General features: G+C 43.9%; 1 protein-coding gene across 1 annotated transcript; it reads left to right on the top strand.

Moving 5' to 3' along the window:
* The first annotated feature begins 82,971 nt into the window (after positions 1-82,971).
* On the top strand, positions 82,972-202,200 carry hs3st4 (heparan sulfate (glucosamine) 3-O-sulfotransferase 4). Its single transcript, XM_035397310.1, has 2 exons — positions 82,972-84,407; positions 200,167-202,200. The coding sequence occupies exons 1-2, from the start codon at positions 83,773-83,775 to the stop codon at positions 200,798-200,800; spliced, it is 1,269 nt and encodes a 422-aa protein (XP_035253201.1). The 5' UTR covers positions 82,972-83,772; the 3' UTR covers positions 200,801-202,200.
* The last annotated feature ends 86,158 nt before the right edge of the window (positions 202,201-288,358 follow it).

Below are 288,358 nucleotides of genomic sequence, written 5' to 3'. Positions count from 1 at the left end.
CTCATTTTGTGTAGTTTAATGCTTATTATGGTACTTTTGTTCCGACCCTGTATCGCAGCAAAATAAACCTTTAGGTCGAATCGGACGAATGTCCCAGTTTCAGTTTGCGCTGTTTTTAAAAAAATGAATATACGCACATTATACACTGACAGTACACTGGTCACAGAAATGCCTGGATGTACTTACATGAAACTTTCATGCCTCTGAAAATCCCAGATGTCCATTTTCTTGATCATGAGCAGGATAAAATACTAAGATATAGTTTCTAGAGAAGACCCATTTGTTAGCTGAAGATCTAGAATAAACAGAAGAGATAGCCAGGGTGTTCACAGCCTCCTTCTCTACCAATGTCAGGAGATAGTGATATTAATTTGTTAATCTGCTCCAATATGGATTTGGGATGTAGTTGTGGACCCAGCTGGCTGATATTTAATTGTTCATGGTTGATGTCTTGATGAAAACCTAAATGTAATTAATGTATAAGGACAAATGATGATGCCTAATTTTTATAACTTGTTCTTGAGATGCAGGTGAATTACCAAGCTAGCTAAGTTGCAACTGTAAAAAGCAGTTCCCATTTGGAGGTATGGACATCTTGATAGAAGAACAGAATTCGATACAAAAGCTATACAACCTTGGGCATCTAGCTGCGCAAGGTAACTAGCTAAAAGTAACGTAACTTACAGGTCCAACAGAAAACAGGCCAACTCTCTTTTCATCCCCTTGGCTAACTTCAGCTGACGCTAAGGGGATGACGGTTGACTCTAGTTTTTGAACAAGCCCTGTCGGCTTGTATTTTTGCTTTGCTGTATCTAGGCTTCTTAGCATACGCCACTGCAGCAAATTAGCATCAAACACTGGACTCGTTGGATTCTGATACCAAACCACAGGCTCTGTAGCCATGCCCACCCCTCCACACACAGAAAAGAGCGCCACGCCCAGAAACGTCCTGAACACATTTTAGAATAACAAATGCAGGTCAAAGGTGCACAAATTTGGCTACAGTGTGGAAAGACTGAGATTATCAGTGCATCATAAATATGCCTTAGCATAGTTATTTTATAATATTTTCAAATAAAAAATCATAGTATACCTTTAAGATTCTGCAAAAACTGAGACTCATGCAGCTTCACACATTGTAAGTCACACTAATCGTGAGTCCTGACGGGGACATACACCAAGTGAGGCAAGATTTGACTGAAACTGTGAAATCAATTAAAATATCATCTAGTGTAAGGCCATTATTAGTTCCACCTGAAAATTTATCTCTGAGGACTAAGAACCTCTTAACTGAATTTATCTGGAAAAACAGACATCCTAGACTTCGCCTCTTACAGTTATATCAGCCATTTGACAACGAGAGGGGGGCTACAATTCCCAAATGTTTAATGGAACTATTGGGCAGCACAGGCAATAGCTATAACTCCAGAACTGTATAAGAACAGTTGTCTTTCTTCGCATATCTATGCATTTCATGTTTTTGTCAAGCGACCTTGGGTCTGAGAAAGGCACAATATAAATAAATGTATTATTATTATTATTATTGTTGTTACTACTACTACAGTATTTATTATTATTATTATTATTATTATTATTATTATTATTATTAATAATAATCTGAAGACAATCCATCATGGATGAGTCTGGAATCATGCTCTGTTCAACAACCGTTGCAATTATATTTATCCTCAGCTGAGCTCAAATATCTGAGAAAACATACTGCATGGTCAACCCTGTAGCACTTAACATGATTAATGTATGGCAGCAAGTTATTAAATTACCTAACTCACTATCCCGTTTTAGCCCGATTTGGGGCAGTGCGGCATTTAAACCTGGCAAATCTGATACAGGATTTCAATTATAGGTAAGAAATGGGTTTGAAAAAAGTATGATTTATATAGAGAACGTGTGATAATGACTTTTGAGGAAGTATAATATTCAAAGAAAACACTTCTTCAAATATGTTCAACTAAGAATTTTTTTTTTAAACACACAAAAAAGTAACAGCTTCGATATGATTGGCTAATGCGGCCATACGTAACCCCTGCTAAATAAACAAGTACAGTAATAGTGTGCTGGATACTTGCTCTAAATGTAAAGAACTTCAAGCAATGTTTCTACACTGTTTCTGTGGGTGTGATAAGGTCAAGAAATTACCAATTAAATCTGGAGGCCATTTAATTGCTCTTTAAAACACGGTCTTATTGGGGATCTGCTCATCCAGTAGAAAAATTGAGGCTGACTTAATTAAAATTAGCAATGAGCCTGTCTAGTTAAGTTTGCATGTATATGGTATAATGATAGGTAGTGCATATTTCGCAAAAAAAAAAAAAAAAAATGAAAGAAACTGGGCAAGCTGAATCTGACACATTGCACATTTTGCCATGATACTGGATTTTTGTTTGTATAACTTTGTTTAATTTTCAATAAGGCAGTTGAAATGCCAGCACTCTTTACACTGTTTCTCTTGGGATTATATTCTCCCCCTTTGGGAAATTACTGCCCTTCAGTCCCTGATCTTTATGCTTTTGTTTGTGTAGTATGTCGCTCTGGATAAACGCATCAGCTAAATCAGCGGTTATCAACCTCGGTCCGGGGGGCCCACTGTGTATGCTGGATTTTGTTCCACAAACAAGCTGTTTATTTTTCTTAATTAGGTGTTTTTCATGTTAAGAGGAATTATTTACCCTCTTAAGCCACATTATGTTAGAAATTGCTATGCATGGCATGAAGAATAAAATCCCATTGTTGTGTTGCTTTTTAAGTGATTGCAAACAGTCACTTAAAAAGAGGTAACATTTTTAACAGATCAAATTAATGAGGGGAATTAATAGGCTCCTAATTAGGTTGCTGAACACATGTGTTTAAGTGCTTTAAGTGCATAATATTTCCCTTAAACTAATTCGCACAATACAGGTTTGACTCCTTATCATTTTCTTTGTTTTTGAATTCTTCTTCTTGAAGTCAAATGATTAGATTTAGTGGCCAGGTGTCCACATTTTCCCCAATTAAGAACCTGTTGAGGTTCCTAATTGGGGAAAAAAGTTTTTTTAACCTCTTTACGTAATCGTCTATATTATAGCACAATGTGAATATGGGACTTTTATTCTTTACGGCATGCATAGCTATTTCCGACACAAGGTGGCTTAAGTGGGCAAATAATCCCTCTGACATGAGAAGCACCTAATTAAGGAAAAATAATAGCTTGTTAAAATTCTGGGATTGCAATTGTGGTTGGAACGAAAACCAGCATACACAGTGTGCCCCCAGGACCGAGGTTGAGAACCACTGAGCTAAATGCTGGTAAAGTAACACATGATGAAATGCATTATGATAAAATGCAGTGCCTTCTGAGTTGTGGAAAGATTCACTGTGGTTAGCTTGAATTAGGGTTTCATACCTCAGGGATGTACTCACTGGGGAAAAACATTTGCGCAGGCTTACTATGCAGTCACATGGCCATATCCAATAGCGCAGGGGTGGCCAGCCCAGGTCCTGGAGAGCCGCAGAGTCTGCTGGCTTTTGTTTTTTACTCGGCACTTGATTGATCAATTAAAACAGTTGATTACACAGTTAGCTCACCTCACCTGGTTTATTTTGTCTAAGTGGTTGTTGTATTTAAGGTGAAAACAAAAACCCGCGGACTCTGCGGCTCCCCAGGACCGGGGTTGGCCACCCATGCAATAGCGTATAGCGCAGGTAGCATCGCATGGTGATCTGGACAGGGCACATTGGGCGTGCAGACAGCGCCAGTTTTTCTGTGGTCAGATCCTCAGCTTCGCTCTTGCGTAGGCTGTCCTGTTTTAAAGGATTTCCACATTGCACCAATTCCAGATGTTTCCAGCATCCATCATGTCTACAGAAGAATCATCGTTACTTTTCTGGTGATCGACCATTTTGCAAGCGAACTGTGTTAAGAAGGAGCCGGTTATTCGCAGAACCATATTCAGTTCTGTATACAGTAAGTGTATTTCAAATCGTTCCACTTCAGACAGATTACATTTATAGGACCAGTGTTGTTCAAGGTATTGAAATACCAGACTCTTTAATTCTCAAGGTTTCACAAAGTTTAACTGGAGATATTTTAATTGAACATCATCTTGGTGGTTGAGGTTAAGCCAAGGCACATATTTAAAGAAAATTAATACTTTTCAACACCATTTATAAATAAATTTAAAAATGACACATTCCTGTGATAATTTGTATGAGATGTTTCTTAAAGAGACACCTCACAAATTAGTGTGATTCACGACTCAGTTTTTATTTTATTTTTGTTTTTTAGCTCTTAGGTGGTATTCAGAGTCATATAAACCTTGATATATACATCAAATAGTGCCCTCCAAAATTATTCACATCCTTAAAAATGAACACAAAGGCTGCATAAAAGAAATAGCACAAGTACTAATGTATATTTCAACAAATGTAAAATATTCTGCTTTAATTATTTTTCATAACAATTTAGTGGAATCAAACAAAAAAACAACTTTCATCAAATTATAATTGTAATTATATTCACACCCCTTTTTTGATACTTTCATCCATCCATCCATTGTCTATACCTGCTTATTCCTGGTCAGGGTCATGCGGGGTACTGGAACCTCCAGTATCCCAGCGTGCATTAGGCGAGAAGCAGAAATACACCTTGGACAGGTCGCCAATCTATCGCAGTCAGCACTTTCAGTACCTCCCTTTCTAAGCATAACACTGTGGAGGCCCTTTGAGTTTGGTGAACATACTGGGGGGGGGGGGGGGGGGGGGGGTCTTCGACTGCCGGGTCTTCGGCTGTTCCTCCTAACAAAATCTTGAAAGAACCATCAGATTCTTTGGTCGGCGCTTGTGGACTACACATTTTCCAGCTGGTTCAAATTTGAGACTGAGATAGCCATTGCATAACAATAAATTTGTGGTCAGTTAATCCACGGGTGATTTTGAGGTATGTTTGGGATCATTGTCTTGCTGAATGAGCTTCCTGGTGGAGGGAAACAGATTTTGAGCCAAAATGTCTCCTGGGGTTCATGATTCTATTGACCTTAACATGTGTCCAGATCCAATAAATACGAAACAACCCATAACATCAAAGATCTACCATTATATTTCAGTGTACGTGTGTGCATTTCACTGCACACTTTTATACTCATCTGACCATAAAATCCAGTTCCAACTCCAGATTCTTATTGTTTTTCTTAAAAAATGCATATTTTTTTATTTTTTTATTTTTTTATTTTGAAGATAATTATTTGGGGTTTTAATAACTGTGACTTATCTTTTTAAAAATAAAACTAGTTCAACAAAGTATTTTTTTCTCAGAGAAACTGCATTAGTGGGCCATTAAAAGAATGTCATTTTTTTCTGTATGATACAGCCTTATTTGCTTCATCAAGGGTGAGAATAATTTTGGAGAGCACTGCAGATTGTAAGCTGTAGGTTGATATAATTAAACATTTAGGATAAAATTTCTTATGGAACCATGTCAGACTTATCAACATCTTATTTTATTATCATTCTACTGTTTCACCTTAATTATTCTATTTTAGACAGTAACACATTTAGTATGCAATAATTAGCACCTGCTGAATGCTAAGCTAACAATAATGAATAAGGAAATTTACATTTTGTGTTAAGAAAAGGGGAAAAACTAATGGCAGTAAAAAGAATCTAATTTGCCCAAGGGTACAACAGCAGTGTCCTGTCTGGGAATCTTCAGCCATTGTACTATATAAATCCAGTTCCTTAGCCATTATACTACATAAATCCAGTTTTTTAGCCAGTATACTACATAAACTTAGTTCTTTGGCAATTATACTACAAAAATACGTGATTACATCAGGAGTAAGGGAGGTGGCAACTGCTTATCTGTGAAGTGCGGTAGGTTAGATAATCTCTTTTTGGGACACTTGGCAAATCAGTGAGTATTATTAATTCAGAAGCATCTACTCAACTCAGTAATAATATTAATATTTAGGCTTCCACCTGAATGACATTCATAAGTATCCTGTCATAAGGGCCTTTATTTCATTTCAGATAATGGTAAAACTGGTGGTAACAGTGGAAAGAAGTAAAAATAAATAAATAAATAAAAAGCTCTCTATTTCTAATATCCCCCTAAATTTGAATATGAATTTCATGGTCGGACGTTGTGGTTCTTCGGAATATAACTGAAGCCTCCAGGTATAGCAGAAAGATGTAAATTGGAGTTTCTAATAATGACCCAACACAAGTGTATTAAAAATATCCTTACATTACTCGCTCACAATGAGCTGCAGCTACAGGTGCTTGGAATAAAAAATCCATTTAGTATGGTTTCCCCTGTTAAAAGCACTGGTCGCTTTAAATTAATGAAGTTTCTCAGAGACACAACTCTAGAACTCTGAACTTCCTCCCCAGACAGAAACCATACAGTAAATCTCAAAGCTCTGTTGTTATTTAGCCATTATAATATCATACCAACCATAATAGAAAAGACAACGCTATAAACTAGTGGAATCGGCTGAATTCTCTCTTCCTTATTCTTCCCTTCCCGGAAGCCCTGTTGTGTGGAGGAACATCCCAGTTCAATGTCTGTCCAGAGTTGAATGCAGTACCAGCTTCACTGACTTGTATTTACCAGACTAATCATAAAGTGGGAATGAATATAATGTAGCAACATAATGGAGAAGGTGACCTTTGATAATACCAGAAAACAATTTAAGAATAATCAAATGTTTCCTTCATATTGCGATGGAAACATTACGAACGGCCTTTATATAGCTTCTCTGAAAAGCTTTTTTGTTACAGAGTTAAATTTGTCATCTAAATAAAACGCTGAGTAGATGGGTTTGTGTGCGGGGGTGGGGGGGAATCTTCGTCACGTTTCATTCTAGAATGCCACCGTTTTTGTTTTAAATTGATACCGGACGACACATTTCGTTCTACAATGTAACCGTTTTTACTTGAAAACTACACTCAAATTTTTAGGTCAAAGCTGCAGAAAAGCTCACAGAGAGTACTTTCTGTGTGATTTGAGAGTCGGCATGAGAGAGTGAGAGACCGCTGGAGGTGTGGAGGTACTGAGCTCTGTACGTCAGCAGTCACGTGACCAGGAAGGAAAGGGGAAGCGTTATTAACGCACGGGTGAAACGCGGGTTAAAGCGACCGGCTCATTCCAGAATCAGGAATGGCTACAGACACCCTGCGCCGAACCTCCTTCCTTCCTCTGGAACAGGGCCAATGAATCCGTGACAAGGCAAGCCACCCGCGCAGCCGCGATTACCACGCGGAATAACACCCTGCGGGGAAACGCTGACACTGACACCGTCCGGCCAGCGAGCTTCACTTACCAGCGCTTCAAAGGGGCTAACTGCTCCCGGAGACGGATTGCTCACGAGAGGTTCCTCGCGGAGCAAATAAATCATTTTTTAATAACGGCGCACCTGGGGAGTGCTCAGGCTCTCAATTTCAGCCGGATCCTTATTTACACCGAGTCGAAGCGCGAGGCGCTCGGAGAGTCCCCCTAACCCCCCCGCTCCGTCTGCCTGTCACGCGCTCCAGCCGTGATGAATGCGGCCCCGCTGTAAAGCCAGTTAAGAGCTTAAACTGTGTTCCTTTCGGCACCTGATGATGCCGCAGGCATTCGTTCGAAAGGCGCAGGGTTAGGGAGTCATTCATTACCAAACTACCAGGCACTTCTCTGCTCTCACAGAGGAGACTGTGAGACTCTGTGCTCAGTCAGCTTACCCTGTATAAATAAAAGTTAATAAATAAATAAATAAATAAATTGGGTGGGGGAAGGAGGGGGGGCGATAGTTTAGGGAGCTTTATTAGTACTTCCTTCCCTGCATTTGTCATTCTGTCCTGAGAGGGTGTTGTATTTGCTATCCAGTGGGGAATTGTGCTGTGTTCTTATTCACTGTATACTGATAATTATCATCTCGGATAATAAATGTTTCAGTCTCAAAAAGGTATCCACTGTTGGCCTGAACTCCACATGGTGAAGTATACAGTTACGCGTGATGATTGTCGTGATTGTGATTGTGGTTTTCAGATCACTGTTAACCGCACACACACACACACAGAACTTAAGATAGGTGCACTCTGTAGTCACTTGCCTTTATACAGTAGCATCACAAAACACACATTGTATGCTTTGCAGGATAATTATTGCCACATACACGTCCACATCTCTCTGACAAACCGCAACTGGTGTAGCATGTTACCTCCTTAAGTAAGGTAATTAACCCAAACTGCTTCTGTACACATCATACAGCATATAGATTGTATACAAATAGAATGGAGGAGGTATATAAATAAATAAATAGGAGGTAACATGCTATACCACAACTGGTATAGCATGTTACCTCCTTAAGTGAGGTAATTAACCCAAACTGCTTCTGTACACATCATACAGTATATGGATTGTATACAAATAGAATGGATTGCATATAAATAGAACGCAAGCTGTGTATGTCTCTCTGGATAGCAGTGTCTACATAAAATATAAAAATGGGGGGTGGTTTGCCGATGAAATTTTGAGTTGTGGGGGGTGTAATTATGCACAAAATTTCGCATACATTTAGTTTACAGGTAAGTCCAATCAATCACCAAGGCCCAGCACAGAGCCAGCACAGTCAGACAGGCTGTGCCACTGAAAACCCAGCAGTGTCACGCTGCTGGTTCACTGCAGGAGTTAACTGCACTTTCACACATTGCTGCATGGAATAAATCCATTCCAGCTACGAAGCCAAAACACAGTGCACTCAAAGTGCGATCACTGCCAGTCAGCCCAGAACATACGGTATCATTAACGCTAGAAAGGCCTTATTTACCACCTTAAACTGCCAAGCCTGACGCCCAGTGGCATCTGGCACATCCAGCGTTACGGCATCGATTTCAGCACCCACACCTAGACCTAATTTCATAAAGATTATGAAAAAGTATGTTGCAAACTATCTTCTTGAAATAAAAGGTTAGGACTGTATCAATTTCTAAATTTTTATTTCTAATTTATATTGGTTTTGTTATGTAGGTAAGGGAAAATGCACTATGGCATGGCATGCAGACACACTGAGAAAAAAACATAAAATGTACAAAACAAGCAAAACACAAAATGGAGAAAGCAGTTAAAGAAATACAAAGTGCAATATTAAAAAATAAATTGAAAAATTAAAAATTAAATAATTTCTCCAGCCATATATGAATTCCGCTCGCTTATCCCTTCCCTTTCTCCTGCTATCGAATGAGCTTTTACATATGTACTATCTCTCTCCTCTTACTCATCAGTTCCACAGGGAACGCACAGCTTCGGTTGTTTGTGTGAGCAGGGACCCCACACAAATCGATTATATTTTGCGCAGTTGTCTTTAACCTCATTCCGACTGCATTTGCCGATCTGACACTGCGTTATGTTCCCAGGAATGATGGGTGAGTGAGGTGACACTGTGACCATGGCTGCTTTGGCGGCTGCTGCTTCTGTCTTCAACTTCATATAATTTTTGCATGATTTTGCCATCCTGCAGACCATTAATCATTTCAGTGAAAAACTGGAAGTATGTCGAAGGCGTTATTATCCCATCATTTCTGTGGCTACAGTGCCCACAATTATTGATCGCCTCGCTGAAATCAATAATCAAAGTAATTCATCTTCATCAAATAATTGCAGTGAATTAATTTAGGATTGTCTGTGCGAAATTAGTTTTTATAGTGAAGGATCCAGAAATTCGTAACTAAGCCTCGGTCATTCAGTTGCTGAATAGCGTGCTGGAGGAGACAGCAGCCCATTCACCCCTGGGTTTCAGTGCCTGATACCTATTGTCTGGCAGGGGAGGTTTTGTGAAGAAAATGCCTGCATTGTTTTAATGGGTTGATTTTTTAAATATTCTAACAACAAATCTTTTAAGCTCAGTTATTTATGAGAAGTCGCGGAAGGAGGCGGTTATTGAACTTGTGGTGTTTGAGTGATTCACATTTTAAAGTCCGCCTGATGCCATCGGCTCTGGCCTTTATAGCGTTAAAGCAGATGTTCATATTCCAAAGTGTCCACACTCATTGTTCAGTCGTACAGATCTGTAGTAATTACCCTTGTGCATATGTATATTGTCATTTAGATGTTGTGCATTTCCAGGCGTTCCTGGTTACTGTCCGCACAGCACCAGAGAGAGCACAGCGTACTCCGGCTGGGGAAAGGCGCGCGCGGCCCTTTAAATCCGCGAGGCCGAGCGCGCTCTGTGAAGGCCGGCCAGCGAAGGATAACCGTCGGCGGTTTTTTTTTTTTTTTTTTAAGATGCGCGGCGCGTGGCGGCTGACCTTTCGCGCCGCCGGCCGCCGGTTTGGCATTCCGCTCGGCGCGCCTGTACACAAAGGTCGGCGCCGGCTCCAGCCGAGTCGCTGCCTACCCGTCGGCAGCGTCAGACGGCGCGCGCGTGCAGCACGCTCGCCCCAGCCTTTCAGCATCGACGGCTTTTCAAACACACCGCGCAGTTTGCACATGTCCTCTCATCTCATATCAAACATCACTTAGGCAAAACAGGCCAAAGCAATACAGCAAAGCTAAAAGCTGCGCTATAAATCTTTAGGCAAAGCGTTTACCAGAATTATTTAAGACATCTTCACTAATATATATTCCTTGAACAGCCAGAGCCCAAAGTCGCTGGAAGTTTGAAGGTAAGAGCGTAAAACTAAGAGATTTAGAGCCTTTTTCAGCGCAAGGATCAGACATCTCAATGAGAATGCACGGTCCCTCTCCGAAATGATTACTGTGTGCCACGTGGAACTGGATATTTGTCATGTTTTAAAATGTGGAGTAGGTTGTGCAAATGAGTGATATCCTAATTCAATTTGTCTTGATATCAGGCTGTAAGGCACCAAAGGTGACATTTTGGAGAGTAAGAGACTTGAGGGTGTGTTGGTACGTAGTGTTGGTCATTAAACAGCTCTGAGTCCATTTTTTCAGATTTTGGTTGGTGTTGGTTATTGTAGACCGTTTGGTAATAAACTGCAGATGTGGCGCATGTATCCCATAGTGGGCACCTCTTGCTGATAAAAGGGTTGGTAAAAATGTCTTGTGTGGCAGCTGGTCACGCTGTACTGCCATTTAAGGGACTCTTTTCAGCTCTTGTCTGGACTACTCATAGAGATTATTTTGTAAATTTCCAATACAAAAATCTTATTTGATGTAAAGTCTCATTGTCCATATCAACGTGCCCCAGATTGATGCATTTACTTGTCGAAATGCAAACTTTCTTCCCCTGGTCCCCACTAAGACGTTCTGGGCTAAGCCTTCAATGTCCTCAAATTCTTGCTACACCAATGATTTAACTTGTTTTATATATGTGACCTCTCAATATTTCATTTCAAACAAAAAGGGAACAAGTTTTTTTTTGCATTTTTACCAAGAAAATTGCATTGGTGGCTATTTATTTATACCCAGATTATGAACATGACCTATTCTAATTGTAAAGTGTCTTGCTTGCTCACATCTGAAGTTATTTAACTGAACACCTGTTAAATGGGCGAGGATTGGCCAGATTTTACATGTGTGTGAAGGGGCAAAATCAAAAGCTGGGAAAAGAATGTGTGAAATATTTCCTGCTCTTAGCCACAGAAAGACAATGTCCACCGCAGGAAAGCAAGTCCCATTAATTCTAGCAGAATACATTGAACAAAACGCCCACTCTAAATCACAGCGAACGAGACATAAAGCCCGCCTTAAGTCTTAGACAAAGTTTCACAAGTAAAGTTGGTCGAATAAAAAAATGATATTTTCATCAAAAATAAAAAAAAGAAAAGATTCTCTCAGTGTTTAATTACAAAGACTCGGATTTCATAGAATGAAAAAGGAAACGGTTGTTATCAGTGAAACGGGAACACAAGAAGCAATCCTATTTTCATTCATAGAATACATGCGGGGAAATTACAGTGTCCATAATGCATGAAAATCAGCCCCTGAACAGATTTGGCTTCAACTTGGAATATCAATGAAAGGATTGCAGACAATGTTGCAAGAGGGGGATTGTGTTTTTACATTGTGAATGGGTAATTAAAATGAAGTTTACCTTAGTCATTCCTAATTAATTTCTATAAATAGGTGTTGTTGAAAATATTCAAACTTCATTTGATCTGAACAGGAATATTTGAACAAGTAACTAGAACATGTACAGTCTTTTAATAGCATGTTGTAATATTAATTGTATAATATATATATTTTTTTCTTCTTTCGGCTGTTACCGTTTGGGGTCGCCACAGCGGATCATCCTGATCCCCATATTTGATTTGGCATATGTTTTATGCTGGATGCCCTTCCTGACACAACCCTCCCATTTATCCGGGCTTAGGACCGGCACTACGAATGCACTGACTTGCACAACCCCAGTGGCTGGGTTTGGGGCATTGGCCGGGATACAAACCCCGGCCGCTGGCGTGGCAGGCAGGAGCTCTACCACTGGACCACCAGTGCCCCCAGTATAATGTATGATATAACATCATGTAATTCATTGTATTGCCCTTGTCTACAGTATAAACAAAATATCTGGTGTTATTTTGTTCATCCTTATCCAAGTTTCCAGAGATACGATACAGTATAATACTACTGCCTTACTAGCAGAATTTATAAAATCTGAAGTAAACCTTCTGAGTTGAAAAATTTTGAAAACTTTGAAATAATTAATTTATCGGAGTGTCTATTTGCACCCGGGTGAGAATAGTCACACGGCAGCTATTTGGCTATTTACACCCGGCCCCCTCACCCCCTGCCCCCCGGCTTCACAAAGCCCAACAAGCTGTGGCTCTAGCCACTTACAGGTTGTGTTAACAAGGTTGTAAGTCCCGGTTCTGAAGCACAGCACGCTACGACTTGGGATCGGAGTTAATGTGAGTCCATGTGGTGGTCCCCGATGCCCGCTACTGGGTGGCAGAGACTGTGTTGGGGGGATGTGAGCCAAGTGTTGGCCACCCTACAGACTGCAGTACACACCTTCCCCAAATCTATCTATTTTTAACCATTTGTTCCTGAATTTCAGAGACCAGAAAACATCAGAAACATTATGAACAAAAGTATGTATATCATATATATATGCTTATATATGAGCTGACCTCATTGATGAGCAATGCTTAGAAACCAGGCCCATGTCTGATGTTTTTCAGAAGATGGGGAGAAGAACTGCCAGGGCAGATGTCATATAAATGCATATGAGAGGGGTGGCTGTAACTGATGTAACACTTGCATCACCCCCCACGGGCTGGTTCCCCCCAGAGAAGCAAGAGTTTGTCATTATCTCCTGAATGCACTGCACACATTCGCATATTCGAGGAAAATATTATTTACTTGTTTAGAATTTATATTTTATTCAAATCATCTGTCTTCGGTCTGTTACACTCCAGTCATATTCAGACATTTTTGCTTCACGCTTTCTTCCAGCTAAAAACAGTGTAGCCAGGTGTTGGATTTAATGTAATTTTGATGACATGCAGACCAGAATGATGGGACTTCAGCTCAGCAGGATTATCTCTGGTGGCCAGAATGAAATATGGGGGCAGTAATAACACACAGGTAAACAGGGACACCTTTGTTTCCTGCAAGTTTAGTACCATCAGCGTTGGTGGAAGCACTTTAGTGTTTCATTTTATTAAATAAGACATTAATATTAAGCATTGTTGTGACATTCTCTTAACCGCATCAATAGCAAGTCAAAAGGAATGATGCTGTGTGTACACCTTTTGAGACAATTCATTACCAGGTCAAAGGTCACAGGAAGTTGAGGTATTTATTTTCACTAGCAGCACTTTATGTAGCCATTTCTGCAAAAGGGATGTGCAATTGCATGCTAAGACTACAGGTGGAATCAGTCAGGGGTCACACAGTGGTCATCTGAGTTCTATATTGAAAATTATGTTAAGTTCAATAATTCTTATAAGCTTGGAATAATTTTACCATAAATGTCATAATATTCACTTTTCATTCTGAAAAGTGTCAACCTACAAAACGTTACTTGCTATAAGCAATATTATTAAGATGCTTCATTTTCCAAAAATACCAATGCCAATACCATGTTTTTCATTAAACTGAATGTTCTGAAAGAAAAGTAAAAAGAAATTGTTTAAAAGATCCATTTTATTTCAGTGCAGAAAAGTTTTCTTTCATTATCATTTTAACTTCACTTAGGAATGTAGAAAATAAGTTTTTAAATATGTTTAATTGCTGTAACCCAAGCATAAAACTGAACTCAAAAAGAGAAGCCTTGCTTAAGGGTAAAATGATAAAAATTAAATTAGTTCCAGGGCAATATTAATTTTACTGTTGATCTAAAGCTCTGTAAGGGCTCTTTTTGAAAAGTCAACTATATTTTTATTACAATATTGATTGGCTGGGCTGGCTTTTGCTAACTCCTAAAGCCAAAACCATACTCAGTTACATTTTTAGTCAATTTATGTAATCCGGACAGTCATTTATAGATTACTCTGACCCAGATTCATTTTAACGGTCCTACACTTCAGGCTTCCCGTGTCAGTTGGGCTTCCTAATCAATTGCCTAATCGATTTGGCCACAGTTGGCCTACACTTAGCAAAAACAAGATTTACGTGCATATTGTTTTCTTAACATTTAGTTTTTCTCATTCCAAGGACCACCGCCATGTTTTTAGTTGTATTATATTCAATGATTTGTTTTTATCAGATATTACAGGACAAGGACGCTGGCACACACAGAAATAAAACTACGTTTAGTCTTTTTCAGTTAATTTATGATGCGTGCATCCTGCAGCTGAGACGGGCAAAGAAAGAAGTTCAAAGCGCGATATAAACATGGATATTTATGTTTGTAACTGTGAATAAATGCTATAAAATTCATCTGTTCATAGGTTTGGCCTCAGGAGACAACACCTCTGCACAAGCTGCTTTGGAGGGACCTGAAGTCTATTTTCTTGCTTTGGGCCACAAACCTACACATGCCCCAGGACCAGCCATTATAAAGTCGGCAGGTCATCAGAAATTTACGTAAATACACAGTGGGCTCCATAATGTTTGGGACAAAGCCATATTTTTTCCTGGTTTGGCTCTGTGCTCCACAATTAGATTTGTAATGAAACAATCCATGTGTGAATAATGAGCACATTCTCAGCTTTTATTTAAGGGTTATTTTTATACATGTTGGTTTCACCCTGTGGAAATGACAGCATTTCTTTATACATAGTCACCCCATTTCTTTATATGTCTTTGTCCCAAACATTATGGAGCTCACTGTACATACTCCATCGCATACACAAAACCGGCCGGGCCAGTTTAATCAAAAGTTCAATCAAGAACATTAAAACTGAAATAATATGTATTTTTTTAAAACCCACGAAGTGAACTTTTCCTGTGACTTGCGAATGTTCGCGGAGAGCTGTGGCGTTAATCACACACCGCCGTCACGGGTTCCGACAGGAGCGCGGCGGGTGGCCGCCGAAGGTCTCCGGACCCGAAGCTGAGCCGCGGCGGGATTCGAGCATTTCGGGCGACACTCGCGGACGGACCTCCGCGTTCGGGTCTGGCAGCCCGCGGTCGGCACGCGGCACGTCGGCTGGGATTCGGCGACCGCGGGCTGGGAGCTCAGGCATCAGGGGATCTGAAAGAAATGGCAGCTATTTTAATAAGGCTGCTACTGGATTTACAATTTCTGGCCCGCTCATCCCTTTCCCCTTTTGCTGAGTATATTCGTAGACTTCATGAAGGGACCACAGCAGCAAAATTTGGACAAAGCTACGTCTCGGGGAATTGGGGTACAAGCAATAACGCACATGTCCGCTACTTCTTCATTCTGAACAGATTAATTTATTTTTGTGTTTTGCATTTTGCATTTGCACCAAAAATAAAATGCATACTGTATTTATACGTGTTTGCATTCAGAAAATGGAGCAACTATGCAAACAGACAGATGTAGGTAAAATAACAGTAGATAGAAAAAAAAGAAGAAAAACTGTACAGATTTGTTTATGAATCTGATGAAGAGCCAGGAATGTGTGTACTGTGGAATCACCAGTACTGCTTCAGTCTCAGGGCTTGCTTACCAGTCAGTGATTAATGTGGTGGATTTGCAATGTGGACATTTGACCGAGGAAGAAGTTTACATTAGCATCACATCTGTTTCCTTAGCACACTCAGTTAGCCAGAGCGATTAGTGTAGCTTACATTTGATTTAGCACCATGTAGCCCAGTGGTTCTCAACTCGGGCCAGAAAGGGCCGGTGTGGGTGCAGGCTTTTGTTCCAACCAAGCAGTTACACACCTGATTCTACTGATCAAGGTCCTTAGTAAAGACTCCAAAGGTTGATTAGTAGAATCAGGTGTGTAACTGCTTGGTTGAAACAAAAGCCTGCACCCACACCAGCCCTTTCTGGCCCGAGTTGAGAACCACTGATGTAGCCATTCGTTTAAAACAGCTATGGTGTAAGCACCTAGTTCAAGGATACAATATCAATGTTTCTCCTGGGATTTGCCCTCATAACCATCAGGTTGCGACTGAAGTATGATTATCACCAGGAGGAAATATGCTCTTATGGAAAAGTGGTCAGCATCTTAAAAATGCAAGATGTCTTTTTTTTTTATTTCTTAAAAGAAACTTATTGCTGCTACTTTTTTGATCATTACTTTGTGGGATAGACTGAGGACTAATTTACTGCTTCAGTGTAAGTTGCAGATTTTCCCTGGGCACTTTAGATATGTAATGAAATCCATTTCACCGATAAGTGCAGATTGCTTCCACACCAAAATCACATTTAATACAAATTGCCAATATTCCCCTGCCTATATTCCACTCATTAAACCCTCTCATTACCGTGTGTGATAGATCCAGAGTTTGACAGCTAAACCTAAACTACCTTGGGAACTCATATGCTATTAGCGTAACTGTTATCCTGACAGATACAGCCTCCATTAAGCATTAGATTCAGTGATGGTGTTCAGTACGTGGCAGTGAGTTTAACTCTCTGTGTAGCCTGGAGGAAGCTTTGGAGGCAAGTGGCCATTATTCATCAACCCAGGTGCATTGTCTGAGTGGAGGCAGGTCCACAGGCGAACCAGGAAGTGAAGAGCCGTAGTTCACGTAAATAGGCCTGTACCTACTTCAGTCCTGCTAGCATGTACAGGTACCATGAACTTGCTGTTATTAAATGGAAAGTTTATGGCAAATTGGCAGTTTAAAAACACCGTCAAAACCTATGCAGGACGTGTGCAAACAATTGGAGAAAAGAGGCGACAGAGTTAAAAAGATAAAAAAACAACTTTCCGTGCGGTGATGACTTTAAAAAATCCGGATTTATGATTGCGTCGGAAGATTTCATGCAGACAGCCAAATTCTTCCAGAAACGCTCCTCTCGCAGAACCTACCCATTTCGTTTTGTCGAAGACTGATTGGTTTGTGCAGCTTGTAGAAATGTAGAAATCTTGCCTCCCAGCTGTCTGCCTGAAACGCGAGCAGCCAAAAGTCTGCTGGAAACCCGCCCTTCACCGAGCTGGCCTGTCTGCCGCTGTGACATGCCGATGACGCATCGAGCCTCATTTGTGTCAGAATCTTCTCAAGCGGCATCATCCACGCAATTCCACATTTCACTCCGCGGCAACCTCCAGGGCTGTGCTACCTGTCAGGGAACCCTGCAGCTGGAGGCACTTTGACTGAGACACAGGGAAGAGCTCGCATCGCAGGAGGGGGTGTTTGTGTACAATGCGCCTCACTAAAGACCTTGACCAAAGAAAACCACCACCTCTCTGGTGTGCTGAGGTTCAGAGTCTCATAAAATCTTGGGTTGTAAAAACGGATTTTTAAAAAGTTGCTAAATTCTTTTGAAAAAATGTTATTATATGTCATTACAATTATTGTTATGTATGCATTTGATGTGCATGTATGTATGAGAATTTGTGTCTGTGTAGGTGTGCATGCATTTTTTACATGTGTATGTGCGTGTGCGCAAGTGCTTTCGTGAATGTTCATTTGTGTGTGCGTGTTGGTGTGCTTGTGTATGAATATGTGTGTGTACATGCATGTGTGTGTGTGTTGCATGCATGCAATACACATGTGTGTGGACATTAAACCTGCATTATTATTATAATTAAGCCTACATTGTTATTATAATTGAACCTGCATTATTGTTATCATTAAACCTACATTGTTGTTATTATTAAACCTGCATTTTTGTTATCATGAAACCTACATTGTTATTATCATTAAACCTACATTATTGTTATCATTAAGCCTACATTATTGTTATCATTAAGCCTACATTATTGTCATCATTACTCCTGCATTATTATTATTAACATTAAGCTTACATTATTGTTATCATTAAACCTGCATTATTGTTATCACTAAACCTGCATTATTGTTATTATTTCCTCCTGGTGGTGTGCGGTCAGGAGGGTCATGGCAGCCCGCTGTCCTGCCTGGGTCATTACGGGCCGTTATTCTGCTGCGGTGAGCTCCGATGACTCACCGCTCATTAGGGACTGGAGTCGCCCCTGCCAGGCAGGAAGCAGGCTTCATCTCCACTTCCTCCCAGTGGGATCCCAGAAGCCCTTGTTCTGAGTACGTCTCCCTGCGGGGCCCGATTCGTCTCTGATTCGGGGGGGGGCGTTGATAACGCCGGTAGGGAATCGCTCGGTTTCGGCGATACGAGTGGGGCTTTGGTTGGGCCCCAAACTTGGACAAACTGTTCAAAATGTGTTCAGGCAGCACGGAAGAGAATGGCATAACCTTTGGCGAAGAGGAAGATGTAAAGATTCTTCGGGGGAAATCAGCTGAAAGAGCTCTTGGTAAAAAACCAGAGAGCTGTTTAAATGTGGACAAGGGAGCCCCTCAGTGGACAAAACATGAATTACCACCATAATATGGAAATGTGAAAAAGCAGCATAATCATAATGCGTCCAACGCAAGACAATGACAATACACTGTAGTCTTTACAAACATTTAAACTCATCATAGTAAATACTGTAGGTCATGGATACTCAAATATCGCCCTTGGGGGCCAGTAGCACTGCTAGCTTCCATCCCTGCCCCTCTAATCAGGACTGATTCACACCTGCTGACACCAGGCATTACATTACATTACATTACATTAAATTTACTTGGCAGATGCTTTTATCCAAAGCGACGTACAAAAAGTGCATTTCATGGTCATAGACAACTGCTAAACGCGGGTTCAGTAAGGTGCAATACTTATTTTGTAAAGCTATTTCTAGCCAGGAACACAGTTCACACAGTGAACACTATTCTGACCTAACCTCTGCAAAGCCAACTGGGCAGAAGAATAAGCTACAGTATTAGGACAAATACAAATTACCAAAAAAGTGCTGGGATGGGGCAACATGTAACAAGTGTCATTAAAAGGGGGGGGGGGATTTATTTATTTATTTATTTATTTATTTTTTATTTTTTTTTATATAAAAGAGTGAAATATACAGCGTGGTGGTGGTTAGTCTAGGTATAGTCTGAAGAGATGAGTCTTCAGGCCACGGCGGAAGATGGGTAGTGAGGGGGAGGTTCGGAGATTGACGGGGAGTTCGTTCCACCACTGGGGAGCTAGGGTGGAGAAGCTCTGTGATCCCTTTGGGCGGGTGGGAGGGGTTACAAGGCGGAGTTAAATCTCTGGCCAATCAATGGCATCAATAGGCCAAGTAACTGCCATTCAGAAAAGAAAACCAGCAGTACTACAGTGGCTTCAAGGTCCAGGTTTCAGTATCCTTGGTGAAGATGTATGATGATGATGAAGATGGTGTTTATAACAGTCTGTATAACTAGTACTAAGGACTGAGAAGGATGACCCTTTATCTCTCTTTAAAAGGTGCTTTGCTGTGGATGCACTCTTTGGAAAATGCTGTGAAACATATTTTTAATATTAATGCATGTTAACTGAGTATGTCTGTAGGAAAGTTAATCTAGAGCCTGATCCTGCAGTGCCAGGGATGTTTCTGGGTTTTGCCCCACCCAAATCCATAAATGAGCAATTGTACGAATTATGAAGTTTAATGAGTGCAGGTTCCTATGTGCTGGAGGTACACAGAGGGTCAGCATTCTGTGGTCCATATAAGCGCACTTGCATACTATTTGAGAAGGCTTGTTTATTACACTGGGCGAGAAAGTTGTTAAGTAGACAAAAAAAAAGCAGGTTGTAGGTTCGAATCTTGGCTTGGGGCCTTTCTGTGTGGTGTTTGCAGATACTCTGGTTTCCTCCCATAGTCCAAAGACATGCAGGTAGGCTAATTGAAGACTCTAAATTGCTTATAGGTATGAGTGTGTGAGTGAATGGTGTGTATGCCCTGCGATAGATTGGCAGCCTGTACAGAGTGTATTCCTGCCTCTCGCCCAATGCACGCTGGGATAGGCTCCAGCACCTCCCGCGACCCTGCTCAGGATAAGTGGGTATAGATTATGAATGTGTCCAAAACGTTTATGATTGGGTGCCTCCAAAAGGGAGAAATCGTGTACAGCATGGCCATCGGGCTTTCAGGGCCTGGTCCATGAAATGCATCACAAAGGGAAATCCCAAGGGCCCCAGGGGCAACCGGTGCCCCGGACTCCCTACACTCCCACACATCATCGCTGTTTACATATGCCACATACTCCAGCCATGTCTACTTCTCACTCCTCGTTTCTGCATCCTGTGTTTATGAAATTTTTGAAAGTGTGATTTTTGCAGAGGGCTGTAATTTTACAGCGGCAACTGCCGGTTTTGTCCCTGTTTTTGCTGCTGCCTTTTATGTCACCACATACATTTCCTTCTGCTATTACATCTGTGTCTTTGGTGTGTGCACACACTTTAGCCACCGCTGCATATTTTGCTAGTTTTGCTGCTTCGATAAGATCCTTTACTTCTTCCCAATTTTCAGTAAGGTCTTCTGCTCATGTGGAGAAACCCCTGTCAGCCCTGTCGTGCATACGCACCACTAGGGTCATCCTATAAAAGGGCTGCTCCATTACCAAAGGCACTTGCATCCACAGCAAGTTTGAATGGAGGGGTTGGATAGACCCAGATCACTGGGCCTAAGAAGATCTGTCGAGGGAGAGTTCCAGGATAGTAGCCTAACATACCAAGAAACCTCTGCAACTTCTGCCGAGTCCTATGGATCGGGAATTCATTCATGACTTCTACCTTAGAATTCATCAGGCGTACCTGCCCTCATCCAAGAACCTTTCCCAAACATTTAATAGTAGCTTGACCAAAATCACATTTTGCAGTGTTGGCAAGTGGACAAGTTGGCATCAGCCAAGCAATCAAAAGAGCGCTTCCATCTGTTTTTGAGCCATGTTGCTCTGTATATTACCAAATCATCTAAGTAGGCTTCACAACTTGATAACTCGGACACAACATCATTTACCAATCTCTGGACGGTAGCTGGGGTGTTTATACTCACCCAAAAAAAGGCATGGTGGTATTTTGCAGGAAGTTAATTGGGATAACAAAGGTGGAGATCTCCTTTGCGTGCTCAGACAGGGGAACTTGCTAATCGCCTTTGAGCGGATCGAACTGGCTTACGAGAGTGGCAGAACTCACGGGATCGGCTCAATCGTCCATCCTTGGGAGAGGAAAACAGTTGGCTTTTGTGACTGAATTAAGCTTCCTGTAATCTGTACAAAACCAGAAAATGCCATCAGGTTTATTATCCAGTAAATAGGGAGAGCTCCAAGCACTGGCACTAGGTTCAGCAATGTTGTTTTCCAGCATACAATACCTCCTTTTGCAAATAGGAACATTTCTGATTATAAGCATGCTGTATAATGTGAATAACCAACAACAATATTTTGTATGTTCTATAAGATTTGGCTCGATAGAAGTTCGGCTTGGCACTTCAGAAAACATCAACAGGTAGAACTTGATAAGGTTGATAAAATCAGCTCTCTTGGAGCTCCTATTGGAGTCTCACTCCGTAAACATACAGGACATATACATTCTGAAAAACAACAAAGATTCCAAAAATCGTTTTGTATTTTCTTTACTCTTAAGTGATCATACAGTATGCAGTTCTGATACTGCATACTGCATACTCCACACTCTCAGTGGCCCTGTGTCACTCCTGTGAGTGGGGCCCACACTGTCAGTGGCCCTGTGTCTCTCCTGTGAGTGGAGTAGGTGCTGTCAGTGGCCCTGTGTCTCTGCTGTGAGTGGGGCCCACACTGTCAGTGGCCCTGTGTCACTCCTGTGAGTGGGGCCCACACTGTCAGTGGCCCTGTGTCTCTGCTGTGAGTGGGGCCCATCACTGTCAGTGGCCCTGTGTCTCTCCTGTGAGTGGGGCCCACACTGTCAGTGGCCCTGTGTCTCTCCTGTGAGTGGAGTAGGTGCTGTCAGTGGCCCTGTGTCTCTCCTGTGAGTGGAGTAGGTGCTGTCAGTGGCCCTGTGTTTCTCCTGTGAGTGTGGCTCACACTCTCAGTGGCCCTGTGTCACTCCTGTGAGTGGGGCCCACACTCTCAGTGGCCCTGTGTCACTCCTGTGAGTGGGGCCCACACTCTCAGTGGCCCTGTGTCACTCCTGTGAGTGGGGCCCACACTCTCAGTGGCCCTGTGTCTCTCCTGTGAGTGTGGCTCACACTGTCAGTGGCCCTGTGTCACTCCTGTGAGTGGGGCCCACACTGCAGCACTGCTGGATAACAGGTGCAAACCCCTCTGCCCCTCTATTGCCCTTCCTAGTTTTTTTTTGCCGTTTCCTGTTTCTATAACAGTTATTACTGCGTAATGTATCTGTTCTCTATATGATTGCCATGCAATGTGTGTCATTTTATTATTATTGTTTGTGTGGATATTTTGTCTGTCAGAGTTTACAAGTTTACAAGAAGAACAGGTTTACAAGATCGTTCTGCATGCTACCTGTGGTTAAAAGAAAAAAAAACAAAACTTTAGGTAGAGAAGAATTCAGTTAATATATGTGCATTTATTTACAAACTGAAAGGGAAAACTTTTTTGTTTTCAGTTTCTACCTAGAATAACACAAACATATTTTTACATTAAAAATATTCTTAGACACAACTTTCCACAATAACTTTGGCTTTAATTACTGGAATTAATTACTGGAACTATTTCCAATCATTTTTCAAAGTGGGAAGTGGAAGGAAGGGTGGGTGGGTGGGTGGGCGGGAGGTGGAGGGGTAATGAAATTGAACAAAATATATCTACCTGTATGTGTGAGCACAATGAGTGCTGAAATTGTAATAAACAGTAAACAAGAATGCTGAACTGTTCTAGTGTTTGAACCCTTAATTATTTAATGATTTCTTAAAGGTTAAAGCGCTGAGAAGTTAGATCATTTTTCTACGAACAACAGTACATATTTTGCCTCTGAGTCCTCAGTTGTTTTTATTTCCTTAATTTTCGTCTCATTTCATCATTTTTTCCCCCTTCCTGGCGGGTGAAGAGATTGTTTTGTGTGAGAATGTGAAACACTGCTGTGCAAACAGCAGCCCTCCCCTTTCTCATCCCAGTCATTAAACTCCCAAACACATTAAACCATTCAGCTGGTCCCATTCCAGCAGTCTCCCTCAATCTGGCAACCTGTCTCACTCTGGCAACCTAATCATCCCCCCAGTTTAATTGACTCCCCACTTCGGTCGATGTGTGGTGGAAGTTCTTGCATAAAATGGCTGCCATGCATCACCTAGGTGGGTGGGACACGTTGGTGCTCTTTGAGGATTTTTTTCTCCCTTCACTGCAAAGCATTTTGAGATCTTATGACAGAGTTTATTTAAAATTAATATTGTTTATATATGTCAGACTCTATAATAATGTAATGCAAAACTATAATGCTTAGCTGTGCATTTTAACTGTTTAATGTGCACATATAAAACTGTTATGTTTCATTTCTTTGTTGTTTTACATTTTCACTTCTAAAGATCTATTTATTTTGGTGGGTGAAGGGAGAATGGTTAATGTTTTTATTTTATTTTTCAGGCTGTAAAAGGTCTATACGGGAGCTTTTGGTATTCCGTCTGCACAGAGGACTGCTCAAACGGAACGACGCTAGAACCGCACACGTCAAACTCTGACAGTGCGGCCATTGCATGTCAGGGGCCCGTGGGATTTTCCAAGCGTCAGAAAAACCGCACAAATATCTACTCTGTGACTGATGACAAATTTAAGATTTCTTTTCCATTGTCAGAGCATTTTTTTTTGTTTGCTTCAATAAACCAGTAATAGCATCTCAATTTCCCCACAGCCCCTTATGATCCAACCACAGTTTTGCATAAGCATATGGCCATATTTCATACCAATCAGCAATGTTCCTTGCAACCTCTTGACGTAAATGAGTAGTGGCGTTAACTCTTATCTGAACGCATGGTGGGTATTAATGTGTTCAGGAAATGTCAACATTACTCAATCTCTCTATCTCCAGGTGCAGCACAGCCACTGATGAAGCTGGGCGGGGCAGCGATTTGATTCGGTTGGCTCGTCGTCAGAATAACCAGAAAAATTACTTACTCATTCATCTTAGTCATCCAAAAAAACTTTTCTTTGCAGTTATTGATTGACAAAGTTATCAACATGAATTATGCATTAAATGGGATTCATAACAGTTATTGATTTACAAGGAGAGTCTCTTTTGGGGAGAATATTTGCCAGCGTTATATTTTAAGAATACAAATTAAATCAAGTGCATTTTCTGCGCATGTAATCAAGGGATGTGTTGATTGGATAGAACCAAAGCAGCTATAGGCTCCTTCAAAGTCATGTGACTCTTAGAACATTAGATTCAAGGATTTTGCTGTTAAGAGAGTATGGCTTTGCTGACTTGCACAAAAGTGCTGTGCCTGTAGCCAACCAGAGGTGAAGAACAGTTCAAACACTGAACATATTTGCTAAATTAACCTGTTTCTCTTACAGGAAAATGCAATCTGGTTCCCCAAGGGCCTCAGTCACATGAGTTTGAAGGAGCCTGCATAGGTTCCAGTCGACACATTCCTTGACTACATGCGAAGAAAATCCAGGAGAAAAAAAACGATGTGTGAATGCTTGGAAATTGTTTTGCATTCGCGTGCAAGAACCCTTTGGACAGATAATTTAAGGAAGTGTGGGACTGTTTGTGAAGGGTGATGAAGTAATGGAGTAATTCACTTTACAGGTTCCTGAGACAAGGGGGGGGGGGGGGGGGGGGGGGGGGGAGAGGGAAAAAAAAGGCTTTTCTGCCCTGACCGAAAATCAAATGGTGATTTATTATTAATCATGAGGTATAAGAACCCAGTTCCCACCGCTGCATTTAAAACCCCATTGAGCGCACGTGCAACATTTAAACGTAAAGCACAGACCACATGACGCTAATGCTGTGATTTAATTGGCCCGATCGACATTGCCATTTCCTGAGCACGAGGCCTGTTCCATTTCTGACTCATCATTTCAGTGGCCGCTGTAGGATGAAGTTAAAGCTGCGAATCGATTGGTCGGGTCTTCTCGTCTTATGCTCTCCAATGACGTTCTGGGCTATGAGGTCTGCTCTGTAACTCCTGATATTGGGGCATACCCAGCCCCAACCAGGGAGCCCTCAGCATTGCAGGAAGGACTTGCCCATCCAGCTTCATTACCATGTATAATTATGCTGACACTACAAAAGATAAGGTGCATATTGTTATATGACAAATGCTGAAGTGAATGAACACTGTTCAGACTTGCTAAAACAGCTGAAACCTCATTCAGGCTCAGAGATGAAAATGCAGCTGATTCAGGCTCAGAGCTGAAAATGCAGCTGATTCAGGCTCAGAGCTGAAACTGCAGGTCATTCAGGCTCAGAGCTGAAAATGCATTCAGGCTCAGAGCTGAATCTGCAGCTCATTCAGGCTGAGAGCTGAAACTGCAGCTCATTCAGGCTCAGAGCTGAAACTGCAGCTCATTCAGGCTGAGAGCTGAAACTGCAGCTCATTCAGGCTCAAAGGTGAAACTGCAGCTCATTCAGGCTGAGAGCTGAAACTGCAGCTCATTCAGGCTCAGAGCTGAAACTGCGGCTCATTCAGGCTCAGAGCTGAAACTGCGGCTCATTCAGGCTCAGAGCTGAAACTGCGGCTCATTCCGGCTGAGAGCTGAAAATGCAGCTCATTCAAGCTCAGAGCTGAAACTGCGGCTCATTCAGGCTCAGAGCTGAAAATGCAGCTCATTCAGGCTCAGAGCTGAAAATGCATTCAGGCTCAGAGCTGAAACTGCAGCTCATTCAGGCTCAGAGCTGAAAATGCATTCAGGCTCAGAGCTGAAACTGCAGCTCATTCAGGCTCAGAGCTGAAAATGCATTCAGGCTCAGAGCTGAAACTGCAGCTCATTCAGGCTCAGAGCTGAAACTGCAGCTCATTCAGGCTCAGAGCTGAAACTGCATTCAGGCTCAGAGCTGAAACTGCAGCTCATTCAGGCTTAGAGCTGAAAGTACGGGGGGGGCAAATTTACAGCAAAACAAGGTGCAGGAATCTAAAGGTGACCTCGTGCAAAAAGTGGCTGGAAGTCATGAGGTTCTTCATGAGAAGAAAAAAAAATTCCCTTGATAATTTCTCTGCCTCACCTTGAGAAAGGAGACACAGCTTTCCAGAGCGGGCAGGTCCAAAAAAGGACCCTGAAAAGGCTACCTGTCCCAAAACGTACCCAGTTTCCTGTGCTGCTGACAATGATGGAAGAGCAGGCTCTGTGATTGGTGGAGCAGTTACATGCTAATCAGTTCGACTTGAATGAACCAATGAAATACTACACAGAATGACACGTCGTATTGCATTTTCTGCTTTACTCCATCCACTTTAGATTAGATTAGTCCCAAATCAAGGGAGCTTTCCCTGGGCACCACTGGCAGTATTATGAACTGCCATGAGCTGGATTGACCTGACTTCTCAGCATCTCTGTCTTTCATATGCACATACAGTACTTTTGCTTTCTCAATATAAATTACATTATTAAACCTGTGGGGCAGTTCAGATTATTAATGTAAGATATATCTTAAGAATATAGCAAAGCTAGTAATTAGGGTGTGCACATGCACACTGGTAACCGCGGTGACTACCTGCAGCCTGGTTACTGGCGGTAATTGGGTTGCTGAGATGAGCTAATGTGAACGGCTGGCGGACGCAGGTGTCATCCCAGATGTTGCCTGCCAATCATTGCGGTTGCCATGATAACGCCTCCGCGCTGGCGCACGCAGCCTCGCAGAACAGACGCGGGACGCGGGAGCCGACGCCTCGGCGGGGCAGGCGGCCCCTGCGCGCGTTCACTACCCAGCACTCCGCCGAGCTTCACGCGCATACTAACTAGCCCAGGGCTGGCTCCTCTTCGCCGAACGAATGCGCGGTCGCTGCTCCTGCAGATCTTCCTCCACGGCAACCATCGACACCTGGAAAAATTGAATAAAAAGCAGGCGAAACGTTTGTGTTTGTTTTACGACCGAATTGATTTAGGGGGGGAAAAAATTCACACGTTTGTCGGTGGCGACCGACGGAACCCTGTAGACAGCGGACGACGGACTTGCCAAACGTTTGTCTTTATTTGTTCAGGTTTGGTGGCATTTTCATGTGAGCGCGTGCGCGTGCAGGAGCCCTGAAATTTCCCACGGAGAAAGATACCCAGCAAATGAGTGTGACACGGCGGCGGTTAGACACGCGGCTCTGGTAGGGGAGAGCGGAGCAGGCAGCGGGGTGACAGATTTATTTAATCTGCGCGCCGGCGTGTCCGCCTCCCGCTCTCTCTCTGACACACGGGGGGGGGGGGGGGGGGGGCTCGTTCTGCCAGTCAGGCGGAGCTGGCGCTGAACGGGTCGTTAGATTCAATCTGCCAGAGCTGGGAGAGCTGGCCCTGCCAGCCCTGTGCAGGAGCGGGGCTCCCAGACGAAGGCGGCTCTGCCTGCGTTAATGTGCACCTGCTGTAGCAGCTACGGGACAGCGGAGGGGGCACCTGCACAATGACTCTCGTTTCTCCCGAGGCTCTCCTGCGGTTCGACTGGCTGTTTGATGTGTCAACCCTGTAGTACCGCCTTAGTGATCTTGATCGCGGACTGAGGGGGAAGGGGGGAGGGGTTGGGGGTGAGGTAGCGTTCGAGGAGTAAAAGGATGGTAAATGGACTGAATTTATAATGCGCTTTTATCCGAAGCGCTTTACAGTTGATGCCTCTCATTCACCCATTCACACACGCACTCACACACCAACGGTGTGAAAGGCTGCCATGCAAGGTACCAATCAGCTCGTTGCGAGCAATTAGGGGTTAGGTGTCTTGCTCAGGGACACTTCGACAAGCCCAGGGCGGGGGATCAAACCGGCAACCCTCCGACTGCCAGACAACCGCTCTTACCTCCTGAGCCATGTCGCCCCCGGCGAGGGTGGGCAGCTGGGAGGTGGGGGGTTGTACAGACTGTAATGAATGCAACGCATAGATTTTTTTCCCCCTTTGTTTGGCGGTTGCTAGCCCCACCCTGGTTGGATGACGCCCTAAGTGACTGCCTTTGTCGCCTATGCCTACACTCAGCCCTGCAGGGATATGTGATCGTTGCAGCCTGACGGTCGTCGTGTGCTGGTGTCTCAACAGGCTTTAAAAGAACTAATAGCTTATCTACATTGTGCTTCAGAGCCTAGGCAGGCGGAGTGAGGCTAACTAATAACTAATCGGCCTGATAAAAGGGCTAATAACCCCCCTCCCCCCCTCCTCCACCTCCTTCTGATGCAAGTGGACAGCTGAGGTGAGCGGTACTGTTTGACCTGACAGTACTGTTTGTCTGCATTTTTAATAGAATTGCCAAGGTCTGATGTTCATGTGATTCCTTTTATCAGTCGTGTGAACACAAAACCTCTGAAGACATTTACAACCGTGGGCCGTCTGGGTAGTGTAGAGGTATATCCCCGGCAGTGGTACTTCCGGCTTGGTCAGACGTTCCTACGAACACAATTGGCAGTGTTCGCGGGTGGGAAGCCGGTGAGGGTATGAGTCCTGATCCTTGCATTAGCAACTCCTACTGGTTGGTCGGGGCGCCTGTTCAGCAGGGAGGGGATCTGGAGGAGATAGCGTGAACCTCCGCACGCGTTACGCTTGCCCAGTGAAACTCCTCGCTGTCAGGTGAAAAGAAGCAGCTGGCACCTCCACGCCCCAGACTGACAGAGGATAGCGCATCGACCAGGACTGTGATACACACGGGGAAGTGGTATAATGACTAAATGGGAGAAAAATGGCAAAAAAAGAAATGTACAACCGTTTTAGCCTATTGGATTAATACCTTCAAAGTGCATTTTCATGACATTTGACAATGAAAGAAAGGCAGGCCAGGACTCACAGAAAAGTCCAACCCTTTGTGAATTTTTTTATGCTCACTTTGACATAAACGGCAAGCTCCTACCTGGGTGTGCTTTGGTTTAATGTCATCACAGCACATCTTTGGTTCCATTTATTGTATTTCCAGTTTAAATAAAAGAAAACAAAACAAACAAAAAGAAATTTCCGAGGGGAAGAAATCAAACTTGTTTTCAGAGAGGAGGCATTCACAGGACTCTTTAAAATGTAAAGGTATTAGCTTTCTGTTCAGTTCAATCACCAGCTCTCCTCCCTGGTGTTCCATGGCTGAAGGCTTTCATCACTGCCCACAACTGTACGGCAGTTTTAATGTGTCCCTGTGCTCCACCTGATTAGCTTCTAATTAGTTCCCTTTTACAGACCGTCGAAGAGGGTGGCTCTCCTCATTTTATTTAATACTGACAAAGCACTCGTGCCAAGATCTGAAGGTGCAAATGAAAGATCGAAATGGCATTTTGCAGCGGTTTGAATTTTATTACAAAAATGCATACAAAGACTGCATAATTGCACCTGTAATACATGAGAAAGGCACTTAAAAAAAAATTCCTTTATTCTTCTGACTTCACTTGATACATGTGTAAATGCTTGGGACATATGAAGCTCAATGAACTAAACAAGGAAAAACAAAAGATTGTTCTGCATAAATCCTCTTTCCACATGTATTTAGGTTTCATTTCAAAAGGTTTTATTTCAGAGTTAACTCGGTCTAAAGTGAAAAAAAAAACTTTGTTGTATATCAAATTACCCCCACAATACACCCACGGCTTTCTATGAATCACAAGATTGATCCAATTCCCAGGTCTCAATGTTGCAGGATCTACACAAATAAAGCATCCCATGTCTTAAACTGTGATTACGATATTGGTGTGTTTTTCAAACTTGTCTGTTGAATGAAATTGTTTTGTTTTTTTTAAATCAAGCAAAGCATTAGGATTTTACAGGAACAGTCACCAAAGCATTCGTTCTAATTGGCAATTACAGTCACATTTTTTGTGCAGAAACTGTCTCTCAGTAGATAATATCAGCTCTGTAGGTCAGCCTGTGTGTGTGTGCGTGCGTGTGTATTTGTGTGCATGTGTGTTTGTGTATGTGTGCGTATGTGTGTATGTGTGTGTGTGCGTCCGTGTGTGTATGTGTATGTGTGGGTGCCTGTGTGTGTATTTGTGGCTCAATCTGAATATGACTGCAGAGCAATACATCCAATAACCTACATATTGCACTATAATATTGTACAGGTGGCTGCCTTTCCAGGGATTTAAAGTAAAGGATGTAAAATGCAATTATAATCCCAACACATTACATCATACGGTTTTCCTAAGCAGTTCTCTCACCTGCATCAGTCATTCTGCCAGTAGATCCGTCCTTGATCACACAGGACGTAAAATGATCACATCGTCGTAAATTCAAATTTTGTTTCAAATTTGTTTCAATTTAATCATCATCTATTTATCTTTACAGTATCCTCTGTCACTTGGATGCTTATGTAAACTTGTCAATATGAAGAGATGCACTGTAGCTTTCTGCGTGGACAGAGTTAAATGGTAAACGGGCTGCATTTATATAGCGCTTTACAATTGATACCTCCCATTCACACACACACACACACACACACACCAACGGTGAAAGGCTGCCATGCAAGGTACCAATCAGCTCGTTGGGAGCAATTGGGGTTAGGTGTCTTGCTCAGGGACACTTCGATACGCCCGGGGCGGGGGATCGAACCAGCAACCCTCTGACTGCCAGACAACCGCTCTTACCTCCTGAGCTATGTCGCCCCTAGTTGGTTGGAATGGACGAGGCACTGTTAACGTTCTGCCCAGTGATCCATAACACCTCATCAAACAGTCATCAAACTGAGATGGAGTGAAAAACCAGAAGTATCACCACCTCTTGGGGTCAGAGCTGCCTCCCCTGGCTTAAGCTGCTTTGCTGAGGGGACTGATTAGTGTTATGACCCGGTCTATGTCCGACTGCAACAGGAAAAAGGATAAGGGAAGGGTAATGGGAGTGGTAACGGCAGACTGATGAGCAACTCCAGTCCCTATCTGCCTATCCAAAACCAACTAGCCTGGCTAGCCTTCGAAGGCTTTGAACTCTGAGCTTTCGAACACTTACCCGGCAGGCAGAGACCAAGAATAGCATACCCCCAACGGTGATTTAAAATTACACCTTCAAAAATAATGAAGTAACAGAATAACAGAAAGCAAAATGACAGAATGGTGTCCCTAAGGAAGGATTTCTAATTAAGCTGGGGACACTCTAACTAACCAAATTCACTAACCTATGTGGCGAGCAGGGAGGAAAAACGAGAGTTGCAGTCGAATGGGTGAGTCAATTGTCAAACACGAAATCCAATCAGAAAACAAACCAGAAGGGCTTGACGAGAATCAGAATGGAATAGAACAAGTCAATGGTTAAACACGAAATCCAATCAGCAAACAAACCAGAAGGGCTGGACGAGAATCAAAATGGAATAGAACAAGTCGATGGTTAAACACGAAATACTATCAGCAAACAAACCAGAAGGGCTAGACGAGAATCGACAGTCAAAATAAATATGGTCAAACATGTAGAGCCAACAAAGCGATCGCTACCCACGAGTACAGAGCACAAATCCGAAGAGCGAGCCAGCGCTGGTGAATTGTAAACGGCGGCTTTTTCAAACCGAGTAACAGCCGATTTGATGATGAACCGGGAGAACGAGGCACATGCGGCAGAGACGAGTGCAAACACCAAACGTACGACAGAGGTCATGACATCAGATGCTTATTGATAAATACACGTAATTCAGGGTTAGCCAGTTTATCTAGTGGGATGTTTGCACTCAGAAATGCATTGGTCAAATTGTGGATTACATTCAGTGTTGCCAACTATTTTCTGTGGTAAGTAGCTAAGGCCTCCTATAAAAGTTGCTAGAAGTCGCTAGATGATGTCATATGTTAATTTGCATATGTATGACGTCACCACATAATCATTTGAATACGACCTAGACAACAGAATGAACTAGCTTTTTATTACTTGCAAATATATCTAGCTAAGGCAGCAATTTAAGTTTAAAACTTAGAAAGAACAAGTGAAATAAGGCGGAATTCCCGCCCGGGGTGGGCAAATGAGGATCAGTGATTGGTTGCTGGGCACATTGAAATGTGCACGCGCAGCTCATTCATGTTTCAGTCTTGCTGCTGGTCATTCGACCAAACCTGGCTCTCGGAGAGAGCTACACACACTCTCTCTCCCACAGACCGCAACAGTCATGTGAGAAAGAAAGCCACAGAGAGCACAGGGAATACTGCAGACTCACAGAGCAATGTTGGCAACTCTCTTTCAAGGAAAGTACCTAATGTTTAATGAAAAAGTCGCTAGATTTGTCACTAGGCTCTTTTTTGAAATGAAGTCACTAAAGGGGTCTGAAAAGTCGCCAAAGTTGGCAACACTGATTACATTTTGCCGATCAGACTTCTCACGTGCACTGCTGACTGTTAATTACTCTTTGCTGCTCTCCACACATCAAGTCTGCAGTTGCTTTTTAACTGTAAGTATTGATCTATTGTTTTGCGTGTGTGCATAACCTGCAAATTGTGCAGAATATCGTCTGTGTAGCAGGAGTTCAACCATGCTCTCGGTGACTCAAATACTTTTACATCACTACTCAATTACTTCCGTCCATGTTGTGGCAGACAGTAGCTGCCCCTGTTTTTTGTTTTACATTTTATTTAACCTTTATTTAATGAGGTTAGTCTCATTGAAATTAAGAATTTCTTTTGCATGAGAAAACTAGCCGAGGAAGTACAGTGTTTGTTTTAGGTAGAGAGTGGCTTAGCTCTGTCTGCTCTACTGCCTGAACCATCCCGTTAACCTATAATGCTCTTTTTTTGTCTTAATGTTTGTAATAATAAATTATCTTTGTCATGGATCCTTTTCTGGCTGCTGGCATTCGTTTTTGTTGTCGTCCATTGTAGTCTCTGGTTATTACACTGGCTCACTGGGGTTAAAAGGAGCCAAGTTTTTCAGAAATGGAGGCTACTCACGAATTACTCTGTTTCCAAACCTTTCATTAGTGACTTGAAATCGCTAAATGTAATCAGATTTACCAGTCGAAGGTCAGCTTGCAGTTTATTCCAGGAAGAGGGAGTGGAGTACGCAAAGTCCTTCTTACCTAGTTCTGTACAGACCTTAAGCACAGAATTTCAGGTCAGAAGAGTGTAGGTTATAGCTACCGACGTGGTGTGAAATACACGTGGGGAGGGGAGCATAACAAGAATAGAGTTATAAATAATTGTGAGCCAATGAGCAGGCCTCCATACTGACAAAGACGGCCAGTTAGCCTTGGCATATAAGGTCCTGTGATGTGTGAGAGCTTTGTAGCCAGACATAAACCACAGTGCACTATGAGACGGTATCTAACATTCATCAACACTGGGCAAATGTATTCATATAAAGTAGATCCCCTTAACTGAGCAAAAAATGTAAAATATGGCAGCAACTAATCTCTTCCTGGATTCAAAAGAAAAAAACAGGCCTAGTTTCTTAAGTAAAATCTTAACTATTATGTTTTTCACAAGTGCTTCAATGTAATGTTTAGAGGAAAGCTGGCCATCAATTAAAATACCCCAATATCTGTACACTTGGAATCCTTGTCATCTGGAGCAGCCATTGGCTTTGTCCCAGCCCCAGAGACCACAGCTGGAAAAGCGAGCCAGGTGTCTGTGCCTGCCATGGCCAGCAGATGGCAGTACCTGAACAGAAATGAGCGCGTGCAGATGCCATCCATCCAATGAAAGGCCAGCATCGTTCCGGCTCAGAATTACAGGGCTCTGTCTGCTGATGGTACATGCAGTGCAGAGTTCAGTGTTAAATCAACTCTAGAGTTAATTTTACACAGAGTACATTTTATTGAGTATATTTGATCCTTCCTGGACGCATATACACTGTATTAGTTTATCACTGAGATTACCACTGTGTAGGCTTGAGATTAGAAGATTTTGAATATTCAAGTTCTGCAACGACAGCAGTTTTGTTTTGCAACTTTGCTAGCTTTAACGTTTAAGAAGTGTTTCAGGTACATTTCATATTTTGTATGACAGGCATTTAGCAGACGTGCTAATCCAGAGCAGCTGAGGCAACTCGCGTTCTTCATACATGAAACCTGTTTTTCAGAGCTGGGTATGAGCTGGAGGAGCTCAGGTTAAGTGCCTTGCTCTGCGGAACAATGGCAGGGCCACAGCTGGGGCTTACAAGGCTACTTCCCCAGCCATTATGCTACGCTGCCACCCCATCTGTTCCGTATTAAAGAAGACACTACAAAGAGCATTCTTGTGCTAAAAACTCATTTTTCAGATGGAACCTCATGAGTCTAAGCTCTCGATGTGAATAGCTCAGACTTCCGGGGTGGATTGCTTTGCGCAGCGTATTTGTGATTGCTGCACTGACGCACGCCAACGCACTCTTTTGGTCTTCGCTTTCCTTACAAACCTGAAGCGTACTTTTCTTTCATAGGTAAAATATCAATTTCCTGATACAGAACACACATTAGAATCTAGTACTGGCTTTCTTATTTAATTTCCTTCTGATTTAGTAAACAGGGGTAAACAAGGATCTACCTTAGTTGAAATATCAACCGCAGCAGAGAAAATTCAAGCTATTGAAACCATAAAACATTCTGCCAAGCTGAGAAGTCGATTAATACACATTTTCTTGGTAAGGTGATTAGATCTGATTCGCTGTCGAATGTTCGTATCATTGGAATTCTCCGGATTCAATCGCCTTTCTTTCATCAACTCTGAACCGCAATTAAATGCAGGAGTTGCTTTTTCTTTTCCCCACAAGCCCTTCTGTTAAGAGAAGAATGAAGTGAAAAGGGATTGTATTGAGAAAAAAAGCACCACGTGAACTCATTTATAACTCTAAGGTAGGACAAATGTTGATTGACTTTGGGAGTCGGTAGCCCAAGCCAAGGTAAGGCCCATACGACAAGTTTTTACACTGCCGTTCAAGATTCAAATCTGTAAACCGGGAGGGAAAGCCGTTGCCTTTGACGTTTATTTATACATCAGACGTAGCGACCAGGCCTCCTCCGTACCAGGCGCAGTCTGAGTGCGAAGGCTCGCGCGCTAGCCGTCCTCTGAGGGCGCTGACGAAGCGCTAATGGGGGTTTCGCTCGCCCCTGTGTTTTTCACACCTTCCCCCGATCCCGCGCGCGCAGCAGACGAAAGAGCCGCCCCGCCCCATTCGCCTGACGGAGGGCTCCCGTGACTCATCGCTCAGCCTTACGGAGGCGGGGGAGGCGAGCCCCGACGTCAGAGCCGAGTAAATTGGATGCCGGCGAGCTCCCGAGCGCCAAAACACACAAAAAAAAAAACCCGCCGCCGACTGCGAGAAGATGGAGGGCGGGCGGGCGGGCGGGCGGGGACGAGGAGGAGGAGGAGGAGGAGGCGGCGGGAGAAGCTGAAGCCGTTCCTTCAGACGCGAAGCGGGAAAACGAAGTGATGAGCGTTCTAACGGAGCTTCGCCGCTCTCGTCTTCGGCAGAGTCATACAGGAGCGCACGGGAAGGTGCCGCTCAGATAAAACGCATTCATCTCCCCGCACCCCCCCCCCCCCCCCCCGAAAAATAATCAAAGGCGCTTTCTCATATCTTTTAATCTTCTTTTTTGCGGAGCGCGCGTGTGGCGGAATTGTGGTTTTTCCTGTAAAATATGACCCGGAGCGGAGCGGAGCGGAGTGCGCCTACACGGCTCTCCCGGCGACGCCGCGACGGATTCGTTTAATTCGCCGTTCCGTTCGGCGAGCAGGCGAGCGGGACGTATCTGCTCGCCAGACTTCTTTTTTTCCTTTTTTTTTTTTAAGGGTCAATAATTTCCTAATTCAATTACTGTCACACGGCGAATTAAATCCAGTCACGGGCCCCTGCTGATAAGGACGTAATGCGGTTATGCGGAACGCGCTTGAAAGGCGCCGTCGTGTGCCTGTCTGTTTTCACCGCGGCGGCTAACGACCGCGTCGTGTAACGCGCGCGCGGAGCCTGCCTTTTAGCCTCCCTCCGCAGGGAGAGCGTACCGGGCGTGTAGTAAAGGCAAAGGGCCTCGTGTCCACCGCTAAGAGTGAAATACGATGACATTATTCATGATATTTTCCCTGTTGTTATTTATTATTTATTGCTTCTCATTATGCCGTGATATCTAGGGTGACCAACAGTCCCCTTCTAGCAGGAACTACCCCGAAGCTGAGACCAAAGTGGTTTGTCCCGTAAACAGCCCTGGGTTTGCAGTGGTTGGTTTTCCATATGACACAACTGCTGTAATTGACTAAATGACCAGCTCAATGCCATTAAAATATTACCCATAACAATCCACTCAGCAAGTCGTAAAGCAACTGCAGTGGCAAATACATTTTTTTAGCATAACCAGAGTCGCTTTCCCAAATTTTGGTTTTCTGACACGGTTTACTCAGAGGGTGAAATTAAATGACTTTGCAGCTGGGCAGGGCTAGGGTAGGTCTCAGAACACTAAGGTCCCTTAGAGTATTGCTGAATTGGTTCCCACAATGCACCACCATGCACAAACAGAGCTCTCTTCTGCAGTACTGTGGGTGATAGGGTGTAAAATATCAGTGTGAGGTCACTACCTGTCCCGTGGGCTATAGAGTGTAAAATATCAGTGTGAGGTCACTACCTGTCCCGTGGGCTACAGGGTGTAAAATATCAGTGTGAGGTCACTACCTGTTCCGTGGGCTATAGAGTGTAAAATAGCCGTGTGAGGTCACTACCTGTCCCGTGGGCTACAGGGTGTAAAATACAAGTTTAAGGTCACTACCTGTCCCGTGGGCTATAGAGTGTAAAATATCAGTGTGAGGTCACTACCTGTCCCGTGGGCTACAGGGTGTAAAATATCAGTGTGAGGTCACTACCTGTTCCGTGGGCTATAGAGTGTAAAATAGCCGTGTGAGGTCACTACCTGTCCCGTGGGCTACAGGGTGTAAAATACAAGTTTAAGGTAACTACCTGTCCTGTAGGTGATAGGGTGTAAAATATCAGTGTGAGATTTGTTGGCGAAGTGAGAATTAAGTAAAATTTGTTTTAACCAACAATAACCTGGTTTAATGTCCGGCACTGAATAACGAACATAGGTGCATTAACAGTTAAAACATCTCACTTACCCTACATGTAAAGTATACATATTAGATTTAATTAGGTAATTATAAAAGATATCAATTAAACTATCAAATTCATTGATAGGCAGAGAAAACTTTTGGATCAACTTTTACCAAAATGTACAACTAAAAACCATATCAAAATTAAGATATTTATTAAGTTCCAATATTCATGTTTACTCTAAAGGCGAGGTTCAACTGCCTTAAGAAAAACCTACATTCACACAATAAACGGAAAACAGCCAAACCACAGCCTGTTTGTCCCAAAGTAATCCAAGGATAAGCCAAGGCCAAAATTTCAAAAACCCTCCCTTCTCCTCGCCTGCGCATACTTAATTAATGATCAGGGAGGATCTAACGGGTGCGATTTCTCCCCTTTATATATATATATATATATTTTATCTGTTGAGGTCAAATTCAAATACAACACTTTTTTAAATTGTAGGGGAATTGACTCTCCCAGTAAGCATTATCGGGACATTACATATTGAGGATTTTAGGATCTTTTTGGGAGGGACAACTTTGGCTATTACGGGAATGTTTGTGGAGACACCAGATCAGGGAACAATTAAACAAAGTTACAAAGCCAGCAGTGACACCATAACTTCCATTTTATTCTGGTATGACCTGACCAGAATGTCCAACATAGTGCCTGTAGGTATATTAACCAATTTTTAAGGTACAGAATTGCATGAGTATGAGGACTGTCAACAGTTTCCCAGACCCCCCTCCCTCTTCTCATTGACACACACACATACTGACTCACACTCAGACACAGACATTCACACCTCAAATGGCAACCCACCCCCAGTTCTTGCTTCTTATCTCCTGTCTTTGAAGTTTCCCAAGGGCCCACAATGGCAAATGGTGAATTTGAGTTTCCTGACATTCCGTCTCTGTGAAGGATTAATTACCACCCCTGTGGGTAATAAATCCTTCACACCAACATGACCTCTGCCTCTGGGGAGAAACTTCAATTTGCAGAAAACCAAAGAGATAAAGGGAGGGACCTTACAAGATGTGACACAAACAGACATTGACATTTACAAAGTGCGTGCTTCAATTATTCCAATCAATCCCAACATGAAAATGTCCACCTTTGATTACTGTCCTAAAACTATAGTCCATCTTTTTTAAAGAGAGTCAAGCAGTCTGTTCTGGATTTCCAGCTGTGTACTGGAGATACCTCCATGCGCCCTGCAGTGTCCAACAACAGATGTGCCCAGTCATTGTGTTTACTGAAAGTCTCCTTTTTGTCCTGTTTTACCTGTGATGAGGAAGTTCTCCAGACATTTGTGCGGTGTTAATGGTGAGGTCAGAGCCTTGTGGTGTCCGGTTATCCCAACAGGCAGTCCTTTAGAGCCAGTCCTCCCTCTGAGGGAGCTACGAGTGTGGATGTGCAGGGTCCCACAGTCCCTCCTTAAACTCCAACACACTGTTGGATTCTGGGATCTGGTCATGGTTTCATCTGCTCCCTGCAGTCTGGGTCTGCTTCTTAGGGGGGGTTGGTGTCCTGCATGTCCCATCACTATGACTGTTCCACTCAGAAAAATGGCATTAGATAGATGTTCTTTATTGTCCACAAGGGAAATTCGTTTTGCGGACAATAAAGAACATCCATCTAATGGCATTGGACATTGTCGTCACTCATCAGATGAGTATTGTGGACTTTCACTCCAACAATCACCCATGAGAACACCCTCACATCAAACACATAGGTCCATACAGAGAACTTCAGAATGTATTGTTCAGCACCTTTGTTGAGACAGGTACAAAAGTTAAGAGCAACAAGAGTTACACGTTTAGACTTCACACACCACTGTATGCAGCCGGAAACAAAACACTTAAAAAAGGATGTAGTTCCTGTGGGTAGTCCAAAGGTAGTGATTGAAAGTGCTGCCAATTTTACAGTACCTCCAAGGCAACCTCTCTGGCAACGAGACTCCTAACAATCACTCCCACTTGACCATGATGAAAAGTGTCAGGTGTGCCTGTAATAAGCCTTGATACGTTTTTGCCTCAGCATATACAAAAACTGCTATAATTTGGGAGAAAAATGTTGAAATAGATTCAGTTATTTTCTGTATTTCAAGAAAATAGTTTTGCAACTAATGGTTCCATAATCTTTATGAAATTAGGTTGCTGTAAGTGTAGAAATCAGTGGTGAAATACTGGACTAGCCAGACGCCAGTAGGTGTCAGGTTTGGCGGTAATAGAAAAAAAAAAAAACAAAAAAAAAAAACACGGCCTTTCTAGTGTTAAACCTGGCTCTCTAAAACTTGCCACCTAATTGTAGATGCAAGTAGATGGGGGCTGTCCTGTTGGCAGCAGTGTAGGCAAGGGTCAGGGCTTTGAACCGGAGTTGCTAGTCGGTGAGGAAAGCTCTACATAAATGCAAGGAATTATTATTTATTTTTAGGTTTAACCTATATATCGACACAGTGGCACATTTCATTGAGGCCAGATGAAGGCCCATGGCGACTGAAACATCTGTCTGTCTGTTTCTACGTCTTGAGCAATTTCTAATCAAGCGATATAGTTGGAGCAGAGTGTTGTTGGTCCTACTTTTTTAATTAAGAGGGTAAATCCTCTCTCAGGACATTAAAAGTGTATAATTAAGGAAAAAAACTGCTGCAGCTGGCCACGGCCCAGGAGAAGAGGGAAGCCAGCATACACAGGTCCCTCAGGGTTGGGTTTGAGAACACCCGGTTTATCAAATGGACCACCTCTGGCACTGTGTTCTCATGCCTGCTGCCAAAGTACTTGAATTCATCTGCTGCTAGCTTTTGTTGCTGAAGGTGAGAGTGGAGAGGTGACTATGTCTTTCCTGTTCATCGCACAATGATCTGTGTCCCCAAAGTCTCTGAAGAATTCATAAACTGTGTAACATCAATTGGCTTTGGACAAACTCTGCCTCTCTTTCCCTTTCAGTTTTGTTGTTTTGGCTCTGTGCTGCAGCACATTGGATTAGAAATGTTAACTGTGACTATGAAGTTAAAGTTCAGACTGTCAACTTTAATTCGAGGGTATTTATCCATATTTGGTGAACTCTGTTGGAAATGGCTGCTCAGTTCTTTCTTTCAGTTGTGTATTTTTGCATCATTAATTCATGTCCATGAAATCTATGGTCTAGAGTTGATTCTAGGAGTGTAATTTGCATTTGGAGTCTGTTACGGTTGTCTCTCAACATGAGGACCAAAGGAGTGTCAATGCCAGTGAAGCAGGCAGTAATGAGGCTGTAAAATCAGAATAAATCAATAAGAAACATAGCCAAAACATTGAGTGTGTCAAAATCAATTATTGTTCGGAAACAACAAAGCATTCACAGGTGAGCTCAGCCATTGCAAACAACCTAGTAAATCACACAAGACCATTATAGTGATGAAGAGTACTTTCAATTGTGAAGAAAACCCCGTTTCCAACTGTCAAGCAGATCAAGAACACTCTCCAGGATGTAGTCATAAATGTGTCAAAGACTACCATAAAGAGAGGATTACACCAGCATAACCTCAGAGGGTTCACTGGAAGATGCAAATAACTGGTAGTCTCAAGAACAGAATGGTCAGGGTAGAATTTGCATCTTGCAAAATCTTATAGACAGATGAGATGATTATTAACCTGTACAAAAGTGATGGAAAGAGTAAAGTGTGGAGAAAGGAACAGGTCATGATCCAAAGCACCCCCTCATCCTTGAAACATGGTGGAGGTAGTGTCATGGTTTTAGCATGTATACAGGGGCGGTTTTAGTGATTTGGAGGCCCCAGGCAAAGACCAATGTGAGGCCCTTCTCCATTTTGCTTAACGCAATCATAGCTAATGAACGAAAACTATTTGGAGGCAGCTCTTTTCAGTTAACAAAGCCACAGAACTAAAGGACAGACCCAAATGAGAATTCTAACTGAAGAACTTCAAATGACCTTCAGTCAGTTAGAAGAAGACAATATGGAAAGAAAAAGATTATAAATATATAATCTTTAATTCTTTCAAGACAAAAGTATAGTACATGCTTTTTGATAAAGCATTTGAACATCCACTATTCTCTAGGGGTAAAAGTCCCGGTCCAAGTGGGTGTCTGGTTTGTGGTGGGCTGCTGCTGTCTGTCAGTGTCGCCTCTGACACTTTCCTCCCACACTGTAGCTGGTTCACCGCAACCAGCAGAGACAGTAATGCTAGAAGTTGTAGTAGGTGCGGTGGGTACACAACAGGCTGAGGCAGCAGTAAGGCTGCTAACGTTAGCTAGCCCAGCTTCTTCAACTAACGTTACACCTGTTGTAACGTCAGCTAGAGTGAGAGCACTTGTCTTCGCTGATGATGTAACTGCTTACGGCAGCATCAGGATGGATTCTGATGTGTACAACAAAAAATCTACTCAGATCCAATCAAATTCCTCAAAACACTGGATGGCACTTCACCTTGCAGCAGGACAATGGCCCCAAAATGACTGCTACAGCAACCAAGTTTTTCACGGCCAAAAAGAGGAAGAGGACTGGCCAAAGTCAATTACCCAACCTGAATCCAATTCAATATGTATTTCACTTGGGGGCTATTCAAGACTGAATAGCCCCCAAAGCAAACAGGAACTGAAGATTGATTCAGATCAGGTCTGGCAAAGCATCACCAGGGGGGATGTCTGTGGGTTGCAGTCTTCAGACAGTCATCAAATGCATTTAATTTGCAATCAAGTACTACATATGACTGCTTTATTTCAGATTAAGTTAATTTGTCCAATTTCTTTTGGTCCCCCTAAAATGGGGGGGCTATGTATAAAAAGGCAGCATTTCCTACACGGTTCACCCAATACAGATGGAACTACTCACAAATTAAAGCTGACAATGTGCACTTTAACCTCATATTCATTATTTAATTTCAAATCCAATTTTCTGTTCTGGCCTACAGACTTGTAAATCAAGGAACATTAAAAGTTAACAAGCTAGTCAAATAACTTGTAAAATCACCCTTCTAAATCAATTTCGACACCAGAGCTGGCTAAAGCAACTTGCACATGATCAGCATCAAAATGGTTTCAAACCATTAAATTAGTATGTGGGGAGCGTTGCTGCCCAACTTGGCAGTAATAATAAGCTCAAAATGAAAAACATACCATTCAGGATTTTTTGCCTTAATGTGGTCCTGTGTTTACAATGCAAAAGTTTACTCCTCCGTCTTCACCCCAACCCACTCACCCAAGTGCCGAACTTCAGCCATTTAGCTACCTAATGTAGTTACTGTAGCTGGATAGCTAGCGGTAACATTACAGCAGGTTGAACAGAAAACACGCCAACTCTGCGCTGCTTTTCATCTTTTCAACACCCACCCCTCCCCACACAGAAAAGAGTGCCACGCCCAGAAACATACCAAACACATTTTAGAATTAGGATGGCAGGTAGGCCATCCACTAAGGTACGCCTTGGTGGGGAATGCTCCATACCTATAAAAGTAAAGGTGCACAAATTTGGTGAGAGTGCATAAGGACAGAGATTTCCAGTGAATCATTGACTGCAGTAATGGTGAAAGGCCTGGTAGGCAAGAGGAGATGTCAGAATCATATTATTGACTTCATATTATGTCACACATCACATACTGTAAGTCATTTTCCTGATGTTTTTTTTTTTTGGTGTTTCTATTAGGAGTGATCAATTTGTCTTCAATCCCTACTAAAACAATTTCAGCTTAATATAATGAAAAACCTCTAAACTAAAATTAAGAGGTCTAATATCTTTGGGGTTTGCCGTTAAGCGGGGCTTACCCTTTAAGCCACTTTCAAACACTGAATCCGCAAAATTGTCAGGTTAAATTATTTGGGTTTGTAAGTGGATTTCCCCATTCACACATAGTTCTCCTATATGGATTAATTCTGTGTTGAGTCTGTTCACACAGGTCTGGTTTAGGCAGGATATCTACCCTCCGAAAAAAAAAAGTAAAATAGGCTTAGATTAACATTGCATTAGTTCATCTTTAAAACAGCCAGATATTTCATTGAATAATAATTTTAGCAGTGATGTAAACCCTAACCAAAACAACACAGTTGAAGAGTGATAGTTTCAAGATAATTTAAAGTAACATGTTTAGCCAATATAGCTGAGTTGTATGATCCCAAAGAGTTAACATTGGAAAAACAATAGAAGCATGGTTTATCAACTAAAAATTCAATGCTAATGCAGAGTTGTTTTCGGTAAAATGCAACAAAAACAATTATGCAATTTTGTAATGGTGTTCGTACAATAAATAATGCCGTGTCAAGCAAGGACAGTGACATTTTAATTCAATTTCTACAATAATAAATGCTACAAATTTCCTTCATAAAATCACAGTGCAGCTCCAATATCTTCTAGTAACGATGCTTCGTGTGAGAATGGTTGAAAGAGAAAATTCAGTGAAGTATTTTTAAAGGAAATAGTGTCAGGAAATTGAAAGATAACTTTTGCATGCTTTATCCATAAATGTTGCAGCCTTTTTTCACACTTGAGCCATGCTGGAATTTGTCGTAACTCTTGCTGGATGCTGACCTGACATATTTAAGGAACGTCTTCCGTGGAAAATCATCTCCAGCTGTGTTCGCACAGGATGATGACATGGGAAATTGCCAGAACATTCTCAGGTTAGGATGCATGCGTGTGAAATGGGCTGTATATTTGCGCATTTGCTTTTATACACAGGTGCTCAGTAAAGTCAGTGTGACTGACAACCGAATGACCTATCATTTCCCCCGGGTGTGTAGGTTGGCACCTGTGGTGGCCAATCAAATTCCTTTGGGGGCAAGTTCCACCACATACCCGTCCCTGAACATGCCCCTAGCTCAACTGCTGCCCACAAATATTAGTGCGTATTAGTGTGTACACAGGTGAGGGGCACTTGTTATTGTGGCACTCAGCTCAGTGTAGACCTTGGTAAATTGCCCTTCATCATCTACTGACTGTAATTATCCTGGTCATGATGTGACTTCTAGTTCCTAATAAATTTGCAGATCTAATTATGCTAAGTAATGAGCACTGTGATTGTGACTTCTAATTTGAGGCTATGGACATGTGACCTAGTGACCGATGACCCCCAGGTCCTGGACTGCATAAGTGAAACAGGGCAGGGAAGCAGCCAGGAAGGTAAGGCCAAACATGGCAGGCTCTCATCTTTCACAGAAGAGCCGCTTCACTCCAGAACACCTCAAAGTAAAAGCTTATTTGCTGTGAAGGAAAGATGCCCATAAGAGGGAAACTATGGCCGCTCTAAACCCCTGCCTTGTCTCAATATACCATTTCAGAAATGTCCATAGATGTTCTAGCCTGCTCATTTTCAGGCGAGAATAAACCAAATTGTATTTTTTTCAATATACATCCAATTTCTCAAGTTATATTTATGTAAAATGAGACAGTTAGCTTCTGTAGCTAGCTTGGCTAGGTATCTGGCTTACACAAAAATGATTTAAAAGTAGCATCAAAAGAGTCAGGAGCTACACTGGCTAGCTGTTTAATGGTTACTCATCTAGCTTAAAATGACCACTTTGCTGGACACTAGCTGGAAAGTAGCTGTATTGCTGGTGCTAAAGAAAGAAACTTTATTTGCCACAAGCTTTCAGTATGGTTTGCTGGGTTAATGTTTAAATGTAAGTTGTTTACTCACAAACCAGCAAGTATTATTCTGTAGTAGTTATACTCTAACTGCTTGTGTGGTCCCCGTTACTGTGTGATCACTTTTGAACATTTCATATTTCATATGAAAAGATCACAAAAACATCATGACAAAACATCATGCCAATGTTACATTATTATTATAGGTCATGGGAGAGCAGTTCTGGTCCTGGAGGGCCGATGTGTATGCAGTTTTTAATTCCACCAATTACCCTGGATAAATGAGCTAATTGGCTGTATACACCAACACTGTTTAAGTAGATTGGAGCACGGTACAGTGTTTCATAGAGGGACAGAAGAACAGTCTTCAGCTGTCATTCATGTGCTTATTAAGAAATGTAGCTAAAATGCCAGATGGCAAAAATGTTAGGGCTAATTATGTCTTTAAGGCAGAACAGATACAGCCCTTGTTGCTGACCTCCGTTATAGGGCTTATGGGTTTTAGAACTACTGAATGGTGATATGGGATCATTGCCGTTTATGTATAGTAGCAGAATTTTAATATTTGACTTTTTCTGAGGGGGGTTGGGCGGGGGGGGGGGGGGGGGGGGGGGGGCTGGGTTAAGGAAATATTGAAAAATGACCTGAGGACTACAGGGCTGTTGGAATTCTATGGTTATAAGAAATATGGACAGCCTTTGGGTTGTCTGTCACAGTTAAATTGGATTTTTTCAACCACATTGAGCTGAAACATCTTCTCATTTTTATTCAGACACTTTCACACAGAAAATGACTGCATAAATATTTGATTTGAAATCCGAGGGAAAAAGAAGTGACAGATGTTACATTCCAGGTCCGTTCCGGCGGTAGGAATATTGCCAGCAGATGTTTCATAGAAACCGTAAAGGCTGGAATTTCGCCTAAGCCCGGTTTCGCAAGGCATTTACATTGATTTCATGTGATTCCAAGACCCGAATGTACTTCGACGCAAGCAGTATTTTCATGAAGACATAATTCAACCGGGAAGCAAAGCAAAATTATATCAGTTTCTAATGTTGCAGTGTCTTCAAAAATCCATTTTGTGTTTAACAGGCATTTGACAGCTGTTTTGTGTCATGAAAGCAAATATTTGTGTACTGGTGACACAGCCCTGGTACTAGCAGAGATGAGGATAAGCAGTATTCTATAACACCATTAACAGAGCAGTTGTACAGTAACAGGCTTCCTATGTAACCTTTGCAGACTCCAGAATTCCAGCTCTGTTAACATAAATGTATGCCATGAAAAGAGCATTACAAACACCAAAAGAGCATTTAATGAAAGCATTACACCACCCTCTGCTTTCTGCCACCATCCAAAACATGAAGGATTTTCATGGGCCTTGAGATTTCGGCTATTCTTCAAGTGTGTTTTTTAAAAGATGGTTTGCTGGTTGTTCTGCGATTCTGACATCGCTGCAGTAATAGAGGTAGAACCCTTGAGTCAGATTTATATTCAGGTTTTAATTAAATATGCGGTGCTCCTGTAGGGATCGGGGATAATCTCTGAGCTAATTGCTTTTCGGTCTCGGGGTAAATGTAGATTGTGACTATAACACTGGCCCGTTGCCACTGCGAACCGGAGCTGGACTTCAGCGCCAGGATTTGAGGATCAAGTTGACCTGAGGTATAATTAGACTTTCATGCTTTATGCAAGCTAATGCGCGGTAGGGATCAATCCGTTCCCCCACAATGCATTTTCACTCTTGGCAGCCCCGTCAACATGAACTTCCTGGCTGTAAGACGATATCTGGAACAGATCCAGTAGGATACTGTATGTATTGTCAAAATAACATTAGAAACACTTTCATATGACTTTAATGTTATTTTTCACAGCACTATAATATTATTATTATTATTATTATTATTATTATTAATAATAACTGATGTTCACGCCATAGCCGCATCCTCCAGAAAGAGTGAGTTGGTGACAGTGGGGGACTCAGTTGTTAGAGCTATAGACAGCATACTCTGTGTACTTGACAAGGAGTCTCATATCGTGTGTTGGCTACCTGGTGTCCAGATGGGAGATCCCCAGGAATCCTCCTGGCCAGAGCAGGGTGGGATCCAAGGGTCATGGTCCATGTTGGAGCCAATGACATACTGTAGGTAAGGGTAGGTTTGAGGTTCTGCCGGGAACATTTCTGGAATAAGCGGAGACGATTAGGAGCAGAGCCTCCACAGTACTCTTCTCTGGAATTATACTGATGCAAGCAGAGGGAAGCAAAGCTTTACTCAGAGGTTTAACATGTGGCTACAAACCTGGTTTTGGAAAGAGGGGCACATGTTTATGGGGCAATGGGACTATTTAAGGGGCAGGTGTGACCTGTACAAGTGTGACAAGCTGCACCCAAACTGGAGGGGTACTGCTGCATTGGACCAGCACAGACTTTGGGTAGCACAGGATTACTTCAACTAGGGACTTAGGAGGCAGGGAGGTCAGAGAGTGAATAGGATAGAGAGGTGCAGACTGCCAGGACGGAAGCTGTCAAGGCTACCTACCATAGTGAAAACACTAATACAATATTTTCAAATCGAAATTGTAGTGAGGATGGCTTGAGGCTGCAGAGAGTGAGGGAACAGGAGAAGATGTGTATAAGTAATAGTCTGAAATGTCTTTGTTTAAATTCTAGTACAAAAAGTAAATTTTTGGAACTTGAGGCTGTTATGAATAATGTGGGCTATGATATAGTTGGGATTACAGAGACATGGCTTGGAGAAGGGGATGGGGATGACCATAATATAGAGGGGTACAGACCTTCTAGGAAGGATACACTGATAAAAATTACTTGTTTTGGTAAATATAATACACATTTGTCTAGATATCACCCACAGTCAAGAGTTGTGGACAATCTTGTCTTTTACATGTCTTGTCCAGTCAGGGAAGCAGTATTCCCAACACCTTGGAAGAAACCTTAAAGTATGAAACTATGCCTTGTGTTTTTATGACTTGTGATCACAATACAAATAGTATACAGAAAGTCTGTGTCCCATGAAAGCTGGAAACAATTCTCATTCACTTGAAGATTGTAAGACTTTGTTTTTCAAAAACTATCCAAGCCAAACACCTGACAAAAGTGACTGTTGAAAGTAAGAACTACTCAAAGTCTTTGAGAAGGACTTTCAGCAATTATTGGGTTTTACTGATTTGTGGCTCTTAAATTGGAAAGCATTCTCAATGTGTCTAACATGCATAAATAAAATGATAGAGTAGCTTCATTTCAAGTCCTCAGCATCCGGCCCAATTATTAAAGAAATTATACTGAGCACTTTGAGAAAGCATGACTGCAATATTGATGATCCTGTGGTCTCAGAATTGGAGAAATATCTTTGCCAGTTAATAAACCCTGTAAGCAGCTTTTGAGGCAGATGGCCTTTTCAGTACATCTTGCAGGAGAGGTAGCTACCTAAAGGAACATTTTTCCATCACTGAGCCAGTCGAATACACACTTGATTACAGGGAGAACGAAACATTCCAGCATATTCCAGTGCCTTGTGGATCAATTGGAGCATTGCCTGACTTTGCAGAAATACTGCAAATAATCATTGTGAGCGGTAGCCCTGTCTTTGTTGCTAAGCTAATGTATGTTGCCATGAGCAGTTAAGGAGCCTCCAAGCAGAATAGACAGAATAGAAAAATTGTGTTTCGTTCTGTGATACATTTAAAAGGAAAGTCACACACTCTGAACAAGCGTTTGAAAGTACAGTAAATCTACTTTCGTCACTAAGTGCAATCTCTCCCACCTCTCTCTCTCTCCCTCCCTTCCTCCATCAGCAGGTGATGCGTGTGAGTGCTCAAAGCAGCAATACTGTCTCTGCCAGTCCAATTACATGTGGTATTTGAACAGTATGATATTAGAAAATTTCTGTTTTACGCACCAAGTAATTTGTTTTTTCACTCTGACCACAACTGCAGGGGTACAGGACAAGGACACGGTGATAATTGTCTAAATGGAGCAAACAGTCTTCCTTAAGTTAAGCAATGTGCTCCAACACAATATGACCGGTCAGTTATTACTGGATCAGTGGACTAATTCTCTGCAGGAGACAGCTGTTCAGCTAGCTCAGAACAGTTTTGTTGTTCCTCCCTGCTGCATGCTGTTCTGACCCTTAGCCAGCCCACTTAAAAATTCCAGGAAATGATTCTTCTAGAAGCAAATAAATCTTATCATGCTGATGTTACTCTCTAACAAAATCCAAGTGTGGAATCAGATATTAGGCAGGCTCTCGCAGATTCGACTATACAGCCTATCCCACAAATCTTTAAAAACTGGCGGTTGTAGAAGCTCTTATTGAGCTCTTATTGCGCATGTCTCAAGGAGCCCTGGACCCTTCTCTCCTCCTGAGGAATGTTTGGCTGGTAGCAAAGTCTCAAATTTAAGATGCACAATTATCACGCAAAGCTGAGAAGTCGTCAAGTCTCCAGCCCTGAGATTGCAGTAAAGTCCTTAAAAAGGAAGAGTCAGAGTGGGAGGGCCCCTGCCAAGAATATCCAGAAACTGTAAAAGGTGGAGGTAAACTATTTCCCTCCTCATCCAGAAGGGGAAAAATCAAGAAAGTTGGGAAAAGGAGAGACTTGGCTTACTTTGCAAAGTTGGTTCTCTTGTAACGCACTTTGAGCTGCATTTTATGATATGAAAGGTGCTATATAAATAAAGTTTATTATTACTATTATTATTACTTTGCAAAGTTAAGTTGAAAATATCATTGCACAAAAAATGGCCAAGACTCTCAAGTTGTCGACTTGAAGCAGTCAACTTCAGCCCCACTGTCCAGGATTTCATGGAGAGATGGCCTGATTTGTTCTAATGAAAAAGGTTTTATTCATCCTTAAACCCTTAAAGTCGGACAGGCCCATATTCGGTTTATTTGCATTCATTCCATTTCATACAGGGAAATTCCAATCAGTCTGGTCACACAATACACGATTTCAATGTGTTAAAAATCAAGGTTCTATCTCCATTGACTGTTTGACCATGACAATCTTTTAGTGACAACGGCTACTTATTTTTTAATGTGGGGTGGCAGAACAAGCTCACCTTCTGAGTTCTGGAACTCCACAGACGACATGAATCACAATAAAGTCCCAATGCTTGTGATGGCAAGAATCCAACAAACAAAATGTACTAACTCAGAGAAACATCAATAGAATATCTAGTGTTTACAATGATGAGGAATCATCATTGTTGTCCATTTTGCCATTGCATACATGTCAAATGTATTGAATACAAAACAATGTTGCTATCTCTGCTTTATATAGATTCTCTGGAACAAAACAAGCCCACCTCTAAGCTTCTCTGACCAGTACTGGCCAAGCAGTCTCTCAATAGAACCAACGGGACCTGAAACAACTCAACATGGACAGTATAACTTCTGCCCAGTACACTGCCAGCCACTGGCAAGCTATTATAGTGATGACTGAGTAGCATTGTAGATAATGAAATTATGTCTCTGATGAAATTATGTCTGTTGTTTGGCTTGTATAAAAGTACACGTTGTTTACCCGCATGAACAAAGCTTAACTTTTTCAGTTTGCATGTGCATGAGTCTCAATGAGTCTCTTGAGACTTTACGCCTACAAAACCTGTGTTTCTAAACAGTCTAAACGGAAGATTTGGAGAATATTCAGCATTTGGAGGCCTTGGAAGAAATCACTCGTCTGAGTGAGTATTTCTGAGGAGGACGGTGTAAACAGCGTTGACTCCACAGCAGAGGGCATGTTCAATGAATGAATTCATCCCATTTTATATCAGTGAGCATCTAAATGCTTTTTGGAAACATGCTCAGAAAAAGACATAACTCAGAAAAAAAATTCAGAATGCTTATTTTAGGTGGCATTATCATCAGTTTGAACCAGGATTTGTTCAGCATTGTGGCTGTGGCTGCATTGTGTTTCCAAGTCCACCAGACACACCCACTAGCTTCTGTATTCACTGAAAAAATGAGGAAAAACTGTGTTTCAGTAATATTTATAGTAATTCCGACTTTTGGTAAACAAACACACTTTTCAGAAGAGACCAAGATTAGTTGTAGTGAAAACGATTCAAGAATAGGAACCATTTTATTTTGGGCAAATAAAAAAGGGGGGGGGGGTGCTACTTAAGGGGTTAAGACATTTAGACCTCACTGAACGAGTGCATTTTGATGAGGCCAATTTGTAAGGGATAATGACCAAGCGGTTGGGCATTACACAATTTGAATTCTGAACATGGACTAGTAGTAAATTTCCCTCTGTGAAGGGCATTCAAACTGCATAATGCCCAGCCCCTGAGGTCATTATCCCACTTATACAACAGCTTACCAACAAAAAGCATAATTGTAATCAAAACATGAATTTCAAAATATGCAATTCTCTTATCATGGAAATGTTGCTTAAGTGTTCCAACAAATATCCCAAACGCTATACCACTTAGCGATGAATGAGTTTTTCTAGTCCCTTCCTTGGGTTAGATAGCAAGCTAGCTTTACGTTAGGTTCGCCGTCACTCATGTTGCCTAATGTTAAAATTCAGTTTGGTTTTATCTGAACATGCTCTCACAGCATGCTTGCTATCATGAATAGCAAGTCAACTATTGAATTATATTCAGAACAGAGGCTAAACCATAAAGGCAGTCAAGCTATAACTAGACTAGCAACCCTGCATGGTCATCCATGAACATCATGTTGACTGTGCTTGAGTTGACAGTGGCTGGACACATCCCTTATGTAAGATGAGTTTTTGAGATCTTTACCACTGCTGCAAGTAGGACATTGTAACAGCTGACTTGCTAGCTCTTACAAATTTCTACCGTGTCACTTCTATAAGACCGCTGATGAAATGGCATCAACTGATTTCAGAGCCGCAAGCTACGTTTCAGCCTCTTGGTTTGCCCGCCATCCATCCATCCATCCTTTATCCATACCTGCTTATCCTGGTCTGGGTCGTGGGGGGTTTTGGAGCCTATCCCAGGTTGCCACCCACATCTCATAATCATTGTCGTCTCCATATATATAAAAATTTCCAAAAGGCACAAAAAAATCATTGTCTATGCTTGTTTTGTCGAGTCATGTACATGAAAAATAATTAAAATATTCTTGAAACCATCATCTATTGCAAACCCCTGAGCTGCAACACCATACTAGCCCAGGTAAATTTTTTGTCCCACACTGAGAACACCTTCTTTCCTTTATCAGCTTTGACTGATGTGCCTGGGACGGTCCTACTGCATAGCTGGGCATATAGGGAAAAATAATGCGCATCTCCCAGCCAATCAGAATTGAGTACACAGTCAAACCGCTGTATAAATTTCACCATTGTTACTTTTCAGACGATGACACAGGTTCATCAGCAGCGGTCTCGCCGTGAGCAATGAGGGCGTCAGCTGTGGGGCGTGAGTCCCGTGTGCTTACTGACGGAGACCCACAGAAACGGGATGAAACAGCTACACTGCCCTGGATTTGCCCCCTTCCTGAGTCCCTCTATTACTGCATATTTGTCACACTGAATGGTTTCGGATCTTCAAACAAAATTTAAAATTAGACAATAGGAACCTGAGTAAACACAAAACACATTACTCAATCAATTAACCAATTTAATTGATAATTTGATTCAGCTGATTGAACCTTTTACAGACCGACCACTTCTGGGAAGATTCACTGTTGTTCCAAGTGTTATCCATTTGGAGATAATTGCTTTCTCTGTGGTTCCATGGAGTCCTTGAACCTTAGAAATGACTTTTTAACCCTTTCCAGACTGATATATACTAATAAATTATTTTTCCTATCTCTCATGGAATTTCCTTTGATCATAGCATGGTGTGCTTGTAAAAACTTTGGTGACTACTTCACTCTGATGGTGAGCTTCAAGATAAGTGAGGTATAGATTCAATAGGGCTGCCTGCATTCAAGCCTGGCTGTGTTCAATCAGCTGAATTCATACAGATGGTATGGGTCTTTCCTAAATTTTTTTCATTAAATAAATGAAATGATAAATGTGTTTTGGGTAGAGGAAATCAGGAATGAGGGATACTTTTTCACAGCACTGCATGTCCGTTTTTGCATCAAGGATCAGTGTGAAAATTTGAACACCTGCTTGAAGGAAAGCAGCAATGAAACAATTACGGATCTTGTCAATTCTAAATAAATGGCGTTACAAACCGATTTGTTGCCCTTATTTCATGCCGCATGAGTAGTCGATGGCATTTGCAACAGGAGCTGCTAAAACCCGTTATATGATTTCAGCCAGTGTTCTGACTGCCACAGCGTTCGGGCGTGGCCGATTCTGTCCATCGGTCATCGGGTCCCCTGGCCCGGGGGTGTCTGGCGTCTGAACGCCACTCCGCACAGCAATGTTGCGAAGAACACTGCGAGCCCTGACAATGTAGCAAACCTGAGAACACGCTATGGTTAAATCGATTAGAGATAGCATTTAAATCAATGCTATAGCGTCTGAGCCATTATAAGTTAAAAAAAAAAAGTTCAGGAAAGGCAGCCATTAGGGACTTTTAAGTCTCTATTAAATACACAAAATGTCTGTCATATGCCAGTACACCACATTGCTGTTTAATATGCAGTGGGGTTGGGCATTAATATGAGAAACAAGTTTTTCAGCTAATGATTACTTAAAAATACATGTTCACTTTGTCTTTGCAGTTTTTCAGATTTTACATTATAGAAAGATTGGATTAGATTTTTTTTCTTCCAAAACACTTTTTTTTTCTTCCGCGATTTATGTGTGTTCTTGAAGGCATCAGTGGCCAGACAAGGCGCTATAATAATTTTGCTCTGGAGACGAACCATACTGGATGGAACGTATAAATATCCCATTCTTGTCTCCATAAATAGTAAACCGATGGTTTCACCCACATCTCTGTAGAAATTTCGATCAAAAGGTGTGATTCTAAGCTACCTGTGTAGCATGTCCAATAAAAGATAAATGAAGCACTCAAAGTGGGAAAAAACATCTTGGGCCAAAGGCACATTTTCTACCTGCTGTGCTGCTGTGTAGTCTGTGGTGCTGAAGCTGTGTGATGCTGAAGCAAAGGGGGGGGGGGTGTGTCTGTGCTGCTATACAGTCTGTGATGCTGAAGCTAAGGGGGGAGGTGTGTGTCTGTGCTGCTATACAGTCTGTGATGCTGAAGCTAAGGGGGGAGGTGTGTCTGTGCTGCTATACAGTCTGTGATGCTGAAGCTAAGGGGGGAGGTGTGTGTCTGTGCTGCTGTACACAGTCTGTGATGCTGAAGCAAAGGAGGAGGTGTGTGTCTGTGCTGCTGTACAGTCTGTGATGCTGAAGCAAATTGGGGAGGAGTGTGCCTGTGCTGCTGTACACAGTCTGTGATGCTGAAGCAAAGTGGGGAGGTACGTGTCTGTGATGCTGAATCAAAGGGGGGAGGGGTGTGTCTGTGCTGCTGTACACAGTCTGTGATGCTGAAGCTAAATGGGGAGGCGTATGTCTGTCCTTCTCAAGAAGGACACGGTCATTTTGGTCTGGAGGACCAGGGACCGGCGGATATCTCCATGGCGATGGGGATCAAACAGGAAGCGGCGATCATTAATCAGGGGCGCGGCGGTCCGGCCGCTGGAGGGGGGAGAGGAGCCGGAGCTAACGGTTCCCCGTCTCATTTATTTCCGCAGAAAAGGTATTAAAGTCTGTACTCGAGCTCGAGCCGCCACCGCCAGGAAAACAGACATAATGAATTTCAAAGTCGTGGGCTCCACACTTTCAGGCCGTCTGCGAGGGATCCAGCAGCAGCTGGGTTACTGAGCCGGAGTCAGGCTCGGGCAAACGCCAAGAGGCTATTTATTACATTATTTCAGCGAAAGGAAACTAGTCTGCGTCATTAATAAATGTTGGGGGCGGAATTAAGAGGGGACTTGTTTTTCTTCGTTAAACATGCTGTCCGTTTCCTCCCGCTGATTTCCTCCCGGTGTTCTCACGACAAGCCATCAATTTGAATGAATTATGCTCGCTAAATCGGAGCGTTTTACACAAAAGATCTCTCCGCATAATCGCAGCTGATAGCAGTTATTTACATCCCACGGTGATCTGCCCGTAACGATGGTGATGTTGAGCCCGAGCCGCAGAGCAGAAAGTGTTTGGGAACATTTAGCCGGGCGAGCACGTCAGCTCGCCCCCACGGGTAACCCGGGTTCGAGTTCTGCGGGCCCGCTCCACAACAATGGCCCCAGATTCAGCTTGAGCGCAGTTTGCTTTCTCTTCTTTGAAAAAAAAATAAGTCATAATGAGCGAGAATGGTGCGAAAAAGAAAAAAAGTAAGCGCCGTTGTGAGTGACGCCTTTTTTCGACGTCGGGAGAATGATTACACCCCTCCAACACGCACCCTGCCCCAGGACAGAGTCGCGCGCACCTCATTTGGTTTCCAAATGACTCTGCGTTCGTCTCGAAGGCTCTAAAGGAAACAGCGGAGGAGCAGAGGGGGAAGTGAGGGGGGAGTGTGGGGGGAAGTGAGGGGGGATGTCGGCTGTCAGTCTCACTCCCTCAAGTTTACAAACAAGATTAAAAACTTGAAATAAAAAGCCGAGGATGAACGCTTCTGTTCGAAAAGCCGCCGGCATTACCGGAGAATAACAACCCCAGCGCTGTTTATTTATTTATTTATTTATACTGAAGTTTATTTCCTGTGTGCTCTTTTGTAATTTCACATTTTGGGAGAAATTTTTTTTATTTTTTTTTTTATCTGATACTCTTGACCAGGTTATTGACCCGTTTGTTTATTCTTGTGTTATTTATCAATGGCGTAGCACGCAAATAAACTATGCAGAGTGTGATCAAAGAATTGTTCGTATCCATGCAGATTGTTAGTCTTTACTTCGCTCAGAACAGCAGGGTCTTTATTTTTTAATTTTTAATTTAACCTTTATTTACCCAGGGTAAGTTCGCTGAGAACAGATGCTCTTTTGTAAGTACTAACCAAGCCCGCACTTGCTTAGCTTCAGCCAGTCGGCAGGAGCAGAGTGCATGGTGGTATGGCTGCTGGTCTACATTTTAATAAAATGAGGGACCGACTTGGGATCGACATCATTTTATATCCCAGCAATGTTAGCTGCTATCCAGCTGGAATACTACCGAGGAAATCTGTGGTCTGTTCATTTCTTCAATGAATATAGGAATCCAACATAAGAGCACAGCAAGACAGCATTAATTTCTCACTTTGGAAACCGTTGTTTTTACACAGTTTTCCAGTGTGAAATACATCAAGTGAATCTCTGCATTTATTACGTTAAAAAGGTCACACAGATTCAATATGGTGCGTGAAACAATCTATTGAATGCTGCATATCAAGACCACAAACATAATGTTTAAAGGAAGATGGACTAAAACTTGGCCTTGGCCAGTTCAGCCTTTTTTTTCCATTTTCAGGAGAAAGGTCACTGAGGAAAGTGGTGTAAACGAGGATGAAATACAGAAAACAAAAAGTCCCTGAGACAAGAATCTCAGACATAGACCTTATATTTCATGTTTAATACATTTATACAGTACAGTGAAATGTCACAGATATTTTTCTTAAGCTCTTTATGAAAAAAACATGAAAAAATATTTTCTACTCAGAAGGAGCTCGATATAAAATTGTCAGTATGTGCCACTTGCTATGTCACGGTGATTCCAATTTCTGTATCGGGGTAACAAAGCACAGCATGGGGCAGAGCTATGAGCAGTTTGACAGCATAAAAAGGAAACTATGGAGATACAGTACAGGCACAGTGGGGCTCATTCGCAAAACCTTTCTTAAATTATTCTTACTTTTGTTCTAAAAAATGTTCCTATGAAAAAAGGATTTGTGACACATGTGCAGACCTTTGTTTTTATGCATATGCCAGGTGTATGATGAATTGTGACTGCTTGTAAATTTTATGCGCAATCCTGTTCATGTGATTTGCATAAGGAGACAGCCGTGAACAAATACAGATAAGAAAAACATGAAGGGCGAAATGTTCTTGGAAACGTTCTCACACGCAGTTTACAATCAAATGTGATCATACGCATGTTTCGTGAATGAGGCCCAATGAGTCTTTAGCAAGTCGTTCAATGAAAAAGGGGAGTGGCAGTTGTTACGACCCAGTCTAGGTCAGAACATAACTGGATATGAAGGGAAACGAGTGGGAAATGGGCATGTAAACAGGCAAACAGCTCTGGTGCCTAACTACCTGACCAAAAGCTTGTCTAGTCTTTGAAGGTTTACCGAGTTATTGGGAAATAAACAAACTAATGGGATTCACCAAAGCTGGCAGTAATGCAGTCATCATTTTGTGCATCTAAAAAGCCTTAATGCATTTAGACTCATGGCTGCAACAGGTGTTGCTCTAAAGAGGCATATGTGACAACAAGAACGTATGTGATGGAGTGGGGGTTTTGGGAGACCAACCGTGATTGAACAGGGGGTTCTTTAAGCTATTCACCAGAGGTAAAATAACCACAAAGTCTCAAGATACAAGGACAGCGGAAAAATAAGGGAAAGGAAAACAATACTCCTTAGGGAGAGTATGCCAAAGAAAAGCTCTACACAACCCATGTACTGGGTAAAAAAAAAAACTAAAGCTTAAGGAGTATGAACTCTGAAAATAAAACAAAACTGCCCGAGCAGAAAACGGGGCAACTCAAAGAAAACAGACCTCGAACCGAGGTTGAAAAAGTAACACCCTAAAGAAAGAATTCTGAGTTGAGATTGTGGCACTAACTTGTTGCCAACAACCTAATAAGCTAAAGACTGTTGTGCTAATTTTATAGCCACAACAATCCAATATTGCTACCTTTACCTTTACCTTTACCTTTACCTTTACCTTTACCTTTACCTTTACCTTTACCTTTACCTTTACCTTTACCTTTACCTTTACCTTTACCTTTACCTTTACCTTTACCTTTACCTTTACCTTTACCTTTACCTTTACCTCGCTTGACAGAATACCGGCTCTCGTGCAACATAAGTGACACTGAAGCAAAGCTTAACGGCTTGCTCGGGGTTTAAATAGAACGCCAACAGGTGCAAATTGTAAAAAGAAATTTGCACGTGTATAATTCAATCAACTCAAAGGCCGTAATAACTGAAGAAAAGGCGCATAAAAAACCAATGGCCGTAATAACTGAAGAAAAGGTGCAGGAAGGAAAAGAAATGGTGGTATCAGCCAAAACCATGACAGTATAAGGAAGGAGGGAGTTTTTTTCAATCTGCGTTGTTTGCTTTAAAATGTCAGAAGAATGCTGTTGTCCTGACATATTGCCTTTCAGGTCAAATTATTCTTCATTTGCTGGAGGCAATCGAGGGTGACGTGGAACCACAAACCAGAAGGAGTCGGTCCCTGCAGGACCAAATCCCTGCTGCACCCGATCTTCCCGCCATCCTTCATTTCCTGCCCTCGGGCTTCTCGGTGCAGAGCATGGTGGTTGCTGTAGCTGCCATGTCGCAGTCAGAATTCCCTCTTGTGCTGTCCTTAGCCCTGAGACCGCTAACACTGAGAGTACAGAACCACACTGTCCTTAGCCCTGAAACCACTAACACTGAGAGTGCAGAACCACACTGTCCTTAGCCCTGAAACCGCTAACACTGAGAGTACAGAACCACACTGTCCGTAGCCCTGAAACCACTAACACTGAGAGTGCAGAACCACACTGTCTTTAACCCTGAAACCGCTAACACTGAGAGTACAGAACCACACTGTCCTTAGCCCTGAAACCACTAACACTGAGAGTGCAGAACCACACTGTCTTTAACCCTGAAACCGCTAACACCAGGAGTGCAGAATGACATAAGCTCAGAATGAAATCCAACAGGGATTTTATGATTTGAGGCCTTCCCAAATACACTGGTGAAATTTATGAGACACGGGTTCAGTTGATCTCAAAACGAAAACACTCCCACTACATCGACGTTCAGGTAGCAAGTAGCTCCAGTGCCATCATCAAAATTATTGTGGCGAAATACCCAGAGTCACGATTTACTCTTCTGGAACAGCTGCCTATTTCAGTTATAAGAGGTGTGGAGAACATTGGGCTGGCTGGCTGTTTGGTAAAGGCACAATGTGGACACTGTTTACACACCAATGGCTACCTTTTTAACCATCGGCAAACTAATAAGGCTTTGTTGAATGTGACCATGCTTACCCAGGGTCATGAAACCTGTATCAAACCCGGATTCACTGGCAGGGCTGCGCTACAATGCAGCACACATCTTGGCCATTAGCATTCTTGTGAACCCCTATTCTATGCTTATGAACATGCTATGTAGTGCATATGTAGCACCAGGAGTTACATAGCTCTTGTGAGGGATCGTTCATAAAGAAGTGTTACCCGTTTTTCTGCTCTGTAAAGGTCTGATTTCATTTATAGGGCCAGTGCGAACACAGTACAAGAGTGTGACCGTCCCAGAAACTGGTCAAAGTGGAACTGTCAGAGGAAACCATCTCTTTAGGGCGATGGTAACAGAGAAGGAGGTCCATATGTTATTCTCTTTGACCTTCATTGATTAGTTTCTCTACATGATAATTCACAGCTGGAGACTATGGTCTCTGGCCTATACTCTGGAACATGCATTGCTTGTTTATATTCACATGACGGATGAATGTACTGAATGGTTTAAGACGAGAGGAGCTAAATGAATCAGGAAGAAACTTTACCCACGATGCTGTGAGAACTGGCTGTGAGCTGGCTGTGATTGTCATCTACATTTCAGAGCGAATGGAGACAAAGTAAAGATCACTTTCATCATTCATTTAGTTATGGGTTTCCGTGATTGTTGTCTTAAAGAACCAGCACAGCAATGCGAAGGACGGGCTGAATTAAGTCTAACAGTGAGTTGGCAAGTCTTTCTGATAAAACGGGGGTCATTACTATTCATGAAAACCAAATTAAATCCTCCATTGCCATTTGAAATGTTATCTTCCGCACCACAAGACACCCGAAACAAACAACAAGCAGAATGAAACTATTGCATAATTACGCTTAATAAATAATGAATACATTCTGAGCGTGGCTTAAGTTCATTCACAAAACATTTAATTGTTTTCGTGTAATTAGGAAAAGCCTGTTCAAAGTATAGATAAGCCTAATTGGACAGTTGAAAAGCATTGTGAATGCACGGTTTTGGGTGTGCGGTTTTTTTTCTTTCTTTCTCCGAAGCGTGTGCTGAATTAATAAAACACGTGCATTCTGCTCCTGGTTCAGCGTGACCTTGCCCGGTGCGTGTTCCGGGAGATTTCGCGTCTCCGCTCTCTTGTGATTCTTTGTGGTATGCCGAACAAGACCTGCGTAAAGCATTCCAGATATGCAAATGGCATCACGAGCCTGCTTCCGCATGCAAGAGGGGCGTCCAGAAATCTGTGCGTGTCAGTAATGTGTCCGTCTGACACCGGCGAGCTACGGTGGAAATGCTCGAGCGAGCCCCTCTCAGATTCTTTCTTGGGTGACCTTAATGGGTCTGGTGGCACCTTGCTCAGCACTGCAGGAGATAGTTTAGGGAAAGTAATTATTTAGCTCTCCGATTATTGACCTTGTTTCCTGCAAGGATGAATGATTTATGATTTCTGTAAGAGATGGACCCTCACAAAGCTCTAATTCCATAATACAGGGAGCGGAAATAGAATCTGAGACAATCCTTGGATATCAAAAACAGAGGTAGACTTCAAAGAATTAACAGCTACTAAAATACAGAAATGATGCAATTCAATGTGTATATTTTCTTGCTGTTCTTTAAAAATTACATATTCATGGTTCTAATTGAACACATTGTTAATTCATAGTAATACCTGGCATTGTGAATCTGTATTTTTTTTTTGTTTGTTTGTTGATTATCTGATTAAATAGCACTGTCATTCTTAATCTTGCCCTGAATCCTGGGGAATTTTTGATTGAAGGATTTGATTGAATCCAGGTGATGGTCACCACGTCCTTCGGACCTAAATCTAGTTACTAAAGGCTAGATAATAAATTACAGTTCCATGAAAAAGTATTTTTCCCCTTTCTGATTTCCTCTATCGATGCCTATTTGCCACTCTGAATGGTTTCAGATCTTTAATATTATAAAAAGTGGAAATTTTCATTATTATTTCATTTATTTAATGAAAAAGGTTTTCAAACAACCATATCACTTGTGTGAAAAAATTATTAGTTACTCAATCGACCTATTAACCAACATTTAATTGGTAATTGAATTCAACTGATTGAACGCAGTGAGGCTTGATTGTAGCCAGCACTGTTGAATCTGAACTTCACTCCTATTGAACCTCAGTGTGAAGTAGTCACCACAAAGTTTCTACAAGCACATTATGCCACTGAAATTCCAGAAGAGATGAGAAAAAGTTGTTGAAATATATCTGTTTGGAATGCCATAAGGCTCTGGAACTCTGAACCACAGTGAGAGCAATTATCTCCAAATGGAGAATACTTGGAACAGTGGTGAATCTTCCCAAGAGTGGCTGGCCTATCAAAATTTCTCCTAGGGTGGAGCAACAACTCACAAGTTCCAAAAGATCCCAGAAGAACATTCAAAGAACTGCAGGCCTCACTCACCTCAGCTAAAGTCAGTGTTCATGACTCCACAACAAGAAAGAGACTCAACAAAAATGGGATTCACTAAGACTAAAGAGGCTATGTTTGCAATATTTTTCTATATTTAACTTTGACCTGCAGCCAGCTCTTTATGTAACATTGGAAAATTGTATAATTTAATGTTTCTGTGTGGTGACATCATCAAAAAGCAAGTGAAGTGTCTTATGTAGGCATATATGCATATTTAATTTATCTGCAATTATTTTCCGGACTTCCGCTCTCATTCTGGCCACTCTGGCTATGCTTAATTTGTTAGTTAAAATTGCTTTCTCTTGATGAGTTCTTGATCTTTAGAGGTGAAATAAATATTCCCTCTTCAGTGTTGCCATCATTTTGTGATCTACAACCCTCTCCCCCCAAAAAATAAAAATAAAAAAACAACATAGGTTACATTATGATTTTCTATGTGTTCTGTGATCCTGCAAAAACCAGCATCACCTCCCTTTGTGCTTATATAAAGAGTATGATTCTGTTTTGGCATGCAATTCATCAATGATTAAATCCTGGAATAACTACTAAAATCATAATTCACGTTTGTGAAACGGAGTAAGCCCAAATTTATTTAATAAGATAACTTGATAAGATATGCCTCAAATTATCCTAGATTGTTTAAGCAATGTACGTGAAACAGGACCCTATACTCTACAATTTTAGATTCATAATCACACAATTCACATGTGGTGAAAGTGCACATTCTCATTTTTCTTTTAAGGGCATTTGCATATGCATTTTGGTTTCACAATGTATAAATTACAGCACTATTTATAAATAGTCCCCCCATTTCAGGGCATCATGATGGGCCACACCTTAGGCTAACCAAAATAAACTGTTTGGAACATTATTAAGAAGAAAATGTTCTGGGGAGCTAAGAAATCACAAAGAGCCTTTCAAGCCAAGGAAGATCTCTACAACTGATGACTAAACAATTCACACCATATTGAAGAGAAAACTCAGAAATAGCTGCACAAAAGCTGTTATTTCTGCATGCATCTTTGGCCTTTCTATAAGCTTGAACAGGTCTGCCCATTCTCCTCTGACCTCACTTGTTAACAGGGTGTTTTTCAGACACACAGCTGCTGCTGCTCACTGGACGTTTTTTGTTTATTGCAACATTCTCTGTAAACTCTAGAGACTGTAGTGTGCAAAAAAATCCCAGAAGCAGCTGTTTCTGAGATACTGGAACCACCACATCTGGCACCAACAGTCATGCCAAGGTCGAAAGTCTCTTGGATCACACATCTTACCCATTCTAATGTCATCATCATCATCATGTCTGCATGCTTTACTGTATATATTGAGTCGCAGCCATGTGATTTGCCTTTTGGAAAAGCATGCTATTTGTGTTAACAAGCAGTTGTACCTAATATAAGTGGTTGGTGAGTGTACAAGCACAATACACACACACACACACACACACACAGGGCCAGCATGCATGATGCCTGGGCCCGGGACAAAATTATTTCAACGGGCCCCGCCCCCACCCCAATTAAAATAAAAATACGCTTGACAGCACGCTTGGAATATTCAACGTCATGTTTTATTGTTAGGACAACTAAATGTCATTCAAAAACGTTCAAAAAAACAGTCAGAGTGTCAACCTTTTTGGTAGCAAGGTCATGTATTATGTCCTTAAAGTCCAGATTCTGCGCCAACTGGCTCTCTATTGAAGTCAGTGCCAAACCATTTAATCTGTCTTGAGACCTAGTAGACCGCAAATAGTTTTTTATAAGTTTCATCTTACTGAACGCACGTTCACCACCCGAGACAGTCGCTGGCAAGCACAGAAAAATGCACAGTAAGACGCGCTTACAAGTCACCATAAATGCTCTGAAGCTCCATGTCATAAATAGCATTCGGTAACTCCAAAGGCCCTAGGTTCTTCTCAAATGTAGCCTTGTATACCGATTTTATGTGATTAATCTGCCTTTCGAGACAATCTGTCAAATCATCTTCGTATTTTGCAGACAGCTTTCTGCAGGACGCACCATTGCACTCCTTTGCTCTGACATGTTCCTGAAGTTCTACAAGATGGAAAACTCATTGCATACCTGCTTCGTGGTCAATGACCTTACGTTTACGTTAACTAACTGAACCTGAATTTCCAAGCAGGGCTCAATAGTTAAGATTTTAATTTTTTTTTTTAATTATCTAGCTTTTTAAAAAAAAATGTAGCTAGCTGGTAGCTAACCACTTAAAGTAAATAGCCTATATAGTAGTACTGTAGCCTACAGTAGTAGCCTACTGTACATGACAAGGAGAGATTGTTAGCCTAACTAAAGTGGCAAACGTAGCAACAACAACGTCCCACCTTGCTCCTTTGATGCCTCAGCATGTCTGTCTTGTTTAAGAAATTTAGCCATTCGCTCCCTTGCCTGTAGACCTATAGACTACGCTTAAGACCAAACCATTTTGCAATATAATAGGGGGGGCATGTTTAGGCTACATATTGTAGAATGAAGATAAATGATTTGACGGCAAGCATCATGTATTCAAAACCAACAATGAACACTTTCTGAAAACATATAAATTTGTCTAAATATTCCACCAATCAATGGCCAACATTTATGACTGAAGATCACTCTCTCTCCTGGGCACCCCCCCCTTCCCCGGTTGTCCCCCCCAGATGTCGGGCCTGCACACACAAACACACACACACTCAAACACACACACACATACACCCACACACACACACACACACACACACTCGCGCTCGTGCGCGTACGCAAACACACACACACACAACGAGGTAGCTATGTAAACATCCTTGAATTTATTTAATGAAGATTATTAAATATGCTCAATTTCAGAAACAATTTTGAGAATACACTTTGAGTGTACTGCATTTAGACGTTCATCGCTCTCCCTCCCTTGGACAGAATCCACCTGCAACAGAACCCCCCTTGCTCTGTCCAGAGACGGCTCACTTTTCACTCAATTGATATTGATCCATGACTCAGGAAGGGGGAGGGAATGTAAACAGAAATCGAACGCACGTAGCACGATTGCTCATCGCTAGTCATTTGTTTGTGTACGGTGCGCTCACCAAAGACCCTAGTAAATATAAACAGATAATGTTTTCTCCGCCGTGGCGGATATGTACTGTAGGCCTGGCAGCCCGTGTGTCTCTCTCTCTCTCTCTCTCTCTCTCTCTCGCCTGGAAAGCGCTTCATAACTGAGACGCCACACGATCGCGCCCAGACAGTGATGCAGACGATCATCTCGGCCGCCCACGCGCGAGGCGGAGCAGGATTATTAGTCATGTTCTCCGGGAGGGTATCGTAACCCGGTGGGTGTTCTACCAGGGTAAGAGTATAAATACGGCATAAATAACGTAAAACATTGTGTGGCTGTGTCCCTCTCTGACAGCCACAGGAATTTAGAGAGACCACAGGTACCCAGCGATGTGTTTCCTCTCTCTCCGACAGCCAGAGGGGTTTGGAGAGACCACAGGTAACCAGCGATGGGTTTCCTCTCTGTCTGACAGCCAGAGGGGTTTAGAGAGACCACAGGTACCCAGCAATGGGTTTCCTCCCTCTCTCCAGCCCCATTTCAGTTCCGAAGGCTGCAGGATTGCACTGGTTCTGAGCGGGCCGAGCATCCTGAAGCGTGTGGATTTTCTGAGCAGATTATTTTGTAAAAGCTGCTCTGAGGGAAAATGGCATACTGCACTGATGATGCTCATCAGCACATCCTGAGTACGATGAGCATTTGTACACTGTAGCGTTACATTTTTGGAGAAATATAGGAAGTGTGGATTGTGGAAGATTTTAATTGGTCTTGTGATCAATGATCACATGGCTAATGTAGAAAGGAAAAGGTAAAACATGATAAACATGCAGGCACACACACACACACACACAGACACACACACTCACACACACCTATACACACACACAAACGCACACACACAAGGAAGAAACATATGCATTGTATTGCTCGGATTACTCCAAAACTGGATTTCCTTTTAATCACTGAAATCATTTCCCCCTTCCCCTCCTTCTCAGCTACCCTTCTCTTGGTCTCATGTCTGATCATGTGACTGCAGAGCTCTGTTTAACATCACAGACCACCTAAGGTTTTTCTCCTTATTAATCATCCAAAGAGCATTTCTGTGTTCCATTCACTAATTGTAATTCAGGCTTTTAGGGGCCCTACTTTTATATTGTAGGTATGAAACCCAGTTGGTTCATGCAATATTGGTCTTTTTGGACGCGCATTGTAAAAACTATTAATTGCACGGAGATTGCCGTGTTCCCTCGTGGGTTTCCTGACACATGAATTCACCGGCTGTGAAAAGACTTGAATCATTTGTTCCGAGAATGTGAATTTTTGCCAACAAGAGGCTGGGTAGTGCTTTAATTAACTTCCATATGAGCCGAGAAAAACGATGGTTTCAACCCCAACACAATGCGTTCGCTTTACCCGTGCACTCAGCCAGGGGGCAGTAATCACACTAATACGCTTCATCTTTTGTTTTGGTTTTTTTTTAAAATCAAATAAGTCAGGCAGAAACACGTTTGCAGCGGTGGAAAATCCAGGTTCAGGGTGTAAAAGTCCTCCCCAGTATTTTGTTCCAGTCACCTGGATTTTCAGCCAGGAGGTGGAACTAATTAGTGAAATCAGCTGGCTGTGCTCATGGGTGGAAGAAACACGTGGCAGGACTTTTACTTTCTGACCCCTGGACTTTCCACCCGTGGACGTTTGATAAAAATACAGGATATGCATCGAATGCTTCTAAGGGTCTTGTCCAGGCGATTCTATTCAGACTACAGCGCTGTTGGCAAGGTCGATTTTTACCCCTCACCCGCTCGGAGCTGGGGGGTCTGACAGGCTACCCCCCCCCCCATGCTTAAGAACACCCTCGTCTTATCCGTCGCTTGCTGCTGGAGGACCCCCTTCGAATGGGGAGGCAGCCAGCGTCAGCCCCTTTCAGCCCGAGCTTTACTGTACCGGGGAGGCAGCCGCGCGCGCGCGGACAGTAATCCTTTAATTAGGCGATGATGGAGTGTTTATTCGGTATGCAGAGCTGTAAATCTCCGCAGCGACGCTTGGGGCGGCTCTAATGATCCCGGGACAGGGCGGCGGTCCGTCTCCCTGCCCCGGCTCGGGCCTATTAATCACGCGGGTGCGCCGCTTAGACGAACAGCCCGGGACGGGGGGGGGGGACGCGGGGGAAACAAGCTCCTATTTACGCCGGGGGGGGGCAGCGTACCTGAAGCGTGCGGGCGGCTGTGGGGCAAGCTCCAGGGTCTCCCCCGCGGACAGAGAGGGGACGCGCACGGGTATTGGTGGGGGGGGGGGGTTTTCCGGGACGTAGCGTGGGGGCCAAGGACGGACAAATCGCAGGCCTCCAAACGGCGCCCCTTGGAAGGGGAGCATAAATCACCTGGACGCCCCGCTGAGCGGTCATGTGACACGCCTCTGTGCGTGTGGACGTGCTCTGGACATCCTGCAGTACAGCCACGGTCCCACGGTTCTGCAGTTCACCAACAGCCCCTTTCCTCCTCTCTGCTTTCCAAGCTGCTCCATTTGTGTCTAAGCAAACCTAAACCAAAATTTTCCCTGTCACATGATTTACTTTAAAATGAGCTTTGATTGGCTAATTGACAAGGGCATAAATTGTGCGGGGCTTTGAAAATTTCTATGGTATCGGGCTGATCTCTCATTGCAACACACGGTCCTTAAGGTTGGGTTCATTCAGTATAGTCACTGCAAACTCACTGAGCGTGTCTTCTGAGGGTACAGGGCCACAGCTGCAGGGGCCCCTGACTTCTGAGTGTAACCCCTGAGGGTACAGGGCCACAGCTACAGGGGCCCCTGACTTCTGAGTGCGACCCCTGTGGGTACAGGGACCCCTGACTTCTGAGTGTGACCCCTGAGGGTATAGGGGCCCCTGATCTCTGAGTGTGACCCCTGAGGGTATAGGGGCCCCTGATCTCTGAGTGTGACCCCTGAGGGTATAGGGGCCCCTGATCTCTGAGTGTGACCCCTGTGGGTACAGGGGCCCCTGATCTCTGAGTGTGACCCCTGCCATGAAGATCTCACTCAGAATTCTCTCGGCACCCACCCCTATTGTTCTCAAACATAAATAAATAAATAAATAAATAAATAAATAAATAAATAAATAAATAACTGTGGTTCACTATTTATTCGCAGGTATTGTGCCTTTCCCTTCCAAATTAAAACTGAATTCCTAAATAAGTTAATTAAGTTAACATAATGAGATGTGTTAAATTAACATGCAAATATAAAACTGCAGGAAAATTGTGCGCTATGATATGGGTGGGCAGGGAGAGGGACAGGAACCATGACAACCAGATTTTGGATTAAAGGCATTCCACGCCTGATGAACGCTCCAAGTCTGAGATCAGTGACAGAATGCTGCCAGTATTGACTCTGGCAGCCATCACTGACACAGAAGAATCAGAGATTTCTTGTATGACTGCTTACTCGTTTGGCTGGCCGCGTTGTTTATTCATTAATCAGTGCGTTTGTTAATTAAGCACTGCCGAGTTGTGCAGTACTGAAGCAGTGGCACGGCCTCATCACTCCCCCTCCTCCCACAGCTGTGTTTTATCTGATCCTAACGACCAGCTGCTTAACGGGGGAAACATGAGGCTCAAGTGGATTTCGCCATTCTCTACTGCATCCCTCTCTCCCTGTTTCTTCTTTTCTTCTTCTCTCTCTCTCTCTCTCTCCCCTCTTTCCTTCACTCTTTCTCTCACTACCTCCCTCCCTCTCTCTCCCTCTCTCTTTTTCTCTCTCTCTCTCCCCCTCCCTCTCTCAAATTCTCAAATTCAAATTCAAATTGCGCGATTGGCAGGAAATACAGATATAAATATTGCCAAAGCAACAGAAATCAATTCAAACTACATATGTACATTGAAATACTAATAACAGTGAGCATTCTATAAGCAAAAAAAACAGAACAATAACAACATTAATGTTAAATCAACACAAGCATTTAAAGAAAAAAAGAAAAAATAAATAAATAAATAAATAATTTCTCTCTCTCACCCTCCCTCTCTTTATATCTCTCCCCCCCTCTCTATCCTCTCACCCTCTCTCTCTCTCTTTCTCTCTCCCCTTTGTGACGACTGTCTCTAATATTGTTTTATTTTTATTGTAGTTACAGGAGTCGGCCAGTGTGTGCGGTGCACCCCTTTCTAATTGAGAGCACCTGGGGGTAAACCCTATAATAAGGAAGCCCCCAGTGCTTTCTGGGCTGCTTTTCTCTCTTTCTTTCTCACTCTGTTCCAGGTAATCCTGCACCAGGTCGGGCGGTTGGACGGCCCGCGGGTTTTTCCCTTCACCCTCTTTTATTCACAGGTTTTGCGTGGTACATTCACATCCCATATTTGCACACGCGCATCCACACACATTTAATATAAATACCCTACATTTCACTCATTCACTCATACATGCATCATTGTTGTTTTCTTAATAAATAATTCCTTTGTTTAAAAGTATACCTTGTTGTGTTGTCTCCCTTTTTGTCACGACTATAGCTTAAGTCATAACACCTCTCTCATCCTCTTACCCTCTCCCCCTCCCTCTCTCTCTTTCTCTCCCTCTCTCATCCTCTCACCCTCTCTCCCCCTCCCTCCCTATCTCTCTCTCTCTCTCCTCCTCTCTCATCCTCTCACCCTCTCTCCCCCTCCCTCCCTATCTCTCTCTCTCTCTCTCTCGCTCCCCCCCTCTCCCCCCCCTCTCCCTCTCTCTCTCTCCCTCCCTCCCTCCCTCTCTCTCTTTGCTGCCAGTGATGTGGTCCAGCATGCTGGGCTCCTCTAACAGAGAGTCAAGGTGAGGCAGCTGAGGTGAGAGTTAGCTGTTGACAAATTGCGCAGTAGCTGGCGAATGGGCCTGCCAGCGGTGGACTGCTGCAGTGCTGATCTGCACAATGCTGCGGTGCCAACAGCTGGCCCCGGCGGCGCACCGTTCATTTATTATTTCTAAAATAATTTGGTGCCCGACGGGCTGTATACGTATCCAATTCCCATCCTAATTTATTGGAATATCCTCCAATTTTCTGCAACCCCAGCCACGTTCAAGTGCGAACCACACTGCCGATTCAGGAGAGCGCAGACACCCGCGGTTCTCCTCCGAAGCAGGTGGTGTCGCCAGCTGCTTCTTTTCACACCGCAGCCTACAGCTAAGCTTGCACAGAGTGGAGTCAGAGGAAGACCTTTCATATGTGGCTTTCACATGCACTCCACAGGCGCTCGATTGTAGGGGAGGGGGGTGGGGTGGGGTGGGGGGGGAGGTCGCCAGATAGTTGAGAAACGTGGACCCTCCCGCACTCTGGGCGATGCAATCCTCGATTGTGTGTCACTCTGTGGCGATACCGGACTCGGTCAGCTTTGGCACGGTCTCAATTTGATCCGTGGGTTTCATCCAAGCCCCGGCGCACCACTAAAATAAAGTGTTTTGAAAAGCCCTAGAAATGGCGGCCACAAAACTGTCATCAATTTACGTTCCTTGAAACGCCAAAGTAAAAGCGGTCCATTGAAATGTCAGCCGGCTGCCAACAGTGCAGACATCTGAGAAATAGATTTTCTTATTACGTTTGCAGTCAATCGTGCCGGCCGCGATCTCTACTGGGTCGGCATGGAAACAGTTCACTCCCGGGTGAGCAGGGAGCGTCCCACTGAATCGGTTTGCCCCATGACTGAGATTTAAATCACCCAATCAGAGCCCGTTCAGCATGACCCTGAGACTCTGCTATTGATTTCATATCGGGCTTGTGTCCATTGATGTGCTAAACCAAACCTGCTAATGTCTGGCACTGTGCAGTTTAAAGGATGGGAAAACGCTCTGCGGTATTGGTGTAAACACTTCCGTTGTTTCCTCTGTGCATCGCGATGGGGCTTCGCTGAATTCGTACCTTAATGCGCTGGATAACCCTGCTGTTCCTGTCTCCCCAGGGAGGAGTCTTAGCCCCAGACTTCCTGCTCTGCTTCCTCCCTCAGTGCTAATGCTGAAGCAGCAAGACGTCTTGGGGAACATGGGACTCTTGGGACGGCAGGTGTGCCGTCCACCAAGTTACGCTTTGGTGGGGCGGCATGCCCCATACCTATACAGCACCGGGAATTTGGTACTTTTCAGGGTTTCCTGCATAAATGGATGGATGGATACCACCTTCTGATCCCATGTTAACCGACAGAATTCAGATACAACTTCAACACGTCCACAATAGTCCCAAATGCTCCAGTCCCACAGTCAATAATTATCCCCATTGTGGACGTCTGATCAAAGTCATCTGATGGAAATAGCCAATTGACTGTTAGCAAATTAAGACTATCACTGCAGTCCACCAGTCCCTACTTAGAAACTTGCTGTGCCACTTCCTCCGATATCTAGCTCAGACACTGTCTGCAACATCACTGCAGGTGGTAGCGGAACATGCTACGAGTTACAAAGCTTCTTCTGAATAGACTTGTTAAAAATTATTCTGTCATTGCTTTAATTGCATTTTAGGATTATAATATAAATATAAAATTATAATCATTATAATGGAACTTTTCTGTATTTGAGATCGTATTGTAGAAGTACCCCTTGTGTATTTACGGTTAATATGAGATGCTGACAGGGACACCCTTCCCTCTCAGCATATTCTAGTGATCTGTACATATTCAATATTCAGTAAAACAGCCATTAGAAAAGTTGGATTGTATACCATGAAACGATATAAGGACAGTTGTGGTTAATCGTCGCAATTAAGGAATTCCTAGTGTTGCAAGTCTTGCAAGTTAATATTGTAATACTGGCCATATTAATATACTGAAGTGCATATGTAGCTTTGAATTTAGACAGCTCATTACGTGTACTTATATTGGACTTACAATTAATAGGTAATGGTGTTCAGTCCTGTGGAATAAGTACAACCCTTGCTAAATAACCCCTACCCTTGCTTGTATGTATGCATATGAATGTCTCGCTCTAGATTTAATTATCTTATGGTTCATACATGTATATGCATTATTATCATCAGATATTCATAACAAACACAGGACAAAAATAAATCTCATCAAATACACGTTTTCAATGTACAAAAATTGCAAGTTACTCACACATACAAAGCACTGTCCATAAGCCATTAATTAAAACTTGCTAAATCTAGGCCAGCCATTAAAAGTATTGATATCAAAATGAGGCCAAGTTGCAACAAAGAGTACTGGAAACTTAGCTCACACAAATGATTTTCCAATGTTTCTTGAACTACGTATTACATGCAATTTTGTTTTTTTATCTTACCATCTGAAAAGAATGAGGGCATGCACACACACACACACACCCGTGCACACACACGCACACACTGATAAATGCACACACATAAGCGCATACACACACACACACACTGATAGATACACACACATAAGCGCATACACACACACACACACACTCAGCCGCTGATAAATACACACACATAAGCGCACACACACCCACTGATAAATGCACACACACAAGCGCATACACACACACACACACACACACCCACTGATAAATGCACACACATAAGTGCATACACACACACATACACACACACCCACTGATAAATGCACACACATAAGCGCATACACACACACACACACACACCCACTGATAAATGCACACACATAAGCGCACACACACACACACACTGATAAATGCACACACAAAAGCGCATACACACACACACCCACTGATAAATGCACACACATAAGCGCACACACACACACACACACACACACACTGATAAATGCACACACATAAGCGCACACACACACACAGGCACACACACACACACGCACACACGCACACCATCCCTGTCTACGTTGGCTCTGGCTAAACGCAGCTGTTTCCCTACAGTGTACAGAGGGAACAATAACCATTATAATAATATATCCGCTGTGATTTAAATCCAGCACTGGCTTGAATTAGTGATGTCAATTTCATATTTTTTTCTGATTATACTGGTTTCAGTGTCGCACTTGATGAGTTTATTTTTAATGGTAAAAGGTGTTTGCATGTCTGCAATCCTTCTATATTTACTCCACCCTTATTTATAATTAGAATTCACTGTAGAGTGTGTTTTTGGCAGCAGGTCTGTTCTTGGACAGCTTTCTTGCTGGCTTATTTTCCTTCACCAGCAAATGCTGTCAAAGCATCTTTCCTCCTCTTTCTCCTCTAAATATTATACCCAGTATGATAGCACCTCCTTCAACACTGCTGTTTAATGGCCCATATTAAATATAGTATTTCAAAATATACTGGTTTTTGAAGCAGTACTATAATCTTATTATGTAGAAGATTAAGAATGAACCTATTTCAATGCAAATAAATCCATATTTTTTTCTATTTTTTTTTCTATCGATGATAAAGAATTCATTAAGAGATATTGACTTCTTTGAAACAGGTTTTCCAGTTGTGTAATCAAACGTGATTTAGTGGCTTAATCCGCTCTAACCTTGCGACAGGCACCCCCAGACAGTTCCTCTTCCCCCCTGTTGAATGTGAAAGCAATGAATTTCCTGCAAGCACGACTGATAAATCTGTGCAGTCCAGCTGCAGACATCCTCTGAGGCAAGGCATCTCCTGAGTCATCTGCAGGGTATCTCCTGAGTCTCTGCAGGGTATCTCCTGAGTCTCTGCAGGGTATCTCCGGAGTCATCAGCAGGGCATCTCCTGAGTCATCTGCAGGGTATCTCCTGAGTCTCTGCAGGGTATCTCCTGAGTCATCTGCAGGGCATCTCCTGAGTCATCTGCAGGGCATCTCCTGAGTCATCTGCAGGGTATCTCCTGAGTCATCTGCAGGGTATCTCCTGAGTCTCTGCAGGGTATCTCCTGAGTCATCTGCAGAGTATCTCCTGAGTCTCTGCAGGGTATCTCCTGAGTCTCTGCAGGGTATCTCCTGAGTCATCTGCAGAGTATCTCCTGAGTCTCTGCAGGGTATCTCCTGAGTCTCTGCAGGGTATCTCCTGAGTCTCTGCATGGTATCTCCTGAGTCATCTGTAGGGTATCTCCTGAGCCTCTGCATGGTATCTCCTGAGTCATCAGCAGGGTATCTCCTGAGTCTCTGCAGGGTATCTCTTGAGTAATCTGCATGGTATCTCTTGAGTCTCTGCAGGGTATCTCCTGAGCCTCTGCATGGTATCTCCTGAGCCTCTGCATGGTATCTCCTGAGTCATCAGCAGGGTATCTCCTGAGTCATCAGCAGGGTATCTCCTGAGTCATCGACAGGGTATCTCCTGAGTCTCTGCAGGGTATCTCCTGAGCCTCTGCAGGGTATCTCCTGAGCCTCTGCATGGTATCTCCTGAGTCATCAGCAGGGTATCTCCTGAGTCTCTGCAGGGTATCTCCTGAGCCTCTGCATGGTATCTCTTGAGTAATCTGCAGGGTATCTCCTGAGTCATCAGCAGGGTATCTCCTGAGTCATCAGCAGGGTATCTCCTGAGTCATCGACAGGGTATCTCCTGAGTCTCTTCAGGGTATCTCCTGAGTCATTGGCAGGGTATCTCCATGTTCAGCTCTTTGAAGTAAATGGAACCAGAAGATAAGAGAAAAAGACATGAAGCAGCTCCTTGCAGCCTAATACATGTGCAGCTGTGCTTCTGTATAAACGCTCAGGTTCCAGGCTTACATGGGTCTTCATTTTAGAAGAACCTGAAAATATTTAACTTAGATTTTACATTTGAACATTCTTTTTCATTTTTGGTACCTTTCAGAGATTATATACCCATACCCCTTGCACATATTTATGGTCCTAACATAATTCCTGTATGTGTAGAGTTATATGCTTTTGAACAATGGACGAGTCTCAAACAACCAAACATTCAGTGCAAGTGAAATTATGAAGGATCACATTAAAAAAGATATTATGGAAGAATATTTCTGGTACCACCAAAATATATGAAATGGAAACCATACCACACCATTAGATAAAGCCTGGTCATTTTATTTCTAATGACTGGTAATGTCTTTGACCACAGCATATAATCATATCTCAGGATTTCAACTTTTTTTTATTTAACAGAAGCGAGTACTAATCGTCAGCATTCCCATCCCAGCAAAGGGCTGAAGTTTGGGTGGGACCTCTTTGATACCCGTAGCGAAAGGCCCCTCTATGGTATTTATTAAAGCATTTTACTTTGAATGGCATGACAGCAGTATACCATGGTCAGTTCATCGCACAACTTGCGTTAGTGCACCATGTTGCACCGTGTTAATGCACCATATTCATAACTAGCATTCAGAAATAGTACTAGTAACTTAGCTAGCCAGCTAGCTACTTTATGCTAATAAAGTGACAAGCCAGCTGGGAGGTTTGTTTGGCTAGCTGACAAGCGAGTGACAATACTTCATCTTCAAAATTATCTAATAGAAATACATTCTCATCCCAAGATTATCTCACATGCCTTTCAAGATAGGAGGTTTATCTTTTAGGAACAAGATCTTTTTGGTGGTGATAGCAATATGCTTTGGGTAAAAAAAAAAAAAGTAATTATATTCACAATTCTAAAAGGGAAAAATGAATCTCAACCGAGACCAACCTAACTTGGAAAGCATGACAAGAGCTATTACTTTCCCAAACGGAAACAAATACCAGCGGTGTAAAATTAAAGGTTTGAATTTAGGTGTTAGGATGACAAATTAACACCTAAACAATTTCCTGCTTTCCCATGAGGATGATTACAAAGGAAATCAGCAAATCTATGTTCCCCGGGAATCCCAGTTTTCACCGCAGCGGAAAACACGCGCTTGCGTCTTCTGAACCGCCCCGGAAGGGTTCGATCGCAAGCCGCGGAGAGGCGTGCGTTTCACCGCGCTGGAGACGGCGCGGCACGCGCTGGAGAGGAAAAGCAGCGCCGAGGCGCTCCGGCGGGACGGCGCTCGGTCGAGCGAAACTCGCGCGGAGGTGACCGCAGGAATTTCACGCCTAATCAACCGTCGTGGGGGGGGGGGGGGAAAGGCCGCAGCCTTGATTTATTAGCCTCTCTCCGCGCTAGCGGATTCCCGATGGACCTTAATGCCTTTCGCATCCCTCTGGGAATCACTGAGTGAGATTCAGCGGGGCCAGACCGTTCCAGGAATGACTGAGGCACCCGCTCACGTGCCACCGCCGCCACAGGTAGCGGGGGGAAACTCCTGCGCCCGCCGCGGTGCAGCTGCTCCAGGTGACTCGTTTCAAGGGCGCCGTGGTTAAAGATAGAATCACACCGTCGGCTGCGGTCGGTCGCAAGTCAGAACAGCTTTCAGTGCCTTTTTTGATTCAGGAGGACTTGCGTTTCCGCAAGACGAAGGACTGAAAATGTTGTGCAAGTCTGTGAATAGACAGACATGTCTACGCACACACACACTCACTTAAGCACATGCACACACACACACACACACGCACGCACGCACACACACACACACACACACACACACACACTGCGTCTATTAGTCAAACAAGTAAAAAATGGATTGCGATCAAAATTGCATTTGTTATATATATATGGATATTTCTCTGACAGCAGAAATGAGTAATTTGGCCAATTATCTGCACCGAGGGAATTGAAAATAAAGTTGTTATTTCTAGTTTCTGTGTCTGTATGTGTGTGTGTGTGTGTGTGTGCATGTGTTTAACACTGGATCGTGCTTTAGAATATCATGTTTTGGAACAGCTAGATATAAGAACTCCTGTTAAAGCGAGAGGGCATTCTGTCCATAAATCTTTGTTGTTTGGGTTTGGCTGTGTACACTACAGAAAATGAAAAACTTAACATCTGACATTTCATTATTACCTCATAAGAGGATGGGTACAAATGTTGTTTAAACATTTATGTTTCTAGTTTGTCCAACAGTATAAAGAATCACAGAATTTTACTTTATTTTAATTTATTTTTTAATGGGATGTACAATATTGTGAAAAAGAAAAAAAAAAGTATTTTTTTTTACCATAAAATGTCAGACTTCTACAACATATGATTGATCTATGAATCTGAAAATTCGGACTTAAAATGATTATTAAACAACAAAAGCTGGTGCTAATTTAAAAATTAGGGGACGGAAATTAATTGCGTTAAGAAAGCATCATTTATTTTTTAATTAATCGCTTGAGTTCGTGTGTTAATATAGACACCTTTCTATGTAAATCAGGTTCGCACATGGGGAGAAGCTGCTCCCGGTTATTAGTCATCTTCTGTCGGTTCACTTTCAATCTCGCGCTCGTCCTCTGTCCCTGGAAAGACAAATGCTCATCCTTCCTCCCAGTGATGCTCCGCTTCTGATGGTTTTGGGTGATAAAAAAATGGATTTACAAGCAGCTGGCCTCCAGTTAAACGTGGTCTATGTATGCTCATGTTCACTTCTTGCCACATGTTGTAAGCCAAGTCTGGAGATGCTCAGGGGTGGTAAATCAGCCTTAAACACCTGCAGTCTTTTTTTTTCCAGGCAATAGGGCAATAATTTCATGCAGAATTCCACTTGCAATTATTTACATACTGGTGGTCCAATCGTTTCATCTCAAATAGCAAAGTGTCTTGTTGACCTGCTGAATGACAGTTAAAAACTGTCCTATCAGACACACGTACCTGTGGAATACCCTAGGAGTAAACTGGGGTTCTTACTTCTTACAGACACTTTTACTTGTGAACACTGTAAGAATGAATTGGGGTTCTTACAGACACACATACCTGTGGAATACTGTAAGAATGAACTTTTACCTGCTTTGAAATATTGAGGGAAGGAAAGAGTTTGTGTTTGTGTGTGTGTGTGTATGTGTGTGTTTGTGTGTGTGTGTGTGTGTGTGTGTGTTTGTTTGTGTGTATGTGCTTGTTTGTGAGTGTGTGTGTACGTGCGTGTGCATGTTTTCAGCTGAATTCACAATGGAATTTAATTTGTTGGCACCCAGGAAATAACGAGTTTTTGTTGCAAAGTGCCAGTCTGGAGAGCATACATGGGGAGCAATGTTTGTGTTCTCCCTGTCAGGCTGTCTCCAGAAAGGATGTGAGCCGTTTCATACGGCTGAAGTCTTGTTTTACCACATGACAGGACAAACTATAGCTTTTCGACATTGAAAAATTGCGCTCATCCAGAAAAAAAAGACCTTGCAGCCATGGGAAGATGCCACCACACAGTTTGATTAATTTGGACTCCACCTGGGTTGGACATTTTTCTGGAATATGGACTATTTGCAATTCCCGGGTATTTTTGCATGCCCTCCCGGGAATTCAGAGATTCCTGTACAAACTGGAAGCATCATTTAGAAGCTTTATTTTGATTGAATACATGCATAATATGCAACAATGACATACCCAAAATAAAACGTTTACTATTCTTGAACGCTTTTGATTACAGGCATAATCCTAGTCTCTTCTGCAAGGTGACCCTTGGGAGTTTGTTTTCTGAGAATCATAATTACTATAAATATTACTGAAGTAACAGAAGCTCAAACGCAGTGGAACTGGAAGTTTTTTCTTACCCAAAATATTTTTTTGAGCGCATACAGGTGCTTGTGGTTGCGCCTGATGGGTTTAGAAACACAACAAAACCACAGCCATAACACTGGGCATATCCTGTGTGAAACTCTACGTGCTTTTGATGGCAATACCACCATAAATGAGCATACTGCATAGTTTTTTTCAGACCTGTATCTAGGCAAGTTTCCAAAAAGGCGACTGGAGACTCTTTTGAAGATATTATGGGTCTTCAGAGGTGTATTGTATGCTATATGCTCATGGAAGAAGTATGCTTAAAAGGAGCTTTCTTTCTCACTGCCCCTCCCTCTCCATCTCCTCCCACCCTCTCCAACATTGCAACTTCAACTTCTGGCAGCAGCAGGTCTGGAATATTGTAGAAAATAACTACATTAGCTATCCAGTTCGCTAATACATTGATTGAGGGCCATTGATTGAAGTTTCCATCAAATACCCCACCCCCACAACAAGTCAAAAAATTCTCAATATACTATAAAATATTTAAATTATTATTCAGTATGTCTACTCCTTATTTATTAGAGCACTGAATAGTAATAAACATTTTGAGAATGTGTTTAGATGCTCGCCGATATAAAATGGGATCAGGTCCTTCACTGAACATGCCCTCTGCTGTAGATTCAAAGCCGTTTTCGCTGTCCTGCTCAGAAACATTCATTCAGGTGAAGGTGACTTAGCCATTGCAAAATATTTTTTATAGTTTATTGTAAAACAGCCTTTGTAGGCGTAAAGTCTCAAGAACGTCGAGACTCATGCGCAACATTTTCAGCATGCGCACTGAAAAAATGGTTTGTTTACGCAGGAGAAAAAAACTTTTGTGTCCTTTTATGCAAGCCGAACTACCGATACACGGTTCGAAAAGCAATTACATCTTCTAAAATGCTGCCCTGGCATCACTATAATAGCTTGTGTATTAGGCAGACGTTACACTGTCCATGTTGAGTTGTTGTGGGTCACATTGGTTATATTGACGGACTGCTTGGCCAGTACTGGTCAGAGAAGCTTCTAGATGGGTTTGTTTTGTTCCAGAGAATCTATACAAATGAGATAGAACAGCATTATTTTGTATGCAATATTTCTAGGGTGTGTGCAATGGCGAAACGGACAACAATTATAATTCCTCCGGAGAATTTATCATGATTCGTGTCATCTGTGGAGTTCCAAAGTACAAAGAAGGAGAGGACCCCACCAAGCTTGTTCTGACACCCCACACATTAAACAATATGGAACTGCAGTCGATAACTATGTCATGGTAAAATAGTTTATAGATATAGAACCGTGAGTTGTAACATTTTCAAAGTGTATCAGGTGACCAGAATGATCTCTTTTTGCCTGTCTTTGCCATAGTCAGCCAATAGGACTGATAAGATTGATCAATCCCTGTGTGTCCTGTGCAATATTTTAGACAGTATCTTTTAACAGTGCAACCTCTGTGAAAAGCTTATTCTGTCATTTATTCTGTTGAAATCTTTCCACGCTGGTGAAGTAGACATTTTTGTATTTTTTCATCAGATCGAACCAGCCCATTTTATCCCCAAATCTATGCATAGGACAACTTATGTACAGCGGTTTAAATGTAGTCCAGTGAGAGTACATTTAACACACATATCAAAAAACATATTGGGCCTCATTCACGAAACGTGCATGTGTATTTGACCGTAAAATGGCTGTCTCTGTATGCTAATCACATGAACAGGATTGTGCATAAAATTTACAAACAGTCAGCATTCATCATCTCATACACCTGGGATATGCCCAAAAACAAAGGTCTGCATGTGTGGCATGTGTTTTGGTTTGTTGTAGGAACCTTTTTACGAACAAAAGTAAGAATAATTCAAGAAAGGTTTTGTGAATGAGGCCCATTGTGTCTGTTTATTTGTTAAATATGCAATGCATTTTAAGACTTTTTCACTTTTGCACATTTTGACTCCACGGCAGAGTTTAAGTCATTTGTACTCCACCACAGAGTTTAAGTTATGTGGACTCTACCACAGAGTTTAAGTCGTTTGGACTCCACAACAGAGTTTAAGTTATTTAAACTCCACCACAGAGTTTAAGTCATTTGGACTCCACCACAGAGGTTAAGTTATTTAGACTCCACCACAGAGTTTAAGTCATTTGGATTCCACCACAGAGTTTAAGTCATGTGGACTCCACCACAGAGTTTAAGTCATTTGGACTCCACCGCAGAGTTTAAGTTATTTAGACTCCACCACAGAGTTTAAGTCATTTGGACTCCACCACAGAGTTTAAGTCATTTGGACTCCACCACAGAGTTTAAGTTATTTGGGCTCCACCACAGAGTTTAAGTCATTTGGACTGCAGTTTTAGTTACATTTGATACAGTTCGCCTTTGCACGCCCATCATGTTGGCTCTCTGATTGGCTGTCAGGGAGCACTGTACATACAGCGCATTCCGTGCATGAACAGTAAACCTGGCTTTCTTCTGTTCATGACCCCCTCACAGGACCCAAGCAGTGTGGAATAACCATACGTCTAGCTAAGCTAACACAGCAGCTCAGCCTTTGTGTGGGGCATTGGCACTCAAAAAATGTAGAGTTGCTGGAAGCAGTATTTTGCTTAGAAAAATAGCATAGACTTAATGTAAACAAAGCCAGCCGCATTTAGCATAAAGAAGACATTCATTAAACCAGTAAAATGCAGCACTTTGAAAGATGGTCGGGTTGAAATCTGCATGCACATTTTACATTGAAATATGTTCACGTTAAAAGCTGCAATATGCTTATTTTTACTCTGCATTTTAAAAGGTGCTTTAAAAGGTTCTTTATGCTTGAAGCAGAGGGTAACATTAGAGAGGAGATAGTCCTTGGCTCTCTGCTTGGATGATATGCGATGTTAATTGCTGCATTTATTACCCGTTTTATAGACCAGATAAATACAAATATACAGCTTGTATGTGGGGAATAGGTGTCCCATCATTGCTGCTGCATAAAACACTGGTGTTTACTTTTGCATTATTTGTGTGTGTGTGTGTGTGTGTGTGTGTGTGTGTGCTTCTGTATGTGTGTATTTGTGTGTGCGTGTGAGTGATTGTGTATGCCTGTGTGTGTGTGTATGCATGTGTCTGTGTGATTGTGTATGTGTGCATGTGTGTGTGTGTGCGTGGATGTGTGTGTGTGTGATTGCGTATGCGTGCGTGTGTGTATGTGTGTGTGGATACATGTGTGTGTGTGTGTGTGTGTGTGTATGCATGTGTCTGTGTGACTGTGTATGCATGCGTGTGTGTGTGTTTGTGTATGTGCGTGCATGCACGTGCGCATGTTTGTGTGTGTGTATGTGTGTGTGTATTAAACCCTATACTCCCCCCCACCCAGTGGTGGAATGGGCTTCCCACTGTGGTCAAGACAGGAGAATCACTGTCCATATTCCCATGTAGACTGAGCCCAGTCTGAAGACCCAGCTCTTTAGACTGCATGACACTTCTCCTCCCATCCCCACACCAAGAATTAACATCGTGATATTTTATGGTTTTACATTTCTCTTCTGTAGGGCTTGTTAAGGATGTACTCTTGGTGTATTTAGAATCTGTTTTAGTTCTTGCTTTGCATAGTTAACCTGCACTTGTGATTTAGTGATGGTGAATGCACACTCACCGGTCTGGGTAGTGCTGTTAGCCATTAGGCCATATTAATAATCATAATAATCATAATAATCATAATTAACTTTATTTATTTAGCACCTTTCATATCATAAAATTCAGCTCAAAGTGCTTTACAAGAGAAACAATAGAAATCAGTACTTATTTTATTTCAATATTAATCAGGTGTGTTCACTTCTGTTTCGCCTGTAAGTCCATCTGGATAAAAGCATCTGCTAAATTAATGTAATATCAAGCAATGCATGTGATCATCCGATGCCTACTACCAATCCTCACCATAAAACATTTTAAACTGTTTTAGGACTACATATTGTGCTATCCATTAAGACTTTGCCATCAGGTTCGCAAAACTTGGTATCATTCAGCGCTGTATGAAATGGCTTTTAATAATCTGCGTTTTATGCGGTATCTCTAAGTGACAATGAAGACAGCTCTTCCATAACGTGTTCTTTAGACCGCCTTGTAGGGTAAAGCTTTTCAAAGGCTAATCTGTTACATGTGAGCTTCTTTAGCACTGAGAAGGGAAACGCTGCACAGCATCAGCGTGGTCCGTATCATCACCAAACATTCTATAAAAAATGTGACTTCTGTTAATACCTTGCGGATATTTATGGTGCGTTTCCAGAACAGAACTCTTTTGTTTCCTTGTTTTTTCGCTTTCACCTCTGCCTGTATGTAAATTGTGAAAAGGAATTCAAATTCTTCAATACACCAGTAGGGGGCAAGATTGAGCTTTATGGAACACCCAGCAACCGTAAATGGTCGGAGTTTCAATAATAATAATAATAATAATAATAATAATAATAATAATAAGTCGTTTATACAGTTTGCATTTAGGGTCACATTTGTTATGTATACATTGACTCTTCACTGAGTTTGCCGTTAGCGTCAGGTTTCATTAATTGCTCATCTTTTTTTGTATCTATGCCGATTACTTATGAATATTTTCAAATTAAATGTTACTTACAATCTTTTCAAATGTCGCAATATGAACCATGTTTCGCAAAAACTCTCATAAGCAACCTCGCCGTCATAGATGATTGAACTTTCAGCAATGTTCCTTTTGGCGGTTACCGTTGTACGTGGTAGTACATAATATGTATTTTTTAGTCATGATAGGATACTTATTGCTGAAAAAAATATATATATATATATATAATAATAATAATAAGAAGAATAAGTATTACTATTTGTTGATATAATTTCTGTCAACAAATGATAATAATATTATCATTATTAGCAACACCTATAATAATAATAATAATAATAATAATAATAATAATACATCCAAAACTGTTATCCTTGTCTTAAACTTGATTAGACCCTAGCCGTTCTTTTCTTTGAGGGGGGTGGCTTCTCAATTTCGAGGTACTATCAGTGCCGTTTCACAGGTTCCGGAAACCTGAGTCCAGCGGCAGCAGCCCTCTGTGTGCCGGCGTGTGCCGTTTGTTACTGTACTCGCGCTCAGATGAGCTCACGCCGCTGATACGCACGTCGTGTCCACCAATCAACAAAAGGTATTAGGTCAACAGGCAGCGCGCTCAAGCAGGGAGTCAATGAATATGATGCAGAGGGCACTCACGTTCATCTGCACAAAGTTCGCGCATAAACGACGGGCTGTGGGAAGAAGCCTATTTCAATTCCACAGCCGTGCTTGGATTGAACACTCCGTGAATTCGCGCAGGGAAATTGTGAAAATAATGTTGTGCACATTCCTTGTGCGGGAACGGGATTGGATTTAAAAGAAACGCAGAAGAAAAAAATTGCAGGAGACTGAAGACGTGCCTTGCGCGCGACTTCCAAGACTTCGTCAAATTCTTGTATTTTTTTGTTTAAAATGTCAGGACTTCTTCAGTCATGCGCTGCCCATTGCAAATTGAGCTGCTTATTCGGAGAGATACCAGACCGCCGCCTGTCTAATCTAAAAATCCGGTCCTATAAATTGTGACAAAGGCTGTCAGCGTTGGAATAAGAAATCGATATTTAAGAAAGCCGGGCGATTTTCTTTCAAAAATTTTAACGATCTGATTTATTCTGGCCCGAGCTGTGCGCTTGCTAGTTTTATTTTTTAAGGTGAGTGGGGGTCCAGCAGTTTTGTCGGGAACAGTACTGATAGTGACAGATTATTATTGTTGGGTCCATGCAAGGCTTGGGGTGAAAACATGTCTGGCCACTTCTCTGAGGGGATTATTGCTATCAGAGATGGCATTTTGGTCCAGTACTTCAGTTTTCACCGCTAAAGTGCCTCGGAAGATCTTATTCATGTTTACCCTCTCCCTCTCTATCACCTACCTGTTCTATAGCTTGATGAACTGTTACAACTCGTTACAGTTCCCGCTGCAGGAAAACTACGTGTACCAAGGGAGGCTAGTGACAGTGGAGACAACTTTCCTGACGATTAGGGAGAAACTTTATTCCACCACGTCTCAGGGTTATTTCACCGAGGAGCTGCTAGAACGTACCTCGACCGAGCAGACGGTCGCCGGTTACGCAGTCTCCCCGGTAAACCGGGAAGATAATGTGCAAACGGAACAAAAGACGGCGGAGTGGATCAGAACACAGACAAATCCGACTAAAACGAATGCGGGGCTCCAGAATATAGTGCTGGAGAGGGAGCGCCGAGAATTCAGCACCACGGGCGAGGGACTCAGCAGAGGGGCGAATTGCACCTCGGATTACGGGGAGAAAAAGTTGCCCCAGGCCATCATTATCGGGGTGAAGAAAGGAGGCACCAGGGCTCTTTTGGAAGCGTTAAGGGTCCACCCGGACGTTAGGGCAGTTGGGAATGAGCCCCATTTCTTTGATAGACACTACGACAAAGGATTGGACTGGTACAGGTGGGTGCGTTCCCCATTTTCAACGAATGATTATTTTCACCTGGTTGATGCGACCGCGATTTTCAAACTGGTTTTACCACTTCGCACTTGCAACCATTTTTTTAAAATCGGGAAATAAATGGTTTAGGCTACTGTTTTGTTTCAGCGGCTACCAAAAGATTAGCAATAATAGCATTGCACAGTACTTTGGTAATAAATACGATTTAGACTGCTGATATAGTGCTTTTTACTTTAAATCGGTTCATAATGCTGTCAGTAGGCCTTATGTTTTTTATTCAATAACAAAAGACCTCAGCTATTACATGACACATATGATTAATGCTGAAGCAACGGATACCCATTCATTATGTAAAACTAGTATCAACGTGCAATTTAATTCCCATTTACTCTAAGTAGGTGAGAAATTGTACAGATATCTCTCTCAGAAGATTTGTCTTCTGTCCAAATAAATCATACATATGTAGGTACTGTACACCGGACAACATTCACCCAGTATGTATCAAAGTCCCTACAAAGTCTTTGCTGCTCTGGGTCCACCTATTGGTACTTCACACGATGTTGAACATTGAACTGATGCAGAAGATAGTGGGGGTGGGGGTGGGGGTGGTGAGGCGGTGGGGTGGGGGGGGATCAGTGCTTTGGAGCTAGTATTCATGTCAATCTGTTACCAGGGTGTCAGAGGCTGTCATGTGTGGTGATGACTGTGTCAAACGTATGCGGAGAAACACCCAGTGAATATCACTCAGAAATTAGACTGGGGAAATTTTTCTCCTGGAGAAATCAGTGGAAAACTCTGACATGCTTGTCACAGCGTGACATCACGCTTACCCTTAGCGTCTACAATATGTCTGTTTAAAAACAAAAAAAAATGCAAACACAAAGGAAGATGGCATTGGTGTCACCACTAACGCAGCGGAACGCTAACTGTTAATTTACCTATAACAGAATTCATAGGATTACAACTGGAATCCAACGTGCTCTTATCAGAGAAATTGTACTCGGTACTGTTGTCAAGTGGCCTGCACCAGAGTTTATTTAATGCTGAACATTTTAAATTGTGGCTGAACAGGCGCAGTGAGGACAGTCATATCCGCAGAGCTCTCTGAAGTGGTCTGATAAGCTGTTTTGAACCGGTCCGGTTTGACCATCGCCGGCGCATCTCATTGGTCGGAAGCCTCGTCCGCACGCTTGAACCTTTCGTAATATTGCCTGCGGGTGAGCCGTTCCGTACGCGGGAGAACGCTCGGTGTGTCGGTAAGTCACACACAGAGAGTGCGTTTCACGCTGACGGGGCGCGTTTTACACAGTGACAGAGCGGCGTTTTGCGAGCTCTGCTAGCAGGTGAATTAGCACCGAAGGTGTCAGCGCGTGGGTGGGGCCTGACTGGGCCTCTGTGGCCGGACTGCTGAGTGGTTATATTCGAGGGACGGCGCGGGTGAGAGTGAAAGGTGGAGGTAACGAGACTGGGAATATGATTTTTACCTCTCTTGGCATGCCCCCCCCCCCCTCGCTCCCCCCCAGGGGAATTTCAAAAGAAGACAGGCTGTCTTTTAGCGCTTCTTCGTTAGAGCCTTCCCCCGCTCGGAGTCGGAAGTCTGCGCGGTTCGTAGCGCGACGCTAAATTAAGACGCCGAAGTGCTGACCCGGGCGGATCTCCCCGAATGCGGCCGCACCTCCCCGCGTGACCCCTCAAGGGCAGACGGAGCGCAGGAGACCCCCCCCCCCCTCCTCGGCGAGGAGGCCCGGGGCGGTGCTGCGGGTAAACTAGCCATTTAGGAAACGTCCGGAGATATCCATCTCCCCATTCGTCTCCATTCTCATCAGTGCATTTTTATGCACCCGGGACGGCGGCATCCTTCACTGTGAAAATACTGTCTCCCAGGCATCGGGCTGAGACAATAATTCAGCGGGAACCATTTTAGGTCATATAACATCTCGATTTGATTGATATTCACAGAGAGAGGCAAGTTTGGAAAGGGGGGGAGAGAGAGAAAGAGAGAGAGAGAGGGAGAGAGAGATGTATTTTAATGAGAGTCGGAGAACTGATCCATCCCTTTGAAAGAAGAAAGTAAGCTTTTCGTGGGGTCAGTGTTCAGGCTGTTGTCTGATCATTTGTCAGAATTCCAGCAGTGTGTCTCTTTTTTAAACAAATACTTAATTACGGGATATCCTGTCAGTTCATGGTTACAGATTGCTAATCTGTCATTTTTCAAGATAAAGGCGTATCTGAAATGTCAAGGTATTTGTGGTGTTTGATTCTAATACTTAAAGATTTCAGTCATTGGTGCTACCCAAATACCCAAACTGATGCTTCCCTAGGGTTTATATTAGTATTAGTAATGATATTATTCCCATTACATCCCTATCAGTTACTTGTCTTAAAAATCAATGCACATGCCCACAGCCACACTCGCATCTATAACACCAATCCTAACAGAGTGTCAGAAGAAAGCACCGCCGTTCTGCTCTTCAGAAGGATAGCTAATGACATGATGTTTGCATAACACCGCATGTAATGCATTTCAATCTGCGCTGTAAAATATGCGGCATATTGCAAAGTAGCAAACAGCATTGATGTCTCTGGTGTGAATGTTTGAAATGAAAATTCATGTTTGAAAAAAAAAACCCCAAAAAAAACATATTGTATTCCTTCCTTTGTGCGAGGTAATGCATTTTCATCAACGTGACCCCAAAACTAACAGCAGCTGCCAACAGATTATCAAGTCCCTGTGGCAAATTATTTCTGCGGCAGTTCCCCGGAGCATTCGCTGTCTGTAGCTGGCGAGGAATTAGTCCGGCGTCAACTCATTTGGGCCCTCCGGTACAGCGGGAGAAGGCTTTCTCAGCACGCTCGCGAAATGGCCGCCTTTTTTTAATACCAAATCCCAAACCGAATTAAACGAAAACCAGTCCTTAATGAGATCAAAAAAAAGTTCTCAAATCAGCAAGTGCGCTCTGTGACGGCAATCCATACAAGAAAGAAACAACAAAAAATCTCCTCTGTGTAATTGGGAGACAAAGCACGGAAGGTACTGGAACAATCTCGTTCTAATTTGGTTTTCGCCCGAAGCAGCTCGTGCCTCCTATGGATTCTCCACAGTCGTGTGAGTTTAACGCTCAGTGGTCACGCTCAAAGTTTTCTCTGCATTACTCAGGTGTGTTTTTAATATTCAGTCTTCTCTTCCTGAAAAAAAACGAAACTGTGTGAATCCTAGGCCAGTTAGCTGCATTGCTCTCATGTTTTTGCTGACACGGTGTGTGTATTTTCCCTGTGGATGCACAGGCAGCGACGTCATGTCCTGTCATTGCAGTAATTACAGCAAGCATTTTTATCCTTGCATATGTAACATCTGTAGGTCTTGCATGGAAAATCTGTTGTAGGCAGTGTAGCACAGTGGGTAAGGAACTGGGCTTGTAACCGAAAGGTCACAGGTTAGATTCCTGGGTAGGACACTGCCATTGTACCCTTGAGCAAGGTACTTAACCTGCATTGCTTCAGTATATATCCAGCTGTGTAAATGGATACAATGTAAAAGTTGTGTAAGTCGCTCTGGATAATAGCGTCTGCTAAATGCCTGTAATGTAATGTTATGTAAAAAAAAACCTGACTGTGCGGGATTGGGTGGTTTTCTTTTCTAACTGATAATTAATAGACTGATTCATGTCACTAATTAGCCAGAGTTCTCACTCACCTGGTGTCCTGGGTCTAAATCAGTCCTGATTGGAGGGGGAAGAATGAAAACCAGCAGCACTACTGGCCTTCAGGGGTCAAATTAGAGTTTCCATGTCGGGGTAATTACTTCAGACACTTTGCACTCTTGGCCAGTTCATGAAGGTGCTCAGTGCTTCACATGTGCTGGAGCGAGACTGAGCCTCACTCTGGGACCTTTAGCTGTCCACGGGAGGTCAGGATCGCAAACTCAGTGCATTGTGAATAATTTGATTGTTTCAGTGTCACCATATTGGCTCGTGTGTACAATGTGCTCAGTGCTATTTTGCTAATTCAACTGAAGCAGTGGTTTGAAAAAAACATTACATTTAATATTTTGGCACTTCATTACCTTTATCCTTCTTTCTCTTTCACCCTGAGCTCCGCCCCCTCACACACCCCACCCCTCCCTTTCACTCTGAGCTCCGCCCCCTCACACACCCCACCCCTCCCTTTCACTCTGAGCTCCGCCCCCTCACACACCCCACCCCTCCCTTTCACCCTGAGATCCGCCCCCTCACACACCCCACCCCTCCCTTTCACTCTGAGCTCCGCCCCCTCACACACCCCACCCCTCCCTTTCACCCTAAGCTCCTCCCCCTCACACACCCCACCCTTCCCTTTCACTCTGAACCCCACCCCTTGGGATTCCCAAATGACTAAGCACCGTGAGAAAGACTGAAACAAGGTTGCACATCTACTGTGGATGGAATAGTGTTTAATTTCGCAAGAATGAAGTGCTATATAAATTCCTGAAATGAAGTCATGAGATATGGGTAGCATCACTGAAGCAGCGTATCACCGTAAAGTTAATATCATTCATACAGAAAATGCACACCGTTCTCTGAAAGGTGTAGAGCGAGACAGTTCAGGAAGTCTCCATGTGTTAAATATGGTAAAAAATAAGTGTAATCAATCAAGTGTAGAAATGTCTTGAAGGATATTCCATTAGCCTTAAAATAACGGGTCAAGAGATTGCAGCGCTTTTTTAATTCACACCTGATCACTCCGTATGTGAGTGTTAGAGGCATTAGGTTAAGGTTTGTATTTTCACGGGGTAATCCATCTTGGTGGCTAACTTAATGAATTCTTCATAGCTTTCAACACTGTTTAAGCATGAGTAGTTTCCAAGAGGCAGCAAAAAAAATATTTTTAATCTCCGGGGACATCCAGGTGATTGTGAGATTGAAAGAAGCCTGATTTGGGATTACCTGTACGATGTTGTCGAGCTCATTCTCAGCAAGACTCCGTATCCAGGCAAAATTTATCCTTAACTTTGAATCACAATTGAATGCACTTGTTATTAATATAATTTTTTTAATAAAACACAGGTTGGCAAATTCAGTGATTCACAGAAAAAAATTGATTGTGGATGTAGTCAACATGTATTTGTTCAGGACAAATGCAAATTGCGTAGAATTCTCCTAGTCTCTACTGTGATTTGTTCAAAAACTTTGGCTTGAAGCTCCACCAGGTTCACCAACAGTCTGGAATCAGATGGGACATCTTAAATAAAATAATGGCATTTGTCCTACATATAGTGCTTTGATGAATAGCTTTTAAAGGAGTACCATGGTGATTTTCACACTCTCTCGGTTTTATGTGCTATTTGCACAAGAGGCATTGAAGAAACACAATGAGCAAAGTATTAAATATGTCCGTTCTGTATTTTTGGAGAAATATGCGTTTTAAATTCATCGTCCTATTTTCAACCGGTTGAGAAAGTTGTCATTTTGCTACGTCACGAATACAGTAAGCACTCCTATTTCCACGCCCCGTAATCTGACAGGACACACCGTCCTGCTGTTCAGACAATGCAAATATTTGACTAACGTTAGGTTCACTTAAATTAGAGTGCCTTTAGATTATTTCTGGTTATATTCATTTAGCTAGCTAGCTAACGTTAGCTAGCTAGGAAGTTTGCTTTCATAAGGCAATGTTATCGATAACGTTAGCTTGCTAGTTTGCTTTTATGAGGACATTATAGTTGTGCTTTTATCTTAACTTGGCTAGCTAGATAGCAAAAATTATAACTGGATATAAGTCAACGTCCTTACCTTAGCTATCTATCGATACTTGATATACTACTAAGCTAGCTAGCTTGTGAAAATTCAGTCTCCGAAAGAGAGCGCGTATCATGGGGGTAGCTATGGTAATGGGGCACGGTCTGTCAATCATAGCTAACTGATTCTCATTACCACGCCCAGATGGTTCGGGTGAATTTTTATAGTGGGAAATTTAGGCTTAGAAAAATATGTTTTAAAGTACATTGAAATGACTGAAGAATAAAAAAAATATGCACATTTGTTTTGTTGTTGCCTGAAGACAACTGGGAAGTGTCACGTTCAACCACCATGGTACTCCTTTAAACCAAAAAGGTTAAACCATTTTTGATTAGCTGTCATGAGTAAGTAGTCCTTATCTGTAATTAGTAGTTATTCTCAAATTAACTTCTACAAGTGGCCTTGATGCCATGAACACCGACATTCAGTGCTACTGCAACCAAACTATAAATGGAAGCAACAAATTGTTATAGCTTTATTAGTAGACGATGCAAAGTGCCATCATTGTTGTGTAGTTTGTCCATTTAACAAGCACCCCCTCCCTGCAGTCTCATCTACCCCCCAGGCATGACACACTAGATAATACACTCTGGGAGACTTGAACAATCCACTTGAGAAATAAACACACAAATAGTAACTGGGGGTAGGCATTTGCATCGGCCACATGCAAAACCCCACTTCCTTTTTAAGCGGCTGTAACTCTTTTCAGTTCATTCGGGTTTGATTGAAAGGGTGTATTTTATCCAGTAGAGGACATTGGTGTGTGGCATTGGTTTCATTGGAAGTTCATAAGAACGATTGAGAGTAAAACAACAGGAATGGTTGTTGTTCTGCACAGCGTTGCAGTCGACTGTAGCATTGTCCATGCAAGCAGTCATAATGTTTTTTTTCTTTGGCATTTGGAAGATTTTTCTAATTTTGCCAGCTCACCAGCATGGCTAAGGTAAATCCATGGAGTGGGTGAGAAGAAGAAGAGGAACCATGAAGTCTAGCGAGGATACATGCAAACATGGTGATGTTTATATATGTATTACTACTTGTAACATTTCAGTTATTTACATTGTGTTATATTTTTGATATTTGTTATATTTGCATTGGTCATTAGAAACAACTTTCTAGAGAGACAACAGCCTTTTCTAACAATAACATATGAACATGCAAACATGGTGAAGATATATGTATTAGTACTTTCACTTATTCAGTTATAGCATTTCAGAGGTTTTGGTTATGTTTTTTGACCCTTAGACCTATATACTGATGAAATGATGTAAAAATGAGTTTCGTGAGTCAAAAAAGTTGATTTATTGTGAAATATATGATTATAATATGATTTACTTCAATGCACAATTTGACATTTTGGATATATTTGGAGACATTAAGGGACACCAGGGTAAACTGCTTACATTTTTCTCCCTAGATCTTTAGTAGTTCTGCATATCACACTTATGATCACGGAGTTTATAATCCAGGACTTGTAAGCTTTACCTGTTTTATATATGTGATTGTGATTTCTCAGTGTTTCATTTCAAACTGAAGGAGAAAAGCTTCATTTTTGCATTTTCACCAAGATAATTGCAGTCGAGACACTTTATTTCAACCAAAACTTTGAATATAAACCAATCTAGTGTTGTAAATGGCACAAGCGTCTTGCTTCTGTTAAGCCATTTTCCAAGTCTCTGTGATTCTCACGTCTAGGGTTAAAAAGCCCTACATAAAACACCCCCTAAATGGGGGAGGATTTGGCATCTGCACAAAGGCGTTAAATCGGAGCATACTTTTTGTGTACACTGTCAAACAAATTCTAAGTTCTTCTTAATAGCCTACCTGAAAATAGAGGCTTTGATTGCTGGTTCCCTCTAAATTAGCTTTGTACACCTGTGGTGATTCTGTAGAGCTGGATCTACAAGACTGCCATCACACAATTTCACTGATGAAGGGATTATGCTGAAATCTTAACTAAAAAATTTTGTGTGGAACTTTTCTGAATGTAGTTTATGATTTCCTTACATCTGCAAACCTTCAGTTGTAAACGGAATGGCATAAATCACATCGCTCTCCATTCCCATTTAAATATTTTGCTACTTCTTGGATTTGTGGCCAGTAAGTGAAGTTCTTGTCAACGGCGTTCCTGAAAATAGAGGCTCTGATTGATAGTTCTTCTCTAATTATCTTGTACACCTGCGTGTAAAAGATTGCTATCAGCACCCAACACCGTTTCACTGATGAAGGCAGTGGGTTGAGTCTTCGGGTGAAAACAGCGAGTGTGGATCTTTAGCGAGCGTAGGCATGGCCTTTGCACCCGAGCGTGATGCTTAAACTTTCTGTGCTGAGGAGCAGAACCAATCCCGTCAGACCCTGTTCACTCGCTGAATTCCGAAACGCGATGACGCAGCGTGAAAAGGAGCTCCGTGTTTGTGTCGTTTTCACCGCAGTTATTTAACCGGATTATTTACTCCACAGCGGTCTGTGTGACATGTTTACTTGTCACTCTTAAAAGTGTTAAAACCCATAAACAGTTGGCATCGGATGAGGCGGTTTGGAAAATCGCCTTTAAAATCAGCTGTGAAGCCAGCTTTGACGGCAGTGTTTCGCCCTGGATGTAGAAGGGGTGGTGAGATGGTGCAACACGACCCAGGACGGAGTTGTGGGGGTGGGGGTCCCTTTGGACCAGGAGGGTGGGGTCAGGGAAGGGGGTAGGGCTGGATGCTGTAGTTAACACTGACCAGGGTTGGGGGGGGGGGGGTCTCTTTGGACTGGGAGAGTGGGGTTGTGGTGTGTGTGGGGAGGGGGGGGGTAGGGATGGATGGTGTTGTGAACACGGACCAGGGTGTGGGGGGAGGGGGCAGTGGTGGAATTTGCATTTTATTTTTATTTTCTTCCCTTTGTTTGGCGCCCCCTGCAGATCGACTGCACTGTAGGTGACCACCTGTGTCGCTCCTACCTAGTGCTGGCCCTTGACCTTGTGGGGATCAGCTAAAGGTCCCCACAAAGATACATTTTCCTCATCTTTCTATCCTTGTGAGGACATTTGGTTCCCACAAAGGTAGTATTACAAGTTCACACTTACACACACACACACACAGACACACACATACTCCTAGGAGCCACTGCTGTCCTCCCTCTTGCCAACATTGTTTTTGTTTTCTGTTTGCCAAATATGTCTGAGAATTTTTTTCCTGTGCCTTGATGCCAACGGCAAAATCAAACTCCAAGTAATGCCATATAGGCTTCACATAAAAGCAAAGTTTACTTGAAGTTTTTGCTGAAGTGCTCTGTGGAGAGTTCAGCAACATGTAGCCTGTAACTATGATGGGTGAAATATATAACTATTATAGCTAAACTATAAAACTGTATACATAAACTATAAATGTGGTTAATATACGTTGCTGAACAAGATTTTAGCTTTTTGTCGGCACATTGAAAACTGGCAGATAGCTGTTACAAATGTCCCTTATCCACACTGGAGGCTGTGTGGTCTGCTGGCCCTCAAACTGACTTCAATCTGAAGTCAGAGCGTTAACGTTTAATAACTAGGACAAGATTTTTTTCTGTTTTGGACGATTGGGCAGAAGGCGTTGATTTTGAATGAAGAAATAGAAAATGGAACAAAATCTGTCGGCCGATGCCGATTGCCTCAAAATGTCCTTGTATCAACCTGATAAGCCATATCAGCCCGATAAATCAGCCATATCAGCCCGATAAATCAGCCATATCAGCCCGATAAATCAGCCATATTAGCCCGATAAATCAGCCATATCAGCCCGATAAATCAGCCATGTCAGTCCGATAAATCAGCCATATCAGCCCGATAAATCAGCCATATCAGCCCGATAAATCAGCCATGTCAGTCCGATAAATCAGCCGTATCAGCCCGATAAATCAGCCATATCAGTCCGATAAATCAGCCATATCAGCCCGATAAATCAGCCATATCAGCCCGATAAATCAGCCATATCAGCCTGATAAATCAGCCAGGCTGATTGATCGGTCGATCTCTATTCCTAACACAAACTGCTGTCAGGCATGAGGGTCTGCTTTGTAAGAAGACGCCAAGTTGGACTGCCCTTTTCATATGGCCGACACAAACATTTTAGCATTTGGGACCCACCTTCCAGTGCACCAGCCAAATTATACCGCCATTCTGTATAGCCAGCACAAGCAACTGTCCAGCGTGTAGTAATTAGAGAAACTGTCCAGCATGCAGTTTGTCAAATGCTCTGAGCTCTGTGGAATTTAAATGTTCATAACTTGACTTTATTTAGTGCTGATCCACAATACAGCACATAACCTATGCATTGGAACTTGCACATTCAACATAACTTCTAAATATTATGGTCCAAATATGGGTCATCACCTTATTAATGAGCAGTTCATGAACGTATACCCCATGTCTTGCTGCTTGGCGTTGATCTTTACCTCTGCACTGCTCTCTCTGTCCAGGTCTGGTTAATATTTTAAGCATATCAGTGACGAGAGAGCTTTACTGTTTGCGCCCTTGTATGCATGTATTTCTGTGATGTTATTTCAAATGATAAACAGCCATTCACATGCTTCCATTACATTCAGTGTCATTATACGTATTAATGTGTATATTCATGAGAACTTCTCGGTCTCTCGCATTCACGCTTTTTTGCTTTGACTGAAATTTTGGGCATGCTCGTCTTCAAGCAGCATTTCTTTCATGGTGCTGCAGGACCTGTACGAAATGCGTTTTCCTCACTGGTGAGAATGCGTACGTTTCTCCGCTCCTCAGCGTACTGTGCTGGGGTTCAGCCGTCAGTCACGTGATCAGGAACCCCCCGCAGTCGCAGGGGCTCGCTCGTCCTTCCGCGTTCCTCCCCGCTCTCTCCCTTCCCCGATTGCGCTGCGAGCACGTGCGGTACCGGGGGCGTCTTGCGCAGGCCGACAAGCCGCTTGTCTTATCTCCCGCTCCCCGGCTGCTCGCGGTGATGACCGTCTCTGCGCGCGGACCGCAGGGTCTCCGGCGCGGTTAAGCTTGTTCTACCGACGGAGCGCCGCGCAATCGCGGCGGCGGCGAGCCGATGGGACGGCGCGAGCACGCCGAACGCCCAGCTCAGAGACGAATGGAGACGGGGAGCCCGCAGGGGCAGGAGCTCACGCTTTAGCGACCAGTCTGTCACGCGGAGCTGATCTTCTCGCGTGAGCCGGAGGAACCTGTTTGATTCTTTATTCGCAGGGTTGGGGACTCTGCTGCGGTTAGTCCCCCCACTCTTTTACATTACATTACATTACAGGCGTTTAGCAGACGCTCTTATCCAGAGCGACTTACACAACGTTCTGCACAGCATTTACATTGCATCCATTTATGCAGCTGGATGTATACTGAAGCAATGCAGGTTAAGTACCTTGCTCCACGGCACAATGACAGCGTCCTACCCGAGAATCGAACCTGGGACCTTTAGGTTACAAGACTAACTCCTTACCCATTATGCTACACTGCCACTCTTTAGATATGATGCAGGGCCTGGGTGACATTAGACATTTATGAACCTTAGGTCCTGCCAGCCTGCTGTTATTAAGGTTCTCATAAGCGGTCGCAGGTTTTTATGGAGACCCATGAAAGACGATTTTTCTCTCAGTGCTTTGAGATAAAGTTTTATCGGTGCAATGTAGGCACTTAGAACAGCAGCAGCACACTTCTGCAACACAAACAGCCAGTTTAAATATGGGATATATAACAATTATGTGTGTTTATGAATTGATATACTCGTGTTCTAGTCATGAAACTATTTGTTCGAGGTGTTTTTGGACTTGTCGCATTGCGATTGCACTCTCAGTAAAATTCAGGTCCAGTACTTTAGGACTGGAGGCTTTGAGCTGGTGATGTTACATTACATTACAGGCATTTAGCAGACGCTCTTATCCAGAGCAACTTACACAACTTTTTACACAGCATTTTACATTATATCCATTTATACTGAAGCAATTCCGGTTAAGTACCTTGCTCAAGGGTACAACGGCAGTGTCCTACCCGGGAATCGAACCTGCGACCTTTCGGTTACGAGCCCAGTTCCTTACCCACTGTGCTACACTCACGTCCCGTGCGAGGGCCTGACCTGACGGCAGTTATAAGCCTGCGGGCGTTTGAGCCGCAGATCTACTCCGGCGACCATTGCAGTCCTCCTCGCGGTTCAGCACGCGCCCCGTAATGACGGCCAATCGCAGGTGGCTCACGAGGCGACGGCCGTTACTCAGGAGACCGGCTCCGTTTTATCCGGCGGCTGCCGGAAGAAGAGCGCGGATCAAAAAGCGCTGAGCTCAGCTTGACGGTTTCCCCCCCGCTCTTAATTTGGGGTTTCTTGAGCAATGCCCAGCGTGCTCAGATCCCCATGAAACTATACGTTTGTCACCGAGGGTAAATCGTTTTCTCTTTCCCCGGCGAGATGCTGTAATACGGCGCTTTTTTATCTTTGCTTCAGCCGGCTCCTGCTCTCTTAGCCCTCGGCTCTATGCAGTATCAGAGCCGTGTAGTTCTCAACTTGTGTTCTTCGTTGTCCAAGGACATTTTCCTTTGCATTTAATCGTGTATTATTATTATTATTATTTTTTTGCGGATAACCATCGCAGAGGATTTCTTATTCTTCTGTCTCTGGAATGGGGTGGAGATCGTACTTAAACCCCACTCTCTGGATTGGGTGGGGTATGGGGCTGTTGGTGGGTGTGAGGTGGAGAGCATGCTGAATCCCTGCCCTCTGGAATGGGTGTGGCGTGGGGCTGTTGGCGGTATCGGGTGTGAGGTGGAGAGCGTGCTGTAGCCCCACCATTTGGAATGGGTATGGTGTGGGGCTGTTGGTGGGTGTGAGGTGGAGAGCATGCTGAATCCCTGCCCTCTGGAATGGGTGTGGCGTGGGGCTGTTGGTGGTATCGGGTGTGAGGTAGAGAGCATGCTGAAACTTCGCCCTCTGGAATGGGTGTGGCGTGGGGCTGTTGACGGTATCGGGTGTGAGGTAGAGAGCGTGCTGAGGCCGGTCTGTACCCTCTCAGGACTGACATGACACGCGGTGCTGGTCGATTAGAATGTTCTGGAGTCTAGCACTTCTGCACAGTACGGTTCAGCCAAGTAAGAATTGGCCCGTTCTAAAAGGCGATGTTTACAAAAATGAATGTAAGGTTCTGCAGCTCAGGAGGCCTGTTAGCAGAGTGGTACTGCCTACTACATTTAACTCCGAACCGGTGCCCCTTCTCTCCCTGGCACGGGAAAACCCTGTCGTTCATGCAAAAATATTCATTTTGAATCCAGTTGGATTTAACGTTGTTGTAACCTTGTGAAATGAACCCCAGGAAATGAGACTAGTTTGAGGAGCTGTGCACACACAGGCTGCATGTTCCCTGCAAAGTTGATTCATAAATGTTTGATACAGGGAACCAGACGTTCCTTGGATTTCTACCCCGAGGAACCTTTTAAAAACTTTTTTTAAAAAAGCTACAATCAATTACATGATTAATTAATCAGAGCCTCCCCGATTAAATAATTTATTCTGGACATAAAAGAGTAAGGAGTTCGCTGATTGATCGGACGGCTTTTGTCTAAAAGCAATTCGTATGCTACGAGATCACTTTAAGTTGCAGCGCACTCCTGGTGATGCGATTCCTTTCAGGGCAGACGTGGGATTGTTTTGGATTCAAATTCTTTTCTACGCTTTACTGATCTTGTCTGGTGTATTGGAACCAATGAAATGCTCTCAAAAAGTGCAAACCCCGCCTTCTGGCCATATTTGCAGGATCAGTTAAACCAGGCAAGATCAACAGAGCACAGAAAAGTATTTTAATCCAAAACAAATTGTTTCAGAGGGACCAGTGCAGATAAATGCAGATTTTTTTAAATGGGTGACTTGTAATTTCCCTGGAATGAGGTTTTTGCCGGGCGAGAATGCCAGTCGTACTTTTGGGGATTCCGGGCCCCGCCGGTGGCATCTTGGCGCTTCCCCCGCTGCCGTCTCTTATCTGAGAGGAACAGAACAGAGAGCCCTCCGCCTCGTCTTTATGAGCACCACGGCCCAATAAACTAATTCGCTAATTCAATCGGGGCAGCCTGGGGGGGTGGGGGGGTGGGGGCTGGGGATGGAGCCGCTCGCGGGACGGCACTCGAACCGTGCGCCCGTCCGCGGGGACTTTCTGTTCCGCTCTGGGTCCGGGGTGGGGGAGGGGGGGCAGCCCCCGGCGTTCGGACTGCCGCTGCTCTACAGATGGGGTCAGTATGTGAAGCGTTCTGCTGGCCTGGACAGGCAGCTCGGTGTGAGGGTTTGCTTGTTCTGTTCAGTACATCCTTATTGCCCCAACGCTAGAGCTCCACATACATTTGACAACCATGCAGACAGACCCAAATTCTGCTCAGCCGGTGTTAATGTCAAGCCCTGGTCACAACACCTGCTGAAATAGCTATAGACTGCTGGAGCAAGGATTTCTGAAACTAACGTTATTATCCGTAGAACGACAGACTGTCTATCGATTACTGTGTAGTGCTCGAGCTGTTTTTGTCTTTCAAACACTTGAATCCCGGAGTACTTGTGCCCATCCTTAATTTGGAGCATCGTAAAGAAGAAAGAGAGCACTGGTGCGCTCAGTAATCGCAATGGGCCTGGTAGGCCAACCCCTGAACACCTGTCCAACAGATCAGAAACACCCATTAGTCGGTAGACATGGATGTGTCGGTGACTACTGTCTGCAGAAGACTTCACGAGCAGAACTATTGAGGCAACACTGCAAGACACAAGCCCCTAGAAGTCCTCTCAGTATTTACTTTGAGCCAATTGTCACTTATGCCCTCTTGTTCTACTGACAGAACGGACATTTGTTTCGTGGTGAAACATTTAGACATTCAGCAGACGCTCCACAGAAAACTTATAGTTTACAGTCTTGTCAATACAATCCATTTTTATAGCAGGATATTTATTGAAGCCACTCAGGTTAAGTGCTCAAAAATGCAACAGCTGTGCCCCGCCTGGGAATCAAACCCGCAAGCCATTAATGCGGTTGACGCGGTCTTACATGATTGAAGTGGGTGCCGAGTCCCATACGGGTGCTTGTGTCACCTTGTGTGGCTCGGTAGGCCCCTTTGTCCCTTTTCTGATCAAAGCAGGGCCCACACACGTGACTTCGCTGAGTCCCTCGCCCCTCACGCGCGCGCGCTTAGCGCGTCGTCCGCCTAACGAGGCGCGATCGAGAGCGCTCGGCGCGGCGAAGCGTCGGGAAGGCGAGAGCCAGCGAGAGCCCCGAACAAAAGGCAGGCAGCGCCGAGAAGCTTCCGGGCCTCTCTGGATCGGGCCGCGCTCGATTATCTCCCCTTCTTTTGAAGTCCCCCCCCCCCCCCACCCCCACCCCGATTTGTGTTGCTTTTTTATTCTTGTTCTGCGATTTGAAAAAACTCACCCTGGGGTCTTCCGCAGGAACAGGCTTAGCGCAGCGTGAAGCGGCGCTGTGGAGGGAATCGGACGCGCAAGCTCGCGCTCCACACGCGTCTCACGGCCAAAAGAAAGGATCACAGAGTTTCGTGGAGAATGGAGGCGTGGAAAGATAATTTTAGCGCCGCTTTTGAACGAACATCCTGTTGTGCACGGTAAGGGTTAAGATGTTAAGAGGTTAATATTATGCCAAAGGCCACTCTTTGAAAAATGAACAAAAGTTTTTTTGTTTACACAATTTTTTTTTTTTTTACTGTGTGGTTTGTGACTGGAGCTTGAAATTTATTCAGAATGAACCAATAAAAATTGAAATCTTGGTAAAGCAGCTAACCGAGTGTATAAAATGCATGAGTGAAAAGCCAGTTGTATGTGTCAAATCAATCATCATTTGTCTGTTAGTCTTACTTAAATATATAATTATTTTCTCATTTTATTTACAACTACTTTGCTCCATCATAAATACAGTTTGGCAAGTTGATTATGGATATTTCTAAACATTTGACAATCATGCAGAAAAAAATCTTTTCACAGGGAAGAGCTGAAAGGTTAAATTATCAATCCATCAATCCATTATGTATACCCGCTTATCCTGGGCAAGGTCGCAGGGGGTGCTGGAGCCTATCCCAGCGTGCATTAGGCGAGAAGCAAGAATACACCCTGGACTATATATCAGGGCGCACACACACACTCACTCATTCACTCATACCTATGGACAATTTAGAGTCTTCAGTTAGCCAACCTGCATGTCTTTGGACTGTGGGAGGAAACTGGAGTACCCAGTAAAATCCACGGGGAGAACATACAAACTTCACACAGGACGGCCCAGGCCGGATTCGCACCCTGGACCTTGTTGCTGGGAGACGACAGCACTGCACCAGGTTAGACTATATATTATGAAATGTTTGAACTAGTAAGTCAAATTTAATGACCAATGTTGATTGAATACAGGTCTTAGTGTATCCACCTAAGCATTTTTCCTGGATTCTTCTGATCTCAGAACATAATTACATCACGTGCCTCCAGTGTGTATTGAGCAATTACGCTAGCATCTGATTGGAGCATCCAGAGGCTGTTGTTCTTACAGGATAATTCGGATTAGCGCAACTAAACCAGACTTCGGGGGCAGTTGGTGCATTGGCCTCTTTGATGGGATTATGTACGTTTGTCGTTTTTGCGGTTTTAGCCGTTTAGCCACTTTGTAACCCTTGTAGCATCCCCTTGTAGCAAGCCTGAGAATGATATACCCAAAATAAAATCGTTACAATTTTTTGAAACCTTCTGAATACAGGCATAATCCTGTTCTCTTCTGAATGATAACTCTTGGTAGTTTGTTTTTTCCAGAATTATTCTAAATATGACTGAAGCAAAGTAACGGAAGCTCACCTGGATTTTTGCAATTTTTTCAACTGATTTTCACCCGTTCAAAATAAACTGAATATTTAAATAAAATAGAACGCGAAAACAATGAGCCGGTGCTGAAATTAGCTGACTTTCCCCCTGCCCTTCATCCTCCCTCTCCCTTCTCCCTCTCCCCCTCCTGTCCCTCTCCTTGCTCTCCCCTTGCCACCTCTGGCAGCAGCAGGTCTGGAAGATTGTAGAAAATAACCATATTAGCTATCTAGGTTATTAATCCATTGATTTGAAGTCCATTGATTGAAGTTTACGTAAAATATCCCGCCATCAACATGTCAAATGCCACAGTTTCACATGCCACATTTATTATTGAGAATCAGGCCTATTCCCTATTTATAAGTGTGTTAAATGATAATAAAACATATTTTTAGAATGTATTTACGTGCTCAGATATAAAATGGGATGAATTCATTCATTGAACATGCCCTCTGCTGTGGAGTCAAAGCTGCTCTCACTGTCCTCCTCAGAAATACCCAGACAAGTGATTTATTCCAAGGTGTGCTGAGTGTGCTGAGTATCCTGTTTGGACTTAGGCATTGCAAAATGCATTTTTGTTGTAAAAAACAACCTTCATAGGTATGAAGTCTCAAGCACTTTTTTCCCGGTACATAACATTTTCAGTGTACATACTGAAAAAGGTTATGGTTTGTTTACACAGGAAAAACAATGCGTGTCCTTTTATGCAAACCTAACAACTCATAAGCCGTTAGAAACATCATTTCACTAGCTAAAATGCTTCTCAGTTGTCTCAGTTTAATAGCTTGAAACTGGCTGGCTGGTTGTGTACTGGGAAGAATTAGTGCTGTCCATGTTGAGTTGTTGCTTGGCAGGTCCCATTGGCTTTACTGAGGGACTGCTTGGTCAGTACTGGTCAGAGAACCTTGTAGGTGGGCTCACCTTACAGAGAGTATATATAAACCGGAGAATCGTAATGTTTCGTATATACACGGAATCGTTTCCGTGTTTGCAATGGTGAAGCAGACAACAATGATAATTTCTGCAATGGTAAACAATGGACATTCCATCTATGTTTCAATAAAGTTAGCACATTTCTGGGACTAAAAGCTACTAATTTTGTTCTTGCCGTGATAAGGATACTGACTTTACCATGATTTGTGTTGTCTGTGGATTTCCAAAATACATAGAAGTTGCGGAACTCCCCAAGCATGTTTTGCCTTCCCACAAGTTACAAAGGAAGGAGCCTTTGTCGCTGAAACATTGAGATGGTAAAATAATGGTTTATAGAGAGAGAACTGTGAGTTTTACCACTTTCAAACGGTATATCTTGTGACCAGCTGATTGCAAATTTCACTAAAAATGCAAATAAACCTACACAACTGGAGGGGATAATTAATTTTTTTTTCGTGCATTGGGTTTCATGTTGCAGAATCGCCGCTCTGGCTGTTTTTATTCCGGTAGCGTCCCGCACGTCCACAGTGCAGGCGTGCCGAGGGGCTGCGAACGCTGCTGTAGTTTACGGGCAGAGGGAAAAGGGCAGCACCGCACGCGTGCGTGTGGAGCGGAGTGGAATGACAGCGGAATGAAGATGAGGAGGGTGCGCTCTTCGCTGCCTTCGCTTCAGCCTCTTTCTCAGGGCAGGCACGTTCGCGCTCGCGAGAAGCACCGTCGGATTCGCGTCGAGCGAACGCGCGTTCGCTTCGAAAGCCGCCGGGGCTGGGGTCAGCTTCACGTCAGCTCAGCCGTCGCAGGAAATCAGTTTAAATTTAAACGTCCGGTTCATGAATTAGAATTTGCAATTCAGTCATTTCCCTGACCCCTTTACCAATGTGTGGTTTACAAAGTGAAGGTTGCTTGGTATAGTAAGCAAACTGCATCAGTTAAATGGACTGCATTTATATAGCGCTTTTATCCAAAGCTCTTTACAATTGATGCCTCTCAGTCACCCATTCACATTCACACACACACACACACACACACACACACACACACACACACACACACACACACACACACACACACACACACACACACACACACACACACACACACACACACACACACACACACACACACACACACACACACACGGTGAAAGGCTGCCATGCAAGGTACCAATCAGCTTGTTGGGAGCAATTGGGGTTAGGTGTTTTGCTCAGGGACACTTCGACACACCCAGGGCGGGGGATCGAACCGGGAACCCTCCGACTGCCAGACAACTGCTCTTACCTCCCGAGCTATGTCGCCCCATAGAGTTAGAGTTAGAGTTAGAGTTAGAGACAGGTACAGGTACGGTCATTAAGGTGCTTCCACCTTCAAGGTAAAATGTGGAGAGAGCAAGACCAGTTAACACATCCTAAAACCAAATGGAGAGTTTGCCAAATGGAACATCACTAAACAGGAGAGAATAGAGCAAGATCTGGTAGTGGAAAAACAGAATCAAATATGGTTGGATGGGGATTGAGCGAACATGGGAGATGCTCATGTGGTGCAGAAAATCAGGATATGGACCACATCCTAAATAACTGTCCCTTAAGTCCACCTGTGACGGAGCATGACCTCTTAGAAGGAAGTGACATTGCATCACAGTGGATAATGGTTTGGCACGATAAGATATGAATGAACCTTCAAGGTGCCTGTCTGAAGACCTGTGAAATGATAAAGATACATGTCTACTTAAACCTGTTTCCTGAATTCATGGAATTGACACCCCAGTCCTGAAAAACTACATTAGAATTGTGCAAATCATTAGATATTCTTGCTGACGGAAGAGGGTCTCTCAAGAACGAAAAAACTTGCACGGCTGGTAGAACCATAGCAGCTGGTCTCTGCGACAGACCAGGTTCTCGTGGATCAGGATATTTCATTCGTTTCAATTTATTTCGCAGTCTCTCCAATCATGTGAGATTGCCCGCCTTTCTCTAGCTGCCTATTGGTTGAACAACCGACCTTCCAGTGGTAGAATTGGCTAGAATCTTACTGATGCTTCGTGTCTTCCAGAGACACACAATGCCTTAAATGCTGCTACACTGAGTAAAAGAAATGAGCGTCTGTTGAAAACATACTGAACCAGTTCATATTTATTAAACACATTCATTTAATGTCTAAGCTGCAGACATGCAAGCCACTCAAATATATCAGGTACATTTATAGCATTACATTACATTACCTCACAGGCTTTTAGCAGACGCTCTTATCCAGAGCAAGTTACACTACTTTTTACATAGCATTTATATTGCATCCATTTATACAGCTGGATATATACTTTAGCAATGCAGGTTAAGTACCTTTCTCAAGGGTACAACAGCAGTGTCCAACCCGGGTATTGGACCTGTGATCTTTAGGTTACAAGGCCAACTCCTTACCCATTATACCACACTTAAGCAATCATGTGAAACCACTTGATTGTCTGCAATTCAATTGAGTAAATCCACTGGAGTGCAGTGTAAGTGAGTTAAGTCCCAGAGAAGACTGTGTAGTCACACACACACACGCACACACACACACGCACACACGTGAGGTAGCTGCAGGGAACAAGGCTCAGAGGAGCAGAGTTTGTGCCAAATTTTGGTCTAAATTCTCCTGCTCTGAGCGTGGCCTGCTTCAATGAAAATGTCTTTTAACTTTGAGATATGTTTTCTGCACAACCACCACTTTATTTTGGAAAAAACAGTTTGCAAACTCAATTTTGGATATTCCAAATGCATTACACTGTGGTTGTGAATAAAATTTGATTGTGAGTCAAAGATAAGAAGATATGATATATTTGATATTTGTGTGCAAGGGTTCTGTGTTTTGACTTAAGGGAGCTGCATTTATGTGTAAAACCATAGATTAAAGCCAAAATGATTGAGCCATCGAAGAGATTATTTGATTTCTCTGCTTATATTGCGTAAAGACTTTTTGCACCGTGAAAGAAAAGCACTATAAAGTAATGATAATTATTTTTGTAATAATAATACCAATAACAATAATATCAATGATAAATCTTTGAGTTCAACGCTCGAATAATCTGGTGTTGTAACAATGTGGTGTGGTTCAGGGGATATATGCTACCCTGCACTTGTCCTGTGTGTGACTTGTTTAGCCCTGACTGAGCTCTGTCAGTAAGACACTGCTCTACCTGTCTAATTGCAGCTCTTTACCTCTGTGTGAACAAGGTTTGACATCACAGCACCTGGCTCTGTGGCGTTATAGCCCGAGTCGAAATAAATCAATACAAACGGTGTCAATGTATGAAAAAGGGGGGCTTATGTGTAGTTATGAAACAAGAGAGTCATTGATCACTGGCTGTAAAATTCATACCCAGTTCCCAGATGAAACTCTGGGATCAGCGTCAGTTAGACGGGCTACGGTGGACAGCAGGATGCCTTAACTCGGTCCGCGGTTTTAATGTGTTATTGTGGGATCTCTGGTGTAATGTCCTCGCTGGCTGTGATCAGACAGCGGCGTGGCTTTGTGCTCGCAGGTCTAGCGGAGTTAACTTGCCCGGGGTTTTTCCAGCGCGCGCGCGTTTAGCTCTGACTCGCGTTTAGCTCTGAAGCGCGTTTAGCTCTGAAGCGCGTTTAGCTCTGTAGCGCGTTTAGCTCTGTAGCGCGTTTAGCTCTGTAGCGCGTTTAGCTCTGAAGCGCGTTTAGCTCTGTAGCCCGTTTAGCTCTGTAGCGCGTTTAGCTCTGTAGCGCGTTTAGCTCTGTAGCCCGTTTAGCTCTGTAGCGCGTTTAGCTCTGAAGCGCGTTTAGCTCTGAAGCGCGTTTAGCTCTGTAGCCCGTTTAGCTCTGAAGCGCGTTTAGCTCTGTAGCGCGTTTAGCTCTGAAGCGCGTTTAGCTCTGTAGCGCGTTTAGCTCTGTAGCGCGTTTAGCTCTGAAGCGCGTTTAGCTCTGTAGCGCGTTTAGCTCTGTAGCGCGTTTAGCTCTGAAGCGCGTTTAGCTCTGAAGCGCGTTTAGCTCTGAAGCGCGTTTAGCTCTGTAGCGCGTTTAGCTCCGAAGCGCGTTTAGCTCCGAAGCGCGTTTAGCTCTGTAGCGCGTTTAGCTCTGTAGCGCGTTTAGCTCCGAAGCGCGTTTAGCTCTGTAGCGCGTTTAGCTCTGAACGCTCGCGCCGGCTGTCGCCTGGGCTTGCGAGGCGGACGCGGTGTTTTTAATCGCCCCGGCCGGGCCGGCGGACGCTGCGGACACCCTGCTGCGGCCCGGTGTGTCAGATTCGGATGGCGGTTTCCTTTTTTACCGAGTCCTTCGGCTGTTCGGCGAGGCTGATGAACGATTAGAGGGAGCCTCGGAGAAGGTCGGACGCCGCCGCGGCTAACGGCTAACGGCTCTGGAATTACAGCGGGAATCCTTGATTCCGGGCGAGCCTACGGTTGCCATGGGAAGGAAAGCAGGGGCTGGGAAATAGAAATCGTTTCGTCACGCTGCGTTTTCGCCCGCAGATACACGGTCGCATAAATCTGCAGAACTAAATAAATGCAGGTTTTCTGATTCCCCCTCCGCCCCCCCCCCCCCCCCCCCCCGCCGCCGCCGCCGCCGCCGCCGCCGCCAATCCACGTCATGCTCAGGTGCGCTTCACCGCACGCAGAACGGGTCTGAAATGAATGCTGGGTAAACAGGCCTTCAGGCAGACCGGGGGGGGGGGATCTCCAATAACACAGTCCTCCTGATTGGAAAGCGTGCTGCTTTATGAAAGCCTAACAGAGTGTGTATGTGTGTGTGTGTGTGTGTTTGTTTTGTTTTTGTTTTGGTGACAGGAAGTTGGTGCTGCGTAAACTGATGCAATATCCACACTTTTTTACAGGACATTGATTGTAATGACGGAGGTCCGCCGTGGGAACACGTGTGTAATTAAGTGTGAATGTGCCTCTAATGATGTTTAATGCGTGGTCCGTTTCGTTTTACCAGGTTCGCGCGGACGCGCGGTCCCCTGGCCACGCGCTCGATTCGCGGTAAGTGCGGGGGGGGGGCTCTGCGTCTGTGACAGTCCGCGGGGGCCATCTCCGTCGCCCGCCGCCCCCCCCCCCCCCCAGCTTTGCGTCCACGCAGCTCCAGCCGAACGCTTTTCTATCCGATCTGCTCCACGATCAATCCACTTACGGTTTAACAGGCTAAAATAAATGGCTGATATCTCCCTGGGTTAGATTTGACGTTTGCCTCAGGGTTTGAAAATGGGCACGGTGCCTTACTGGGGTACGTCCAGGGAGCAGTCTGACTGCTTTAATTGAGACAGTTCTTTAATTTTATGAAACCGAATGTATTTACATTATGTTATTTATAATAATTGAGGCCATTTTGTTTAGTGTTTAATTGGTTTTATTTTTGTTCCCTAAGCGTCTAGAGCACTCGTGAATGTGATTTCTTTGAAGAGCCTTTTTACCGTGTGACACAGTGAGCGGCTCGTAACTGGCTGCACTCATTACAGTAAAATGATGATGCTTATTCTATCAGTGGCGTGGCCTGGGGAGGGGGGGGGTACTCAGTGGAAAGGGGGTGGGAGTGTCTGGTGTGTGCGTATGTGTGCGTGTGTGCGTGTGCGTGCGTGTGCGTGTGCGCGTATGCTTTTGTGTGCATGTGTAAGGTGTGTGTCTGCATGTGTAATGTTTGATTGTGAGTGTGTGTGTCTGTGAGTGTGTGTAATGTATGTGTATATGTCTGTGTGTGTGTATGTAATGCGTCCATGGCTATATGTGTGTGTGTGCATAATGTGTGCATGTGTAGTGTGTGTAATGTGTATGTAATATGTGTGTAATGTGTGTGTATGTGTGATGTATAGATATGTATTGCGTGTGTGTGTGTGTGTGTGTTTGTGTGGTGTGTGTGTGTGTCTGTATGTGTTTGTGTGGTGTGTGTGTGTATGTCTGTGTGTATTTGTGTGGTGTGTGTGTGTGTGTATTCTGTGCCTTGTGTGGTTTAGTGACATAGTAATGCAGTCATGCCTGTCCCAGTATGTCATGTTTGTGTGGTGTGTGTGTGTGTGCGTGTGTGTTCTGTGCCTTGTGTAGTTTAGTGACACAGTAGTGCAGTCACGCCTGTCCCAGCATGTCATGTTTGTGTCACTGATGTCTGTATTGATCAACAATTCCAAGATAAAGATGAAATAAAGTGTTCTTGAGCTTTGCAGTCATGCCGGACTCATGCTGAAATATATGCTTTTCATTTGCACATCTCTGTGTTTCAGTATAAAAGCCCTTCGCTGATGTACAAGCTCTCTGTGTTTCAGTATAAAAGCCCTTCGCTGATGTACACACTTTCTGTTCACACATCTCTGTGTTTCAGTATAAAAGCCCTTCACTGATGTACACATTCTCTGTGTTTCAGTATAAAAGCCCTTCACTGATGTACACATTCTCTGTGTTTCAGTATAAAAGCCCTTCGCTGATGTACACATTCTCTGTGTTTCAGTATAAAAGCCCTTTGCTGATGTACACGCTCTCTGTGTTTCAGTATAAAAGCCCTTCGCTGATGTACACATTCTCTGTGTTTCAGTATAAAAGCCCTTCGCTGATGTACACTGACAGAGGTTTGGTGCGCCCCCACATTTTAATAAGGCCAGCAGGGGCCTGCAGTCACCTCATATGTCTCCATATTTCAGCTGTCTATCTCCTTTCCTCCCTTCTCCCCCCCCCCTCGTCCATCTCTCCCCCCCTCTCCTGTCCTCTCCCCTCTTCTCTCCCTGCACTTTGTCCCACAGCTGAGGGACTCTAGTTTGCTCTCTGCATCTCTGCCTGTATTGAGCCTTTAGGTGATAATGAACATGGCTGGAGTTCTTACCTGTGCATTAGGGCTACACGGCCAATCATTTCACTGTCACCGCAGTGCGGATTTCCACAATAAACGCATCGCGAAGGGCTGTGATGTCAGACTTATGTATGTTAGTGCAGGCCATGTCAACCTCACTGCACCACGCAGTCAGCAAAGCTAAAATTACACTTTGTTGCACGACAATTTTCATATGGGTCCTCCAACCAAAATGACGTATTTTCAGTTGAGAAAAGTGTCACATGTTGCGCTCGTCTACACAGTAATTTTGTTATGTGGTGGACATCATCATACATTGTAGTGCAGTGTCATTGGACAGCCAGGGGGAATGCCGAATTTCATTATCATTGATACGTTATGTTCTTGCTCCACTTCCTGGTTTTGACTGGTGTTCGACGTGTGGATAGAGGGAAAACTACTGGAATAATAATAATTAATGGATTCATTAAGCCATTGAACCGGGTGGCCATCCTAAAACCGGTGGGAAATCCTAAAATATTTTAAATATGCTTAACTGGAACATATTCTGTTTTACCCTTGTTTGGTTCAACGGACCACCTTTGTTTTTCTGTTCTCTGTTTTTTTTTACCAAAAGTAGATTTAAATTAATCTTTCTTCTCGATCATTCAATAATTTCACCAGGCATAGCCGTATTTTCACAGATGTAAACACATGGTAAGGTGATTGGTGCCTTGTTTCCATAGAGACAGCAGAACCCTCCCCGCAGGCTACTACTTGGCTAAGGATATAGTGCCAGTTTTTACCGTTGGCAAAGAAAGCTTTGGGAGCCATTTAAAAGAAGTTAGATGAACAGCACCACATCCCCTCAAGAATGTTTTTCTCCCAGATTGCCTTCCCTGAAATGTGTCATGCATGTCGGAGATTGGTAAAATCAGACAAAGAAAATGTTGCTACTACAAAGGATCTTTAAGGACAGATTGCACTTTTACCTATGGTTGTTCAATTAGTCCTTTAAAAATAACATCAATTGATTTACTTACACAGCAGACATAGGATTTTCATTTTCAGGATCAACAGTTTTGACGTGGAAATGGTACTCTTAAATATTTGTCTCATCACATTTCATATTGCCATTGCAATATCAAACATGTAAATTGCACATTTTGCCCATATTGCACAACCCTACTGTATGTATCCCTTCTAGACTGCCCATGGTCTTTCCCTTCTGATGTGCTGAGGGTGATTTCTGTCTCTGATATGGAAGCAGGATCACCCTTCTGAAACGCTGAGGGTGATTACAGTCTCTGATAACCCTTCTGAAAAGCTGTGGGTGATTTCTGTCTCTGATATGGGAGCAGGATCACCCTCCTGACACACTGTGGGTGATTACAGTCTGATATGGAAGCAGGATCACCCTTCTGAAATGCTGAGGGTGATTACAGTCTCTGATAACCCTTCTGAAATGCTGAGGGTGATTACAGTCTCTGATAACCCTTCTGAAACGCTGAGGGTGATTACAGTCTCTGATAACCCTTCTGAAAGGCTGAGGGTGATTACAGTCTCTGATAACCCTTCTGAAATGCTGAGGGTGATTACAGTCTCTGATAACCCTTCTGAAATGCTGAGGGTGATTACAATCTCTGATAACCCTTCTGAAATGCTGAGGGTGATTACAGTCTCTGATAACCCTTCTGAAATGCTGAGGGTGATTACAGTCTCTGATAACCCTTCTGAAATGCTGAGGGTGATTACAGTCTCTGATAACCCTTCTGAAACGCTGAGGGTGATTACAGTCTCTGATAACCCTTCTGAAGTGCTGAGGGTGATTACAGTCTCTGATAACCCTTCTGAAGTGCTGAGGTTGATTACAGTCTATGATAACCCTTCTGAAATGCTGAGGGTGATTACAGTCTCTGATAACCCTTCTGAAATGCTGAGGGTGATTACAGTCTCTGATAACCCTTCTGAAACGCTGAGGGTGATTACAGTCTCTGATAACCCTTCTGAAAGGCTGAGGGTGATTACTGTCTCTGATATAGAAGCAGAGCACTTCCAGTCTGTTCCACTTTGTGGCGCTCTCAACCCCTCATCAGGGCAATTGCTTTCCGATCTTGATTTGATTGTGGCCATCTCGCTCTCCCTTCCCACAATGCCGTGCGGCGCTGGCGCCTGCAGGTGAACGGCGCCGTCAGAGGAGCGAACGTTAGAGCTTCCAGCGCGCTCTTCCCCCCTAACCCCCCCCCCCCGTACAGACCGCCTGCTCACCTCCCCTCTAAAGTGCGTCAACCCAGCGCCGCTTCGTTTGTTCAGGGTGTCTGACACCGAGCTGCGGGGTCCCCAAAACGTGCGTCCCTTTCGCTGTCACGGTGTCAAAGGAAAATAAGCGCGAGGTGTCCAGTGCAATTCGGCTGTCCAGTACGGGAGCTACTCAGGTGTGAAATGCAGACACCTTTACTGTGAGAAAATACGAGCAACCTGTTAATGTGACCTCAGTGTGTGCTGTCTGCCCCCTGCTCTAAAGAGCTGGACCTGAATCGCTCGTAAAAGCTCTGAAAGTGCCTCGTAAATGCCCTGCACCTTTCTGACACTCACACGGTCACTTTTATGTAAGTCCGGTTTTCGCTTCTCTTGTTACAGCCTTAGGTACCGTACCGATGTCATAAACATTGCATTCTGTTATGTGCGTACTCTCGTTTCAGAAAACTGCATTGCTTCTCGTGCCATTATTTTTCAGTTGTTAACGAGTAATTTGGATGGCAGGTATGCCATCCAGCCAAGTTACACCTTGGCGGGGCGGCATGCCCCATACCTATACAAAACCGAGAGTTTGCCACTTTTCAGGGTTCCCCATAGAAATAATCATAACAGCCACAGACTCTCAGCCCTTAAAAACATTAATTTCCGTGCATTCTGTTTTCAACTGACAGAATTCATAAAAAACTATTTAGGAGACATTGGGTAGCATTGCTTTGGAATACAGCTTCTTTAATTTCTGTCAGGCAAGATAGCCTATATTGTTTGTAGTACAGTAACTTGCCGTCATTTTGATATCAATACTTTTAATGGCAGGCCTGGATTTAGCCAGTTTGAATGAATGACTTATAGACAGTGCTTTGTAAGTGAGAGTAACTTGGCGTTGTTGTACGTTGAAAACGTGTTTTTAATAAGATTTAAAAATAAATGAAGAAGAAGAAGGAGAATTATTATTATTATTATTATTATTATTATTATTATTATTATTAATAATAATAATAATAATAATAATAATAATAATATTATTATTATTATTATTAGTAGTAGTAGTAGCAGAAATAGTAGTTGTAGTGGTAGTAATCAGTATGACATAATATAATATAAGGTGTTTATAGAGCCACTGAATGTTTAAAGCTCAGTCATGACTAATATACAGCATCCACGTGCAGGGGGGACGGCAGCCATTTTGAGTGCTCACAACACATCAGATGAGATGGAAAAAGGAGGAAATCTGGAGCCACTTAATCTGGGTGATGATGACTGTCTGACCACGTTTAAAGACCAAGGTCACCAAGGGAAAGCCCTGTCCTTTGCACCAGCCGCTCCCTTTGCCCCGCCTACTCGGCATTACATCACATTCATTTAGCAGAGGCTTTTATCCAGATCCACTCACATTACTCTGACTCATTTATCACTTTTAGCCAGAGCAATTTGCCATAAACGAGATGCGTGAGGGAGGTCACCTGGGTAATATGAGCAATAGTCGCAAACAGGATTCCCAGACCAGCAAGTGAAGATGCATCGTTACTGAAGCACTAGCGCAGGTTAGCTATGCTAACCAAGAATCAAAAGTCTGTTTGGACATTGTCCAACCGTGATGCGCCATTATGCGTGCTAATGAGTGTCCCCACCGAACCTGGCCTGGGTGCTCTGTAGGGCTGTGGGATTGGCTATTTACAGCTCTACGTACCTGGGTGCTCTGAAGGGTTGTGATTGGCTGTTTTAAGCTTCACGGGGCTGGTTCCACGACTTTCATTGGCCGACATTTCAGCCGTGAAGAAACAAGGCGGTGAAAGCTTTACAGTACGTGCCCGTGTTTAGCAATTAATCAATTCATATTCTCCTGAGCTAGGAGCATTTCACAAGGTAGCAAAATATGGAGGAGGCAGCATGGCCGCTGCCTGCATGTAGCCAGGAGAGGTAATGTATTTGTGTAATGGGAACTCCTGGGACCAAAGCCTTTCAGGCTGCTCTGGAGCAGCAGTTAAGATTTACAGTAATTGTCGGTGAATTACTCCGCAAATGCACAAGACCCTGGCCCTTTACTCATCCTCGTCTCTGTATTATTTATTCAGCATTAAACTCGTTTGAATCGTCCTCTTCACATTTCTTAAAAGCATAAACTACTTTGGGGTACATTCATGCAAACAAACTTGCTCTGTTTAGGCCGTATGAAAGGCCATTCCCTGCACTCAATGCTCAGAGAAGCTGCAGCTATTTTCATATCGGGAGATGTGTGTCTCTTCTGCAGATGCTACAGCATCCTGATGCTGCTGCTCTGTAGTACATCTGTGAGATGCTGGTGTATCCTGCTACTGCCGCTCTGTAGTACATCTGTGAGATTCCTGCTGTATCTTCCTGCTGCTCTATAGTACATCTGTGAGATTCTGCTGTGTCTTGCTGCTGCTCTGTAGTACATCTGTAAGATTCTGGTGTATCCTGATGCTGCTGTTCTGTAGTACATCTGTGAGATTCTGTTGTATCCTGCTGCTGTTCTATAGTACATCTGTGAGATTCTGGTGTATCCTGCTACTGCTGCTCTGTAGTACATCTGTGAGATTCTGCTGTGTCTTGCTGCTGCTCTGTAGTACATCTGTGGGATGCCGCTGTATCCTGCTGATGCTCTATAGTACATCTGTGGGATGCCGCTGTATCCTGCTGATGCTGCTCTATAGTACATCTGTGGGATGCCGCTGTATCCTGCTGATGCTGCTCTGTAGTACATCTGTGGGATGCCGCTGTATCCTGCTGATGCTGCTCTGTAGTACATCTGTGGGATGCCGCTGTATCCCGGCCCGTTCCGCTCAAGCAAATTACCCAGCGGAGACTTGGCTGATTAGACAGCAGTTCTCAGAGTCAGTCGCTCTCTGACAGAAGGCCATAGATTGGGGTCAGATAGGATTGATGGATCCCCTCTCGGCTCAGGCCTAATAGCAGAAGCGGAATGTGACAGAAGGGACCACGTGCTTCCGAGCAGATCCGTTTGTTAAACAGGGTCCAGCAAATAAAATAGCCGCAACGCAAACTTTCGAACCGACGATCGGTGGCGTGTGTGATATGCCTCCTGAAAATCAAGGATGGGGAGAGAGGCGCTGGGTATGAATTAATCATACAGACTAAGTAATGATTTCTGATGACGATCGACATCAAAGGCAGTGGAAGACTCAGATGGGATCCATGGGGAATAAGTGAGGCTTCTGTGTGGGTTTGAGCTGGAAAGAGAGAGCGCGCTCTCCTTCGATGATTCATGCCTTTCTCGCTGCAAGACAGCAGGCCATTTGGCCCCACAGAATCATGGGTATCATTATGCATTCTGTGGTGTTATTTCAGTGGTCGCCATTAAAAACAGCGCTAAGTCTGTAACGACTTCACTGATTGGATGTGGGTTAGCAAACGAACATATATCAGGCCAGTGGAATGGGCAGAACGGGTAGATGTGTTGCGGGCTGTCTTTCAGATGTAAGGGCTATGAATAATGCAGGCCCCAGCTGTTCCAGTATTGATGGTATAGTACACAGTTATGCTACATTTGACTATTTTTCAAAGCTCATCCGGAAAGTCGGCCATTATTTTTGTTGCAAATTTTGGTTTAACTGCCTAAAGTTGATGGATACATAAAGATGAGATATGAGCCTATTAGTCTGTCAGAAAATGAATAAAACATCGTTATCTGTTCTATTCCTTTTCAGCGTTTTTTTTTTTTTTAAAGACCCGTTGTAAATTTAATAGCGAGCGCATTTCGTTCCTCGTAATGTCTTACGAGGCCGTTGAAATGAATTGCCTCGCGTCCGCGGGCGTGCGAGTGGCGTTCTGGCGGTCTTACACACGCGTGAGCTCAGGTGTGCCGTGGACGAATCAGGGCTCGGGGCTTTTGCACGCCGCACCAGCAGAACAGCTCGACTCCTAATTGGCCAGCAGGCAGCAGGCAGCAGACAGCAGGCAGCAGGCAGTAGACAGCAGGCAGCAGGCAGCAGGCAGCAGGCAGTAGGCCGGCGCTCCTTGTGCGGGCCATCCGATTGGCCCGTGCTGGAATCCTCACGATGCTCGTAACGATCTGTTGCTGTCACAGGAAAAGGAGCCCCTGCCGATTCTCCAGCTGATCTCTCTGCTCTTCTGTGCGCTCTTCTTAAGGAGCGCCGCTCGTGGGGTACCGGGGTTTTTCCCGCATTTGAATGTCTTAGGCGGGCTGCCAAAAGGTTTTTTTTTTTTCACCAGCCGTCTAAGCCACCAGTGAGATAAATCAACACAAAAAAAACCTGTAAAATGATTAGAAAATGGTCCCTGAATTTATTGGTCCAATTTTTGTTGTGAATGGTACTGAAGGTTTTGACTGCTTTCGAGTTTATTTGCAACCTCAGGCACGCTGAATTAACCACAGCAGAATCCTCTCAAGCGTAGAACGAAAAGGACAGAGTGCTGGCAACCACACGTGCCACTTTCGTGTCCGACGTGATTTTCTACAGAAACCACCTTCCTTAGTACATTTTGGCAGTTTCGTGTTTTTATAGGACAATTGTCGGTTTATTTACGCCAGATCTGCTGACTTTTAACGTATATTTATAGATCATTATGCAATGTAATTGGACATTTCCATGAAAATATCTGAACTATGCACTAATTGTTTGTAAAGACATACAATCTTTTTACAGTGGAATGAATGGGAAATGGTTTGGGATTAGGCAATTCTATGCAAAAATAATTATATGCATAGAAGCATATGCAATAATCTGTTATGCAATTAATTGGATTATACTGCATTAATGTACAATGTTTTTGCCTGTGCAGGCAACCGTAGTCTGAGCAGATTGAATTTTGGAAAGCCATTAATGTTGTGTAGGGTACAAGTAACACCAGTGAATAAAAAAATGGTGCAAGCATTCTTTGAGTGAATGTATAAAACTAATTTAAATACAGTAAACTGGCATTTCTGTTATTCATTAAGTTAAAAGGTGAACTAATATCCTACTGTGAGTTCTGAGTGACAAAAGTGTAAATCCTTCAGTATAGACAGTATTTTCATCCAGGATCTGGTACTGGCAATATGTAGCCCTTCAATAAATATTTAAATTGTTTAAATTTTTAATTTTTATAATGCATTTCATTTTTATTGCTTACATCTCAGTGGATCGCAGTGGTCACTTGAAGACAAGCGCTTAGTTAAATTTTGGGAGATGATGCGTGGAGGTCACGGTGGCACGGAGGCCGGACCGACTCAAACAGACTCTCGCAAAGTCACCACCTAAGCCCCATTTTGAGCCAGGAAAACCCTGCGTACGCATACTGTACGGTGGCATGTCGTGCGATATCTGCTGTTTTTACAGCCGGCAGGTTTATTACCACATAAATTTACCTAAATTACAGCGTCATGCCAGGAGACGTATTTTGCCGTATTTATCTATTCATAGAGCCACATAAGTGAGTTTGATTTACGCAGGCCCTCTCATGTAAGGACGTGTGTACAGCTGGATGTTTACTTATGGATTTTTCATGGTCTGTTCCATGTTCCATGGGACATAAAAATGCCACACGAGGACATGGCTCTTATTCCAGCCCATTATCTTACCTATAAAGCACAGTCAGCACTGTGGTACTCTGTACTGGGGCACACTGTCAGTACTGTGGTACTCTGCACTCGGGCACAGTGTCTGTACTGAGGTACTCTGCACTCGGGCACAGTGTCTGTACTGTGGCACAGTGTCAGTACTGGAGTACACTGTTAGTACTGGGGTATACTGTCAGTACTGTGGCACAGTGTCTGTACTGGGGTACTCTGTACTGGGGCACAGTGTCTGTACTGGGGTACTCTGTACTGGGGCACAGTGTCTGTACTGGGGTACACTGTCAGTACTGTGGCACAATGTCGGTACTGGGGTACACTGTCAGTACTGTGGCACAATGTCAGTACTGGGATACACTGTCAATACTGTGGTACTCTGTACTGGGGCACATTGTCTGTACTGTGGTACTCTGTACTGGGGCACAGTGTCAGGACTGTGGCACAATGTCAGTACTGGGGTACACTGTCAGTACTGTGGCACAGTGTCAGTACTGGGGTACACTGTCAGCACTGTGGTACTCTGTACTGGGGCACAGTGTCAGTACTGGGGCACACGTACAGCACTGGAGCATACTGTCAGTATTGGATTACACTGTAAGTACTGGGGCACAGTGTCAGTACTGGATTACACTGTCAGTACTGGGGTATACTGTCAGTACTGGGGCACAGTGTCTGTACTGTGGCACACTTACAGCACTGGGTTACAGTGTCAGTACTGGGGCACACTTACAGCACTGGATTACACTGTCAGTATTTGGGTACACTGTCAGTATTGGGACACACTGTCAGTCAGGTGTGTCAGTGATTAAATCACTGAAATGTCAGTGCCAGTCGATGGAAATGGTGTGTCAGTGGTTAAATCACTGAAAGGTCTGTGTCGGTCAGTGGAAACAGTGTGTCAGTGGTTAAATAACTGAAGGGTCTGTGCTGGTCAGTGGAAACTGTGTGTCAGTGGTTAAATCAGTGAAATGTCATTGGAAACAGTGTGTCGGTGGTTAAATCACTAAACAGTCTGTGGAAAGAGTGTGTTAGTGGTTAAATCAGTGAAGGGTCAGTGGAAAGTGTGTCAGTGGTTAAATCACTGAAGGGTCTGTGCCAGTCAGTGGGAACAGTGTGTCAGTGGTTAAATCACTGAAGGATCTGTGCTGGTCAGTGGAAACAGTGTGTCAGTGGTTAAATCAGTGAAAGGTCAGTGGAAACGGTGTGTCAGTGGTTAAATCAGTGAAAGGTCAGTGGAAACGGTGTGTCAGTGGTTAAATCAGTGCAGCGCTGGTGCTAGTCAGAGACTGTGAGTCAGGGCAGATGCTTGCGTATGGCTCCTGTCACTTCCCCTCACACTCTACACAGCCCCAGCTGCACAGCTCTATTCCCGCCATTATATGGCGCGACAGCGGCGACCATTGCTCAAAGTCGCCGTCTGCTCTGACCGCAGGTCTCCTGAAGGGAAAACGCTAAATCCCGACACTTCCTGCCTCCCTCGTCCCGCTCCTACTGACGGTACTGTCAGCCTGACCGAGCAGTCAGTGTTAATTCAACTCTGAGTTTCAGTCCAGTACCTCGTAATATGTAAAAGCAGTTTTACTAAATTAATTAAACTCAATTACAAAAAATCTGTATAGCTTAATTAAAGACTAAAGAAAGAGTTTAACTTAGTTGCTGAAGACCAGTGTATATTTGAGCAGATTAAGGTGCCCTTCTCAAGACAATCAGTTCCTCAAATGATTTTGAGTGTTGCCAATATGTTTTTGTTTTTGTCGATATGTTTTTGTTTTTTACAGTGTAGGGTTTAAATTTACTATGTTCATTTAATGTTGAGCTTTTTCCTGTGCAGGTTAACACTGATCTAAAATAGGCCCAAATTCCAGTGAGCAAGAACTGGATTCTAGATATCTAGAGGGATGTAAATCTAGGTTGAGAGGCATTTTGACATAAATGTGAACCTTGGTTTTGCTCAGGTTTGACCAGGATATAGCCTGGCTGCTTCCTGGTCAGCTTGAAAACTCAATTTTCTGCCGGATGTAGCTGGGTTTTCGCCTGAACGCCTAGGTGGCAGTTCAGTGCCTTTTCACTGACTTTTCACCTCAGTAATGTTGACTGGGATATACTGTAAGCCTGTGCTAAGTCACTGCTCCGGGTGAATCGGGATCTTGTGTAGGTGGAGCTCGTACAGGAGATGCTGCTTCGAGCCACCTCCAATATATTGGACTGTAATGCAGGATAACACTCTTGAGAACACATACAATTTTAGAAAACCAATCTGACAGACTTCAAGACTCAGTTCCAGATGGTCTAGAGCAGGGCTGCCCGGTACATTGATCGCGATCGACCGGTCGATCGCAAGAGGCCATCCCGGTTGATTCCGTGTCATTTTAAAAAGTCAAAATTAGAATGAATCTGGTACCGTACCCATCCCTCTTCCTTACGGCTTCTGCCTGACAGACAGGTGCACTTGATTGACGTGAAATGCGGCCAATCCGCTGCTGTTCCTACCTTTGCTTCGTTAAGTGCGCCCGTTCATGATACGGACAGGATTATGCACTCAAAATTTTGCAGTATGGTCACATAGATGTTTAGTATTAGCAGCATGATAACTTCGCCAATGCATTTCATATGGGGCAGGCGGTCATGGTGGCGACACGAGAAATCGGGTCCATTTTAGTCAGGGATTTCTACTTTTATCCAACAGGTAACGGTGTAAATCTTAAACTGGGTTTTTGTCCAGATGGAAATGTGTTGGTCTAATGATTTCACTCTTATGGCAATACAGGTTTCTATACAATTTAGCTTGTATTTTTATGTGGTAGTAGCAAACTTTGCCAATGCATTTTATATGGCACAGGGCAATCCTGGTGACACAATAAATCTGGTGAGATAGTGCAAGGCTATGTTCAGTTTGTTATTTACGTATCTATGCTAGTCTAGTGAGCCATATATGGGCTTGCAATGTCCGGGCCCAGTAAACGATGGGAGCAATATACCAGTCAATGCCTCCCTGGTCCGAGGTCGGACAACTGCCCCCCCCCCCCCCCCCCCATCTCCCCATCCCCCCATCCCTCCCCAGTCAACTCCATTTGAATAAATATCGCCAATGTACTGGTATCGCCAATATGCACTACCAGTAGTAGCGCTGGCCTTAGGAAAAGTAGATTGCAAGCCAAAAACGTGTCAGCCCCCCAGGGCTAGAGAGTGTCTGGTCTCCATTACTGCATGTTGGCATCTGTACAGTAACTCAAAAAAGCTCTTGTCATGGCTAGTTTAGCCTTAGCAAGGTATGGGACCGCAGCCAGCAATGCTTCCAGCTATGCGTTTCCAGCAGAATACATATTTATTTAAAAAGTACCTTGGGCTGTTATCTTTTCACAGTTATCACAATATGTGTCTATAAGATACTGGAGTTTCCTGTAGCTGTGAAAAAAAGTTCTGCATTCGAAAATAGGCCCATGGTTTATTTCAGACAGAACTCCCCGTGTGAGGGAACAGGCAGAAACTGACTGGAATGGCTTTATGAGGTAAATAGGAAGGTGTGTCCAGTCAAATGTTTACCTTGAATTTCACCGGAATCAACACAGTGCTCTTTATCGGTGCTGCTTTTTTTGGGTGCGCCGATTAGCTCATTGTCAGTGTTTACAAATTCGGTTTGTTTTCAATATACTTAATGTTTAACCCACAGGCGGGGGTGTTGTAATAAAGCCATAAATGTCATTTGGAAATTGCCATTAGGACAGTATTCATTAACCCCCAGCTGCCAACGCGTTGCGCAGCTGTTCCCATAATGAATAATGCTTCTCTTCTAATGAAGAAATCAAAACATTTATATGATAATGAGGTCCCCCATTCAAGCCCGTCCAGAACCTTCTTTTTCCAAACGGCGTAATTTCCGCCATCGTAAGCCTCCCCAGCTGGCCACTGTCTGCGGTGCGGAGCGGCGAAATGCTCATTTAGCAGTCATTAACTCTTTATGAGCTTGGGTCATGAGTCTGGGGGGGAGGGGGGGAGGGGGCCTTACCAAACTATTCCTGTGCTTTTAGGGCAAGTGATTTACAAAACAGAGCCACAACAATTAGGCTCATTCATACTGACATACCTCATATAATTGATGGTATACAGATATGTGTATTCATACATTGAATATACATTATATATATAATATATTTACCATTTTATTTCTGTAAATAAATTAAGATACACATCCTCCAGCAGTTGTGCCCTGCAATAGATTGGCGGCCTGTCCAGGGTGTATTCCTGCCTCTCGCCCAATGCACGCTGGGATAGGCTCCAGTACCCCCCACGACACTGCTCCGGATAAGTGGGTATAGATAATGGATAGATGGATGGATCCCCAGCAATGCTAATGTCTATCTATTGTATAATCCTAAACTCTGTACACCATATAATGTGTAATTCAGGTATTTGATTTAAGGAAAATGTACTACATACACTGAGGGTTTTGATGCACATCGGGAGATTTTCTCTCCATTGTGCTTCTGAAGCACCCTGTTTATCTAGTACGGGCACAGAATCACCTCGACATTACAGGTGTGTGTACTGTGTACACAGTGTGTTGACTGACAGAGTGGATGACTCAGTAGAGAGAAAAGGAGAGAGAGAGAGAGAGAGAGAGAGAGATATGTAGGGTTGTGGGACTGCAGTCTTAGTCATTGGTGCTAACATAAAGTGGGTACTTTTATAATGTAGCACTATTTATGTCAGATTACTCTGCCTCAAAACCTGGATGATAAAGACTTGAAAACAGTGATAGAAAGTACAGAACAGCGTGTTCTTTTCTTACGGGCAGCGATGACATGTTAACCAGATCAAAGTTCCGGATGGTTCGCGAGACGCTGTCAAAACATCTGTGATTCTGAGCTTTTTCAGTTTTCTGCACTTTTGAAACGATTCTGCTCTCAGAACCACTCTGTGGGGATTTAGTTAAGAGACACTCACTAGAATATGTCATTATCAGGCCTTTCCTTTCGTCTCTATGAATACCATAGATACCAGAGTAAAGGCCTGGTCTCTATGGTATTTATTAAGATCCCAGTGCTGTGGCTTATATTTGGTTGTGTAAGGAGCGATCTTGCTGCTCTCGTAGCAGAATGGCTGTAGAATGTTCCAGGTTCATGAGACACTCTTAGAGACAGCATAGAGGACAAGAACCAGAATCCTGTGTGTGTTCTGATTCTTATTCTGTCTTCCTACCACTGACTGCCAGTACAAACCAGAGGTGACTTCAGAATGCTTCCTTTAACATATGAAGCCTTGCGTGGATTGGCCGTCTACCTCTCTGATCTTATTACACCATCCACACCAGCAGGCACCCTGCGCTCCCAATATGCAGGCTATTTATCACTCCCCAGATTCAATAAGCAGCTGGGAGCAGAGCATCGCAGTGCTGTGGAATGCCCAGTCCAGCAGAGACTGCCCTACCTCTGGAATGCTCTTCCCCATCAATTAGGAATTGCAAGTTCTGTTAATATTTTTATTACAAGCTGACGTGACTTATTTTCACTCTCCTACAGCCCAGCATAACTGGGTTCATTCGCCGGTCGGGCGGCCCTTAAATGAGCGTTTTTATTACTGTTGCTGTTTTTGTTATTGTTATTTTATTATTGCTCATTTGCTGCATTGCTGTGTTGTTTTTTCTTTTTATCTTCCGTTTTGTTTTAAATGCACGGTCTGCTGAGACATCTGCGAAATGCACTTTGTATGAATGATGACATGACTTGAAACAGAAGAATAAGAAAAGAGAAGAACACATGCTCGGGTGGTGACAGTCTTCATCCGTCTTATTCTGCCTGTCATGACTACATTACACCCCTCCCCCCCCCCGAGCTCTTTGCATACACAACTTAGCGCTAGGTAGTGGAACGCATAGAAATGATTTTAGTCGTTCATAATTAAGGTCAAACGTCATGCCCATGGGAATGATGTATTGCTGACCCATGTGAGAGCAGACATATGCCATATAAAGAATTAGCATTTGAATGATTATATGCTATACCTGCTATATAAAGTACCAGTCTTTAAGTGATTATATGCTATATCTGTTATATAAAGTACCAGTCTTTAAGTGATTATATGCTATACCTGCTATATAAAGCACCAGTCTTTAAGTGATGATATGCTATACCTGCTATATAAAGTACCAGTTTTTAGGTGATTGTATGCTATACCTGCTATATAAAGTACCAGTCTTTAAGTGATTATATGCTATACCTGCTATATAAAGTACCAGTCTTTAAGTGATTATATGCTATACCTGCTATATAAAGCACCAGTCTTTAAGTGATTATATGCACACCCACATCCTCCCCCTCTTGCCCCCAGCCCCACTCCATCAGCTGTTCAGAGCACTGCTCCAGAGCTTGCCTGTTAAGGCTTGCCTTGAACTTTAATTCTGATTCTAATCAGGCTTTCGGGCTGTCTCCCTCTAAGCCCTCTCTGCTGCTCCGCACGGAGACGGTGGCAGAGACGGCTTGTGAGGAGGGAAGAGGCTGCTTCATGTCTGTTAATAACCAAATGCGGGACTAAGCCTGGATTCATCCTGATGGAGGCCCATTTTATTTTTTGTGTGCCATTATAGTCAGACGGTGGTGATTACTGCTTAAGAGTGGCGTATTGAAATGGCACTTTTGAGCACAGATTGAATTCATTCATCGTCTGGCTCAATGGCCAAAGGACCAACGGTAGCCGAGAAGGACAAACAGCGCAATGCATTCTCCTGAGCCGTTTCAAGGCCAAATAGGTAATGGCCACAGCTATCATGGCCCAAAGTTTGCAGGTCTGACTCCCAGGAAGGACACTACCATTGCACTCTGGAGAAAGGTACTTGACCTGAATTTCTTCAGTACATATCCAGCTGAATAAATGTATATTATGTAAAATCATGTGTCTGTCATATCTGTTATAATTATAATTTTTTCTTTCGCTTGGGCAATTGATCTACCGAGTCATTTTATTGCAGTGAACAGCATCATTGGCGTTGTTATTATCTTCCCTGGTTGTATTTCGTTTTGATAAACCTGCTGGCATTATTTCTTAGTAGAAATAATGCATACCACGTTTAAGCTATTTAACTACAGATTTAATGGGGAATTAAAATATGGGCTATAATTATACATTTAGGCAATGTTTCGTTGATATTTTAACGGCATAAAATTTGAAGAAAATTCTCATGAGGTTTGTTCAGACTGCGTTTTTGTAAAAAGAGACAGCCCTACTCTGCACCTCTCGCACAAGAACGCCAGTTTTCCCCTTTGGAGAAACTTCTTCTGAAAAGTATATCCTCATTCTCAGTTGCAGTGGTAGACCATGGAAATCGTCAGCACACCGGGGCACAAAGCACACGGCTCGTAAAAGGAATGGAAAGACGTCGTTTGATTGGTTAAATCCGGCTGCGACACCCACTGCAGCCTAATCCAGCCCATTTTCCACCTGCTCTGTGAGCTGTGCCTTTCTCGTCTCTGGTTTCGGTGAACCAAAGATCCTGTGGCCGCACCCACTGTGCCCACGCACTGCGCAGCTGACCGCGCCCAAGCCCCCGGGGAGCACTGAGCCGAAGGGGTAAGCCCTCTCAGTGCTGGAGTCTGAATTTAACACTGTGCTACGGCCCAGGGCTGAGTTTACAATGCGTCAGACCAGAGTTACTGACTGTTCTGAGGGTCTTTTTCCATAGACTGCATTGTTGCCGTTCTCGTTGTTTAGTGTTAATCAGTTTAACCTTCAGGGTCCAAGTTGAACTATGCGGTTGTTCCCTGCACTTGGACTTGTACTTCTCTCTAGGGGTTTCGTCATACTTGTTCCTGGTTATGGTTATACACTTTGCTGTACGTCGCTCTAGATAAGAGCGTCTGCCAAATGCCTGTAATGTAATGTAATGTAATGGGGAAAAGTCAGGCAACTTCTGGCTCTAATGTTAAAACAGTGAATCCTGCTCTGTTAACAGTGCAATTCAAACTCTGTCTGACTCCTGATGAGATAAATGAGACTTTCAGATGTTTTTTATTCTCAATTATAAACATATCTAAAATTGTTCTCAGATCCTGACAACATAAAAAGTTGTATGACAAAGCTGGATCTTCCATCACTCAGCACTGACAAAGGTAATCTCCTTACTATCCTTAATTCTCTACTTACTTTTTCAGAACTGAGTGATGCTCTGATTTCAGTAAAAAGGGGGCAAGTCCCCAGGTCTGGATCTGGTCTGGTTTCTCCCCAGAATTTCTTACGGACATTTGGCATCTTGTAGGACCACTAATCTTAAATTCTATCAATTATTCTATCAATTATGCAGTCTAGTACATTTTATAGGGAAAAGAACACATCTTTGATTGCTGTTTTATTGAAAAAGAATATACCTACACATAATTTTGTGCCAGTTAAACCCTTGTCATTAATATAGAACTGAAGCTGTTTGACAGGGTATGTGAAGACATTCGAACCATCTGTGGATAAGTTATTTAAATATGACCAGACTGGGTTTTTGTGACTATGTGTGACTGAATTAGACCATTGACAGCATAGATAGGTTCAATTGGTACTATTTGTGGACAGTATTGGATATGATGAGCCTTGGTAAAGGTTTTATCCTAATGATCCACTCTTTGTAGTGCACCCCTAGCAGTTGTTTCGATATCCTTTCCTTTGCAGTGTGGGCCTCGCCAAGGCTGTCCACTATTCCCTGTCCTTTTTGTGCTATCTCTGCACTGTTAAAAATGAACTGACTTTTACAACATTCAGCAATAATATCTCACAGTACAGTACTGTAATCCGCATTTTACTGTGAAATCAATGTTCATCTTTACCAGATTTAGCATTAATATTTTACCTTAAAATATTGTAATAAAGAATTTTATCCAGATAATCAATGGCTACCTGGATTCTACAATGTTTCACAGTAATATTTCACAGTGCAATCAGAATATTACTGTGAAATCAAAGCAGGCTAGTGTGAAATCAAAGCAGGCTAGTGTGAAATCAAAGCAGGCTAGGCAGTATTACAGAAAAATACGGGGCAGATGGAGACAGGCCTCAAAGACGCACTGAGAAAATCTTTGCAACAAGAGACACTTTTCCCACTCCCCAAGATGAAAATCATCAAGCAGTACTGATTAAGCAGCCGCACAATAACTAAGGCTAGGTGTTCATCACGGCAAATATTGGCTAAAGTCTTGGAGCAGTCATGGCAAAGTTGTTAGAAATTGTGGGAAACTAAAAGAAAAAGAGGCAGAAATTACATTTTTTTTAAATTAATTTATTGAATTAACACATAGATCTCATGCACAGCGGTGGGAAATGATTGAAATAACATGCGCAACTTACTGTAGTTACGGTAACAAGTGCTTGAAGTTTAAAAAAAAATCAGTGGGCAGTTGCCACGAGTAAAAAATATGAGTAAATGCATTGATAGGCTGGTGCATTTAATTGCTTTTGTTTCAAATGTTTAAAAATGTTTCTCCGAACCAGGGCTTCCCAAACCTGTTCCTGTATATCTACTGTCCTGTTGGTTTTCACTCCAACCCTTGCAAAGCACATCTCATTCAACAGCTAGTGATCTGATTGAACTGCCAGTTTGTAGAATCATGTATTCCAAATTATGGCTAAAATGAAAACCTAGGGGGACGGTACATCTCCAGGAACAGGTTTGGCCAGCCCTTCTCTACACAGTTTTATTTCTACTTATTGATAATGCCTCTATTGCCTCATTTCAGAAGAAAATAAGATTTGTTGGTTTAACTACTGCTAAAAAAGCAATATTGTAATCTTGGGTCACTCCAAATTCTCTTTCAGTTAAATCTTGGCTTACCTGCTACAGATATATTGCTTGTATAGAAAGATCAATGGCAATAATTAGCAAAGCTAAACCATCTACTGTTACTGCGTGGGATGTCATAAAGCAAGTACTTACAAACTTAGCCTTTAGGTTCTCATGGCCATGTACCTGTGTATCTGGATGCTTTTTTAAGGAGGAGGTGAGGAGGTATGTGTGAATGGAATGAAATGGGAGGGATACCTGCAGCCATTTTGTTTGTAAGCTCTTGATATCAAGCTTTGTTTTTTTGCAGGACCTGGTAGCTTGCATTAATGTTTGAGATTCCTGTGAGTGTTGTGGTTTTGTTTGAGTTGTTCGAAAGCGTGACACCATATCCTGTATTTGCCTAAAACTTTTTAAATGATTGAATAAAACATTGATCACAAAAACAATTCATTGTATCTGCCGCCATATCGGTTATCAGTGACCCATGTTGGTTGGGCTCTACTGTGGATAAGAGTGTCTGCTTTTATGCCAGTGATGTCATGTCATCAGGAGAACTTAGGGTGGGCTGTTCTAGTGTGAAGTGGGTCTTGGCAGGTAGTAGCTGATGAGAGACGATAAGAGAAGGAAGACATGTTCCGACTGAGTGTGACCGTGAATGGACTCCATTAGTGCTGTGATATATTAGTGAGGACGCTGGGTCATGACTCAGTGTTTCAGCTCTGGGTCATGGTTAGTGTTTCAGCTCTGGGTCTTAGTGTTTCAGCTCTGGGTCATGGCTGAGTGTTTCAGCTCTGGGTCTTAGTGTTTCAGCTCTGGGTCATGGCTGAGTGTTTCAGCTCTGGGTCTGACCCTGATGACACATCCTTCCTCACAAGCCCCACTGCCCGTCTGGCTCTGCAAATAGTTGGCAAACAAGTTATAAATCAGCTGGGAAAAGGTTTTTTTTTGTGTGTGAATATGAGCTGTATGAGGTGCTTATCCTTGTCCGTTTGCTGAGCAAACAAAATGCTGTCTTAGTGACTTTAATATACAGGGTCCCAGTTATCCGCTGCTGGGTGTTTTGTCCTTGGCAGAATATTGATGCCATCTCCGGGCTTAAAAATATGAGCACTTTTATTTGACCTCAGTCTAGACATACACTAGAGCTCTGAGTGAGAGCGCAGATCACAGAATCCCGGCGTAGGTGTAATTAAAACTTTTTTTGACCCGAACTAAACAGCGCAGGGATTTCTCACTGATTGCAAGAGGGGAGACGGGAACCCGCCGCATCCGGAATTCTAAGCGTGTGTTTTTTTTAAGGTCCCTCAAGGCCACTCCGAGAAGGACGGCTGAGTGATAGCGCGAGCTCGCGGATGTCCGTGCTTTGTGTCTGAATGCTGCCCGTTGTGAGCCGATGAAACCTTTTCAGGCGTTTTGGAGAGCGCAAGCATTATGCTAAGCGGTGTATGGTTTCATGACGTAGCTTCAGCAGTAAACGTATTACCTTGAAAGCCTCCGTTGTTGCTGCGCGGCTATGCCGTGGAGCCGTCGTTTCCCGCTCGTCGCTCGTCCCGTTCGTTTCTGTACGCTTCCGCGCTCGGCAACACCGGGAGTGGCGGTTCTTTTTTTTTTTTTTTTTTTTTTTTCGCTGACAGCTGTAGGTTCGCGCTCGCTCACGGGCTCTGACAGGCCGGGGGCCACAGATCCATCAGCCGAGCGGAGGTTTTTTCCGACGCGAACGCCTACCCGTTCGTACCCCGGGGCGGACGCGAAGCCGCGAAAACCGCGCGAAACGAGAGCCGTTCGCTCCGGTGCCGTCGCAGACGACCACGGTTAATGGCGGCGACGGAAAATAATGTGTTCAATTTGGTCTCGCTTTAATGGTCATTCACTGTAAAATATTGCAAGTTTCATTTCATTCATATGGAGAATAACCATTCTGAGCACGTGGCCCTGGGAAGCTCATTTTCACAGCAGTGTTCCACAGTGTAATTGCACCGTAATATCCTCGAGATAGCAGGTGATATTTACATGTCAGTTTCAACTATGCAAAGCAAACAATCTTATGAAAGAACCGTTTAATTCTGGACAAAATCATTTAGTTCTTGAAAAAAAATAATCTCTGCATTTATTTAAAAATTGTCTGTAATCAGTTGTAGGAATTGTGCTGGCGTGTGTCGAGGGTTAAAACATTTGAAATAATTATTACACCCGAGAATGGTTAATATTTACAGACCGGTGAGAAATGAAGAGAAAAATGTGAATAAACGAGTGGAGAAACATAACGAATGCAGATGCTTCCATACAGGTGCACTGCATGATACAATTAAGCAATTACAATCCTGTCATGCTCTGTGGCGTGTATAAAAATTCAGGGCAGGCTCAGTTGACCATGATTTTGGATCAAGATGGTAAGAGGAAAAGATCTCAGTGACTTTGAGAGAGGGTTCATTATTGGGGCACAGCTGGCTGGAGCTTCAGCCACAAAGACTGCTCAACTGGCTAGTGTTGCAATAGGAACAGTCACTAAAGGGACATCTGCATTTAGATCTATGGGAAAGACATCAGTAAATATGGTTGGAAATGGTGGTGGAAAGCAGACATTCGATGACCGTGATGCTCATGCATTAGTGTGCTATGCAAGAAGAAACAGAACTCTTCCTCAGGTGACTCATAATGTCAGTGCAGGACGTGATCAGACTGCGTCAGCAAGAACAGTCCGTCGACAACTACATAGAGTCAGACGTTATGGTAGGATTGCAGTGAATAACCCCGTCATTGCAAAGACAAATGTACTTTTGAGAGTTCAGTGGTGCAAAAACCATAGGCGCTGGTCTAGAGAGATGTGGAAAAAGGTGATGTGGGCAGATGAGTCATCCTTCACCATATTCTCGACAAGTAAAAATGATGTAAATCATGTGTTATGGCCTCCGCAGTCACCAGATCTCAACCCAATTGAACTCCTATGGGAGATTGTGAACTGATGTGTTAGACTGCGCTCTCCACCACCATCATTAAAACACCAGTTGAGGGAATATCTTTTGGAAGAATGGTGTTCAGTCTCTCCAGTAGAGTTCCAGAGACTTGTTGATTCTAAGCTAAGGCACGTTGAAGTTGTTGTGACGGCTCGTGGTGGCCCAACACCTTACTAAGACACTTTTTGTTGGTTTTCCTTTAATTTGTCCCCCGTCTGTAGAACCAACAGTCAAATATTTATCAAAGCAAGGTTGTAAATTTATTAGCGTGTGTCAGTCGGAGCAATGCAAGCATTTAAAAAAAGAGGCCTAATTAGCTTTCAGGTATTAAACATCTAGCCATTGAGTGCATATTAAAATATTATTGCATTTGAAAACTGCATTTCCATAGCAGCCGGCTCTCTGGTGAAAAAGCATTAATATGTTTTATTGGAAGCCTTTTTAAAGGACCAGTGGAGCTGCTGAATGCCTCATCCTGTTAAGGTGCTCATTCTGTGGACGCTGGTATTGGGTGGATGTGGGTTAGATGTCAAACGCACACTGTTGCGAAACCCAGACTGGTGTTAAATCCAGACTCTTGCTAAACCCAGACTGGTGCTAACTGTTGCTATAGCGATGCCAATGGAAGGGCACTGCACAGCAAAATGAACTCCTGACAGAATGCTTTTAATTATAAAACAATGCTTTCAACTCTTAACAGAGTACTTTTACTGAAACAAGAATGCTTTTAACTGTGACAGGTGATTATGTACTCTAACAGGGTGAATTTAACTGTAAGAGTACTACAGCAGAATGGTTTTAGCTCTAACAGACAGTGCACAACAGTGATATCTGTATTCTGACCTTCCAAATGTGAATTATATATTGACAGTGCTTACACCGAGTAACTAAAACAATGTTTCAGTTCGAGTTTCAGCTGTACTCTCGTTTTCACTTTAGGGGGTGCATTTCCCAGCACACTCACTTAGACATAGTCTGACTTAGGAAACGGGGCCCATGTTTTGAGAAAAGAAAATGTTCTTTCATAAGGTTCTGACAAGACATGCCTCGCTTGAAAACAACAGTTTTAGAGCGAAAGCATTGCAGTGGCTGCAAATTAGGGACGCAACAAACATTTAAACCTGCACAAACTGTGTACTTGAAAACATTTATTACGTTTATTAGTGAAGCATGCAGTTATCACCATCTCAACTTCAGAGGAAGGGGAGCGTGAAGTGAAAAACTGCTCCAGCCAATCAAATCTGTTTTCAGTAATCTGGCACCAATCAGAATGCGGGAACCTAAATGGAAGCATTACCAAGGTTTCCCAGGAATTGAGTCAGAAAAAAAAGATCTGAAGTCGAAACTTGTCAGATACAACAAAAAGTCTTTGTGCAGTAATAATTCATAAACTTTTAATAACATGTCATAATGGAATTTGAAACGATTTCAGTGCAAGGTGACGGAAAGAAACTAACCGGAATGCCAAGTACTGTGAACTGGAAAGTTTTAAATGGGAAATGGCTACTGTATTTGGGGAATATAATACCAGAAATGAAAGGCAAATAATAAGGTTGTAGATATTTTCTATTTTTGTGCACAGCAGTATCTAATACCCTACATTTCCTACCTGCTGTACCTTAATGTGGAACTAAAACATAATTGAACATTCTTCCCGAATCGGATGAGAATTACAGATAGATAATATCGTAGATTACATAGATGCTTTGTATACAATGATTTATATTTAAAGGAAAGGAAATGTAAGAGGTTAACCCTTGCTAGCAACACATCCCTTTGTTGTGCACTCGTATATTCCCGAGTGTTACATGTGACATATGGCCGCTAATGGATTTCTACTATGTCATATTAATTGGAGATCAAATCTTGAAGTAAGAACAATTTAAGAGCCTTTTAATACAATAATGGAATGACTCACTGAATTCCCCGTCTGGGCTGGAGATAAATGAAATTAGCTCTCTGTAATTCGCACGCTTTGAATGAGCCGTTCGCTGTCTCTGTTCGATGGGATTTTAAATAGGGGTAATATTTAATGCTCATGCAGGTTTCGTGGAAGGTGCAGGAAATTAGGCTCGAGTCTGCGGGGGTTCTTTCATCTTTCCGCGGCACGACGCGTCCCATACCCGGGAGGAACGTTTCTGAGCGAGGGCGACGCGCTTTCCTTCCTTCTCCGAATCTGCGTTCGTGCCGGCGACCCCCGCGCTCGCCGTCCCACACTGGGGGGTGGGGGGGGGGGGAGAGAAGGGCGTAAAAAAAAAAAGCCAAACTGGAGTCACTTACACTGGAAGCCTTGTTACTTCCCCTCCGTGGAGGCTGACTGTGCCTCGGGCGAATGAAGGTGCTGATTACAGATTAGCAGGCGGGGGGGGGGGGGGGGGGGGGGGCTGTGGGTTCAGGTCCCACGTCCCCCTGTTCCTTTTCGAAGAACGCTACGCTCCGCTTACAGTGACGCCAATAGCCTGACATCGCACAAGAGCCCCGTCACCTTCTTTAGTTTCTCCTCTCGCCTTTTTTTATTTTTTTTTTTCAGTCTAGCGAGCCGTAGACAAATCCGTGGGCCGAGCTGCGCGAAGCGTGTTAAATTATTTACAGGGGTGCAGCTCCCAGAGCAGAGGCGGGGGACGGGGGTTTACCTGACAGATACAGGCATCCGCGCAGTGATCCGTTACCTGTGAGCATAGAGAGAGCCAGGTTAGTCAGCACAGAGACAGCCAGGTTAGTCTGTAGCACAGAGACAAACAGGTGAGTCTGCACAGAGACAGCCAGGGGAGTCTGCAGGTCACTCAGCATAGAGACAAACAGGTGAGTCTGCACAGAGACAGCCAGGGGAGTCTGCAGGTCACTCAGCACAGAGACAGACAGGTGAGTCTGCAGCACAGAGACAGCCAGGTGAGTCTGCAGCACAGAGACAGCCAGGTTAGTCTGCACAGAGACAGACAGGTGAGTCTACAGCACAGAGACAGACAGGTGAGTCTACAGCACAGAGACAGCCAGGTTAGTCTGCACAGAGACAGACAGGTGAGTCTGCAGCACAGAGACAGCCAGGTTAGTCTGCACAGAGACAGACAGGTGAGTCTACAGCACAGAGACAGACAGGTGAGTCTGCAGCACAGAGGCAGCCAGGTGAGTCTGCAGCACAGAGACAGCCAGGTGAGTCTACAGCACAGAGACAGACAGGTGAGTCTACAGCACAGAGACAGACAGGTGAGTCTGTAGCACAGAGACAGCCAGGTTAGTCTGCACAGAGACAGACAGGTGAGTCTACAGCACAGAGACAGCCAGGTTAGTCTGCACAGAGACAGACAGGTGAGTCTGCAGCACCGAGACAGCCAGATGAGTCTGCAGCACAGAGACAGCCAGGTGAGTCTGTAGCACAAAGACAGCCAGGTTAGTCTGCACAGAGACAGACAGGTGAGTCTGCAGCACAGAGACAGCCAGGTGAGTCTGCAGCACAGAGACAGCCAGGTTAGTCTGCACAGAGACAGACAGGTGAGTCTGCAGCACAGAGACAGCCAGGTGGGTCTGCAGCACAGAGACAGCCAGGGGAGTCTGCAAGTCACTTAGCACAGAGACAGCCAGCGGAGGTTTTGTTAAGCACAAACTGTGTGTATTTCTTTAATGGGTTGTTTTTTTAAATTCTAAAACTGCAGTTATTTGAAGCCCAGAAGCATTTGCGGTGTTTGTGTTATTTTCATTTTAAAGTTCAAACGCCTGATGGCGTCGGCTCTGGCCTTTTTAGTGTTAAATTCCTTTGCGCTGGCCGTATGTTAAAAGTAAACAGCTAGCTCGCAGGAAAAACCCTGGAAGTTAATTAAAAGTTCTTGACCACCTGAAGAATGGGAGAATGCCTGTTTTCTCTGTTGATTTGAACCAATGAAATTGTTTATCGTACAAAAATTGGCTAATCAGATTTGATGAACAGCTCTACTTGCATCACTTTGATATTACTTTATTACTAAATGTTACACAAGTATATACTTCACTGAACACTGCCCTGAATATAGGGGGAAGCAGCCCCCCCCCCCCCCCAATGTAATTACTAGCGGGGAGTCATCCAAAGCAATCACTGAAGGGTCATCTGACCCTCTGTTCCTCGCCCAGTACTAGTGCCTGTTTATACATTAGAGGGAGAAACACAAGCACACTAATTAACGATCAAATGTGTGTATCGCAACAGACCCACGCGCGAGCGCACACACACACACATACACGCTCACACATGCACTTGCGCACACACACACACACAGACACAGTATCCGACGCAGGATTTCAGGTAACATGATTTATCAAACAGCTTACACAGAGGACATAATCAACGTCTGTCCAAAATCTGCCAGTGAGGCGAGGCCTGCGGTTGAGTTTAGCCTGCAGGTAATTGCAGGGCCGTAATTAATGGGAAATGCGATGCGTACGGTGGATGTATTGCTGGAGGAAGAAGAAGCTCGCTGTGGCTGGATCCAATCTGAGCCCTAAAACAGAGGCCCAGGAAGGGGCTTTGTAGCCCCCCCGCTCGGGCGTGTAATTAGGCTCAGGGGCAGAGATGCGCCGGGCCTCCCGTGTGCGGAGGCGTTCGGAGCGCTCTGCTTTATCCAGTCTGGTTCGGCGCTCGCGGCACCGCCGCCGGCCTCGCGCCTCCAGGGCCCGCCCTGAGGGTCGGGGCGCGGGGGCCGGGGCGCGCGGGTCGGGGCGCAGGTTGCTCCTCCCGGGACGGCGCCCCGCTCCGGCGCTCCCAAACGCAGGCGCGCGATCACAGAGCCGGCAGTCCCGCGCTCGGAGTAACCCCAGCCCCATCCACAGCGCCTGAAGGGAGGCAGAGATGTGAGCGACCGTGGGGGGGAGCGCTGGCACCAGCACCATCTTTATAAAGCTTGCACCAGCACCACCTTTTTAAGCTTACACTGGCACCATCTTTATAAAGCTTTCATTAGCAGCACCTTTTTAAAGCCTCCACCAGCACCATCTTTATAAAGCCTGCACCAGCACCATCTTTATAAAGCTTGCACCATCACCACCTTTTTAAAGGTTGCACCATCACCACCTTTTTAAAGCCTGCACCAGAACCACCCTTTTAAAGCCTGCACCAGCACCACCTTTATAAAATTTGCACCATCACCACCTTTTTAAAGCCTGCACCAGCACCACCTTTATAAAGCCTGCACCAGCACCACCTTTTTAAAGCCTGCTGCATGCTGCTGTGGCACACAAGTTACCGTAACCAAGGAACGCCTGTCATTTGGGTTTAGGACACATCAAATGATTGAAATGTATCTTAAACCTACAAAAAGAGCAATACATTGGAAAATGCAAAAAGGATTTCCACTTTCAAATATTTCGAAATATTTTTGAAAATGCATTAGTGTAAAATGAGTTCATCATGTTTTCCAAAAGGTCCATGTTTTTACTGAATATATCTGTATATTCCATTGTTGTTGTTTTTTTTCCAGATTGTGTCAGGGATAATGTAATATGGAGCCAAGAGTAATGGAGGAAAATGGCAGAGCAATCAGAACTTTCAGTGTTATCTGCTGCTGCAGACTGATATGTAATTTAGCAACAGGGGCAGTTTCAGATGATAAATGCTAAAATAAGCACTTCATGTACAGACGGGTGACAAATTAAAGGAAAAACCTTGAATAAATGAGTGGAGAAACATAACGAATGCTGATGCTTCCATACAGGTGTACTGCATGATACAATTAAGCAATTGACATCCTATTATGCTCTGTGGCGTGAATAAAAATGCTGAGCAGGATCAACTTGATCTCAATATTGCATCCAAAATGGCAAAAGGAAAAGATCTAAGTGACTTTGAAAGAGGGTTCATTATTGGGGCATGACATGGTAGGAGCTTCAGTCGCAGCGGCTGCTCAACTGGCTAGTGTTTCAATAGGAACAGTTACTAACGTGTCTGCATTTAGATCTATGGGAAAGACAACAGTAAATAGGGTTGGAAATGGTGGTGGAAAGCACACATTCAATGACTGTAATGACTGTGCAATAGTGTGATTTGTAAGCAATAAGAGAAGAGCAACTCTTCCTCAGGTGACTGAGAATGTCACTGCAGGACGTGATCAGATTGTGTCAGCAACAACAGTGTCGACAGCTACATAGAGAGGGATATTATAGTAGGGTTGCAGTGAATAACCCCTCCTTGCAAAGACAGATGCACATTTGAGAGTTCAGTGGTGCAAAAACCATAGGCCCTGGTCTACAGAGACGTGTAAAAAAAGTGATAAGGTCAGAGGAGTCCTTCACCATATGCTCGGCAAGTGGGCGAGTGCATGTGTGGCGTACACCAAGGGAACGGTGAAGGCCGGAATTCTTGAACCCTACAGTGAGGGGCTCCGGTGGGTCCGATACGCATTTTCCCGGCATGTTTTGAGTCCACTTGTCCCCTTAGAGGGAAGGGTAATTGTAAATCAATACAAAGTTATTGTGATCACCTTCATCCTATGATGAAACATTTCTATCCTGATGGGAGTGGTCTCCAAACACCAAATGTGAGGAATATCTTTTGGAAGAACGGAGTTCCATCCCTCCAGTCAAGTTCCAGAGACTTGTAGAATCTATGCTAAGGTGCATTGCAGCTGTTCTGGTGGCTCGTGGGGGGCCAACACATTACGAAGACACTTTATGTTGGTTTTTTCTTTTATTTTGCCACCCGTCGGTATGTCATATCTCCCTCAGCTTTGTTATTCTGGAGACAGTGGCAGGACTGACCGCTGGTCCCCAGCCCTGTGACTCAACCATCCAAACTGCGTCCGGAGGTGTGCAGCGTCCTGACCACCTGCTGTCAATCGCTGACTTGACTGAACCAATCAAAAGCTTTCCACAGCAGAACACAATGATTGGTTGAAGTCAGTGTGTCACTGATGTGTATGTCATAACTCAAAGCCTCATTTCCCTATCACAAGAGGAGGGCTGGTTCATGCTGTAAATTGACTGGCCCTCTGATAAGCTCTCACAGATGTAAGGGCAAGAGACCAGGACGTCACACTGTGCATACTGCCCACTGTGTGTAGTGCGTGTGTCTTTGTGTGCCCTTCTGGGAGTATAATGAGAGTTTGTGTGAGAGCAGTCTGGCAGTCATGAGGATAACAAGGTTACACCAAGCTATTTCATTAGAGAACAAACCCTTACCACCCACACAATCTTTGTTCCCTTGACTGTGACTGTTATGGTGGGTAAGGTTTGTTCTCTAAACTGTGACAAACCCTTACCCATCGTCACCATCACCCACTGTAACAATCAGTCTAGAGAACAAACCCTTACCCACCATAACAGTCACAGTCTAGAGAACAAACCCTTACTCACCATAACAGTCACAGTCTAGAGAACAAATCCTTACCCATTGCTTCAGATTCTAAAAGAAAAACATATTAGACGTATTCTTAATGACTAATAAATTCACTTCATTCAATATAAAATTATAAACAGGTCACATATTACTGAACACCGGACATTTAAAATGGGATTAATCAAATCAGACACATGCACTCATTGTCCCCAAAACACTCTAGATAATTACTTTCGTGCCATTTGGCTCTGTCCTTCTATCTGTCCTAAGATTTTTGGAAATTAATAACCTGTAAACTAACCACTATTTTGGGCTGCCACATTCAACTTTCACCATCTCTATCCCTATTAGGTGACCTTTCCACAGTCAACATAAAAATAAATCACAGAAGCCACTGTTAATTGCTTTTTTCCAAAAAAACTATTATTTTTAATTAGAAATCTAGTGATTCATTACACATTAATAAAAGGATAAATATACTCATAGACTACATCTCAATGTACAAAATAACAGCCTCACTTAAAAGTTCTAATTCAGTGTACAACAAAATCTGGACTCCATTCATAGAAGGCCTTGATCTACTATACAGTCTGCCTGACAGCTACTACCACACGCAATATTTTTCTCTAGTCTCTTTCATCTGCATTCGCTGCATACTCCCTTCCTCTCACACTGATACCTTTCATTAACTGGCCCTCATTTTGTCTTAACCATAATGTCTTGTATGAATACAAAAACCATGGGCAATGTATCTATTATATAGAACTGTTTCCGCTTCTTTTGCAAGACTGTCCTACGTCCTGGTTAGTCTATGTTTGGTCTACGTCTATTCACATTTGTCTCAGTCTGCTCCCTCTAGTTGTTGAGACTATGTCTAGTTCATATCAGCCTATGCCTGTACCTTCCGTCAGTCCGTCCCTGAGAGAGGCAACATCATAATGTTTTTTTTTGTTTGTTTTTTTGTGCAATTCTTGACCTCTGAAGGCAAAAAAAACAAAACAAAGCCTTACCCACCATATCAGAGTCACTGCCTAGAGAACAAACAGGCAGGGTAGTATGATCTGTAAGGAGCTGGTCTTGTTACCTAAGGGTCATAGGTTTGATTCCCCAGTAGGACACTGACATTGTACCCTTGAGTAAGGTACTTAACCTGCATTGCTTCAGTATATATCCAGCTGTACAAATGGATTAAAAAATTGTGTACGTCTGCTAAATGTCAGTTATGTAATGTAAAACCTTACCCAGGATATCAGAGTCACCACCTAGAGACCAACCCTTACCCACCATATCAGAGTCACCACCTAGAGACCAACCCTAACCCACCACCTAGAGACCAACCCTTACCCACCATATCAGAGTCACCACCTAGAGACCAACCCTCATCCCCATATATGATAACCCTTACCCCCCATATCTCTGATAACCCTTAGCCCCCCCCATATCAGAGTCGCCGCGTAGAGACAAACTCTTACCCCCCATATCAGAGTCACCACCTAGAGAACAAACCCTGTTATAGTCTTTACAGATTGCCAACAGGCCACAGAGGGGGACATTTTGTGTAGGGTCTGCAGGAGAACGCTAATGAACGTGTGTTGTTTCATCCCCTCAGTGTTCGTCTGCAGCTCCTAATGGCCAAATAAATGGCGGGAGACCGAAGACGGCCCCTTTGTGGTTTCTCGACGCCATTCAGACGGGCGGCGGATCGCCACTTTCCGAGAGGATTTGCATGTGATTATGCAGCTGCTTCAATGGGGAGCGCGAGGACGGCTGTAATCTTCTCACTTTTAGCGAGCAATTATACGGCAATTTTCCCCACTGTAATCTGAGAAGCTATCGGAGGCGTCGCGCCGTGGCGTGATATATGGGGACAGGGCCGCGGGGGCGGCCTGGCGCGCGGATGTCCCTTTGTGTTCCGTTATCCCGAGCGTTTTAAAAAAGGAAACGTCTCTTCCTGCCAACTGACATTATCTCACGTAAGCAAAAAAAAAAGGATTTGTGCTAAAAAGACACTTTCAGGTTTTCTTTTTTTTCCCTCAAGTTCACCGTTTCCTGGTGCAGAATATCTGGGAAATAAGCAAACGAAACTTCCCAAACTGAGTTTTGTTTCATTGGAGTGGGGGGTTCAGGTATAGCACTACAGCCAGTGTGACTGGTCAGCTGTTGATGACTTCAAGTTCTGAGACCACCCTGAGGGTCTGTACGCCTGTCAGTCTCTCTCCTCATTAACAGCGAGAGATTACAGCTGGAAACGGGAGGTTCCATTGCTGTATCACACTCTATGAATATTTATGAGAAGTCTTACAAATGGGCTGAACATCCATTACCACAGTACTGTAATTGGGCACTCCCTGTCATGAATATTCATGAGAATAATCACAGTGGCGTGTTTCAGTTTCAGTAGGGACAGAGCTTTGAATGTTCAGACTGTGGAGCTGTGAGCTGTCCATCAGGGTGGTCTAGAGGCTCAGTCTGGTTTAACAAAACACTGGCAATCTGGCCCTGCTTCCTCTGCTGGTTGCTAGCAGTGGTATGAAAAAGGAGGGTCCCATTTGGGGACACCAGTTGCAGACCTGGCACCTTCATCCTGGCAGTGGGCTCCTTATCTTGCTCTCGAAATCAGCAGCTAAAAAGAAGCAAGGGAATCCAATCCAACCCTGCTTACTGTCCCCGGCTCAGCCTGGCTATCTGTCAGACTCGTAAATGTGGGTGAGAGTGGTAAATGTGGGTAAAAGTGGTAGATGTGGGTTAGAGTGGTAAATGTGGGTAAAAGTGGTAGATGTGGGTGAGAGTGGTAAATGTGGGTGAGAGTGGTAAGTGTGGGTGAGAGTGGTAAATGTGGGTGAGAGTGGTAAGTGTGGGTGAGAGTGGTAAATGTGGGTGAGAGTGGTAAGTGTGGGTGAGAGTGGTAAATGTGGGTGAGAGTGGTAAATGTGGGTGAGAGTGGTAAATGTGGGGGAGAGTGGTAAATGTGGTTGAGAGTGGTAAATGTGGGTGAGAGTGGTAAGCGTGGGTGAGAGTGGTAAGCGTGGGTCAGAGTGGTAAATGTGGGTGAGAGTGGTAAATGTGGGTGAGAGTGGTAAGTGTGGGTGAGAGTGGTAAATGTGGTTGAGAGTGGTAAATGTGGGTGAGAGTGGTAAGCGTGGGTGAGAGTGGTAAGCGTGGGTCAGAGTGGTAAATGTGGGTGAGAGTGGTAAGTGTGGGTGAGAGTGGTAAATGTGGGTGAGAGTGGTAAATGTGGTTGAGAGTGGTAAATGTGGGTGAGAGTGGTAAGCGTGGGTCAGAGTGGTAAGCGTGGGTCAGAGTGGTAAATGTGGGTGAGAGTGGTAAGTGTGGGTGAGAGTGGTAAATGTGGGTGAGAGTGGTAAGTGCGGGTGAGAGTGGTAAATGTGGGTGAGAGTGGTAAATGTGGGTGAGAGTGGTAAGTGTGGGTGAGAGTGGTAAGTGTGGGTGAGAGTGGTAAGTGTGGGTGAGAGTGGTAAGTGTGGGTGAGAGTGGTAAATGTGGGTTAGAGTGGTAAATGTGGGGGAGAGTGGTAAATGTGGGTTAGAGTGGTAAATGTGGGGGAGAGTGGTAAATGTGGGTGAGAGTGGTAAATGTGGGTTAGAGTGGTAAATGTGGGGGAGAGTGGTAAATGTGGGGGAGAGTGGTAAATGTGGGTGAGAGTGGTAAATGTGGTTTAGAGTGGTAAATGTGGGGGAGAGTGGTAAATGTGGGTGAGAGTGGTAAGTGTGGGTGAGAATGGTAAGTGTGGGTGAGAGTGGTAAGTGTGGGTGAGAGTGGTAAATGTGGGGGAGAGTGGTAAGTGTGGGTGAGAGTGGTAAATGTGGGGGAGAGTGGTAAATGTGGGTTAGAGTGGTAAGTGTGGGTGAGAGTGGTAAATGTGGGGGAGAGTGGTAAGTGTGGGTGAGAGTGGTAAGTGTGGGTGAGAGTGGTAAATGTGGGTAAAAGTGGTAAATGTTGGTGAGAGTGGTAAATGTGGGTTAGAGTGGTAAATGTGGGTTAGAGTGGTAAGTGTGGGGGAGAGTGGTAAATGTGGGTTAGAGTGGTAAGTGTGGGGGAGAGTGGTAAATGTGGGTGAGAGTGGTAAATGTGGGTAAAAGTGGTAAATGTGGGTGAGAGTGGTAAATGTGGGTAAAAGTGGTAAATGTGGGGGAGAGTGGTAAATAAGAGTGAAAGTGGTAAATGTTGGTGAGAGTGGTAAATGTGGGTTAGAGTGGTAAGTGTGGGGGAGAGTGGTAAATGTGGGGGAGAGTGGTAAGTGTGGGTGAGAGTGGTAAGTGTGGGTGAGAGTGGTAAATGTGGGTTAGAGTGGTAAGTGTGGGGGAGAGTGGTAAATGTGGGGGAGAGTGGTAAGTGTGGGTGAGAGTGGTAAGTGTGGGTGAGAGTGGTAAATGTGGGTTAGAGTGGTAAGTGTGGGGGAGAGTGGTAAATGTGGGGGAGAGTGGTAAGTGTGGGTGAGAGTGGTAAGTGTGGGTGAGAGTGGTAAATGTGGGGGAGAGTGGTAAGTGTGGGTGAGAGTGGTAAGTGTGGGTGAGAGTGGTAAATGTGGGTTAGAGTGGTAAATGTGGGCGAGAGTGGTAAATGTGGGTGAGAGTGGTAAATGTGGGGGAGAGTGGTAAGTGTGGGTGAGAGTGGTAGATGTGGGGGAGAGTGGTAAATGTGGGTGAGAGTGGTAAATAAGAGTGAAAGAGGTAAATGTGGGCAGTATTATATTTTGCCCAGCTGGGGCTTTCCCTGAGAGCTGGAGCTGTTACACTTACCCTGGTTTTGGCGCCGGAGCGGTTCCTCTGAGAGAGTGAAAGAGGGAGCCTTATACTCAAGCCAGGTCTGAACTGCTTGCCCAGCAGAGTTACCAAGATAAGGCCCATATGCTTCTTTCTGTCGGCAGGATCTGGCTACGCTTAAGATCTGATCGGAGTCAACTACCTACCACCAACTTTTCTGCCCAACCTTGTGTGGCTGTGAAGGTGGCTGTGAAGGTGTCTGAGACCTCTAAAGACTTCTGAACTCTAAAGATTTCTGGTCTGCTGTTTCATATGTAGTTTGCTGTACTATACAGACTCATTTAAAAATGGAAAGCATACAATGGGAAAAGGTTTCAGGGTCCTGCTCCATCTCCTTTGGGGTGGGGGGTGGCACTGTCTTGGTTATACTCGAAGGCTGTACACAGCGTCCCACAGCAGGGTCTGACTCTGTCTGAAGCAGGTGGGCTGTGGTTTCCGCCAGCTGCCTGTACGTGACATTTACACCCAGCCATCTGTAGGCACCCCCTCCCCCCGCACACACCTCACACCCCCCTATCCCCTACCCTGAGAGAGCAGTGACTGCAACTTGAGGATATCGGCAAATGCACACAGAGAGTGACCTTGCGCTGAAAGAACGAGACTCCTTTCAGGTCAACAACAACCTTTTCACTCAGTAAATTTATCAAGTAGGACTTTTGGCTGGGGTTAAAACTGCAATTTCCAGGAACTGTTATTTCCAGGAGATAAACATGATAAATGACCAGAAATTTTACTCAGGAGATGCAGTCATTGAAAATGGATTCATTTAACGTTCATCAAATACCAAATATATGTAACTATCACACTATGACCATTAACAGGGACGCCGTTTAACATTTAACCACTACCATGAGCTCATAGCACTACTGAAGAAAGCATTAAACCTGTGATGAATGAGTCCATACTGTGAGGAACGTAACGGTAGGCTAACATGCAGGGTCTGGAAAATAACGTCCGCCTTGAGCGCTTTTCCGTGGGCGTGGTAATCGGCGGCAGTAAATGTTAAGCGGGTGGATTATGGGTAAGGAAAGAGCGGCGGCACACGCTCGCTGCTCTACTGCTGAGGGGAGACGGATGGAAGGGGAGCAGCATGCCTCGTCGCACCAATGCCACATCAACCGCTAACATCGATAGCTAACTTCTGCTCCTGGCTGTTATCAGCCTGAACGCTAGTGCCAAGCCGCATTCCATTCCTGTGTGACCGTGGGGACGTAGAGCAGACTGAAATCAGCCAATCAGGGTTCCTTATCTTGATCGAGGTGCTATCGCTAATGTCCGTGGCCCACATGGAGGTGCTATCGCTAATGTCCATGGCCCACATGGAGGGGCTATCGCTAATGTCCATGGCCCACATGGAGGTGCTATCGCTAATGTCCATGGCCCACATGGAGGTGCTATCGCTAATGTCCATGGCCCACATGGAGGTGCTATCGCTAAAGTCCGCAGCCCACATCGAAGTGCTATCGCTAATGTCCAGGTTTGGCTATTTGCACGCTAAGTTTGCTCCCTGGCGTTCTGCTGTTGTGACTCTGTGCGCCAGCAGTGTGTGCTGCAGCCTTTCCCAGGCCTCAGACCCCACATCCCGCCTGACATTTAGGGAGATATCCTCAGACGCCCGTGGCTTTAAGAGGACGTTGGCATTTGGAGGAGTCTGTGCTTTCGCCTTGTTCGCTCGTCACCCCAGCCTGTTAAGCCATTCCCGTCCGTCCATCCATATTAAAGCCATTAATATAATCCGCCGACCTGTCTCTGAATACTAATTAGGTGCTATTTTCTTCTCCTTTGCTCATTACCCTTCTTAGAGCAATCAATAATTACATGCAGTGGAAGAGGGAATCAAATCACCGAATCAGCCATTAAAATGAAACCGGATCAAGTTGATTAGCGAGTGCCGAAATGCATCCCGCGATGTTCGGCATCGCAGGAGTCCGACCCCCTCATCCGTTTATCCGTCGGTTCTTGGCATGTGCAGGAGGCTGATAAACCCGGAGGTCCGAGACAATTAAGTCTCAGACAATAGGCGATCTCGCTCGCCGCCCTGCCGCGTAGCGGGGTTTTATTTTTTCCTCGTGTTTTTTTTTTCTTCGTCTTTTAATTCCAGTTCCGCGTACTTATTTCCGCAGACCGTCCTTAGGACCCGCACGGGCATGTCATCCGGCCCGACTGCTGCGATCTTATCGCCGCCGACACTTCACAGCATCCTTATTAATCTCGAGACTGCCTTTAAATCCTTCCCCGCGAGGCTTTTTTGCTATGCGACGCAGCTTTGCGACAGCTTTTCAGGTCGTTAGACTGCCAGCTGTAGTGCCTAATCTGCTAACCACAGGATTCGCTCCGTTTCATGGCCGCCATTTATCAGAGGCAAGACAATGCCCCGTTCATCACATTTGCTTTCGGGGGCCCCTTTTTAGGGGGCCGAGGCGCAACGCGGGGATTAGAGAAGATGCCATCTGGCCTAAAGGTCAGGCGCGGAGTCGCGTTTGAGCCAGACGACGTGCCCCGCAAAGGATGGCATTTCAGATAGCTGCGGAAAAAAAATGGAAAAGTTTTAAGTCTTGTACTTTCCATTAGGTTTTTTTTTATGCCCCAAAAAAGACACATTCTGCTGTTGTAAGGACTCCCTGAGTTATCTTAAATTGCTTCTCTGACCTGTACGAACTGCCCAAGCTGGGACAGCAACAAAGGCCAAATCTTACAAAAGACCAAGAAATAGACTTAAACCTTCAACTTTCCTGCTGCATTGTGGGTAGTGCTACTATTTTCTGTTTGGAATGACACTTGCCTTGTATGAATTTCCCTATATTTTTAAAAAAGAGAACTTTGGGGACTTGTCTATTGCAGTTCATTGCAGTGCATTTATTGCTGTTCATTTCTGTGGATTTATTGCGGTTAATAGCAGCACATTTGTCACAGTTCCTCTCAGTGCATGTTTTAGACAGCCTGCAAAGCACTGATTCATTTGAACTGGCCATCTTCAGTCTCATAGATGTAGTACCACAAATTATTATGCCTGCTCAGGCAATACGGTGTGTTGACAATCATCTGCTTTGCCTCGTTGAGGGTTAATAAATGATCCATTAAGGTCACCAGTTGCAGGTTCCTACTCTAAAATTCCAGATTTATTACAGGTCATAAGTGCAGAGGAGGTATGTGAAATAATATGGTGGTTATCAAAAATCTCTTTAAATTTGTGATGGTGGGTAATTTGTACTGACTGGTTGTGCATAATGAAGGGTAATGTTATTTAAATCCCATCACAAGATGCTGCCAATTACAATGATTGTATGCTCACGGAATTTTCGAAATCACGTTAACCGTACGATGCGCCCTAAAAAAATCCCGAAGTGACGGCGGTAATGAGACAGATTAATAAGGAGGAGGAGTGAGCTCGTTAGGCCCTGCTTCACTGTGCTTGGTGGGGGTTGGGGGGCGTGCTCAAGTGTAGCCTTGCTGCTGTTTAATGCCCATGCTGGGGACTGCCCCTGTTTAAGTGTGTGACCCTTCAAAGGGGACATAAAAGAACCCTTTGACCTGGTTTGCACAGCCGGTGTCATATTCTGGGAGAGATGTGTGAAACTCGAACCCTGACCCCTGCACGTGCCTCACTGGCAGCTGGGTGGCACCTCTGTGCCAGAAACATGCCATGCGTGCCAGTCTGGATCTCCCCCCTGCACCCTTAGAATGTTCCGGGTTCATTCAACAGGGAACATACGGTACTATGCAGAAGTCAGGGACCAACATTTCGTTTGATTCAATTTCCAGTCAAATCAGTCATTCAGTGCAATACAGTTACACAGAAAACATATTTAACAGAAAGGTCTTCACCACTACACATAGTATCAAATCTGTCAGTATTTATCCACTCTTTCTTTTGTGTACCAGACTCCAACTTTAAGTCTCCCATCTTTTCAATCTACAAAAAAGTTATAGCTCTGTCCTCCCAACAAAAGTTGTTACCAGGAAGTGTCAATGATGTTATGTTAGAACCCTTCGCCTTCAAAAGTGCCTAACACAACTTCCCAAGCACATCTTAGCTGTCTTGCAGATTCCTTTGTCATGTGCATCTAAAGTGGCCAAAGTGATATCTCTGATGAGATCAGATATAATTCAATTGCATAAGCAAGGTGAAAGTCAAAGGAAAATAAATGAAAAAACAAGAGTTTCCAAAACTGGTTGAGTTCAAAAGGTTATTGCAAGGTACAGAGAAAATGGGATCCCTAACAACCATGCAGGAACTGGTTGACCACCTGAAATATCACCATCACAAAGACAGCACTTAAATATTTAATTTTTGAGAGATAGGGAAAAAGCAAGCTCCACTCTTGCTTCAGGTCTGAAGTCATCCACAGGTGTTTCTGTCAGTCCTTCCACAGTGAGAAGACAACTCAATGCTAAGAGCCTGAAAGGATGTGTGCCTGTCAAAAAGCCACCACTGACGGAAGGAAATAAACAAGAAGAAGAAGACACTGAACACTGGATCCCTGAGATGGGCAGTGAGGTTTTATGGATGGATGAGTCTAAATGTAAGATTTTCATAAGTAAGAGAAGCCAGTATGTACTCAACCGAAGCAATGAATGACTCATGGAACCAGGGCTACACCATCTGTGAAGCATGGTGGAGGACCAGTGCAAGTTTGAGGTTCCGTAACAACACCTGGAGTTGGTGATTTGGATTTTATTGAAGGCATCATAAATGCTGATGAATACCAACATATCAGGCAGTACCCTCTGGACAACATTTGACTGGGAGCAAATCCATTCTACTGCAACATAATAACCCCCAGCGCACTGCTAAGAAGATCAAGCTGCTGGTGTTCTCAGAACAATGGACTGGCAACCCCAGAGTCCTGACTTCAACATCACTGAACGTGTTTGGGATTACTTGGATCGAGAGAAGCAGAAAACTTTGGAGATGTTTACAAGAAGCATGGAAAAATACCCCTGCCGATCTCTTCGAAAAACTCAAAGCAATTCTCCCAAAAAGAATGGAAGCTGTAATAAAGGCACAGGGCGGGCACATTATATACTGAACTATCTGGTTTTATGCAGTTGTGGAGGTTTTTGAGTAATTTTGTGTGAAGTATGCTTCAATGGCCATTCACGCAACGGCTGTTCACTGGAAAGTAAATAAAATAAATGGTGGTCTCTGACTTTTGCACAGTGCTGTGTTTCTCTGAGTTTTTTTTAACCCTTCGCTCTCGGTTTGTGGAAAGCGCACTAAACCGTCGCGCATTTTAAATGCCTGAAAACCGAAGGACTGCTCTGCGTGGTGTTTTCACACGCGGGCTGAAGATTGAGGGCCCTCGGAGATCGGACGAGGGCGTATACTGTGAAATGTGCCGTCTTAAATCAGCCCTGATACAGTACATTTTGCTCTAACAGAGCTACATTTGGTCCCTCTTGGACTCCATACACCGGAGTTAAAATTAACGCTGAACACTTGACATCTTTGCGTCTTCTGCACAATCTTCGCAGGGATGCAGAGGCTGTGAGCGTTGAGCCGCTCGCTGTGTAGTGCACCGACAAAACAAACAAACAAACAAACAAGCTGGAGCTACGCTGGCCGAGTGCACTCTTTGCTTTAGCCTTGGGCTGCTCTGCTCTAAGGCTTCTCTCCTGTTTGCAAACAGAAGCTCTTCGCAAATATGTCCCCACCACAGCTCCGAAAACATGTCCCCAGCCCTGAAAACATGCCCCCCCAGCACCTCAAAACATGCCCCCCAGCACCTCAAACATGCCCTCCCCAGCACCTCAAACATGCCCTCCCAGCACCTCAAACATGCCCCCCCCAGCACCTCAAACATGCCCCCCCCAGCTCCCCAAACATGGCCCCCCAGCCCTGCAAACATACCCCCCCAGCTCCCCAAACATGCTCCCCAAACATACCCCCCCCAGCTCCTCAACCATGTCCCCCCCAGCTCCCCAAACATGCAACCCCCCCCCCAGCTCCAGCAGGACCGCTCTGCTCGCCAGAGTGACGCGATTCAGCAGCTGACTCGGCGCCCGCTGCCACGCTCCCCCAGGGGTGCCCCGCACGCGCTCAGACAGAGGGAGGAGCTCTGAGCGAGGCCTAAAGCAGGCCTGGCCCCACTCGCCTCCCCCACCTCCCTGCACCTCCTTCACTCCACTGGCTGAGGAGCGGGGAGCACGCTGCTGCTGCGGCTGCAGCCGACGCCGCACTGCCCCGACGGCTCCTTCACACACAGACGAGCGAAACACGGTCAGCTTTCCACAAGGAAGTGCTCGGAGAACACGGCTACCCGCAAGAAGCTGGGCCGTCCTTACCGTCTTTACCGGCTTCCTCAGCGCGCGTTTAACTTTCACAACTTTCCCAGCAGCCGGCAGATTGTCCGCCATCTTGTTAAGATATTTCACGCTTCTCAGTTCGGCAGGGAATTGTCAGTCGTCAGCCGCTTCCACTTCGTCAGGTGCGGCAGTGAAAGTGGCGGTCCCGTGTTTCCGTGCCGATCGCTCTGGCGAATACCGCGAAGGGGGGGGGGGGGGGGGGGGAGCTGTGAATCTGTGCCTTCGGAGTGCGAGAGCCGTGCGTTTGCTACTGGGGGAGACGAGCGCTCCTCGACGGCGAGTCTGGCGCGGCGAAACTGCCCTCCTGTCTTTCATTTCTCTTCTGTGAGATTGCATTCAGCCATTTTGTCTGTTGAAAACTTACTCTGGAGCGCTTATGGATATACTGTAGACTAATTGGTCTGCAGAATAGTCTGTTTAAGCCGCTGTCATCGTTTCATAATGATATATTTATATATCATTATATACATGGCTTTTTCAAATTTGATAGAAATTTGGAAAATAATCCTGCTTAAATATGTGAATATTTAATGTAATACTGTACTGAACAGTGCTTATTGTATGACTGTGTGTGTACTGTGTGTGTTGTTCACACCGTTGAGTGTTCCCTCACAACCCTCACACAAAGTATAACATATTAGTCAGGGATATCTTTTAGGGATATCTATTTTAATTCCAGCATTAGCAGTTCTTCCAGGAAAGAGCTGACTGCCTCATGGTTTTGTGATGGTTGGTATATTTGGTCCCATTCCTGTCCTACGTGCATGCGGTTTGCTAACGCTAACGTACATTTTTCATTATCAGTCAGTAGCATTTTCGTCATTACTGGTGCAGATCGTTGGCGTTTTTGAATAGCAGCAGCTGATAAAACAGAAGGAAAAAGTAGCCTTTCTCCCTCGACACCCAGAGACCCAGCCAGACTGTCTTCGCCAACTTGTGCGCTTTGACGATGACGCTTAGCAAAACGATACAGGGAGGAGGCTGAGTTCTCAGGCCTGCGTAAGCAGTGTTCCTCATCCTCCTCCTCATCATCATCATTATTACTACTCTTGCTTTTTTTAAATGCTAAAATGAAAGAACCGTTATTTCAGCGAGACCTTTCCATCTTGAGAGGCAACGCAACAAAGTCAACTTTCTCAAAAAATAGAATGAGGAAAAGGCTGAGTTCTGAAATATGTGGAATTTAGAAATGATTTGAAGCGTGAATAATAATGTGTCAGGAAGTGAAAGAACAGTAGCAGTGAGCAGTAGCAGTTGTCCTGGGTCATTCAGCGATGTAGCGAGAGGTCTCACTTGGAGGTGCACTGGAAACTGCTCAGGGTTAATTCAGCTCTGCAGCAGAGATCAAATGTACTCTATCAGAGTTAAATGTGCTCCATCAGAGTCAAACGTGCTCTATCAGAGTTAAATGTGCTCTATCAGAGTTAAACGTGCTCTATCAGAGTCAAACGTGCTCTATCAGAGTTAAATGTGTTCTATCAGAGTTAAACGTGCTCTATCAGAGTTAAACGTGCTCTATCAGAGTCAAACGTGCTCTATCAGAGTTAAACGTGCTCTATCAGAGTTAAACATGATCTATCAGTGTAAAATGTGCTCTGTTGGTGTAAACGTGCTGTATCAGTGTAAAATACATACAAAGACCGAATGGCAGGAAGGGAGAAATGGAATTTGTGCCCCTGCCCCCCCCCCCCCCACACACACACACACACACACCTCCCATCTCTCTGTGCTGGGCTTTCCCTCTCCATTAGGGGCTTTTTTTCAGGAGACATTAGCAGGGGCCAGGCTTCGGCTTTTAGCCGCTCGTCACCCCGCTCGTTTCGCTTACAGGGCGGAGGGCAGCGCGTCCATAAAGCAGCCGGAGATTATTCATGCGTCTGCATCAGCTGTGACCCCCCGTGACCCCCGCCCAGGACGCCCGCTCCTTAAGAGCCGAGCGGCGGGGAGAACGCGCAGGGAGGGAGTGGGAGTAGCCGCTTCACCCGCCACATTATCCAACACACATCTGTTTCTGTCACGTGTGTTGTGTGCGCGTGTGTGTTGTGTGTGCGTGTGCGTGTGTGCCTGTGTGTGTGTTGTGTGTCTGTGTGTGTGCGTGTGTGTGTGTGTGTGTGTGTGTCTGTGCGTGTGTGCATGTGTGTGTGTGTCTGTGCGTGTGTGTCTGTGTGTGTGTCTGTGTCTGTGTGTGCGTGTGTGTCTGTGTGTGTGCATGTGTGTGTGTGTGTGTGCATGTGTCTGTGTGTGTGTGTGCATGTGTCTGTGTGTGTGTCTGTGTGTCTGTGTGTGTGCATGTGTGCGTGTGTGTGTGTCTGTGTGTGTGCATGTGTGTGTGTGTGTCTGTGCGTGTGTGTGTGTGTCTGTGTGTGTGTATGCATGTGTGTGTGTCTGTGTGTCTGTGCGTCTGTGTGTGTGCATGTGTGTGTGTGTGTGTCTGTGTGTGTGCATGTGTGTGTGTGTCTGCGTGTCTGTGTGTGTGTGTGTGTGTCTGTGTGTGTGTGTGTGTGTGTCTGTGTGTCTGTGTCTGTGTGTGTGTCTCTCTGTGTGTGTATGCGTGTGTGTGTGTGTATGCATGTGTGTGTGTCTGTGTGTGTGTGTGTGCATGTGTGTGTGTGTGTGTGTGTCTGTGTGTGTCTGTGTGTGTGTGTGTGAGTCAGGTCCTGCGGAGCAGCATGAACAGGCTCATTATTAGAGCCTGTAGGTGCAGATGCTCTGAAGCTGTGTCTGATGGAAGTGTACCAGCAGGGGCAGGTGGGGGCGGCTGATGGAAGCTCTGAGCTGCAGGTAATGGGGAGGGCCTGGACCTCCGCCCCGGGCCATGCTGTAAGCCCTGGCTTTGCAGGGTTTGTTTTCCCCTAACCTGCTGTTAACGGCGTTAATCCATTAAGCTTCCCTCGCCTCCACTCGGATGAGCCGCTCTGAAAGGGACACCCGCAGCCAAGCTTAACTGCCATCTCCTCCCTGCAAATGGGCCCTTCCTCTCAAAGAGCGTCGGTGATGGAGGGGTTTTTATTAAGCGGGGGGGGGGGGGGGGCAGGATTCCTCTGCGATTTCCCCGCAGGGCCTTTTGGGCGATTCATTAGGCCTGTAGTCGCTCTTCAGATGTTGATGAATTAAGGTTTTAGTTTTTTTTTAAAGCGCTGATACGCACCGTCGTTCCCGCCGCCCCCCGCGCGCGCGGGAGGGCTTTTTTTTTGGGGGCGGGTTCCGCCGTTAGCTCGGCCGGTCGCCGGAGCGGCTCTCGACGGGATCCGGGTCGTCTCGTTCACAGCTCAGCGTCGGCGCGCCGCTCGCGAGCTTCAGAGACCAGAGCGAGGCGGCTCAGCACACACACACACACATGCACACACACAGACACACAGACACACACATTCGTGTCGGGAGAAGCATCTCGCACAGCCGCCTGCCTGCGTGGTGCGGGGAAGAGGTGTGCGCTCCTGTGGAATAACAACACAGCTATTCACATTACACATGCGTTCGCGGGTTCATTAATTATAATTAAATGTGTCTACATGACTAACATTCTCACACCGAACAGAACATTAATAGAATATCCCGCTCAGGAAATAGAGCCTTCATCCTTATTCAAAGTGTTGTTTTTACAGTTTTTATACAGAGAAATGTAAGTATTGCATTTCTCTGAATGAAAAACTATGTGTGAATTTTGAAATGTGACCTCTGTTGAGGGAATATGAGGTCATATGTACATGTGGACCTTCTCTGGACAGTCTCATGTTGTTTTTGCTGCTGCCTAAGGATTCACATAAAACACCGATTGACTGGTTACTGATGTTGGAGTGACACCGAAAATGGGCGGGGCCACCGCCTGCAACCAACGACTCACCGATTTTAACCAATCGCAGTGTTTTTTGTGCGAAGCTAACGATAGCCGGACCTTGAGTTCGGTGACCTCGTCCCCGTGTAATATCCGGTCCGACTCCGCCGTCGCCCGTCCGGCGAAGGGGGGCGAACGCGGGCCGGGCGAAGGGTAATCCCCGATTCTCTCTTTTTTTTCGGCCGAAACGCGCGGCGGGGTGCGAAAAATAGTCCGGAGGCGCCGCGCCTCATTCATCCTGTTCACTCACGCGGAGAAAATAGACTCGCTGGGGATGAGCCGGGAGTTTCTTCGCACCTCCTGTTCACAGTATGGCAGGTTATCACAGGCGCCAGAACCGAAAATAACCCTGCGGTGCTCTCAGTGGCTCGCCTGCTGGAGCTGCAGTTAGCGTGTGTACACAACCACACGTTCGCACATAAAACATTTAAATAACTTGGGGGGGGGGGGAAGGGGGGCATTTTTACAAAATTCAGTAAAATGTCTGCCAGGTGTCATTTGTTTTCCATCAATCACTGCTTTTTCTTTATTAATTGAATTGTGGCTGTGGAACACCAGCGAGAACACTGCTGGAACGTGGCAAAGGAAAGCAGATTAGAACCTCTGGTCCAGAACTGACCGGTCTGTGTGTGCTCTAATGAAAATATTAGATTATACATAGGGACTGAGTAGTAAGATTAAATATCATTGCCCTATAATTAAATACCAATTGTAATGTAAATCTTGGCTTGTGTATAATGTCTTTTTTGCTCTCTCTCTTTCTCTCTCTCTCTCTCTCTCTCTCTCTCACACACACACACACACACAGTTTAAATGCTTCCTCAATGGACACCCCATTATTTACGCTACAAAATGAGTTTCGGTAATGTATTCTGTGCATATGCTCACATCAAAAAACTGTTTCATGTGAAAGAATTTGGGATGCACTTCAGAATTCCAGTTAGCCCATGTGTGATATCAGCATCTACAATCAGCGCTGTACAGTCCATAGACACTCATGACAACAGCATGCACGCTAGCTGAGACTGCTGCATAGCATAGCCAATTAAACAGGGATTAACTAGCTATAGCCAGTTGACAGCCAATAAATTGCATGTCCACAATTTAATTGAGGTTGCAGGTGATATCATCTAACCTTGAAAACAACATGATTGTGGGAAAGAAATGTCCAAAAGGTCTGTGAATGAAACAGTTATATAGTTAGACAGAAGGTTAAGCAAGGCTGAAAGCAAATTTTCAAATAATGTGTGAAAAAAACGTGTGAGAAACATGTAACATTTTGGAGCCCTGCACCACCACATTTCACCCATATCATCCATGTGGAAAAGTAATTGTCCCCTTGGACTTAAAAACTGTTTGCATGTGTCTATAGAACATTACCCCAGTAGGCTTGGGGATCATCCAGGTGCTTTTTTGCAAATGTGAGAGAAGCGTTAATGTTTCTCTTGGTTAGCGGTTTCGCCTTGCTACTCTCCCATGCATTCCATTTTTGCCCAGTATCTTTCTTATTGTGGAGTCATGAACACTGACCTTAGGTGAGGCAAGATAGGATGTTCTTGTGGGATCTTTTGTGACTTCCTGGATGAGTTTTCACTTTGCCTGAGAAATTTCGGCAGGCTGGTCACTCCTGGGAATATTCACCACTGTTCCAGGTGTTCTACATTTGGAGATAATGGCTCTCACTGTGGTGAGTTCCAGAGCCTTAGAAATGGCATTGTAACCCTTTCTGACTTTTTTCTCATCTCTTCTGGAAATTCTTTTGATCATGACATAGTGTGCATGTAGAAACTTTGTGGTGACTACTTCACTCTGATGGTAAGGTTCAATATGAGTGAGGTTTAGATTTAACAAGGTTGGCTGCAATCAAGCCTGTCTGTGTTCAATCAGCTGAATGTAATTATCAATTATATCTGGTTACATGGTTGATTGAATTACTAAGTAGGCGATTACTTTTTCACAGGTGATATGGGTATTTGATAACTTGTTTCTTTGAATAAATGAAATAATACACAGACTGTGTTAAAGAGGTATATACTGTGTCAAAGTGGCACTTGACTTTTAAACAGTCTTAAAGAGGCACTTGCTGTGTTAAAGAGGTATAGACCATGGTAAAGAGGCACTTGCTGTGGTAAAGAGGTATAGACTATGTTAAGGAGGTATAAATGGTCTTAAAGAGGCGCTTGCTGTGGTATAGAGGTATAGACTGCGTTAAACAGGTAGAGACTATGTTCATTAAAACTCCTTCAGACTTATGGTGATTTTGATGTTTTTTCACTACCGTCATTTCTGTTTTTTCCAGATTAAACGGGTTTACTCAATAGATAACCCGTCTTGCAACCCATCATTTTATTTCACAAGACTTGTCCCTATCTGGAAATATACCAAGTTTATATCTGGAAGTGATATTGATTAGTTGGTAGGCCCTCTTTTAGGAGGAAAGAAATCATTTTCGCTTCGCTACAAAAATGTGTTCACTTGAGTATATCTCCAAAACCAAGGGTGTCAGCTCAAGCCTATAATCTTACATTGTACGAATTGGTTGTAAGGAGTAACCACACCATAGAACCATGTCAATAAGACGTACCGTTGCTTTATAATGTACAGACATATCAGCAGAGTACCTGGGATTTCTGCACCATTTTCCCACTTATTAAATCACTGGGTATGCCAACTTGAAAGATGCTCTTTAAAGCAGCACAGGCAACTGTTAAATAGGTAGAGGCTGCGTTAAAGATGTCAGGGTTTTGTACCTACCAGTGTAAACAGGGCTTTAAATTTGCAAGGAGATGTTTAGTCATACCTCATTTGGCGCCGAGATGCTCAGCCTGCTCAGTTAATTAGTCTGCGCTTTTGCTGTCATGCTTTTAAACAAATTATTCTGTTTTCTGCTTAAAGTAAGATCATTAAACTGCAGCTTTGAATCCTGCTTTCCCTTTTTCACGCAGATCCTGCTCACCTTCTGTGGAAATCTCCTGCATGCTCCTTAAGCAGGGAGACAAAACGGTCTCCGTTAGTACAGATGTAATCCATTCACCTGCCAGCTAGAATTCTATGGTATTAGCCTCTGGGACTCAGGGGTTGCAATACAACGACATTCCTAATTATCAGTGCCTTCATGTCCATTGAGCTCTGAGGGTGAACATCTCGCACACGTGAACTAGGAGAAAGAAGAAATAAAATGCTGCTGCTAAAAATGGCACTGTGTAGGGAACAATACACAAATAATATTCTCTTAGGGTAGGGGTCAAAAAAAGGCAATATTCTGCTTTAGCGATCACCGGTTACCGCATGTGTCACAATGCAATATTCTGTTCAAGCTATCACAGTTTACTGTATGTATAATATTGCCATATTCTATTTAAGCTATAACAGTTTACGTTATGTGTTACAATGCAATATTCTGTTTAAGCTATCACAGTTTACGTTGTGTCACAATGCAATATTCTGTTTAAGCTATCACAGTTTACGTTGTGTCACAATGCAATATTCTGTTTAAGCTATCACAGTTTACATTGTGTTACAATGCAATATTCTGTTTAAGCTATCACAGTTTACGTTGTGTCACAATGCAATATTCTGTTTAAGCTATAACAATGTTATGTCACAATGCAATATTCTGTTTAAGCTATCACAATGTTATGTCACAATTTAATATTCTGTTTAAGCTTTCACAGTTTACTGTATGTGTCACAATGCAATATTCTGTTTAAGCTTTCACAGTTTCCTGTATGTGTCTCATTGCCATATTCTATTTAAGCTATCACAGTTTACGTTATGTGTCACAATGCCATATTCTGTTTTTGCTATCAGTTTACTGTATGTGTCACAATGCCATATTCTGTTTTTGCTATCACAGTTTACGTTATGTGTCACAATGCAATATTCTGTTTTAGCTATCGCAGTTTACTGTATGTGTCACAAGCCATATTCTGTTTCTGCTATCACAGTTTCCCTTATGTGTCACAATGCAATATTCTGTTTTAGCTTTCACAAGTGATTGTAGATTGGGGAGGGGCGGGGGGGTTGGCACCAAACAGACGAGGCCCTAGGTGTTCTCCTATGCCTAGAACTGGCTGTTCGGACAATACAGTGTTATTTTTGGCTACCACTATTTACCTCAAAGAACACATTCTGTTTGGCAGAACTGGATAGTCCATTTTCCCATCGCACCGCAGTTCTGTCTCCCCGAGGCTTATCACTGAGCTTGGCTGGCAAAGACATTTCTGTGGGTTGTGTGACAAAACTTAGATCATTCAGTGTATGAGGTTTTGCATGAGCTGAAATTCTGAGCCACGCATGTTTCTCGTGCCACAGGGCCACATCCAGCAGATTATAACACTACTGACAAACCTTAGCAGACAGCTTGATGTTTCCATTGGTGCATGTGATGCAATAGCACGAAATAAAGGACACATATAAATATTTTCCAAGCACAGTGACTGTGCAGCGCTGATCTATGTGATGAGAGAGAAGGCTGCACCATCTCCTAACTAAAACTTTATCAGACGAGACACACTGACATGGTAGCTGTTTTAACCAGATGAGAACACTGACATGGCAGCTGTTTTAATGGGAAGAGAAGCACTGACATGGAAGCTGTTTTAACGGGAAGAGAAGCACTGACATGGCAGCTGTTTTAACCAGATGAGAAGCACTGACATGACAGCTGTTTAAACCAGATTAGAACCACTGACATGGCAGCTGTTTTAACGGGAAGAGAAGCACTGACATGGCAACCGTTTTAACGGGAAGAGAAGCACTGACATGGAAGCTGTTTTAACGGGAAGAGAAGCACTGACATGGCAGCTGTTTTAACCAGATTAGAAGCACTGACATGGCAGCTGTTTTAACCAGATTAGAAGCACTGACATGGCAGCCGTTTTAACGGGAAGAGAAGCACTGACATGCCAGCTGTTTTAACGGGAAGAGAAGCTCTGACATGGCAGCTGTTTTAACGGGAAGAGAAGCACTGACATGGCAGCTGTTTTAACGGGAAGAGAAGCTCTGACATGGCAACTGTTTTAACCAGATGAGAAGCACTGACATGGCAACTGTTTTAACCAGATGAGAAGCACTGACATGGCAACTGTTTTAACCAGATGAGAAGCACTGACATGGCAGCTGTTTTAACGGGAAGAGAAGCACTGACATGGCAGCCGTTTTAACAGGAAGAGAAGCACTGACATGGCAGCTGTTTTAACGGGAAGAGAAGCACTGACATGGCAGCTGTTTTAATGAGAAGAGAAGCACTGACATGGCAGCTGTTTGAACCAGATGAGAAGCACTGACATGGCAGCTGTTTTAACGGGAAGAGAAGCACTGACATGGCAGCTGTTTTAACCAGATGAGAAGCACTGACATGGCAGCTGTTTTAACGGGAAGAGAAGCTCTGACATGGCAGCTGTTTTAACGGGAAGAGAAGCACTGACATGGCAGCTGTTTTAACGGGAAGAGAAGCTCTGACATGGCAACTGTTTTAACCAGATGAGAAGCACTGACATGGCAACTGTTTTAACCAGATGAGAAGCACTGACATGGCAACTGTTTTAACCAGATGAGAAGCACTGACATGGCAGCTGTTTTAAAGGGAAGAGAAGCACTGACATGGCAGCCGTTTTAACGGGAAGAGAAGCACTGACATGGCAGCTGTTTTAACGGGAAGAGAAGCACTGACATGGCAGCTGTTTTAATGAGAAGAGAAGCACTGACATGGCAGCTGTTTGAACCAGATGAGAAGCACTAACATGGCAGCTGTTTTAACGGGAAGAGAAGCACTGACATGGCAGCTGTTTTAACCAGATGAGAAGCACTGACATGGCAGCTGTTTTAACCAGATGAGAAGCACTGACATGGCAGCTGTTTTAACCAGATGAGAAGCACTGACATGGCAGCTGTTTTAACCAGATGAGAAGCACTGACATGCCAGCTGTTTTAACGGGAAGAGAAGCTCTGACATGGCAACTGTTTTAACCAGAAGTGAAGCACTGACATGGCAGTCACTGTGATACTCCCCTACAGAACATTTCTGTGATACTCCCATACAGAACATCACTGGGATACTCCTCTATAGAGTGTTGCTGTGATACTCCTCTAGAGAGCATTGCTGTGATACTCCTCTATAGAGTGTTGCTGTGATACTCCTCTAGAGAGCGTTGCTGTGATACTTCTCTAGAGTGTCACTGTGATACTCCTCTAGAGAGCATTGCTATGATACTCCTCTAGAGAGTGTTGTTGTGATACTCCTCTAGAGAGCGTTACTGTGATACTCCCCTACAGGGCATCACTGTGATACTCCTCTATAGAGTGTTGCTGTGATACTCCTCTCGAGAGCATCACTGTGATACTTCTCTAGAGTGTGTTGCTGTGATACTCCTCTAGAGAGCATCACCGTGATACTCCTGTATAGAGTGTTGCTGTGATACTCCTCTAAAGTGCGTTGCTGTGGTACTCCTCTACAGAGTGTTTCTGTGATACTCCTCTAGAGAGCATCACTGTGATACTCCCCTACAGAGCATTGCTGTGATACTTCTCTAGAGAGCATCACCGTGATACTCCTGTATAGAGTGTTTCTGTGATACTCCTCTAGAGAGCATCACTGTGATACTCCTGTATAGAGTGTTTCTGTGATACTCCTCTAGAGAGCATCACTGTGATACTCCTTTATAGAGTGTTGCTGTGATACTCCCCTACAGAGCATTGCTGTGATACTTCTCTAGAGAGCATCACCCTGATACTCCTCTAAAGTGTGTTGTTGTGATACTCCTCTAGAGAGCGTTGATGTGATACTCCTCTAGAGAGTGCTGCTGTGATACTCCTCTAGAGTGTGTTGCTGTGATACTCCTCTATAGAGCATTGCTGTGATACTCCTCTAGAGAGCGCTGTTGTGATACTCCTCTAGAGAACATTGCTGTGATACTTCTCTAGAGAGCATTTCTGTGATACTCCTCTACAGAGTGTTGCTGTGATACTGTAGTGGCATGGCTGTAACACTCTTCTAAAGTGGACTCCACTAGTTCCAGCAGATATGTCATTTAAATCAATCTGTAGCACATGTTCCTCTAACTGGGTGCAGAGACTGGCTCTTTATCCAGGTTGTCGCATGAATAAATAGAATCCAGGAAGATTGTCTTTTTGAATGTAACAAATATTTGTATGTCTGCCTTCCTTCTGTTGCAGCGTTCTTTCTCAAAATATATACTTTACTTGAACACGCAACTTTTCTCTTGAAATAAAATTTGTTTCGTGCTGCAAATACATCCATGATGTATGATCCTTTAAACTGAAAAAAAGATCTGTGTTAAATGATTAAAATCATTTTTCATCCTAAAGAAACATTTATTTGATTATCATTCTGCTAACGCAGGGAAGGCCGCATGCTACTCGATAAGAAACCCTATCCACCTGGTAAAGGGAAATCTCTCATCACATTTCCGCAGAGAACAAATCAACCTTTCAAAACATTAACAGCATGAAATTAAACAGGATGACTGCTGACCTCTCCTTAAAAGAAGCTCTTCACAATTTTAACAGTGAATAATGAGACAAAATGGAGCCAGGCACTAAAACAGGCTAAAACACTTTCTGTATTTCAAATAAAAAATTCAAACTAATTATTATGCTTTTGCAAGCTTTTACTTGATTCCCAGCAAAACATATTTCCAACAAATAGTAAAAAAGCATTTAATTCTCATTATATCCTAGAAATGCACTGCAGAATGCATAACACAATGTGAAGACAGTTAATGTCCGGGATTACTTTACCCTTTGCTGCAGTGTACAGTTACTCATATGAAGCATAACCAGTGGAATCCAAGGTGAATCAAATCAACCCCAATACCACAGGAGGTCACTTGTGTGCGATGAGATGCGATCCTACCCAGGGAAACGCACCATCCAATCAGTTGGCTCACTGTGGGGCTGCTGGCCAATCAGACCCCAGTGAGCACTGACACAGTCTGTATTCAAACTCATATGGTGTCAGGATGGACCGGCAAGCAGTTGGTATTAGCATTTGAAATAATGACTGTGATAAATGTGTTTGGCTGCATGGTTGGCTCTTCGCTGGCTCTTCCATCATGTGAGACATGAGATTACAGAATCAGGAAGTGGGTTTAACCCCTCTGATAAGTCTGCTTGTTGTGGACGTCATTTGTTTTTGTTGGAGCATTGTTATGCAAATTAGGCATATGGGATTAATAAAATAATACATTCATTTTGGTCCGGAGAAAGATGTTGCATACAGGACTTGGCGGTCTATTGGCTCAACTGGGCCAATAGGTTAGTGTTCTGCTTGCTCCAACAATTCTATTGGTCCGGGTGTATCCACTTTTTTATAGATGATAGAAGCTGCATTATAAGATGCCAGTCTAGAGCAGGGGTTTCCATAGGGACCCCTGTGTATGTTTCATCCAATCACTTTGCACAATTAAGGTTGTTGAACACATGCATTTAAGTTATTTCATTTTTTATTTAATTTTTTTGTTAGCATAATGCTGGTTTTGCTTGTTATCATTTGCTTTGTATTTGAATACTTCATTATCAACCATATGGTTAGGTTTAGTGGTCAGGTGACCACATTTTCACCAGTTAGGAGCCTATTGATTAACCTCAGTGTGTTTGATCTTTGAATTTTAACCTTTTTTATGTAATAATTTTCAGTATAACATAATAAGCATACTGTGAATTTAGGACTTCTTCATGGCATGAATTGCTATTTCTGCCATAATGTTTTAACAAGGTAAATGATCCCTCAAAACATGAAAAGCCCCTTATTATGAAAAACTAACAGCTTGTTTGTTATTAAAATTCTGGTTGGAATGAAAACCAGAATAAACAGGGGTCCCCAGGATCAAGGTCAAGAACCACTGGTCTGGAGTGCTGATAAAATATACATTTTTCTAAAACAGCTGCAAAAGGGCTGTCTGTGTTTACTCATGTGATATGCTGTAGTAAACAGCCTCTCTGTGTGCTAGTTGGTCTCCTGGGTCCAGACCTGGGTCAAATATGTCATTGTTTTGGATTCAAATACTTTTCTACGCTTTACTGATCTTGTCTGGTGTATTGGAACTAATTAAATACTCTCAAAAAGTGCAAACTCCGCCTTCTGGTCATATTGGCTGGCTCAATTACACCAGGCAAGATCAACAGAGCATATCTGTTTCGTTATGACATAGAGCGGTACGGCCGTGGGATTGTCAGCAGCACGTTTGACGAAACGAAGGGCTCTTATCATTCGCGTTTGAGGGCGTGCGTTCTGTTGTGATCTGTCGTTATACCATGCCTGTACAATCCACTGTCGTGGGATGTTGTTGAAGCTGGGCATTTGTCACGGAAGGCACGGGTGTCACGGATTCTGTGATTTTCCCCATTTTTAGTGCTTTCCATGATTTTTTGGCAGCTTTGGATGGTAACTGTCAGCCTAATGTAGTCTCCAGTCAGTTAATACAATCAGGTGTTTGAAGGCCCCTGTCAACACTGCTGAGGCTGAGTGCTCCTTCTCCTGTTATGGTAATGTTGTCAGTGACAACAGGCGCTCCTTCAAAAACTCAAACCTTGCGATGTAGGCTACAACATGTTGTACCAAAACAAATTTTACCAAAGTAAAAACAGACAAATGGTAACCCTGTTTTATTATTTTAGAATTGCAATTTGAGTATGCCCTGTTTCTAACAATGTTCTGTGAAAGGTGAAAAACATGCTCCTTGGTTGCACGATTGACCAAAGCAATTAAATGCACCAGCCTGTCAATTAATTTACTCATTTGTTTTTAGCAGCAACTACTCACTGATTTCTTTTTTTTTTGATACTTCAAGCAGGTGCAACAGTTGCACATATTTAATTCATTTACCACTGCTGCATTTGAGACCTATTGGTTAATTTAATACATTTTTTCCACGATTTCCCGTAACTTTTCATGTCTTCTCCCTGACTTTATAGCCAATATTTTCCGTGACAAATAATGAGTCTTAGATATTGTCTGTTGACTGAAAAATATCTTTCTTGACCCATGGAAATGGGCTTCAGCTTCGTAATTCGCCACCTCTAGTGTCCACCTCGTTGCGTGATCTTCTGAATATGTGCCCAGAGTACCGGACCAGAGGAGAGGCGGCCCATGTGGAGCTGCTCAGTGGCCAACAATGGAGGATTGTGGTTGTACTGGGCAGCTCCCAGCTGCGAATGTGTATGAGTGTGAATCAGGGCGTTCCTGCAAAAGAGCGTCCATGCTCAGCGAACCTACGCTGGGTAAATAGAAGTTAAATAAAAAATGGCCGAGCAGGCGGCTCATTTGTAGTTCAGGCCTGACTGGGCCAGTCACCGATCAGTCGACTGGCCCACGCCAAGCCCATACTGGCCCTGGGCCATTTGGCTATCTTTATTGTTCAGCCATGTCATCTCTGTATTTGTCCAACTGATTTTTTTGTATTGATAATTATTTGTCTTTGTATTCAGATTGAATCCTGAAGTGGTTGTGGATTAACAAAAGTCATCATATATGCTTATTATCCTGGATCGGGGATTAAAATTTGATTTTTAACATTTTAAAATATCTACCAATTTTTCCCAACAAGATGAGCACCGAATGAACAATATCATGTTTTTCCCACCATCTTAGTTCTGTTTGTGGTGTTTTTCCATCAGGGTTTATAGTGGCTTTGTACAGCCATTGTTCTGGCTTTTGTTATGTTCCTGTAGAAGTGATTTTATAAGGTCCCAGGACCTTTAATCTGTACCTCCTTTAGGAGAAACATTCTCACCTGTTTGTACATCCTTTAGGAGAAAAATTCTCACCTGTCTGTTCCTCCTTTAGGAGAAACATTCTCCCCTGTCTGTACCTCCTTTTTGGGGAAACATTCTCACCTGTCTGTACCTCCTTTAGGAGAAACACTCTCACCAATCTGTACCCCCTTTAGGAGAAACATTCTCACCTGTCTGTACATCCTTTAGGAGAAAAATTCTCACCTGTCTGTTCCTCCTTTAGGAGAAACATTCTCACCTGTCTGTACCTCCTTTAGGAGAAACACTCTCACCTGCCTGAACCTCCTTTAGGAGAAATATTCTCACCTGTCTGAACCTCCTTTAGGAGAAACATTCTCACCTGTTTGTACCTCCTTTAGGAGAAACATTCTCACCTGTCTGAACCTCCTTTAGGAGAAACATTCTCATTTGTCTGTACCTCCTTTAGGAGAAACACTCTCACCTGCCTGAACCTCCTTTAGGAGAAATATTCTCACCTGTCTGAACCTCCTTTAGGAGAAACATTCTCACCTGTTTGTACCTCCTTTAGGAGAAACATTCTCACCTGTCTGAACCTCCTTTAGGAGAAACATTCTCATTTGTCTGTACCTCCTTTAGGAGAAACACTCTCACCTGTCTGAACCTCCTTTAGGAGAAACATTCTCACCTGTCTGAACCTCCTTTAGGAGAAATATTCTCACCTGTCTGAACCTCCTTTAGGAGAAATATTCTCACCTGTCTGAACCTCCTTTAGGAGAAATATTCTCACCTGTCTGTACCTCCTTTAGGAGAAACACTCTCACCAATCTGTACCTCCTTTAGGAGAAATATTCTCACCTATCTGAACCTCCTTTAGGGGGAACGTTCTCAATGAGCAAAAAGACAGGCCGCCAGTCTATTGCAGGGCATCAATTAATGTAATTAAATTAATTAAAAGGACCACCTGGCTGCTGCTGAGAGCTTTTCTCACCATTCCATACTGTGTCTGCCACCAGACCTTTCATGCCTGAACTCCCGCATGCAATTTAGAATAAATCTTAAATAAATATCTTCATCATGGCATCTTCACGTCTTGTTGTTTTAAGGTATCTGTGAAAGGACGGTCTCAGGGAACACTGTGTTCTAGTTTCATTTGTCTAGGTGGATGTGGAATAATGCTTTGTGATGGGAGAGGAGCATTCCCTATTTATCACTTGTGCAGCACCGTAAGAGAGGACTGTTTCCATGTATTTCCTGTGATTTTTTTTACTGTGTTGAAACCAGTATGATTATCAAACCGACCAATAACATTTCATTGGCCATTAAGCATGATTAGTGTGACTGGGCAGTAAAAGAATCGGTCACATATATGTCATTAGGATGTAATCATATTGTTCTGTGTGATATATAATTGTGTGATATTGTGCTGCTCTGCGTGATATTATCCTGTTGCTCTGTGTGGAATGTAATCATACTGTTCTACGTGGTGCATAATCATGTTGCTCTGTGTGATACAATTCTATAGTGGTGTATAATTGTGTCGCTCTGTGTGATATAATCCTATCGTGGTGTATAATTGTGTCGCTCTGTGTGATATAATCCTATCGTGGTGTATAATTGTGTCGCTCTGTGTGATATAATCCTATCGTGGTGTATAATTGTGTCGCTCTGTGTGATATAATCCTGTGGCACTGTGCACTATTTAATCCTGTTGCACCGTGTGATATATAATTGCACTGCGCTGTTCTATGTTTGTTTATTTATTTGTGTATTATTTATTTATTTGCACATTCATAAAAGAGGAGTAAAGTATAATAATGGAGGATAACAGATGTGTTGCACTGTGTGGTGTATAATAGTGCTTCACTGTGTGATGTGTATTTGTGTTGCAGTTTGTGATGTATAATTGTGTTGCACTGTGTGGTGTATAATTGTGTTGCACTGTGTAGTGTATAATTGTGTTGCAGTTTGTGATGTATAATTGTATTGCACTGTGTGGTGTATAATTGTGTTGCAGTTTGTGATGTATAATTGTGTTGCAGTTTGTGATGTATAATTGTGTTGCACTGTGTGGTGTATAATTGTGTTGCAGTTTGTGATGTATAATTGTGTTGCACTGTGTGGTGTATAATTGTGTTGCACTGTATGTAATTGTATTGTTCTGCATGACATATAATCATGGAGCTCAACACAATATATAATCACTCTGCACTGTGTAATATGTGATCATGTTTTTCTGCCTGACACATTGTCACAATGGTCTTGTCTATATATAATTATGTTGCTCTGTGTGATATAATGAGATAATACAAGTATTAGGTTCCTTTTTGGGCCGTTCTGGACCACACTACACCTTCAAATGAACTTTATTTTTGTATACTGATTTTGATATAACACTGAAGATCGAATGAAGAACAGTGCTATTTTTATGAAGCAGGGCTGAATGGATTTTTTTTAATGAAAATGCCACGTTGCCCTTTCCCGTAGTTTAGTAGTCGTATGCGTCTTTATTAAGTTACTCCAATATCCTGGCAACTTTTTCATTTTGTCTTTTTTCCGCCCTCTTCTAAATCCAGAGCATGCTGTGGTAGCAGCCTCTGCCGTTGTTTCCTTGGTTACCGCTCAGAGCAGATCAAAGTTTTCTGCCAAGGCTGAGAAGAAGCTTGACAGAAGTGTACATATATTATTATTAATATATATATATATATATATATATATTTTTTGGAAACTCCGGTTGACTCCAAGGCCGTGTTCGTCGGGGGGAGGGGGGGGGGGGGGGGGGGGAGTTGTCATCTCAATCCGCTGTGTTCTGCCACCCCTGTCACCGAAGCGCATTCTTTACGGCCGTGCTCCGATTGGCTCCTTCGTTTCTCTCCAGCTCGAGCGGCGCTGGTTTTACAGTCGCTTTCTCGCCGGGGCTGGACCGGCATAGCAAATAAACCGCGCGGCTCCCGGCTCGCAGCACATTTACGCCGCTTTTATTTTTTATTTTTTTCTTGTTGTAAACGTAGCAATGTTAGAGGAACCCCAGCCCTCACACCTCCCTTTAAATACAGGATAGTGTCCGTTCTCGACCCCTCTCCCAGACCCGAGATAACCGTGTCCGTGCCAATATAGAGTGGACCTGGGTCAAATACGTATTTGTTTTGCATTCAAGTACTTTTCTACGCTTTTCTGATCTCGTCTGGTGTATTGGAAGCACTGAAATACTCTGAAAAAGTGTAAACCCGGCCTTCTGGTCATATTGGCAGGCTCAATTACACCAGACAAGATCAACAGAGCACAGAAATGTATTTGAATCCAAAACAAATACGTATTTGACCCAGGTCTGATACAGAGACAACAATGTTCATGCCTGCATTGAGATAACTGTCCATGCCAATTTAGAAATGCACAGTTATACCTGAATTAATGTAACAATGAGATATCTGTGTTCATACCTGCATCAAAATATATACTGAAATTCTTTGAAAAGTAAAATGGAGAAGAACAAAGTAATTAATGTCCAGCAGTAAGCAAACAATCACAAAATCAGACAGGCCTGACTTTGCATTCCGTTCAACCGAATACAACGATGACCTATTTCTAAAATCATTGCCATGAAATACATTTGTCATAACATTTTTTTCAAATAGTCCAAATATTTGCAATACATTGCAGTATATTCCATTTCATTTACATGCAGATGAACACACATGCACGCACGCACACACACACACACTCTCACATACAGAGCCAATGGGTGGGATTAAGTCATGTGACCCTGGAGCTGGACTCCAAACGCCAGGTATTTGCTGAGGAATTACGCAAATTTGCCTCAGTTTTGTCTCCTTCATTTTTTCATTAGAACAACAAAGTCGGATTCAGTCACCAAAGGGAGCGCTCAGCATCTCGTAGTTTTATAAATATTTTGCAAAACACCAGATACTTCAGCGTGATTAATGTGAGCTGAAATCCCTGTGGAATATATTAAGAAGGATCGGGGAGGGGAGGAAAGAAAAAAAACGAAAAAGAAAAAAAAAAACAGCGAGACTGGGTGTGAATCAATCACATGTTTTGAAGTTATTTATAATTTTGTGAAGGTGCAGCTGCTGACAGTAATTGGCATGTCTGGGCTCCTTGTCCTGTAAAATACCATTTGATGTAATCTTCCCTCTCATCTGCATCACAGAGAGGCTGCAAACCGCACTTCCCTTTCATTCGCGAGCGTTAATCCGTCCTACCCCCCCCCCCCCCCCCTCCGTTTCCCCCCGCGGGCTCCTTGTGCCTGTCTGCATCGCTCGCGAAGGGGGAGCGTTTACTCGGTTAAGTAAACTTTGCGCGCGGAGAGGGGAGAGGAACAGTCATGTATATTTGATGATATTGTTAGTCTGGATGGGCCCTTTGTTCCGGGGAGCTCTCTCTCTCTCTCTCTCTCTCTCTCTCTCTCTCTCTCTCTCTGTCTGTTATCCAGGCCGAGGGATCAGCAGAGTCCCAGCATGCAGTGTGCATGTTTAACCGTCCTCGTATCTCTCTGATCCTCACCCGTCTCTCCTTGCCCAGGCCACAATGCACCCGGTCCCAGGCATAAGGTTCATACCATCAGAGGTCCTTTTCTGTGGAATAGAGTGTCTGGGGAGGGCTTCAAAATGGCCAACTGTGCCCAAGCACCACAGGTCCTGGGACCTTATTGTGTTCCTTATGATTTTTATTATTATTATTTTAGGGTCCAAGCATAAAGTGTTGGAACCCTATTGTACTTGTAGGAGTTATGATTATGATGATGATGATGATGATGATTATTATTATTATTATTATCAGCAGCTGCTGGACGCTATTGCATTTGCAGGAGTTATTAAATTCTTACAAAACTTTGCTCAGTAGTCAGAGGGTGCATGCATAACAGAATGAAGGATTGCGGTGCCAGTTGGACACTTGGTGGTGCTATAGCGCTCAATTGAAAATGCAAAATTTGACTGAAAAGGTGTGACTGGTAGATTTTCTGCCATTCTCATTAAATTAAAGAACACTTAGAAGACATCTCCTTCTACAAAGTTTGACCAATTTGCAAGAAACCTTCACTGTTGTGTTCATTGGATGCTGCTCTTTAAGAGTTTTGTTTGTATCTCAAAAAATACGGCTCTTTTAAAAATGGTCTTTTTATCTCAAAAAAAGATGGCCATAGTAAGTGAATTAACCTGACAGTGGTTGTGGCTTTTTACAAAGAAATCTAATAATTCCCAAGTGTTTTGACATAAAGTGATGAAACCTGGTGTGACTATCAAATAATTAGCCCAATTCATCAGCAGCGTGGGGCTATAGAGTTCAACCATTCTTAAAAATGAAAACATTCTCTAAAAATCACTGTTTTTGTGTCGACATTTCAAACCTGCTCCCCTGACTAATCACCTCGGTTTGAATATGGCTATGTATGTTTTTGCCTCCACCATCTTGAATTCGTAGTCATTTTGTATTTTCTATGAATTAATGAAACATTGTATTTAAATAGCACCTTTTCAGATGCTCAAAGTGCTTTACAATGATGAGGGGGAAACTCACCTCAACCACCACCGATGTTTAGCAGTCACCTGGGTGATGCACAGCTGCCATTTTGCACCAGAATGCTCATCCCACATACTGTAGAGAACAGAAATACATATAAGACTGAATGATTACGTATTTGTGTATGTGTAGCACAACTTTTTTTGCATTATTTTTCAATGTGATGTTAATGATTCATCTTAAACCATCGTAAGGGGTAAATGTATATGCTTTGTAATGGAGAGGATTTTAATAGGTTTCCTAGATATCCTAGATCCCTATACTGATGAAAAGATAGCAATTCACACTGGAAAATTATGTAAAAGTGAGTTTTATGAGTCAAGAAAGTTAATTTGTCGTGATTATGATTTATGATTTACAATTTTGACATTTTGGATAGATTTGGAGACAAGGGACACCAGGGTACACTGCTTACTTTTTGCTTCACAGATCTTTAGTATTTTAGCATATCACCCTCAGATTTTGCACACTTGTGGTCAAGGAGTTTATAATCCAGGACCTGTATAGTTTTACCTGTTTCATACATGTGATCTCTCAGTATTTAATTTCAAACTAATGGAGATCAACTTAATTTTTGCATTTTCTCCAAGATAATTTTGATTTGTGGCACTTTATTTCTACCTAAATTATGAATATAAACCAATCTCAGTATTGTGATACAAATCTTGCTTCATTTAAGCCATTTCCAAGTCTCTGTGGTGGTCACATCTGTAGTTATAAAGCCTTAATAGAACAACTAAATGGGCAAGGATTTGGCATCTATGTGAAGGGGTTAATTGTGGTGTGAGAGCTTGGACCCCTTTTTCACAGCTATTATTATTATTATTATTATTATTATTATTATTATTAATAAAGTAAATTAATGGCAGGTTTATAACAGGCAGCAGTGAAAGACCTGACCTGACTGCGGGACTGCAGTAGAGAGTCTAATCGTGACTGCTGTGCCTCTCCCAGGAAATGCATAATAAATGAACGCACTGCAGCCCAGCTGCAGAAGCCTAAGGTCAGCGGTATCGATCCTGATTAAACGGAGCGGCTTCGCCGGTCTGCCGCGTCCTCCGCGCAGCGCCGAGCTCTTCAGCGGGCGGGTCCGTCCGCCGGCTGCTCTCTCCGAGCCCAGCTGCTCGGAGCAGCGCGAACGCGGGGCTGATCCCGGGGTTGCTGTTCTTACCGAACCGCGATGGGCTGATCCCGGGGCTGCTGTTCTTACCGAACCACGGTGGGCTGATCCCGGGGCTGCTGTTCTTACCGAACCACGGTGGGCTGATCCCGGGGTTGCTGTTCTTACCAAACCGCGATGGGCTGATCCCAGGGTTGCTGTTCCTACCGAACTGCGATGGGCTGATCCCGGGGTTGCTGTTCTTACCGAACCGCGGTGGGCTGATCCCGGAGTTGCTGTTCTTACCGAACCACGGTGGGCTGATCCCGGGGTTGCTGTTCTTACCGAACCGCGACGGGCTGATCCTGTACGCGCAACCAGGCCGCTTTTACAGCCAGCAGAAGACACACGGCGTAAAAGCACTGAGCTGTTAGGAACAGGCAGCTTTTCCGCACCAACGGTTGGCCCGAACGAGGATGCCGGCGAGCCAAGGGAAGGGGAGAAGGCGCACCATCCGTTCGGCGTGAGCGTGGCGCATTAGGCAGTCTTCATGGGCCAACCCCTCGCTTATCCACAGCAGGAAGAGAAGTGTACCCCGGCTGCTCCTGTCCAAAGCAGCATGCCTTTGCGTTTGCCCCTTTCTGGTGGAACCCCTTGGAACTGGGGCTTATGGGAGTGAACTGCAGTCTGTTGCTGTGTTCCAAGCCTTATGGTTGCGTGTAGCATGTAGGTGCGGGAGTAAAACGGCCGTGTGACCAAGTGTGCTCCAAACTCAAGAACGCAACGCGGCAAGATTGTGAGATTTCACCCGAAGTCCTCCTCGTTCTTGGGAGGACTGAAAAACGAAGTGCGCTTCGAAGCCGACTTGTCCTTGCTTTCCCTTCTCAGTAGAAATTCCGTTTTCTGCTTGGTATCTCAGGGCGAATAAAAATTTTTTTCTCAGCCGAGAAAATGGACAATAGAAGGCAGGAGTACGTTTATTTGAAATATGGATTTTTGTAGTGTCAATGTGTTAGAGGTTAGAGGTCAGTCGTGGTGACGTCAAAGTATAAGTACGTTTAAAATTGAACGAATTTTAAGCATTCCTGCACTCGATAAGTATAGTCTTGTAAGTGTACCGGAAGGCGTGTTCTTACAAGAACACGAGAACACAGAACACAAGTATACAGTTTGGAACACAGACTTTGTTACACTGATCAGGAGGCGGGGCTTATGGGAGTGAACTGCAGTTGTAGTTACACTGATCAGGAGGCGGGGCTAATGGGACTGAACTGCAGTGTCTGTTACACTGATCAGGAGGCGGGGCTAATGGGAGTGAACTGCAGTGTCTGTCACACTGAACAGGAGGCGGGGCTTATGGGAGTGAACTGCAGTGTCTGTCACACTGAACAGGAGGCGGGGCTTATGGGAGTGAACTGCAGTGTCTGTCACACTGAACAGGAGGCGGGGCTTATGGGAGTGAACCGCAGTTGTAGTTACACTGATCAGGAGGCGGGGCTAATGGGACTGAACTGCAGTTGTAGTCACACTGATCAGGAGGCGGGGCTAATGGGAGCAAACTGCAGTTGTAGTCACACTGATCAGGAGGCTCTCCTGATAGAGTCTGTGGAACACTGGGAGGCCACTCACACGAGGGAGAGATCATAGAACACTGGCCTGGCTTTGCAGTGAAATGCAGTTGTGCTGTCACCTCCTCTCAGGGGTGTGTATGTGTGTATATGTATAAGCATATATATATATATATATATATATATATATGTGTGTGTGTGTGTATTTTTATATGTGTATGTATATGTGAGTCTTTCATCTGTTTGGTACTGAATCCCCTGCTTCTCAGATGCAATTGCTTTTCCCTTGCGGGTCTTTTATGGGTCCAGCAGAAATCAGTCGCCTTTCGCCTGCGACATTAACTGCGACAGAGCTCCTAATTGACATTCTCATTATGTGTCGCCGAAAGATTTTTCTTTTGTTTCTGTCCCCACTGTTTTAATGACGCAGTACATGTGTCACCATTTCTCTCTTTGTCATCAGGAGGCTGAAAGAGGCCAGTGATGGGGCTGCTGGTCATGAGGGGGCGGGGGGGGGGGGGGGGGGGGGGGGGAGGGGGCGGGGGGCACACGTCCAGTGAGGAACAGCCGTACATTTAGAGCATCATTGTTTCACTGCCCGAATCACTTCTGTTATTTTTGTCACTTATTTGTTTCATTCGTTCTCTTGGATGTTCTGCTGTGGGTCGGTTACCATGGAAACTTTCGTTGGACATAGGTTCTGAATAGGGGCAGAATCCTTTCCACTCAGAAAAGGGGTTTCAAGTTTCGGGGGGTAATGCCGGTGAAGAGCGCAGCTCGCGAGGTCCAGGCTGGGTAGGACGGTAAAGGGCGAAGGGTCCTTAACGTGGGGTGTCGCGGAAGAGCAGAGGCGTGGCGGTCCTGAGTGCTTTCGGGAGTCGAGTGCTTCACATGACGCCGCCCGTCTGAAAGAGCGCTCGGCCTCTAGCCCGACTTCGAACGCCCCGACCTGTCTGAAAAGCACTCCGTCATTCCGCCCGACGTCGTCTAGACCGAGCTCCTGACAAATGGTCTGCGGACGTGTGCGAGAGCACTTGGCGAATCACAGCCCGGGTAATTACAGGCTGCAAGTGGAGCGAGAGCACTGTCTCTGCAGTCCGGAGGAGCAGGACGTGCATAAACAATGTCACACTGCTCTGGAGGAGCAGGACGTGCATAAACAATATTACACTGCTGTGGAGGAGCAGGACGTGCATAAACAATATTGCACTGCTGTGGAGGAGCAGGACGTGCATAAACAATATTACACTGCTCTGCAGGAGCAGGACGTGCATAAACAATATCACACTGCTGTGGAGGAGCAGGACGTGCATAAACAATATTGCACTGCTGTGGATGTGCAGGTCAAGCATAAACAATATTACACTGCTGTGGATGTGCAGGTCAAGCATAAACAATATTACACTGCTGTGGATGTGCAGGTCATGCATAAACAATATTACACTGCTGTGGAGGAGCAGGACGTGCATAAACAATTATCACACTGCTCTGGAGGAGCAGGACGTGCATAAACAATATTACACTGCTCTGGAGGAGCAGGACGTGCATAATGGCTAATAGTACACTAAATCTGTACGTAAGCAGCATGATCTCCAAGAAACTGGTGCCAAATCTTCCTGTAGATGGCAGCATATGAACTGTCAGGATTAAACCTTTTTAAATTCTCACGGAATAAAATAGGCTTAGAATTCATTTCCTTCGGTTCTTCGTGTAAGCATGCAGTGTTAGCCGGAAGCTGATTGGTTAGGACATCAGGGGAAGAGCTTTACAAGTTGAAAAGGATATTTGAAGCGCAGTAATGAACAGTGAATTCAGCTTCCCCATGGTCCATCTTACTGTCCCACCAATTGGACAAAGAGGGGGTGTCATGCTCCAGTCCTGGGGGGGGGTTAACCCCAACCATTCAGCCCTGTTTTCAAGACTCGCTGCTGTTTGCTGGTTGTACAGAGATCGTCCTTCAGCATGTGGGTCCACTACAGGGGTTAAAATCATTGGTTTCCACAGCCAGCAGTCAAGACAAGGACAGCGTTCACAAACCTGCAGCAGACTAATTCTATATATACTGTATGTTTGTATGTATTCATAGAGGGAGCAGTCAGTGTGTGGAATAACTTCCTTGCCCGGTCATGTAGTAGAGGCAGAAACTGGGGGGTTTTCAAGACCAGGCTTGCTATGGTGTAGGTACTCTGCAGTTTGTAGGAAAATGGTGAGCACTAGGTACCTTTTAGTGGCAGGAAAATGGCAAGCATTGGTGGGCTGGATGGCCTGGGCCCTGTTTCATGAAGCAAGATTACTAAATTAGCTGGATAAGTGCACTCCAGAACCCTCTCAAAACCATAATGTATGGCTGCCACACACAGATACTGGCTTACATTTCCTCATTGATGATGTAACTACTGATTGCAGCAGGGTACTGAAGCATCTTATCTGTGCAAGTTCAACTAAATGCCTCCAAACTCATTGTATTCTCCATAGAGTTCATCCTGGGCTTACCAGGCTCTTTGTCCATTCTGAGCTGAGCTCTTTCTTCTTAATATGTTCCAAACAGTAGGGTTTGGTTAGCTTAAGGTTTGGCCCATGTTCCTGACTTTTTTTCTTAATTCTAAGCCTCATAAAGTCTTCCTTGGCACAACTCTGGTCGTCATGTTGACGAACGCCAATAACAGACACCAAAGGCAATCAGAAGGCTAGACTCGAAATTCGATACTCACTGCTCTCCTATACCTGCAGCAAGGAAGCAATTGAACTCACCTGACCAATCAGAAACACCTGTGAAACCATTTGTGCCAAACATTATGGTGCCCTTAAATGGGTGGCTATGTGTAAAAAGTTCAGCAATTTTTATGTGGTGAAACCAAAATGTATAAATATACCCTTAAATGAAAGTTGGGAATCTGCCATTTAACCTCATGTGAATTGTTTGATTACAAATCTAAAATTGTGGAGTACAGAGCCAAAAGAAGAAAAATATGTCTTTGTCCCAAACATTTTATATACACATATACGTTTTCCCCTAGCAGAGGGCACTGATTAGAAGCACATTATCTTTAGCAGTTATATAAGTCAATAAATCCATAAACCTGAAAATGCATATTGTTTATTTAGCAAAATTGGTTCTTGATTTGTACATGTTGATTTTATTTTATTTTATTTTTTTAGTTCCTAGATACTGAAAACTGTCTGTTTTTACTTGCTTGCCTGACAACATACTATGGTTAAATGCATACTTATACAGCAATGAACATGAATTCAGAAAGAAAATATCACATGATGAAAATGAATGTTATTATTTGGTTTCCGTACGAAATGTTCTACTCTAAACATTTTATCGGGTTTGCCAGTGTTAATTTCGCATATGGGCAAGGAGAGTTCTTATCATGTTTTTCCCATTAACTGCTGAAGTTACTAATTTTAATGATCCTTGTAGGAATTGGTTTAATGAGCAGTTCGTTTGAATTGCCATTTGTAACTTCTTGCAAGGACACATCATTTGGTTCAACAAAAGAAAAAAAATAGAGCAAATTGATGCGCCGTGTATTGACTTCCGGCTGAACGGAACTTCGCCATTAAGCAAAGTGAGCTCTAATCATTCCCATAGCTCAGAAGGAGGCCTGTTTGAATAGAGTCTCCAAATGCATTATTGAGGTTCCATTTGCCGTCGCTTCCCCGTTGTTACATCCATGCCTCTCTCCATGTTCTCACTGCACAGATTCAAGTACAAAAATTAAGTTTTTTTTTTTTTTTTTTTCACCATTATGCAAATGAATCCCACGATGTCTCTTACGTCTCATAATAAGTATATGTCTTGGTATGAGAGGAGCAAAAAAAAGGAGGATGAGGAGCAAGGTTCCTTGCTCCCTTATTCCCCTCCCCAGGTCTGGCAGCCCCTCTGGCCCCCTTATCCCCCTCCCCAGGTCTGGCAGCCCCTCTGGCCCCCTTATCCCCCCCCCAGGTCTGGCAGCCCCTCTGGCCCCCTTATCCCCCCCCAGGTCTGGCAGCCCCTCTGGCCCCCTTATCCCCCCTCCAGGTCTGGGCTGTCGCTCTGGCCCCCTTATCCCCCCCCCAGGTCTGGGTTGTCGCTCTGGCCCCCTTATCCCCCCCCAGGTCTGGGCTGTCGCTCTGGCCCCCTTATCCCCCCCCAGGTCTGGGCTGTCGCTCTGCGGTCTTCCTCCGGAAAGCTGCCGGTTCCGCAGCTCTGTGCTATCAGCTGAAAATCAGTGGCCAATTCAGTCCCTCGAAACCTGGTGGGCTGAGTTACCCGTGTAATCAAGGGCTTTAATTGGTCGATTAAGTGCTGAGTGACAGCTTAAAGCCTGCACGCCCCGGGACGTTAACTGTGGCGGGATTGAGTGTGTTTTACCTGGATAGCATGGTACTGAGCAGCCCGAGGGTCTCTAATGAGCGGAACCAGGGTCCCCTCCTGTCTTCAACCTGATGGACCAGGTTAACCCCATGACTGCACCTCACTGAAGCTCTCTAGTCAGGCCTGTGTGCTCACATTTCAGTATACAGAAGCAGTTAATCTCCTTAATTATGCTGCTCAGAAGATCAGGTGGCTACTGTTTAACAGCAACGCAGCAGGGCATTCTGTCATAACATAATTACGCCAATCAGAAGCTGCGGTAAAGGCTTGGCTGAGTTAGGGGACATTACGATCTCCTTAGAAACCATTAATAAAGAGCAGTTGTTCAACATTAATTACAATTGACAACTCATTATTACAAAGCTATTACAATGTAATTGTGAAGTGTTTCCTACCTAACATAAAGAACCCAAGATCTTGGTTTCCTTATTTATAAATTGTCAGCACTATTACTGTGGAAGCAATCAAAATATTTGAAAATATATTGAATATTTTTGACAGCAGTGTAATGTATTGCAATAAACAAGCAACAATGTTGTGAAAAATATTCAATATATTCCAATGATTTCCATTTTTTCCACGGTAATAGAGGTGATCATTTACAAATGGTATTGTTAAATATATTACATTTCTGTATAGAAAGTCTAGGTTGGATTTTTGTTATGTTTTGTCAAGACAAGTGACAGTTTCAGAACTGTCATTAAAGTGTGAACACACAAACATACACATGCACATATGCACATCTTTGCATGGAATACTGCACGAGATGATATCTTGTTTAAAACAGCTTTGTAAGTTGTTTTGCAAAAAAGGAAGAAAATGGCACCTAAATCTAGGTTAACCCCCCCCCCCTCCCCCTTCTCCTTCATCAACTCTTCTCTCCGTAAAAAAGCATCTGTTTAGGATTCCTCTCAGTAGGGAGACACCAGCCAGCCGCAGTGCAGTTTTGCTGTGTCAAGTGTTCTGATAGCTGTGTGTAATCAAATTTTAAGGAAGAAAACCTGACAGGAAGACACCATCCGTCAACAGTACCATCGGCAGTTAAGAGCGGGAGATTGGGTACGGGCTGGTGGTTTGATGGAGGGAGACTGGGCGTTAGGGGGTGAGAGGGAGGTTAGGTGGCAGGTGCTGGGGGGGGGGGGGGGGGGGGGAAAGCTGGGTGGGAGGGGGAGTTACACAAAGTTGTGTACGTTGCTCTGGATAAGAGCGTCTGATAAATGCTTGTAATGTAATGCAGCTTGGGTGGAAGGGGAGCGAGGGAGGTTGGGTGTGGCTGGTGGGAAGAGAATTTTTAGTTTTGTATCCCTCACACCTGTAGTCTTATAGTGCTAAAGCCATTTCATCCATCTTCTCTGGTGCAGGAAATGACATCATTCAAGGATAAGGGTCAGGGCTCAACTGGTATTTAAAATGAGTCTTGGATAAGCCCAGGAATTAATGCAGTGGCCAGAAGATACCATCTGCATTTTGGTTTCCAGGTTGACAATAAATAAAATAGATAAATGAACAAACATGGCACCAAAAATAAAAAGGCAAGATGGGGAAAGTTTGAAGTGCCGCCAGCTATTACACCTCAGAAGGATGACTCATTTTCCCTTCATTACACTGCATACTACAGAATTATGTCCGCATAAACTCATGCTGGACATTCATCTATAGTGCCTCATCTCAGAGATTCCTGCACTATAGTCCTTTTACCTGCAGCTGGATTGAACGGCCATTTTACACTGAGGTGGTGAGCAACACCCCAGGAACAGACCCTGAAGGATGAGATGGCAACAGCAGGTCCGATCCGTGGCAAGTGGAAGTGTGCACCCAATCAGAAACCCCACGCACCGGTCACACCCATAGAATGACCACCAATTACCTCTCGGCACGTTAGTAATCACCCGTCTTCAAACACAACTCTCCTCTAATTACCCGATCTGGCCTTGAAGTGGCTGTGCCTGTCTGCACAATTGGTCATAGGATAGGAGAGAAAGAATAATGGCAAGGAATAGGGCGTGACCAGGGGGTCAGGTCAATCTAAGGCCACCAGATGAAATGAAAACACAGGGGAATACATAGGATTATATATATATATATATATATATATATATATATATATATATATATATATATATATATATATATCCATCCATTATCTATACACGCTTATCCTGAGCAGGGTCATGGGGGGTGCTGGAGCCTATCAATCAATCTATCCCAGCGTGCATTGGGCGAGAAGCAGGAATACACCCTGGACAGGGCACACACACCATTCACTCACACACTCATACCTATGGGTAATTTAGAGTCTCCAATTACCCTACCTGCATGTCTTTGGACTGTGGGAGGAAACCGGAGTACCCGGAGGAAACCCACACAGACACGGGGAGAACATGCAAACTCCACACAGAAAGGCCCAGACTGGATTCACAACCAAGAACCATCTTGCTGTGAGGCAACAGTGCTACCCACTATATATACAGTATATATGCACAACATTTATATATACACAACATTTTTGTACCTGTTTATCTTTACACCCCCCCCACCAGCCTATGCCTTGGCCTTGGCTGCTGTGTAAGCTTACTCATTACCCAGACAAACAATGGTGTTAATGTGTAAACACGCACTCTGATGACAGCGAACAAATCAACAGCATGTGCAAGTCGCATCACATGATCATTGTTTTTGATTGGTTGAGCCACAGTTGTGATAAACCCTTGGTGTTCCCGACTTTTCATAAAATCATGCACCGCCCCCCATGCATACATACTGTCTGTATAGAGCTTAACCTGCTGATCCTCCCCCTGTTCGCATGCTTTAGTGGCAGCTACCAACTCAGCAACTTGTGCATTTAAATCAACCGACAGTGATCCTGAGTGAACAGAAACTGTACGCGTTTCATTAGCTTTGAACACCGTAGCCCAGGCCGTGGACGGTCTCCTGTCAACGCACGCGCAAGACCCGTCAACAAAAACGTTAAGATCCTGGTCCGCCAATGGCTTCCTGCTGGAAAGTGGGCCGTCCTCAGCCTCCTTTCAGCGGGCGGTGATGAGGTTCCCTGTCTGCATTGAGCAGCTCCGCTGGGTCGATGCCGGTGTCATGATGCACCACCTACACACCCAGAGGCGGGAGGTCAGCCTCCCACACAGCTTACCCTTGGCCTGCACCAGAAGACAACCTCCCGGTGTTTGGCAGTTAAACAAGAGTGTGTTTGGTGTGATTCACAGTTTCAACCCCCAACACAACGGGCTCTACGGCCTCCACCGCCCGAGCTCACTCAGTCAAGAGCAAGAGATGTGACGGGCCAGCAGCTAGGAAATGGTGTAAAAGGTTCCTAAATCAACTCTGGTAAAGTACACTTTACTCTTCGTTCGTTCTGTTTTGTAAACTCTGCTAAATTTGAACGAACGCTGATCCTTTGACTGTGATGGCTGAAGGCCTAGTTTAGGAAGGTTGAGGATCAGCCATACTTGCCCCCCCGAGCATGTAGCACCGGGTTATTTCACGAGCCCGACTGGAAAAGAACTGAGACAGATATTCATGGACATGTGTGCACAGTCTTGTTTGCATGAGTCGCACCGAATTGCGTACGTAAATGCATAAAATAATTTGATGCTTTGATTCGGGGTCTAATTATTGTAATGAATTATTATGTGTGAGTTATAAACGCGGGGTAATTACGCAGCTGTGCATTCTGACTGAAGGGTGCACTGTTTTTTTTCTGCGGGAAAGTTATTTTAAACGGGTCAGGGCTCTGTTTGAACGGAGTACTGAAATAAGGCAGAGGGATTTTATCTAAAATTATTGTAAACAGAGGAATCTGTCCCAGCTCCAACAAAGCCACTAGTCCTAATTTAATTACCACATAGCTGTGATTAAGAAAAGAACAGTGCATAAGAACAGTGCATGAGCAAAGCAAATAATGGTATGACAGCTTAATTTGTAAGATAGGGCATCGTGACATTCGCAGTGGCGTCCTCGCTGGAGGATAAGCGGAGCTTTTTTGTTAGCTTCAGTGAGCCGCGGAAACGCAGTCACTAAAACAGTACTTTCAAAATGGACCTCCCAGCAGCCATGGCCGTCTGAACTCTACCCAAGACGCTCATTGGAGTTCTGGGAGTGCCTTCAAGATCAAAGGATAAACAACGCTATATTTCAAGGTTACTTCCAAACGAGTTCGCCGTAATTAGAAGAAAGTGTCTTCAAACAGTCTAATTAGTGATAAATAGAGAAATCAATAAATCGATGCTGGGGTCAGCCTTTAATGAAACCCCTGACTGTCTCCCACAGAATGAAAAAAAGCCATTTGTATGGAAATGGTATTCATTGGGGTGCAGAGTTTGCAGGAGGTGAAGTTTCTCTCTTGTTGTACTTCATTTCTGATTCGGTGACCTGGCTGATTTGGGGGGCAGAAGGGGGTCTGGGATAATCTCCCCTCCGACAGCAACTGCAACGAAGTGAGAGCGTGTGTGTATGTGTGTGTGCGAGTGTGTGTGAGAGAGAGAGAGAGAGAGAGAGAGAAAGAGAGAGAGAGATACACGGTTTAGCAGATGCATCCAGCCTGTGTGAACCCAGTGAGTGAAGGTGGAGTTTTCAGTGAGAGTCAGAAGAACAGAGAAACCATGGGCGTGTGAACGCTGTCTCCTGAATAAGAATCACCAGTAATGCCCTGGCTAGCGCACCCACTATGAGCTCTATTTCTCCGGCCCGCGCATGGTGTGTTGCGAGCTGTCGCTCTGGCAAAATGGCATCTCCGTCATGGGTTTTGACGCGACTGAGCCAATTGGTAATTTTGTGACTGGCCTCGTGCCAAAGTGGTAGAGGGGAGCCTCTGCTGGGGGTGTGTCGGCCAATATCGCGTTGTACAGTGTCGGTTTGATGCAGCTCGTCGAAATTTTTCGGGTCAGTCAAGTCCGCCGTTTGCGCCTTCCCGCCGCCCGCCTGCTCAAACCACCTCTGCGGCGGAAAGCGCAGGCCATCGTAAAGCGGACTGCTAATTTTGGGAATCGCCCATGAACTGTGCACATGGTCACAGCCCATTCGAAAGCAAGTCGATGGTTTTGGTGGGTCATGTGCTGTCTTATTTGACTTTGATATAAATCCGAGAAGCAGGAAAAATGTATACCTTGTACAATCCACACAGCTCTTCATGGGAATGAAAAGAGGTCATTTGATTGGCTGTTAATAAATACATCTGCACTACACACACTGATAATATATTCAGCATGACCCCGCCCTGTGTCCAGGTGCACCATGCGTTTTGTGCAGTGCACTCCTCGCCTCTGGTCCCGAACATACCACCATTCACTAGCCACGCCCCTTATACCCACACGCAGTGGCATTGACTGCGCTCATGCACCAAGTGACAGTGATTCTGGAAAATACAGCTCTACCTGTGTGCATATAATTCACCCATTCAGTTTGTATGGGTTCTGTGTTCAAGGTACCTACAACGAGACTCTGGTCTCCCTCTACATCCATCCTCAACTTGCACTCACAATTAAATGCAAGTGTTACTTTTCCCCTTCATAAACCCGGGTCAATGAGATTGGTGATCTATGCATCAAATGAGAAAAAAAAGTGTTTGCTTTAAAAAAAAAAAAAAAAAAAAAAAAAACCCTTGAATTTATTCATAAATCAACTTTTAGGCGACATAAATGAATGCAGACGCACACCTAAAGTAAGGCAAGACCGCATGCTAAATTGATAGCTTGTGCTTGCCGTCGGACAGGCGGGTGGTTTTAATGGCAGTTTGGTTCTGCTTTATGGAGTCCCGCCAGAGAGGGGCCGAGGGACTTAGTGAGGTGAGCGGAGCGTGGAAGCTGCGTGCGCGCGCGCCTGTCTGTTACACCTGTAGGGAGGGTGGCTTAGGCTCGGTCTATATTTACAGTGTGAAATCGATAGCTGCAAGGCGGTGGCTGGCATCCTGAGGCAGCTGACAGGGACTGAGCTTTCCAACTGACCCAGGCTCTTTCCTCAGCTAGCTCTGCGGGGCCTTTTTCTGCGATAATTCTAACATCAGTTCCCATTCAGCGATTGTATTTTTTAATGAAATTACCCTAATAAATTATTTTTTATGCATGGTGAAAACGGGGACTCTGCTACCATGATTTTCTACATTCGTGGTGCATTTCCTCTGACGCTGATGATCTTGATGCACATTCCGCATGTATGTTTAAAACCATTGGTGCGCCATGAGTGAGGATAGCCGTTGCATTGCATTGCAGTCACTTAGCAGACGCTCTTCTCCAGAATTACGTACAGAAATGGAGAATGGCAGTGTAACTCAGGAATACAAAAATGTGGTATCACCAAGGAGGGACAGAACGGCCATTGGTAATCAATGGGCCTTCTTCACAAAACTTGTCTTAAATTATTCTTACTTTTGTTCTTAACAAAAGTTCTTTTGAAAAACCAAATGGGAATTCATGAAACATGTGCAGGCATTCGATTTTGTGTGTCCCGGGGGTATCAGAGGTTGAATGCCAATTGTTTATAAATTGAACTACTCATGTTGATTTGCATAAGGAAACACCCCAGCATTCCCATAAAAGGCATGCCACCTGCAGGATCGAGTGCAAACATCAGCCATTCATCACTGTCCACAGACGTGTCTGCGTGTTCAATAAAGATTTGCACTCTCCCCAATGCATAATTAGCCAAGTAATACAAAAGCAACAAATACACCAAGTGTTAGGTTTGGCTGCATGCTTGTGGGTCTTTATATATCATTAGCAATCATCATCATCAATCAACTTTTTCAATAAATTAAATGAATTATATGCGTTCCTAACAAGGGGTTATTATCATAAACTAAAACTATGATAACTGTGAGAAAAAACAAAAATTTTTGTAAACTGAAATAAAAATAAATACAAGGGTTTTTGAAAAAAAACTAAAACTTGCTAATCATCTTCAGTGTCTGATTGTGTTGTTTGTTGATAATAGTATTTGGCAGCATTTTTGAGATTCAAAGAATAAGCGCTTAATTTGAATGAAAAGTCAAAAACAAGAGGTCACGCTCTTGCTCAACATGAGGGTTTTTAAATATCAGCCTGCCTGCCAAAAAATTAGTTTTGATCAGAACGGCAAAACATTATTTGTATCTTATTTCATGCCTCTAATTCCGCTTCTGTTACAAGTGTCATTATAATATTTTGAATAACATACATTTATTATGTTATTATTGTGAGGAATATTATGGCAAAAATAGTTTGTTTTGCGGTAGGTGAATGCATTAGTGTAAAAATTTTGAAATGTTCTGCGTTCCAAAGACGCAACGTTCCATGGGCTAGCCCAAACACTGCTTGAAAACATTAAGCTGATAGGATGTAATTTAGAAAATATTGGACGTGCTTGGGTGCAAAAGAAAACAAGATTTAGCTGCCCAAATGCGGGTGAGCTAAGAGGGACCTCTGATCATATACTCCATGCACGCAGCTGCTGTAGCTTTATGTTGTTCTTCAGTAGCGTTCTTTCCAGGTGCGTTGTGCTGATTGTGATGCGGCTCCACATCAGAGTAATGCTGCCTTTGCAGATACAAATGATAGAAATCCTCTGTGCAAAATGATTATATTTATTTTATTTTTTCATGCTGACACCAGTCACCATTTGATCAAAGCAGCTGCCTCATAACTTTCTATGCAGGAAAGACCCTGAGTTTAACTAATGATAGCCCAGTCACAGTTAGCTAATGATAGCCCAGTCACAATAAGCTAATATCAGCCCAGTCACAGTAAGCTAATGATAGCCCAGTCACAATAAGCTAATATCAGCCCAGTCACAGTAAGCTAATGATAGCCCAGTCACTGTAAGCTAATATCAGCCCAGTCACAGTAAGCTAATGATAGCCCACTCACAGTAAGCTAATGATAGCCCAGTCAGAGTAAGCTAATGATAGCCCACTCACAGTAAGCTAATGATAGCTGTGTCACAGTTAGCTAATGACAACCCAGTCACAGTAAGCTAATGGCAGCCCAGTCACAGTAAGCTAATGATAGCCCAGTCACAGTTAGCTAATGGCAGCCCAGTCACAGTAAGCTAATGATAGCCCAGTCACAGTAAGCTAATGACAGACCAGTCACAGTGAGGTAATGACAGCCCAGTCACAGTTAGCTAATGACAGCCCAGTCACAGTAAGATAATGATAGCCCAGTCACAGTTAGCTAATGATAGCCCACACACAGTAAGCTAATGATAGCCCACTCACAGTAAGCTAATGATAGCCCAGTCAGAGTAAGCTAATGATAGCCCACTCACAGTAAGCTAATGATAGCTGTGTCACAGTTAGCTAATGACAACCCAGTCACAGTAAGCTAATGGCAGCCCAGTCACAGTAAGCTAATGATAGCCCAGTCACAGTTAGCTAATGGCAGCCCAGTCACAGTAAGCTAATGATAGCCCAGTCACAGTAAGCTAATGGCAGCCCAGTCACAGTAAGCTAATGATAACCCAGTCACAGTAACTAATGATAGCCTAGTCACAGTAAGCTAATGATAACCCAGTCACAATAAGCTAATGATAGCCCAGTCACAGTAAACAAATTACAGCCCAGTCACTTAGCAGTTTTTTTTTTTCTGGGAGTGCCACGTGACTTATCTTTTTCAGATCATAATAATATACTGTCAGCTAAATGACTGAAACTTTGTCTGTATAATGAACTTGGGGAAACAGTTTGGGAAGCAGGGCCTGGGTTCGCTCACGGTCACTGCAGGCACTGATGGGCAGACAGGAACAAATGACTCACTCTGCCTGTCAGGACTGTCAATCTCTGCCATCTTGGCGAGGGGCTCAAAGTCAGGACAAAGCCAACCATGATGAAAGACAGAAAGCCCGGAAGCCTTGGACGTCAGAGGCAGCAGCGGAAGTGGATTTAGTAGCTTTTTCTTCAGCAACTCATTTCCTTACCCCCTAACTCGCAACCTTGGTAAAAAAAATGAGCCACTAAATAGGTCGCTCCAGTCCAGACAGAACAGGAATTAATTATCCTTCGCCCAAATCTTAACCTCTGACGCGGAGCCATTTCTCACTGTGGTCTCGCTGTGCCTTCTGTATGAGCGGAGTTCCTCAACGCCTCCTCAACACCTCCCCCTCTCCAGATCAGAGACAGTATCCAGGCACCAGGGGGTGTCGGGGGGGGACGGGACGGGAAACAGCACTCCTGCTGGGAGGGTAATATTTGGGATTACAGAATGTAGAGGAAAAAGGAAAGCCACGGGAGTTTGGGATTTCATTTGCGTGGGGGGCTTTTATTTTGACAGAATACACTTGGCTTACATTTACCCTTTGGCAGCAAAGATTATATGAGTTAATGCGTATATATTATCCTGGAGGCAGGCTGGTGTCAGCTTCATTTGCTGTAACACACTGCCCCTGCTGGGGAGGTAAGGTAAGGCATGTATAGAGTGGGTCTTTCTGGAGTGGCTGATATTAAGCTTCTGCGCTCTCCTAGATGAGCACCAGGATAACATGAGCTTGTAGCTTCTGCCCCCTGACCCCTGGCCTCCCTAACCCCTGCTCCTCCTACCCCCTGACCCCCAGGGCTGAAATGCATAGATCTCCATAATGACAGAGAGCAGCCATTTTACAGCCAACATGCTCTGTGTGAAGCCAAGGAGTGATTTCCATTCAGGATACTGAGGAGTTGGTAAACACAACCGTCTGGCCTGTATGCCGCAGTTTGCACAACCGCCCTGATTAGGAAAGGCTGGCGATTTGTGTCCCCAAGCCCAGGGGACATTTTGTTTCCACAGCCAGCTATTTGAGAAGCAGAGCAGAGCCGTCGTGCCGCCAGCTCGGTTAGCAAACCGGCAAAGCTCTCGGCAAACCGTTTGGTGCCCCAGACGTGTTGAGGAGCGAGGTGCATCTTCGTGCTAGAGGAGCAATTGTGTTCTTTTCCTGCAGGGGGTGCTTTAACATGGCTATTCGTCTGTGTCTCAGGAGAACCTCCCCAAAGCTTACTCTGTCTGATCCCAGAGGTTTCTCCCACCTTAACGAGAGAAAGTTGAAGAAAAGGATGTACACACTTTTTTTTTTTTTTGAGCGGTGTGCTTTTCTCACCGACAAAACCCCACAAAGGTAACAAATAACTTTACAAATGTGCTGCATTGCACCTCTACTCCAGAATAAAACGATCTCTTCAATTATTCTGAAAGTGTCAGAGAATGTAATTCAGCCTTAATGTATGTCAATTTGTTCTCAACTTTGACCAAATCGTTTTACAAATAAGCATGGAAATGTTAACTTAATTGAGGTTATAAATAACTGCAGGCATTTCTTTTTACAATACGAGCACTGTTCTCGCTTTAATGTTGGTAATTATTTTCAGCCATAAACATGGGCTGAGCTTTTCAATTTTTGTGTTCTCCAGCTTGTGTCTTTTCCTCAAAATTTGTTTTATCAGCTGTAATGTTGTAGAATTGTGGCTAATCAGCAGTAATGTTGTAGGATTTTGGCTGATCAGCTGTAATGCTGTAGGATTATGGCTGATCGGCTGTAATGTTGTAGGATTGTGGCTGATCAGCTGTAATGCTGTAGGATTGTGGCTGATCAGCTGTAATGTTGTAGGATTGTGGCTGATCAGCAGTAATGTGAGGTTGTGGCTGATCAGCTGTAATGGTGTAGGTTTGTGGCTGATCAGCTGTAATGTTGTAGGACTGTCGCTGATCAGCTGTAATGTTGTAGGATTGTGGCTGATCAGCAGTAATGTTGTCAGGTTATGACTGATCAGCTGTAATGCTGTAGGATTGTGGCTGATCAGCTGTAATGTTGTAGGATTGTGGCTGATCAGCAGTAATGTTGTAGGATTGTGGCTGATCGGCTGTAATGCTGTAGGATTGTGGCTGATCAGCTGTAATGTTGTAGGATTGAGGCTGATCAGCAGTAATGTTGTAGGATTGTGGCTGATCAGCAGTAATGTTGTCAGGTTATGGCTGAAAAGGTGCGCGTTTCCATCAAATGATGTGTTTTTGTGCCTAAACCACCCAGCTGAAATCAGCGTTCAGCCGCACTTAAAAAAACACAGTATTTCAGCAACAGTCTCCAAATGGAAATCCTGCTTAACAGGCTGCTGAAATGACGATCACAAGGTGTGGACCGAGGCGTTCTCAGCCAGTGAAACGCAGCTCCACACACTTCATCTGTGTGACCTCATATGAAACAGAATGAGAGAAAGGGAAGAAAAGGTGAAAATTGGACTTAACTGAGCAGCGCTCCAACGCTGGCTGTGGGAACCTGAGAATCCGTCCGCGTAGCTCAGCTCTAGTGCATCCACACATTACCCGTGTACCCCAGAAAGCTCAACATGAGGGGGATGTTTCACGCACACAGAAGACTGCGTGCATTTCACAGCATGCTTTTTTTGCTCATCGGTTTCACTGCAGAATGTGCACAAGCACTATTTTAGATTAGAATCGGACCCCCCACTCACCCGGCTTAGACCTTAATGGAGCAGATTATTCCACCCACACACAATTATGACATTCTTAGTGGCCTGTCTTCTTGTGACCAGATGTTCCCCAAATAAACCCCCAGTCATATTTATGCTGCCTTTCCCTCTAATCCAGCACCACTGTTATCCTTTTCAGAGTCCCAGAACCCACTGGGGCAGTTTGGTGACACCGTTTGCATTACTGTATATAAGCAGAGGTTATTGTAGTTAAGTTACCCCATGAAGATATGACATTTATGGCAAGTAGGTGGTATTAATGTAAATCAGGCTTGTTTTCAGGGTATTAGTTAACTTTTTTTTTAAATCATTCGTAAGTCATTTTGTTTGTCGAATCCAGCAAACCAGGGCTGAGCAGGAAACAGAGGCTGCTTTCGGTTGTCAAGACGTTTGTTTCCAGCTCAAGAACAGCCACAGGGAGAAATGTTCCTTCATACGTCTTCCATAAAAAAACGTGGCATTTTCAGCTGTCAAATGGCAGCAGTGTCAGACTGAGGCAGCAACGCGCTTCCAGCTTTAATCTGCTGCCTGCGATATCTGGGATTATTTTATAAACCGCTGTCGAGGATGGTCCCGCTTTGCATCTCACAAATTCCGGCTCCTCTCCACATGCATTAAAGGTCGGTTTGCGAGTGGGAAAAGGTTGATAAACGTATCTGAGCTCGCCCATTGTAAGGCTCTGTCAGGTTTCTGACCTTTAGCCCGGCTAATTTCTCCGGCTGCTTCGTCCGGCTGCTTCCTCCCTCTCTTCGCCCTCGCCTCGGCGACGTCCCGCGTGCCCTTTCGTTCCGAGCCATTGTTGCCGGGGCGATAACGAAGCCGCCCAGGCCGCTAACTCGCGATCAAATGAAGGTCCGCTGGCCGAGGCAGCTGCGCTGTTCAATCACTCTGACCCACGCCCCTCCCTCCTCACTGCCCATCAGTTTTAAGTGACCCCAGAAAGAATGCGTCGCCTTGCTAATTTGCATGCCAGATACACGGAAGCGGAGGTGTGCAGGGAATGAAATAACGATCGTGGCGTTGATTTGCATGAACTCGCTCTGCTGTTCTTGGCTTGGAGAGAAGACGTGTTTGCGTCCCTGCAATGCTCACACCCGCCACCGGTGTGGGACTCAGACACGTCCAAACACGACTGTTACTACCGTTTACTGATTATTAAGATTGTTATTAAACCTGTTGCTTTCTCCTCATTGTAGTCACATGCATGAGCAGTGAGCTTGTGTCCTGTGTCTTCCAAAGCTTTGTCTACTGTAGTAATACTGTAGTAATAACGAGACACTCTACCCCAGAGACACTCTGCCCCAATGTATGGAGGCAAATCAAGAAAAAAAAAATGTTTTTGTCCCAAACATTATGGAGCTCATTGTGTGTGTGTGTGTATATATATATACATATATATATATATTCTGAGTGGCAAAGTGTCTGTTGTCATGAACAAATGACAGCAATCAGCATCTTCCCGTGCGTCACCCGGGGATCAGGATGAAGTAACCGTGTAATATCAAGTGTGCTTTCCCCCCCCGAGGAGAGAATCAATGGGTGTGATGTTAAAGCCCCCTTTAGGGCATTATGGCTTTGGGAGGCATTCTCAGGCTCTCTGGTACCTTTTAAGGCCTTTGAAGGAGTTACAATGCAGAGAGGCTGGATCTTGGGAAAACTCAGACAGACACTGAAAGGAATTAGAAAATAATTAGTCAATGATCTGGCCTGATTCCTCCTGGGTAAGAGGGGTTCTTGGGTCCAGGGGGCAGAGTTCATTACAGTGGGGAAAAGGTTAAGCTAATGTGGGTGGGGGGATGGGGGGGGGGGTGGGGTGGGGAGGGGGGCTGTGGAGAGTTTGTTATGGGCTTGTGTGCTTTGAGAAGCAGGTACAGATACCTTGAGCTGGTTGCTACCATCGTTTTATCCACTTCTCATGGTTTGTGCTCAATCAATCAATCAAATTTGATTTACATGGAGCATTTTACAAAGAATATGCAGTATTATTATTTTATACCTACCACCCCCTTTGAACACTTTTAAAGGTCTTTTACAATTTACCTTGAATGAAACTTGCTGTTGCTGTTTCACGTCTCCTTAACTTGATATGGACTTGATCTGGTCTGTACTATGGATATAATTGCTTTGGATTGTATGTTTCGATTTTTAAATACCTTTCTAGTTTCTTAATTTTCTTGTATGTATTATGTATTTCATATGACCATATATGACCATATGAAATTGTTTTTTTATGTTTCTTTTGCTATATTCTTGACAAAGGCTTCCTGGAAGAATAGATATTTTAAGGGAACCTTCCTGGGTAAATAAAGCAGAAAATAAATAAAAAGCTAAATTTGTGACGATATATTTTGCAGTTAGTTTACCCTGGCCTAAGCCCCCACAGAGCGAGCCAGTGGTAAGAAAAAGCTCCCTGGGTTTCATGTGGGAGGAAACCTCGGGAGGTCCATCCTTCTCTGGCTGACTCGGGGTGGGTTTTCACAGGAACACAGTCGCGGAAACGATCAGGACCTATTATCGGCCCATCTGACCAGGTCAGGCTCAGATCGCTTCGTTCATCGCACGCTGTTCGTACCCCTGTGCGTCTCGAGCAGTCAGACGCGCGCGCTCACGCGTCGAACGGCTGGTCGTGCGGCGACGAATGTGTTCGCCGGTGCCGCGCACGCGAGCGCGTTTTCAAAACAAGTTCGCAGCTCGCGCCCGTAGTCGTTCGAACGCGATCCCGTTCGCACCTCCAGCGGTTACGCCCACGCGATTTCCCCTACTATGAAATCAGTCGTGTCTAATCTGTCGTATTAATTAGTTCTGCCCAACTTCACCAAATCAGCCACTTTTTCGGGACGCAAAGGCCAGCCTTCTCCGGTAACCACAGCTGTGGCTCAAAATTGCCAGTCAGAGCTTCACTTTCATGCCAATAATGTAATTCCGCTAAATGCGTTCGGAGGAAAGGATTAAATTACCTTGAAAACTATGACCACGGTGTCTGATTGCTTTTCCACTCCCGAGTCCTTTGTACCTGAGGTGCCGTGTTTTTCGAGCGTCTTGCTTGTCTACACGTTCCTGGAACTTACACTCTGTCTGTATTTATGTAGCGCTTGGGCTATCAGAAGTCTGTCCAGGCGACCCTGACGGACAGACAGACGGACTGACACAGACAGAGACTGGAGAGAAATAACGACAGAGCTCGGCTTGTGTCTGGAGAGTCGATCTGGGTCGTTGAGCGTGGGCTGACCCCAGGCAGTCCGGACACGAGCTGACTCAGCAGCACGGTGACGGCGACTGTCAGGAACTATGATGGGAGACTTCGCTTCAGAGGAGAGATGGCAGGCCCTTAGGAACTAAGCCCCTCCCACCCCAGTAGCCATTTTGTCATATCATTCTACTTTGTTTGTTTGCTTATGGTTCTATTAGAAGGCTTACGCATTAAAATGAAAACATTGTATTTCCTAGGGGGTGTACATGAGAGTACAGAGGGGAGCAGCATGGCGGCGAGAGACCAAACAAAATCAAACGGTGGGGGGCGGAACGCAGCGTCCCACTTGGGGATGACTGAAAAAGAGGCATAGGGACAGGGACGGGACAGGACAGGACTCAGAGGAACAGGCGTCCAGACAGGCAGATTGGAGCAGACAGCTGAAATTTCTGCTGAACTCTGAAGGAGGAGAAAAGCAGCAGAGCAGAGCCTTTCTCCAGGACCCACATCACTGTGGATGGGCCTTTAATAAGGTAACAGGCTGCCATTTGGGACAGCGGAGGGCAGTATGGTGATTCTGCTTTGGGACAGGGGAGGGCAGTATGGTAATTCTGCTTTGGGACAGCAGAGGGCAGTGCGTTGTTCTGCTTTGGGACAGCAGAGGGCAGTGCGTTTTTCTGCTCTGGGACAGCAGAGGGCAGTGTGTTTTTTTCTGGTTTGAGATACAGCAGTGATCTGTGAGTTGGGCTGACCCCTGTCCGTGGTGCTGAAGGCCCTTTATTCTGCTGGGCTGATTGTCTTTTTCCCTGGTGCTGGTGCTCCATTCAGTAATTCAGACAGGAACATATCAGCTCATAGGTCCCTTAATGAAGTCACACAATGGATGAACATGTATAGCATTTATATGGCAATGCACTGCTCATTGGAATCTACAGCAGGTCATGTTAATTATCCCAGCACACTGCACAGGGTACCTTTACTCCCATTACAGCACACTGCACAGGGCACATCTACTCCCATTACAGCACAGGGCACAGGGCACCTCTACTCCCATTACAGCACACTGCACAGGGTACCTCTACTCACATTACAGCACACTGCACAGGGCACCTTTACTCTCATTACAGATCACTGCACAGGGTACCTCAACTCTCATTACAGCACACTGCACAGGGCACCTCTACTCCCATTACAGCACACTGCACAGGGCACTTTTACTCTCATTACAGATCACTGCACAGGGTACTTCAACTCTCACTACAGCACACTGCACAGGGCACCTCTACTCCCATTACAGCACACTGCACAGGGCACCTTTACTCTCATTACAGCACACAGCACAGGGTACCTCAACTCCCATTACAGCACAGGGCACCTCTACTCCCATTACAGCACACAGCACAGGGCACCTCTACTCCCATTACAGCACAGGGCACCTCTACTCCCATTACAGCACACAGCACAGGGCACCTCTACTCCCATTACAGCACACAGCACAGGGCACCTCTACTCCCATTACAGCACACTGCACAGAGCACTGTTTGTAGCTGATGCTACAGCCATGCCCTGCATCCTTAAAGCCTTCATCCTGTCCTGATAGAAAAGCCAGAGTTCAGATTCACCGCCATTTTGGAGGGCCAAAAAACCTATCTGCAATACTAATTTTCCTGTCTTTATTTCTGTCCAGTCCATCATGGAGAGCTGCAAATACTACACTTTTAACTTCAAAACACACAGTTTTGAATGCTAGACGCCGTCACAAACCCCGACGAGGAATGCTGTGTGTTCATGGAAAAGTTGTTTCCAGCTGCCAACTCAATTATTTGTCCTTGCCATTAATAAAAATGAAAATTGAAGCTGGTCATTTTTCATGTTTATTATCAAATATTCCGAGCCTGGTGATATCGCTGCTCATTCTCCTTGTTGTGAGCGAAGTCCCGAACAGATTAAAGTGAATTGTCTAAAAACGGCATTAGCGGCGGGCGTAGCGGCGTGAACGAAAACAGACGACGCGCACCTCTTCCTGACCGCTGCGTGGTGCGGTACGCTCTAGCGCCGCCGCACGCCCCGCGCTGACGGGGGACGGGCGAGGGGAGGAAACGAACCGTTTGGTTCTCGTTTAGCAGAGATCCAATAGAGCGCAAGGCCAGGGAAGTCAGCCCCGTCTCGAGAGCTCACGAACGGGCTTGTTTGCGAGCGGTAATTTATTTGCCGCGGGACGGCGTTTGCGGTGCCTCTCTCTCTCTCCCTGACATTTAAACGCAGGCGATCCGTGACTGATTTATTCACAATCTCAATGGGTTCGACCTCAATCAAAGACGAAGGCCTGGCTCGTTTGTAATCCACCTGTTTTGTTTTTTTTTTTTTTTTGTAGTTTGTTCTGTTGTCTTTTGGTAAACACACTTAATGAGTTGCATCAATTCTGATTAGGGCAATGCCTAACTTCCTTTCACAGGAAGAAGCGAAATAAAATGAAACTGAATAAATACAAAAGCCTAAAAATAAAAATGTCACATTAGGAGAAGCTAAAATAAACAAAGAAAAGAAATAAACATTCACACTGTGAAGTAATAATCTTTCCCATCATGGAATTGAGCATTGTGCATGATTTAAATTTTTTTTTTTTTTTCTCACAGGTAATTGTTATTCTGTGAATGTCTGGATGTGTGCAGACAGTTTCTACATTCGAGATAAACTGTGAAAAAGGCATTTTGAGCCAGGGGCCAAATCCCAGTTGAACTAAAAGTCCTGATTGCAGTTAGACGTGCAGTTATTTGACTGTCATACTCCTTCGCCTGTACGTCTGGAGAGTCCAGCAGTACTCAGGCACTCTGGGTGCCATTTACACACCTTTCTGTTACCTCTGCCAATCAGTCATGCAGTACCCCACCCCCTGCTCTGAGCTTCTGCTCTTCCATCATACACTACCCCACCCCCTGCTCTGAGCTTCTGCTGTTCCATCATACACTGCCGCACCCCCTGTTCTGAGCTTCTGCTGTTCCATCATACACTACCCCACCCCCTGCTCTGAGCTTCTGCTGTTCCATCATACACTGCCCCACCCCCTGTTCTGAGCTTCTGCTGTTCCATCGTACACTACCCCACCCCCTGCTCTGAGCTTCTGCTCTTCCATCATACACTACCCCACCCCCTGCTCTGAGCTTCTGCTGTTCCATCATACACTGCCCCACCCCCTGTTCTGAGCTTCTGCTGTTCCATCGTACACTACCCCACCCCCTGTTCTGAGCTTCTGCTGTTCCATCATACACTACCCCACCCCCTGCTCTGAGCTTCTGCTGTTCCATCATACACTGCCCCACCCCCTGCTCTGAGCTTCTGCTGTTCCATCATACACTGCCCCACCCCCTGTTCTGAGCTTCTGCTGTTCCATCATACACTACCCCACCCCCTGTTCTGAGCTTCTGCTGTTCCATCATACACTACCCCACCCCCTGTTCTGAGCTTCTGCTGTTCCATCATACACTACCCCACCCCCTGTTCTGAGCTTCTGCTGTTCTATCATACACTACCCCACCCCCTGTTCTGAGCTTCTGCTGTTCCATCATACACTACCCCACCCCCTGCTCTGAGCTTCTGCTGTTCCATCATACACTACCCCACCCCCTGCTCTGAGCTTCTGCTGTTCCATCATACACTACCCCACCCCCTGTTCTGAGCTTCTGCTGTTCCATCATACACTACCCCACCCCCTGTTCTGAGCTTCTGCTGTTCCATCATACACTACCCCACCCCCTGTTCTGAGCTTCTGCTGTTCTATCATACACTACCCCACCCCCTGCTCTGAGCTTCTGCTGTTCCATCGTACACTACCCCACCCCCTGTTCTGAGCTTCTGCTGTTCCATCATACACTGCCCCACCCCCTGTTCTGAGCTTCTGCTGTTCCATCATACACTACCCCACCCCCTGTTCTGAGCTTCTGCTGTTCCATCATACACTACCCCACCCCCTGTTCTGAGCTTCTGCTGTTCCATCGTACACTACCCCACCCCCTGTTCTGAGCTTCTGCTGTTCCATCATACACTACCCCACCCCCTGTTCTGAGCTTCTGCTGTTCCATCATACACTACCCCACCCCCTGCTCTGAGCTTCTGCTGTTCCATCATACACTACCCCACCCGCTGTTCTGAGCTTCTGCTGTTCCATCATACACGACCCAACCCCCTGTTCTGAGCTTCTGCTGTTCCATCATACACTACCCCACCCCCTGTTCTGAGCTTCTGCTGTTCCATCATACACTACCCCACCCCCTGCTCTGAGCTTCTGCTGTTCCATCATACACTACCCCACCCCCTGCTCTGAGCTTCTGCTGTTCCATCATACACTACCCCACCCCCTGCTCTGAGCTTCTGCTGTTCCATCATACACTACCCCACCCCCTGCTCTGAGCTTCTGCTGTTCCATCATACACTACCCCACCCCCTGCTCTGAGCTTCTGCTGTTCCATCATACACTACCCCACCCCCTGCTCTGAGCTTCTGCTGTTCCATCATACACTACCCCACCCCCTCCTCCGAGCTTCTGCTGTTCCATCATACACTACCACACCCCCTGCTCTGAGCTTCTGCTGTTCCATCATACACTACCACACCCCCTGCTCTGAGCTTCTGCTGTTCCATCATACACTACCCCACCCCCTGCTCTGAGCTTCTGCTGTTCCATCATACACTACTCCACCCCCTGCTCTGAGCTTCTGCTGTTCCATCATACACTACCCCACCCCCTGTTCTGAGCTTCTGCTGTTCCATCATACACTACCCCACCCCCTGCTCTGAGCTTCTGCTGTTCCATCATACACTACCCCACCCCCTGCTCTGAGCTTCTGCTGTTCCATCATACACTACCCCACCGCCGCTATTCAGAACTTCTGGCGCTTCAGAGAACAACTCTTCTTTTCCGCCTTCATGCAGACGTGTGGAGGAAATGTCAGGCTGGTCTGACAGCGGCTCAGGCGGCTGTTATTTTTAGTTCCGGAGCTCAGTCGGCTGGGGCGGGAGAGCCTCTTTGTCCAGAGAACCCATTCGCTTCGGCCACGACACCCCCACGGCCACGAGTCTTCCATTAGACTGGCGCTCCCCTCCGCAGCGTTCCACGGCGGCAGCGTCCGTGGTGCTGCTCCCGCTGCTCTGACACAGAGCCCGAACCACCGGACGCCTCCCCGCGTCACACGAGTTACGGCTGCCTTCACATAGCCCGCTGCACCAAGGGGAGGAGCCGCAACTCTCACCTGTTGATCCAAACTCTGGTCAGGAGAAATGAGCCAATGGGTCTGTGCATCATGAATAGAAATTGAATTACACAACCGTGTATGACTGGGGGGTGGGTGGGGGGTGGGGGGATTCACGTGTATGCATATGCGGATGAACGCGATGCCATTTCTCTCACGCTGTAAATTGGATGGAAAGGGCGTGAGAAGGTGGCAGCTAATTAGGTTTCAACTGCAATACTTTCACATTGAGAACTGTTAAAGATTTTTACTTTTTTCACAAAGAGGAGAGTGGAAGTCTTTGCTTCACGGAAAGCATCTAAATTTGGAGAGACTGAGAGGCAAGATAAGGCTTTTCCACAACATTGCACAGAAAGCCATTCATTAGGTCTGTTTTTTTTGGGGGGACTACCTGTCATCCTTGGGAACAAAGATGGCATTTTTTAATTGTGTGCCCACATAGCTTTTGCGTCTTCAACTTACTGAAACCTTACACAGCATTTGCTCCATCTTAAATTCTGTTTACTGAGCTAAGCACCTTCATCTGCAGTCAGAATCTACTCCTGAACAGCCATTTTGTCTGTGTGTGTGCGCGTATGTGTGCGTGTGAATGTGTGTGTGTGTGCGTGTATGTGTGTGTGTGTGTGCGTGTGAATGTGTGTGTGAGTGCATGTGTCTATGTGTGTGTGTGTGTGCGTGTGTCTATATGTGTGTGCGTGTGCGTGTGCGTGTGTTTTAGCATTATACAATGATGCAGAATATTGCCCATTGCTGTGAATACCAGGTAATGTGTTATTAATAAATATAGCTTATATAATAAATAAAAGACTGGGACAGCAGGAGCCCATAAGTGTTAATCAGTTTGTGTGCCCTGATAGTGATCCAGAAGGAAATATTAGATTTGATCCAGCAGTGATCTATTGTTAACAAAAATGAAAATCTAAATCAAGTTTCACAGCAGATAGACTGTCTACAAGGTGTAAGCTATAAGTTAATGAAGTTCTTTTGTTGGAGTTGGTTTTAGTCTCTGTAGTGTTTTAGTCTTAGTGTCTGTGAAATAATCACATCAGATCAGTGCTAATTGCACAGGGACAGAAATACATGCAGCATTCTACTTCTGCCACATTCCAATTTAGACCTGCAGAAAGCAACCTTTGCCCCACTTCTGTCTTAGCGAGATGAAAAACTGTTTAAGCTGTATCTTCACATTAGAGATACACTCAGACTTCAGAAGTGCGACCCATAGAGCTACACACATCAGTCTACCCACTGGATGTGAAACTGGGAGCAGCAGATTGTTGGTATCATTAAAAAACTTTGTCTTCAATTTTGAGACTTATCCAGGAATATGAAACTTGCAAAATCAGTTGCGTGCAGTTAATATTTCAGAGGTCATTAACTGTATTATATATATAAAAGGGAGCTCCCTAATGTTTGGGACAAAGGCCTATTTTTTCTTAATTTGGTCTGTAGGCTACTCCACAATTCTTAGATTTGTAATCAAACAATTGACATGTGGTCAAAGTGTCTATTCTCAGCTTTTATTTAAGGATATTTTTATACACTTCACCATGTAGAAATTACAGTACTGTTTATACATAGCCTCCCCTGCTTCTGGGCACCATAATGTTTGGAGCATATTAATGTTATGTAAATGGAAGTAGTCATGTTTAGCACATTGTCGCATATACTTTGCATGCAAATGACTGCTTAAAGTCTGGTCTACAGACATCACCACTGAGTATATTCTCTGGTGATGCCCTGCCAGGCCTGTTCTGCAGCTATCTGACTGCTTGTTTTGAGGGCTAGTTGCCTTAGGTTTTCTCTACGGCATGTTCAGTTGGCTAGTCAAGAAATTTCCCGTTTTTGGCTTTGAAAAACTCCTTTTTTGCTTTAGCAATATGTTTGGGATCATTGTTTTGGTGCAGGATGAAGTGCCTGTGCTCATTTATGCTACTGCTATCAGTAGTTACATCATCAATGGAAACAAGTGAGCCAATACCTGTGGAACCCATGCAGTACATGCCCAAACCATAATACCCCCACCACCATGTTTCACAGATGAGGGGGGTACTTTGGATCTTGGGGAGTTCCTTTTGAGCTTCATACTTTGATCATGCCATCTCTCTGATACAAGTCAATCTTGGTTTCATCTGTCCACAAGACCTTTTTCTAGAAGTTTGCAGACTCTTTTAGGTACTTCTTAGCAAACGGTAACCTGGCCATCCTGTTTTTGTGGCTAACTACTGATTTGCATCCTGCAGTGTAGCCTCTGTAGTTCTGTTCATAAAGTCTTCTGACAGTAGTCATTCAGATATCCACACCTGCCTCTTGAAAAGTGTTTCTGATCTGTCAGACAGGTGTTTGGGGTTTTTCGTCATTATGGTGAGAATTCTTCAGCCATCAACTATAGAGGTCTTCCTTAGCCTACCAGGTCCTTTGCGGTTACTGAGGTCACCAGTGCTATCTTTATTCCTAATGATGCTCCTAACTGTTTAGTTAGTAAGTCTAGGGTTTTACCTGTGTTTTTTACTCTTTTATAAGCCTCATAATGACTTCCATTTGTACAACTCTGGTCCCCACATTGACAAACGGCAATGACAGACTCCAAAGGCAATAAAAAGCCCAGAATCAAGACTAGATACTGGAATCTGTTTTATACCTGCACCAAGGAAGCAGCTGAACACTCATGAATCATCAGAAACACCTGTGAAGCCATTTGTCCCAAACGGCGAAACCAAAATGTATAAAAAATACTCTTAAATAAACAATGAGTATCTGCACTTTACCCAAATTTGAATGGTTTGATTACAAATCTAAAATTGTGGAGTACAGAGCTGAATTTTGAAAAAATATGTCTTTGTCCCAAACATTATGGAGCTCACTGTAAATATAAATGTTTGGCAATTGTGCTTTATCAGTATCCATCTCTTTAATATCACTGATGCAAAAAGATGAGATCAAAACGAAAAATAGTTACACTATATTGATGAGATACTGTAAATGCTATCATAATTAGATAAAGCAGCTTGTCTTTGCTCTAACTACTGATAAGAAACTGTATTGGAAAGTCAAGTGTTTTATACAGAGAAGAGCTTGAACAAAATCGAACAGTTTTCCAAAGAAAGTAAAGTCAGCAGGACAGTAAAAGGGGGCATATCATCTGGGAGGTCAATATTGAAAAAATGATGTTCAAATCATATCCTGACGACTGCTGCTTTCATTGGTTCATTTAAACACAAGTTTACAGCTACTAAATGAAAATGGAAGCTTCCCATTTTAAAAAGTATGGCTACAATAATATAAGTCCCATGGATGAAGGAAATTAAATCTCAGAGTTACAAACATTTCAGAGGACTTCCATTCCCAATATTTTTGTGCTTTTGTGGACTATATCCACTCCACATAGGTGGTCATAATGACCCTTCTTATACTTAAAAATAAATGGCCTACTTCTATTGGCCAGAAAAGGGGAGGTGACAGATGGAGGGAGAGAGTGGTGAGGGTGAGAAAAAGAAGGAGAAAGAGGTAAAGGGAGACAAGGGGGGGGACACAAATAATCTGGGAGAGCAAAAAGGCAACGAGAAAGGAGGGGAGAGAGGAAGAGAGCGACACAGAGGGAGAGAGATGTAGATCTACTGTTGATCTCGTCTCTTTCTCGAGAGATGAGGAGAGGGAGAGAGAGTAAAGAGGAGAGTGAGACAGAGGGAGAGAGATGTAGATTTACTGTTGATCTTGTCTTTCTCGAGATATGAGGAAAGGGAGAGTAAAGAGGAGAGCGAGACAGAGGGAAAGAGATGTAGATTTACTGTTGATCTCGTCTCTTTCTCGAGAGATGAGGAGAGGGAGAGAGAGTAAAGAGGAGAGTGAGACAGAGGGAGAGAGATGTAGATTTACTGTTGATCTTGTCTTTCTCGAGATATGAGGAAAGGGAGAGTAAAGAGGAGAGCGAGACAGAGGGAGAGAGATGTAGATTTACTGTTGATCTCGTCTCTTTCTCGAGAGATGAGGAGAGGGAGAGAGCAAAAAGGAGAGCAAGACAGAGGGAGAGAGTTGAGAAGGAGAGAGAGAGAGAGAGCAGAGAGCGGTTCAGGCAGCCTGACGGATCGAGGCTCTGTAGGAGGGCTAACAGGGCAGGCTGTGGTCGGTTAATCATATGCACTGAACTCATTATCACAACTCCAGTCCGCCTCTCCTGGAGTCTCATAGATGGACTCAATTAAGCACCCGGCAGCTCCTACTTCTCCCTCCGTTTTATCTCTCAGACGTTACTCCTGGGTTGTGACTGCAGGTTTGCATCTGTTCCCTTCAAAAATAACTGTGATATTTAGACCTATTCTCGTATTGTTCCACACATGGTGTAGGTAATTGTACATGTCAGAGTCACATAGTAACATAATATAACATAACATAACATAACATAATGAGATGAGAACAGACCATTCAGCCAAACAATGCTCGCCATTTTCCCAACTAAACTGTACCTAGTGCTCTGATCACCTACAGACCAGAAATGATCTAACACCGTATCCAGCCTGGTCTTCAAAATCCCCAGAGTTGCATAACTTCCTGTCTGTTATGTTCCCTGTGGAATAAACCCTGTGCTGGCCATGGTTACAGTTGCCATGGTGTAAATCCTGTGCTGGCCATGGTTACGGTCTCTGCGGTGTAAACCCTGTGCTGCCCATGGTTACAGTTGCCATGGTGTAAATCCTGTGCTGGCCATGGTTACGCTCTCTGCGGTGTAAACCCTGTGCTGCCCATGGTTACAGTTTCTGTGGCGTAAACTCTGTGTTGGATGTGGTTACGGTCTCCATGGTGTAATCTCTGTACTGGTCATGGTTACGGTCTCCATGGTGTAATCTCTGTGCTGGCTGTGGTTATGGTCTCTGCGATGTAATCTCTGTGCTGCTCATGGTTACGGTCTCCATGGTGTAATCTATGTGCTGGCCATGGTTACGGTCTCCATGGTGTAAACCCTGTGCTGGCCATGGTTACGGTCTCCATGGTGTAAACCCTGTGCTGGCTGTGGTTACGATCTTCATGGTGTAATCACTGTGCTGGCCATGGTTACGGTCTCCATGGTGTAAATCTCTGTGCAGGCCATGGTTACGGTCTCCATGGTGTAATCGCTGTGCAGGCCGTGGTTACGGTCTCCATGGTGTAATCCCTGTGCAGGCCTTGGTTACGGTCTCCATGGTGTAATCCCTGTGCAGGCCTTGGTTACGGTCTCCATGGTGTAATCCCTGTGCAGGCCTTGGTTACGGTCTCCATGGTGTAATCTCTGTGCTGGCTGTGGTTACGGTCTCCATGGTGTAATCGCTGTGCAGGCCTTGGTTACGGTCTCCATGGTGTAATCGCTGTGCAGGCCTTGGTTACGGTCTCCATGGTGTAATCTCTGTGCAGGCCTTGGTTACGGTCTCCATGGTGTAAACCCTCTGCAGGTCTTGGTTACGGTCTCCATGGTGTAATCGCTGTGCAGGCCTTGGTTACGGTCTCCATGGTGTAATCTCTGTGCAGGCCTTGGTTACAGTCTCCATGGTGTAAACCCTCTGCAGGCCTTGGTTACGGTCTCCATGGTGTAATCTCTGTGCTTGTGCTCTTTGTCTCCACAGAGACCTGATGCCTTCAACCCTGGAGGGCCAGATCACCATGGAGAAGACGCCCAGCTACTTCGTGACCAACAGCGCCCCCAAGCGCATCCACTCCATGGCCAGGGACATCAAGCTGATCATCGTGGTCCGGAACCCGGTGACCAGGGCCATCTCCGACTACACCCAGACCCTGTCCAAAAAGCCGGAGATCCCCACCTTCGAGGTGCTGGCCTTCAAGAACAGGACCCTGGGGCTGATCGACGCCTCCTGGAGCGCCCTGCGGATCGGCATCTACGCCCTGCACCTGGAGACCTGGCTGCAGTACTTCCCCCTGGCCCAGATGCACTTCGTCAGCGGCGAGAGGCTCATCACGGACCCCGCCGGCGAGCTGGGCCGCGTGCAGGACTTCCTGGGCCTCAAGCGCATCGTCACCGACAAGCACTTCTACTTCAACAAGACCAAGGGGTTCCCCTGCCTGAAGAAGCCCGAGGACAGCAGCGCCCCCCGCTGCCTGGGCAAGTCCAAGGGCAGGACTCACCCCAGGATAGACCCGGACGTCATATGCAGGCTCCACAAATTTTACAAACCCTTCAACATGATGTTCTACCAAATGACGGGGCAGAACTTTCAGTGGGAGCTGGACGACAGGCAGTGACCCCCAAAACTCCCAGACGCCTATTTACAGTAATGTACCATATTGTGACATTCATAAATATAAGGAATATATTTCTTAAAAAAAGGATTATATGCTGTATGCATTGGAAAATGTATAAATTACTGCCACTGTGGTTTATCTAATTTTATGCAAGGACTGCAGAATACGTAAAATTAGACACAGGGGCAACACGGAAAGTAATTTCATGGTTTTTCATGTCTACAGGAAGAGGCTTAGACCTTAGCTCTGCGTGGGTTTTCTTTGGGGAAACAATTTGCACATGAGCCTGTGAATCTACAAGTTGTGAGGAGAGGGTTCATTTTTTATTCCCCACATTCCGAGGGAAAAGGGGAATTGATTTTTGTGTGACCCGTATTGTAAAATATATTGTAAAAAAAATAAAAATGAAAAGAACAGTGGCAATATTTTATATGTTTTGTAATATATGCTGTATATTTTGAGACCTTGAAATATTTATTCCCTGTTTTGTATTTCATGTTGAGTCTGGGATAATTGACATAATTAACAGAAAATGTTTCAGAAGGGTGGAGAAGCTCCCTACAGTACAGACACTATCTTTGACAGAACATGAGAACTGACATTCACCTCGCTTTGCAAAACACTCCCATCCGTCCTGGACAGGTATGAGTTGATGTCATTCTAATGCCAGTGGTGGTGACAATCCCTGTTGTACATTATAATGCATAAGATATATTTTTATTGGGATAACAGGCAATTATATTCTTTTTTTAACAAACTGATAAAATTGTAGTTTTCAGTTCAATCAACCTGCAGCGCTGTGTGCAGCTAATTAAGTGTCCTTATAACGTAAATGGCTCCTGCCTTGTCGTGAATAGACGGGAAATACAGAGAGCCTCTTGCCCAAAATGTCCATACTAAATAATTCATGGTTTGTTAAAGCATAACTGTGTCCCTGTTTCTTCAGTTTTGCAGTGCTCCTCCACACCATTAACAAGGCTGTATAAACACGTATGAGGTGCGCTGATTCCTGCTGTTCCTTCACGTTTGCTCGCATGCTTGGCTGGCGGTTGGGGAGCCCACAGACAGCCGCGGTGTTTGAGTGAACACACACATGTAAGGGCCTCTCTGTTCCAGAAGAACTGACGCACAGGTGTGTCTTATGTATGTGACTCTGCCCACATTAAATGTTGCTTCTTTTCATATGTCCTGGTGGATATTATTTGTTTTAGATTGCTTTAGAACTCGGGTGTCAGATGCCAGTCTTGGAGAGCCACAGTGTCTGGTTTTTTTGGGGGGGGTTTTTTTGGTGTTTTTGTGCAAATGAATTATTTAAGCCATTGATTGGCTAAAGAGGCCGAACACCTTGTTTCAAAGTTCTAAATTTCAGATTGAAAGAAAACCACAAAAACCCATAGGGACTGCAGCCCTCCAAGACTGGAGTTAAACCTGCAGACACTGCGGCCCTCCAGGACTGGAGTTAAACCTGCAGATACTGCGGCCCTCCAGGACTGGAGTTAAACCTGCAGACACTGCGGCCCTACAAGACATAACTAAAAAACCCGCAGACACTGCGGTCCCCCAGGACTGGATTTAAACCTGCAGACACTGCGGCCCTACAGGACTGGAGTTAAACCTGCAGACACTGCGGCCCTCCAGGACTGGAGTTAAACCTGCAGACACTGCGGCCCTCCAGGACTGGATTTAAACCTACAGACACTGTGGCCCTCTAAGACTGGATTTAAACCTGCAGACACTGCGGTCCTCTAAGACTGGATTTAAACCTGCAGACACTGCGGTCCTCCAAGACATGACTTAAACCCGCAGACACTGCAGCCCTCCAGTACTGGAGTTAAACCTGCAACCAACCGTGAACATCCAGAACTGTCACTTCCATTTAGAATGTGGTTCGCAAAAAAGAGAACATGACATGGCCAAGACTTTTAATTGTACTTTCAAATCTATGATTTTACGTATTTGGACATACTAACCCTCATGTAGCCTTCACCTAAATCTAACCTCATGTGACTTATGACACACAGATTTAACTTTGTCATTTTTTAAATGTATTTAGCCGAAATAATCTAGAATAAAGAAGCCATGTGTGGAACGGTAAGCCACCCGTATTGCTTCCATGCTGATTAAGAAGGTAATTAGAACCAGGTGATGCTAATCAAGTGCACATGATAAGTGCTTCCACCTGTATATAAAAGCAAACTGTCAGTTTGGCCTGGAGCATTCAGGTTGTAGTGACACAGCATGCCAAGGGCAGCAGGTATATGTGACCTCAGAGAAGCTCTGATCAGTCTGGGAAAGGTTATAAAGACATTTCCAAACAATATGAAGTCCATTATTCCACAATGAGAAAGATTATTAACAAATGGAGAACATTCAAGACAGTTACCAATCTTTCCAGAAAATTCACCCCAAGATCAGACCTGAATGAAGCTCCAAGAAACTTGAACATACATCCAGGGATGTACAGTCCTGTGTCAACGTGGTAAATGTTCATGACTTCTCCATGAGGCAAAGACTGGACAAGTGTGGCTTTCATGGAAGAGCAGCCAAATGAAAACTCCTTAACTCCAAAAAGAACATTGCAGAATGGCTTAAGTTTGGAAATTTGCACCTGAATGGACAACACCACGGCGAAAACTGAAAACGGCATATCAGCGAAACATTGTGTCAACTGCCAAGCATGGTGGTGGGAGGGTGTGTGTCGGGGGGGGGGGGATCAGGCAACAGGACAATGATCCACCAGCAAAGCTACAACTGAATGGCTGACAAAGGATTCATTCAGGGTTTTGGAATGGCCAAGTCAAAGTCCAGGCTTCAATCCCATTGAGGTGTTGTGCTCTCACCTAACACCTCAACCCCATTGAGGTGTTCATGAGAGCTGTACCTAAACGGATGCCCTCAAACATCAAAGAGCTGAAGCAGTTTTGAAAGGAAGAATTGGTCAGAATCGCTTTAACGCAATGCAAGAGACTGATAATCGAATTCAGAAAATGATTACTTATTAAGGTTATTGCTGCTGAAGGGGATTCTACAAGCTACTGACTCAGTGAGTGCTCGTCTCTTTTCACATGAAGTTTCTGCACGATGGCTTATTTTTGGTTTAAATAAATAATAAAATAGTAAAATGTGTTTGTCACATGAGATTAGATTTATCTGTTGTGAGGACCGTGAGGCGAGATGGTTATGGCCTAATATGAAAAACCATAGAACTGAAAGAGGGTGCATTTTTCCACATCACTATATCTATCTTGAAAATGTACGAGAACCATATCTCCTTTATTTAACACAATATCATAACCAGAGTGTCAGATATCATAACCAATTTCACAACAATGAGACAATCTCAGATATACTGAGCTGATAAACAGCTGATCTATTTTTGTCTTTTTCATTTCAAGTATCTTGTGTATGCATTAGATTCAATAAGTGAGGGAGTCCTGTCAGTCAGTTTCTCTCCATGGAATTAAATTGCTCTGTATCAAAATACATACATGACAATTTGAGGCGACAAATGCACTGTCATTTTAATAAATGACAATCACAGCTTGGCGTCCGTGCATATAAAACTGATTTTAACAAGTATAGGATGATGTATCTCAGGTTCAGGAGGTCTGTCCCAGTCAGCAGAGGTGAAAAATCCTCATTCAGAAAGTAAAAGTCCTCCCTAGTATTTTGTTCCAGTCACCTGGATTTGATAATTAGCACAATTCTTCAGCCAGGAGGCGGAACTAATTAGTGAAATCAGCTGGCAGAGTTCATGAGTGGACGGCGCACATGACTTTTACTTCCTGATCCCTGGACTTTCCACCTCTTTCCATGTCAGAAATCAAACTGATTTCAGAGTAAGCACCAATGCCTTAAGAGCCAGTGGATTTTAGAATCAGACCAAGAATCAAATGGTTTATTTGAAATACTTACACTCTTTAAACACCAATAAAATGTTCAGACAATTACCAAAAATTAATATTTGCATTAGTATTTGGCACAAAATTTGTCGCTTGTATGATTGCAAGCTGTGGTTGTTAATGTCTGTAAAAAAAATGTAAGGTTTTATACAAGTGTTTTCAAATTTTGTCAGCATCTCGAGCAGGGCTGGCCAACCCTGTTCCTGGAGATCAACCGTCCTGTAAGTTGTCATTTCAACACTAATTTGGCACACCTGATTCTACTAATTAGCAGCACAATGAGATCTCAAGATGTTGAGAGAGGTGTACTTTGTTATGGTTGATCTCCAGGAACAGTGTTGGCCCGCTCTGATCTAAAGCGTGTTTGAGATGCAGATGTGATCCAGGCTTTGAGTCCCTACCTCGCAGCCAACGCTGGGAAGCTGAGCTGAGTGTGCATCACATGTCAAAGTCTTAACCTTAACTCTGTGTTTTCGGTCATCTGAACTGTGGGCGAATAGTGTTCCTGAGGTGACACAGTGACGGGAAATCCATTCAAAAATGGCAATCGCGGTCATAACGATGCATCTGAACCAAATGTTCTGCTTCAGAGTTTCCACAATCCCAGGACCTTATCGATTGCTTACAATCAATAGGCTGGGAGCTGCAGATATGTGGAGATCATCTGACCAGTTGATTAAATTATTCAGAGAGGGCATTTAAAAATGGATCCATGCAAGAGGTGGGGAAAGTTGGAATCCAGTCAGAAGCGCCTGTGTGAACACAGTGCTGGACAGCTGGTAACGGAAGTGTTTGATGTGTTCCAGAATGTTTGATGTGTTCCGGAATGTTTGATGTGTTCCACTATATTTGATGTCTTCCAGAGTGTTCCTCAACACTGAGACTCACACTTCTAGGGCAGCTGGATCTACTTCTTATTGTCTACTTCAAGCATTTGGGAAAATCAACTAGTAAACTATCCATGCAGCAAAGTTTGCTAGTGATGTACAACACAGCCATAGAGCAAGGTTTACAAGTGATGTGTAATATATACCCATGGAGCAAGGTTTACTAGTCATGCAACAGGAACTGACTCAAGGACTGATTTGTGAATAAATGTGGTTCATATTAATTCATCAAAGCTTGGCAAGACCAATTTGAACCAAATCATAAGAACATCATATTTCACCCTTATGTTTCAGTCATGTTCAGTTTATTTTGTTTGACAGATAAAAAAAGGAGAGCATCACACTTCTCCATATTTTCCCTTTTTATTTGAATGTCTTATTCGACACTCAGTCTACTGTGAGGACACAGTGATCGAGTTGAAGAGCATGTACAGTAGCAGAGGTTAGCAGGCACAACCAGGCAAAGTTTCAGTCTGTTTTTATTCGTATTGTGTTTTGTTCTGACCTATACAAAATCTGGCTTCACATTTGATCTTGGTGAAAAGCAAAACATAAATAAATAAACAATATAATACATGAAATAATAATCATAATAGTAATAATCATAATATCACCCTGTTCACGCATATGCAGATACACTGCTAGATAATCCAAATGTTTATTTTATTAGTCCACGTTCACCCTTACTGAAATTAAAATACTGAAATATGTTCATAATACATGTTGACATGTATTACTCTAATGCAGGGCTGCCCAATCCTGTTCCTGGAGATCTACTGTCCTGTAGGTTTTCCCTCCAACTCTAACAAACCACACCTCATTCAACAGTTAGAGATCTCATTGAGCAGCGAATTATTAGAATCAGGTGTCCCAAATTTGGATTGAAATGGCAACCTACAGGACAGTAGATCTTCAGGGACAGGAGTGGGCACCCTGCTCTTCTGCATTTACTTTTCTGCTCATCCTCCTTTGCATACTTTTAAAAGTATATCCATATTGCATTAAATTACTCATTTCAGGTTACATGTTATTCATTAATGCTCATGCAGCATACTCCATTTCCAAAACGGTAATATCTTTGACTATTTATTGCACGCATTATATTTAGTTACACTGTTAGTCCAAGTTCACAGGAAACCCTAAAAGAGTTACAGTGTTCTCAGCAGTGTTTACCTGTTCTCAGCCTCATTCTGTGCAGGGGGATGAGAATGAGTACTGCTAAGTCATGGTGTCAAAACAGCAGTTCTACTAAAAGCATAACAACACATCACATCTTTTAATAACTTTAATAAGTATAGCTAGGTACAGATGGACAGGAATGATTTAATATCACACAGTGCTGCCTAGAAGCCCTTCTCAATTTTAATGTCAATGAGAAACCTGCACTTTGCTGTCCCATATGGAAAAATTTGAAAGTAATAAGTTCTTGGTTTATATGTTCAATTCTAACCCCACAGCACTGCAGTGCAATAAAATGTCTGTATAATACAGTGATGGCGTGTTATGAGGGGGAGTCTCAAGACATTTAACATTGTAGCTGTTTTAAAATAGTTCATTTCCACCCAGAAAAGCCAGTTTTATAAAGCGATTCAGCAATATTCTGCACAGACTTGGCTACCTAAAAATTATTCATTAAATATCAACACATGATGGGAACCTGCGTCTCTACCACCCCAGAGATGCAGGTTCAATCCCCGGCAGCGGTACTTCCGGCTTGGTCAGACGTTCCTACGAACACCTTTCTGATCGTTGCATTAGCAACTCCTACTGGTTGGCCTGTTCAGCGGGGAGGGGATTCGGGGGAGACAGTGTGAACCTCCGCACGCGTTACGCTCTCCCAGTGAAACTCCTCGCTGTCAGACGAAAAGAAGAGGCTGGTTACTCCACATGTATCGGAGGAGGCATGTGGTAGTCTACACCCTCCCCAGACCGACAGAGGATAGCGCATCGACCAGGACTGTGATACACACAGGAAATTGGTATAAAGACTAAATTGGGGAGAAAATGGCAAAAAAAAAAAAAAAAAAAAAAAAAAATATATATATATATATATATATATATATATAAAACACATGATGGCTATGACTATATCCAGAAAATGATCAAACTGATTTTCAAATTGATTATTTGGGGTTTGGCCTCATCGTTGAAACATGTTTTCATGAGGGAATGTATTGGTCATGTATGGCTGCCCCTGGAACTGACTTGTTTGTTTTTATTGATGGCGTGACTACTTACTAACAGCAGCAGTAGGATGAATTCTGAAGCGCATTGAATGAAATGACAAAAATCCCCAAAACTCAATGGATCACACTTCATCTAGCAGCAGGACAATGACCCTAAACAAAAAAAGTGGAAGTACAGTACAGGCCTGGCAGAGCATCACCAGGGAAGACACCATATGGTGATGTCTGTGGGTCACAGACTTCAGGCAGTCATCAAATTTCAACCAGGTACTAAATATGACAACTTTATTTTGTTTATTTTAGATATTTTATTTTTTCAAGTAATTTTTCCAATTACTTTTGTTCCCCTAAAATGGATAAAACAGTGCCTGGTAACAGATACCAGACCATGGGGCCCATCCACACACTGGAACAGTGTCTTAACAGGATGAGAAGCATTCTCTTACCCTCCGAGAAGTGCCTAGAAAACCTCACCTGTGCTTTTGGTACGAGTGCATGCTGGGTAGTACTCTCATTTCGCAGTATCGAGTGTAGCATTTGATCAAATATTAAAAGCTTCCTTGTCTTGCATCTCAGCCTAATGAAAAATGTAAAGAGATATTTCACAAACTAATGCAATGTTCAGGTCCTGTAGTTACAGCATTTTTTTTCAGCACAGATGAAGTTGAGGCCCGAGGAAACACAGCCGTGTGACAACCATCACAGTCGTATGTTAGTCTCAAGACGAGTTGCAGGAAATTGAACTAAGGAAGTAGCACCCACACATGATTTTCCAGATAGCTTAAGGCGGTTGGTTAGCGATGGAATTTTATGGTAGGACTAAGACAATGTTTCCTGGTCATCCCAGTGTGCTTTTTTTTAATGAAGAAACAAAACAAAATCCTGTAAAGATTCATTCTTGTAATGCAAAAGCAGACCTAATGAGTTCGGGGGAACCTTTAGATTCAGTCAGAACCAGTGGGTCATATTAACATGGCTGTAAAAAAATGACCGTCCCATATGAATCCATCACTGCTCACCAAAGTGAATCTTTCATTCATTATAAACTGTAAACCACATTAAGAGAATAGGCTAAAAGCGCCATATTAAATATGAACAAATAATGCTTCAGAGCCACCTTGAAATGCTTCATAGTGGCCTTTCAAGATGGAGCACATTAAGCCAAACTCTTAACAAACATGCTCTTCAGAAAAACTTTGACTCCGCACCTGAACGGTATTAGGATCTTTGGAGTAGTGTTCTAGTCAAAGATCCTACTGCTTGACTGTCAGCTGATTAACCGGATACTCAAACGCGCATTTATTACACGCAAAGCTTGCAAAGGCGGATATGTGTAGCGCACTGCGGGCAAACTATAAGCAGCAGACGGCAATATATAAACATAAACGAGACCACCGAGAAGCCAGACGCACAACATGGAGGCATTACCCATAAATATCGCCGGCGTGCCATCCTCAGAAATGACGGGTTCGTTTCACCTTGCTCAGCACAATCTCATGCCGTAAAAACCTCCAGCAGGAAGCTGGGACACGGGCAACTTCCTGTCCTCATCCAACCTGCATAAAGCGGGTGATTTACTTCTGCGCAGGCATAGGTGTCTCTAAAAGCTTTATGGGTGAAGGGATTAAGTGTTTAAGAGTGTTTACCCTGTACCAACGGGTGTGTTTTTCATGCTGTCAAATAACCATGATTGTATTTATCTGTATTAAATCTGCCTTTTTTTTTTCTAGGTCCCCAGTGCTGGAAAAAAAGATATTTCATTTTAATTCACCCATTATTTAAACCAGGCAATTTAAGACAGAACAAGTTCTCATTTAAAATAACAGCCTGGCTGAGAGGCTGAAGCTCTGTTAAATAATAAAAATGGAGACACAGTTGGCAGAAGAGTTAAGATGCAGGGATATGAGCAGGTATGAAAGACATAAAACAGCCTATCGTTTAAGGACATATTAACCCTTTCACAGATCCCAAATCTGGCCAATCCTCGTCCATTTAGAGGGTGCCCTGTTTAAAGCTTTATAACTCCAGATGTGAGCATCACAGAGGCTTGGCAAATGGCTTAACACTAGAAAGGCCAGATACACTACCATATGTTCCTTGTTTTAGGATGATGTTTAGAATTATATATGGGAATAATATGCAGTGAAGGTAGCATGCATAATAATACCAAGCAATAATTAAACCTCACGGTGCAAAAACTAAGAAAATTACAAAAAAAACAACAACTATGATTTAAGTGACCATCAAAGGGTATCAGCACAGATCTTTGACAACTGCTACAGCTCACCAGCATGACCATGATGCTCATGCATTAAATCAGATTTCCTATAACACTGCACAACATATTGAGTATAGCACCACAGCTGTGAGCAATATCCCTTCCAAACATGACCTACTGCCCCAAACATACATGGAGATTGTAGTCCACCCGCGAAATGGCATTGAGATTGGTTTTGAAACAGCAGAGATATCAAGGTTCAAAAAAGCAGTTTTACATGAGAGAGCTCATTAACACAAACACGCACAAATGCTACTACACTCAGTGTCATTCTCTAGTTAAAATGCCATTGGGCTTGTGGCGGCATCGCCTAGCTTCATCATTACGCTTAGTTTTTTCCCCTGATTTAATCTTACTTCAAGCCTTCCAGGACAAAGTCCAACATGCTTGTTGGTACACTTAGTCACTCATCTTTGTAATATTAGAATGGTCTCAAACTGACTAGATGAACAGCTTCTTCCGGTAGCCGAAAGGTTGTTACAGTCATCATACCAGCTGGAGACCACCTTACTAGCAGTGTGCTGGCTTATGGTGGTTTTGGGGGTTTGCTGCTGCCCTCCCTGCCTTATCCATGCATGCCTGTGTGGACGGTGGGGAGGGCTTCCAGAACAGAGTCATCCCAGCAAACATAACTCTGTTGCCATTTAAGATTGTTAATAAAGATTGTAACTTTGAGGACGGTGGTCCTGACTGAACTAAAGTTAACCTCGGAACTGCTTTCCCGCGATGGTGTCAGCTGAAGTTCGCCAAGGTTCGCGGAGCTGGCTTGTTTTCTGTTGGGCCTGTAAGTAACGTTACCTCTAGTATCCTGCTAGGGTTGCCTGATACCCGGTTTTTGACCCGAATGTCCGGTTTTCAAATGATTTGTACATGTCCAATTCACGGTCCCAACTGAACAATGAAACATCAAGTTCGAGTAATTGATGGGAGAAATTTACCGGTAGTTTCTAATGAAATCGTGAGTTATTGACTTGGTCGGGTCCTCGGGGGTGAGAGGGCTGGGCTGAAGATGGAGGAGACTTCATGAATGTAAACAGGACCACAGCAAGGTTAAAAAATTCTGCGTAGCACAACCTCTATTTGTACACCCATACACATACAGGCAGTCAACAGAAGCATGGAGACACCAAGGTGAAGTCACTTATTAGGGCTGGAACACACACGCACACACAAGACCACACACGCACAAGCACACACACACACACACACACAATAATTATACAGTCTATGTATCAACCACACAGACAGAGAGAATAGAGGCTTTGTTTCTATCCTTTTTTGGTACCTGGCTGTTGTTTAAAATAGATCAATGGGGAATATTTTATGCCTTTCTGTCTTCCTGCAAGCTGCAGTAACGTGGAAGCCAAATGAAGAAGCTTCTGACTATTAACAGAAACTGCAGACCGTCTAACTAGAGGAGTCACAGACATACCTTCATTTAATTAGAACCGAATCAATTAAGCACAACCAGACTGGGAAGAGTGATTCGAAAGACAGCCTACGATTTAAGCAAAATGCAGGGTTCATCCTTTCGTGCTAAAAAATAATCCTTATACAGAACACATGCATGGTCAAACAATTGTATTCTACCCGAAACTTCTTAAGTTATCCTGTGGATCGTAACAACATTCTTCCATGTAAACTTTCAATACAATACAATACAATATAATACAGGCATTTAGCAGACGCTCTTATGCAGTGTGACTTACATTGAATCCAATTTTACAGCTGGATATATACTGGAGCAATGCAGGTTCAGTGCCTTGCTCAAGGGTACAACGGCAGTGTCTTACCAGGGAATTGAACCTGCAACCTTTAGGTTACAAGACCAACTCTTTAGCCATTATACTACACTGCCGCCCATGACTACTGTGAGACCGGAGGACATCAGAACATCATTTTAATTCTGCGGGAAGCTAATAAGGTGCAAACAATTTCTTCTATTGCAAATTTGAGTGTATTTATGACAGCATTCAGAGCAGGGAATCTGGATGGCTGCACGTTAGCCTCCAAAGGTTGAATAAATGAGTGCTGAGCTTCGGACACCAGGGGCTAGCTGCTCCATTTGGACGTACGCCTGGCCTTATGGTGAAGTCCAATGGACGTAGAATGTGCACAGATGTCAGACGCAAAAAATACACCTGTTGCACCAACTGGTCACAGCGCTACAAAAAAATAACTTCCTCTGAATATGGTGTGTCTCAATTATAGATTGCACAACCAGTGCACTTTCAGATGCAAAAGAGTATCATGAGACTATGAAGAGAGATTAAGATCTCTGTATCATTGATAAATGCACGAGCCATCATCCATAAATAAGAGAAGTCACAAACGCGTTATACTATCCACAAATATCTTTCAACACGTGTCTTGTAAATCATTCAAATTAATGTGCACTGATTTGTACAAACAATTTATTTTTGGCTTGTCTATTCACTACCGTGTACAAATGCGCTGGACTGACGTAAACTTCTGAAAATAATCCCTGTCCTAATGCCTCTCACCCAATGCACGCTGAGATAGGCTCCAGCACTCCCCGCAACCCTGCTCAAGATAAGTGGGTATAAATGATGGATGGATGGAACACTAGCTATGTAGCAAGTTAACTCAGCAAACGTTCGCTACTATAGCATATAAAGCCAGTGATGCAGCTATAAAAATAAAGAAAATACATACTATAAACTGCTTTAGTTTAAATAGTAAAAATAGAGTACATATATGGTCATTGGACAGTTAAGTTACATGAAAAGAACGTGGCACAGCTTCTTCAAAAGACAGTACTTTTGCACCACTGAATTGAATGATGTTTCTATGGCAACACACATAAGGTTCTCCTCTTTGCTCAGAATCACAGATCTGTGAGCCGTCGAGTTTCATTATTTAGGAATTACATTACAGTAATTATATAATTATACTGTATATTTTTATTCTAATCTTTCAGATACGCTGGGTCATTTCCATATTACACTCATGCGCAGTACTGGATGTGGTGATTATCTGGTTCCTGACCCCCTTGCTTTTCTGTTCTCTTCCATGGAACTTCCGCCCCTATCTCCTGCCCCGAGTTGCCCCCCCCCCTAACCCAGACCTCTCCTGGGCCGAGCCCGTGGCGTGGCACAGCCTGGAGCCCTGGATGTACCGCTGTGCCCTTCTGACCCGCATGCTAACACGCTCCTTTCGTTATACCTCAGGCTATAATCTACCCAACCGCTATGACTATCAGCTCCAATAGAATCCCAAGTATCTCCCTATTAGCATTTAGCTTAACTTTAACTACAGGACTATTGACAGTGGGTCGGCCTGTTGGGATGTTCTCCCCATTAATATCTGGAGTTCTCAACAGATTTCTTTCCCACTGTTTTGGGGAGATTTTTTTAAGTCACTGGATTTTTATGAGTTTAGGCTTGGTCTTGCCCAACTTCTCCTATTTCCTGTTTGTTTGTTTTTTTCAATATAATATATATGATGCAGTAGTGCAAATAAAAATTTTGCACAACTGCATTAAGTGTATTGCAATGGGTAAGGCGACAGTGTAGTATAATGGGTAAGGAGTTGGACTTGTAACCTAAAGGTCGCAGGTTTGATTCCCGGGTAGGACACTGCTGTTGTACCCTTGAGCAAGGTACTTAACCTGCATTGCTTCAGTATATATCCAGCTGTGTAAATGGATGTGAACGCTATGTAAAAGTTGTGTAAGTCACACTGGATGAGTGCGTCTGCAAAATGCCTGTAATGTAATTTGAACTCATGTCAAATAAAAGGTGCTGGAGGCCTGGATCAAAGGATTTCAGAATGGTGTCCCAGTAAAATGACACAGTGTCAACTGAGTTTCAACTGCCTGGCCTCAAGTCCGGTTCCTAGCCAGGACCTGCCGTCCCCCTGCCAAGATTTCACAGGGATCAAATTAAATGTCATTGTTTCACGCTTGATTTACAAAGGGCAGTGGGGAGTAGGTACCTGAACTTGATTCTATATGTCTGGACAGAATAATGAAAATTGCAGTAATTCTTCATGATTTAATGATACTGCTATGTACACCAATTCTAATGACTAGCAATACATATATACACACACATATATACAAATACACACACACACAAACAAAGAAATGAACACACACACACACACACACAAATAAACAAACACACACACATACAAACTCACACGAGCACACACAACTCTTTCACATACATTACATTACATTACATTACATACGCTTTTATCCAAAGCGACGTACAAAAAGTGCATTTTCATGATCGTAGACAACTGCTGAACACGGGTTCAGTAAGGTACAAACATACATAAGTAACATACATGCACGCACAAACATGTACGCACTTATAAACACACATGCAGGCATGCACACACGCACAGTCTGACTGTATCAGTAGGTAATTAGCAATTGGCTCATTAATGGAGAATTTAAGATTGTAGGTGCAAACGCTGTGGAAGATTTGAGTAGCCTGTAAGAAAGACTCTGTGGGCTATGTGGTGTTATGTTGGAAACAGGGCTAACGTTGTGTCTATTGTTTTCTCAGTGTTTTTTAATTTATTAATTTATTTTTTATATCACACTGTTTAGCAATCCACAACGCTAGAGATTGGATTTTGTGAAGTTTGGTAAGCTCTGGTAAATAGGCTGGGTTTGTTTTAACTGATTTTTTTCCCCATTTTAAAAGACTGCTATTTTCAGATGCATTCCTGTGTTAAGTGCTTCTCTCTACATCATACTAAAAAAATAATGATTTTATTTTAGCTTGTTTATTCCCAAAGAGGGTTTTGGATTTGATCTTTGATATTTACAAGAGATTGAAGTGGGAAAAGTATAATTGTGTTTTGGCATGAAACATGTTAAGCTGTAACACAGCACACACATTAAATTTCTGGACTTTGGTTCATTTATGGAATCCTTTTTCAGAAGTATGATTTGATTTATTTGACAGACAGAAAACACAGAGAACATTTTTTTTTCATTAAAATGCAGATTTGTAAAAAAAGGGGAACCTGGCTTTTTTGTGTTCCAGCATTATTTCATAAACAAGCGTGAGCTGGTGTCTACAACGTGCTGTGAAGAGACGTGTCAGGAACTATGAGATAAGGCACCATAAATTCTGAACCGTGTCCTGCTGAATTTTCCATGGTGTGAAGATGTTTTAGAAGCCAATACCATAATAAAAGCATCTTCCAATATTGACCTCTTTTTCCTCCCAAGCTCCTCGCATTCTCTGCTGTATTCTAATTTTATTTGCATCACAGCCAATCTGTCGGTTTTTTTCCCCCATTTCCCTCAGATGTGGTCACTCATACACTACTTATTAAAACCATAGCTTCTGATTCACCCAAAGAACTGTGGGAAGCCACATCTCCCGTAAAGGTCATCAGATGCTGCGGTCACATGACTGAGGCTTCATCCACTCTGCTCTCATACTGTAGATGCTGTATTCAACTCAACAGGGCAAAAATTTGTTCTGTGGATTTAAATTGCCATCTGGCTGCCCAGGCCGTATCAGGGGGATCCTTTCTTGGATTGAAAGGCTAATGTAAAATCCATTTTGAGATTCCCATCAAAAGAGTAACATTTTAATCAAGAGGCTGAGACTCAGAGCGGCAACCCGGGACTGTTGCTTTTGGAAAGACGTGTTAAAAACCGCAGCAGTGACGAAAGGCAGCAAGTGCGCATACATTTGCGCCGACAAGTATTACAGGGCACATTTCTGCAAATTAAACAGATTGAAATGTTTGTTTGTGGAACAAAATTTCTTTTTTCCTGCCTTTTTCCTCCCCATTTGGAATGTCCTGTCGCATATCAGCGCTCGTAACTGGACCCCCTATCAATTTGGGAGAGTGCAGCCAATCATGTGGTCTCTTCAAAAGCACCCCATGACCCAGTCCCAAACTGAGGCCTATTGCTTCATACATGACGGACTTGCAGACTAATGCCGCATTTCTTGGGGACAGGTGAGTCTGTGAGTAGGCAAGGGGTTTTGGGGTGTATAAAGTGTGAAACAGGACTACAGACATCACCCAACACGTGACACGTTGTCAGAGACGGAGACACAACCATGTTTCTGACATTCGGAGTAGCGTTTTTGTGCATCATTGCATTCGAGACGCACCAGGCATAGACATCGGACAGATCTCAACTTTATTCATGCACTTGCATCGCAGAATGAAAGACACGTAAGTTTTACATTGGTGCATTTGCTGTGTTTGTTGACAGGTCTCTTGCTATTCAGGGTATCCAAACAATGTAATATGTTTGTCCACAGGCCTATTCAGTAAGCTCATGGCATTACTTAAATGAAATCATGAATGTGACTATTAGTTTATCATTCAATAACACTTGTGTTTCCTCAGGCTAATAACCTGCTTAGCAGGCTATTCCTATGGGTGTCAGCTTAATTGGTTAGGTGTATAACCGGATGGGCCTATCAGTGATAGTCTTTTTTATTCTTGCCATGTAGGCACATCACTCACTGCACTGTGCCAGGATGAACCTCTAAGTCCCAGTCCTCTGGATCTCCCAGGATGAGGCACCAGATATGAGCCCAGATGTACTGGAGGTGCTTATCGAACCCTATCCTTTTGAGGCTTTCACTGATGATGTGATGGCATAAACGGTTAGTTTGTGAAAGGAAAAGTCTTTACTATAGGCACCAAAGTTGAGACACAGAATATTAAAACAATTATTAAACCATATTATGCCAGAAATAGCTACAGTATGCATGGCATGAAGGATAATAATGTTCACATTGTGCTTCCTGTACTATATCGCAAACCATTACACGAAAGTGCAACACTTTTTAAAAACTGTTCAAATTAGGTGAATCAATGGGCTCCTAGTTAAGGTTGTCATGTGTTTCAGTTCGTTCATAATTTTCTTTTCTTAAACTATGCAGGTTTGGCTCTTTATCATTTGTCTTTTTTTATTTTTTATTATTCATTATCTAGCAAATTGTTCGTTTTTGTGGTTGAGTCTCCACACTCACCAGGAGCCTACTGATTCACCTCAGTCTTTTTTTTTGATCAGTTAAATAATGTAACCTCTTTTTATGTAACTGTTTGTAATACAGCACAATAAACACAGTGTGAAAATAGGACTTTTATTCTTCATACCATGCATAGCTATTGCTGATGTAATATAGTCCAAGGCAGTAAATGATCTCTCTAGACAAGAAAAGCACCAAATTAAGAAAAATTAACGGCTTGTTAAAATTCTGGGTTTGCATCTGTGGTTGGTATGAAAACCACAGATGTAAGGTTTCATTAGAGAGATACTATGTCTTAATGTTTTCCTGTCCACATAATCATCGTTTCATGATGGTCTTTTCTTTGTCTACTCGTTGGAATGAGACGGCTAAGTCTAAATCGAAAGTCTACAGCTGGCAAGTTTTAGCGGCTAACGACATTAGAGGTGTTGTTTAGCATTTCGTCAGAAAGCCGACTGTCCGCAAACACTAAGTACTGTATATGAGCGTGAACTGAAGTAAAACACAAGCTACGCTGTCTCCAGAGGTCCAAACAATTGTGTCTCTTGGTCGATCTTGTTTACCTCAACCCAAAATTAGTGCAATTTTATTTAACAATAAAAATGTGGGTTGCATTTATTTATTTTTTTTACATTCCAGAGTGGCAGGTTGGTCTGTGTGATTTAAATGCCAGAGAGAATATTTACCCACATTTGGCATTTGGTGGGTGTTAATTTTGAACTCCAAAATTTAAAAATGGTATATGACCATTCACCCATTTGTTGTTGTTGTTATTATTATTATTATTCAATATTTAATAATAAAACAATTTATATAGTCAGCTATTTCAGTGCATTATGTTCCCAATGTTTAGTTCACAGTCCATCCCAGAGCTTTATTTCATGTTAAAAATGAACAGTTTACATGAAGTAGTAACATCACAAACATATATGAACTTATACTGTATCATTTACCTTGTGAAAAGTGCACTGCATCAGCCATTCTTTCAGCCATTATGAACTGCTTGGACAGAAATGTAATGGGAATTGGTTTGTTAGTTGTCTGGATGGAGACTTGGATAAAACAGTTTACTCTGAATGTAAGAGAAACTATTCTAGAATTAGTTATAACCCATAATTTCATAGCAGATACGACCTTAAACAAAGTTCATCTGTGTAATTTTCAAGCAATTAAGCTTCTCCGGCTTTAAAGGAATGACATATCACCCTGGACTTGATTCAAAGATAAATTTTCCTTTATCTTAAAAGTGTTGACAAGGTTGATAAGTTCACTCCTCTAACTACTGAACTCTAAGGATAAAAAGGAATGCTGATATAATTAATGCACTTAATCATGAGTCAAAATCGTGAAATTTTGGGCCCTTGTGTAGATCCTTTATGGCAGGGGTTCTGCAATTGTGATGGCGGACCAAGGTTTGGGTGAACTGTGGTATGTAGACCAGGAGAGGAGAATGGGGTCTCCGGTGGGGATGTGCCCATGGACACCCCCATGCTACCTTCACAAACCTAAAGGGGTCTCCAGACCCCTTGCTGAAAACCCAGGATTTATGGAGTTGGGGTGCGTAGGTAATTCTGCTCTAGGTAAGTACTTATCTCAACAAAAAAAAAACATGTTTTGAACATACTGAGTTACTCATGCATACAAAGCAAGTCATTAATTAAAACATGCTAAATCTAGGACTGCTGTTAAAAGTAGTGAAACCAAAATGAGGCCAAGTTAAAATAAACAATATTGGCGATATTACCTCACACAAATTAAACAAGCTCTATTCCAAAGCAATGTTACCCAATGTTTCCTAATTCCTTTCCTATTGTGGCGTGGCCCATTGTGGTTATTTCTGTAGGAAACTCAAACTTCCCCAAAAAACTGCCAAACCTTCAGTGCTGTATAGGAGTGACTTGGCGGATGGCATGCCTGTCATCCCAATAAGTAGGAAGACCAGTTTATCAAAGGCAACAATTCAGTCATCCCCCAGCAAGAGGTCAATAAAACCTTCTTGCCAGTCAATTATCACATTACCCCTACCCAGAAATCTGCAGTAATTGCCACTAATTAAGCGCAGACAATGATTGACAGCAGTGTTCCCGCACAGTCAAATGCTGCTTTCAGTGCACAGAACTGCAGACTTGCATCTGATATTTTTCCAGAGCACAGTGGTAATGCTTTCTCTTTCTAAACAATGAGACTTGGCCTCTCACAAAAGTTTCCCTCAATGTAGCTTAGATTAGACTGTCCAATAGTATGTCTTCACATCGCGTGAACTTCCAGCCAATTGGAGTGGACCATAGACATTCCTTTCATCTGGCCTTCCTTAGTGGTCAAGTGAAATCCAGTGGAATAGATGCAGCTGTACTGTAATTAGTAAGCAGGCTACTGCCTAGTTAGTCTGACGACCACACTCAACAAACAACATCTGAGTAGAAGATCAAGTTGTTAGTGGGTGACAACCCCTCATATAGAGACTGGTGACATACATAATTAGACTTCTTATGGAGATTCACATAATCCAAAATCAGCAATCCCACATCCCCGGGCAACAATAAAAACCTACACTTTTTTTAAGTGTTACAAAATGGTTTGTTGTAGTGCAGGTTTAAAACTGAAAGGCAAAAACAGACTAATTCTAGACAAACATGCTGCATTTAAACTAATTACATTTGATGCATCTTTGTGGGATGCATCAAATGTAATTAGTTTAATTACATATCAGTGGTAAATATCAAAGGATGTATGCCATTCCGTTTCAAATTGGCTTTTTTTGTTTGTCAACTTGAGAAGCGGGTCCTGAATTTCTGTTCATTTCAAAAGACACATTGCGCAATGTTGCATTTGTTGTATATACACAGCCAGTCAGAATTCAAGCCTCTCTCTCCCCGTGCACTCAGAATGCTTTTGCTTTGTTGGGATACTGGCACCAGTCTCTCCCGGCACACTGTGTGACTGTGCCCTGAGATTATTAGAGTTAGTTAGCTAGCAACTAATTATGCTCAAATAATAGTTTTTGGGTGCAGTTTAGCCTCGTATTTCACCTGTTATGGAAGTGTGCTGCGAGCTGTAGAACCTGGCTAATTTGCTTGCTAGTTTGCCATGCTCTGTGGGTGATCTACTCGCACTCTAATAGCTGGCTAACACTACTAACTTCATTTGATCCTAGCTGGCTAGCTAGCCAACTAGTAACATTAACATCTTATCTTATCAAACTTTATCGATTATTTTACAGTTATTGAGATCAGAAATCCAGAGATAAGGTCAGAAGAAGTGAGGTGACAAGACACAAAGGCTTGCTACCTCACAAATACAAAGTTTGCCCCTTGCACAGTATTTTAGCTTTTTAAATATAATAATTATTTAAAAAAATATGATTTAGTGCATGTGGCTGGTTGTCTCAAAAGCTGGTCTGACTCCTGCAACACATTGTGTGTTTTGGGTCATTTAAAGTTAACAATAGCTGGCACTCTACAGTTGGAACTATAGTAGAAAAAGGTTAACCCCCTGAAAAATAATGTAAAATAATAATAATAATAATAATAATAATAATAATGTGCAAAACAGTGTTTTGTGTGCATGAAATTGCCCATGTCTATAATGGTGTGGGGGTGTTGGAGAACCAGAAGCGACTAATATAGGGGAACGAAAAGCTAACGCTACCGGAAGCGTTTAGCCACAAAGTCCCGAAGGACAAAGGGAAAGGGAAAGGGAACACCCACAAGTAAAACACAAAACAAATAAGATCCTAGGGAGAGTAACTCCCGCACACAAAGGATCAAAAACAAGAACCAAAAACACGGAGTAAAAAGCCACTCCGAAGGACCACCTTGTCCAGCCGTAAAACTGGCTAGTGAAACCAAAAGCGACCCGTAAAAACCAGGGCGAAAAAAGAAGAGGACCAGTGGTACAGAGGCGAGGCTCTGGTACCAAACCCAAAACTGGTCTAAAAAGAAAATAGACAACTGAGTCGCAAAACTTACTCAGCGAAATAAAAACCTGAGACGCAGCCCAGAAAAACGCAAACAAAATACACACCAGGGACAACGTCCCAATACCCACCGGCTCACACGAGCTCAAAAGAAAAGTATGAACACTCTTAAGGCGTCAGAATGCGCACACAGCGCTAAGAGACTGAATCGCCTTAACCCAGGACACAGAAACAACCCACAACACAATTCTGTAATTCGTCCTACGAGCACCTATACCAATGTCGTACCGGCTTTGTGATAAAGAGGTTTTACACAGAAGCGCAGATGGGTGTTCTGGCAGTGCTTATAAAGGCACCTCCCCAGGTGAAAATAATTGAGAAATCAGACACCTGGAACACATCAAGAAATTCTCAAAGGCCAGGTGCCCTCTAGTGGCAGCACAAGGCCACTACACCCCAGAACCATGACAGGACCCCCCCTCTAAGGGGCGGCTCCAGACGAACCCTCGGCCCCGCGTCTGTGGAAGTCCCTTATCAATTCTGGGTCCATAATGTCCCTAGTAGGGACCCATGACCGCTCCTCCGGGCCATAGCCCTCCCAGTCAATAAGGTACTGTTTACCCCTGCCTACCCGTCTCTCAGCCAAAATGCGCCGCACCGTATAAACCGGGCCCCCCTCCAGGAACCGCGGGGGAGGCGGAGGATCTTCCACCGGAGCCAACGCACTGATGAGAACAGGCTTGAGACGGGAGACATGAAAGGTCGGATGCACTCTCATTGCCCGCGGGAGCTGCAACCGCACCGTGACGGGGTTGATTTTGCGGATGATTTTAAATGGCCCTACATAGCGAGGAGCGAGCTTCCGGGACTCCACCCGCAGCGGCAGGTCCCGGGTGGATAACCACACCCGCTGACCCACGTGATAAGATGGGGCCGGACGACGACGCCTATCAGCCAGCCTCTTTTGATTGGCGCTGGCGCGTAACAGTGATGCCCGAACCCTCTTCCAGGTGGCCCGACAACGCCGGATAAAAGCCCCCGCAGCCGGCACGCCCATGCTATCCTCCAACTCAGGGAATAGCGGCGGTTGGTACCCCATCTGAGCCTCAAACGGAGAATATCCTGTGGAAGCATTACGCAAGGTGTTGTGTGCGTATTCAGCCCACCCCAGGAACCGGCTCCATGTAGTTGGATTTGCTTCCGCCAAACACCGGAGAGTGTTCTCAAGTGTTTGATTTGTGCGCTCGGTTTGCCCGTTAGTCTCTGGGTGGAACCCAGACGAAAGGCTCACCGACGCACCCAGGAGAGCGCAGAATGCCCTCCAAAACCGCGCCACAAACTGCGGCCCCCGGTCCGACACGATGTCCAGCGGCAGACCATGTACCCTAAAAACATGATCGATTATAAGCCGCGCCGTCTCCGGTGCTGAGGGCAGTTTAGGTAAGGCAATAAAATGGGCAGCCTTGGAAAAACGGTCTACCACAACTAAAATAACTGTGTGACCCTCGGATGGTGGCAGTCCCGTAATAAAATCCAGAGCTATGTGACTCCATGGCCGTCTAGGAACGGGTAGTGGACGTAACAGCCCAGATGGTGCAAGATGTGGATTCTTATTACGGGCACAGACCGAGCAGGACAACACAAACTCTCGCACGTCCTTGTCCATACCCGGCCACCAGAATCGCCTGGCTAAAAACTCTTTGGTCCTGTGGACCCCGGGGTGACCCGTGAGCCGTGAATAGTGCCCCCATTTCAGCACCTGAGCCCGTACCTCAGTCGGGACAAAGAGACAGTCAGGAGGACCCCCTCCAGGGTCAGGCTCCCGACGTAGCGCCTCACGAACAGCCGCCTCGATTTTCCAACAAACCGGAGCGAGGATCTGATTAACCGGAATGATGGGTTCCGGTGGGCGGTCCTCGTCAGATTTATCGAAAATCCGCGAGAGTGCGTCAGGTTTAGTGTTCTTCGACCCTGGCCGATAAGTCAAAATAAAATTAAATCGCGCAAAGAATAGCGCCCACCGTGCTTGTCGTGAGTTGCGTCTTTTTGCGTCTCGTACGTATTCGAGGTTCTTATGATCCGTCCACACAGTGAACGGATGCTCCGCTCCCTCGAGCCAATGACGCCACTCCTCTAATGCCAACTTGACAGCCAGTAGTTCGCGATCCCCAACGTCATAATTTCTCTCGGCAGGAGACAGAGAACGAGAGAAATAAGCGCAGGGATGCACCCTCTGATCCTGGGGAGACCGCTGAGATAAGATGGCCCCAACCCCTAGTTCAGAGGCATCAACCTCCACAATGAAAGGCAACGAAGGATTAGGAGTGATTAAAATTGGCTCGGAGCAAAACCTCCTTTTAAGCTCCACAAATGCCGACTCCGCTCGGGGGTTCCAGCAGAACTGACCCCCCACCGTCTTCTTAGTTAGCGCCGTGATGGGTGCAGCCACTGAACTAAAATTACGGATAAACCGCCGATAAAAATTTGCAAATCCTAAAAATCGTTGGACCTGCTTTATCGAATCAGGGGTTGGCCAATTCTTGACCGCAGAAACCTTATCCGGGTCCATTTGGATTTTTCCTGCCGACACAATAAACCCCAGAAACGAGACGGAGTCCGCGTGAAACACGCATTTTTCTGCCTTCACAAACAGGTGAGCCTCTAAGAGTTTGGCTAATACCTGCTTGACATGTTTGATGTGCTCAGAGAGATTGGTGGAGAAGATTAAGATGTCATCTAGGTAGACAAACACGAACTTCTCCAGCATCTCCCTGAGCACATCATTAACGAACGCCTGGAACACCGAGGGGGCGTTAGTGAGGCCAAACGGCATCACCAAGTACTCATAATGACCAGTGTGAGTATTAAAAGCTGTCTTCCATTCATCGCCCTCACGTATGCGCACCAGATTGTACGCATTACGGAGGTCGAGCTTAGTGAATACAGCTGCCGATTGGAGGCGCTCAAATGCCGAATTCATAAGGGGCAACGGGTACCGATTCTTTATAGTGATCATATTGAGACCTCTGTAATCAATACACGGTCTCAGGCTACCGTCTTGTTTCCCTACAAAAAAGAATCCGGCCCCTGCCGGTGAGGTTGAGGGTCTAATGAACCCACTAGCTAATGCTTCTTCAATATATCTCCTCATAGCCTCGCCCTCGGGAATAGACAAAGAATATAGCGAACCCCTAGGAGGCACAGTACCCGGATAGAGGTCTATGGCGCAGTCATATGGTCGGTGCGGCGGCAGTGTGGTGGCCCTTTGCTTGCTGAACACTTCCGCTAATTCTCTGTAATCCTCCGGCACATTGGGAGGAAGGGGAACGGAAACCGCTCCTAACATTTGTGCCTCATCCTCACCACCGGAAGACTGGGATAAAAATTCCTCCTCCAAGTCGGAATTCAAACTACCATCCCACTCGTCTGCCGGAGGATTCCAGTCACAAACCGAGTCCCAAGCTAGACTCTCCTCTGGCTCCTCAGAGAACGCAGGAAATAATCCCGGACTGAAACCCGACCCAGTCTCCTTCTCGTCCAACTCAGACCCCATATCGGTTTCGTTGAGAGGAGAGGAGGAAGGAGAGCGCACCTGCGGACAGTGATCATCACACCGAGACCCCCACTGCGCAATAGGATTCGTTTTGTTACCCCAATTAATATGGGGCTGGTGTTCCACCAGCCACGAATGTCCTAATACCAGTGGGTACGCGGGGGATTCCACTAAAAAGAATCGAATGCGCTCCACGTGCCCCCGGAATGGAATACGCATCGAAACCACTTCAGTCACTTGCCTCACCGTACCAGTGCCCAACGGGCGGCCGTCAAGTGCTATGAGGGATTGGGGATGGGACATGGAACGGACTGGCAGATTCAGGTTCTGAGCCCACCTGCGATCGATAAAATTATCAACCGCCCCAGAATCTAAAAAGGCTTCCGCCTGGACTTCAGTCCCTCTCCATGCCAGTTCCACAGATAAAAAGGTGCGAAAGTCTGTAACTTTATTATGTCTCACTGGTGACTTCCGCTCCACTAGTGAGACTGGTCTTTTACGGTCAACTTCGGGCAATTCTTGACCATGTGCCCCGGCTGTTTGCAGAAGAAACACCGCCCTCTCCGTGACGTATCTCTCCTGGTCCGCCCAAGAGCCGAGCTGTCTATTTGCATCGGCTCCTCCCCCTTATGAGCAACCTGATTGAGCCCCGCATTGGCATCCCGGCCCGGAAGTGATGGAGCAAAAAGGGTCGCCCGATCTTTTCTGTCCGCCTTCTCTCTCTCCCGTTCCCTTACCCGGTTGTCTATGCGGATTGCTGTAGAAATCAGTGACCCCAAACTAACCGGTGGTTCTAGAGTGGCCAAGGCGTCCCTTACCGGGTCGGACAGGGCGTTTATGAACAGGGTCATGAGTGGTTCCTCTGCCCACCCCGTCTCCCCTGCCAATGCCCGAAAATGAATCGAAAACTCGGCCACACTTTGGCCTCCCTGCTTGATCCGGGTCAACCGGGTAGCCGCCTCCCTGCCCGAGATGTCATGGTCAAAGACCTGGGCCATCTCGAGCATCAGGAGCTGGGAATCGTTCATCACTGGCGCCTGTGCGCGAATTAAAGGATCAGCCCACGCCAGAGCAGTCCCGGTAAGTAGAGATAAAATGAACGCCACCCGAGCATTCTCGGTAGTAAAACGGGAGGGTTGTGACTTAAAAAAAATTAGGCATTGAGACAGGAAGCCTCTGCACTTTCCTGCCTCCCCGCTGTAGCGCAACGGAAGCTGTAATTTAGGCTCCCTAGCATTCGGTAACCCTGGTTGGGGGAGTGTGGTGGGTGACAGTGCTTGTGCCACTGGTGACGGTACTGGCGCCGTCGGGGAGCGGGACTCGCTCACCAACTGGCGAAAGCTGTCTGCGAGCCCTATTAGCACTTCCTGTTGTCTGCTCAATCGCTCCAACATCTCTTCCTGTCTACGGAAGATCAGTGCCTGCTGCTCAGCCGTAGCTACCTGCTGTGCCTGGAGCAGCTGTAACCCCTGTCCATGGTTAGAAATGGTCGCTTGCTGGGCGGCTACCGCCCTCTCAAGAGTATTAGCGTCCATTTCCACCACAATATCGGTCGCTGGTATCTCCATATGGCTTCTGTGTACTATAATGGTGTGGGGGTGTTGGAGAACCAGAAGCGACTAATATAGGGGAACGAAAAGCTAACGCTACCGGAAGCGTTTAGCCACAAAGTCCCGAAGGACAAAGGGAAAGGGAAAGGGAACACCCACAAGTAAAACACAAAACAAATAAGATCCTAGGGAGAGTAACTCCCGCACACAAAGGATCAAAAACAAGAACCAAAAACACGGAGTAAAAAGCCACTCCGAAGGACCACCTTGTCCAGCCGTAAAACTGGCTAGTGAAACCAAAAGCGACCCGTAAAAACCAGGGCGAAAAAAGAAGAGGACCAGTGGTACAGAGGCGAGGCTCTGGTACCAAACCCAAAACTGGTCTAAAAAGAAAATAGACAACTGAGTCGCAAAACTTACTCAGCGAAATAAAAACCTGAGACGCAGCCCAGAAAAACGCAAACAAAATACACACCAGGGACAACGTCCCAATACCCACCGGCTCACACGAGCTCAAAAGAAAAGTATGAACACTCTTAAGGCGTCAGAATGCGCACACAGCGCTAAGAGACTGAATCGCCTTAACCCAGGACACAGAAACAACCCACAACACAATTCTGTAATTCGTCCTACGAGCACCTATACCAATGTCGTACCGGCTTTGTGATAAAGAGGTTTTACACAGAAGCGCAGATGGGTGTTCTGGCAGTGCTTATAAAGGCACCTCCCCAGGTGAAAATAATTGAGAAATCAGACACCTGGAACACATCAAGAAATTCTCAAAGGCCAGGTGCCCTCTAGTGGCAGCACAAGGCCACTACACCCCAGAACCATGACAATGTCACATTCCATCCTCTACTATTATGTCAACTGATTGCTATTACAAGATCACAATTGATTGCTAACTATAATTAGTGAGGTGATTGAGACAATCCAATGCCTATAGTGTCCCATAAGGATTTTCGATGGTAATGCAAGTTGAAATCATTTTGGGTCACACGCCATCGATCAAGGGTGGAGGAACTATTTCAGCAATGACCCAAAGATATCAATCCATGTTTTTCACAAGCCAAAATGATGTTTTTTATTTGTATTTATTTGTACAAACACAGAATAAAATTCATGAATGCTACCACCCTTTTCATGCAGGCCTACTTGCATTATAAGGTTGCTATATGCTACACAATACCATGACCAAATAGATGAAAAGTTCGGCTGGCAGACCCATAGTTTGTACTTCGCTGGCCTGAACAAGAACGTGCTAGCCAAGCAAGAGCATCAAGGGCAATTGCTATAAGCAGTTTGGCAGGGTGCAGTAGGAATTACGCGGGTCGCCTCTCTCTCCATTGAAAATGAACGACTTCCAGCGAGAGCACCGCAGGAAATCCTGTGATTGGTGTAAATACGGGGTAATGTGATTTCACGACCCAATGGATATCTCCCGCGACCCAAACTTGGGTCACAACCTGCAGTTTGTGCACCGTTGCCCTTGATAGACTGATATCCCTACTAACAAAGAGTCTGTTCCTTGCAGAATCTCGCAATGCAGACATTTGTTTCAGTAGTTTCAACACATATCTTTTAACAATATATTTTTTTTGCATGACTCTTGTCAATGGTGCGTACCTGTAAAATTTCTGTATGTTTACGGGGTTTTTGGACTCCACCAATCCTGATTCTGGAGACTACTGACAGGCTGCATATTGAAACGGCCTTTTTTCAAACAGTCAGTTTTTTTTTCCCTCCTAATTTTCTTGGTTGATTACTATTATGCGAGTCCACTGTGATTCACTGGTTGCATCACGGTCAACCCAGAACACACTTATTGTACAAAAGACTCATCTCCTTTCTCTTTCAGCCTCACAATCGGTTTAATTTTTACCGTAATCTGCATATCGTTATCCCTGCGAAGTCTGATGAAACGAGTTTTGACTAACGATGCTCGTTAAAGGAGTCGGTGTGAGTGTGCGCTGTCCTTTCGGCGATGTTTCGTTTGAAGGCGCGGCGCGTGTCTGGACGCGCAGACGAGCAGCGCCGCGTAGCGTTAGCGAAAGACGCGGGGCCAGCGGTTTAGCGGGATTGGCCGCGGTCACGCGGCGCTTTCCGCCGTGCGAAATGTGACACGGCGCTCCCCTCTCTCGGAGATAATGCGTTTAAAAAATGATTTATGGAGCCTAAATTATTCACAGTGTTCCCGTCCCAATTTTTCAAAGAGTGACTTTTTACGAAGATTGATCGTGGAAATGTTAACAGCAGGTAGCTTCACTTTTCACTGAAGTACCAGAGCAGCTTTCCGCATGATTAACCATCCTCATCTTTGTGTCTTTTTTGCAATGATTGTTCTTATTTATCACTTGTTTATGGCAGCTTGTCCTAGAATTTATTTATTTATTTATTTATTTATTTATTTATTTTTTTTACAGCTGAGTGGCAATTTGTACATGTTGGACAGGAAGGGAAACTAGTATATTTCAAACCATTAATTTACTATCTTTAATTTATAAAACAGATCACAAAAGTGTCAGTGCAGAGTTTCTGCACAGGACCATTGCTTTAACAGACACCAGACCGTGGAGCCCACCCACACACTGGAATAGTACCTTTACAGATACCAGAACGTGGAGCCCACCCACACACTGGAATAGTACCTTTACAGATACCAGACTGTGGGGCCCATCTGCACTCTGGAACAGTGCATTAGGAGAGTCCAGACCATGGGGCCCACCCACACTCTGGAAAGGAAGATTAACAGATACTTGTCCTTGGGGCCCATCCATGCACAGGAACAGTGCATCAACAGATACCAGACCGTGGGGGGCATTCACACAATGGAACCGTACCTTAAAAGTATACTGTTTAGGATTTTGCAGCCCTTGTAGACTCCGTGTTTGTAAACCCCACTCACCCCTCCTTCCTCCTGAACCCCACACGGACCTTCGTTGAGGACACACCCTCGCTACAATCAAAATGCTAAGCGAAGGGGTAAGGTGGTCAGAGGTATTGAAAATAGCAGTTTTACAAATATGAATGATTCCTTATATATGGTAACAATAATTAGGCAGTGTTATAATGATCTTTTACACTGAGTGCACCCCTTAGTGTGTGGGAACATCGTACAGCAGTTACTCCATAGTGCCGATGCAGCCATTTTGTGTTTTTCCTCATTTGGTATTTAGCTATTCTAGGTCCTGTTTCACAACGCAGGATTACTGAGTTAGCTGGATAACTGCACTGAGCAAAGCTCGAAACACTCCCAGTTATCCAGCTAACTCAGTAATCCTGTGTCACGCGTCAGTGTGACACCCCTGGGAGGGAGAGGCGGCAGTTCCGGGAAACACCTTTGGTTGCCGCATGGAGCGAGAGAGAGAGCGCACCCACACAAACAAAATAAAATAAATGACCACCTTCACCCTCCCCCTTCGCGGGTTCCAGGTAGAAACAACAAACTAAAATAACAAGGACGAAAGAAAGTAAAACGACGCGACCACTTTCCTGTGTGCCGCCGGTAGCTGGGCCACCTTCTCAGCCGCTGCCAGCTCCTCTTGGTGCTGTTTTTTTCAGTTTGTGTAGGCAGTTGTGTGTATGGAACAGGCAGTTCTGTGTGTGGAGCTGTTTTTCAGACTGTGTAGGTTGGTCTGTGTGTGGAGCTGTTTCTCAGTGTGTGTAGGAAGTTCTGTGTGTGGAGCTGTTTTTCAGTGTGTGTAGGCAGTTCTGTGTGTGGAACTGTTTCAGTGTGTGTAAGCAGTTGTGTGTGTGGACCTGTTTCTCAATGTGTGTAGGCAGTTCTGTGTATGGAGCTGTTTTTCAGACTGTGTAGGCAGTTCTGTGTGTGGAGCTGTTTCAGTGTGTGTAGGCAGTTGTGTGTGTGGAACTGTTTCAGTGTATGTAGGTAGTTCTGTGTGTGGAGCTGTTTTTCAGTGTGTGTAGGCAGTTCTGTGTGTGGAGCTGTTTTTCAATTTGTGTAAGCAGTTCTGTGTGTGGAGCTGTTTCAGTGTGTGTAGGCAGTTCTGTGTGTGGAGCTGTTTTTCAGTGTGTATAGGCAGTTCTGTGTGTGGAGCTGTTTTTCAGTTTGTGTAAGCAGTTCTGTATGTGGAGCTGTTTCAGTGTGAATAGGCAGTTCTGTGTGTGGAGCTGTTTTTCAGTGTGTATAGGCAGTTCTGTGTGTGGAGCTGTTTTTCAGTTTGTGTAAGCAGTTCTGTGTGTGGAGCTGTTTCAGTGTGTGAGGCAGTTCTGTGTGTGGAACTGTTTCAGTGTGTATAGGCAGTTCTGTGTGTGGAGCTGTTTTTCAGTGTGTGTAGGCAGTTCTGTGTATGGAGCTGTTTCAGTGTGTGTAGGCAGTTCTGTGTGTGGAACTGTTTCAGTGTGTGTAGGCAGTTCTGTGTGTGGAGCTGTTGCAGTGTGTGTGGGCAGTTCTGTGTGTGGAGCTGTTTTAGTGTGTGTAGGCAGTTCTGTGTGTGGAGCTGTTTTTCAGTGTGTGTAGGCAGTTCTGTGTGTGGAGCTGTTTTTCAGTGTGTGTAGGCAGTTGTGTTTGTGGAGCTGTTTCAGTGTGTGTAGGCAGTTCTGTGTGTGGAGCTGTTTCAGTGTGTGTAGGCAGTTCTGGGAGAACAAGGGTTGCCCCTCAGGGCCACCGGACCTGTCCACACAATGGAACAGTGCATTAACAGATTCCAGAATGTGGGGCCCATCCACACACTACGACAGCCCCTTAAGGGGATGAATGTCAAGTTTCTTTTCCTTCCAGAAAAGTTCCAATCCAGCCCTGTTAAAGTCTACAACGAATGGAAAAGTTCTTTCAAAACCCACGCAAAAGAGCCAGAATGTTGCATTCATATACGTAAAATGGAGGTTTTTGTTCCTGGAGGTTACATTTCTGAAGATATATGGTTTACGCACAACACCTACTACATCTCAGGAAACTCCACCATTTAACTGGATAAAAATTGATCTGCACAAGCACATCTTCAAGAGTCTAATAAAATACCATGTACCTTTGTACTATACCTCGAGACATGCTAATTCAGGAGATGGCTTTGGAAACAGGGGCATGACTCTAATGAGCCGATGGTGAGAGCAGATTTGAGTAGGACATGAGATTGTCTTATGGATGAAACAATGTGTTCCCACTGAGAGATGGTGATAACACTTCAGACACTTGCTGCCCAATCTCATTTCCAGTTGTCAGGGGAATGTCCTTTGATGCAAGGTGGTGACTTGAAATGAAATGTTGAAGGGGTCTACTAGTCATGATTAGGGTAGAAAGTGGAATGAGAAAAGAGTCTTTCTGTGCCTAGAGACCACTCATTTCAGCTGGAAAATCTGATGCTGATAGTTCTCGGGGTGGGTGGGGGAAATTATGGTATTTGTTCCTGGTTATTATTATTATTATTATTATTACTATTATTATTATTGTTGTTGTTGTTGTTGATATTGTTATTTTTATTATGTTCCACAATCATCAGCATTCATTTTGAAATCAAATAATTTCAAACGACAAAGTACTGTCTGTACTGGGGAGAGAGAGAAGTGTCTGTGCTAGGGAGAGAGAGAAGTGTCTGTACTGGGGAGAGAGAGAAGTGTCTGTACTAGGGAGAGAGAGAAGTGTCTGTACTGGGGAGAGAGAGGTGTCTGTACTAGGGAGAGAGAGAGAAGTGTCTGTACTGGGTAGAGCAACGTGTCTGTACTGGGGAGAGAGAGAGGAGTCTGTACTGGGGAGAGAGAGAGGTGTCTGTACTGGGGAGAGAGAGAGAAGTGTCTGTACTGGGAAGAGAGAGAGAAGTGTCTGAAAGGTCTAGCTAATCCTTTCATCTGTCCTGAATCTTGGTATTCCTTGATCCTTATAATGGCCTCTCATTGGAGGTGTGGATTTTCATTCTCTCCACGTTTCTGTATGCAAAAAAATCTAAATAGATTAAATCACCATTCACACTTAACCTTAGAAATAAAGGCATTAATTTATTATTTTTATGAAGAGATGGTTTCATTTTTGTGATTGCAGGATAAGCTAGTGTGATTACAAAGAAAAACATGTCACACAGTTAACTGTGAGAGTCCATTTAAGGACAAACGTTAGTCGAGTCCGAGCCCGTTTTGCAGCGCATATTCCAAAAACGTGGAAACGATGTGAACAGCGTGTGTAGAACAGCAGCACATCCGCGTGGCACAGCAGAGTCTCATGGTGCTTGGCTCCAAACAGGACTCTGATTGGGTATTTGAATAAACAGATGGTGGAGGGACCAGGAGGCTGGGGGAACAGGGGAGCAGGGAGAGAGAGGGGTGAGTGAGAGGAGAGAGAGCGGCGAGCAAGGGGAGAGAGATGGGCGAGTGAGGGGAAAGCGAGGGGCGAGCGAGAGGACAGAGAGGGGCGAGCGAGAGGAGAGAGAGGGGCGAGCGAGGGGTGAGTGAGGGGAGAGAGAGGCGAGCGAGTGGGACGAGGGAGGGGAAAGCTGGGGGGGGCGAGGTGAGAGAAAGGGGAGAGAGAGGGGCGAGTGTGGGGAGAGCCAGAGGAGCAGAGGTTCAGCCACCACACAGATCTCACATCCGAGCAGTGCTAATGCTAATTTGTGAACTCACGTACTTTTGAGACATGTTTCAAAGTTTGATTTTTTTGTTTTTCATTTCATGTGCAGACGCAATGCTACAAAATGAGGGATCGTTTGATGAGACTGAGTAAATATGCCTGGAGATATATCTGAATATGTAGAGAAAGCTGGCTTTAAAGATTATCTTGGGATTTTGTTTAGCCCTTTCCCATCATAAAATACACCCTCAAACCAGGGATTATTGTATGTAATTGTTATAATTGTGTAGTCCCTCACCCGGTGCTTGCTATGACTTTGAACAGGTTGGATTGCGAACGTGTTCAAACCATCAATTCATAAAAATATGAGAACGGCATACCGGGTTTATCCTCGTATTTACCTCTGACACCTTATCATTCTTCCACTTCCTTAATTATTTTGGCATTACATTTTGACATTTGATATTACGACTCTATTGTCATGTAAATCTCTTTAAAGTTTGTTTTGGTACAGCATGCTGAACACTGTTAGGTTTGTCATTGAACATTACCATAATGAGAGAAGAGAATGAGGGAATTGTCGACAGGGGCTGTCAAACATGTGATTGCAGGAACTGACAAGGCCTAGAATCTTGATCCCAGCGCGTTCCAGAATCCATATAAATTGTGGCACTTTGTTTCTCCCTGCATTTGGCAATACTGTTAAAATGTGTGGGCCTTTATACTGTAGGCTACGTTAAGGTTGACAGTTACCATCCCAAACTGCTGAAAAATCATGGAATGACAAAGAACTGGGAAAGGGGCTCTAGTGGCGCAGCCCGTAGAGCGCTATCCGCATGCCCAATGCGAGCCGCAACGTCGGGGTTTCGAGTCCGACCGCCGACCTTTGTCGCACGTCTCTCCCTCCCTCTCTCTCTCTCCTCCTAATTCTTCCTGTCTCTCTACACTGTTCTATCCAAATAAAAGCTGAAACAGCCCAAAAAAAAACAAACAAACAAACTGGAAAAGTCATGGAACTTTCAAAAAAAGGCAAAAATCACAGAATCCGTGATACCCGTGAGTTCCATGACAGACAGTCTTAATTATCACTCTACAATAACCAGTTGGCATGCCAGAAGTCTTCTGTCATAGTTCTCAGTGTGCTTCAACTTAACACAAACTGATCAGGCACTCGTACACTCAATTGGAATATGCATGACAATATGGAGAGAAAGGGGCCCGATGGGTAGCAAAGAAAACACACATGTTGTATAGCGATTATTCTGGCACCAGTTGTAGTACAAAACAAACAAAAAAGAAACTGCCCATGCTACCACACTGCTACTACAGTGAAAGCACACTGAAACACAATGGTTACTTCGCCGAGACTATTGTCCAAACCCCCAATAACTCACGGCCCCAGAATCTGGTTCCTGGACCCCTGCGCCCAGCGGCTCGGGAAGCCCCACAGCTCTGGAATGGAATGGTTTGCGGTAATGCAGATGTGCCGATTGCCGGCAGGACTACCGTGAATACACACTACTACACACGTCAATTTGACTCTCTAGGAAGGAGAGTAGGGAGCGTAGAGGAAGGAGGCAGCGGGGAGGTCGGCCTGTGGGAGGTACAGACGAAAAGTGATTTTTTAGGGCAGTGACACTGCATCCACTCGTTCCCAATGAGAGGTGGCTGCCCACGTCTGCACGGCATGTTGGGATAGCTGCCGGTGTGGGGAAAGCCAGGGGGGGCAGCAGCCAGTTTAACTTTGCAGCGTGATAACCAATCACATTTGATCTCCAACTTATAATTTGTCCCCCTTGTTATATTTTAGTTCCCATTTTCGATAGTTCCATCACAGAGTAGATGTTAATACCATGGCACTGCCAGACGTGTGTTTCACCATTTGGCCTTTCTCAGCCATAGGAAGCTTCAAAGTGCTCAGTCAGCATAGCGTGGAGATAAGAGAGCAGAAACTGGTGGGGTTGCAATTTGAGGTGTGAATGTGTGTGTCTGTGTGTGAGTGTAGGTCTGCGTGTGTGAATGTGTGTGTCTGTGTGTGAGTGTAGGTCTGCGTGTGTGAATGTGTGTGTCTGTGTGTGAGTGTAGGTCTGCGTGTGTGAATGTGTGTGTCTGTTTCTGAATGTGTGTGTCTGTGTGCATGGATGTGTTTGCATACTGTACCTTGTACAGTATGCACATTGTACCTCCACAATACGAGAAAGTGGCAATATTGTTATTATTGTTTTTGTTGACTTTTTTGTTGATTTCAGTGGTTGTTGGCTGTGTGTGTGTGCGTGTTTGTGTGTGTGTGCGTGTGTGGGTGTGTGCGTGTGTGTGTCTGTGTCTGTGTGTGTAGGCGTGCGCGTGTGTGTGCATGTGTGTGTGTGCGCGTGTGCCTGTGTGTTCCTTCTGCCATCTTTGCTTCTGTCTTTACTCTCCTAATTCCGTCAGGTGGATCCGTCCTGGTATCTCTAAATATGTTGGGATCGGTGGACCAAAAGTGTGGAATGCGAATAAAAGACCGACGGCTTCAAGACGGCCATGGTCTCCTTCCTCTTGCCATCAGACATCAGATTGTTGATGCTTGTTGGGAATTGTAGTGTCCGTTCTTGATTGCTTACTAGACTGTGCTTGACTTGCACCGTAACTTTAAATAAGGATGCTCGTAGGGAGTCGGGCGCCATTTCTTTATCATGTTTCCTTTTTTCTCCCGTGTGTGCTTAGAGAGGGAGTTACGTTAAATCTCTGTTGTTATTTTTAGGTTTTGGTTCTTAGGTTATTTATTCCTCTCTCACAGGTACTGTTTTCTTTATTGTTTTGGCCTTGCACCCTCCTGAAGACTTGAATTGCTTCCCTTTCTTGTTTATTAAATAAAAGACATAAATTGGCTGTATCTAGCTTTGTTGTTCAGGTCAGTGCTGGGTAGGGGAGAGAGGATTCCTACCCGTACCCTCTGTCTTGCATTCCTGACCTAGATAGGGGACGTAAGGAAACGTAGTGTGTGGATTCTGGGGACCTGGCAGCGGTGCTGTGGGGACCTGGCAGCGGTGCTGTGGGGACGTGGCAGCGGTGCTATGGGGACCTGGCAGCGGTGCTGTGGGGACCTGGCAGCGGTGCTATGGAGACGTGGCAGCGGTGCTGTGGGGACCTGGCAGCGGTGCTGTGGGGACCTGGCAGCGGTGCTGTGGGGACCTGGCAGCGGTGCTGTGGGGGCGTGGCAGCGGTGCTGTGGGGACCTGGCAGCGGTGCTGTGGGGACCTGGCAGCGGTGCTGTGGGGACCTGGCAGCGGTGCTATGGGGACCTGGCAGCGGTGCTGTGGGGACCTGGCAGCGGTGCTGTGGGGGCGTGGCAGCGGTGCTGTGGGGACTTGCTGGAGGCAGTGTGTTTCCAGCGCCGATCTCGCCCGGAGCTCTCGAGACATGTCGCTCTTCTCACAGAGAATGTAAACATGGCAGGTGGCGGAATCTTGGGAGATGTCTCCACGGTGACTCCGGGCGGCAGCTGCAGAAGGCAAACTCTGGGATAAACGCCAGTAAAGGAGTAAGGCAAGACTCTTTCGTAGGATTGGACACTAAGTTCTCCCTTAATCAAGGGGATAGTGAGCGTTGAACGAGAATTCAGCTTTGCTGAGTGGAGTCACCTTCCCCATCGCCATCCGCACTGATTTCAGTCCCCCTGACTTTATACACAGGCAGCCTGATGCTGATTCTGGATGAGTTCAATTGTAGAGCAAAACACAACCGCACGAAAAATGAAATGCAGACATCTACTGGCAGGTCATCAAACCAGTGCAAACAGTACTATTTTTTTTACAGTTTTGTGGGAAATGCTTGGGTTCAGGAGTGTTCCAATTCATGTCACATCATGACACATTCACAGTAAGTGTCTAATGGTAATTCCACTATACATTGCAGTTTACATTAATCTGATAGCAGTCAAATGAGTTTGAAACTGATCATTTTACTGTCACTCATGCTTTGTGTTGTACCTACAATACATTAATGCACAAACTGATGTTCATCATGAATCATCTTAACTTCACTGAAATGAACTCATCAGTGCCTACTCTCAGGGACGGATCTATAAATGATTTGTGCTGGGAGAATACGTAGGAGAGGGGCCCCCTGTGTGCATTCACATGCACACATGCATACACACCCCACCTCTAGGGACACACACACATACACACCCCTCCTCTAGAGACACACACATGCATACACACCCCACCTCTAGGGACACACACACATACACACCCCTCCTCTAGAGACACACACACATACACACCCCTCCTCCAGGGACACACACGCATACACACCCCTCCTCCAGGGACACACACGCATACACACCCCTCCTCCAGGGACACACACGCATACACACCCCTCCTCTAGGGACACACACGCATACACACCCCACCTCTAGACACACACACACATACACACCCCTACTCCAGGGACACACACGCATACACAGCCCACCTCTAGGGACACACACATGCATACACACCCCACCTCTAGGGACACACACACATACACACCCCTCCTCTAGGGACACACACGCATACACACCCCACCTCTAGGGACACACACGCATACACACCCCACCTCTAGGGACACACACGCATACACACCCCACCTCTATCTGGCACTGGTCTGGCACTTGTTAGGTAGTTAATCTGGCACTGGTTTGGCACTCGTTAGGTAGTTAATCTGGCACTGGTTTAGCACTGGTCTGGCACTTGTTAGGTAGTTAATCTGGCACTGGTCTGGCACTCGTTAGGCAGTTAATCTGGCACTGGTTTAGCACTGGTCTGCCGCTAATCTCATTTGCACTTTGTGCCCCCTAAGAGGCAGTACAGCAGGCTTCTCTAAGTGTCCGAAGGAAACTGCTCCTAATTGGACCGGTTGTTACAGTTGATTTAACACTGACAGCTTTGCTGTGCAAGCCGCTGCAGGTCCCGGTCTCTTATACATTCTGTTTGCTGGTCGTGGCGGACCGTAGTGTTTGAAAGTGTGGGCAGACCTCCGGGAGTTTCCTTCCTGTCCGGTCTGAGAAGAAGCTTTTCAGGAAAGAACAGCCTGAAACATAGGCAGCATGGCTTTCGACTGCAGGTCTTGAAATCCCTGTTAAAATGTTGGTTATGTTGATCACAGTATTTGGACGTTGTGCATTGCAAGTAGCTTCAACTGCTGAATGTTTAAATGCACATGGCTGATTCTGACGTTTTTTTGATCGTACACCAACGACTACAACAGTGATAGTCTTCTTCATATAATGAAGTCATATAATCCATGGAAAGAGCAGCTTTATTCTGATCTCCTATGGGACTCCAGTGAGACCTCTTGATACTGATCTCATCACTCCGCTGTGAAGGATGAACCTGAACCTGCCTGTCATGTGGAACCTTCAGATCATTCACAGTTTCATATTCAATTTCCACTTACAAATTACATGTATTTTGAAGCCACAGAACAAGAATTCACAACATCCATTGCTGCAAGAAGCACCATAAATCATGTTAACTACACACACACACACACACACACACACACACATATATATATATGGAGGCACAAGGCCCTTTAACTGTGACTATATTGACATTATAGCACGGCCTCTCATGCCTTTTTGCTTTCATAAAATGGTGGTCATATCTTTAACGTTATAGCCAAATATAAAAGACAGCATTGTTCAATGCATGCAATCATCTATTAATAAAAAATACAAAAGCAATCTTCCACCAAGCAATACAGTTCTATAACAACATTGCTGAATGGTTGCCAGGCAACACAACACAGTGGAAAGATTAACACGTTAGCTAGCATTGGCTTCCTAAAACCATGCTTTTCAGTGGGACAGTGATTAGAGTAGCTATCTAGCTAACTTTGTACACGTATGTTACATGTTTGGACTTTCTACATAGTTGACATAAACACACTGGAAACATTTCATCCAATTTGAGACCCCCTAGACATGGAGCCTAACATTATCTTTAGTGTGACAATTGTAAGGAGAGGGAAGATAGCTCGGGTAGCCTAATATTAACCAACATTAGCTAGCTAAAAGGCTTGTTTACTCAATTTATCAAACTAACATCATGTCTCCTGAATTTTATAGTTGTAACATTACCTGATTTACAACCAAATTTTACGAGGCCCATATTTACCACAAATTACCGTAATTGCTGCAAAATTTTGCGTCGCCGATCATTTTCAATTTAGCAGAGTATTTACTAAGACTGGTTATGTAAATGAGCTTGAGTTCATTTTAATGCACTGCCAGTATTTACGTTTTGCGTATGGCAGGAAAATTACATTGTTGTACTGCTCCATCTCTGGTAAAGTCGGGTTTTGGTCATGTGTCAGGATCCATTGATACAATAGAAGAGCATTATATCATTTAAATGTTAAAACGTTAATACATTTTTTTTTTAAATTCAGAACACTGTGTAAATATTTCAAGTTGTTTAATACTGAATAGCTAGATATATATATCTTTCGGATGAGACATTAAACCAAGGTCCTGACTCACTGTGGTCATTAAATATCCCATGAGACTTGTCACAAAGAGTAGGGGGTTCCCCGGTGTCCTGGCAAAATTCCCAATCTGGCTCTCTACAGCTTGCCTCCTAATCATCCCCTGATTTAATTGACTAAAAATGTTCTCTCCCTGTACACTTTAGCTAATGTGTGGTGAGCGTTCTGGTGCAAAATGGTTGCCGTGCATCACCCAGGTGGGTGCTACACATTGGTGGTGGGTGAGGTGAGTTCCCACTCATCACTGTAAAGCACTTTGAGCCTACGGAAAAGTGCTATATAAATGCAATGATTCATTCATTCATTCACTATATTGTAGCAGGACCAAGGGTGTTGGATCTCAACTCCGCCCAGGATCACAACAAAAGTGTAGCACACATGGTAATGGTACTCAAAGTTTATTAGGGGAATTAACAAACTCGGGGAAAGGGGGAGGGGAAGTTAGGGAAAAAGTCCGCAAACCGTTCTCGTTAACCAAAGTCCGTAATCCAAAGTCCGTTTTCCAAAGCCAGTTCCTCGTCCCAAAAAAAGGGGTCGTTCCACGTGCAGGGTTGTCCGTTCGTTCCAGTCAAATCCGTATACCCAAGGTAATTCGTTTTCGTTTTCCAAGGCTCGGGGGTGGAGCCAGCGCGCCACCACGTACCTCCCCTCAATCACCACTCCCCTGTCTGTTTCCGGGCGGCTGCCACAATATATATATATATATATATATATATTATTGGTGTTTGTCATCATGAGGACCAGAGCTGTGCCAATGAGTTCAGGGGCGTCATTATGAGGCTGTGAAATATGGAACAAACAGCCAGAGACATAGGCCAAAGCTTAAACTTACCAAAATCAACTGTCTGGAACATCATTAAGGAGAAAGAGAACACTTTATGTTTATATGTTATGCCTGTATTTTTTTCTTATTCTGTAGTACACAGCACTTGGCTAAATTAATTTTCTTTTGTGGTTGATTTGTTGACTGGGCCGGCAGGACTCCTGATCCAGTGATTGGACGTGCCTGTTGTTTTAACGCAGTCATTACTTACTCTGGCACAGTGTAATTACGCAGGGCTGTAGGTGATCTGACTTTGACTGTTTCTGGAGTTAATGGGAACACAGAAAAGGCTGTTGTAATATAAGATTCCTCTTTAGTTATCTTAGCCGCTCTGAGTTACAGTTGCACTGTGTACAATCTGGCCGTGTTTTCTTCATTCCACAACAACAACAATGATAATAATGATAATAATAATAATAATAATAATAAATATAATATTTTCTTGCATGGGCCCTTACACTATAAAAATAACAATAAAAACAATAAACAAAGCAGTGTTGTTATGAATAAAACACTAAGAGAGCTAAAATATTTACACAAGGTTGAAAGCAAGTTTTAAAATGGGTCTTTAAATTTAACAGGCAACACAACCTTGAAGGCCCTGATAAAACCTGCAAAATCTCTAGCTGTGAATGTCTTGCCTCCACTTGTTTTAAAGGAGTGACTGCGAAAATGGGGAAATCTTTAGCTGAGGATCTAATAGAGTGTGGCGGGGTTTATGCTCGTAAGAGATCAAAAAGGTAGGGCCAGACCAAGCCCTGCCTTAAATCAGTTCTTAAAGAAATTGGGAGCCAGTGCGTAGTGAAGCCAGGATGCGTGTGTTATGCTATCTCTTATTTATTTTGGTCACAAGCCTAGCAGCTGAATTTTGAGCTCACTGCAGATTGGATGGGGCATTTTGTCGCTGGAAATGTGATTTATATCATGCCTTGATCAGACAGACATGTAGAAGGAAAGTGTAAGGTTTTCATCATGCTTTTCTGAATTACTTCAAACATTCAGAAAACTCTCTAGAACACACTACCCTTGGGACCTGAAGCTTACACACAAATTGGCGTATGCAAACCGCAACGATAGTTAGCGTGTAGCCTAAGTTTAACAAATTTCTTAACTATTTTAAATTTGTTTTTGATCAGGAGAAACTTGCCACTGTTGACATGCAGCAGGACCAGAATTAAAATCGCCTGTTGATCCGAGTGGGAAATCAGCAGGACTGCGGATCTTCAGATCCGAGGACAGACATAATTGCCCCACGCAGTGGCAGCTCAGAAGGTGCCAGAACTTGCTCTACTCTCTCGTGCAGCACACGTAAACTGTGAGGGAAAATTGCATTCCCGTTTTTTGCCCTCCAATCTTGACCCTGTCATTTCTGTCTGTGTTGACAAGTTAATACAGTGCTGGAACCCAAGGCTGCAGCACTTCACTCACAAGAACGCTGTAAAGCACAATGTCACTCACAGGTGACCGTCGATGTGGACGCATTAAAAGCCACATCGGGTTATTTAGATGGGCTGTGTGTCAGATTTCAAAAGCCGTATTCTGCCTGTAGCCGGGAGCGGTGTAAAGCGTTATTATTTTCCTTCTGCGTGTGGGCGTGAGAATGCGCACGCTCGTATGCGAGAGAAAGAGAGAGAGAGAGAGAGAGTCAGTGCAAACGGCAGATTAGAAAATGCGGTTAATCTCCTGAAAGGTGCGGGAACAGTTATTGCGTTCGCTGCAGGCGACCATGTTTGCTCAAAATCCACACGCGTGTCTTCTGACGTCTTCACCCTGTATCACCCTTTCAAACCAATCTACCACAAAAAAGTTCACGAAATGTATCAATGTGCTTTTTATCAATGAGTTGACCTTTAGCTGTTTCAATTTAAACGCGTGTAAGGCTCTTTTTCCAGTTAATACCCGGTTATTGGTAAGTGAATCTTGCGGAAACGTCTCTGTGAAGCCGCGGATGGCATGGCAGAAATGGCAGTTTCTCCATCTGCTTCCCCGGGGAATGGCGGCTCTGTGCCGCTTCGCGCGGCAGTTACACTGTTGTAAGTCGCTCTGGATAAGAGCGTCAGCTAAATGCCTATAATGTAATGTAATGTAATGTAATGCTTCTAAAACCTCCGCGGGATTATATTTTTTGTCGGCGGGCGTTTCCGGCGCGGGTACAGAGCTGTCAGGGGGTCTCAGCCGCGCTAATTCGTCTCACAAACGGCCCTATTACCGCGCGACTCCGACTTAAAATTCACCTCAGCTCAGTAAAGGCAGGGACGAGTGCTTTTGAATTTCGCTCTGAAGCTCCAAAGGCTGTGGCAGGTTCAGACACTGAGCCTATCTTCTGGGGAACTGCACAGTAAATGCAGGCTCCCCAGACACCGCTTAGGAACGGCAAAACCGTTGGCTGGTGTTTTTCCCAAACACCGAAGAAACTGTCTGTTTCTATCATTTCACTGTCAGAATCTCTGATGTGCACAGATTGTATTTATTTTATAAGTGCTAATATAAGGGCTAATGAACAATGTGGAAGAGACGTGAAAACTGATCAGTGTTTTCGGCAAGCAACCAATGTGCAGCCTTACCTGAAAGAACAAGCCCGAATCTTGTTTCATCCAATTGCATGAAAGTCCAAGTCCTAATACAATGGGGTCTGATGGTTAGGGGGTTGCTGATGAAGGTATTAGCACGACTCTAAGACATTCCAAACGGCATTGAACTTTACCATTACAACCAGCCGCATTTAGAAAACCTGCCTGAATTACTGCAATTTTTGACCCTCTCAATTTTCAGTTGACCTCAGCCAGAAACAGGCCCAAATTCGCTTAATAACACAAGAACGGGCAATTTCTCGTCCTGTTTCTGTTCACAGGCCCTCCTCCTGAGTGCACGTGGTTCCCCTGACCCGCTTTCTCTCTTTTGGATGTCCTTTAGGATAGTGTGGTATAGCTGTGTAGTGTTTTTTTTTATGTTTGTTTTTTTAATTGTTGGTTTGTTAGGATGACATTACACGTATTGGGCCTCGTTCACGAAACACGCACGTGATCAAATTTGATCGTTATCTGTGCTCGCGAATGCTACGTGAACATTTCGGCATTCATCTTCTTTTCTCTTCTAAATTTTTTTCTTTGGTAAGATCAAAATCTATGTGTGTTTGTAAACACACATAAAGGCATGTGCAGAAGAGGTTTCTATTTAGAATGTTTTGTTATTCACGCAGAGTAATTTCCAGTAGTTGCAGACCTCATGTTAACGAATGTATATCAATACAATTAATTAATTAATGTCACAATATATTCATGTTAAATATACTATTTATTTTAACTACATTAACTAGCCTGTCTGAATAGCCTAGAATTTTTCACTGGCTTCCATTTCAGTTTAGCTTTATTTAGTTTTAAGAGCAGGTTTGCAGTTTTAGTTTAGTTTCATTTTATCAAAAACTCCTTTTTATTTTCATTTCAGTTCACAATGTGTTTGTTCCCACACGCACTTTTCATCTTGGTTTTATTTTATGATAATAACCTTGTTGGGAGCGCATGTAATTCATTTTGTTTATTGATAAAAGTGATGTATGATGATTGATAATGATCTCTAAAGACTTACAAATGTGCAGTCAAATCCAGCGCTTAGCAACGGCATATTTGATTACTTGGCTATTTGGGCCTTGGAGAGAGAGAGCGTCTATAGGGACCACACATATGAGGCGCAGATACGTCTGTGGACAGTGATGAATGGCTGATGTTTGCACACGACCCTGCAGGCGGCACGCCTTTTTTGGGATTGCTAGGGTGTGTCCTCATGCAAATCAACATGAACAGACACGAGCATTCAATTTACGAACAACTGCCATTCATCCTCTGATACACCTGGGATATGCACAAAATCAAAGGTCAGCACATGTTTCATGAACCTCACAATGGTTTTCAACGGAAATTTAAAGAACGAAAGTAAGAAGAGTTTAAAAAGTTTTGTGGATGATGCCCCTTGATTATAAATGGGCCTCTGTGCCTTGGTGACATCACACCTTTGTGTACCTGAGAATAACTCTAATGTTCTTCACTTCACTGGCCTCTGATAAGTGATTGTAATGTAATGACCAGCTCTGCCCTGCTTCTACACCGCAAATACACGATCTAGCTGGAGAATAGCACCTTTATGTGCTACACAATCAGATAAGACCAACCTGGGAATAGCATTTTATCAGCTACATAGTCAGAGAAGACACCTAAAACAGAGCTTCTATAATCTGATCATTTCATTCAAACATATAAGGAATAACCAAATAAATTACCTTTGTTATTTATTTTTGTTCATTCAAATTAATATTTATACAGGAAGACAACCAAAAGGCAGTCATAAGGGCAACCGTGTTAACAGTAAAAACAAACAAACAAATCTGCTTATTTTATCCTTGAACCTTTCGGTACAGCACTATCATATAAGAGTGTGCTAATCCCATGCTAATCCTCCACCCTGGAAGAAGTGCTGTACAAAATAATTCATTGTTCCATGGAATGTGCAATTCAAATTAATATCAGATCTAGAAACAATTTTTTGAAAACTTTTCCCTTGCCAGGCAGTGTTACTGTTATGATTTTGGATAGTATTTTTTTAAGGATAGGAATTACAAAATAAACTAGTGTCAGGCAATAAACTGCCCCTTTTCGTAAATTGTACATGTGGTTCTAAATACTAAGTAACACATAAGTGCAATATGTATGCTAATGTGTACTTACTCTAAGTAAAACATAATTGAAATGTGTCTGGCATAAAACAATGTGGCTAATGTTTTGCGTACATTAGGGAATAAATCTAATGATTCGGGTATGGAAATGCATGGGTACCCAGTCAGATTAGCCCTGAGAGCACGGAAATGAAATTAATAAACACAAATGTTTCCAAAAAAATAAAAAACCCAGTGACATGATTTGAATTATGTATAGACTCACACAGTTCAAGTAAATAACCCGTACCATGACTAACAACCCAAGTATCACTATTGATTAAAGAAAAATAATGTGGATCTACAATGTAGGGGTAATTCCCAAGCCACACTAATATAAACAACAAAAACCCGATTGCCCATGCTCATTTGAAGAATTGGAAAGTGATTTATTTATTTAATTACTTTTTACTTCAAAAATCATTTTTTAAACCAGTGTTAGTCATAGCCCACCCGTATCAAAAATTTTAGTGGGGATATGAAGCTCTCAAACGCTAGGACATCCATCGTGCTGCCAGCTGATACATCGTTTCTAATCTAACACTGTTTCTCCTGCATATAAATCCCTTCTTTCTCTTTCAGTGCCTGTCACTCCGTTCTCAGAACCCGGCTCTTTTGGTAATTGTGTCTTTCTAAAATGATGTACTTAAATGTGAAATACTTTCATACCTTTAGTGTGTCAGGCTAACAGATTTTCCATTCTAATGCAAACTTTCTCACATGCCATAACACTTCGTCCTCGTTAGCGCGGATATTTAGTTTCACATATCTAATTTAAGAACTTAAAGAAAACCTCTTTTACAGCAGGGAACCTGCGTGTTCTGCCAGTGTAAATTGTGTGACTGCGCTGCACAAAGCTAATTGGGAGAAGGTAAAAAAAATAAAAAATTAAAAAAAAATAGCTGAAAGCACAATGAACAGTCATTTGCGTTCTTTGCCATTGCCTTACCCAAACAGCCACACTTTAAACAGCGGCGTCAAAGTAACGACATAACAAAAGTGTCGACGTGATATACGTGTCGGTTGGCATGTGTCTGCTCGTACATGCGTGGAATCTATGAACCCAACAGCTTCCGCTGCCCCCACTGGAACTGTGGGCAGGGAGAACGTTTGCAGTCAGCCCCCCCAAAAGACTTGACACGTTCTTATTTGGTCTCTGAAGTCACACAGCCCTATTTGGTACTTTGGCTCGGAAAGCCTGTTATACCTTTGGGCATTTCATGAGAAGCGTTCTCAGGTCTGATAAATAACGGGGTATGAGGCGGGCGTGATGGACGGGCCGTTCGGCACGTCGCCCCGCCACCGCCCACCCGTTTCCCGGCGAAGGGTTCTGCCGCGCGTTCGCTGCTCCGGATAAATGCGTCCGATCGTACCGCTCCAAAAATAGCGAGTGCAGTCAGGCTCCGTTTCGGGTTATGGCGGCTCTGATGAGTGACGGGTGCAGGCAATTTTTACGCGGTCTCAGAGGCGTCGGTGCTCGGCATGCCCCCTGCCTTGCCACTCCGCGGTTCCACATTATGCAAACGGTTTGCGCTCCGGCGGGTCCGGGTACGAGAGAGCGCCGGAGTTAAAGGGGACGTGGCTCGGCGCTGCCTGCGCTTGGGTCCCCCCCGAACACAGACGTGAGGGAAACCAGCGGTGATGTCACAGCAGCAGTTCCTGATTGCTGGAAGAACAGGACAGGACAGTGAGCCCACCATATAAACAGGACCTGGTTAAAACCTTAAGTATATGGCTGGACCTAACACACGTGATCCGGCCGACCAATGGTGTAACTTCATCACTCAGTCAGTCAGTCACAGGCATTCGCGTTTGTAGGGCTGGCCCCGCTGTTGCGGTCCAGCCGAAAAAATGTATAAGTTCCACGTGTCTGCGCTCCAGTCGAACTGGTGTACAGAACTGCGGGAATGAAATAGAGGGAAAGCGTGGTGGTTTTAGTTCTGCTATAAGCGTGCATGCCTGCTACACATGTGCACTTTCACAGCCCTTGGACACCAGTGGCCTCATTAGTGTTTGCTGAGGGCTTGTAGTTGCGGACATGCTATACGCTTCAGTGAAGAGCAGATGCTAGCGCTGCGCTCTCTCTGCCTGCTCGTTGGGACCCACGGAGGTCCGGAAGGTTCGGAGCGAAGCTCCAGCTAAATACAAATTCAGCCAAAATCCGATTGATGGCTGGAACAACAGGTGATGTTGTCCGGTTCGTTGGTTCCAGTTTGAGCCGTATACACTCAAGGTGACAGACAGAGCTTGTGGACCATCTCAAAATAGTGGGGGCGACATAACCTCAGGAGGTAAGAGCGGTTGTCTGGCAGTCGGAGAGTTGCCGGTTCGATCCCAGCCCTGGGCATGTCAAAGTGTCCCTGAACAAGACACCTAACCCCTAACTGCTCCGGTGAATGAGAGCCATCAATTGTAAAGCACTTTGGATAAAAGCACTATATAAATGCAGTCCATTTACCAATTCCAATTCAGAATGAGAGGAGTGTTCCCACTGTTAGTCCCAGCTTGACTGGTCTTAGTCTCTGACACAAGATGAAACCAAAAGATTGGAACTTGATGCATCTGAGTGTGGAACAGCAGGGACAGAATGCTGTCAAGTCGCATGACATCAATAACATTCCAGGTGAACATCTTGGTTTCCTGAAATGCGTTTTATCGATGGCTGCAAAAAATGGGTTTTGTTCGGTTTTATTTTCCCGCACAGGCCCCTGTGAAAGGATGTATTGACGTGTTTTAGACCGCTACGGCAGTGCAATCTGCCCACATTCATAAATCCCAGGAATTTAGTCAATGCCTAATTTAGACCTCATTCGGGCTGCACGGGAATCGATTACTTATTCAACAGGCCACTGCCCTGATAAAAAATAACAACAAATATGAGAGTGGAGCCTTTAAAAAAAAAAATTGCTCAATACCACAGCGCTCAATAACGGTTGTAAATGGTTCTGGAATCTGCTTCCCTTAATCAAGAGCAATATCAGTTACCCCGCTCCTCAGCCTTACGTCGGTTTCAAGCAACGGATTAGTACGGCACTGACAGGAAACTCACCCATAGCTTTCCGCATCTGTGCTGTGTTGTTTTTTTACATCACCATGTATAGGTTTAACTCAGTACTTATGATATGATGCAATCTGAAAACCCATTCATACATCTTAAAATGTGCAGGGCAGCAGTGTGGTATAATGCTTAGGAACCTGAAGGTTGCAGGTTTTATTCCCAAGTGGGGCACTGCCATTGTACTCTTGGCCAAAGTGCCTGAATTACTGTACTTTTATATATTTGCTGTATAAATGGATGCTATGTAAAAATACAAAAAGTTGCAGTGTAAGTTGCTCTGTTAAGAGTTAAATGTTAAGTTAAATGGCTGTAATGCAATGTTCAGTTTCACAGATGGTCAACAGACCTTCCATTCACATGAGTGAAGTGTGTCGTTCCAGGATGAACGTAAAACAGTACAGAAGCACTGCTCAACACTGCTGTTCTTAAATTATCAGATTCATGACTTAACATTTCATTTTCATCACATTGCCATCTTACCGTTCCAACGAAATCCAATGTTCCTCATAAAACTTCCTTAAATACACCATTGTGCTTTTCAGTTGCCTTCATAAATGACATGGCTATAATTGTCCTTATTGTAGACGTTAAAATTTTTATTTCAGCCAGCTTCTACATAAAATAATGAAGAAATTGTTTTTAATGAATAATTCTGACAGTTCTTCCGGGTAACAACTTGCTATCCATTGTTATATTAAATATGTACTGAATTTATAATTCATTTGTAGGAGACAGGAAACATACATTTTCAATGGATACTTTAAAGAGTGCCTAGGCTTGATGTATGAAAAGTAGTTTTGAGCACGGCTATATATAACCGAACATACTGGAAATTTTATTTATAAAATTACTACTATCCATCTCCGTAAAGCTTGATAAAAGGGAACAGTGCATGAACCCCCCCCCCCCCCCCCCCCCAGCCTCCAAAATCCCACATCTGGCAGGCCTGCGGAAAATCCATATCTACCAATCAAATCTGTTCACTCAAAACCTGTCAATCAGCCTTGACAGGTTCTGAGTGAACTGTAGGATCTCTCTTATTTCAAATGTAGGATGTATGTTTCTTCCAGGTTTCAGGTTCTTCCCAATTTAGATGTGCAAGAATACATATTTATTAATAGGTCAAAAAAAACTCATACTTCAGATAACACCTAGACAGTGAAAATCCTTGGAAAAGCACCTCGCTGACATGTTGAAAAGACACATCTGAACACATTAAACGTGTTACGCGTTTTTCTCACATTTATTTTGCGCACTTGGATCTATATGAAGCACATCCACCTGAATGTAAGCTCCATGCAGCCTAGCTTTAAGCATGAGTTAGACTGTGTCCAAATCAGCCTCCTACCTACTGTGTCCTTAAAGTATTTACTGTCTACCAAGCATGCTGCATACTGTTTCGTACATGTACATTTTCGTGTGCGATGGGCAGTATGGGAAAAATATGCTACATACTATTTTCCTGCCATACTGTGGAAGTGTCATAAATTTGCCCTTGTGTGACCATACTTATGTGTTGCTGTTGTTGTTTAAGAAAAATGTCAGTGAAGCTGTGTCTTGTTTTTAAAGTGAAGCTGTATACACTCTCAGAAAAAAAAGGTACCATTCAGTACCTAGAAAGGTACAATCGCTTGTCACTGTGGCAATACCCCTGGAAGGTACAAAACTGTACCTTTACCAGAAAAAAAAGGTACCATTCAGTACCTCTAAAGGTACAATCGCTTGTCACTAGTACCTTTAGAGGTACAGTTTTGTACTTGTACAGAATTTGTACCCTTGTGTACCTTCATTTCTGAGAGTGTATCATATTTATTCAACCACAATGGTTGTTTACTTCCTGAATAGCATGCTCCCAAATATACTCGACAAAAGCCAATAAATAAGTATGTCACCCTGGGATTTTAACCCCGTCGTGCAGATGCCAAATCTGGGCAGTGGGAAATCCGCACCCATTTACGGGGTGTTCTGTTTAAGGCCTTAATAACCCCAGAAGTTGGCTTAAATGAAGCAAGACACTTGTACCATTCGCTATAATTAATTTGATTTTATTCATAATTTAGGTAGAAATAGAGTGCCATCAATGTCATTATTTTTGACAAAAATGCTAAAATGACGTTGTTCTCCTGTAGTTGAGATGAAATACTGAGAGATCACATGCAACAGGTAAAATTATTCATACATTCCTTGAGCACAAGTGAGCGAAATCTGAGGATGATATGCAGAACCACTGAAGATCTATGAGGCTAAGAGTAAGCAGTATACCCTGATGTCCCTTAGTGTTGCCAAATCTATCGAACATGTGGCATTTTGCACATGGCTGTTGTAAATATTCTATTTGGTATATTTCCACAAAAATTCCTCTTGTTTATTTCGTTATTCAGTTAGCAGCATTTTTCACTACTGTATTGGCATACCTTTGGGGCACTGGTGGCTTTATTTTGTTGCTATGGTGGAATACAAAATTTTGGTGGTGAAAAAATATTTCTGTGTACTCCCAGATAGACACTATTGTCCAGTGTCTCATGCTTGGGGAATGCAATTGCTTTTCAAATGAACAACCTACGCAACAATGGCAGCACATACAAACAACTATTTTTCATAGTTGTCATGTCTTGTCTACTAATAAATCTAGCGACACAAAGTTTGTTGTTTCCACTCATAGTTTGGTTGCAGGAGCACTGAAGGTCTGAGTTGAGCAATCTCAGGACACCAGTGTCCTAGCCACCGGGGAGCTTGCATGAAGGGGTTACCTACACTACATTAAAAAGATTTTTAAAATTCACATACTTAACTTTCTTATGGCCTTTCTCCTGAATGGACACAGCTTTGTCCATGACATTATCAACATCAACAAGATCTTAATAAGCCTCTAATTTCTTTTTTAGTCTAGAGTTGTCTATTTTTTGCTGCAGTGGTGGCTGTTCTTTGACTCATTCTGTTAATGCACTGTTTCAACATGTGGATGAGCTCCATGTTCTGGTATCTGTTAAGACACTGTTCCAGTGTGTGGATGGGCCCCATGGTCTGGTATCTGTTAAGGCACTGTTCCAGTGTGTGAATGGGCCCCATGGTCTGGTATCTGTTAAGTTCTTATGCATGGATGGGCCCCAAGGTCTGGTATGTGTTACTCTATGGGTGGAGTAGAGCCCAAATTGTTAACACAGATTAATGTAATGAATTATTTATTGTAGATTAAATAATATATGTATTAATAAGTAATCAGCATATTTTAGACAACTAATGCTATGGTCTGGTTTATTTGCTTTGTCAGGCTCAGAAAATAAAAGAAACAAAGCTGATGTCTTATGCATTAATTCCGTGCTATGAATGACAATCATAGCCAACCACTACAGGCCTCTGGATAATGCAGGTTTATATTGCTGATGGGGTCCCTACCACTGCTCTTGTGAAGCCAGAGTGAGTTGAGTTACCTGAAGAATATGGTGGAGTGATGGGGTCTGTAGTGACTCTGGGGGGTAAAAATGGATGAAGGCTCAACTCTCTAAATGTGGTTTTATAGAGGCTTTGCAAAGTATCAGTATAACCCACTTTGTATGTTATATGTGTATGCAGTACACTGGTATTCAGTATATCTCAGCAGTCTAAGTATATACTAATATAGCACAGGTCTGTACTGCATTAACCGGCACTATATTAGAACAGTAGAGTACAGGCTAATATAGTACATGCTAACATAGTGCAGGCTAACCCAGAGTAAGCTGCAGAGATTTACTGATGATAGATAGATAGATAGATAGATAGATAGATAGATAGATAGATAGATGATAGAGAGATAGACAGACAGACAGACAGACAGACAGACAGAGTTTAGCTCTCTTGTACCATGGTGCCCTGAGAATACAATGCATTCTTAATCTAACAAGTACTCAACAATGAATTAGAATATTACAGAAATAGAGCAAACAAGATGAAAATGTACGGATAAAAATAACAAGTACATTATGTACCTCAGTTCGATAACAGGAAATCACCCTGAATGTGTTGTATCTATTCACCCTAGCTCCAGTTTTTCCCTCAACAGAGGAAAAGCCGCCCTTGAATAGGTCTTTGAAAAGTTTAACATGAATAAAGATATGAACAAATTTGGTGTACTCCTACCCAGGGAAATAAAAATAAGAAAGTCTGAAGATAGACTATGATCTTAGGTTCAGATCCAGCATGTGTGGATAGAGATAAAGTCACAGCGTCTATTTAATGAATACAATACACATTCCTTGAACTGTAGAACATACCTATAGTTCAATTAATTATCTATACGCCAGCTTGAGCACTCCGCTCTGCTGCAGCAGGGCGACTTGCACTCCCTGCCATCTGGGTGAATGGTTCTCGCTCATCCGGACCACTAAGCTTCTCCACTTTAGCTGGTCCCCAATGGTGGAACGAACTCCCCGTTCCTCTGCGAATGTCGTTGCCCATCTTTCGCCGTGGTCTGACTTTCTTCAGACTGTACCTGTACGAACTACTGTATCACGACTCTGCAGGGAACTCACAACCTAGGTTCTGTCACGTCTTCGTGTTTTTTGTCCTTTGCGTTTTGTTGCTGCCGCGTTTGTTTCTGTCCCCCCTACAGACAGAGATAATGAAGCTACGGTGACATCGCCGAGAAGCGGATCTGAGGACGCGCCTGAGAGACGACGCACGCCATCGCTTGTCAACCAGTCTAAGGGATACCTGTTGTAAGGAGGCCACAGAGCTGCAGTATTAGAAAGATGCCGGACCATATACTGATGATCTGCATCAATGCATTTTAAGTTAGTCTTAGTCGGAGTCTGGGTCTGAGTCTTGGCCTACAGCTCGAAGTTGCCTACTGCTTACAGTCCAGATTGTCTGTTGTCTGCAATCTGCTCATCTTGACCACCATCATCACCATCTTCGTTTACAAACTTTTCTATAATGTGTTAAGACACTAATAGTAGCCTTCATGAAAGTTATTCTAGACAAATGTGCAGATTGTAAGGATAGCCAGCGGTTACCCCAGTTTCTAACTTGAAACATCTGTAAGGAACCGGAGGATGAACTTCTGACAAGAGGACCATCTTGCGTGGGTTACATCTACCTGCTCTGTGAGATCCTGCAACCCGTGCTGAACCTAGACTTATGATTAGAACTCCTTTAGGACAAATAGATCTAACTCCCTGCTTTGCTGTATAATAAACACCTTATTGCCTTTTATATATCACTTTGTGTTTAAGTGGGTCTCCTTTCGGGTTGTGGTTAATATTGAGGTGGCTTTGTGTTAAGTCCGATAGAGTACACCTGGTTATTGTAACACAGTTCGCTCTTATTACATGAATCCTTATCATTTGATCATGTAGCACTTTCATCTTACACTTGTACCTCCATCCAGCTCTTATATAGCACTTGTATCCTTATCTTGATGTTGTAGCTCATCATCATACCTCCTAGTTTGACTTACCATAACTTTCTGACCTAGCCTATGCTTACTGTGTGAACTGGATTTAATGTGTTTGTGGCTATGGATAACTGTTACATAATGAGTATTGTACCTAATTGGACCTTATTGTATGTCGCTTTGGATAAAAGCATCTGCCAAATAAATGAAATGAAATGACATACATGTTTCATTTTAATTTTATTTCAATATACTGTAATTATCTTATGAAAGCAAGATTGAGGAAGGTAACATGATGCTATAGTTGGATTTATCTAAAATGTAACATTGTTAAATTGTAAAGAAATTGGATGTCAAATCATAAATCTTAGAGTTTATTTATATCTTCCTACAGTAGAATGAGCTCAGATCAATGCTGTTGACTGAAATGCATAGGTTCAGGGTGGTTGTGATATCATGTACTTAAAGGGATAGTCCACTTACTGGGATTTTTGATATTATTCTGAATACTATTTTCAATACTACTATGTTCAGTGTTATTCCCCATGTTCTCCCTGAGAATCATTTCTGCTAAAACCTATTTCTGGTTATTTAATTTCATACCTCATCTCAAGAATGTAGTGCTAAGTGCTACATTTCACCAGCATCCATAATCACCATTACCAACAAAATACAGCCTGAAACAAATGACTAAAGGTATGCTAATGTTCCTCAGAAAGTTGTCGCCAATATAATGTATAAAAGCAGTATGGAAGAAAATTAGGGGTAGGAGTGCTTTGTTGAATCCAAAATGCAATAGGGACACTGAAAAGAATGACATCACTTCATGGGATTGGAGACCAGAAGGTGACACGAAAAGATCTTTGTGGAGCCAAGTAACTTTAATGAATCTTGATCACACAGGTTAATTCATTCACGTTAACAATCTTTGGTGTCATGAACATATAAATGGTAAAGGGTGCTTTTTTGCAATGGTAATATTTTGGCAACATTTGGAAGTGAGATTGGCCTTTTTAAAATAATTCTGTATACAGTGATTGCGGGAGAAGAGGCCTTGCACACAATCTAAGTATCCATAAATTCCCTTTTTCCCATTTTTGCAGAACCGAAATGTCATCCTGCAACAGTCACTAATTAGTATTAGTATTCTGAATGAAGATTTCCTCGCTCAGATCACCCCACTTAAAGGTGTAATTTTGAATGTTCTTGACCCAAGTTGAGCTACTGTAATACCTTGGGAAACCAGTCACCTCTTGCTGTTGCATGATTGGTTGGGTCAAAAGGCTGTGAGTTTACATGATATTGATGGCCCATCGCTGTGGTCCCAACAGTGATTTCTGTTCTCTGGCTCCAGGCCTGAATGACCACGGAGCTCGCAGCGCCCCCCCCCCCCATCCCCCCATCCCCCGATGCCAGAAGAGAGAGGTCAAGGCTTTCACAGCTCACAGGATTAGACCGGTCCTTCTGAGAGAACAACTGTGCAAGGTGGGCATCATTAAATTCCAGGTAATCCTTCATTATTCATCGCGGCCGGATGAAGTATGAATGTAACCGCGGTGCGTGAACTCCGTGGACCGCAACAGGAGGCGCGGCGGGGGGCTACTCTGCCACGCCGAGCCGGAGTTCGATGGGGGAGAGCGAGCGAGCTCTAATTGGCCTGCCCGGAAAGGAGTCTCTGAGGGCTTCATCCTGGAGTGGTAGATCACGGAAGCGCGTTCTCCGCTCTCCTTTCGTCCAGGTTCCTGAATTTGCAAGAGGGCTCAAGACCACGGGGTGCTTAGCAATGGTAAAATATAACGGAACGTTAACTTCTAAGAAATCCAGCGGCATGTGCACTGGACATGTCACCATAGAGAGCCTGATAAACAACGCAGACCGGATGGCAACGCTCACCGTTTCATGGCTAGTTTACAATTAAGTAAGAGGGAGAGGTCCATGCACTTTGCAGAAATAAATGTATTATCGATGTTATAACATTTAGAGAATATTTAATGATTTGGAACAAAATTACTTTAAAATGATTTTATTTAATATTTTTTTTAATCGGAGCAATTAGCTATGCTCCCTCTGAATGCTCGTGTTGTGAAGCATATGGTGCAAGGTAAAGAATATGGTGCAAGGATAAAGCATTGTGCTCTTGGCACAGGTGCAAAAATGGAATATACAATCATTTAAAATCCCCAAAAACTTTTAAATGATTTTTTCTGATTAAAAATATTTAATGTTCCATAATTGTATTTTACTCTGTTGTATTAAAGTTGGAATGCAGGCCCATAGCAAGACAAACGGGACGTCCTGATCAAGCTGTACCCATTCCTTCTATACACTGTAGTATAGTTGGAAGAGTTTGATTGGTTGTTTGTCCTGTTTCCTTGTATGGATAGGGATTGGCTTTGAGGCAGCCATGTTGTTTCAAATAAATATGCAAATTGAGCAAATGTGACATCGAAGACCCCATAAAGGTGTTCTGTGTGCATACACTTAGCAGTAAATGAAAACATATTTCTTTCAACATTTTTCAACATTGCAATTCCATTACAATACAGTCAGCACAAGTTATATCCTGTGAGACAGAATGCGCAGGAAATTGCACCTGCCCAATTTGGAAATTTGCTCGGCAATTCCCTGGTACTGCATTGTTTGTCGATATGATTGTCTGAATCCATGTCAGTGTTATCTTGTATAATCTTGTAATCTTAAGCAGCACAGAATCGAGAACAGTTGTTATTGAATAAGAGGGAGGTTGGAGTGGCTTAGCAGACAATAACAACCATTTATTAGACTGTAATAAATCATAAACACGGTGTGCTAGGCTAACCGCGGTCGGCTTAGGCTGATTAATAAGTGATGAGTGTCTGATAATTCAACTTGGTTGTCATGGAAACTGTTCTATGGAGAGAAAGCGAAGAACCTTGAGCCTCGAGCCTCTTGAGTTTGACGTCACCCCCGGTGAAATGTTCCCTTTGAGCTCCCGAACGAGTCCGTCCTGCTTTTATCCTATTCGCGCTCGTTTTTTTTTCTTCTTCTTCTTCTGTTCCTCATCAATACCTACACTGAGCGTCGTATGTTTTTCCCCGTTTCTTCCAGAACACACTTTCCTTTCTTCTGTACAGCGGCGGTGTGCCCGCGGTTGCGATCCCTCCACGCGCCGAGCGCATTTCCGTTAAGTTTGAGCGGTTGACACAATAGGCGCCTCGTGCCCCCCCCCCCCCCCCCGCTGTTCTCATGTGACGGTAACGCCGAGGCGCCCTAACCTTGAGCCGCGCCGCCGAAGGCTGTCTGTAGCGCATTGATTTTGCCGGTGGGGGAAAAAAACCCAACACCTCTATTAAGCTGCCAGGCACGAACGAACACGCGAGACGCTCCTCCGCCGGATGTGGCCACGCGCGGAGGCCAGTCTGTCTGCCGGGGCTGCGCGCTTCGACCCGCGCGGTGTGTGTCTCTCTGCGCCTTCAACGGCCCTGGAAACAGCCCCCCCACCCCCTCCGGCTGCTCTCGCCCTCGTAGGATTGCGCCCCGGTTTTCAAAAAGTCGCCGGTTCCATCAACGGAACTTTTAACTGTCACAGCAAATGCCGTCCGGACATTGGCTTTTCAACACACTGCTGTTTTTATTTATTTTTTTTATTATGGATACTTTATCTCTTTAAATCATTTATCTTGCATAAAAAATTCAAAGATACAGCGGTACTAATATTCTCAGGACTTCTGTTTTCAAAAAAAAAGTGTTGCTTTTTTAGAATCATATGGATGCGTTATTGTCACTTGAGAATCCTCTAAGGCATGAATTACAGTGAAATATATATATATGAATTTCAAAACAGCTCCCCTAGCCCCTCGACCAACAACCCGCTCTGAATAGATGCAGAATCAAAATAGCTTTCAGCTATTGTGTTTTAGAAAAGCTTTAATTTGCAGCAAAGTACATGCGTATTGTTTTTGCCCTTTTATGAAATTTGAGATGAAAAACGGTATCGCCTGAGCGTGCAGTGCAGCTGTGGTTTTTATAATAGTGAATCTTTTCACACGTTGTCTTTCATTCGTAACGTTTCCCTTTCAGGGAATATCACAATAGGACGGAAGGGGTTAATAGTCTGTCCATTTAAAGGATTTTAAAAGTAATTGTTTTTTTTTTTCTCTCCCCGTTCTGTGGTGTGCGGCTGCTATTTATCTGAGCTTAGAACAAACGCACGGCGACTGTCTCCCGGTGAATGAAGCCTTCTGAGCCTCTCTCTCTCTGCTTAGCTGCACTTCTGTTTCATTCCCAGTGATGTTGCTCACAGAGCCCCTGAATAGCCAAAGCCATTCAATTATAAAGCCTGTACAATGAATGCCTTGCATTTATGAAGAAACTTTATATCTTTTTATTTCAAGGATCTGAAAATTGAAGTTGGAGCTGAAGTTGGACTGGCTCACCACACCAGTGTGCTAGGGGCGTCCAACTCTTAACAGTGTTGATTCAACTCTTAACAGATAAGGTTAGAGATAAATAAACGCTGGACATTTTACTGTTTATCCAAATATCAAAGATTATATTTGATTTTTTTAGCAATATGTAGGCTGGTATTATGATTGAAGATCATGGCCTAGGCCTATTTTAAGGCTTATTTGGAAAAATTTAATTTCTTATTCTCTCATACTTAATTGGGAGGTTATCGGTGGAGCTTGGGAGGGATGGAGTAGAAATCTAACTGCGTGGGGATGAACAAGATGTGGTAGGCAGGGTAGACGGTATGATGTCTCCTATTTACAGCGTCCCTTATTGTGCGTAGTGTCCATTATTGTGCATATTGTCCCTCATTGGGCATACTGGCCCTCATTGTGCATAGTGTCCCTTATTGTGCATAGTGTCCCTTATTGTGCATATTGTCCCTCATTGTGCATGACAATTCGCTTTAGTCTACGGGTGGTTGATTGTATGAAAAAAGAACTGGCTGGGAAATTTCTGTTTCGGGTGCATATTTCACCCTTCTGTGTGAAAGCAACTGAGTAGCAGTAGCAGTAACCCTAGGGGTTAAATCTGCAGTAGACTTACAGCTACCTGAGATTTAAGTGCCTAAAATTTAAGAGTGGTGCAAACCAAGATTAAAATAACATTTTCGTACCTTTTTAAGGGCAAGGAGATATATGGCTAACATAACTAGCTTGCTCATAGCCATCTAGAGAACTAGCTAGAAATATAATTTGTCTAGATACGTGGAACACCCGAAACCACAAATGTTGGATAGTTAGCTAGCACTTTAGCAAGTAAAGCTAGAAAAAAAATGTATTTGTCTATATTTTCCAGTCACCTCCAGTTTAGGCTTCCAATTTCTGTCTGAATACAGATACAGGCAGATACACAGATCATTTTGGTGGTTGATTAGATGCAGATAGAAATAGTACCTTTGTTGCACACCCAAACAGTCTACCCAGCATCCTTCTGAGTGATAAGCAAATAAGTCATTTTACACTCACTGCACACCAGCAGGTTTCATTTCAGCACTCAGACACATAAATTCAACAGTGAAAATGTTCATTTTTATTTTTATGCTCATTTCTATGTGGGCAAAATGCCACTATGTAAGTAGTAATACATTTGTAAATGTTCAATAAAACATTATCAATTTGTAGCAATTGCATTTGCATGTAGACCAGGGTTGCCTGATGAACTAATTCCTATTCCTATTGGTTCTGATTGTATTTTATACATTTTTCTGATGACAATACTGATAGATAAAATAATAACTGATTCTGATAAATAGCAATGGTAGACATTATAGTAGATTGAAAGGGAAAAAAATAATAATAACAAGTTTAAATGGTGCTGTGAGTGTATGTTGGTGTAGTGTGGTGTCGATATGTGTGTGTGTGTGTGCATGCATGAGAGAGAGAAACTCATATTTTATAACACTGAAATGTCTTGAGTAAAGTGTCCAGCTTTAGCCATTGCTAGCATTGCTGTGCATTTAAGCACGGTGTATTTAAGGGTGAAATACAGAAAATGCAGTAACACTGATTTTAAAAGAAGCATATCAGGAGTTTTAGGTAAATTATCCATGTTGGGTACTTTCATTGTTGAGCATATGTGAAATCAAAGAGTTAGTACAGCACCAGAAAGGCGTTTACTTTATTAATAATGCTTCCTACAGTACGAACAAACTTTCTGAAAGGGAAAAGACTACTAGCCAGCCCCCGCATGTAAAATATAGCACAACCACATTTCAGCATGGAAAAAAAGAGTAGATCCTGCATCAGGAAGGTGCTATTGATTGTCATCCGTGCTCCACTGGATGCTGGACAGGTTGTTATTTTTCTCGATGAAAAGCTGGGGCAGAGTCAAGCGCAAGTACACACTCCTTGGATGTTTTATTAAAGAGGAGGGGAGACAAAGTAGCCCCGGGCATCGGCGCTCAGCCGAGGGCTGCTCCCGCTCCTACCGCGCGGGCTCCTTTGGATCCGGGCTCCCCCCCCGCTGCCGTAGGAGCCCACAGGGAGGCGCGGGGGGCGCGCTTTGTTTAACCGGAGGGAGGCGCGGGTACGGTGCGTCACTCGGCTCCTCCCCACCCGTCTCTCTCTCTCCCTCTCTCTCCTCCCCACCCTCTCTCTCCCTCTCTCTCTCCTCCCCACCCTCTCTCTCCCTCTCTCTCTCTCCTCCCCACTCTCTCTCTCCCTCTCTCTCTCTCCTCCCCACTCTCTCTCTCCCTCTCTCTCTCTCTCCTCCCCACCCTCTCTCTCCCTCTCTCTCTCTCCTCCCCACCCTCTCTCTCCCACTCTCTTTGTCTCTCTCTATCTCTTTCCTCTTTCTCTCACTCTTGCATGCACATGCACATGCACACGCACACAAATATAATAATATGGAAGACGTAAAAATCATGTGTGCACAGTAAGTAATAAAGCAGTGTTTATATGAGTCCACAGTGGGAATAGGTGTTAACTATCTGCGTATCAGAGTAAAACATGCTCTACCAGATTAAAATACACCCTGTCAGAAAAAAATGTACTCTATCAAACAAAACAAGACTAGGCAAGCCTAGCTCAGCCGGACCCAGGATAAAGCCCGTGGGGACCATTGTCAGAAACTGTAACCTTTGACCCATGACTTTTTGTCCATATATGGTACTCGCCCCTCTTTTCACGTAGGTTCCAGAAGATATATATATCCTCTTTATTTAAAGTCAAAATGAAAACTTTTTATTCATATGCTTTAATCAATAACAAAAAAGTCTATGAATTCAAGGCATGGTGAACACCATAACTTGCCATAATTAAATGAGGTCTCTGGCTGTCGATAGGCAAAGATAGCCAAATAAGCTAGCTAGAAGTTCATCATGATTTAATGAACGATCTTTTTATTTTTTTAAATAAAAAGGTGACGCACAACAGCACAGACTTTCAAAGCGGTATACATCAACATTAATGCCACACTAAGCATTTACCTTATTACACTTTATTTAAGTAGTTCATTCGGGTCAGGATTGTGCTATCAAAAAGATGACACTCCCTGATTCTTCTTTAAATATTAGTCAGATCTGATAGTATTTATTTTTGATCTGTTCACTTTCGCAGAGACTTGTTATAGTAGGGACATGTCCTGTGATAAAGGGCACTTATTCTGCTGTTTCTTAATGAGAACCTCTCTCTCTCTCTCTTTCTCTCTCTCCCTCTCTCTGCATGCTGGGAGTTTGTGGTGGTGAGGGGGTGGTTGCTGAGGGTGTGCTGAAAGTGCTGAAACTTTTCACCCTTTTGTTCTGTAATTACTGTATGGTTTAGTGTTATTTATTTTGCAATTGTGTTTGATTTCGGTTTAGTGTGGTAAGTGGTGGGTTTTCGTTTTTTTTGCCTGGCTGGTTGAGCCAGTGATTGCTGGGGATGGCGTCCCGGGTTTCGCCGCCCCTGTCTATCCGACATGGAGTGAGGGTGGTGCCGCCGGAGGCGAGTATGGCCGTGGAAGCGGTGCTCTTGGCGGCCGGTGAACAAATTGGTCATGAAAATTTATCGTATGCTTCTCGCACGAACAAAGCGGTGGTTGTGTTTCTGAAGGAAGAATGTTATGTCAGTCGACTGATTGAAAGTGGCGTATTTCTTAATGATGTTTATGTGCAAGTCTCACCGTTGTCTGTTCCCTCTACGAGGGTTACTGTTTCGGGAGTGCCACCGTTTATTCCAAATGAAGAGCTGGAGCGAGAGTTACGGCTCTTCGGGAAATTCGCAAGTTCCTTTAAAACTGTTAATTTAGGGTGTAAGGATCCAAAACTAAAACATGTACAGTCTCTTCGGAGACAGGTTTTTATGTTTCTTGATGCGCCAAACCAAACTCTGGATGTGTCTTTCCGGGTAAAGTATGAGACGGGGTACTACATGGTGTACGCAAGTTCGGGGAGCATGAAATGCTTTGAGTGTGGGGATGTGGGACATAAGCGTTTCGCTTGCCCGCATTACAAAAATAAAACTCAGGGGAATGCTGCAGAAAGCACCTCAGGTCCTAGCGTTGCAGCTGGGGAGGGAAGTGACGGACAGTCTATGCAGGCGGAGGTTCAGGTTTCCTTGGTTCACAAAGATCAGGAAGCGAGTTCACAACAACAACAACCGGGAAATGAACAAAATGAGGCTGCGGTTAATTCGGCCACGGGGTTGGACACAACTGGTGGTGAAATAGAGGAATCGGATGCAGCGGCGGCAGAGGTTTCTGTGGAAACGGGAGGCAGTCAGGCTGAGTCCAGTCAGGTGGAGTCTAGGGAGGAGGGGGGCGTGTCAAAGACGCCCATAGTGGAAAGCCGAGCAAATAGCGAGTTGGAACAGATGGACGAAGATTCAGAATCTGATTCATCGCAGGGTAGTGATCTGTATTCGGTCGAACAGATAAACAATTTTCTTAACGAGACTTTCGGAAAAAAGGTTCAGGTAGAGGACCACTTCCCCGATACGGACAAATTTATTAGGTCATGTGCTGCCTTAAGGAAAAAGGTGGAACGTGACCTTCTAGATGAGAAAAAACGTTTTAGGCTCAGAAAACACGTCACGTCACTGAGGAAAACAGTGACTGGTGTAAGGAAAAGCCAAATCAAAATAAAGTTTAAATGATGATTTTTAATCACAGGGTGTTTTCTTTCTCTGGATGCCATTTACTGTCCATTTTTCTGGCTTCACTATCTTTTATCCTTATGAAAAATCTAAGGGTTGGGTCTTTAAATATTAATGGTGGAAGGGAAAGACAGAAAAGGGCTTTAGTTTATGAAACGGTGTCGCAAAAGAAATTAGACGTAGTCTTCCTCCAGGAGACCCATAGTGATATTGGGAATGAGGTAGACTGGGGTCTATGGTGGGGAGGGCAGTATGTTTTAAGTCATGGCACTAATTTCAGTGCAGGAGTAGCTGTTTGTTTTTCTCCTGGACTAGGGACAGTTATTAAATCCACCACTGAATTAGTTAAGGGCCGGGTTATTTTAGTTAGGGCTGAAATAGAGGGCAGTTTTTTCTGCTTTGTTAACATTTATGCTCCCAATCAGGGCTCAGAGAGATTAGCTGTTTTTAAGAAGCCATGGGAAGTTTTAGCACAGTGCAGTCAGAATGAGTGCATTATCATAGGAGGGGACTGGAACTGCACTATAGATTTTACTGTGGACAGGACCAGCGAGGAGCCTCATTTACAGTCATCCTCCTGCCTCTCTAGCCTGGTCACACGTTTTGATCTAGCTGATGTATGGAAACTTAAGCACCCTACCACAAGGCAATATACCTGGGTGAGGATATCTGATGGTAGAGTTAGTGCAGCCAGGCTTGATAGGATCTATATCTCTCAAAATTTTATTTCAAGACTATTTAAGAGTTTTATCTACCCTGTTACTTTTACTGACCATCATCTTGTAACAGTGGATATCTGTCTTTCCCTCACTGTGAAGGCTACATCATACTGGCATTTTAACAACAAGCTAATACAAGATAGGGCCTTTTGTGAAAAATTTGAATTTCTTTGGGAGTGCTGGAGAAGAAGAAAAGAGGAATTTGTTTCACTAGGTCAATGGTGGGAGGTGGGGAAAGCTCAAATTAGAATTTTTTGTCAACAGTACACATCACATTCTACAGCAATTATTAAAGGAGCAGTGCAGGACCTTGAACAGGACATTAAGAATATGGAGAGTTGCTTGATTGAGGAAGATAATTCTGGTAGGAGGGACCTGCAACAGAAACGACAGGAGTTGAGTACCTTGTTGCAAGAAAGAGTAAAGGGAGCATTAGTGAGAGCCCGGGTCACAAACATAAAAGACATGGACGCCCCTAGTTCTTTCTTTTTTAACTTAGAGAAATCAGGGGCACAGAGGAAGCGGATGATCTGTCTTCGCCTTCCTGATGGGAGGTTGACCACAGACCCAGGCCAAATGAGGCAGCATGCTGTGGATTTTTATACTCCCCTCTATGGGGAGGAGGACTGTAACCAGCAATGTGCTGAAGAGCTTCTCCAGGGGCTTCCTCAGCTGGGTACTGAGGAGCAGGCTGCGCTGGACTCTGAGCTCAGCCTGGAAGAGTTTACCAAAGCAGTTGGGCAACTGGCTTCTGGTCGGTCACCAGGCATTGATGGGCTGTCCATGGACTTCTACAAGCACTTCTGGGATATACTAGGAGCGGATCTACGAGAAGTGATGCTGAATTGTCTGCAGGAAGGGGCACTACCAGTGTCTTTTCAACGAGCAGCTCTCTCTCTCTTTTGCCAAAAAAAGGGGACTTAGCCTTAATTAAAAACTGGAGGCCTGTCGCACTCCTGTCAAGCGACTACAAGGTGCTCTCCAAGGTTTTGGCAAATAGACTCAAGGAAGCATTAGCAAAACTGATCCATCAGGATCAGTCTTATTGCATTCCTGGACGATCCATTATGGACAACCTGTTTAAGATGCGTGATGCAATGGATGTGTGTAAATTGTATGATCTAGATATTGGCATAATTTCTTTGGACCAGGAAAAAGCTTTTCGTGTCAATCACCAGCATTTGTTTTCCACGCTCAAGGCATTTGGTTTTGGGGAGCTTTTTATTTCTTGGGTAAAGCTGCTATATAGTGGAGCTTCGTGTATGGTCAAAGTGGGGGGTGGTTTAAGTAGGCCTGTAATAATGAGGGGAATCAGACAGGGTTGCCCAATTTCTGGATAGCTTTACGGTTTAGCCATTGAACCTTTGTTATGTAGGCTTAGGGGTAGACTAACAGGACTATCTTTACCAGAGCTACCAGGGGACGCACCAGTGAGTGTTTCAGCATATGCTGATGACATAAATGTCCTTATTAAGACACAGAGCGATGTGGAGATTTTGGTGGACAGCCTAAAGCTGTATGAGAAGGCCTCATCAGCAAAAGTTAACTGGGAAAAGAGTGAGGCCTTACAGCTGGGGGGATGGAGGACAGGGTCATTACCCAGTCTGCCAGGGATGCTTAGATGGGACAAAGAAGGGCTAAAGTGTCTAGGAGTTTTTCTAGGTACTACAGACTTTCAGAAGAAGAACTGAGAAGGGATGTTGGACAAGGTTGTTGCTAAGTTGTCTAAATGGCGGTGGTTGTTGCCACTAATGTCCTTTCGGGGGAGAGTCCTGGTTATCAATAACCTGGCTGCCTCAACACTATGGCACAGGCTTCACGTGTTGGAGCCACCAAGAGGTCTACTGGAGGAGACACAAAAACAGCTGGTGAATTTTTTCTGGTCGGGCCAACATTGGGTGATGGCTGCACCGCTGTACCTCCCTGTACAGGAAGGGGGCCAAGCCATGGTTGACCTGCGGAGTAGGGTTGCAGCATTTCGTTTGCAGACTGCCCAGAGACTATTTTATCACCCAGAGCTCAGCTGGAGAGGCTTAGCGTGGACTTTGTTGAGGAGGGCTGGAGGTCTCAGTTATGACCGTCAGCTTTTTTTGTTAAATCCAGAGAGAATGGATTTTTCTGCACTTACCCCTTTTTACAGATCTCTTGTGAAATCATGGTACGCAACGTTCACTATTAGGAGAGACATTACCTGTCCTGGGCGGTGGGTTTTGCAAGAGCCGCTTCTTCACAACCCTCTCTTGGAGATCAGACTGCTGCAGTCCATCAGTTTTCAGGCTGCCCTGATAAGCGGTGGGGTCACCAAGTTAGGTGATCTCATGGACAGAGGAGACTGGAGGACGGTACATGAGCTTGCAAGAAGGATTGATACCCGGTCAGTACGCCTGGTAGAGCAAGTTGTAGAGAGGGTCCGTGCCTCACTTCCTGGCCCGTTTCGGATGGAAATTCAGAGACTCAAGCAAAATGGCTGGCCAGACTTGGAAGAGGAGATGGGGTTTCCAGCTTTAGCTGTAACTGCAGCTATTGATGGTCAGCAGGATGCAGATAACTCCATACTATGTCTTGGCACACCTCAGCTGGGAAACTTTGAACAGATCAGCAAAAAAGCTTTGTATCTGACAGCAGTAAAGGTCCATCACCAAGCCACTCTGAGGAAGGTGAAGCCATCCGGGTGGCCAGGGGATTTGGGACCAGGTTCTTACCTGAGAGGGTGTTGGCGCTCCCTGTATAAGCCTCCCATAGAAAAGCGTACTGCGGATCTGCAGTGGAGGCTTGTCCATGGGGCCATCGCTACGAACAGACACATTGCACATCTTGATCCAACAGTGGAGGAGACTTGTTTATTCTGTGGGGAGGTAGAAAGTGTGGAGCACCTCTTCTTTGAGTGTGATAGGCTAGATGGCATGCTAGGGATAGTGAGGCAGTGATGCACAGGGATAGGCATGGTTTTTTCAAGGGAGCTGTACATAGGAGGGCCAAGGTACATAGTTTTAGAGAAGAGGAGGGTGTGTCTGCTAAATTATATTTTTGGGCAGGCTAAGTTAGCAACAAAAAACAAAACAAAAACAAAAGAATTGGGGAAGGATCAATGGACGCAGCGAAAATCATGTGTGGTCTGATAGCAGCAAGGCTTCGCGTAGAGTTCTCCTACTAAACACTTGTGGGAAACAAACAGCTTTTTGAGCAATTGTGGGGAGTAAATAGGGTGCTATGTGACTTGGATGAGGAAGGGGGGCTTAATCTTGGTTTTTGATCCTTTGAATTTTTATTATTTTCTTTTAATTTATTTTTTTTTGCTGATGGAGTTTGGATGTTTTTTTTATTTAAGAAAATGGAAGTGTATATGTTTCTCTTCTCTGTCTGTCTCTCTCTCTCTCTCTTCTCTAGCTATTTCTCTCTTTTCTACCTGTGGTTAGCTTGTTAATTGTTTTTCTCTTTATGTTGCTTGTATATTATTTTTATTTTGAAGTACAGTAATTTTCTGTGGTTGAACAATGTCCCAATAAAAGGGTTTTAAATCTCAATCTCTCCCTCTCTCTCGAATTCAAATTCAAATTCAAATGTGCCTTATTTGCATGACCAGTAAGCTTGAGTTGCAAAAGCAATGTGACATACAAAATGACAAACAGACCCCTCCTACAACCAGAAAAAAATGGAGAACAGAGCAACACCCCCCCCCTCCCCCCGATACACACTGCACGGTTTCATTTGTGCCTTTAAACAAGCGTTCAGTTGCACACCCATGCACACACTTTCAAAGACGAGATCTGCGTACGTTGGCGTTTAGACACTTGACACTTAGGCGTCTGCCCTGTACTGTAACCGATCAATGTACCCGTCTGTTTTTCTGGGTATCGAGAATGTCATCATGTCACCGTTAATGAAAACCCTCGCACTCCTCTCTGGCTGCGAAGAACCTCGCGTCAGAGGGGAAAGTGTTAAAGGCGCCCCGGTGGAGCGTAGTTTTTTTTTTTTTTCAACTCGGCTGTGATTTCGGGAAGACGCGCGAGTGTGAGAAAAAGGGGCGGTGTTCACAGGGTAATAACGGTGCGCGAGCGGAGCTCCTAATGAGCGCCCGCGTGCTGAACCTGCAGAAACGCGAGGGCAGGCTTGATAGGATCTATATCTCTCAAAATTTTATTTCAAGACTATTTAAGAGTTTTATCTACCCTGTTACTTTTACTGACCATCATCTTGTAACAGTGGATATCTGTCTTTCCCTCACTGTGAAGGCTACATCATACTGGCATTTTAACAACAAGCTAATACAAGATAGGGCCTTTTGTGAAAAATTTGAATTTCTTTGGGAGTGCTGGAGAAGAAGAAAAGAGGAATTTGTTTCACTAGGTCAATGGTGGGAGGTGGGGAAAGCTCAAATTAGAATTTTTTGTCAACAGTACACATCACATTCTACAGCAATTATTAAAGGAGCAGTGCAGGACCTTGAACAGGACATTAAGAATATGGAGAGTTGCTTGATTGAGGAAGATAATTCTGGTAGGAGGGACCTGCAACAGAAACGACAGGAGTTGAGTACCTTGTTGCAAGAAAGAGTAAAGGGAGCATTAGTGAGAGCCCGGGTCACAAACATAAAAGACATGGACGCCCCTAGTTCTTTCTTTTTTAACTTAGAGAAATCAGGGGCACAGAGGAAGCGGATGATCTGTCTTCGCCTTCCTGATGGGAGGTTGACCACAGACCCAGGCCAAATGAGGCAGCATGCTGTGGATTTTTATACTCCCCTCTATGGGGAGGAGGACTGTAACCAGCAATGTGCTGAAGAGCTTCTCCAGGGGCTTCCTCAGCTGGGTACTGAGGAGCAGGCTGCGCTGGACTCTGAGCTCAGCCTGGAAGAGTTTACCAAAGCAGTTGGGCAACTGGCTTCTGGTCGGTCACCAGGCATTGATGGGCTGTCCATGGACTTCTACAAGCACTTCTGGGATATACTAGGAGCGGATCTACGAGAAGTGATGCTGAATTGTCTGCAGGAAGGGGCACTACCAGTGTCTTTTCAACGAGCAGCTCTCTCTCTCTTTTGCCAAAAAAAGGGGACTTAGCCTTAATTAAAAACTGGAGGCCTGTCGCACTCCTGTCAAGCGACTACAAGGTGCTCTCCAAGGTTTTGGCAAATAGACTCAAGGAAGCATTAGCAAAACTGATCCATCAGGATCAGTCTTATTGCATTCCTGGACGATCCATTATGGACAACCTGTTTAAGATGCGTGATGCAATGGATGTGTGTAAATTGTATGATCTAGATATTGGCATAATTTCTTTGGACCAGGAAAAAGCTTTTCGTGTCAATCACCAGCATTTGTTTTCCACGCTCAAGGCATTTGGTTTTGGGGAGCTTTTTATTTCTTGGGTAAAGCTGCTATATAGTGGAGCTTCGTGTATGGTCAAAGTGGGGGGTGGTTTAAGTAGGCCTGTAATAATGAGGGGAATCAGACAGGGTTGCCCAATTTCTGGATAGCTTTACGGTTTAGCCATTGAACCTTTGTTATGTAGGCTTAGGGGTAGACTAACAGGACTATCTTTACCAGAGCTACCAGGGGACGCACCAGTGAGTGTTTCAGCATATGCTGATGACATAAATGTCCTTATTAAGACACAGAGCGATGTGGAGATTTTGGTGGACAGCCTAAAGCTGTATGAGAAGGCCTCATCAGCAAAAGTTAACTGGGAAAAGAGTGAGGCCTTACAGCTGGGGGGATGGAGGACAGGGTCATTACCCAGTCTGCCAGGGATGCTTAGATGGGACAAAGAAGGGCTAAAGTGTCTAGGAGTTTTTCTAGGTACTACAGACTTTCAGAAGAAGAACTGAGAAGGGATGTTGGACAAGGTTGTTGCTAAGTTGTCTAAATGGCGGTGGTTGTTGCCACTAATGTCCTTTCGGGGGAGAGTCCTGGTTATCAATAACCTGGCTGCCTCAACACTATGGCACAGGCTTCACGTGTTGGAGCCACCAAGAGGTCTACTGGAGGAGACACAAAAACAGCTGGTGAATTTTTTCTGGTCGGGCCAACATTGGGTGATGGCTGCACCGCTGTACCTCCCTGTACAGGAAGGGGGCCAAGCCATGGTTGACCTGCGGAGTAGGGTTGCAGCATTTCGTTTGCAGACTGCCCAGAGACTATTTTATCACCCAGAGCTCAGCTGGAGAGGCTTAGCGTGGACTTTGTTGAGGAGGGCTGGAGGTCTCAGTTATGACCGTCAGCTTTTTTTGTTAAATCCAGAGAGAATGGATTTTTCTGCACTTACCCCTTTTTACAGATCTCTTGTGAAATCATGGTACGCAACGTTCACTATTAGGAGAGACATTACCTGTCCTGGGCGGTGGGTTTTGCAAGAGCCGCTTCTTCACAACCCTCTCTTGGAGATCAGACTGCTGCAGTCCATCAGTTTTCAGGCTGCCCTGATAAGCGGTGGGGTCACCAAGTTAGGTGATCTCATGGACAGAGGAGACTGGAGGACGGTACATGAGCTTGCAAGAAGGATTGATACCCGGTCAGTACGCCTGGTAGAGCAAGTTGTAGAGAGGGTCCGTGCCTCACTTCCTGGCCCGTTTCGGATGGAAATTCAGAGACTCAAGCAAAATGGCTGGCCAGACTTGGAAGAGGAGATGGGGTTTCCAGCTTTAGCTGTAACTGCAGCTATTGATGGTCAGCAGGATGCAGATAACTCCATACTATGTCTTGGCACACCTCAGCTGGGAAACTTTGAACAGATCAGCAAAAAAGCTTTGTATCTGACAGCAGTAAAGGTCCATCACCAAGCCACTCTGAGGAAGGTGAAGCCATCCGGGTGGCCAGGGGATTTGGGACCAGGTTCTTACCTGAGAGGGTGTTGGCGCTCCCTGTATAAGCCTCCCATAGAAAAGCGTACTGCGGATCTGCAGTGGAGGCTTGTCCATGGGGCCATCGCTACGAACAGACACATTGCACATCTTGATCCAACAGTGGAGGAGACTTGTTTATTCTGTGGGGAGGTAGAAAGTGTGGAGCACCTCTTCTTTGAGTGTGATAGGCTAGATGGCATGCTAGGGATAGTGAGGCAGTGATGCACAGGGATAGGCATGGTTTTTTCAAGGGAGCTGTACATAGGAGGGCCAAGGTACATAGTTTTAGAGAAGAGGAGGGTGTGTCTGCTAAATTATATTTTTGGGCAGGCTAAGTTAGCAACAAAAAACAAAACAAAAACAAAAGAATTGGGGAAGGATCAATGGACGCAGCGAAAATCATGTGTGGTCTGATAGCAGCAAGGCTTCGCGTAGAGTTCTCCTACTAAACACTTGTGGGAAACAAACAGCTTTTTGAGCAATTGTGGGGAGTAAATAGGGTGCTATGTGACTTGGATGAGGAAGGGGGGCTTAATCTTGGTTTTTGATCCTTTGAATTTTTATTATTTTCTTTTAATTTATTTTTTTTTGCTGATGGAGTTTGGATGTTTTTTTTATTTAAGAAAATGGAAGTGTATATGTTTCTCTTCTCTGTCTGTCTCTCTCTCTCTCTCTTCTCTAGCTATTTCTCTCTTTTCTACCTGTGGTTAGCTTGTTAATTGTTTTTCTCTTTATGTTGCTTGTATATTATTTTTATTTTGAAGTACAGTAATTTTCTGTGGTTGAACAATGTCCCAATAAAAGGGTTTTAAATCTCAATCTCTCCCTCTCTCTCGAATTCAAATTCAAATTCAAATGTGCCTTATTTGCATGACCAGTAAGCTTGAGTTGCAAAAGCAATGTGACATACAAAATGACAAACAGACCCCTCCTACAACCAGAAAAAAATGGAGAACAGAGCAACACCCCCCCCCTCCCCCCGATACACACTGCACGGTTTCATTTGTGCCTTTAAACAAGCGTTCAGTTGCACACCCATGCACACACTTTCAAAGACGAGATCTGCGTACGTTGGCGTTTAGACACTTGACACTTAGGCGTCTGCCCTGTACTGTAACCGATCAATGTACCCGTCTGTTTTTCTGGGTATCGAGAATGTCATCATGTCACCGTTAATGAAAACCCTCGCACTCCTCTCTGGCTGCGAAGAACCTCGCGTCAGAGGGGAAAGTGTTAAAGGCGCCCCGGTGGAGCGTAGTTTTTTTTTTTTTTTCAACTCGGCTGTGATTTCGGGAAGACGCGCGAGTGTGAGAAAAAGGGGCGGTGTTCACAGGGTAATAACGGTGCGCGAGCGGAGCTCCTAATGAGCGCCCGCGTGCTGAACCTGCAGAAACGCGAGGGCAGGCTTGATAGGATCTATATCTCTCAAAATTTTATTTCAAGACTATTTAAGAGTTTTATCTACCCTGTTACTTTTACTGACCATCATCTTGTAACAGTGGATATCTGTCTTTCCCTCACTGTGAAGGCTACATCATACTGGCATTTTAACAACAAGCTAATACAAGATAGGGCCTTTTGTGAAAAATTTGAATTTCTTTGGGAGTGCTGGAGAAGAAGAAAAGAGGAATTTGTTTCACTAGGTCAATGGTGGGAGGTGGGGAAAGCTCAAATTAGAATTTTTTGTCAACAGTACACATCACATTCTACAGCAATTATTAAAGGAGCAGTGCAGGACCTTGAACAGGACATTAAGAATATGGAGAGTTGCTTGATTGAGGAAGATAATTCTGGTAGGAGGGACCTGCAACAGAAACGACAGGAGTTGAGTACCTTGTTGCAAGAAAGAGTAAAGGGAGCATTAGTGAGAGCCCGGGTCACAAACATAAAAGACATGGACGCCCCTAGTTCTTTCTTTTTTAACTTAGAGAAATCAGGGGCACAGAGGAAGCGGATGATCTGTCTTCGCCTTCCTGATGGGAGGTTGACCACAGACCCAGGCCAAATGAGGCAGCATGCTGTGGATTTTTATACTCCCCTCTATGGGGAGGAGGACTGTAACCAGCAATGTGCTGAAGAGCTTCTCCAGGGGCTTCCTCAGCTGGGTACTGAGGAGCAGGCTGCGCTGGACTCTGAGCTCAGCCTGGAAGAGTTTACCAAAGCAGTTGGGCAACTGGCTTCTGGTCGGTCACCAGGCATTGATGGGCTGTCCATGGACTTCTACAAGCACTTCTGGGATATACTAGGAGCGGATCTACGAGAAGTGATGCTGAATTGTCTGCAGGAAGGGGCACTACCAGTGTCTTTTCAACGAGCAGCTCTCTCTCTCTTTTGCCAAAAAAAGGGGACTTAGCCTTAATTAAAAACTGGAGGCCTGTCGCACTCCTGTCAAGCGACTACAAGGTGCTCTCCAAGGTTTTGGCAAATAGACTCAAGGAAGCATTAGCAAAACTGATCCATCAGGATCAGTCTTATTGCATTCCTGGACGATCCATTATGGACAACCTGTTTAAGATGCGTGATGCAATGGATGTGTGTAAATTGTATGATCTAGATATTGGCATAATTTCTTTGGACCAGGAAAAAGCTTTTCGTGTCAATCACCAGCATTTGTTTTCCACGCTCAAGGCATTTGGTTTTGGGGAGCTTTTTATTTCTTGGGTAAAGCTGCTATATAGTGGAGCTTCGTGTATGGTCAAAGTGGGGGGTGGTTTAAGTAGGCCTGTAATAATGAGGGGAATCAGACAGGGTTGCCCAATTTCTGGATAGCTTTACGGTTTAGCCATTGAACCTTTGTTATGTAGGCTTAGGGGTAGACTAACAGGACTATCTTTACCAGAGCTACCAGGGGACGCACCAGTGAGTGTTTCAGCATATGCTGATGACATAAATGTCCTTATTAAGACACAGAGCGATGTGGAGATTTTGGTGGACAGCCTAAAGCTGTATGAGAAGGCCTCATCAGCAAAAGTTAACTGGGAAAAGAGTGAGGCCTTACAGCTGGGGGGATGGAGGACAGGGTCATTACCCAGTCTGCCAGGGATGCTTAGATGGGACAAAGAAGGGCTAAAGTGTCTAGGAGTTTTTCTAGGTACTACAGACTTTCAGAAGAAGAACTGAGAAGGGATGTTGGACAAGGTTGTTGCTAAGTTGTCTAAATGGCGGTGGTTGTTGCCACTAATGTCCTTTCGGGGGAGAGTCCTGGTTATCAATAACCTGGCTGCCTCAACACTATGGCACAGGCTTCACGTGTTGGAGCCACCAAGAGGTCTACTGGAGGAGACACAAAAACAGCTGGTGAATTTTTTCTGGTCGGGCCAACATTGGGTGATGGCTGCACCGCTGTACCTCCCTGTACAGGAAGGGGGCCAAGCCATGGTTGACCTGCGGAGTAGGGTTGCAGCATTTCGTTTGCAGACTGCCCAGAGACTATTTTATCACCCAGAGCTCAGCTGGAGAGGCTTAGCGTGGACTTTGTTGAGGAGGGCTGGAGGTCTCAGTTATGACCGTCAGCTTTTTTTGTTAAATCCAGAGAGAATGGATTTTTCTGCACTTACCCCTTTTTACAGATCTCTTGTGAAATCATGGTACGCAACGTTCACTATTAGGAGAGACATTACCTGTCCTGGGCGGTGGGTTTTGCAAGAGCCGCTTCTTCACAACCCTCTCTTGGAGATCAGACTGCTGCAGTCCATCAGTTTTCAGGCTGCCCTGATAAGCGGTGGGGTCACCAAGTTAGGTGATCTCATGGACAGAGGAGACTGGAGGACGGTACATGAGCTTGCAAGAAGGATTGATACCCGGTCAGTACGCCTGGTAGAGCAAGTTGTAGAGAGGGTCCGTGCCTCACTTCCTGGCCCGTTTCGGATGGAAATTCAGAGACTCAAGCAAAATGGCTGGCCAGACTTGGAAGAGGAGATGGGGTTTCCAGCTTTAGCTGTAACTGCAGCTATTGATGGTCAGCAGGATGCAGATAACTCCATACTATGTCTTGGCACACCTCAGCTGGGAAACTTTGAACAGATCAGCAAAAAAGCTTTGTATCTGACAGCAGTAAAGGTCCATCACCAAGCCACTCTGAGGAAGGTGAAGCCATCCGGGTGGCCAGGGGATTTGGGACCAGGTTCTTACCTGAGAGGGTGTTGGCGCTCCCTGTATAAGCCTCCCATAGAAAAGCGTACTGCGGATCTGCAGTGGAGGCTTGTCCATGGGGCCATCGCTACGAACAGACACATTGCACATCTTGATCCAACAGTGGAGGAGACTTGTTTATTCTGTGGGGAGGTAGAAAGTGTGGAGCACCTCTTCTTTGAGTGTGATAGGCTAGATGGCATGCTAGGGATAGTGAGGCAGTGATGCACAGGGATAGGCATGGTTTTTTCAAGGGAGCTGTACATAGGAGGGCCAAGGTACATAGTTTTAGAGAAGAGGAGGGTGTGTCTGCTAAATTATATTTTTGGGCAGGCTAAGTTAGCAACAAAAAACAAAACAAAAACAAAAGAATTGGGGAAGGATCAATGGACGCAGCGAAAATCATGTGTGGTCTGATAGCAGCAAGGCTTCGCGTAGAGTTCTCCTACTAAACACTTGTGGGAAACAAACAGCTTTTTGAGCAATTGTGGGGAGTAAATAGGGTGCTATGTGACTTGGATGAGGAAGGGGGGCTTAATCTTGGTTTTTGATCCTTTGAATTTTTATTATTTTCTTTTAATTTATTTTTTTTTGCTGATGGAGTTTGGATGTTTTTTTTATTTAAGAAAATGGAAGTGTATATGTTTCTCTTCTCTGTCTGTCTCTCTCTCTCTCTCTTCTCTAGCTATTTCTCTCTTTTCTACCTGTGGTTAGCTTGTTAATTGTTTTTCTCTTTATGTTGCTTGTATATTATTTTTATTTTGAAGTACAGTAATTTTCTGTGGTTGAACAATGTCCCAATAAAAGGGTTTTAAATCTCAATCTCTCCCTCTCTCTCGAATTCAAATTCAAATTCAAATGTGCCTTATTTGCATGACCAGTAAGCTTGAGTTGCAAAAGCAATGTGACATACAAAATGACAAACAGACCCCTCCTACAACCAGAAAAAAATGGAGAACAGAGCAACACCCCCCCCCCTCCCCCCGATACACACTGCACGGTTTCATTTGTGCCTTTAAACAAGCGTTCAGTTGCACACCCATGCACACACTTTCAAAGACGAGATCTGCGTACGTTGGCGTTTAGACACTTGACACTTAGGCGTCTGCCCTGTACTGTAACCGATCAATGTACCCGTCTGTTTTTCTGGGTATCGAGAATGTCATCATGTCACCGTTAATGAAAACCCTCGCACTCCTCTCTGGCTGCGAAGAACCTCGCGTCAGAGGGGAAAGTGTTAAAGGCGCCCCGGTGGAGCGTAGTTTTTTTTTTTTTTCAACTCGGCTGTGATTTCGGGAAGACGCGCGAGTGTGAGAAAAAGGGGCGGTGTTCACAGGGTAATAACGGTGCGCGAGCGGAGCTCCTAATGAGCGCCCGCGTGCTGAACCTGCAGAAACGCGAGCGGGAAGACGCGATAAACACGCCCCAACAGGTTGATCCCTCCGCGGCGCCCTGCGAAACGGGCGGCCGGGGGTTTCATTAACGCAGAAACGAACAGCGGAGCAGCCGGGAGACATCGGCGGTCCGCTGCCTCACCTGCATGTGAAAGAACATATTTATACTCAACGCAGTCAACGTGTTAGGCAGCTGCAAATGGCTTTGTGCTGGCGGCTCGGTGCACGTGTGCTGTTTGCAATTAGTTTTATTTACACTTTCGGCACATGTGACATCCTTTTGAAGCTATAAACTGTTCAACTAATCATTTCTGGAAATAAATATTGGGATTTTGTGATAATAATGATAACAATGAGGGTGGTGGTGGTGGTGGTGGCAGTCATGGTGTTGGAAGTAAACAAAGAGTGTTCTATCGAGAGAAGGCAAAACTAATGGCGAACAAACTTGTCTCTACTTTGATAAAATCACTTCTGACGTATATATATATATATATATATATACATTGTAATGATATTCTAGAGCGCACATTTTAATCCAATCACGGTTCTCTTTCAGTGCACAAACAGTGCCAGTCATTGTAGAAGAATACAGCCAGTATGTGTGCAGCGGTCTGACTGATCAGAATCTGTAGTTCTGTCTTCCAGGGTGGAATATGGAGCTTTAATAGCAATGGGTCTGGAGGGATCCACTGTAGCCTCAGTCAGGCGGTCGCTAACTGCGACTTTTATTTATTTAGTCATATTCCTGCATCCTGAGCAATCAACGCTTGCATGCTGGGCGGCGTCTACAATAAATACAGACCGAATAAATACAAATAAAAGGAAAAGTGTTCAGAAACGAGAGTGCGGCTGGCTGTGCCAGAGATGTTTCTTCTCTCCGCGCTGGCGCTCTCTCACGAGCCAGCAGAACCACAGCGTGTCAGTGATGCCTCTTAATGACGCCAGATGGTTTCATTCGATATCTTAATTGAGGGCCAAAAACATAATTAAGCAGAAATAAATGACAGATGCTTAATTTAAAATCTGAAATATTTGACTTTTTATATCTTTTGCGCACAATTTTGGGTTATTGGCGGTTGCACATGGCCTGAGTGTCCCGTAAACCGATCATTTCAGTGCTGCCATAGTTTAAAATAACTCATTTAGGTGTCCTCCCAATTATTACTTCATCTGTCAGCTTATCACAGCATTATTCTTTATAGCACATGAATGTTCAGCAAATAATAATTTACACTGTAAAAAAGCAGGTGGTATTTCAGCTATGATATTTTATTTGATCTATTCAGACTGATTTAAACTCTGTTAGTGTAGAGTTTACTCTGTCAGAGCTTGTTTATTTGGTTTTGTTTTGTCGCGATTAAATCCTGTATGGGTTCCACAAGGTTTACACAAACACACAGTGTGTCTCCAGCACAGTGTCCCCAGCACAATGACTGCACAGTGTGTCTCCAGCACAGTGACTGTGCAGTGTGTCTCCAGCACAGTGTCTCCAGCACAGTGACTCTAGCACAGTGTGTCTCCAGCACAGTGACTGTGCAGTGTGTCTCCAGCACAGTGTCTCCAGCACAGTGACTGTGCAGTGTGTCTCCAGCACAGTGACTGTGCAGTGTGTCTCCAGCACAGTGACTGCACAGTGTGTCTCCAGCACAGTGACTACACAGTGTCTCCAGCACAGTGTCTCCAGCACAGTGACTCTAGCACAGTGTGTCTCCAGCACAGTGACTACACAGTGTGTCTCCAGCACAGTAACTGCACAGTGTGTCTCCAGCACAGTGTCTCTAGCACAGTGTGTCTCCAGCACAGTGTCCCCAGCACAGTAACTGCACAGTGTGTCTCCAGCACAGTGTCCCCAGCACAGTAACTGCACAGTGTGTCTCCAGCACAGTGTCCCCAGCACAATGACTGCACAGTGTGTCTCCAGCACAGTGTCCCCAGCACAGTAACTGCACAGTGTGTCTCCAGCACAGTGTCCCCAGCACAGTGACTGTGCAGTGTGTCTCCAGCACAGTGTCTCCAGCACAGTGACTCTAGCACAGTGTGTCTCCAGCACAGTGTCTCCAGCACAGTGACTGTGCAGTGTGTCTCCAGCACAGTGTCTCCAGCACAGTGACTGTGCAGTGTGTCTCCAGCACAGTGACTGCACAGTGTGTCTCCAGCACAGTGACTACACAGTGTGTCTCCAGCACAGTGTCTCCAGCACAGTGACTCTAGCACAGTGACTACACAGTGTGTGTCCAGCACAGTGACTCCATAGTGTGTTTTTCAGCACAGTGACTCTAGCACAGTGTGTCTCCAGCACAGTGACTGCACAGCTGCTGGGCAGTAGGGTGATGAAAGCAGCAGCATCTGGGCCTGAGGTTTCCTGCAGTCGCATGCTGCTGTGTGGACTGGCAGTCTGGAGGTCAGGAACCCTCCTGTTTTCTAGAATCATTAGGGGGCTGAGCACCAAGGAGGTGCAGGACCCCTATTGTTTTTGCTAGTATTCTTTTTCTTCTTATACTTCTTATTTTTTTACACCTCTCGCTAAATTTTCACGCTTTTTCCATGCTCAGAAACTCACAAAATGTGGCAGGCATGTTCGGTATTGCTGCCAATTTATTATGCATGACTCCAAGCGCCACCTGCAAAATAGCAACATTGAAAAGATTATTACGGCCATCCAGTTCTACGTACACGCACCAAATTTCTTCCGCATGTCTACCTCCTCATGCTGAACTAATAATTTCATAGAAATCAAAGTGTCTCATATTGGATTTTCTGCTATTTAGAATTTTTTGAAAATACATTTTTGATTCCCACCAAATTTGGCACAGGTGACTGTGTATTAAATTTTAGAGGAAATTTTGATATGCCAAAAGAGAGCTGCAGGACTGTATTTTCAATTTAGCAAAAATGGCTGACCTTACCAAAAATACCCATATGGCCACAAATTTATGCCAGCTGCAACAATACTTCAGGGGATGATAAATAGGCATGGCATGGACGAGCATGAACAAGCTCGCAGTTATAGTGCAATATGGCCTGTAGGGGGCGTTTTTTGCTAAATCCTCAGTCCAAGTCTCTTGAAAATAATCAAATATGAATATGCAGAAATTGTGGGAAAAATCCAGCCACTGTTCAAATTTTGGAACTATACAAGTTGAAAAGGGTTTGTGCCTATCACCCGAGGTGGCCCTACGTCTTCAAAATTGTAATTTTCAAATCATTATTGCAGATGTGCCCTTATTTCCAATACACTCCAACGTTGGTACAACAAACCTAGGGAAGGGAATTATTCTCAATAATCACCATCGACATTAGGTTGCACTAAATGTAGGTTAGCGCTACAGTGCTACGTTACATGCACAAAGACTGGAGGATGTAGCATACAGGATGTAGCACTAATGACTTTCTCTGCTTGTGCATTGCAGCACAGCCAGCAGTGGTTGAATCCGGGAAGATATTCGTTTTAATCCATAGTCTAGATTTTTTATTTAGAAGTAGGATGCTTTGCTTGCATTTCACATTACATTAGCACTTGTGGGCTAAAACAGGACAGGTGGGAAGGTAAGGATAGGCTGCCGCAGGCAATGGGGGGGGGGGGGGGGGGTTATTGAGCAACTAAAAGGGGCACTTTTACTCCAAAGAGGCAAATGGGCTGGTACTATGGCTGGTAAATGGCAGCGCCATTAGGACCTTATGTGTGCATGTGACAGGCTGGGAGGAATAAAGGACTGGAACTCGCACACTCTGCTTCTCTGCCTCTCCCATCGCAGCAGGCAGTGCACCCCAGCAACACAACTGTGGTATGGAGGCAACTAAATTTCACAATTTTATTTATGTTTTTGCGGAAATCTCTGAAAGATGCGCTCAATGCTCTGCGGCTGAACCTTGGTGCTTGGCCTCCAACATCGCTGCTTGCAGCTATTATTATTATTATTATTATTATTATTATTATTAATTGCAGTTCACTGCTGACAAATGAGAAACAATGCAACTTCAAGAGGGTCAGACTGATTCTTTCTTGGACATTTCAAAATTATTCTTAATGTACTTAGTGCCCATATACTTATGACAGTCTAAAGTGCTCAGTGATAGCAGAATCTGGCCAAAAGTAAAACTTGAATCACGCACGAGCCATTCTTCAAGTAATTTGGCTTTCACTGAACAAATTCCGTGAATCATTTTCAATAGGCTATGCCCTCTCAGAATGACATACTGAGCATAAAAATATTCTCTCACTGTGACAATGCAATAAAAAAATAAAAATAAATAAAATAAAAAATAAAATAAAATAAATAATAATAAGTTCATAAAAAATAAACAATAATGATAACATAATATTTATTATTATTATTATTATTATTATTATTATTAATAATAATAATAATAATAATAATAATAATAATAACTATTTGTAAAAAAAAATTTTTAATGGTGGATGGACCACTTCTGGCTGATTACAGTGAGCAGTTTGGTGTGAAATGTGTGCTTAATCCCACTGCTGGAGTTCTGGAATGAAGCAGGATTCCTCATTTCAAAAAGGATATTTTTAGCTTTGTCTTTTCAGTATTATGTTTGGGTGTTCATTCCATTGCTCACATCCTGTCTTTCTGGGGTTAGTGCTAAAAGTGCAGTTCATTGCATTCTGGGGTTAATGCTAAAATATAGTTCATTGCATTCTGGGGTTAGTGGTAAAATGTAGTTCATTGCATTATGGGGTTAGTGCTAAAATGTAGTTCATTGCATTCTGGGGTTAGTGGTAAAATGTAGTTCATTGCATTATGGGGTTAGTGCTAAAATGTAGTTCATTGCATTCTTTTTACCTTTTAACACCTAGTCTAATCGTGCACCGGAAATCTGGCATAGCTGGAGGCACTGTAATTCTTGATGAGAATATAATCTATTGCATACACACACTTGAAGAGCTCTCCAAAGGATAACCGTCTCACTACCTTCCTTGATGTATGGTGTAATATTGCAGATATCATTTTCACATATATTCCTATTCTTAAACAGATTGGCTATATATCCAGTTAATTTCCAGGGCGATCTCAGGCTCCATCTTGCCATTAATCCCCATGTTTTATAGATCCCCCGTGCCGCAGTACCGTAAGGGCTGACCCCTGGGTGCGATGGAGGACTGTGTTTTACAGTACCGTACCGTACCGGTGATTAGCCTCCCGGTATGAAAACGGCAGGCTGTGGGTGTGCCCCAGGAGCTGCCAGTGCAACCTGAAGGCCACGTGAGCAAACTAAACATGCAATGAACCTCAGCGGAGGAGGAAACTTAATAAACAAAACTCTCCTCACAAATAATTTCAACATAAATCATTATTGCATTTATGGCCTTTTTAAGATTCGTAATTATAATTCGTAATTTATGTCACAATGCAATTGCACTTTGCTTCATATATCATATTTTATCCAGTTTAATCATGGTTTGATCTCCCAAATAAATATAATCACCCCCCCCCCAAAAACAAAATACACACACACACACCACACACATAAGATACTGCACTTGTTGAAAACTAATGAACATATTTCTTCACATATCTTCTATTTTTAGGCAAGAATAGACTAATGTTACTTTTCGTGATCAGTTACAAACAAAATAAAACAAGAGCCAATCTTCTCAGGAGATCAAGAACAAAAGCAAAACATTCCACTCTCATCTGCAGTCCAGTCAGATTCCTACTTTAAGAGGCAGTTGTTTAATATGGACAGTTTTCAGAGATTTTGTGAGTTTTGTGAATTCTTACTAATGCTCTAATCCCATATCAGAATGCCCCTTTGCTTGTTTTTTAGTTTGCAGAAATAAAGTCAATGAAGCTGTCACAATATGATTAAATGCAAGAGGATGGGTTCAAAGCGTGGTGCTACGTTTTCCATCCATGCACTTCTAAACTTGCAACCAGAGAGTCAGTGGTTGCCACATCGAAAAATGTTTGCTTAAACTGATTATAACACAATACTTGCATTTGCCTTTCTACACACACACATGCCGTGTGTATCTGTGCTGTTTCCGGGACCCCTAATTTAAAAGAATTCTAGTGATTCTCACTTGTGTTTGGTTGGATTTTCACTGGATTTCACCCAGTACTTGTCAGGACGTTTATGGAGTTACCTGCCTTATGCAAAGCTCACCAGGTTGACATTTGAGTGACAGAAGTTATCAACAAGGGATGGATCACCAAGTGGAGGCAACAAGTCAAGTCAACTTCGACTTTGACAACTAGTACGTCGGCGAAAACCTTCCAGAACCCAGATGTTGTAGGAAACTAATTTTGCAAACTGCTTTTCTGCTTCCAGACACTGTAGTTTGAGACTGTGCGCATCGTGGCTGTTAGCACACAGGATATACTGAGTTATGTTAGCAAATTGAGTGGGCTAAAGGAAAGGTCATCGTCTTAAATAGTTAATGTGTCTGAGCACACAACCTTAATGTAGCCTTTTAGCTCTGATAGCGCCTCCCCAGCAGTCTGATTAGACGCCCGAGCTGTCGCACCATTCCAGGTATATTAAAGCGTACAAGCCTCATTAAATCCGGCTGACATTTAGCTAAGGGGCATGGTGAAAAAAGAATGCCTTCGGCACATGGATGTGATTCATTACTGGAGTTAACACTCGCTACCCGGCAGAATTGTTTGTTGAAAGGATGTCAGACAAGCCTAAAAATGTACAGAGCAGGGGTTTGTGTTTTTCAGCCTCATGAAGTAATTTCACTAGTATCCTCTTCTCTGAGATGGTTCAGCTGGTTAGAGCTGCTAGACCAGCAGGATTAATGGTACAAAGCATAATGTTTCAAACAAAGTTCTCCACTTTTGGAGGTCATTATGGAAATGACAGGTGAAAAATGGACCAGCGGATGGAGGAAGGTCACAGTACAGAGTCTGTGTTCTTAATATTGACCCTGCAGAAAAGAGAGCATTAATTATGTGAGCTGAGATTTGGGCACATCCTTGGGCTCTGGAATAGCTATGGATGTGTAGCGAAAATGTGACCACTGTGAGCGTGTGTGTGTGTGTGTGTGTGCGTGCGGGTATGTGTGTGTGCGTGTGTGTGTGTGTGTGTGTGCGTGTGCGCGTGTGTGTTTGTATATGTGTATGTTTGTGTGTGTGTGTGTATGCTAAGGTCTTTGTGTGTAGGCCTTTCTTTGTATTTGATAGTGTGTGTGTGTGTGTCTGTGTGTGTGCGTGTGTGTGCTTGTGTACGCGAGTATATGGTGTGTGTGTGTCTGTGCATGTGCACGTAGGGTATTTGTGTGTATGTGTACATACACATTGGTTGTGTGTGTTTGCATGCATGCATATAGTCTGACGGAGTTTTGTACATTTCTGTTTTGAAAGAAAAAACATTACCTTACCTCTCACCTTGAATATCATTATCTGTTACTATCTGAATGAATTATGATATGATATTTGTTTTTTTTAATGAGCAAAGAAGCCAAAATGGATGTCCTAATTGTACAATGAGAGAATCATCTCTTGGCAAAAGAAGAATACTTAGGGCTCCATTCTGGGGTCAAGGCAGAGCTGTAAAACTTTAGCGGAAACACCCAGTGCTGGAAAGTTGAGGCTCATCCCACTCAGTTCGGGAACTATCTTGCTGGGGGCGCCCTGGAACATCCTTAAAAGGGTAAAGACCTTTCTTTCTGGTGTAAAGAAAGACCAAAATAAAAGCAAACAGTTCATAATCCAAAAAATCCACTGTTATGTGCTACTGTATATTATTTTTTTTACTCTTCCTGTAGTGTTATGTAGGAGTAGGTAGGCATCATTTCTCTTCTCCTGTGCTGAATTGGAAATCATACACACCTGTGCTAAACTGGAAACCATGTACACCTGTGCTAAATTGGAAATCATCCAAACCTGTGCTAATTGGAAATGCCCTCAGTTGGTGTTCTGGAGCCTTCTTGCCCCTCCTCTTCTTTCTTCTTCTTTCTGCTGTCTGTAGTAGTAGTAATGACTTGCTTTATGCCTGTAGCCAGTAGTTTGGGCTGATTTGTTAAATGCAGTTTTTAGATGCTTTAGTGAGAAGGTTCTCAAACTTTTTTCCTTGAACTTGTCATCACAGGTTTGTCTTCTTTGCTTTCTTTCAATTCTTCATTAACAAATGGAGAACTTCAGTGGCTGTGTGTCAGCAAATAGGGCCTGTTGGTTCCCCTGTGTTTAATTTGGCCAGTTACATTTTATTTTTTACTTTACTTGCATGGAGCCAAAAAAAAAGAGAGCCATTGCTTTAGTGGACTTTCTCAGTTTTGGGGGTTTTGGTTTTAATTTGTGTTTTTAGTTGTAAACTGATTTAGTCCAGTTCTACACGTCCCTTTTTGGATAAAATTAGCAAAATGATTTTATGTGCGACGTTTACAGTTAACATCTTCGGACCGAGTCTCAGATTGTTTCTGGTATTTCTCATGTTGCAGTCAGTGCAGCAACCTGCTTATTGTTGATTTGAGAGATGTTTCTGTATGTGTCATGTGACACAGTGGATGTTTTGTGATGAAAATGTGTCTGGGAAATACTACTGGTATTTAATGGGTGCCCTGCTCAGCATCTCAAGCGCTGTCAAACCCCTGTTTTTCAAATTGTAACCTTGTTTTAAAAAATACAATTTTCATTTCTGGAACTAGGAACCTGAAGAAACCTGGCCCTGCGCCACATTTGTCTCAATACAAATGTTTTAATTAAATATTGAATCAGAAAATATATCCATGGAAACATGATTCTGATGAATGTTCTGCCTTGGAAAGCCTTGAAAAGACTAAAAAAAAGTATCCTTTTCATCCCCGTAAACAATGTGATGTTTGGGCTGGGGAAAGTGAGTGACTTGGTGTTTGGATCCTTCCTCTGAAACACTTCTGCATTGACTTCCTGGCCCTGGAAGCTCTGACATGTGCGTTTGACACCATCAAAAAGGATAACCATGAAAATCCCCTCAGAAACAGTTCCGAGATCCGACTGAACTAAGAGGATCATCTGAAGAGAACCTTTTTACCAGCTGGTATCTGCTCAACTCAGCACCAGCCCACACGTGTGTGTGTGTGCGTGTGCGTGTGTGAGTGTGTGCGCGTGTGTGTGTGTGCATGTGCTTGTTTGTGTGTGCGTGTGTTTGCGTGTGTGTGCATGTGCTTATGTGTGTGTGTGTGTGTGTGTGCTTGTGAGTGTATGCTTGTGTGAGTGTGTGTGCAGCCATCAGTTATGCATTACAGTACATTCATTACATTTATTTTGCAGACGCTTTTTATCCAAAGCGACGTACAATAAGTGCATACCGAAGATCATTGGAACAACTACAAAACACAGGTCCAATAAGGTACGATACTCATTTTGTACAGTTATTCATAGCCATGAACACATTCAGTCCAGTTCACACAGTGAACATTACTCTGACCTAACCTATGCCAAACAAGGAGGCATTACAAGCTGCAACATCAAAACAATGGTACACAGCACAATAAATTCCAGTTCATTTCCCTCCACTTTGATGGCTATTTGTTGACTGAAATTATTTGATCCACACATCTCATTTTTGCTGATGTGCTGTTCAGAATTTTATCTGGGTTTCTTACCCTTGAAAACATAACTAAGGAGTTGACTAAATTAGTAAACTTGTGTATACTTTGTTATAAACCCCTTTCTCACAAAAATGCAGTTATTAACAGGCTTATTAATTCATCACAAAGTCCTTAGCCCTAACAAGGCCAGTGCATGAAGTGTATGTGCATGAAGTCAAGTAGCAATTTTCCAAACTATGTTGGCTGGGAACGGAATTAATATTTTCATTTATTCGTCAAAATTAAGGACAAATCAGGGCATGACCGAAAAAATATCCAATTCTTTTTAGGCTGTGCCCTGCCCACCCTAGTTTAATTCTCTGTGTGTTCCATGTAAGGTCAGCTGCTTATTTTGTATGGTGTGCACACATTGTCCTACAACCAAAGAGTACTGATGAAATCAAGAAATTAAACAATAAAGTCCATATAATGTACATTGAACAAAAAACAGGCAGCAAATTTGTAAGGTTGAAAGGCAGATGTATTTATTTTTATGAGATATCAAGACAGAAACCCTGATAAATTATTAAATAAAACTGGAGTCCGAGCAAATGCCCAGCCCTCTCTTGCTTTAGAAGAACTACCCACCCACCCAACGCCCTAACATGGCGGCTGTTTTGTGTATTGTGATGTGATACCGTCCCCTCAATGCCCCTGCTGTTGGTCACGGTAAAACCTTCATTTTTCTGTGATTGTGTTCAATGTTCTGGGCCTTTCCTCAGGTGACACTCTGTGTCCGTGTTATGAAGACTGAAATCTAATCTCTTTGTTGCCAGCGCTAGCAACAACATCTGCAAAAGTGACTGTAGCTCTCAATGAGATTGAAGGTTTCAATATCTAAAGATGTAAAAAAAAAAGAAAGAAAAGAAAATAAAAATACTTGTCTTGAATAATACCGTCTAATGCTTGCACTTTGGTAATTTACTGCAAGTTGAAGTGAATAGAAGAAATATTTCAGAGAAGAAAATCAGATGCAGTAATCAGAAATCATTCAAACATTCCAGGGTGGCAAAGTGACTTCCTGTGTAAATTGGCTGGTAGTCATGTGGCGGTGAGACTCTAATCTGCCAAAAGTGTGACTTGATGTATTTTCTTTTGTAAATTTATTTAATCAGTATTCCATTTTGTAAGAAGGTATAACATTTTATTCAATTTAGTTTTGTGCGTGTGTGTGCGTACGGGCTTTTTCAACCATGGTGCCCCCATGGTTGAAAAAGCGTTGCTAAAGTGCCCTCTAGAGTGGTGAAAACGAGAGGAAGTGCCCTATTGGCTGCCCTTCACATGGGAAAAAAAATGATTGAGTGCCCTCTAGGGTGCCCCTTCATGCAATAAATTATGATGATGTGCCCTCTAGAGTAAGAAAATTCAATAACGTGTCTTAACGAGTGCCCTTCTAGTGGAGAAAATGTGATGCAGTGCCCTATAAGGTGCCCTTACAATGGTCTAAACTTGACGATTCCTATGGATGCCCTTCCAATGGAAAAGGGTGCCATTATGAAGTGCCCTCTATGCTGCCCCTACATGACAGTGTCCCAAAGGGTGCCCTTTCCAGGAGAGAAAATGGGATGCAGTGCTGTATAGGGTACTCCTACAGGTGAGAAAACATGATGAAGTGCCAAATTAGGTGCTTCTCTAATGGAGAAGTGCCCCTCCAGTGGATAAAATATGATGCAGTGCTGTAAAGGGTATCCCTACATGCGTGAGAATGTGGGGAAGTTTCCTAATGGATGACCCTCCAGTGGAGAAAATGTGATGTGGTGCCATATAGGTGCCCTTACAATGGGATAAACTTGAGGTTCCCTACAGGTGCCTTTCTGATGAAAGAAAATCATGAAGTGCCCTCTTAGATGCCCTTCCAAGAGAGAAAACAGGATGAAGTGCCCTTGCAATGGAGAGAAAAAAATCCCAGTGAAGAAAATGAGATGCAATGCCCTACAGTCTCCCCTACAACATGCCTCTAGGGCAGGCACTTTTTCCCAAAGTGGGTGCCGTGACCACAGTCTAGGGGTGCCGCCAAATACTTTGATAAGATTTTGAATTTACCTCTCAAACCCTACTTACATACATTGTAAAGGTTTATAGTTCCCTGTGTGGTTTTATCATAGAGGTGTGGTTATACTTTTAATCTGAATCGCCTAATAACCAGTGTTGGGCAGTAGCGGCGTTACTAGTTTAACTACATTTCTCAGTAGCGTGGTGGTAGCGTCACTGTTTTCTGAATCAAATAGCTTTTCGGTAGTGAAGCTCTTTTACTGACCAAGTAGTGCGGTAGCGTTCACACAAGCTACATGTCCCCAAGCATTTCTGAAGCTCAAGCGCAGCGGTCTGAAATAAAACTGCTAAGGATCAGTGAGTGACGCCACCGCCATACATGGACCTGTATGTGTAGCCGACAGAAGCACTGTATGACGGTGACATCACGTACCAATCCTTGGGTTGATGCCTGGAATACAGACACACGTGAGCTTGAGTTTACTTGATGGAAAGATAGGTATGCAGCTAGGTAAGCTGTTTATTTTAGTTTATTTTAGTTATTGAGCTCGCGCCTACTTGTTTTATTATTGCTTGTATTATTTGCATAGACTGCTTTGCTGCGTTTGCTTGTGTTGATCAGATTAACCTACAGGGTCCAAGTTAAACTACGAGGTCGCTCCCTCCCTGCACATGGAACTGTAGCTACTTCCCTCTAGGGTTTTCAACACACTTGTCCCTGGTTACGGTTGTAGCCTACACTTTGTTGTACGTCGCTCTTGATAAGAACATCTGCCAAATGCCTGTAATGTAATGTAACATATAGGAGGGAAGAGCTGGGGAAAAATGAGGGAACAGAGGAAAAGTTGAAAAGTTTAGATTACTCTGAAATATGACTTTTGTAGTTTTTAATGTTGACCAGCAGAGGATACAACAAAAATGCAAGTCTCTACAAGACCAAAGTATGGTGGTTAATCAAAATGATTTGCTTGAAATTTATGTAGATATAGTTACTAGTACGGAGTGGGCGTAATAAAAATACCATTTTTTAAACTGCCAATCATATAGATTGATAGAGTACTTTATTAATCCCAAAGGGAAATTAAAGTTTTACAGCAGCCGCTTGACATAAATCAAAATACAAAAACAATGAGGTAGGCTAGGTAAAAGAAACAAATACAACCAAAGGCTGAATTATATACAATAACTAAATAGACTAACTCAAATATAAAAATAAATAAAATAGCTAAAACTAGAATAGAGACTAGAGAACCATAACCATAATTATAATATACTATTTGCTGAGTATACACTGTTCAATTATGTTAATATCAGGTGGAAGTCAGATGGATATTGCTATGGTAGTAAGGTGCATGATTGTCCATGGATGTTAGAATTAAGTGTGCATTGATACTTGAATAAGACAATATACAAAATTGTAGAATTTTATTTATTTTGTAGAGGATCCACCCAACTAAAATGGCCTCTTTGGAATGAAGTTGGTTCAATGTAAAAAAAATAAGATAAAATAAAAATAGCTTCGATGTAGTAAACTACTTTTGCCATGTTGCTGTAGCTTAGCTTGCTATATTTCTCTGGGGGTTAGGTTCAGTGTAGTGAAGCTTCATTCAATGTAGAGCAACTGGTAGCTTAG

Source organism: Anguilla anguilla, chromosome 17 (assembly GCF_013347855.1).
Source record: "Anguilla anguilla isolate fAngAng1 chromosome 17, fAngAng1.pri, whole genome shotgun sequence".
Taxonomy (NCBI): domain Eukaryota; kingdom Metazoa; phylum Chordata; class Actinopteri; order Anguilliformes; family Anguillidae; genus Anguilla; species Anguilla anguilla.
This window is presented reverse-complemented; position numbering and strand designations above follow the sequence as displayed.

Bases quoted from the DNA above. Each gene is read 5' to 3' on its own strand.
- hs3st4 (XM_035397310.1), top strand. From the start codon at position 83,773: ATGGCATTTTGGTCCAGTACTTCAGTTTTCACCGCTAAAGTGCCTCGG. The intron at 84,408-200,166 runs GTGGGTGCGTTC...TTGTCTCCACAG, and splicing joins AAAGGATTGGACTGGTACAG to AGACCTGATGCCTTCAACCC.